General features: G+C 43.2%; 1 protein-coding gene and 1 long non-coding RNA gene across 6 annotated transcripts; one reads left to right on the top strand and one right to left on the bottom strand.

Annotated features, from left to right (window-relative positions):
• Positions 1–34,059: 34,059 nt before the first annotated feature.
• LOC142741239 (uncharacterized) lies at positions 34,060–48,505 on the bottom strand. The gene is made up of 4 exons (XR_012881041.1): positions 48,366–48,505; positions 44,951–45,163; positions 43,350–43,558; positions 34,060–34,210 (listed from the first exon to the last, which is right to left on the bottom strand). It is a non-coding gene; the product is annotated as an uncharacterized LOC142741239 (long non-coding RNA).
• Positions 48,506–66,329: 17,824 nt separating this feature from the next.
• FRS3 (fibroblast growth factor receptor substrate 3) lies at positions 66,330–266,025 on the top strand. Of its 5 annotated transcripts, none has more exons than XM_075853567.1 (9): positions 66,330–66,656; positions 71,988–72,123; positions 169,458–169,555; positions 186,445–186,585; positions 187,769–187,851; positions 188,181–188,367; positions 232,731–232,892; positions 234,186–234,337; positions 259,183–266,025. In XM_075853567.1, the coding sequence occupies exons 5-9, from the start codon at positions 187,792–187,794 to the stop codon at positions 260,185–260,187; spliced, it is 1,566 nt and encodes a 521-aa protein (XP_075709682.1). In that variant the 5' UTR covers positions 66,330–66,656; positions 71,988–72,123; positions 169,458–169,555; positions 186,445–186,585; positions 187,769–187,791; the 3' UTR covers positions 260,188–266,025. The 5 variants fall into 5 exon arrangements, with proteins under 5 accessions (XP_075709682.1, XP_075709681.1, XP_075709680.1 ...); XM_075853566.1 differs by lacking the exon at positions 186,445–186,585 and adding an exon at positions 135,218–135,342 and having other exon boundaries at positions 66,331–66,656; XM_075853565.1 differs by lacking the exon at positions 186,445–186,585 and having other exon boundaries at positions 66,331–66,656.
• The last annotated feature ends 10,228 nt before the right edge of the window (positions 266,026–276,253 follow it).

Genomic DNA, 276,253 nt, shown 5'->3' with positions numbered 1-276,253 from the left:
CATCTGCCCATTCATTTGAATGGGTTTGTCGACGTATTGTGCAGACGACCTGTAATTTACGCGTCGTCGTTTGACAGCTGTCAAACTACGACTCGTAAATTGACTGCCTCGGCAAAGAAGTGCAGGACACTTCTTTGCCACGTAATTTGAGCCGTACTTCATTGAACTCAATGAAGAGCAGCTCAAGATTTACGAGCGTCACAGACGCCTCGCATAATACGAGGAGGAGCATTTACGGCTGAAATGACGCAGCTGTTTTCTCCTGAAAACAGTCTGTCATTTCAGCCGTAAAAGCCTCTCATCGTGTGCACATACCCTGAATGTGCCTCACATTAATAGTAATTAACCCCCATCATGTTTCTCAGTCATAATGGGTTAATGTGTGAGGTACATGATGGGGTTCATTACTATTAGGCCTCATTTACACGAGCGTGTGCGTTTTGCGCACCAAAAAACGCAGCGTGTTGCGCGCGTTGGAATTGCGTTTTGACAGCGTATACGCTGCGTTGTTGCGTTTTAAACGCGCGCACGACTAGCGTTTGCCACGCACGTCAAAAATGCAGAGAGGATTCATGGCAAGCCCGCCTACAAATAGGCCAGCTGGCCCAACCCCTGCTTGCTAGGAGAAGCAGGTTTAGCACCTTAATCTCCGCCTCTGCCGAGCTCGTCGATGTGTGAAATGTGCCTTTGGCATTATGTCGAGCAGGTGGCGTGTCTTTCTGACGACAATGCCATTGTCCATGCAGAATGTGACACGTGTTATAGAATTGTGTGTCGGGCTGCATAACTTCTGCCGCATTAATGATGCTACCTTTGATGCAGAATATATTCTTACACATGCAGGCAGCAGCCTCACTGTCCCTGTTCTTCCTCTCGGCCGATCTCTCTCATCCGGCCTTCGCGTGAGGGATACTTTGGCGGCATATTTTGAGTGTCGATCTGGAGCCGCACCGTGGGTGCGTGATGACCTTTGAAGGGTTCTCTGTTGTTTGTCGGCTTCCCTACACACGTCACATGTGGCCTGGGGTTTTTCTTTTTTTAGGGGTTTGTGTTGGGTTAGGGACTTGCAAAACAAGAGGAGTCTAGACGCGGGTTGCGAGCTTACATCTGTCGGGGTTTGAGCAGGACTTTTGCAAGTTGGCAACCTTCTTTCTGGAGATAGAATGTTGTGTGGGCTAAAGTTTGGAAAGTCCAATTGCTAGTGTACATAGTTTGCCTCGGGGCCAATGATAGCACATAAACGTTCGCACCTCTTGCAAACCATATCAAACCCCGATTGATTAACTGAAACCTCATATCACGTGTGTATGCATTGGACCCAAAGCCCAGAAGTGTGAGAGGGTATAGGCAAATGAAATGTGGCACAAATATTGTGTTGAGGGGTATCAATGAAAAACCACATGAAATCTAACCAATCAACATCCAATTTTTTAATACTGTGTTTTGCAAAAACACAAACATTTTGCTTCAACCCAAAAACACCAACATGGTGTCTAATATACATCCAAAAAACAGAGGACGGCGAGTTGCCATCCCTGCAGCAAAAACAACTCTGGCGTCAAAAATTCAGTCCTCCAACACACTCAAAGGTGTTGGTACTGGTGGCCCGGGGACGAATACGCCGGCATTTCAGCACCACTATGCTGGACCTGGAGCTGTGGAGGTTGTTCCTCGCCAGCATAGTGGTGCTGATGTTGCCCGTGGTATGTTGGGGCAGGGAAGTGGGGAGCCATAGGGCGCATATAAGGATGCGGACGTGGCATCTGGGGGGCTGGATGGAATGGGCCCGGCACCTGGGGCGTGGTGGCCGGCATGGCTGAACTGTGCCACTGCTCAATGGCCGTGAAGCACTGGTTGGGATTGTGGGGCGGTCTGGAAGCGTCGATCAACGTTACGATCGACGCTTGCAGACGGCCCATATGGTCCATGGGGACCAGCCGGAGTAGGGGAACGATGCTTCGCCCAAAGGCGTCGTTCCCGTCCTCATCTGCGGCTCGCCTCAGATACTCCAGGACCCGGGTATCTACTTGCCCAGCTGCGGAGGCCTGTTGAGCACGGGCCCGGCGAGTGCGGGCACGCACGGGGCGCTCCTCTGCCGGAGAGGCGATGGCCCGTGCAGACTGGCCAGGGGCGGGCTCCAGGGGTGTCGGCTCTGGGCTAGGGGGCAGGACATGGGCAGCAGGAGGTTCCGGCAGAGACTCGCCAACGTCTGTCTCCTCTGTGGTATCCTCCAAATTGTCGGCTGTTCTATAATGAGAAAATTACGTTAGAACAGAATATAGAACAATGCCCACAACAACACGATGGCAAACAGGACATGGGTGAACACACATTAGACACATGCAAAAGCAGAAACTCTTACGTGCGCATCGCCATGATGTCCTTCAGGACATCAGCTGTTTTGTGTACACAGAGGGTCGCTTGCGAGATCCGCCATCTCCGCTGCGTCCCTTTTCACACATTTCACGGCGGAATTGGTCACGGCAGCTCCGCCACCGTGTTTTGATCTCTTGGACTGTTGGAGTAAAAAAACAAATATCACGCCATCAGAACTATGCCCTCTCATTTAAATCAGGGGCCCTGCAATGCCAATTACGTGGTCCACGGTGATGCGCCTGCTGCACCAAAGTTCCTCGGGCAAATGCGCAGAAGACACATACAGGGCCCCAGTTCTTCAATAGGGATGACATGCATTGACAGAAAAAGCCTGGTACTCACCCAACCGACTGCGGTCCCGGGTTCGGCCACTCTCCCACTCCTGGCCAAACAGCTCCCTCGCGACCTCCTCCCAGGCGTCCTCCTTGACCGTGCGGTCGTGGTACGCCTCCGAGCGAGTGTCCCAAATTGCAGGATGTCCCTGGACAAGGACAAAGAGGCGCCCCACGTCCATCCCACGCGGCATGGCAGCAGATGTTCAGTGGAAGATAACTTCAGTCTCCAGTCACTAGCCTTGCCCACTCGCAGTGGAAACGCAAGCACTTCCTGGTTTTTGTTTGCTTTGTCCAGCTTTATAGACTGTCTTTCATGGACATAACAAGTGATGCGTGATTTTCGCGCATGCAACGCAGGAGCGTCCGTGTGGCATGCGTTGTTTTCACGCCCCCTTTGACTTCAATGGGTGCGTGATGCGCGAAAAACGCACGATTATAGAACATGTCGTGAGTTTTACGCAACGCACTCGCACTGCGCAAATTTCACGCATCGTCTGCACTGCCCCATAGAGTAATATAGGTGCGTACAACACGCGTGAAATGCACGCGCGTCGCACGCGCGTATATTACGCTCGTGTAAATGAGGCCTTAATGTGAGGAACATGGAGGTTAAAGTCATCACACCTTGTGCCTCACATTAATAAGTGAAAGAAGTTTTTATTTTTTTACAGCATACACATCATAAATGACGCAAAAAAAATTGTTGTGCAGGATATTACGGCCGCGCCGATACCCAATATGTGTATATTTTATGTATGGAGGCTTATTTTAATGTTTATTGTAAATAAAGGTGTATGTGTATTTTTTTTAATTTAACCCCTTCCTGACATTTGACGTATCCATACGCCAAAGTCGGGTAGAGGAAGTATGGAGCGAACTCACGGAGCCTCCACAAATATCCTACATAAAAGTAAGTGCATGTGTGTTTACAATGTGTACTTTATATGTGTATAATGTGCGCATGTAATGTGCATATTTACGTGTGTGTCTATATATAGTGTGTGATGTGTTCATGTGTGTATATATAGTGTGTGATGTGTGCGTGTATGTGTGTGTATATATATAGTGTGTGATGTGTACCTGTGTGTGTGTATATAGAGTGTATGTGATGTGTTCATGTGTGTGTGTATATATAGTGTATGTGTGTATATAGTGTTTGTGATGTGTGTGTGTGTGTGTGTGTGTGTGTGTGTGTGTTTGTAGATATAGTGTGTGATGTGTACATGTGTGTGTACATAGTATGTGATGTGTACATGTGTGTATATATAGTGTATGTGATGTGTACATGTGTGTGTATATATTGTGTGTGATGTATTCATGTGTGTGTGTGTGTGTGTGTGTGTGTGTGTGCGTGTGTGTATATATATAAGTGGAGAGCGCTATAGCTGTTGTATGTATTTCACTCGTAGTTTAAATACTGCAGATTTTACCAATGGATTTCGTTGTGGTAAGGTCTCGTCCACACACTCCTGAATTGCTGCGTTTTTTCCGGCCGGAAATTTGGCCGGAAAAAACGCAGCAGAATGCAGTAGCAGCATAGTGGATGAGATTTAACAAGCCGAAATTGACCTGCGGTGTGTAATTTACGGACCGAACCGCGGCATGTCAATTCCTGCTACGGAAAGTGGACTGCAATTGCTGTGTTTTTCATAGGAGACGTCTCCATCTCCTAACATTGAGAAAAACGCCGCAATTTATGCACCATTTTCTAACGCAAACACCGCAGGAAATGGTGCGTTTTTGCCACAGCGGAAAGCCTTTGACTTTCAAATGGAATTGCTGCAGAAATTTTATGCAGCAATTCCGTTGTGTGTGGACAAGCGCTAAATCCGCAGCATATGGGCTTCTCCACACATATTGGAATTGCTGTAGAAAATGGTGCGTATTTTGCTGCGTTTTTCTCAATGTTGGGGGATGGTGACATCTCCTCTGAAGAACACAGCGATTCGGTCCACTTTCCGCAGCAGGAAGCGAAATATATTGAAGTGACACTGCAGGTAAACTTCTTGTCAGAAATTTTACGCAGCGTGTGGATAGGATTTGATAATTATCACCCACTTTGCTGCTACTTTGCCGCAATTCTGGATGGAAAATACGCAGCAATTCTGTTACGTGTGGACAAGCCCTAATGCAGTAGCAGCAGAGTGGGTGAGATATAATTAGTTTTTATTAAAAAATCTTTTTACTTTTTGAGATACAGCTGCTCTGTATCCTGTATACAGAGCAGCTGTATCTTACGCTGAATCCTGAACACGTCAGGTGCGTGGGACTGACGGGTTCAGTGTCAGCGTGTCCTGTGTGTCTCTGACACGCATGATCCACCTATAATAGATCACATCTAAGTTACTTAAATGTGGTAGATTACATGTGGATACAGTCGACTACTCTATTGATTCTGCCAAAAATAACGGAAATCTTGCGAAACAGAGACAAACGGAAACCATTAGCAACGGAAGCATTACCATTGAAATCAATGGTAACGGAAAGCTATGGTTTCTGTTTGGTTACCGTTCGTGGGTTCCCCTGACGGAAAGGTCTGAGGGAACCCATGCACGGAACCCCGACGCAGGTGAGAACGAAGCCTAATTATTACTGTATGATCTGTACAGATGGTGGAGGGTACTATTTTTTTGGGTATAAGCAACTCTCAGTATATGATTACCATTGTTCAGGTCATACTGGAAGCTGCTAACCTGACTTTGCAAATGATCTCTGTACTGAAATGTATTTGTACTGAGCTTTGTTCTCGTTCTGTATATATGTACTGAGCTTGGATTTTGTGCCTGTATATATGTACTGAGCTTGGTTTTGGTGCTGTATAGATGTACTGAGCTTTGTTTTGGTTCTGTATAGATGTACTGAGCTTTGTTCTGGTGCTGTATATATGTACTGAGCTTGGTTCTGGAGCTATATATATATGTACTGAGCTTGGTTCTGGAGCTGTATATTCATGTGCTGAGCTTGGTTCTGGTACTGTATACATATACTGAGTGTTAAAGATCTGCCAGGCACAGCTTCTGTGTATACGCCCATAGGTAATCAGTCTGCACCTGCTTCTATGTCTGTGAGACTGACTCCATCTTCCACCACTCAGGATGGCAGGCTTAGGAGTGGGAGAGCCTATCACAGCCTGGCCAGATGGAGCTAGCTCCCGCCCTCTGTCTATTTATACCTGCCTTTCCTGTTCCTCCTTGCTTGTGATTCTTCTGTTTGGTTTCCTAGCCCTGCTGCAGCTTCTGTACTATTTGACCCTGCTTCATATGGCTTACTGACTACTCTCCTGCTCTGCGTTTGGTACCTTGTACACTCCTGGTTTGACTCGGCTTGTTCACTACTCTCCTGCTCTGCGTTTTGTACCTCGTACACTCCTGGTTTGACTCGCCTCGTTCACCACTCTTTGTTCACGGTGTTGCCGTGGGCAACTGCCCCATTTTCCTTTGCTTCTGTGTACCCTTGTCTGTTTGTCTGTCGTGCACTTATTTAGCGTAGGGACCGTCACCCAGTTGTACCCCGTCGCCTAGGGCGGGTCGTTGCAAGTAGGCAGGTTCTGAGTGGCGGGTAGATTAGGGCTCACTTGTCTGTTTCCCTACCCCCATCATTACATAATCACAAGCCCTTTACCTAGGCTACCCTGATCCCTCACACTACTATGGACCCCCTTGAGACCCAGGCTCAGCAAATGCAGGGTCTCTCCCTACAGGTCCAGGCCCTGATGCTACCAAGGTAGTGCCCCTCACCTCACCTCTTGAACCCCACCTCAAGTTGCCTGACCGGTTCTCAGGGGACCGGAAGACTTTTTTCTCCTTTCGGGAGAGTTGTAGGCTTTATTTTCGCTTAAAGCCCCACTCCTCAGGTTCTGAGAGCCAGCGGGTGGGTATAATTATGTCCCGGCTCCAGGAAGGGCCCCAAGAATGGGCCTTCTCCTTGGCCCCTGACGCCCCTGAACTTTCCTCCGTTGATCTTTTCTTTTCTGCCCTCGGACTCATTTATGACGAGACTGACAGGACTGCCTTTGCCGAGAGTCAGCTGGTGACCTTACGTCAGGGTAAGAGACCTGTGGAGGAGTATTGTTCTGACTTTAGGAAGTCGTGCGTAGCTTCTCGGTGGAATGACCCTGCCTTAAGGTGCCATTTTAGGTTGGGTCTGTCGAACGCCCTGAAAGACCTGCTAGTTAGTTATCCCTCTTCTGACTCCCTAGACCAGGTTATGGCTTTAGCGGTACGACTTGACCGACGTCTCAGGGAACGACAACTTGAACGTTTTGTGTTTTCCCCTCTGACTCCCCCATGATGCCTCCCGAGGTTCCGTTGCTTCGCTCTTCCACGGAAGACTCGGAGGTACCTATGCAACTCGGGGCCTCCGTGTCCCCCCGACAACGTAGAGAGTTCCGCAGGAAGAATGGTCTCTGCTTCTATTGTGGGGATGACAAGCATCAAGTGAACACCTGTCCTAGGCGTAAGAATAAGCAGCCAGAAAACTTCCGCGCCTAAGTGATCATCGGGGAGGTCACTTGGGCGCACAGGTATTTCCCGTAAATATGAAACGTAATAAAATCTTGCTTCCCTTTCAGGTCTCTTTTGGTGGTAGGTCTGCTACTGGCAGTGCCTTCGTGGATTCAGGGTCTTCTGCTAATATCATGTCTGTGGAATTTGCTATGTCTCTAGCTATGCCTTTGTTTGATTTGCCTAAACCTGTCCCGGTTGTGGGTATCGACTCCACTCCTCTTGCTAATGGTTATTTTACACAGCATAACCCTGTTTTTGAACTCCTTGTTGGCTCCATGCATTTGGAGCAGTGCTCTGTACTGTTGATGCAGGGATTATCGTCCGATTTGGTTTTAGGCCTTCCCTGGTTGCAGTTGCATAATCCCACTGTAATGGTGGGGGTAGGGAAACGGACAAGTAAGCCCTAATCTACCCGCCACTCTGTCCCTGCCTACTTGCAACGACCCGCCCTAGGCGACGGGGTACAACTAGGCGGCAGTCCCTACGCTCAGTAAGTGCACGAGACAAACAGACAAGGGTACACAAAGTCAGGGAAATGGGGCAGTTGCCCACGGCAACACCGTGAGCAACAAGAGTGGTGAACGAGCCGAGTCAAACCAGGAGTGTACGAGGTACCAAACGCAGAGCAGGAGAGTAGACAGCAAGCCAGGGTCAGTATGGAGCAGGATCAAATAGTTAGAAGCTGTAGCTGGGCCAGGAAACCACACGAGAAGAATCACAAGCAAAGGAGGAACAGGAAAGGCAGGATATAAATAGACAGAGGGCGGGAGCTAGCTCCGTCTGGCCAGGCTGCGATAGGCTCTCCCACTCCTAAGCCTGCCTTCCTGAGTGGTGGAAGATGGAGTCAGTCTCAGAGACATAGACTCAGGTGCAGACTGATTACCTATGGGCATATACACAGAAGTTGTGCCTGTCAGATCCTTTACAGTACCCCCCCCTTTTATGAGGGGCCACCGGACCCTTACTAAGTGGACCTGGTTTATTGGGGAAACGAAGGTGGAACTTCCTGACCAATACCCCAGCGTGAACATCCCGGGCAGGTACCCAAGTCCTCTCCTCAGGCCCGTATCCTCTCCAATGGACCAGGTACTGGAGGGAGCCTTGGACCATCTTGCTGTCCACAATCTTGGCCACCTCGAATTCCACCCCCTCAGGGGTGAGAACGGGAACAGGAGGTTTTCTCGAGGGAGCCAAGGACGGGGAGCAGCGTTTAAGGAGGGAGGCATGAAACACGTTGTGTATTCGAAAAGATGGGGGCAACTCCAGTCGGAAGGAGACAACATTGAGGACTTCAATGACCTTATACGGCCCAATAAACCGGGGAGCAAACTTCTTGGACGGGACCTTAAGGCGCAAGTTCCTAGACGATAACCACACCAGATCCCCGACCATAAACAAGGGGTTAGCAGAACGTCTTCTATCAGCCTGAGTTTTTTGTACGCTCTGGGACGCCTCTAGGTTCTTCTGAACCTGGGGCCAGACTGTGCACAGTTCCCGATGAACGACCTCTACCTCGGGATTGTTGGAACTACCAGGTGAAACGGAGGAGAACTGTGGATTAAACCCAAAATTACAGAAAAAGGGGGAGACCCCTGACGAGTTACTGACCCGGTTATTAAGGGAAAATTCGGCGAGGGGAATAAATGAGACCCAATCATATTGACAGTCAGAGATAAAACACCTTAAATATTGTTCTAGAGATTGATTAGTCCTCTCAATTTGGCCATTAGTTTCAGGATGGAAGGCAGAGGAGAAGGACAGATCAATCTCCAACTTTTTACAGAAGGCTCTCCGAAACAACGAAACAAATTGTACCCCTCTGTCCAAAACAATATTGACAGGGACCCCATGGAGACGCAGGATGTGTTTGACAAACAAGGTAGCTAACGTCTTGGCATTGGGTAGTTTCTATACAGGCACAAAGTGGCACATCTTACTGACGCGGTCTACTACCACCCACACCACCGACTTGCCTTGAGATGGAGGCAAATCGGTGATAAAATCCATGGAGATATGGGTCCAAGGTCTCTGGGGAATGGGCAAAGAACGTAGTAGGCCTGCTGGTCGGGACCTGGGAGTCTTGGACCTAGCACAAACCTCACAAGTGGCGACGTAGGCCTTAACGTCTTTAGGCAACCCAGGCCACCAATAGTTTCTGGCAATGAGGTGCTTGGTACCCAGGATGCCTGGATGACCAGATAGTGCGGAGTCATGATTTTCCCTAAGTACCCTTAGCCGGAATTGCAGGGGAACAAACAGCTTGTTCCCAGGAAGGTTCCCGGGAGCTGAACCTTGATCAGCAGCAATTTCAGAGACTAAATCAGAATCAATAGAGGAAATGATTATACCGGGAGGCAAAATACAAGCAGGATCTTCCTCCGAAGGAGGGCTGGCCATGAAGCTACGCGACAGTGCATCAGCCTTAATATTTTTAGACCCAGCCCTATAGGTAACCAAAAAATTGAATCTGGTAAAAAATAGCGCCCATCGAGCTTGTCTCGGGTTTAGCCTCCGGGCTGATTCTAGGAAAACCAGATTCTTGTGGTCGGTAAGGACCATTACCTGGTGCCTAGCCCCCTCCAGGAAGTGGCGCCACTCTTCAAATGCCCATTTAATGGCTAAGAGTTCGCGGTTGCCAATATCATAGTTATTCTCAGTGGGCGAAAACTTCCTGGAGAAGTAGGCACAGGGACGGAGATGGGTGAGGGACCTGGTACCCTGGGAGAAGACAGCCCCCACTCCCACCTCGGACGCGTTAACCTCCACGATAAATGGCTCCATTTGGTTGGGCTGAACCAACACCGGGGCCGAAATAAAGCACTTCTTAAGGGCCTCAAAAGCCTGGACAGCCTCAGGAGGCCAGTGGAGGAGATCAGCACCCTTGCGAGTGAGGTCTGTAAGAGGCTTAGCGATGACCGAGAAGTTAGCAATAAATCTCCAGTACCTGGTCCATTGGAGAGGATACGGGCCTGAGGAGAGGACTTGGGTACCCGCCCGGGATGTTCACGCTGGGGTATTGGTCAGGAGGTTCCACCTTCGTTTCCCCAATAAACCAGGTCCATCTAGAAAGCGTCCGGTGGCCCCTCATAAAAGGGGGGGTACTGTTAAGGATCTGCCAGGCACAGCTTCTGTATCCACGGCCATAGGTAATCAGTCTGCACCTGCTTCTATGTCTGTAAGACTGACTCCATCTTCCACCACTCAGGATGGCAGGCTTAGGAGTGGGAGAGCCTATCACAGTCTGGCCAGACGGAGCTAGCTCCCGCCCTCTGTCTATTTATACCTGCCTTTCCTGTTCCTCCTTGCTTGTGATTCTTCTCTGTTGGTTTCCTGGCCGTGCTGCAGCTTCTGTACTATTTGACCCTGCTTCATATGACCCTGGCTTACTGACTACTCTTCTGCTCTGCGTTTGGTACCTCGTACACTCCTGGTTTTACTCGGCTCGTTTACTTCTCTTGTTGCTCACGGTGTTGCCGTGGGCAACTGCCCCATTTCCCTTTGTTCTGTGTTTCCTTGTCTGGTTGTCTGTTGTGCACTTACTGAGTGTAGGGACCGTCGCCCAGTCGTACCCCGTCGCCTAGGGTGGGTCGTTGCAAGTAGGCAGGGACTGAGTGGCGGGTAGATTAGGGCTCACTTGTCTGTTTCCCTATCTCTGTCATTACACTCACAGTAAAGAAGGCTTATCGCCTCTGCAGGTTGAAACTTTTTTTCTCCAGACGGAGGGAGTGCCCTCTTGTTTTTTGAGGGGGTTTTACATGGAACAGGATTTCACCATATTTTTTGTATGTGCCATTAATATATTTATATAAATTAATCATGTCCCCCCTTAGTCGTCTTTTTTCAAGGCTAAATAGGTTTAATTCTTTTAATCTTTCCTCATAACTTAGATTCTCCATGCCCCTTATTAGCTTCGTTGCTCTTCTTTGTATTATTTCCAACTCCAGGGCATCCTTTCTATGAACTGGAGCCCAGAACTGAACTGCATATTCTAGATGAGGCCTCACTAATGCTTTGTAAAGTGGCAATATTACATCCCTGTCCCGCGAGTCAATGCCTCTTTTAATACACGACAATATCCTGCTGGCCTGTGAAGCAGCTGATTGACACTGCATGCTGTTATTTAGTTTATGATTTACAAGTACACCCAGATCCTTCTCAACAAGTGAATCCCCCAGTGTAGCTCCCCCTAGGACATATGATGCATGCAGGTTGTTGGCACCCAGATGCATAACTACATTTATCTACATTAAACTTCATTAGCCAACTGGATGCCCAAACACTTAGTTTGTTTAAATCCGCTTGCACTTCACCAATACCTTCCATACACTGAACTATATTACATAGCTTGGTGTCATCTGCAAAAATAGAAATAGTGCTATTAATCCCATCCTCTATATCATTAATAAATAACTTGAATAATAGTGGTCCCAGCACTGAACCCAGTGGTCCCAGCACTGAACCCATGTGTGCTCTCTGCTGCGTCCTCCCCCGTGAGGCGTCGGCACTCACTTCCTGGTATCGAGACTGTCTCCCGGAGGGCGCGCGCGCCCGCGTGTGCACGATGTTAAAGGACCAGTGCACGCATAATTGCAGGAAGTCTGCAATCAAGCCCAGAATGCTACTGGGCTATAAAAAGGTCCCTGCCATCTTGTTCTTTGCCTGAGCGTTGTTCGTTACTCAAAGTTTGTCTTGCGAATGGTCCCCTAGTGTCTTCCAGATTCCAAGTGTTCCCTGTTCCTGTATCCTGTTTCCCATGCTATCCAGATCTAGTACCGTGCTGAGCTGTTGTCGTGTTGTGCTGCTTACCATGCCTGTTCTGCTATGCCACACCTGACGTCTACCTGCCGCCTGGTCCCAGCCAAGCCTGCCTTACTGTTGTCCAAGTTGCCACAGGTACCCTCTCTGGACTATAGACTCGCAGTACTGTTCAGTGGGTCCACACCCCGCATCATGACAGTACGCTCAGGCCATGGACTCTGATGACCAATTCAAGGGCATCTCACGCTCCAAAGCCATGCAGGTGGACCTGCAGGATCTCCGAGCATGACAGGATCAACTTCTTGTACCAGTGTACTCCATGGCACAGCAGCTAGGGACACTAGCTGCTTCCCTTCCTGCCTCTATGCAAACTCCTCAGATCGACCCTCCTGCTACACCACCTGGCAGTTCCAGCTCGGATCCTCGGTTCTCGCTGCCATTACCTTCTCGGTTCTTTGGAGACGAAAGTACGTGCCGGGGGTTTCTGAACCAATGCTATATCCATTTTACCCTGCATGCCCGAGCATTTCCGTCGGATGGAACCAAGATCACCTTCATCGTGTCTCTACTTGCCGGCAAGGCCCTGGAATGGGCAAACCCTATCTGTGAATGTCAGGGACCCGAGACCCAAGACTTCCAGGGGTTCGTGCAGTTATTCTGGACTGTTTTCCAGGAGCCAGGATGAGTCTCATCGGCAGCCACTGCTATCTTTAACCTTCGCCAGGAGGACACCTCCGTGGGCGAATACACAATCCAGTTCCGGATGAGATCTGCCACCTGCCTTGGATGACCTAATTCTGCTTGCCACTCGGGTGGACATAAGGCTGAGGGAGAGATCTCAGGAGGTTCGTCAGGAGAGATGGCTTCCTAGACTGGCGCCCAACTTCCAGCAACTCCTCTTGCCTCCTTCTACTGCTTTGCCCGAGGTTCCGATGCAAGTGGATCAGCTAAAATTGTCCGTCCAGGAGAAACAGCGCAAGCACACCTCTTGACTTTATATTGCGGCCTCGCTGGCCATGTCGTGCGTCTGTGTCCTCAGAAGCAAAAAAAAACCAGCGCCTAGGTTTGGTTGGAGAGGCAACCCTGGGCACTACTGCATTTAATCGAGAACTCTCCTCTGGCTCTGCAGCCAATTTCATCTGCCAAGACCTTGTGGATCTTCTTCAGTTGCCCACTGTCCTGCTGGAAAGGTCGTTGATCGTTGCCTTGGTAGATGAACTGCCATTGCCTGACCCAGTTGTGTCTGTGACCAAGCCATTAAGACTTCAAGTGGGAGCTCCTCATTCTGAGCTCATCTCCCTGTTTGACCTGTCCAAGGCCATCAACCCCGTGCTGCTGGGTTTGCCTTGGCTCCGTTTGCATGCCCCATTCCTGGATTGGAACTCTGGAGAGGTTCTCCAGTGGGGTCCCAAGTGTCTCGAGCGCTGTCTGGGTCATATCCAGCCACCACAGCCTCCTCCACTTCAGTCATTGACAGGGTTGCCTTCCTGTTACTCTATGTTCTCTTATGTCTCCCATAAGAAAGAAACTGAGACCTTGTCGCCACATCGAGCATATGATTGTCCGATCGACTTGGTTCCTGAGTCGTCTCTTCCTCGCGGTAGAGTGTACCCTCTCTCCCTGCTGGAGACCCAGTCTATGTCGTAGTACATTAAAGAGAATCTGGAGAGGGGCTTCATTTGTAATTGCTTATCCCCGGCCAGAGCTGGGTTCTTCTTTGTCAAGAAGAAAGACTACGACCCAGCATTGACTACCGAGGCCTCAACCTGATCACGGTGAAGAACAAGTACCCACAAGTACCCACTGCCTTTGATTTCTGAACCGTTTGATCGCATACGGGGGGCAAACATTTTTCTAAACTGGACCTGCGGGGGGCCTACAATCTGACCCGGATTCGTCAAGGTGACAAGTGGAAGACTGCCTTTAATACTCGAGATGGGCACTATGACTACCTAGTTATGCCCTTCGGCCTGTGTAACACCCCTACGGTGTCTCAAGAATTTGTCAATTACATTTTTTGTGATCTCCTTTATGTTTGTGTTGTGGTATATCTCGATGACATTTTGATTTTTTCCCCCAGATCCAGTAACACATCAGAGTCATGTCCGCCAGGTGTTGCTTCGTTTAAGTGAGAATCATCTTTATGCCAAGCTGGAGAAATGTGTGTTTGAGAAAAAGTCTCTTCCCTTCCTGGGCTACATCATCTCCGATCAGGGCCTCAAGATGGGCCCTGAGAAGGTAAAGGCTGTGCTGGAGTGGCCACGCCCCCAAGGCTTAAGGGCCATACAACGCTTCCTGGGATTCGCCAACTTCTATCGGCTGTTCATTCCCAACTTCTCAACTTTGACAGCTCCCATCTCTACCCTCACTAAGAAGGGCATGAATGCCAAAGTGTGGACTCCAGAGGCAGAAGCCGCATTTGAATCCTTAAAAAAAGCCTTCACGTCAGCCTCTATTCTTCACCACCCTGATGTATCCCTACAGTTTTCTTTAGAGGTGGACGCTTCCTCTGTTGGTGCTGGTGCACTGTTGTTCCAAAAAGATTTGAAGGGCAAGACTGTAGTATGTGGCTACTATTCCAAGCTGTTTTCTTCCGCAGAGCGCAACTACTCGATTGGGGATTGGGAGTTACTGGCCATCAAGCTGGCTCTGCAGGAGTGGTGACACCTACTGGAGGGCGCAGTCAATCCTATCCTGGTCTTCACAGATCACAAGAACCTGACCTACCTACAGACGGCCCAGCAGATGAATCCTCGTCAAGCCAGTTAGTCGTTGTTCTTTGCTCGTTCTGGTTCGAACTCCACTACCGACCTGCCAACAAGAATGTGAGGGCTGATGCCTTATCTAGGTCATTTGAATCAGAGGACACTGTGGAGTCCCCACAGAATATTATTGATCCTTCCTGCATCTTCTCTGTGAACCCTCTGCAAGCTAGAGACATTCCTCCGGGAAGGACTTTTGTGCGTCTGGCAGACAGAGGAAGAATCCTTCGCTGGGGTCACATTTCCAAGCTGGCAGGTCACGTGGGTGCTCGTAAGGCCCAAGATCTAATCGCCCACCAGTTCTGGTGGCCCACGCTGCCCAAAGACGTCATGGACTTTGTCACGTCGTGTACGGTATGCACAGCAAATAAAGTTGCCCGATCCAGACCGGCTGGTCTGCTCCAGCCGCTGCCTGTGCCCGTTGCTCCCTGGCAGCATGTCGGATTGGACTTTGTCACAGATCTCCCTCCCTCTGCGGGTTGCAGTGTGATCTGGGTGGAGGTGGATTGATTTTCTAAGATGGCTAATTTTGTCCCCTTGACTGGTCTGCCTTCTGCTGCGCGATTGGCAGACCTCTTCATTAAACACATCTTCCGTCTGCACTGCTTGCCTCTGCATATTGTCTCGGACCGAGGGGTCCAGTTCACCTCAAAGTTTTGGAGAGCACGCTGAGGTCTCCTCGGTGTAAAGTTGGACTTCTCTTCAACCTATCATCCCCAATCCAATGGGCAAGTCGAGGGGGTTAACCAGATTATGGAGAACTATCTGCGTCACATTGTTTCCAGACGGCATGATGACTGGGTGCAGCTGCTCCCGTGGGCAGAGTTCTCCTATAATAACCACTCTAGTGAGTCCACCACGTCCAGTCCGTTCTTCATCGTCTATGGCCAACATCCTCGTATACCTCTTCCTGTCTCTACTATGTCCCAGGTGCCTGCAGCTGATGCTACCTTCAGGGACTTTCTGCAAATATGGCAACAGACCCGATCTTCTATCCTGCTGGCGGTGGACGCATGAAGAGAAAGGCATATACAAAAAGACGGGCTCCTCCTCAGTTTCTTCCAGGTACGAAGGTCTGGTTGTCTTCCAAGAATATCCGGCTGAGGGTGCCGTCCTGCAAATTTGCCCCTAGGTTCCTCGGACCCTTGAAAATCCTGCTACAGATTAACCCGCTGTTTTACAAGCTGTAGTGGCCTCCTACCCTCAGGATCCCTAACTCCTTCCATGTCTCATTGCTGAAACCCGTGGTCCTGAACCGCTACTCCAGGACTCCTAGTTCCGCAGTGGCTCCTGGTGGCTCGTCCGGCACCTTCGAAATAAGGGAGATTCTGGTCACCAAGAAGGTGGGAGGAAGGACGTTTTATTTAGTGAATTGGAGGGGGTTCGGTCCAGAAGAGAGGTTTTGGGAGCCAGAGGAGAACATCGATGCCCCTGTCCTCATGTGGAAGTTTCTCTCCCGCTCTGGTCCCAAGAAGAGAGGGCATAAGAGGGGAGAATACTGTTACATCTATGGCCACGGCCTGTCGTTCCAACTTACCCCTCGACGGCCGTGGCCACGGACATGTGAGCTCTCTGCAGCGTCGTCCCCCGATGACGTACCAGCACTCTCTTCCATGTATTGAGACTGTCTCCTGGAGGGTGCGCGCGCATGCATGGTCTTAAAGGGCCAGTGCGCGCATAATTGCAGGAAGTCTGCAATCAAGCCCAGAATGCTACTGGGCTATAAAAAGGGCCCTGCCCTCTTGTTCTTTGCCTGGACGTTGTTAGTTACCCAAAGTTTGTCTTGCTAATGGTCCCCTAGTGTCTTCCAGGTTTCAAGTGTTCCCTGTTCCTGTATCTTGTTTCCCGTGCTATGCAGATCTAGTACCGTGCTGTGCTGTTGTCATGTTGTACAGCTTACCATGCCTGTTTTGCTACGCCACGCCTGACATCTACCTGCCGCCTGGTCCCAGCCGAGCCTGCCTTACTACTGTCCTAGTTGCCACAGGTACCCTCTCTGGACTATAGACTCTGTACTTACCTGTTTGGTCATCTGCCGTTCCGCTACGTGGTACGGTCCAGTGGCTCCACATCCCGCATCGTGACACCCTATATGAGGGAAGATCGCGCCAAGTGACTCTGCTCGCCAGAAACCGCTATTCTGAACAAAACAACCAATCGGTTAAAGTATATATAAAGGGGCAGTATCCAAAACCATCTATAGGAACAGTAAAGGATCACTAATCTCCAAAATGATGTCAGTATTTCCAGAAGAATTGTCAGGTTTATTACGTCCAGTAAAAACCTTAACAAAACTGTAACAAAGCCCATGGGGTATTGATAAGGAACAGCTCGATTATTAAAGATCCTCCAAAAAAAAAAAAGATCCTGCCCATAACACAGTACAGAAATAGGAATGTATAATAAAGAATTAATCCAATAACAACCCCAAAAAGCGTAGACGGAAAATTCTACACGGTACCGTCCCTGGTAAGTCAAGACTCCAACTAAAAAGAAAAAACACAAGAAAGAAAATTCCAGGACACTACAAGCCCAATTTACGGTAAAAAAAAATATTTTTTTATTATTTAATTAATTATAGATTATTAAAAAAAATAAAAAAATTTTCATGAAATATATAAAGTTCCAAAAGAGAGCAGAACTATAATGGCCAAAAAGTGTGGGTGCAAGCCTCAGGGCCCAGACCTACAGCCCTTTCACAAATAGTTCAATAAAATAGGCAGAACTCCAGCCGTTTTTCAAAATGAAGAAAAAAGTGTTTATTCACCCATCAGTATGCAACGTTTCGGCCCCAAAATATGAGCCTTTCTCAAGCAATAACTTAGTGTATTCACAAGATTTAAGGTTCCTATGCAGCCATAGCAGTCAAGGGCAGTACCTGTGTATGAAGCCCACAAAATACGGGGTACAATTAACACAATGTATATGGAAAAATACAAACTTTATTGAGAATAGAAAAAATTGTTAAAAGATGAGTCATGCAAAGCATGAAAAAGACGTCTGTCTATGCAGAAAGTGTACATCAACAATAATGTAACAAAGGCATGAAAAAATATGAAAAAATATGCAGCACAGTATCAATAAGACCTAAATGGATATATCTATGAGGCATGTGAATCCCTGGATTAGAGATAGAGCAATCTGTAAAGTGAATAACAATCAAAACCTCTAAAACATCTGGATCATGATGTATGGCACAGTGAAAGCATCATATAAATGAATATATCTATGAAGCCAGGAAAATCCATAGTTAAAGGATGAAGCAACATCCTAGATGAAACTGCATAAAAGAGGTGAAGGATAGTGAAACATACCCATGATGGTTCTTTCTGCAGAGAGAGAGACGTCAGACCCGACGCACGTTTCGGCGGAATGCCTTCGTCTGGGGGAGGCGTCTCTCCAGCGGAAGCCTCCATTTAAGGTTAGTTCATCCAATCAGATGCATCCAAATATAATGATATCACACTTGCCTGTGTTGGCGTCTTGTGCCAGGTGTAAAGATGGCCGATGACACACTTCCGGTCCTGCGTCATCATGATGGGCGTAGGTCAGCGACGTCTGACGTCGCAAAGCCACTCCCACCGCGATAAAGACACACAGACCGCAAGGTGGCCCAGCCACTCCCCCCGACACAAGCGCACGGCATAGTATAAAAGGTAAACAAACCCCTGACTGGGTGAACGCACCATGGAGAGAACATAAAAAAGAAGCGGATAAGATGGACATGAGGACATGGGATAGCAATGCAATTTAAATGTAAATGTACTGAATTACTCACAAGAGATAACCCAGAAACAATGCGATCATTGTCATGTGTGATGTAGAGTTAAAGATAAAGTAGAAAATATATGTTTGTGGAGAAAATACGAAACGTCTAAAGAGTGAGTAAAGCATACAGTGAAGGAAATAAGTATTTGATCCCTTGCTGATTTTGTAAGTTTGCCCACTGTCAAAGACATGAACAGTCTAGAATTTTTAGGATAGGTTAATTTTACCAGTGAGAGATAGATTATATTTTAAAAAAAACAGAAAATCACATTGTCAAAATTATATATATTTATTTGCATTGTGCACAGAGAAATAAGTATTTGTTCCCTTTGGCAAACAAGACTTAATACTTGGTGGCAAAACCCTTGTTGGCAAGCACAACAGTCAGACGTTTTTTGTAGTTGATGATGAGGTTTACACACGTTAGATGGAATTTTGGCCCACTCCTCTTTGCAGATCATCTGTAAATCATTAAGATTTCGAGGCTGTCGCTTGGCAACTCGGATCTTCAGCTCCCGCCATACGTTTTCGATGGGATTAAGGTCTGGAGACTGGCTAGGCCACTCCATGACCTTAATGTGCTTCTTTCTGAGCCACTCCTTTGTTGCCTTGGCTGTATGTTTCGGGTCATTGTCGTGCTGGAAGACCCAGCCACGAGCCATTTTTAATGTCCTGGTGGAGGGAAGGAGGTTGGCACTCAGGATTTGACATCCATTCTCCCATTGATGTGGTGAAGTAGTCCTGTGCCCTTAGCAGAGAAACACCCCCAAAACATAATGTTTCCACCTCCATGCTTGACAGTGGGGACGGTGTTCTTTGGGTCATAGGCAGCATTTCTCTTCCTCCAAACACGGCGAGTTGAGTTAATGCCAAAGAGCTCAATTTTAGTCTCATCTGACCACAGCACCTTCTCCCAATCACTCTCAGAATCATCCAGATGTTCATTTGCAAACTTCAGATGGGCCTGTACATCTGCCTTCTTGAGCAGGGGGACCTTGCAGGCACTGCAGGATTTTAATCCATTACGGCGTAATGTGTTACCAATGGTTTTCTTGGTGACTGTGGTCCCAGCTGCCTTGAGATCATTAACAAGTTCCCCCCGTGTAGTTTTTGGCTGAGTTCTCACGTTCCTCAGGATCAAGGATACCCCACGAGGTGAGATTTTGCATGGAGCCCCAGATCGATGTCGATTGACAGTCATTTTGTATGTCTTCCATTTTCTTACTATTGCACCAACAGTTGTCTCCTTCTCACCCAGCGTCTTACTTATGGTTTTGTAGCCCATTCCAGCCTTGTGCAGGTCTATGATCTTGTCCCTGACATCCTTAGAAAGCTCTTTGGCCTTGCCCATGTTGTAGAGGTTAGAGTCAGACTGATTAACCCTTTCACGACCAAGGACGAAAATGCACGTCCTGGTCGGCTGCTAGTTCCCGCACCAGGACGTGCATTTTCGTCCGCATTTCAAACTGTCACTCTGTGTAAACACAGAGTGACAGACCCGCGCTGACAGCTGTCCTAGACAGCTGAGACATCAGTCTCGCCGGACAGCGGACCATCGCCGCTGCTTTCGGCAGTTAACCCCTTAAGTGCGGCGACGGATTGCCGTCGCCGCATTTAAGTGGTTTGAAGCACATCGGCAGCCCCCACGAAGTGCGGTGGGGGCTACCGATGCTTGTCACGGCAATCGGAGGTCAGATAATGACCTCCGGGTTGCCATGTACGAAAGCCTCGGAGGAACAGCCTCCGGCCGTTCCTCCTCTGCTTCCTGTCAGTGTGACAGTCACGTCACAATGACAGTTAGAGTACATTACACTACGTGTGTAGTGTAATGTACTCTAGCAGCGATCAAAGCTGCAAGTCTAAGTGTCCCCTAGTGGGACAAGTAAAAAAAGTAAAAAAAAGTAATAAAAATGTTTTCAAAAAAGTGTAAAAATAAAAGTTATAAGTTCTATAAACACTAAATGCTTTTTTTCCTATAATAAGACTTTTATTATAGAAAAAAAATGAACACGTTAAAAAAGTACACATATTTTGTATCACCGCGTTCGTAACAACCCCAACTATAAAACTGTAATGTTATTTTCCCCCCACGATGAACACCCCAAAAAAAATCAATAAAAAACGACGACAGAATCACAATTTTTTTGGTCACCACCTCTCCCTAAATAAAGAATAAAAAGTGATCAAAAAGTCGCATGTACCCGAAAATAATACTGATAAAAACTTCTATCCGTCCCGCAAAAAGCAAGCCCTTACACAGCTTTTTTGACTAAAAAATAAAAAAATTACGGCTCTCAGAATATGGTGACACAGAATTTTTTTTTGTTTATAAATAAGTCATTTTATTGTGCAAACGCTAAAAAAAAGGACCAAACCTATATACATATGGATCGCCGAAATCGTACCGACCCGCAGAATAAAGTAAAAATTTCATTTATAGCATACGGTGAGCGCCACAAAAAGAAAACCTAAAACACGGTGTCAGAATTCCTGTTTTTTGCTCAGGATTGCAAAAAAATTTAACAAAAAGTGATTAAAAAAAAATCGCATGTACCCCAAAATGGTACCGATGAAAACTACAGATTGTCCCGCAACAAATAAGCCCTCACACGGCTCCGGTGGTGAAAAAATAAAAAAGTTCTGGCTCTCAGAATATGGCGATGCAAAATGTGCAGAGTGTCCAAAAGTGAAAAAGATCGGGCGCCATTTATCAGTGCGACACCGGCCACATATCTATGAAATATTATTTATTTACCCCATTATTATACCCTCTTATTATACCCTGATGTACCCCGCACAGATTACATATACCCTGATGTACCCCGCACAGCTCACATATGCCCCCCACATTATAAACTGAAATACCAGTGTGATCGCAATTTGAGTCACGTTACGCCTTGATCTCCATGCAGGTTCAAATCAGGTGGGGGGGGGCGAGCTCGGAGAAGCAACAGATACACTGAGACGTTTCTCAAAGTAAAAATCCTTCTGACTTTATTTAACTGTAGTGGTCGCTTTTATAGCGTCAGAACAAAAAACATTCCATAACATATGAGTCATCTGTATATTCAATCCTTACATCCTTACATCCTTCTTTCCCATTGGTGGAACACAAGGTATTCCCTTAGGTTTCCTTTTATGCTTAGGGGGGTTGGTCAAGTGATTGACCGCCATCTGTTCGCAATTTCAATGGACAGCAGAGCAGCTGCAAACTATTTCCTCTCTTAACCTTTCTAAAATACCCATTCTATTGTAACACATGTTCTCCTCTATAACATTTCACTCCTTGGGGCCCCAGATACATTATACATATATTTATTCCATAACAATCCCTCCTTTTGTGATTTTACCAACACCTAAATTCCAATGCTACTTCTATCTCCTGATAGCAAGGCTTCGATCCATTTCTTCACTTGATTCACACAGGTATGTAGGTGGGGTAATCTCACAACACTCTTTCATCATAATGTATAGGCCTCTGATTGAATGCTTCCCTTATTTTGCGAAATGTGTAACAATTGAAACATGTAAGCAATATAAACAATATTATGAAACATATCAAGGGTTGGAATAACACATGCAGTATCTTAGTGGCAGTGGGGGAAAATCCTGTAAATATGTCATACCAGTGATGGGCACTAGAATCTTTTATTGCTGACGATAAATTTATTACTTCCCTAGCTGCTATTGTAGCCAATACTTTCACTTTACTTAGAGTTACATTATGGGCTGCTATCAATTTCTTTACGTCTTTAGACTTTTGTAACACTTGTTTTAACTCTTCCAGTGGCAAACTAAAATTTCCATAGGGCAAAGGTTCAGGTACCCATACAGTGGACATTATTTCTTCTAAAGTAGGCAGGAACACTATAGTTTGGTTCCCCCAAGTCAAATGCGTCACATTGTATAGACATCCTGAAAATGGTCCTGTGAGATTAAACTGGCTAAGGGTCTGCTTGTCGTTAGTTATTAAACATACATGCTGTGGACCTACTTCAATATAAACCTGTAGGTTAGCTTCTGGGATTATAGTGAGTGCGCACACATTATCCTGCTGCTGCATTAGACAGGGTTCATATATCCCTGACTGTTCATTACATACATATCCTTGCTCTGTTAACTTGCACAAATCTATATTCCTCGTCTTATTTTGAGAATCTATGTGTGTTCCTTTCATTTCTGGCATCCAATATTGTCCTAATAATGTCACCGGATCAATCATTATCATTGGCATAACAATAAATTTGCATAATAGAGTAGGATTTTTCACATTAAATGCTATTAGTCTTCCTGCGCACCATTTAGGTGTACACTCAGTATACTCAGGCTGGAACAATAACCACGTATCATTTCTCTCTCCTATGGGCAGAATGTCTGTCCATTGCCTAACATGACTACTAAACAATTTATTCTTAAAATTATTCATCTGTTCTTGTTGCCACATCGTTTTAAGCGTACATACTGTCCAATTTACAAAAGTTGATACATTCTGTAATGTTGTATATTCGGTTAGCATACTTTCATTAAAAACATTTAGAAACAGTTCATCTATAGCTAACCCTTTCTGCTGTACCTCAAAGGTAGTAGGTAACCATGAGGCACCTCTCCTTAATGCAGTAGATGTGTCGTCTCCCACTGAGTTTAATTTGTTCATAACTGTTTCTACCTGTATACCATTCAATACTCCTAATCCCGTTCCTACCCCTCCTAATAGCGTGTCATACCATTCTCTTTTTTTGTCTATGACAGCTGGGGGATTCAGGGAAGGAAATATTGAAGTGTACATTCTTTCTCTGCTGTTGGGTTACAGCGCTCTTACAAGTGTGTGGGATTCTTTCCAGACTTTGTACTGTTATATGTGGCTTAAAACTATCTCTTAAAATTGTTATCAAGAATACAAAATATCTTCTATTTCTTATTTGGCTATTATTCATACATAATATCATCCCATCAGTTTCTTTTATTACAATCGTAGAGTTGAGCCTCTCCTTGTTGCATCTTTCATAAGTCTTATTTATCATTTCATTTCTATTTTTACTGGTTGTATATTTCTATAGATACTGTAAATCTGGTTCATAACAACAAAACAACAGCCGTCTCTTCTTGTATGCTAATGTTGGCTGTTTTGTCTATGTGAAGGTACACAGTCCCTCCATGTGGTCCTTTTCTCCAAGTCCCTTCGGTTGTAGTCACATTTGTAGTATAACACGGGGCATTGGCCTTACAGGTGTAGTTACCCTGCTTTCTATCCACTGTGGCATTCGCCCACCCTGTCCTGAACTGTTCCAGTGATTCTGTACTGATTACGTGTACAGGAGTAGCAGTTCTGCCTTTTTGGATAAGAGCACACGCAACAACCGCCGCAACAACCGCAAAGATCTTCATTCTTCTGGCTGAAGAACCTTTTTACAATGACTGGCGTGAATCCAGCTTGCCTTTCCTTCGAGCTTCACTGAGGTGCTTGTAACGAGTAGGACTTGAAAAGGACCATCAAACCTTGGCTCAAGGCTCTTCCTCACGTGTCTTTTGACAACGACCCAATCTCCTGGTTCTAGCTTATACGTCAACTGAATCAGGACCTGGAATGGAAGCAAAGACTTGTGCATACACCTTGGTCAATTGTTTGTTCAGCGTTTATACATAATCTGTTAGTCTACCATACTGCATTTGGAGCACCTGTGGAAAATAACATCCTAATCTGGGAGCCGACCCAAATAAGATCTCATATGGGCTGAGACCTGTTCTTTTTGTGGGCGTGTATCTTACTGAGAACAAGGCTAATGGTAGACACTCGGTCCATGGTTTCCCGGTTTCTACCATTGCTTTTTGGATTTTCAATTTGAGAGTCCCATTTAGTCTCTCAACCTTCCCACTACTTTGTGGATGGTATGGTGTATGTAGGGCTTGACTTATGCCTAGAGCTGACAACACATAGTTCATGATTTCACCCGTAAAATGAGTTCCTCTGTCGCTCTTGATCACCTCTGGAACTCCATATCTGCACACCACCTCGTTGATCAGTTTCTTTGCTGTGGCTACGGCTGTAGCTTTGGTTACTGGAAAAGCTTCTGGCCATCCTGAAAAGAGATCAATACAAACAAGCACATACTCATAGGTACCATCTTTGGGTAGTTGAATATAGTCTATCTGCAGTCTCTGGAACGGATATATAGGTCTGGGTGTGTGCTTCTGTGGTACTTTTACAGTTCTTCCAATATTATGTGTTGCACAGATCATGCATCCTTGTGTAAAACTGCTGGCCATCACACTAAACCCCGGAGCATACCACACCTTGTTTACCAAGTCCATCATTGCCGTTTTTGACTGGTGTGTCTCTCCATGTGTTATTTGGGCCATCATTGGGAACATTGTCTTAGGCAGGCACAGTTTATTCTGGCATTGCCAGAGGCCATCTTTTCGTAGCGTTGCTCCTTGGGCCGTCCACTTGTCTTTTTCTTCTTCTGTTGCTTGTCCTTGAAGTTTTTGCAGTAGTTCCGGGCTTACAGCTGGTCTTGTTTCCTCTGGATCTTTTATCTGATATACGGCTGCTAACACGGGTAGCTTCTGTGCTGCTTGCTTTGCTGCTTCGTCTGCCAGGGCATTTCCCCTTTTGTCTCTGGTGAACTCACCTTAGTGTGAGCTTTAATTTTTACTACTGCTACTTCTGTGGGTAACATCAGGGTCTCCATCAAGTATTTTACAAAGTCTGCATTCTTTACAGGTGTACCTGCAGAGGTCAAAAATTGTCTAGCCTTCCATATGGGGCCATAATCGTGTGCAATCCCAAAAGCATATCGAGAGTCAGTGTATATATTTGCTGTCTTTCCTTCTGCATGTTGGCATGCTGCTGCCAGGGCCTTAAGCTCCGCTTCTTGTGCTGAGCGGGACGCTGGTAAGGAGGCTGCTTCTAGGACTACATCTTCGGTGGTTACTGCATATCCTGTAAGAAAAGATCCTTCTACACAATACCTTGAACCATCCACAAAGAGTATTAGGTCTGGGTTTTGGAGTGGGGTATCTTTTACATGTGCAAACCCCACTGTTTCCTGGGCCATAAGGGCCATACAATCATGTTCATCAGTTTCAGGCAAAAATTGTGACCATACTTTACCTACGTCTTCTCCCCCTTGCTCCAAAGGCAGTAAGGTAGCTGCGTTCAATGTAGTACAGCGGTGTAAAGTAACCTGCTCAGGAAGAAGAAGAGCACAAATTAATCTCAAATATCTTGCAGTGGACAAATGCTTAGGTTGTACTTGAGTTAGAATAGCAGTAATATCATGTGGTGGAAATGCCAGGACCAAATCTGAGGCCTTGTTTAACATTGAATTTACAGCAATAATAACTTTCACACATGATGGGGAACCTCGGGCCACAGGGTCTAGTCTAGCTGAATAACATGCTACCGGGCGCTGCTGTGGTCCATGACTTTGTGTGAGAACTGCAGTGTCATGTCCATTTTGTTCAGTCCAGTACAAAGTATATGCTTGCGTAGAGGTACTCCATGGATTGGTGTCACAAGCCGCTACCAAACACAACTCCTCCTCATTCAGCTGATAATCCACAATACTTTGAGAATCTCACTTTTATCAGGTTCTGCAAATACTTGATTAATACAAAAACAAATAAAAATAAAACATTCCCAAACACTTTACATCAAATTAACAATGTCCAGACAAGTTTTGTTTTGCCTTCTCCCTCATCTAAATCCATAAAAACTCGTGTGAGTGACGTCACATCGCCTCCTGTGTAACTTTGCTGGAGGGGGATGGTCTCTTACACATAAACCAAAATTGTACCTGATCAGTTCCTTCACCCTTCCCCCCTTTGTGGACTCTGCGAGAGTGATGTAGCAGAGTTCAAAACTACATCTCGACATAACACTAATTTAACCCCCTGTAATGTACAACAGCCTGAAACAAAAATGACTTTTTCCTGACAAACATTTGATCTTTACAATGACATAACTCATGTGTGAAATCAAAAACAAAACAATTGTAGTTAGTTATTCAATAAAACAGAAAATATTATCTCTGATAACATTAATTACTGCAAACCAATAAACAGTATAACGGTGGGGTCACATACATTTTCAAAACCCCCGTGTCTCACAGTATCTGTAGTTTAATACATCTGAATTATCAAAACACATGAAATCTGATCACATCATAGCACATAAATATCGTAACTTTTATAACCAACAGCGCTTGCGCATAAGAGAAGAAATTTATTTCGGTTTGTAGACATTACTGATATATATATATATATATATATATATATATATATATATATATATATATATATATCTCAGCAGTGCATATTGAAATCCCTTTGTCTCATCAGCCCTGCAGACTGCACCCAGTCAGCCCCCCTCCTCCTCCTCCCAAACACAGCACACTTTAGAGGGGAGGGAGGGGGGTCACAAACTCGCAGCTTCTCACAACTTCTCACAACTTCTCACAATCTTAACACTTTCAATGCCGGCAAAACAACATACGTATCTGCAATCATTCATCACACCATTGTATAGGAATTATCTACGTTAATGTTTAACCGTACAATCTGACGGCCACCATCTCTATATTATGATGACGTGTTGTTTCATCAGTGAACTAAAACTGGAACTTCTGTAAATAGAAAAGACACTACAAATGACAAAATTAACAAGGTGATTATTTCATACTGATTTGGATGGGCCGGGCGTGGCCACATCAGGGGCAGGGGGGGCAGCCTCTCCCATTAGAAACAGTGCGCAGGGGGTTTCCCACCAACAATGAGGACACACTCAACATGAGGTACGGACGCCATTACCGGGCGTCGGCTGGTCCTGTTTTCTAATACATACAATATGACACAAAGTCATACAAAATATCTATATCAGCATTTAATGTTGTGTCCATTCATTTCAAGAATAAGATTACATTTCTTATCTCACCAGCAGCAGTTCTTCACCTCCCCCTTCTCTTATCACACTAGTTGATTCTAAATTATACCATATGGGAATTTACTATAAGGTCATTTGCAACATTAAAACAGCTACTACTTCTATCACTTCCTTTGCTTTAAACTTTACTTTATAAAATATGAATTTCCTCTGACAACCTCCTCGTACTACTTCTTCTGACACTTTTCTCCATGCTTCTGCTTTCCCCTGTAACTTTTTATCTTTCAACCATCCACGTTTTGTGTCACAACATTCATTCCATTTTTCTGCGTCTAACCGTCCATGGGATTCTAGACCACATGCTTTCATTAATTTTTTTTTTTTTATTTTTTTTATTTTTTTTTATTTATTTATTTGTTCCCTGCGTTGCCTTTTTACCTTCTCTTTCTGCTACTACCTGTTTGGCGGTTTGTCCTTTGGGGTACTCATCTCGTACTCTTGTTACAGATTCTAGCTACTGACAGATGAATTCCATTCTCATCTGTTTTATACAGTTTCTAGTTTCCGTACTTACTCCTGTTACAGATTTTAGCTACTGATAGATGAATTCCATTCTCATCTATTTTAGACAGTTTCTAATTTCCGTACTTACTCTTATTACAGATTCTAGCTGACAGACGAATTCCATTCTCATCTGTTTTAGACAGTTTCTAGTCTCCGTACTTAATAGGGACACCAGTTCCCCATTGTCTAGTTATAAGTGGTCGCCTATAGGCAGACCCTAAGTTATGTAGGGGGTAGTTTTCCTGATAGGTGAATTTCTGGATTTACGATCCCCTAGTAAGCTTACACCCTTTTAACAGGTGCTTGCTCACCCATATGCCATACCTCAAACTCTCGTTTGCCGTGACTGTTTCCCATAGCCCTGCTATGATGGAGGGGACTCTTACCCTTCTCTCTCAGTTTTTATCTTCACTAACAAACACTATGGCTATTGGCTGTTAGGGAAAGTCCCACACTAACTTTCTCACCTATTTTATACAGTTACTTATCCCCTCAAAACCCTTTTAAACCTTCTACTCTGGCCAGAGAATTAAATTCCTTTTATAACTAGCTTACTTTCTTCTTATTCACTTTAAACACCACTCAAGGAGATATCCTCCACACCATAACAGTAATATGACAAATATTCCTGATCCAAATAATAAGGCAAACGTAAAATCAAGCTGTTCATTTGACATGCCGGATTATCGGATTGCAGAAAATTTTGGAATTTTGAGCTGAAAATCAGTGCATGATAATCCCCGCAAGTACCTCAATGCTGTACACACATTTTCGGTATTTTGCCGGATTATCAGATTGCACAAAATTTTCGATTTTCGGGCTAAAATTTAGCCTATCATAATCCCCGTAGTCACCTGAAGCATGTACACATGTTTCTGGTAATTTGCCGGATTATCGGAAGTTTTTTCCAAAAACAATTTCCTTATTCTAAAATGCATTTGTGACACAAAACTGGGTTTCTACAACATTCATACAAATACTGCCATGGAGATCAGGCACTTTATCCTGAGGGTAGGATTACATATAGACTTGACCAGATTTTTACACTAAAAATACCCTCATGTGGCCCCTCTATCCCTCAGGAGTACTACCGGGAAGGTGACCTTCCAGACAGGAAGGTGCAGAGCAGAGTTTGTAAGAATTAAGTCTTCTTACCTTGCTGCAGCAGTGGTCTGCACGTTCCTTCGTCCGGGAGGTCGCCATTCAAGTCCCGGGAGATCCCCTAGGTGGGGTGCCGTCCTTCTGGTCAAGTCCCTGGTTCGGGCGCCAATTTCTGTGATCGCAATTTGAGTCACGTTACGCCTTGATCTCCATGCAGGTTCAAATCAGGTGGGGGGGGGGGGCGAGCTCGGAGAAGCAACAGATACACTGAGACGTTTCTCAAAGTAAAAATCCTTCTGACTTTATTTAACTGTAGTGGTCGCTTTTATAGCGTCAGAACAAAAAACATTCCATAACATATGAGTCATCTGTATATTCAATCCTTACATCCTTACATCCTTCTTTCCCATTGGTGGAACACAAGGTATTCCCTTAGGTTTCCTTTTATGCTTAGGGGGGTTGGTCAAGTGATTGACCGCCATCTGTTCGCAATTTCAATGGACAGCAGAGCAGCTGCAAACTATTTCCTCTCTTAACCTTTCTAAAATACCCATTCTATTGTAACACATGTTCTCCTCTATAACATTTCACTCCTTGGGGCCCCAGATACATTATACATATATTTATTCCATAACACCAGCGAAACCCAAAACAGAAAAACTACCAAGCAAAATCTGCGCTCCAAAAGCAAAATGGTGTCCCTCCCTTCTGAGGTCTGCAGCGTGCCCAAGCAGCAGTTTGCGCCCACACATATGGCATCGCCATACCCGAGAGAACCCGCTTAACGTTTTATGAGGTATTTGTCTTCTGTGGCACACACTGGGCACAACATATTATGCACTAAAATGGCATATCAGTGGAAAATTGCAATTTTCACTTTTAACCATCCGCTGTGCATTAACCCCTTTGCGCACTATGACTTAATTGCCCGTCATGGTGCGGCGGTTGATGTATGGAGCCGGCTCACGTGCTGAGCCCGCTCCATACGCTGCAGGTGTCAGCTGTGTATTACAGCTGACACCCGGGACTAACGGACAGGTACAGGGATCGCTCTGTTACAGAAGCCTGTAAGAATAACAATATACTGCAATACATTAGTATTGCAGTGTATTGTACCAGCGATCCAATGATCGCTGGCTCAAGTCCCCTAAGGGGATTGATTAATAAAATGTGTAGAAGAATTATAGTTATTAGTAGTGAGAATTTTTTTTTTTTAAAGTTAAAAAAACAAAACACCTTTTCGCATTTTTCTTCTAAAGTAATGTAAAAAAATGAACAAAATTGGTATCGCTACGTCCGTAAAAGTCCGAACTATTACAATATACCAATATTTAATTTGCACAGTGCACACCTTAAAAAAATGTAATAATTGAAACCGCCAAAATCGCAGTTTTTTTTTTTTTGGCACCTTCGCTCTTAAAAAAAAATTTAATACAACTTTTGAATCACTTTTTATGTACCAAAAAATGGTACCAATAAAAACTGCAGCTCCTCCCGCAAGAAATAAGCCCTCACACTGCTCTATTGATGGAAAAATAAAAAAGTTATGGCTCTTGGAAAGCGGGGAGGGAAAATCTAAAATAAGAAAGCAAAAACTGGATCAGTCCTGAAAGGGTTAATTCATTTCTAATGAAAAAACGTATGACCCCATGTGGGGTATTTCCGTACTCGGGAGAAATTGCTTTATAAAAATTGGTTGTTTATTTCTCCTTTATCCTTTGTGAAAATGAGAAAATGCAACATTTTAGTGGAAAAAATTTTGATATTAATTTTCGCGCCCTAATTCTAATAAACTCTGCAAAAGACCCGTGGGGTGTAAATGCTCACTATACCCCTAGAAAAATTCCTTGAAGGTTTTTCCAAAATGGGGTCACTTTTGGGGGGTTTCCACTGTTTTGGTCCCTCCAGTGCATTGCAAATGCGACATGGCACCGAAAACCATTCCAGCAAAATCATAAATCCAAATGGCGCTCCTTCCCTTCTGAGCCCTGCTGTGGGTCCAAACAGCAGTTTATTACCACATATGGGGTATTGTCGTAATCGGGAGACATTGCTTTACAAATGTTGGGGTGCATTTTCTTCGTTATTCGTTGTAAATAATAAAAATGTATATGTTGTTTCAGAAAAAAAGTACATTTTAATTTTTACAGACTAATTCCAATATATTTAGCGAAAAACCTGTGTGGTCAAAATGCTAACTATACCCCTAGATAAATACCTTAAGGGGTCTAGTTTTCTAAATGTGGTCGTTTATGGGCAGTTTCTATCGTTCTGGCAGCTCAAAGCTTCTCCAAATGTACAGTGGGGCCTAAAACATTTTCAAGCAAACTATGAGTCCTGAAAGCCTCCGGGTGCTCCCTTCCTTTGGGGCCCTGCCGTGTGTCCAAACAACGCATTAGGGCCACAATGTGGGTATTTTTGAAAACAGGAGAAAGAGGGTGATAGATTTTGGGGTGTGTTTCTTCATTTTCATGTTCGCTTTACAAAGAAATCGGTCTTCAAACAAATACTTTTATGAAAAAAGTGAAATATATATTTTTTTCACCTGATATGCATTAAATTTAGCAAAAAACGGTGGCGTCAAAATACTTACTATACCCCTAGATAAATACCATAAGGGGTCTAGTTTTCTAAATGGGGTCGTTTATGGGGAGTTTCTATCGTTCTGGCAGCTCAAAACCTCTCCAAATGTACAGTGGGGCCTAAGACATTTTCAAGCAAAATATGAGTCCTGAAAGCCTCCGGGTGCTCCCTCCGTTTCGGGCCCTGTCGTGTGTCCAAGCAATGCATTAGGGTCACAATGGGGGCATTTTTGAAAACAGGAGAAACAGGGTGATATATTTTGGGGTGTGTTTCTTCATTCTCATGGTCGCTTTACACAGAAATCGGTCTTCAAAGTGATACTTTTATGAAAAAAGTGTTTTTTGTTTTTTTTTCACCTGCTATGCATTAAATTTAGCAAAAAACTGTGGGGTCAAAGTACGCACTACACCCCTAGATAAATACCTTAAGGGGTCTAGTTTTCTAAATGGGGTCGTTTATGGGGAGTTTCTATCGTTCTGGTAGCTCAAAACCTCTCCAAATGTACAGTGGGGCCTAAAACATTTTCAAGCAAAATATGAGTCCTGAAAGCCTCTGGGTGCTCCCCCCCTTTCGTGCCCTGTCGTGTGTCCAAGCAATGCATTAGGGTCACAATGGGGGCATTTTTGAAAACAGGAGAAACAGGGTGATAGATTTTGGGGTGTGTTTCTTCATTCTCATGGTCGCTTTACAAAGAAATCGGTCTTCAAAGTGATACTTTTATGAAAAAAGTGAAATTATATTTTTTTACGCCTGCTTTGCATGAATTCTTACAAAAAAACTGTGGGGTCAAAATACTTACAACACCCCTTAATAAATACCTTAAGGGGTGTAGTTTTCAAAATGGTGTCACTTGTGGGGGTTTCCACCATTCTGACACCTATGAGCCTCTGAAAACCTGGCTTGGTGCAGGAAAACAAAATGTACTTCAAAATGTATAAAATGATTACTAAATTTGTAAGTCTTCCAAATTGCTCCAAAAAAATATTTTTTTTACAAAAGTGCTGCCAAAATAGAGTAAAGAGATGGAAATATATATTTAATTAAAAAAATTGTGCAGTATGTATGTACATATGTCACATATTGCAGTTAAAAATAGGGAAAAATGATAATTTTTACAAAATTTCTTCAATTTCTCTATTTTTTTATTAATTTCCGCAAATGGTATCAGTCTACTTTTACCACTAAAATAAAGTACAACATGTGACGAAAAAACAATGTCAGAATTACTTGGATATTCAAAACTTTCACAGAGTTATTCTCTGATAAAGTCAGACATACCAGATTTGACAAATCTGGCTTGGTCATTAAGGTACAAACATGCCCGGTCATTAAGGGGTTAATTGAGTCTGTGGACAGGAGTGTTTTATACAGGTGACCATGTAAGACAGCTGTCTTTAATGCAGGCACCAAGTTGATTTGGAGCGTGTAACTGGTCTGGAGGAGACTGAACTCTTAATGGTGGTAGGGGATCAAATACTTATTTCTCTGTGCACAATGCAAATAAATATATATAATTTTGACAATGTGATTTTCTTTTTTTTTTTAAATATAATCTATCTCTCACTGGTAAATAGAGAAAATTTTTGGGAGGGTTCCTCCAGCTCACCTTATTGCAGATGTGTAGACTCGCGCACGGGTCCTCGTGTCGGCACACGTATAGGATACAAAGAAAGGCAAAGAAATGGATCCAGCGCTGTGTCCTTTATGTCTTTTTAAAATAGGAAACTATTTCCAAGTTTTATTGCACAATGAAAAAATAAAAACAATAGCAATGCAGGTAGATATTCCCGAATAAATGGAGGGAAGCCATGACTGTTCAGAAGTCATGACTAAGGACGCAGTAGGCGTCAGAAACGCGTAGGCACCGCTCACACTGCCACAATCCCTCCATTTATTCGGGAATATCTACCTGCATTGCTATTGTTTTTATTTTTTGATTGTGCAATAAAACTTGGAAATAGTTTTCTATTTTAAAAAGACATAAAGGACACAGCGCTGGATCCATTTCTTTGCCTTTCTCACTGGTAAAATTAACCTAGCCTAAAAATTCTAGACTGTTCATGTCTTTGACAGTGGGCAAACTTACAAAATCAGCAAGGGGTCAAATACTTATTTCCTTCACTGTATGTGTGGGGAATAAATAATATGGTATGTGTTACAGTGTGAATAATAAATAAGTGAATGAGTGAATGTATGGTGCTAAAAAATATATATGTATATGTGTGTATGTACCAGCCCAAAACTAGTGCTGGATAAATAAATAGATGAATAGATATTACGAGAACAGGGATGTGTATACACCACAATCAAAAAAGTGCAAAAAAGTGAAGCAAAATGCAAATGATACAAAAATATAAAGAAGTGTCAGTGCCAGGTAGATAGATATCCGTATTCATTTAATGAACAAATATTAGACTAAAGAATAAACATAGGTGCAACCAAAATACAGTACACATATATCACAAATAGATAAATAAACGAGGATCGCCATTGATGGTATTTTCGTTATCAGGTGTATCAACTGTTTTTTTCTCGACATTCCCACATCCATCTTCTCCACAATAGAACCAACATCATCTATAATATAAATGGAGGCCATTAGAGATAATTATCATCAAACAAATCAAATCACCAATTTAACCCCTTAATGACCAGCCTATTTTAAACCTTAATGACCAAGCCATTTTTTACGTTTTTCCATCGTCGCATTCCAAGAGCTATAACTTTTTTATTTTTGCGTCGACATAGCTGTATAAGGTCTTGTTTTTTGCGCGACAAGTTGTATTTTTTAATAGCACCATTTTGAGGTACATATTATTTCTTGATTAACTTTTATTAACTTTTTTTTGGGGGGGAATAGAAAAAAACCTGAAATTTTGCCACGCTTTTTCGCGTCTTAAATCTACGCCGTTTACCGTGTGATATAAATAACACAATAACTATATTCAGCGGGTTGTTGCGATTGCAACAATACCAAATTTGTATAGTTTTTGTATGTTTTACTACTTTTACACAGTAAAAACGCTTTTTTTTCAAAATTATTTGTTTTTGTGTCTCCATATTTGAAGAGCCGTAACGTTTTTATTTTTTCGCCGATGCAGTTGTATGAGGGCTTTTTTTTTGCGGGAAGACTTTATCACATTTTTTTAAAGTCAGGATTCACAGAAAACAGCAATTTTTCCATAGTTTTTTATTAAACTTTTTACGGCGTTCACCGTGCGGGTTAAATAATGTTATAGAATATATGTGTAACTTTTTTACTTTATTTTGGTTTTATAATAGTAAAGCATTTTGTAAGGGGAAAAGGTGGTTTTTTCATTTTTTCCCACATTTTTTTTTTTAAATTAACTTTATTAAACTTTTTTTTAACTTTTTTACTAGTCCCACTAGGGGACTTTAATATGCGGACAGGCATCTGCTAGGTCATGCCTCCGGCATGATCTAGCAGGCATTCGCTCCAGGCAGACCTGGGGGCCTTTATTAGGCCCCCGGCTGCCATTGGAGACACAGACACTCGGCGATCGTATCGCCGGGTGTCGGTGGGGGAGAGAGAGAGCTCCCTCCCTCTCTCCAAAACCACTCTATTGCGCACCGCATCTAAAGGGTTAAACGGGTGAGATCGATACTTATATCGATCTCACACGGCAGAGCAGGGACGCCCCCAGCCCTCAGCTACCTCTGGCAGCTGAGAGCAGGGAGATTTGACAGCTCCCTGCTCTGTTTACCTTATCCTGATGCAGTGCCGTAAAAAGGCACATGCATCAGAATAAAGCATGTTAGTGGCCGCCGTTAAAGGCGTATTGGCGGTCACTAACGGGTTAAAAAACGTAAAAAATAAAAACGACCCGCTGCAGGTCAATGGTCAAAGAAATGGAGCAAAATTTAAATTCTCATTTAATCCAAGAGGACGAAGAGTCCCCAGAGTCCAGATCCATTGTACTCGCATTCAGGTATTGCATTGTGGCTAATTACCTGCACAGCTAAGGTGTGCTCTAAATAGAGGCAGAGTTCACAGTGTCTTTGGCCCTGGGAAAGCTGGATGTGAGTAAAGCAACTGTGGTGTTGTGTTTGGGAGTTGGAGCTCTAGGCTCAGCTCTTTGTAGTTAGGAACTACATGTTAGTTAGTGGCCAGACGGCCTAGGATTTACTTTATGTATTTATTTGTTTTCTGCTACGGCTTTTCTACCTAATAAAACTGGCTGAGGCCAGTAGTACCACATTGTGACTGAACTGTAGTCTGTTCTTACTGTGCCAAAAGTGCCTGTCTACCCGAGGAGACAGCGATCTGGTGGGCTGCCCCCTTACAAATGGTGGAGAATGCGGGCACAGTAAGATCAGCATTGGCACAAGAATCTTGCGAGTTTGATGTCCTATTAGCACCTATTCTCCCGTCTCTAATTATGTCCGATCAGGTGGGGTTTGTAAGAAATAGACAGGCCTCTGACAACACTAGAAGAGTTCTAAATCTTGTGGAGTATGGCGATAAAAAATGTTACCGTCCTTATTGGTTACGCTAGACGCTGATAAAGCGTTTGACCGCATCATTTGGAGATTTGTGTTTGCGGTGCTGGAAAGGATGGACTTTGGGGGTAATATACTCGCAGCAATTCTGAATCTTTGCACATCTCCCTCAGACAGAGTTTCTACTAATGGGGTTGTTTCAGACAACTTTTATATCAAAAATGGTACCCGGCAGGGATGTCCCCTTTCTCCCCTGATTTTTGTTCTATCTATAGAACCCTTGGCCCATGCCCTTTGAAATAATGACAATATACTGGGTATTACTATAGGTGGTAGATCACAGATTTCCCTGTACGAAGACGACATACTTTTGTACCTTACTGACCCTGGTGGGTCGCTACAGGCAGCCTTTGATGTTATTGGGCGATATGGGGAATTATCTAATTATAAAATTAATGAGAAGAAATCACAAGCTCTCCCAATTAGAATTAGCAGCCATACACTTGTCTCCCTTAAAACCACATTCTCCAAAGATTGGCAAGGTACAGGCATTAGATATTTGGGGACTACAATAACTAAATCCTTATCATTCATTTATAAACATAACTATGTGCCACTTATACATATTCTTGAGGGTGATCTCAGAACCTACAGGAAACAAGAAATTTTGTGGGTAGGTCGACTTGCGTCCTTCAAAATGATGTCCCTTCCCAAACTTTTATATATTTATAAAACACTTTGTAGCGTCCATGGCCGCGGGCCGTCGGGTTCACTCACCTCCCGACGCCCGCAGCCATGGATCCGTGAGCGCTGGTCCCCGTCTCCCTCCTAGGAGACGCCAGCGCTCACTTCCGCTCCGTTCGGCTGTGTCCCGCAGGGTGCGCGCGCACGCTCGCACCCGGCCTTAAGGGGTCAGCGCGCGCAAATAGGAAATCGTCATCATCATCAACTGCCACGATTTCCTGGTCTATAAGAATGCCCCTGGCCTTCTAATCCTTGCCTGAGCGTTGTTAGTTTTCCCAGTCTGTCTTGCAAATGGTCCATTCCATTTTGCCATGGAAAGGGACCTACTATATAGAATCAGTGAAGTAGGGGGCCAAGTGGTGGAACAATTGGCAGTGCCTAAGACTCATCGCCAAAATGTTTTAGATCTAGCTCACTCACATGTGCTAGGTGGACATCTGGCCTATGACAAAACAAAAGACCGTATCTTGCTACAGGATTGTGAATCCTGCCCACAGTGTCAATTACACGACCCTGTAGCAAATTTTAGGAGCCCTCTCGTGCCTCTACCGATTATTGAAACCCCCTTTGAGAGAATTGCAATGGATCTGGTAGGACCTCTGGTGAAGTCCGCCCGGGGACACCAGCATGTTCTGGTGATCCTTGATTACGCTATCCAGAGGCTATCCCACTAAGGAAGGTGTCCGCTAAGACCATTGCCAAAGAGTTTTTCTCTATGTTTACCTGGACAGGAATTCCCAAAAGAGATACTCACAGACCAAGGGACACCCCTTCATGTCAAAAGTTACAAAAGTGTAGTACCACACTGTGACTGGAGTGTAGTCTGTTCTTACTGTGCCAAAAGTGCCTGTCTACCCCAGGAGACAGCGATCCGGTGGGCTGCCCCCTTACACTATCTAGTAAGTCACACATCTAGAGCTCTGAGACCAGGATTTCCACTTCTCCTCCATTCTCCTCCCAAAAATACTAAAGGAAAGTGTCTTCTCGCAGTTATATGTGTTATTAAGGAGGATAATTACTTCAGACAAATGAGGAACAGTCTGACTCTTCCAGTATCTAGTAAGAACGAGTTTAGCTGATAGTACGATATGTCCTATCAAGGATCTATGGCATGGAGGGATTAAATGGATATTTAGGAACAGCAACTCGAATTCAGGTGAAGGTGGCAAAGCAAGTCCCGTTAGTTCAGATATGAGATCGTAAACTGTGATCCAATATGTTTTAACAAGAGCACAAGACCACAATATGTGTAGTAGAGAGCCCACCTGTCCGCAACCTCGCTAGCATAAAGCAGTGGTATTAGGGTAAATTCTACAAAGTCGTTCTGGGGTAAAATACCACCGCAGAAGAGTTTTCATGGTGGCTTCATAATGTGAGGTACATTTAAAATTCTCAGCAATATAGGAGGTCGCTTTACAGCAAGTTGTGTCAAGAAAGGATTGGCCAAGATCTTTCTCCCAGGCTAACAAGCAAGGGAACTTAAAAAAGTCTGATTTTTCCCCAATTAAATCATAGATGTGCCTTAATATTTTAAAGGTTGTGGACGGAATTTGGAACAGTGAGATGAGATCGCAGTTTAGGCAGGTTGGCGAAGAATGAAGTCTGTCTAGGAAATGTTTAACTCTTAAGTATGTAAAACATTCTGTCTGGGGGATATGGAATGAAGTGGATAAATCAGGAAAAGCAAATAGTTTCCCCAGTTAGAAGTTAGCTTTCCCAGTTTCCATCTATGTAGGTCTAAATCGATCACAATGTTTTCCAAGGATTCCAGAGGAGATATTGACGTCAATGTGGAAGTATGGTTACTAAAGGAGAAGTGGAAATTTCGCCACAGCTCAATCGAATGGTACATGTGAGTATGCAAATTAACCGGAGTTGGTTGTCCCCATAAAGAGCTAATAAGAAGCGCTTTCAAGTTATGTTTAGGAGTTTTCGATATGGACCCAATTTTTCTCAATATCCAATGTCCACCAATATTTTAGCGTAGCTATGTGTGTAGCTGTATAGTAATCTCTAAGTATTGGGAGGCCTAATCCTCCTTTACCTTTTCGTCTAGAAAGCGCTTTACATTCAACCCTCGGTTTTTTCTCTACTTAGTATAGATTGGGCTGTTTTAAAGAACATGTTTGGCAGTTTTATGGGAAGTGTGTCACGGAGCGGGTTAGTGGACCCACTAGGCCGTACTGCCGCAGCGGGGAGGCAGCTGGCCAAACAACAGGACACCCCAGAAATACAATGTCCCGCACAAGGGTACCTGGTATAGTCCAGATGGTGGCCGCAGCTCTGGCACAGATGAGATGGGTGCAGCAGATGGCGCCAAACGTGGCGGATGACACAGGAGCCGCAAGTTGCGCCAGACGTGGCGGACTCCTCCGGACGTGGCAGAAGACACAGGACGTGGCGGATTCCCCCGGACGTGGCAGATGACACAGGACGTGGCGGATTCCTCCGGACGTGGCAGATGACACAGGACGTGGCGGATTCCTCCGGACGTGGCAGATGGCACAGGACGTGGCAGATGACACAGGACGTGGCACGACTCGATACTAAGGCACAGCACGGGAAACAGGAACGGGTAAGAAGGCACGGGTAACAATTGGAATGGGAAACACTAAGGGACCATTTGCAAGACAGACTGGGAAAACTAACAATGCTCAGGCAAGGATTAGAAGGCCAGGGACATTCTTATAGACCAGGAAATCGTGGCAGTTGATGATGATGACGATTTCCTATTTGCGAGCGCTGGCCCTTTAAGGCCGGGTGCGAGCGTGCGCGCGCACCCTACGGGACACAGCCGAACGGAGCGGAAGTGAGCGCTGGCGTCTCCTAGGAGGGAGACGGGGACCAGCGCTCACGGATCCATGGCTGCGGGCGTCGGGAGGTGAGTGAACCCGACGGCCCGCGGCCATGGACGCTACAAAGTGTTTTATAAATATATAAAAGTTTGGGAAGGGACATCATTTTGAAGGACGCAAGTCGACCTACCCACAAAATTTCTTGTTTCCTGTAGGTTCTGAGATCACCCTCAAGAATATGTATAAGTGGCACATAGTTATGTTTATAAATGAATGATAAGGATTTAGTTATTGTAGTCCCCAAATATCTAATGCCTGTACCTTGCCAATCTTTGGAGAATGTGGTTTTAAGGGAGACAAGTGTATGGCTGCTAATTCTAATTGGGAGAGCTTGTGATTTCTTCTCATTAATTTTATAATTAGATAATTCCCCATATCGCCCAATAACATCAAAGGCTGCCTGTAGCGACCCACCAGGGTCAGTAAGGTACAAAAGTATGTCGTCTTCGTACAGGGAAATCTGTGATCTACCACCTATAGTAATACCCAGTATATTGTCATTATTTCAAAGGGCATGGGCCAAGGGTTCTATAGATAGAACAAAAATCAGGGGAGAAAGGGGACATCCCTGCCGGGTACCATTTTTGATATAAAAGTTGTCTGAAACAACCCCATTAGTAGAAACTCTGTCTGAGGGAGATGTGCAAAGATTCAGAATTGCTGCGAGTATATTACCCCCAAAGTCCATCCTTTCCAGCACCGCAAACACAAATCTCCAAATGATGCGGTCAAACGCTTTATCAGCGTCTAGCGTAACCAATAAGGACGGTAACATTTTTTATCGCCATACTCCACAAGATTTAGAACTCTTCTAGTGTTGTCAGAGGCCTGTCTATTTCTTACAAACCCCACCTGATCGGACATAATTAGAGACGGGAGAATAGGTGCTAATCTATTCGCTAGGAGTTTCGCGTATATTTTTAAATCGGAGTTTAATAAAGAAATAGGCCGGAAAATTTGAGGTGAGTCTGGAGTCTTGTCTGGTTTAAGTATGGTGATAATCAATGCGGAGAGCATTTCCAGTGGGAAGGGAGTAGCCTGCATGGCCCGCTGAAAAATTGTCGTACGGTGGGGAAGCCATATTGTATTATAACGTTTAAAGTAATCATTCGAAAACCCATCTGGCCCAGGCGCTTTACCATTTGGCAAAGAAGTGATGATAGCAGAAATCTCTTGAGAGGTGATAGGTATGTTAAGGGCAGACAGTTGCTCAGATGAAAGAGAAGGCAGGGAAATATGCTCCGTGAAGGTGTTAAATAAGGTTGAAAAGTCTTGAGTTGGAGGAGTCTGGTTCTCTAGGTTGTAAAGAGCAGAGTAGTATTCCTTAAATTTATTTGCAATCTCCCGCGGATCTAGTATTTTTGAGGAATTGGAGGGATCCAACAAGTAAGGAATTCTGGACTTGTTGTGTTGTACTTTAAGTCTATGGGCTAAGAGCCTACCTGCTTTATTATTCTGAGAGTAAAATGTAGCTTTGTTTTTTTCAATTCTTTTTCATAATCTTGTAGCAAAAGGTTTTTCAGGCGGATTCTAAGGATGGAGAGATTGGAGGAATGAGCAAGGGAGGGATGGGCTTTATTGAGGGTTTCTAGGGTCTGAACCTCCGCAAGGGTCTCAGAGACCTTCTTCTCTCTTTGTTTTTTATCTCTATGGCCTAGTTTAGAATCAGAACACCCCTCAGAAAGGCTTTATGCGTATTCCACATTATATATGGATCCACAACAGAAGAAGTGTTGAAATGAAAGTATTCATTCAGCTCCCTTTCAATCTCCTTCTTATAAGTGGAGTGACCTAAAATATAAGTGTTGTTCCTCCAAATACTATTAGTGTCTCTATGAAACTGTTCTTCAATAGTGAGAGTAATAGCCGCGTGGTCAGACCATTTAATAAGTTCAATCGTGGATTTTTTAGCTTGAAACAAAAGATGTCTATCTAACAGGAACATGTCAATACGTGAATAAGAGTGGTGTACATTAGAAAAAAAAAGTAAAGTCCCTCTCGGCCCCATGTTGTGCTCTCCAAACATCATATAATTCCTCTTTATGGATGAAAGATGAAAGGGTAGAAGAACATGATCTGTTCACGTTAGTAGTGTCCATTCTGTCATCCATAATATTATTAAAATCCCCGCCAAGTAAAAGTTTCCCCTGTTTCACCTTTCCTATCAACCGGGATAGTCTATGTAGAAAACTCAATGATCTAGAGTTCGGAGCATATAGATTTACAATTGTGTATGTAACATTATTTAAAGAGCAGACTAGGATCAGAAACCGACCTTTGTTATCAGTAGTTTTGGAAATCAACTTAAACGCTATGGAGTTACGAATAGCAATCATCACTCCCCTTCTCTATCGTGTGTCATGAGCTTGATGAATAATGGGAAACAGGCGGTGCTTAAGCCTATGGGAGTCTTTTTCTATGAGATGCGTTTCTTGAGAAAAGAGGACGTCTGAATGAAGAGACAGTGCCTCTTTCCATAAGAATGAGCATTTTTGTGGACAAGTCAGTCCCTTTACATTAAGTGTAATACCACAGTGTAATACCATTTTACTGCAGCATATCACCAATCGAGTAATGTGTGTATACAAAACAGTAGAAAGGAGTAAAAAAAACCACATAAAACAGCAAACATTCACATTCAATAAGAAAAATGCACATAAGTGAACTACCCAACACTATTGCGTTTGTTTACCAGTGGGGTAAAAGTCTGGTCTGAGGGCGACTTATACCGGAACGCGTCCGGTTGAGCACACCAGTACAATTGGCTTTCCTGGTCTTGGTTTTGGTCTGGAAGGGGTAATCTGCCATTCCGTCTGCAAATGTTGAGGAGGTGTACGATCTTGTAGTTGTAAATCCACAGGTATATTCCACGACTCGAGCAGTTCCTTCCCTTCGTCCACCGTTTTAATTACATGGGTAATGCCTTCTCGGGTAATAAGGATTTTAACCGGGAATCCCCATCTGTAAAGTATTTTAGCATTTCGCAGTGCCAATGTTATAGGAGCAAGAGATTTGCGTTGTCTCAGCGTGGCTGCAGAAAGGTCTGTAAATAATTTCACAGTGTGGAATGGGTCAGGTAAGATTTTACGCCGACGGGCTTTATCCATAAGTTGGTCTTTAATATGAAAGAAGTGGAGTCTATCAAGGACATCCCGTGGTACATTCTCTGACAGATGCTTCGGGAGTCTGTGGGCCCTGTCAATGAGCAAATCAGCAGGGGTACAAGTTGGGATCAAGGCTTTGCTAAGGTCTTTAAAGTAGTGTTGTAGATCCATTTACGCAATAGACTCAGGGTTCCCACGAAATTTTAGATTATTGCGACGGGATCTGTCCTCGATGTCAGCCATTTTAGCTTTCAGCAAGTCAAAGTCGTCAGCAAGAGCATTATGTGCGTCAATAACGCGGTTATGTGAGGAAGCGAAATCCCCCAATTTTGTCTCAATATGTTGTACTCTATCTTCCAGTTCTTGAACTGAAGATTGAAGAGGCAATAGTAGCTGAGTAATGCCCATATGTATGGAGTTTCTGAGAATCAAAAGCATTTATTTTATGGTATGAGCGGATGCAGGAGAGTCAGAGGTATGAACAGCATGAAATAAGTCAGTTCCGTCATTGCCCAAGTCAGTAATAAGGTCTGAGGAGTGTTCCTCACTCACCCGTGTGGAAGTATCATCAAGCAGTCGTGGATTCTATTTAGCAGGACTGGCAGAAGGAGAGTGCGGCGGCGTGTGCATGCGGCCAGGCGAGGACTCCGCCATTTTGGATCCCACTGTGAGGGTTCGCTCCCTTTCCTTTATGTCCGCCGGTGTGGGATGAAATGCACGACAAGAGATGCAGGTAAGATGTGGACATCTGTATGGTATACCTGTGGGATAGATAGTAGTGAAGATGTCCCTGGGATGTCATCCTGAGAAGAAAGGGATGCTAAGCCTGCATCTCCACCATCTTTGCTGCGTTCGCAATCAAAGTAGGACGCCAGGCTGTTTCCAGCCGATTTTAGAGATTTCTTCTCTCTCCCCATGTTGCCGACGATAAGGCAGAGTAAATCCGACCCGATGAGAAAAGATTAGAAGGCTATGTGCCGCTTAAAGAGACTGTCACCACATTATAAGTGCCCTATCTCCTACATAAGGAGATGGGCGCTGTAATGTAGGTGACAGTAATGCTTTTTATTTAAAAAACCAATCTTTTTTCACAACGTTAGGAGCGATTTTAGTTTATGCTAATGAGCTTTCTTAATGCCCAAGTGGGCGTACTTTTACTTTCGACCAAGTGGGCGCTGTACAGAGGAGTGCATGACGCTGACCAATCAGCATCATGCACTCCTCTCCATTCATATACACTGCACTAGCAATATAGATATATCACTATGTCCAGCTACATACACAAGCCCTAACATTACTACAGTGTCCTGATAATGAATACACATGACCATCCAGCCTGGACGTCATGTGTACTCAGAATCCTGACACTTCTGAATCTTTTCTGTGAGATTTACAGCAACGGATACGAAATCTCGTTTACCTCGTAATCTCGCGAGATTTCGTATCCGTTGCTGGAATCTCACAGAAAAGATTCAGAAGTGTCAGGATTCTGAGTACACATGACGTCCAGGCTGGATGGTCATGTGTATTCATTATCAGGACACTGTAGTAATGTTAGGGCTTGTGTATGTAGCTGCACATAGTGATATAACTATATCGCTAGTGCAGTGTAAATGAATGGAGAGGAGTGCATGATGCCGATTGGTCAGCGTCATACACTCCTCTGTACAACGTCCACTTGGTGGAAAGTAAAAGTACGCCCACTTGGGCATTAAGAAAGCTCATTAGCATAAACTAAAATCGCTCCTAACGTTGTGAAAAAAGATCGTTTTTTTAAATAAAAAGCATTACTGTCACCTACATTACAGCGCCCATCTCCTTATGTAGGAGATAGGGCACCTATAATGTGGTGACAGAGTCTCTTTAAATAGTCGCTGTGTGCCGGAGCTCAGTGTTCAAGCTGCCATCTCCGTGGGCTGCCAAGCCACGCCCTCATGAGTGGTACTTTTTAAAGTGTCTAGCCACAGGTTTTAAAGATTCCAAAGTTTCTAGCTTGACTGCTCGCAGAATGTCTCGTACGTGCTCTCTAACTCGAACTTTGAGCTCTCTAGAGGTGAGGCCAACATATATTTTGGGGCAAGGACACATAGCATAGTAGACTACTGCTTTTGTGGAGCAGGTGATGGAGTGTGTAATAGCAAAAGTTTTCTTACCCGCCGAATCAGAAAAGGAGGTTGCCCTTTCGATGTTGGGACACGCGATTCCACGTCCGCATGCCTTGCAGTCCCACTTCGGGCCCTTGGTACCAAATGTAAACTTCGAACTGTTACGTTCGTAGTAACTCCTAACAAGATGGCCTTTGAGATTTCGCGATCGTCGAGCAGACACACTTGGGTATTTGGTAATGTACTTTTCGATAGTTGGATCTGTAAGCAAAATAGGCCAGAATTGTCTCATAATTTCTCTCATTTGGAACCACTGTGAATGATAGTCAGTTGTAAATCTTACCAGCCCCTCAGATTTATCTTTAGGTTTAGGAAAAAAGAGATTCCCTCTTTTAGTGTTTTTGGCACGATGATATGCGTTTTTTATCTATACTATGTGCACGTGCGTAATGATCATGTGCAAGAGTAGATGATCCACTACACAGGTACTGCCCTTGACTGCTATGGCTACATAGGAACATTCACTTAAAATGATTTTCCTATCTTCCTCCATTATTTACATATCGGTGCCGTTATATTTGGCGTCCGATATGTAAATAAGCCCCTGAACTGTCAATGGGGAATTTCTATCTAACTAAATGGGAAGGGAGGGTGATCTCTTCGCTCTGACACTGTCCAATCAGCTACGGACAGTGTCAGGGCGGCTTGCACTGTGTTCCCTCCCGTGAGAACACACAGACTGAGATAACGCTCTCTGCAGAATTGTGTAGAGTCTAAGAGATATGATGGTAACGATGCTATGTATGGTTGTAAGTGGAGGTTAGGGAATTTATCCTGGAGATTATGGGACGTCCAGGGGGATTCTGAAGGTCTTTATGTATTTTAGGGAGGTGGTAATAAAATGGTAATTGGGGTTCTTGAATAAGTACAAAATCCCTTTCCTTTTTGTTGACAACTTCCTTTTCAAAACCCTTTTTGATGATTTCATTTAATTCCTTCCGGAATACTAAGCTGGGGTCTTTTGGGATGATCTCATAGTAATTTAAATCAGATAGCATACGATTAGATTTCTTGATGTTTGTAGACCTATCATGTATAATACCCCCACCCCCTTGTCTGCAGCCCTGATCACTATTTCCTTATTGTTTTTAAGGTTCACTAGTGCTTTGGTTTCAGCCCTTGTTAAATTCCCTCTAGGGTCTTTTTTGTTGGTAAATCATTTTGCTTTATTGCCTATTTCTCTAAGTTTATTAGAGACCAGTGACAGAAATGTTTAAAGGTGGTGTCCCCTTCTATGTGTAGGATAAAAGTTTGACTTGGGCTTAAAGAGGCTCTGTCACCAGATTTTGCAACCCCTATCTGCTATTGCAGCAGATAGGCGCTGCAATGTAGATTACAGTAACGTTTTTATTTTTAAAAAACGAGCATTTTTGGCCAAGTTATGACCATTTTTGTAGTTATGCAAATGAGGCGTGCAAAAGTCCAAGTGGGTGTGTTTAAAAGTAAAAGTCCAAGTGGGCGTGTATTATGTGCGTACATCAGGGCGTTTTTAATACTTTTACTAGCTGGGCGTTCTGACGAGAAGTATCATCCACTTCTCTTCAGAACGCCCAGCTTCTAGCAGTGCAGACACAGCGTGTTCTCGAGAGATCACGCTGTGATGTCACTCACAGGTCCTGCATCGTGTCAGACGAGCGTGGACACCGGCACCAGAGGCTTCAGTTGATTCTGCAGCAGCATCGGCGTTAGCAGGTAAGTCGATGTAGCTACTTACCTGCAAACGCTGATGCTGCTGCAGAATCAACTGTAGCCTCTGGTGCTGGTGTCCTCGCTCGTCTGACACAATGCAGGACCTGTGAGTGACGTCACAGCGTGATCTCTCCAGAACACGGCTGTGTCTGCACTGCCAGAAGCTGGGCGTTCTGAAGAGATGTGGATGATACTTCTCATCAGAGCGCCCAGCTAGTAAAAGTATTAAAAACGCCCCGATGTACGCACATAATACACGCCCACTTGGACTTTTACTTTTAAACACACCCACTTGGACTTTTGCAAGCCTCATTTGCATAACTACAAAAATGGTCATAACTTGGCCAAAAATGCTCGTTTTTTTAAAATAAAAACGTTACTGTAATCTACATTGCAGCGCCTATCTGCTGCAATAGCACATAGGGGTTGCAAAATCTGGTGACAGAGCCTCTTTAAGCTCTGTCACCAGATTTTGCAACCCCTATCTCCTATTGCAGCAGATCGGCGCTGCAATGTAGATAAGAGTAACGTTTTGTTTTTTTTCAAAAACGAGCATTTTTGGCCAAGTTATGACCATTTTTATATTTATGCAAATCAGGTTTTCTTAAGTACAACTGGGCGTGTTTAAAGTTATGTACAAGTGGGCGTGTATTGTGTATGTACATCTGGGCGTTTTTACTTCTTTTACTAGCTGGGCGTTGTGAATAGAAGTGTATGATGCTGACGAATCAGCATCATCCACTTCTCTTCGTTAACACCCAGCTTCTGGCAGTGCACAGACACACAGCGTGTTCTCGAGAGATCACGCTGTGACGTCACTTCTTGCCCCAGGTCCTGCATTGTGTCGGACGAGCGAGGACACATCGGCACCAGGAGACAGAGGCTACAGTTGATTCTGCAGCAGCATCGGCGTTTGCAGGTAAGTCGATGTAGCCTCTGTCGCCTGGTGCCGATGTGTCCTCGCTCGTCCGACACGATGCAGGACCTGGGGCAGGAAGTGACATCACAGCGTGATCTCTCGAGAACACGCTGTGTGTCTGTGCACTGCCAGAAGCTGGGTGTTAACGAAGAGAAGTGGATGATGCTGATTCGTCAACATCACACACTTCTAGTCACAACGCCCAGCTAGTGAAAGAAGTAAAAACGCCCAGATGTACATACACAATACATGCCCACTTGTACATAACTTTAAACACGCCCAGTTGTACTTAAGAAAGCCTCATTTGCATAAATATAAAAATGGTCATAACTTGGCCAAAAATGCTTGTTTTTGAAAAAAAAACACGTTACTCTTATCTACATTGCAGCGCCGATCTGCTGCAATAGGTGATAGGGGTTGCAAAATCTGGTGACAGAGCCTCTTTAACATTGACATGTTGGTACCTATCTTCAGGGATATTTTCTACTGCAGATATTTTTCTTTGTCCCTGTAATATAAAATGTTTCTCCAGTGTCAGTCTCCTGATAAAGTTATTTAGTTCTAAAAATAATCTAAAATCATTTGGTTCCGAGGTGGGGCAAAAGGATAGGCCTCTAGCTAGAACATCAATTTCTTCCTCCTTGAGAATATATTGAGAAAGGTTGAAAAGTTTGGTCATTTTGGTATTTTCATTCTGTCCTATTAATTCTTCTGTCTCGTCCTTAGTTTCCTGGTTCGCATATTGTTTTTCTTTTCTTTGATGTCTGATTTTGGTGCGTTTTCCTCCCCTCTTACCTCATCTATGTCTTTTCTTTTTTACCGTGGGGTCAATGTTTCCTTTATTTTCGGGCTGAAATATTGAGCGATGGATTTCGTCACAATGATTGGTACTATCATCGTCTCAGGTGGTGGTGCAGCTATTAATGAGGGGGCCCCTATTTTGAGGGGAAGTCCTAAAAAAGACATAATGGTATTGGGTAAGGACATGCTCGCATTGGTAAATGTAAACTGTCCAGAAGTCCTACAAATAGGACTATATGAGACTGAATTAGATTGGGACAATGGCATCTGTTCGTGAATAGTAAAGAGGAAATTCTTTAGAACAGAGGGTGCCTCATTGGGATCAAGCGTAGCAACAATGGGTGTTGTTTCTTTAAGTGTTGATGTGATAACTTCAGAAGGGAGATAGGGATTGTAGGCCTGATCCTCAAAAGATGGACCTGTGTGCCTGATTCACACGAGTGTATCAGATTCACGCGCGTGAAAAACGCGTGTGAATTTGGTCCGTGTGTGTTGCGTTATGCAACAGTGTGCTCGCAAAACACATCTTTCTTTTAATTTTTATTATTTTCAGTTGAATTGATGCGTTAATCACGCACCACACACGGATGTGCATCCGTGTGCGGTGCGTGGTCTTCACGCACCCATTGACTTCAATGGGCGTGTAGGTGCGTGATAACGCACCAATATAAAACATGCAGTGAGATTCACGCAACGCACTCAAACTGCGTGAAAAATCACGCATGTGTGAATGGCCCCATTGAAAACAATGGGTCCGATTGCTGTGCGTTGTTTCAATGCACAGCACACGGATGTGATTCACACTCATGTGAAGGGGGCAAAATAAGCATATGGCAAAGAAAAAGTTGTGGGATTTTTTTCCTGCTTACTATGGATGCATAAGGAGAAGACTGTATTTATAGGTTTGTACAGGGTGGGCCATTTATATGGATACACCTAAATAAAATGGGAATAGTTGGTGATATTAACTTCCTGTTTATGGCACATTAGTATATGGGAGGGGGGAAACTTTTCAAGCTGGGTGTTGACCATGGCGGCCATTTTGAAGTCGGCCATTTTGTATCCAACTTTAGTTTTTTCAATGGGAAGAGGGTCATGTGACACATCAAACTTATCGAGAATTTCACAGGAAAAACAATGGTGTGCTTGGTTTTAACGTTACTTTATTCTTTCATGAGTTATTTACAAGCTTCTCTTTGTTTACAGCCATTGACATGTCGCAGAGGTTAACACGTGAGGAGCGGATAGAAATTGTGTTGATGTCTGGTGAACGCAGTACCCGGGTCATTGCAGCAGATTTCAATGCAAGACACCCTACGAGACCACCCATCTCCCATGCTACAGTTTGCAAACTGCTTGCCAAGTTTCGTGAAACTGGTTCAGTGTTGGATTTGCCCAAATGTGGACGCATGAAAACTGTCACTAGTGAAGAAACATCAGTGGCTGTCCTAGCTTCATTCAGCAAGAGCCCACAGCGTAGCACTCGCCGCATGTCACTGAAGAGTGGCATCAGTCGAACATCCCTTCGGCGGATATTAGCTACTCACAAATGGCACCCTTAGGGTATGTTCACACGGCCTATTTACGGACGTAATTCGGGCGTTTTTGCCCCGAATTACGTCCGAAAATAGCGCCTCAATAGCGCTGACAAACATCTGCCCATTTAAAGCAATGGGCAGACGTTTGTCTGTTCACACGAGGCGTAAATTTACGCGCCGCTGTCAAATGACGGCGCGTAAATAGACGCCCGCGTCAAAGAAGTGACCTGTCACTTCTTTGGCCGTAATTGGAGCCGTTATTCATTGACTCCAATGAATAGCAGTGCTAATTACGGCCGTAGTGGACGTGGCGTTCAAGCGCCTGCACATGCCGTTACGGCTGAAATTACGGGGATGTTTTCAGGCTGAAACATCCCCGTAATTTCAGCCGTAACGGACGCCCTCGTGTGAACATACCCTTACAAACTCCAGCTGATGCAGCATCTCAATGAGGATGACCCAGATCGGCGCACTGAATTTGCAGAATGGGCAAAACAAAAATTGGAACAGGACCCTCAGTTTACACAGAACATTTTGTTCAGTGATGAGGCAAACTTTTATATGAATGGTGAAGTTAACAAACAAAACCACCGCTATTGGTCTGACACTAACCCACATTGGATAGATCCCTCCAAGACTATTGGAACACAAAAATTGATGGTATGGTGTGGTATATGGGGTACAAAGATAGTGGGGCCATTCTTCATCAATGGAAACCTCAAGGCCACGGGATATCTGAAATTGCTACATGATGATGTGTTTCCCTCTTTATGCACTGAAGCTGGCACGTTCCCTGAGTTTTTCCAGCAAGATGGTGCACCACCACGTTATGGGTGTCAGGTCCGAGCATTCCTAGATGAACAGTTTCCCGGAAAGTGGATTGGTCGTCGTGGGCCAGTTGAATGGCCCCCTAGGTCTCCCGATCTGACCCCCTTAGACTTTTATCTTTGGGGTCATCTGAAGGCAATTGTCTATGCTGTGAAGATACGAGATGTGCAGCAACTGAAACTACGGATACTGGAAGCCTGTGCTAGCGTTTCTTCTGCAGTGTTGCTATCAGTGTGTGAAGAGTGGGAGAAGAGGGTTGCATTGACAATCCAACACAATGGGCAGCACTTTGAACACATTTTATAAGTGGTCAGAAACTTGTAAATAACTCATGAAAGAATAAAATAACGTTAAAACCAAGAACACCATTGTTTTTCTTGTGAAATTCTTGATAAGTTTGATGTGTCACATGACCCTCTTCCCATTGAAAAAACTAAAGTTGGATACAAAATGGCCAACTTCAAAATGGCCACCATGGTCAACACCCAGCTTGAAAAGTTTCCCCCCTCCCATATACTAATGTGCCACAAACAGGAAGTTAATATCACCAACCATTGCCATTTTATTTAGATGTATCCATATAAATGGCCCACCCTGTATATTTATTAATGAATTTATTAATTTTTAATATACCCCCTTTTTGTCAAAACACCACTGATAATAGTACATATCACTTTTAATAACGACGAACTAACGAAATATATAATTTTTTTATAGCTTTATTATGCATGTACCAATACTTCAATCCTTTGAACAGGGAATTATATATATGTTTTTAAGTAAGTGTTAAACCCGACTTCATTTTAACCCCTTAATGACTGCCCATAAGCCTTTTCACGGCGGTCATTAGTGGGCTTTATTCTACAGCGCCGCCATTCCACGGCGCTGCATCAGAATAAAGTAAACAGAGCAGGGAGCCGTCAAAGCTCCCTGCTTTCAGCTGCCAGAGGTAGCTGGGGGCTGGGGGCGTCCCTGCTCGACCGGGTGAGATCGATATTAGTATCGATCTCACCCGTTTATCCCTTCAGATGCGGTGTTCAATAGAGTGCACCGCATCTGAGTGGTTTTGGAGAGGGAGAGGGAGGTCCCTCTCATCCCACTGACACCCGGCGATAAAATCGCTAAGTGTATGTGTCTCCGATGGCAGCCGGGGGCCTAATAAAGGCCCCCAGGTCTGCCCATAGTAAATGCCTGCTAGGTCATGCCAGAGGCATGTCCTAGCAGATGCCTGTCCGTTTTAAACGGACAGGCAGTAATATACTGCAATACAAAAGTATTGAAGTGTATTATAATAGCGATCGGAGGATCGCATAGTGAAGTCCCCAAGTGGGACTAGCATAAAAGTAAAAAAAAAGTTGAATAAAGTAAATTAAAAAAAAAGTGAAAAAAAAAATGAAAAACCCACTTTTTCCCCTTACAAAATGCTTTACTATTAAAAAAACACAATGCAAAAAAGTTACACATATTTGGTATCGCCGCGTCCGTAACGACCCCGACTATAAAGCTGTTACATTATTTAACCCGCACGGTGAACGCCGTAAAAAATAAAATAAAAAACAATGGACAAATTGCTGTTTTCTGTTAATCCCGACTTTAAAAAAATGTGATAAAAAGTGATCAAAAAGTCGCATCTACTCTCAAATGGTACCAATAAAAACTACAAGTCGTCCCGCAAAAAAAAAACCCTCATACAACTGCATCGGCGGAACAATAAAATAGTTATGACTCTTCAAATATGGAGACGCAAAAACAAATAATTTTGAAAAAAAAGCCTTTTTACTGTGTAAGTAGTAAAACATACAAAAACTATACAAATTTGGTATCTTTGCAATCATAACAACCCGTTGAATAAAGTTATTGTGTTATTTATACCACACGTTAAACGACGTAGATTTAGGGTGCAAAAAAAGAGTTGTGAAATATCAGGTTTTCTTCTATCCCCCCCAAAAAAAGTTAATAAAAGTTAATGAATAAATTATATGTACCCCAAAATGGTGCTATTAAAAAGTACAACTTGTCCCGCAAAAAACAAGACCTTATACAGCTATGTCGACACAAAAATAAAAAAGTTATAGCTCTTCGAATGTGACAATGGAAAAACATAAAAAATGGCATGGTCATTAGGGCCCAGAATGCAAGCAGGGGGAAGGGGTTAAAATATCAGGCGCCAAATATGAAGGCACCGATATCTAAATAACGGAGGGAGGTAGAAAAAATATGTTAAGTGCCCCAGGGTTTGTGCAGCCCTCCCCATTACATGCTGCACTCAGCTGCACATGTATGGGGAGGTGAAAGGTTCTCTTTAAAGCATGCCGGCTGCCTTATTTTTAGGTCAGAAGAAGCGCATTCCAGTGCGAAACAGGCTGTAACCTGTATTGTCCATCTTGTCCTCTTGTTTTTATCCCGAAATAAAGGATTTCTTTGTACCATCTCGGTGTCGCATTTTTTTTTACTTCTTCCATTGCTGTGCTTTGCCTACATGATGTTTCTTTGTACTAAGCACCACCCTGGGATGCAAATGGAACTCTTGATTTGAATCTACTTGTGTAATTGATGGACTTCCATTACAGTAGTGCCAACCCCTTCTCCCCTATACACCATTGATTTCAATGGTAATGCTTCCGTTGCTAATGGAATCAATAGCGCAGTCGACTGTGCTATAGTTTCCATAAAAAAAACGGACACCTTAGGGAACGGAGACAAACGGAAACCATTAGCAATGGAAGCATTACCATTGAAGTCAATGGTAATGCACACGGAAGCTATGGTTTCCGTTTGCCTTTCCGTTGGTGGGTTCCTCCTGCGGAAAGGTCTGACAAATTTTTCCGGATGCTATCGCAGGTCACGGTGGAGGGTATGGAAATGCCCTTTATAAGCCCGTTGGGAGACAATGGGATGAACCCAATACTACCTCCTCGTTTCTTCTTCCAGCATAGCAGATTGCTGTCCAAAGCACCGAGAAACAAGCCAGGCTAAAAGGACACGATCCACAGGTTTGGAGCACATCTTTTCAATCCAAAAGTCGCAAGAAACCTAAACAAGCCAAGCAGGGGAATCCCAACCTGTTCTCTATCCTGTGAAAGCTATAGAAAACTGTGCTAGAACCATCATTTGTCCTTCCTATGGGTGTTTAATGTGACATGTGACAAGATGAGCTAAATTTTCCTTCTGTTTTTCTTTGCGGACCGTGAAATATGGACGCCATACAGAAGCAAAATAATGAGCAACAGAACGGATGAGGTGTAAACATGGAAACCATACGGACGTTAAAGCGGAAACACAGATCCGTGTTTTATGGATGTAAATACGGTGACGGATATATACATAAAGCCTAACATGGAGAGGCTCCTGCACATCACCCACTGACCACAGCTCACACAACACTGCACACACACACACACACACACACACACACACACACGGAGGCTCCTGCCCATCACCCGCATTTATACTGTCCACCAGCTTGTGTTGTTGCACCCTGCAGTTTCAACAGCTCATTTGTCCCACCAAGTTTGTCCACTTCCACCCGCTCATTGAACACTCTTGGTGGGAACAGCAGCAGTTTTATACAATAAGTGTAAGTGCCACCCCTAGGAGTTTAGTGTAAAAATAATAATCTTTCTTTTCAGACTCCTACTGGGCAGTAAAGGGCACTTTTGTAGTGACTATGTTAAAAGAAACTAAAAACCCATTTTGTATAGGCCTGTATACTGCTGCTTTGCACTTATGTAAAGATTAGATATAAACTTTTAAAAAACTCTTGTAAAAACTTCGTAATTTCACCTTTTTTTTTTTTGCATTTCTTTAGCTACTGATCCGTGAAAAACAGACAGCACACGGATGTCGTTCGTGTTCTTTAAGTTTTTTTCATGCACCCATAGACTTCAATGGGCGAGTTTGGTCTGCAAATCTGCTGTGAGTTTTACGCTATGGACACAAGATCCGTTGAAAAAAACGTATGTGTGACTAGCCCTGTTGACTTGTATGGATCACTGTGCTGTCCATTGCTAAGGCCTCATGCACACGACCGTAAAAACACCCGTTATTACGAGTCGTAATTACGACCCGAAATAACGGGCCCATAGACTTCTGTTGGCTACGAGTACCTTCCCGTTTTTTCACGAGAAGGTGCCCGTGCCATTGAAAAAGATAGAACATGTTCTATTTTTTTCTTTTACGGGCCGTGCTACTATACTTTATAATGGGAGCACAGCTCGGAATAACGGCCGGCTGCCCGTGGCCGGCCGTGCCCGGCTATGCTCGTAATTACGAGTCGTAATTATGAGCACGGTCGTGTGCATGGGGCCTAAAACGGACAGCACACGGATGAGAAACACGTACGTGTGAAGTCAGCTTTTATGCTATGAGCCCTTCTCAGCAGACAGAATCGCCAACCTGATTTTTTCAAGAGAATTTATCTAAATATAATGAACAGCCAACATTATTTACGAACAAATAGGAAAACCATAATGACTCATAAAGATTATAAGTGATATTTGTCTATAGCTGAGAAACTGATATGAATACATTAGCAGCATGTACTGTGACCTCTGAAATAATCACTGACGCATTCGTCTTTTATATATAGATACTTGAAAAATGTCCCATATTTTAACGGACTGTCCAGGAATCTACAAACGGTTGACATCTCTGGCAGGAGAAGTATCACCCTCAGGCCAGATTCACACGAGCGTTGCGCATCTCGGACGTGAAAAAACTTCAGTTTTTCACGTCCAAGGTGCATCTATGCTCTGGGCTGCGGGACGCGATATCACGCATCTCCCATAGACTAGAGTCTATGGGAGATGCGTAAAGCTTGAAAAAAATAGGACATGTCCTATTTTCTCACGGACCCTTCACATGGTCCGTTCAAACAACGGCCGTGTGAACGGCCACATTGAATTATATAGGTCCGTGTGACGGCCGCTGTGTCGACAGCCGTCCCACGGACGTTTAACACGTTTGTGTGAATAAGGCCTAAGGCTAGTCTCAGAAAAGCGTATTTGTAACTGTACATAATGTGGATCCCCAATACATCCGTATTGCAGATCATATTGCATTTGTATGTCATCAGTTATATATCAATATTACAGATCCATAAAAATTCTGATGGGCTGTCTTATAGGGAGGAAGTTAAATCATATAAGACAGTCCCTTTGAAATACCAATGACTTACAAATCCTGAACACTCTACATAGGCTGAGAGTGAAACTCTGATTATGTGCTACGGGCAAAGCGCAGACATGGTTTTCCTGGGAGTCCAGGAAGGAAGGCTAAAATAGGGTGCAGGAGCAGCAGAATAAAATAAAAAATATGGCATGTATACTTACCCTCCTTGCTCTTGTTTAGCTCCAGGCGCCGCTGCACTGGGTCCTGACGCTGTCAAGCGTCAGAACATAGTGCGCGGCGGCGCACACAATGTACTGAAGATACACGGCATCAGGACCCAGTGCAATGGCGCAAAGGGCTAAACTAGGGTCAGAAGCAAGGAAGTATATAGTCTGATCTGGGGTCTGAATTAATTTAGAGGTCTCACTATATTTAGGGGTTTTGTATTTGATACTAAAGATGAATTACCAGAATCCTCAATTATCACCTATCCACTGTATAGGTGATAATTGTCTGATCGCTGGGGGCTTGACCACTGAGACCCCTACCGATTATGAGAAAGAGGGTTCCAAAAGTGGTTGAACATGCATATTGCGGCTCCATTTAAAGTCTATGGGAAGGACAGAAACAACCGGGTACAGTGCTCCGCCATTCTCATAAACATTAAATGGAGCAGTGGGCGCATGCTCGACCGCCGCTCCAGCCAACTCCTTTTCACTGTGGGGGTGCAGTGAAAAGGAAGGGGGTACCCCTGTTTTCGCAATCTGTGGGGGTCATCTCTGAAAGCAGCTACTTGGCTACTTTTTCTTAGACGCCTTGGATATAGAGGCCCATTGTGTACTGCAGGGGTCTTAAGCACACGGCCCGCGGGCCACATGCGACCCCTGAGGCTGTCATCTGCGGCCTGCGGGACACAGAGCCGCTAATATCGCCTCTGCTTCGGTACTCTGTGAAATCCCTGACATTGCTGTCCATGAATGGACACGCGATGTCAGGGTCTTCCCCAGAGCGGAGTCGCGGGGAGAGCACTAGCATAGGCTCTGCTCCGGGACTCTGTGGAAATCCCCAACATCGCTGTCCATATATGGACAGTTTTGTCAGGGTCTTCCCCAGAGCGGAGTCCCGGGCGGAGCGCTAGTATCGGCTCTGCTCCTGGACTCTGTGGAATTCCCTGACATCGCTGTCCATATATGGACAGTTTTTGTCAGGGTCTTCCCCATAGCGGAGAGCTAGAATAGGCTATGCTCCGGGACTCTGTAGAATCCCCTGACATCGCTGTCCATGAATGGACACGCGATGTCAGTGTCTTCCCCAGAGCGGAGTCCCGGGCAGAGACGCTAACATAGGCTCTGCTCCGGGACTCTGTGGAATTCCCTGACATCGCTGTCCATATATGGACAGTTTTGTCAGGGTCTTCCCCCAGAGCGCTAGTATAGGCTCTGCTCCGGGACTCTGGAATCCCCTGACATCGCTGTCCACATATGGACAGCGATGTCTAGGGATTCCCCAGAACTGGACAGTAATGTCAGGAGAACAGCTGGAGTCCCAGTAGTAGCGCTAATAGCACTCTGCCCGGGACTCCAGCTCTGGGGTTGCCCCTGACATCTCTGTCCATATATGAACAGTGATGTCAAGAGCAGAGCTGGAATCCCAGGCAGGGTGCTAGAAGCAGCTCTGCTCTGGGACTCCAGCTCTGGGCAAGCCCCTGACATCACTCTCCATATATGGACACTGATGTCAGTTGCTTCCCCAGAGTTCCGGAGTAGAGCCTATACTAGTGGCTCCGGTCTGGGACACCGGCACTGGGGTTGCCCCTGACATCACATTCCGGTCCAGGAGGATCCCCTCACATCACTGTGTATGAACAGTGACATCAGTGGCTCCTCCAGCAGAGGAATCCCTGGCCAAATTGTCGGCAACGCTCTGGCTGGGGATTCCACTCCTAGAGGGAGCCCCAATGGAGCTATCTACTGGGGGTGTCTGTGCCATTATCTACAAGGGTTGTGTGGCATTATCTAAAGAGGGCACTGTGGCATTATCTACAGAGGGCGCTGTGACAGCATCTACAGAGGGCACTGTGGCAGCATCTACAGTGGGCACTGTGGCAGCATCTACAGAGGGCACTGTGACAGCATCTACAGAGGGCACTATGGCAGCATCTACAGTGGGCACTGTGGCAGCATCTACAGAGGGCACTGTGGCAGCATCTACAGAGGGCACTGTGGCAGCATCTACAGAGGGCACTGTGGCAGCATCTACAGTTGGCACTGTGGCAGCATCTGGAGGGCACTGTGGCATTATCTACAGAGGGCACTGTGGCATTATCTACAGAGGGCACTGTGGCAGCATCTACAGAGGGCACTGTGGCAGTATCTACAGAGGGCACTGTGGCAGTATCTATAGAGGGCTCTGTGGCACGATCTAAAAAGGGGCTGCCTAATCTTGACATTTGTGTGTCTGCCAAACGCTGCCAACTGAGCAGCCGGACTGCATTTGGCGACGCTTAAACCGTAAAAGTGGATTGTTGAAATAAGCACGTGGAGAAATCTTGCAAATTTCCGCTAAGTTTAAACCTAGCACTATTATTATAGTAATGTAGTATTATAGTAACGTAGTATTGTTATAGTAATGTAGTATTATAGTAACATAGTGTTATAGCAGTTCAAATAACTAATTAATGAACAATAATTTTGTAATCTATTAAATTTGAAAGTAATGCGGCCCGTCAACTTCACATTTTTTCTATATGTGGCCCACTTACCCGGCCGAGTTTGAGACCCCTGGTGTACTGTCAGGGGCGTAACTAGGAAAGACTGGGCCCCATAGCAAACTTTTGACTGGGGCCCCCCCTCCGCTGGGTATCACACAACCCCCCCCTTGTAGATAGTGCCTCCCTATAGATTCCACCACACAGCGCCCCCCTATAGATAGTACCATACACAGCCCCCTGTAGATAACGCCATACAGCCCCCCTGTAGATAACGCCTGTAACGTCTATGGCCACGGCCCGTCGATCGGTCGTTAACCCCGACGGCCGTGGCCATGGACAGCTTACCTGCCTGCAGCGTCGTCCCCCAGTCAGGCGCCGGCACTCTCTTCCGTGTCCCGAGTGTCTCCGGCGGGTGCGCGTGCACGGCCTTAAAGGGCCAGTGCGCGCGTTTTGCAAAAAACTGCAATCTGGCCCAGGATGCCCTGGGCTATAAAAAGGGCTCTGCCCTCTTGCCCTTTGGCAGAGCGTTGTTAGTTTTCCCGTTGTTCGTCTTGCTTATGGTCTCCCAGTGTCTTCCAGCCTCCCAGTGTACCTTGCTCCTGTATTCCGTATCCTGTTTCCGTGCTACCTAGTGCTATTGCCGTGCTGTGCTACCTACCGTGCTGTGCTACAGTCTACGCCACCCTGCTACGCCTCACCGAACGACTTCCCACCGCCTGGTTCTGGACGTGTCCGCCTCGCCACTGCCTACGATTGCCTCAGGTACTCTCGCTGAACCATTGAACTGTGTACCTTCCGGTTTGGCCAGCTGCCATCCCCGCTACGCGGTACGGCCCAGTGGGTCCACACCCCGCATCGTGACAGTACGCTCTGGCCATGGACCCCGCTGGCCAATTCAAGGGCTTGTCACCCTCCCAAGCCATGCAGGCGGATCTGCTGGATCTCCGAGCTAGGCAGGACCAGTTCCTCGTGGCCGTGGACTCTATGGCGCAGCAGCTAGGGACGCTAGTTGCCTCCATTCCTGCTTCTGTGCAAGTTCCTCAAGCCGACCCTCCTGTTGCTCCTCCTGGCAGTTCCTGTACGGACCCTCGGTTCTCGCTGCCATTGCCCTCTCGGTTCGATGGAGACGCCAGTGCTTGTCGGGGGTTCCTGAACCAATGCCACATTCATTTTACCCTGCACTCTCGGGCATTTCCGTCAGATGGAGCCAAGATCGCATTTATCATCTCCCTCCTGACCGGCAAGGCCCTGGCATGGGCTAACCTTATCTGGGAACGTCAGGGACCCGAGACCCGAGACTTCCAGGAGTTCGCACGAATATTCCGAACCGTTTTTGAGGAACCAGGACGAGTCTCATCAGCCGCCACCGCCATTTTCAACCTTCGCCAAGAGGACAACTCCGTGGGCGAGTATACTATTCAGTTCCGGACTCTGGCAGGAGAGCTATCCTGGAACAATGAGGCATTTGTGGCATCCTATTGGCATGGCCTGTCGCCCGAGATCAAGGACGAACTGGCTGCTCGAGACCTGCCTCCCGCGTTGGACGACTTGATTCTGCTTGCCACTTGGGTTGACATAAGGCTGAGGGAGAGATCCCATGAGGTTCGTCAGGAGCGCCGGCGTCCTAGACTGGCGCCCAACTTTCAGCAACCCCTCTTGCCTGCTTCTATCACTTTGCCTGAGGTTCCGATGCAAGTTGACCGACTAAAATTATCGGTCCAGGAGAAACAGCGCAGGCGCACCTCTGGACTGTGCTTATATTGCGGCCTCGCTGGCCACGTCGTGCGTCTGTGTCCTCACAAGCCAAAAAACCCCAGCGCCTAGGCTTGGTTGGAGAGACAACCCTGGGCGTCAACACATTGAAGCAAGAACTCTCCTCCAAACTATTTATCCCTGTAACCATTATTGCTGGCGAGAGGTCTCATCAGGTCTCCGCATATCTGGACTCCGGCTCTGCAGCCAACTTCATCTGCCAGGATCTTGTGGATCTCCTACAGTTGCCCACTATCCCGCTTGAAAGGCCGTTGATCGTTGCCTCGGTGGATGGACTGCCATTACCAGACCCAGTTGTGTCCGTAATTAAGCCGTTGAAACTCCAAGTGGGAGCCCTTCATGCTGAGATCATCTCTGTTCGTCCTGTCCAAGGCCGTCAACCCCATGCTGCTGGGGTTGCCTTGGCTTCGTCTGCATGCCCCCGTCCTGGATTGGAACTCTGGAGAGGTTCTCCAGTGGGGCCCGAAGTGTCTTGACCGCTGTCTGAGTCACATCCAGTCGCCACAGCCCGCTCCTCTTCAGTCGTTGGCAGGTTTGCCCCTCTGTTTTTCTATGTTCGGCGATGTCTTCAATAAAAAGGAGGCCGAGACCTTGCCGCCACACCAGGCATATGACTGCCCAATCGACCTGGTTCCGGAATCGTCTCCTCCTCGTGGTAGAGTGTATCCTCTCTCCTTGCCAGAGACCCAGTCCATATCGGCTTACATCAAGGAGAACCTGGAGAGGGGTTTCATTCGTAAATCTTCATCCCCGGCCGGAGCAGGGTTCTTCTTTGTTAAAAAGAAAGATGGATCATTACGACCTTGCATCGACTACCGAGGTCTAAACCAGATCACGGTGAAGAACAGGTATCCTCTGCCTTTAATTTCTGAACTGTTTGATCGCATACGGGGGGCAAAATTTTTTTCTAAACTGGACCTGCGGGGGGCCTATAATCTGATCCGGATTCGTCGAGGTGACGAGTGGAAGACTGCCTTTAATACTCGTGATGGGTATTACGAATACTAAGTCATGCCCTTCGGCCTGTGTAACGCTCCCGCAGTATTCCAAGAATTTGTCAATGACATTTTTCGTGATCTCCTGTATGTTTGTGTTGTGGTGTATCTCGATGACATTCTGATTTTTTCCCCAGACCCAGTAACTCATCAAAGTCACGTCCGCCAAGTGTTGCTCCGTCTAAGAGAGAATCGACTTTATGCCAAATTGGAGAAGTGTGTGTTCGAGAAGAAGTCTCTATCCTTCCTGGGCTATATTATCTCAGATCAGGGTCTCAAGATGGATCCCCAGAAGGTAAAGGCCGTCCTGGAGTGGCCACGCCCCCAAGGCTTAAGGGCCATCCAACGCTTTCTAGGATTCGCCAACTTCTACCGACTCTTCATCCCCAACTTCTCGTCTTTGACAGCACCTATCTCCACCCTCACTAAGAAAGGTATGAATGCCAAGTTGTGGACCCCGGAGGCTGAAGCCGCATTTGAATCCTTAAAGAAAGACTTCACATCTGACTCCATTCTGCACCATCCGGACGTGTCCTTACAGTTTTCGTTAGAGGTGGACGCCTCCTCGGTGGGTGCTGGTGCACTGTTGTTCCAGAAAAGACCGAAAGGCAAGGCCGTGGTATCCGGTTACTATTCCAAGCTGTTTTCTCCCGCAGAGCGTAACTACTCGATTGGGGACCGGGAGTTACTGGCCATCAAACTGGCTCTGCAGGAGTGGAGACACCTACTGGAAGGCGCGGTTCACCCTATCCTGATCTTCACGGATCACAAGAATTTGACCTACATACAGACAGCCCAGCGGTTGAATCCTCGTCAAGCCAGGTGGTCGTTGTTCTTTGCTCGGTTCCGGTTCGAACTCCACTACCGTCCCGCCGACAAGAATGTGAGGGCCGATGCCTTGTCTAGATCTTTCGAAACCGAGGACGCCATGGAATCTCCACAGAATATCATTGACCCATCCTGTATCTTCTCTGTGAATCCCCTGCAAGTCAGAGACATTCCTCCGGGTAGGACTTTTGTGCGTCTGGTTGACCGAGGAAGAATTCTTCGCTGGGGTCACAACTCTAAGCTGGCAGGTCACGCGGGTGCTCGTAAGACCCAAGATTTAATCACCCGTCAGTTCTGGTGGCCCACGCTGCCCAAAGATGTCATGGACTTTGTCTCCTCTTGCACAGTCTGTGCAGCAAATAAAGTTGCTCACTCCAGACCTGCTCCAACCACTGCCTGTGCCCGTTGCCCCGTGGCAACATGTCGCTATGGACTTCGTCACGGATCTTCCTCCTTCTGCGAGTTGCAGTGTGATCTGGGTGGTGGTGGATCGATTTTCCAAGATGGCTCACTTCATCCCGTTGACCGCTCTGCCGTCTGCTACGCGGTTGGCTGACCTCTTCATACAGCACATCTTCCGTCTGCACGGATTGCCCCTGCATATTGTCTCGGACAGAGGTTTCCAGTTCACCTCGAAGTTTTGGAGAGCACTCTGCGGGCTCCTTGGTGTGAAATTGGACTTCTCTTCGGCCTATCATCCCCAGTCCAACGGGCAAGTCGAGAGAGTTAACCAGATTATGGAGAACTACCTACGTCACTTTGTGTCCAGGCGCCATGATGATTGGGTGCAGTTGCTTCCGTGGGCAGAGTTCTCCTATAACAACCACACCAGTGAGTCGACCACATTCAGTCCATTTTTAATCGTCTACGGCCAACATCCTCGTATACCTCTTCCTGTCTCTACAATGTCCCAGGTGCCTGCAGCCGACTCCACCTTCAGGGACTTTCTACAGATATGGCAACAGACCCGATCTTCTATCCTCTTGGCGGTGGACCGCATGAAGAGAAAGGCAGATACAAGAAGACGGGTTCCTCCGCAGTTCCTTCCAGGGACTAAAGTCTGGCTGTCTTCTAGGAATATCCGGCTGAAGGTGCCGTTATGCAAATTTGCCCCGAGGTTCCTTGGTCCCTTTGAAGTCCTGCTACAAATTAACCCGGTATCCTACAAGCTGCGGCTCCCCCCCACTCTCAGGATCCCTAACTCCTTTCACGTCTCCCTGCTAAAACCGGTGGTCCTGAACCGCTACTCTAGGACTCCTAGTCCCACAGTGGTTCCTGGCGGCCCATCTGGGACTTTCGAGGTAAAGGAGATTCTGGCTACCAAGAAGGTGGGAGGAAGGACATTTTATTTGGTGGACTGGAGGGGGTTCGGCCCAGAAGAGAGGTCTTGGGAACCAGAGGAGAACATCGATGCCCCTGTCCTTGTGAGGAAGTTTCTCTCTCGCTCTGGTCCCAAGAAGAGGGGGCATACTGTAACGTCTATGGCCACGGCCCGTCGATCGGTCGTTAACCCCGACGGCCGTGGCCATGGACAGCTTACCTGCCTGCAGCGTCGTCCCCCAGTCAGGCGCTGGCACTCTCTTCCGGGTCCCGAGTGTCTCCGGCGGGTGCGCGCGCCCGCACGGCCTTAAAGGGCCAGTGCACGCGTTTTGCAAAAAACTGCAATCTGGCCCAGGATGCCCTGGGCTATAAAATGGGCTCTGCCCTTTGCCAGAGCGTTGTTAGTTTTCCCGTTGTTCGTCTTGCTTATGGTCTCCCAGTGTCTTCCAGCCTCCCAGTGTACCTTGCTCCTGTATTCCGTATCCTGTTTCCGTGCTACCTAGTGCTATTGCCGTGCTGTGCTACCTACCGTGCTGTGCTACAGTCTACGCTACCCCTCACCGAACGACTTCCCACCGCCTGGTTCTGGACGTGTCCGCCTCGCCACTGCCTACGATTGCCTCAGGTACTCTCGCTGAACCATTGAACTGTGTACCTTCCGGTTTGGCCAGCTGCCATCCCCGCTACGCGGTACGGCCCAGTGGGTCCACACCCCGCATCGTGACAACGCCATACAGCCCGCCTGTAGATAACGCCATACAGCCCCCCTGTAGATAACGCCATACAGACCCCCCGTGTAGATAACGTCATACAGACCCCCCCCTGTAGATAACGTCATACAGACCCCCCTGTAGATAACGTCATACAGACCCCCCTGTAGATAACGCCATACAGAACCCCTGTAGATAACGCCAGAGTCCCTCCTGTAGATAACGCCATACAGAGTCCCCCTGTAGATAACGCCATACAGCCCCCTGTAGATAACGCCATACATACCCCCCTGTAGATAACGCCATACAAACCCCCACCTGTAGATAACGCCATACAGACCCCCCCTGTAGATAACGCCATACAGACCCCTCCCTGTAGGTAATGCCATACAGAGTCCCCCCTGTAGCTAACGCCATACATACCCCCCTGTAGATAACGCCATACAGACCCCCTGTAGATAACGCCATACAGACCACCCCTGTAGATAACGCCATACAGACCCCCTGTAGATAACGCCATACAGACCCCCCTGTAGATAACGCCATACAGAAGCCCCCTGTAGATAACGCCATACAGACCCCCCCTGTAGATAATGCCATACAGACCCCCCTGTAGATAACACCATACAGAAGCCCCCCCTGTAGATAACGCCATACAGAACCCCCCTGTAGATAACGTCATATAGCCCCCCCCAAAAATGGCCTATAGTTTGTCCTACAAAAGAGATGTATCCCCTATCCACAGCGATAAGGAGAACGGGGGACCAAAAGTCCCCCCCAGTTCTCTATGACAAACCTAGGACTTCTGGAGTCTGCGCAGTTCAATAAAAATGAAAGGTGCGCTGGTTATGCATGCGCACAAGCGCGACCAGTGCACAATTAATTTCTATGGAGCTGCAGACAGACCCTGGAAGTCCGAGGTATGTCATGGAGAACTACGGGGGACTTTCGGCGTCCAAGCGATCACACATGTATCCCCTATCCTGTGTATAGGGGATGCATATCTTTTGTAGGAACAACCCCTTCAGTGGCGTCGCGCTGTAGCAGCCATAGCGGCTGCTAGCGGTGCCTCCGGCCATGGGGGGGGGCTGTGCCGGCGGGTGGCTGCGGGCCACGTAGCAGCCGCTATAGCGGAAGTTACCCACTGTGTACTGTGTTAGGGTATGCTGACACGGACTGTTTTCAGACGTAATTTGGGCGTTTTACGCCTGAAAAAACGGCACCATTACGCCTACAAACATCTGCCCATTGCTTTCAATGGGTTTTACGGTGTTCTGTTCCTACGAGGTGATATTTTACGCGTCGCTGTCAAAATACGGTGCTTAAAAAGGCGCCCGCGAAAAAGAAGTGCATGTCACTTATTGGGACGTTTTTGGAGCCGTTTTTCATTGACTCCATTGAAAAACAGCTCCAATAACGCCCGTAAAATATGCCGCGAAAAACGTAATTTGCTACAAAAACGTCTGAAAATCAGGCGCTGTTTTCGCCTGAAAACAGCTCCGTAATTTCAGACGTAATTTGTTAAGACGTGTGAACATACCCTTATATAGAGCAAAACACTGTTACCATAGATCTCCATAGTAACTCATCATGTGTCAGGAAATTTCCCGTACAATGGCAGCAACATCACACGGAAGTCTTGTTTTACATATATTGAAGTAGCTATAACACTGTATGGAGTGCAGTGCCAACAGAATAAAGAAGGGTAAAGAAAGGAGGAGAGTGAGGAAAGAATAATGCGCGTGTAAATCATAAGGGTATGTGCACACACACTAATTACGTCCGTTACATACGGACGTATTTCGGCCGCAAGTTCCGGACCGAACTCAGTGCAGGGAGCCGGGCTCCTAGCATCATAGTTATGTACGACGCTAGGAGTCCCTGCCTCGCTGCCGGACAACTGTCCCGTACTGTAATCATGTTTTCAGTACGTGACAGTTGTCCTGCAGCGAGGCAGGGACTCCTAGCATCGTACATAAGTATGATGCTAGGAGCCCGGCTCCCTGCACTGTGTTCGGTCCGGTACTTGCGGCCAAAATACGTCCGTATAATACGGACGTAATTAGTGTGTGTGCACATACCCTGATGAAGGGAAAGCCGCCAAACTAAAGGAATTCCTACAATGCACAGATTCCCGCCATAGCATACGAGGCCTGTATATAATGAGCAGTACAGGGAAACGTTCGAACGTCAGAGCGGAGGTGTGAGCTGTACTGACGTCACTCCAGCTTAGCCGGCCGGTCCTCCAGGTGGGGCCGCTCTATCCAGAGCCTGTATTGTTGATCCTCCGTCTGTGACCTCTGACCTCGAAGGGTAGGCCTGCGCTTTCATGTCGGGGAGAGCACATTCTCCGGGGCTGTGATGTGAATGGGAATACCGGATGAAGTGGCTCCACGAGAGCTGTGTGTGAAGGCGAACACGCCGGAGATGGAGCCGCGGTCTACGGGCTGCGAGGAATGACAAAAGGAAGACATGTATGTACGGCTGGCTGTCTTACGTGTGCTTGCATAGCAGTCTATTGATTTGGATAGGAACGAGTCATACAGCCATCATGTTCATTCATTTGACATGATCTCACCGGCTCTCATTAATGTGTTACAAGCTGAGCACAGTGTGTGCTATATATATATATATATATATATATATATATATATATATATATACGTTCAGCAGTGTCCCTTACCTAACGCTGACAGGTAAACACAAAGGCCTAAGCACTTTACTGCTGTAGGGCTGCTCATGGGAAGCTTTTCCTCACCGTCATAGTAAAATACTGCTGCAGAGTCATATTGGAATATGTGGCTCTCATCATGGGGAAGCTGCATCAATGCTGTAAAAATCGCTTTCATTAGACATTGGTCTGGCAACTCCTATGTGTATAGCAATTGATACTTTTTTATGGTTCCTGTACATTCATTTTATACATATTCTCTATAAAGTGAATTGACATTTATAGAACTACCTGGGCTGGTGAACGGCAGCTCCACATATCAGAATTGATCCTTTTAGCTAAGTAGCATTTGTACATAAAGGACGGCCGTGTATTAGCAAATGTTCCCATTATTTTTGTTTTGAGATGGTGGACATTTGTAGAAAAGTGACAACAGGAAGCACAGCCATATTGCTTGTCACTGATGGTCACCCGTCACATTGTTAGCACTTGCTGACAGATTGTCATTGCCTTCTGAGAAGCGAATTCAAGAGTGACAGCCTTACTTTCTATAACTTTTCTAAAAATGCCTGCCAACATGCAGATCTCTGTTTAACCCCTTAATGACCAGCCTATTTTAAACCTTAATGACCAAGCCATTTTTTACGTTTTTCCATCGTCGCATTCTAAGAGCTATAACTTTTTTATTTTTGGTCGACATAGCTGTATAAGGTCTTGTTTTTTGCGCGACAAGTTGTATTTTTTAATAGCACCATTTAGAGGTATATTATTTATTGATTAACTTTTTTGGGCGGGAATAGGAAAAAAACTTAAATTTTGCCTCTTTTTCGCGTCTTAAATCTACGCCGTTTGCCGTGTGATATAAATAACACTAACTTTTATTCAGTGGGTTGTTACGATTGCAACTATACCAAATTTGTATGTTTTACTACTTTTACACAGTATAAATGCTTTTTTTTTTTTTCCCCCTCAAAATTACTTGTTTTTGTGTCCATATTTGAAGAGCCGTAGCTTTTTTTTTATTGTTCCGCTGATGCAGTTGTAGGAGGGCTTTTTTTTTTTTGCGGGAAGACTTGTAGTTTTTATTAGTACCATTTTGGAGTAGATGCGACTTTTTGATCCCTTTTTATCACATTTTTTTTTAAGTCAGGATTCAAAGAAAACAGCAATTTTTCCATCGGTTTTTATTACATTTTTTTTATGGCGTTCACCGTGCGGGTTTTTAATTTTTTTTTATTTTTTATCAACTTTATTAAGCTTTTTTTTTTTTTTTTTTTTTTTTACTAGTCACACTAGGGGACTTTAATATGCGATTCTCCGATCGCTACTATAATTCACTGCAATACTTTTGTATTGCAGTGTATTACTGCCTGTCCGTTTAAAACGGACAGGCATCTGCTAGGTCATGCCTCCGGCATGATCTAGCAGGCATTCGCTCCAGGCAGACCTGGGGGCCTTTATCAGGCCCCCGGCTGCCATTGGAGACAGACACTCAGCGATCGTGTCGGTGGGAGAGAGAGGGAGCTCCCTCCCTCTCTCCAAAAACCACTCAGATGCGGTGCACGCTATTGTGCACCGCATCTGAGGGGGTTAAACGGGTGAGATCGATACTAATATCGATCTCACAGGAAGAAACAAAGAATTGGATCCAGCGAAGAGTCTGTTAGGTTCTGTTAAAATGTAGGAATCTTCTTCCAAGTTTTATTAAGGCAAAGGATAAAACAAGTGCAGTGACTGCATGGCTGCTGTGACTAAGGACGCAGTCAGCGTCAGAAACGCGTAGGCACCGCTCCAATTGCTGTTTATCCCTCTATTGCATATTTGGGAATTTATTCACATTTTCACTGCACTTGTTTTATCCTTTGCCTTAATAAAACTTGGAAGAAGATTCCTACATTTTAACAGAACCTAACAGACTCTTCGCTGGATCCAATTCTTTGTTTCTTCCTGTGCTTACACGTGTGCCGACACGGGGATCCGTGCTTGAATGACTCAGCATATCTGCAAAGGTGAGCTGGAGGAACCCTCCTATATTTCTTCAATATCGATCTCACCCGGCAGAGCAGGGATGCCCTCAGCTGCCTCTGGCAGCTGAGAGCAGGGAGATTTGACGGCTCCCTGCTCTGTTTACTTTATCCTGATGCAGTGCTGTAAAAAGGCATATGCATCAGAATAAAGCCCGTTAGTGACTGACGTGAAAGGCGTATTGTCGGTCACTAACGGGTTAATAAAGGAAACAAAAATAGTGCCACAGGTGGTGTGCAGAGTTACAGCTCTGTCCCATTCACTGCAGTGGAGCAGAATACCAGACACAACAACCGGACCGATGTGGTGCTGTTTCTGAAAGAAAGACGTTTTTTTTATATTTTTTTCTGATGCTGTACAACCTCTTAACAAAAATATATTCTAACTTCTGATTTACTAATAAGGGACCATTTTTACATTTTGGGTTTAATACTCTTTCTTGGGCTTTGTTCACATCTGCATTGGGACTACGTTCGTGGGTCCCGCCGGACCTTTCTGTCAGGGGAACCCATTAACGTAAACTATAGGTTTCCGTTTGTATCACCATTGGTTTCAATGGTGACGGATCTGGTGCAAATGGTTTCCGTTTGTCACCGTTGTGTATGGGTTCCGTTGTATTGATAGAACGAATAGCGCAGTCTACTACGGTATTGATTCTTGCAGACCAATGGAACTCTTACACAACGTTGACAAACCGAAACAATTTGCACCTGACCCGTCATCATTGAAATCAATGGTGATTCAGACGGAAAACCATGGTTTCCGTTTGTTTCAGTTTGGATTTCGTTCATGCGTTCCCCTAACGGAAAGTTAAGACAGTCCTGACGCAGATGTGAACGAAGCTTTAGGCTATGTTCACACGCACTGTTTTCAGATGTAATGGAGGCATTTTACGCCTCATATTACGCCTGAAAAAACGCCCCTAATACGCCTACAAACATCTGCCCATTGCTTTCAATGGGAATTACGATGTTCTGTTCCCACGAGCCTTTATTTTAAGCTTTGCTGTAAAAAAATGGAGCATAAAAAGAAGTAGCATGTCTCTTCTTGAGGCGTTTTTTGGAGCTGATTTTCCATTGAACACTATGAAAAACACCTCAAAATACATCTGAAAAGAATCCTCAAAAGAAGCTCCAAATTTCATTCTCCGCATCAAAAACGCCAGAAATTCAAATGCTGTTTTCTCTGAAATCCGCTCCGTATTTTTCAGACTCTTTTTGTTAAGCGTGTGAACATACCCTTAAAGACAACTCCAGCAGACACATTAAATCGATACCACCACCGCCTAACTTTGCTCAAATTCTGTTGTATTTTTTTCTCCATGCCACCTCTAACATTTATTAGATCATAATCTGGTAAATCTACGTCTTATGTCCTGCGCAGCTATTACATAGTGATGTGCCCAGATTACATCTGTCAAACTATAGTTCTATAAACCATCTCACTGGTGAGGTGCCCATGTGCTGTTGGTGAGGCAGTTTGGCAGAAGTGCTCCTATGCTGCACAGGCCTTTCTCTGCATGCATCAATCTCTGATTTAGCAACATAATCCTTTCGTACTCATTTTAAAGGCGTTTTCCAAGCCTAATTTTATATTTTTAAAAGGTCTGAGCATATTAAATACCTTCCAATAAACCCTTGCAAATACCTTAACCCCTTAACGACATGCCACGTTACATGTATGTGATAGCCGTTAAGGGGAAGTATGGAGCGGGCTCATGGGCTGAGCTCGCTCCATACTTAGCGGGTTACGGTTGTGTAATACAGCCGACGCCTCCATTGTAACAGGTGGAATCAAAGGTCACTTTGATTACGCTCGTTTAACCCCTTAGATACCGCGGTCAATGGCGTCCGGCATTTAAAGCGTTACTCAGGGGGGCAGCTCCCTCCAACATTCCATCGCCACCCGCGACGCCATTGTGACACTGCATTAACTGCCATAGTAGGAATGTGGTACGTGCTCTAATTTGCTCTTGTCAGAAAGTTTAGTCAGACGACACAGGAATTGTAGAAATATATACAGAAACTTTTTTCAACTATATCTTATGTGGATCACTGTACATTTTGTATGCAACGCTTTCAACTTGTCGCTTTTTTTTTTTGGTGTCAATAACTTTTTTTTAACTTCTTTGATATTTCCTTGGATGTGCACATCTATATTTTTGTTTATGGCATACTACGTTCTTGTCAGTATGTTGTAGGAGCCACATCAGGCTGAGGAGCGAAGAGGAGCTATAAGATGAGCATTTACTATTTATTATGTTTTTCAATTGTCTACTGGCAGTGCGGTTTGGAGAGTAGCTCGATCAGAGAAGCGCAGGTACGGGGCCCAGCACAGGCCCCTAGCTCGCTATGCCCTACAAAGTGAAAACTCCTAGCAGTCATAGATCTTCACTATAGTTTTCTGGTGTAAATTATGTTTTGGGCTGCGTGGCCCTGTCCACTTTGTATGAAGCCACACTTCTCCCCACAAAAATGGCGAGGGTGCCGCAAAACAGGCAAAAGTCTATATTTGAACCGCGATTTGCACACTTTTGGTCTCACGACTTCTCTACACCAGAAAACCAGTGTAGAAAGGTTAGTAACTCTCTCCCTCCCCCCCCGTAATTTTAGACATGATATAATCTTGTAGGGAACTTCTAATTACCTGCAGGCAAAGTGTTCCTCAACCACCAAAACTAGTGAAAAAAAGTCACTGTTGTCTATAGCAGTCCATCAAATTACAGGATTAGCGTCTGTTCACACTGAGATTTTTGGAGCTGATTTTGACGTGAATATCGGGTCGAAATCAGCGCCAATAAAACGGCCAAAATTGTCCCCATTTTTTCATTGAAAGGCAGTTTTTTTTTTTTTTTTCTTTGGCGGCTTTTGCCAGTTTGCGGGGAAAATAAAGTGGCATGCTCTTTCTTTGTGATTACTGCCTCTAGCCATCCAATGAAATCAATGGGAGGCAGAAAAAAATTGCTCTCCTAAGTTCTATGTTAATGTTCTCTATTGATGGCTCCAACCAGGGAGAAGTGGCTACCTAGGGCTCTATTGCAGAGCACAGGTCTCTGCTGCAGGACGATTGATGCTGAGTTTCTAACTATTGTTTTTTTTCCCCTTTTCAGGTGATATGTGGATTGATGTCATGTAGCCCTTTCTGGCCTCACTGGTTACATGTCATCAAGCAGAGAGATGGTGCAGCGGAATGGCATTTGTGGGGCCTAAACACTAAGAATATTCTTCACCCATGGCCTCATTAAGGTACTCTTTTCTTAATAGACAGAATAAATGACAAATCGATCCATCAATGTAGTGCTGGGGAGCACTTCATTGTTACTAAATGTTAAGTCTGTAAATAAGTTTATTAATTTCTAATGACAAATTCCATGTCCTCCTGTTTTGACTGACTGGATTTTGCGATACTTTGTTTACTCATGCTTTACCTATACGTATATAAATTTGTGGACTTTGTAAACTGGCTTCACTATACGATATCCACACCAGGGTACCGAACCCTGGAGCTAAAGAGCCAACCAGGCGTGATGTTACATAAAATTCTTTTTAGACATTTATCAAGATGCAGATTTCTATTTGATCTCACTAGACTAGGAGGTGTTGGCATTTGGTACTTTGTGAGATTTATCATACATTAACCCCTTGAGTACTCGGCTCATTCTGGCCTTGAGGACCAGACCAATTTTTTCAAATCTGATGTGTCCCTTTATGTGGTAATAACTCCGGAATGCTTTTACCTATCCAGTTGATTCTGAGATTGTTTTCTCGTGACATATTGTACTTTATGTTAGTGAAAAAATGTGGTCAATAAATTCATTGCTTATTTGTGAAAAACACAAAAATGTAGAGAAAATTTGAAGAAATTTGGATTTTTCCAATTTTAAATGGATCTGCTTGTAAAACAGATAGTAATACCACACAATAGTTACTAATTAACATTTCCCATATGTGTACTTTATGTTTGCATCATTTTTTGAACATCCTTTTATTTTTCTAGGACGTTACGAGGCTTAGAACTTTAGCAGCAATTTCTCACATGTTCAAGAAAATTTCAAAAAGCTATTTTTTTCAGGGACGAGTTCAGTTCTGAAGTGGTTTTGTGGGCCCTATATATTAGAAACCCCCATAAAACACCCCATTTTGAAAACTACACCCCTCAACATATCCAAAACTGCATTCAGAAAGTTTCAACCCTCTAGGCGTTTTACAGTAAATGAAGGAAAGTAGAGGTGAAATTTTCAAATTTCATTTTTTTTTTTTTTTTAAAAATTCATATGTAATAAAAAAAAATCTGTACCACAGAAGGTTTTACCTGAGAAACGCATCTCAATTTTTATTGCCCAGGTTCTGCAGTTTTTAGAAATATCCCACATGTGGCCCTAGTGTGCTAATGGACTGAAACACGGGCCCCAGAAGCAAAGGAGCACCTAGTGGATTTTGGGGCCTCCTTTTTTCAGAATATATTTTAGGCACCATGTCCGGTTTGAAGAGGTCTTGTGGTGCCAAAACAGTGGAAACCCCCAAAAGAAACCCCATTTTTTTTTTAAACTACACACCTCAGGGAATTTATCTAGGGGTATAGTTAACATTTTGACCCCACAGGTATTTTTCTATATTTATTGGAGTTAGTCTGTGAAAATGAAAATCTACTCTTTTTTTTTTTTTTTCTGGAAAAACATAAAAATTTCACATTTTTGTAAGAAATAAAGGAAAGAAAGCACCCCAACATTTGTAAAGCAATTTCTCCCGATTATGGAAATACCCCATATGTGGTAATAAACTGCTGTTTGGACCCACAGCAGGGCTCAGAAGGGAAGGAGCGCCATTTGGATTTTGGAGCTCTGATTTTACTGGAATGGTTTTCGGTGCCGTGTCACGTTTGCAACGCCCTGGAGGGACCTAAACAGTGGAATCCCCCCAAAAGTGACCCCATTTTGGAAACTATACCCCTCAAGGAATTTTTTTAGTGGTATAGTAGCATTTTGACCCCACAGGTTATTTGCTGAAATTATTGGAATTAGTCTGAAGATGAAAAGAGACTTTTTTTTGGAAAAAAAACCTGAATTTTATAAGCAATAAAGGAGAAAAAGCACCTCAACATTTGTAAAGCAATTTCTCCCGGTTACGCTAATACCCCATATGTGGTAATAAACTGCTGTTTGTACCCATGGCAGGGCTCAGAAGGGACGGCGCACCGTTTGGATTTTTCAGCTCGGATTTTGCTGAATTGGTTTCTGGCATTTGCAGAGTCCCTGAAGTACCCGTACAGTAGAAATTCCTCAGGTGTGATCCCAGTTTGGGGACTATACCCCTGAAAGAATTAAATTAGAGATGTAGTGAGCATTTTGAGCCCTCAGGTGTTTTATAGATTTTATTAGAATTGGTCTGTGACAATAACCTGTAGCTTTAGCTCAATTTTTCATTTCCACAAGGAATACAGGAGAAAAGACACCCCAAAATGTGTTACACAATTTCTCCTGAGTAGGGAAATACCCCATATGTGGTTGTAAACAGCTATTTGGACATACGGCAAGGGTCTAAACGGAAAAAGCGCAATTTCGTTTTTGGAGTTGAGATTTTACAAAATTTGTTTTTGACGCCATGTTGCATTGCACAGAGATGCCAGTACAGTGAAAACTCCCGATAAGTGATCCCCATTTAGGAAACTACACCCCTCAAAGAATTCATCTAGAAGTGTAGTGAGCATTTTGACCTCCAAACGTTTTGCAGAAATTAGTGCACAGTGGATGTTGCAGATTGAAAATTGCTATTTTCCACAGATATGCTATTTCAGTGCCCAATGTGTTGGGCCCAGCTTGTACCACTGGAGACACACACCCCATAAATTGTTAAGCGGTTCTCCAGAGTACGGTAATACCCCATATGTGGTCATAAACTGCTGTTTGGGCAAACTACCAGGCCCAGAAGGACCGCCATTTGGCTTTTGGAGCGCAGATTTTGCTTGGTGGTAGTTTTGTTTAGTGTTTTACTGGTGTTTCAGTTTATAATGTGGGGGCATATGTAAGCTGGGCGGAGTGCATCAGGGTATATGTAAGCCGGGCGGAGTGCATCAGGGTATATGTAAGCCGGGCGGAGTGCATCAGGGTATATGTAAGCCGGGCGGAGTGCATCAGGGTATATGTAAGCCGGGCGGAGTGCATCAGGGTATATGTAAGCCGGGCGGAGTGCATCAGGGTATATGTAAGCCGGGCGGAGTGCATCAGGGTATATGTAAGCCGGGCGGAGTGCATCAGGGTATATGTAAGCCGGGCGGAGTGCATCAGGGTATATGTAAGCCGGGCGGAGTGCATCAGGGTATATGTAAGCCGGGCGGAGTGCATCAGGGTATATGTAAGCCGGGCGGAGTGCATCAGGGTATATGTAAGCCGGGCGGAGTGCATCAGGGTATATGTAAGCCGGGCGGAGTGCATCAGGGTATATGTAAGCCGGGCGGAGTGCATCAGGGTATATGTAAGCCGGGCGGAGTGCATCAGGGTATATGTAAGCCGGGCGGAGTGCATCAGGGTATATGTAAGCCGGGCGGAGTGCATCAGGGTATATGTAAGCCGGGCGGAGTGCATCAGGGTATATGTAAGCCGGGCGGAGTGCATCAGGGTATATGTAAGCCGGGCGGAGTGCATCAGGGTATATGTAAGCCGGGCGGAGTGCATCAGGGTATATGTAAGCCGGGCGGAGTGCATCAGGGTATATGTAAGCCGGGCGGAGTGCATCAGGGTATATGTAAGCCGGGCGGAGTGCATCAGGGTATATGTAAGCCGGGCGGAGTGCATCAGGGTATATGTTAGCTGGGCGGAGTGCATCAGGGTATATGTAAGCTGGGCGGAGTGCATCAGGGTATATGTAAGCTGGGCGGAGTGCATCAGGGTATATGTAAGCTGGGCGGAGTGCATCAGGGTATATGTAAGCTGGGCGGAGTGCATCAGGGTATATGTAAGCTGGGCGGAGTGCATCAGGGTATATGTAAGCTGGGCGGAGTGCATCAGGGTATATGTAAGCTGGGCGGAGTGCATCAGGGTATATGTAAGCCGGGCGGAGTGCATCAGGGTATATGTAAGCCGGGCGGAGTGCATCAGGGTATATGTAAGCCGGGCGGAGTGCATCAGGGTATATGTAAGCCGGGCGGAGTGCATCAGGGTATATGTAAGCCGGGCGGAGTGCATCAGGGTATATGTAAGCCGGGCGGAGTGCATCAGGGTATATGTAAGCCGGGCGGAGTGCATCAGGGTATATGTAAGCCGGGCGGAGTGCATCAGGGTATATGTAAGCCGGGCGGAGTGCATCAGGGTATATGTAAGCCGGGCGGAGTGCATCAGGGTATATGTAAGCCGGGCGGAGTGCATCAGGTCATAATAGGATGATGTATTTGGGTAAATTAATAATACAATTAATTATCCATGGGTAGTGACGTACGCGTTGCACCAATCCTTTATGCACAGGCCGGATTATTGGGTGCAGGAGTCGCACTTCTAAAGGGTGTCTGTGGTGTTGTACAAAACATCCGCACTCCAGCATTGCCTAATCTTTGACTTCTTCACTAGCCCCATATGTAGCACAGACCCCAAAATGTCAGTTTTCCGCTGCATTTACAGGGTCTACCTGTGGGGGCTGCAAATGATAACGTGGGGTTTTAGGTGAAGAACTGCTGCACATATAAATTAGTCTGGGCTGTCGTTTTGCATTATTGCGTTCCAAGAGTCATAACTTTTTATTTTTCCGTGGACGAGCTGTAAGTGCTTGATTTTCATGGGATGAGCTGTAGTTTTTATTAGTATCATTTTGGGGTACATGCGATAATTTGATTAGTTTTTATACAATTTTTTTCTGAGGTGAGGAGACCAAAAAACAAATTCTTGAACTTTTTTTTTTTTTACCGGCGTTCTCTGTGCAGTATAAACAACATGTTTACTTTATTCTGCGGTTCGATACGATTATGGCAATACCAAATTTATGTCGTTTTTCTGTTTTACTACTTTAATGAAATAAAAACACTTTTTCCTAAATAAAATGTTTTAGTGTCACCATGTCCTGAGAGCCATAACTTTATTTTTTTGTCGACGGAGCTTTGTGGGGGCTTGTTTTTTGCGTGACACACTGTAGTTTTTTATTGGTACAATGTTTGGCTATGTGACTTTTTGATCACTTTTTATTCCTTTTTTTTTTTTTAAACAACGTGACCAAAAAAGGAAATTCTGCTATTGTTTTTTTATTGTATTTTTTTACGGTGTTCACCGTGCGGGATAAATATGATATTTTTTTTAGGTCAGGCCGATATGAACGCGGCGATACCTATTATGTATAGTTTTATTTTTTTTCTAATTATAAAGGACTTGATAGGGGAAGCAGGGCGATTATTGTTACGTAAAACTTTTTATTTATGTAAAACTTTTTCTTTTTTCACTCACTTAATAGGAGACTGGAAGATCTGATCTTCTGATTCCCCCTGTACAATACACTGCACTAATTCTGTTTGTACTTGTGTAGTGCAGTGTATTGTAACTGTCACTTTACAACTGACAGTTGAGCCTATTACGTCCTGCCTTGGGCAGGACCTAATAGGCTCCCGTACCTGGCAACCAGGAAGCAGTTGCTAGGCTTCCCGGTTACCATTGCAATCATCAGAACGCCGCGATTTTTTGCAGGGGAGGGGGGGGCAATGGGGTGCAGAGGGAGCCCCCTCCCTCTGTATCAATCACTTAAATGTCGCTGTTGCTATTGACAGCGGCATTTAAGGGGTTAAACTACAGCGATCGGAGAGAACGGTGATCTCTGTTGCAGTGGGATGTCGGCTGTATATTACAGCCGACACCCGATGAAGATGGAGCGCGCACAGCTCCTGTGCCCGCTTCATCCTCAGGGCATTACTATACGCCCATTTTCGGGAAGGGTTAAAAAAGTGTTTGTTTTTTTTTTGTTTTTTTTTACATAGCTTTCTCTAATCTCACAGAAATGAGATCAGAGAAAGTGACAGGAGCTCTCTCCTGTAGACGACGTCACAGACGGCTGTGATTGGTCAGTCTCTGAAGACTGACCAATCGCTGGTATGGGGGCTTGCTAATTGGTCCCCAGGCCGGTAACAGACGGTTAGCTGTCAATGACAGCTGCCGCTACTGCTATATCACGATGTGATTTCACATAGTGACAGTTTATTCCTTCTCCGCAATAGTACGGTGCAGGTCCGCATCAATAAGCGGCGTGTGCCGTACTAATGCGGAGTAGGTACGCAACGGGTTAAAACATTTATTTTTGAAACTATAAATATTTTTTCTTCATAGAAAGTTCCTTTTTATACTTGCTATGACGACTTTGAATGCATCATTGTGACTAAATACCCATTGACCCTAATGTGTTTTGAACAGGAACAGCTGTCCAGAGTCAAAACTCTCACTTCTATGTAGTTGGTTAACCCCTTCACGCTCAGCTCAGTAATAGTACTGACCTGAGTTAAAACGGCGCCAGCTTTCCCCAGCGCGTGTTTGAGCTGTGATACCTGCCGTTTCCGACAGCAGGCTATCACAGCTCAGTGGGCAGGGACTGATCACGGTGGTCCCCGCCGATTAACCCCTTAGAAGCCGCGTTCAATAGCAATCGCGGCTTCTTAGGCGCTAAGCCACAATCGATGGCCCGCTACACGATAGCGGCTGGCTATGGCTACCAGAGTACAAACAATGGACTCTGGCTACGCCATCGACGGAAGCCTAGTGGGTCCTGACAAAGTCAGGACCCACTATGCTTGCTGTCAGCGAACAGCTGACAGCTCTAATACACTGCACTACGCATGTAGTGCAGTGTATTAGAATAGCGATCAGGGCCTCCTGCCCTCAAGTTCCCTTGGTACAAAGTAAAAAAAGTAATAAGTTGTGTGAAAATAAGAAAATTAAAGTTTTAAAAGTCAAAAACCCCCTTTTTCCCTCATCAGTCCTTTATTAATAAAAATATATAAATAAGCAATACACAATTGGTATCGCCGCGTCTGTAACGTCCTTAACTACAAAACGATGTTGTTATTTATCCCGCGTGGTGAACGCCGTGAAAGAAAATAATAAACCGTACCAGAATCACAATTGTTTGGTCACTTAATCTCCCAAAAAATGGAATAAAAAGATCAAAAAGTCGCATGTACCTAAAAATGGTACTGATCGAAACTACAGTTCGTTACGCAAAAGATAAGTCCTCGCACGGCTTTCCTGATGGAAAAATAAAACTGTTATGGCGCTTAGAATAAGGTAACACAAAAAATAAATTTTTTACAAAATGTATTTTATTGTGCGAACGCCATAAGACATAAAAAAACTATAAACATCTGGTATCGCCGTAATCGTATCACCCTGCAGAATAAAGTGAATGTCATTTATAGCGCACGGTGAACGCTGTAAAAAAATAGAATAAAAAAACAATAGTAAAATTGCTATATTTTTAGTCACCACGCCACCTAAAAATAGAATAAAAACTGATCAAAAATTGCATTCACCCCATGAAAACTGAAATGAATTCTTCAAGGTCTCTAGTTTCCAAAATAGGGTCACTTTTGGGGGGTTTCCACTGTTTTAGCACCACAAGACCTCTTCAAACCGGACATTTTGCCTAATAAATTAAATTCAATTAAATGTCACCTCTACTTTGCTCTAAATTTCTGTGAAACACCTGAAGGGTTAATAAACTTTCTAAATGCTGTTGTGAACACTTTGAGGGGTCTAGTTTCTAAAATGGGGTGTTTGATAGGGGTGTCTAATATATAGGCCCCTCAAAGCAACTTCAGAACTGAGCTGGAAACGAAACCATAAATAAAAATGTGGCAATACTTCGCTGCTTACGTTATATTGATGAGCAGTGCCCACCCCGTGATGACCCCAGTTTTGACCGTTTGTATAAACTGAGACCCCAGTTTTGACCGTTTCAGTGCCCAGTTTTCCCAATCATACACCCCCGATAATTTTATTTCTATTGATGAGTACTTGGTACATGATAAAGGGAGGCTTAAATTCCACCAGTACCTGCCAGGTAAGAGGGCAAGGTATGGCGTGAAGATGTATAAGCTGTGCGAGAGTGCATCAGGGTAATCCTACAAATTTAGGATATATGAAGGGAAGGACACCAGTATTCAGCCCCCAGAATGCCCACACTTACTGGGAGTTAATGCAAAAATTGTGTGGAATTTGGTGCACCCACTGCTGGACCAGGGTTACCACCTCTACCTGGATAATTTTTATACCAGCGTCCCACTCTTCAACTGCCTCGCTTCCAGAAGTCCTGCGGCACTGCTAGAAGAAATCTGGGAGGCCTCCCTAAGACTCTGCTTGGGCAAACACTCAGAAGGGGTGAGAACAGGGCAAAATTTAGCAGCAACATATTGTGTCGCGTACAAGGTCAAGAGAGATGTCCCACCAATACCCATGTACCAGTACAGAGACCCCCAAACTAGACTGCATCTTGGACTACAATAGGTACATGGGAGGGGTGGACTTGTCAGATCAAGTCCTGAAGCCCTACAGTACTTCTGGAAGCGAGGCCACACGCATCGTACCAGGGCAACACTTTTTAGAAGTTCCCCAAACTGGCAAGTAGGGAAAAAGTCAAGAGGTGCAAAGTCTGCTATAAGAGGGGGATATGGAAGGACACATATCAATGTGACACGTGTCCCGAAAAACCAGAGCTCTGCATGAGTGTTTTAAAATTTATCATCCATCCCTTAGTTTTTAATTTACCACCGTTTTACTTGCCCTGATGCACTTCGCACAGCTTACCCCTCCTCATCTTTCCCCTCTGAGCCCTGCTGTGTGCCCAGGCAGTTGATAACCGCCACATGGAGGGTATTGCCGTACCCGGGAGAACCCACATTACATTTTATGGGGTGTATGTCTCCGGTGGCACTTTCTGGGCACAATATATCGGACACAGACATGGCATATATATAGAAAATTGCAAATCTCACTCTGCACCATCTGTTGCGCATTATCTTTTGCACAATACCTGTGGGGTCAAAATGCTCACTACACCTCTAAATGAATGCCTTAAGGGGTGTAGATTTTAAAACAGGGTCACTTCTCGGGGGTTTCAACTGTACTGATACCTCAGGGGCTTCTGCACACATGACTTAGCACCAGAAAATCCCCAGTAGGCCACATGGTGGTCCTTTCCTTCTGAGCCATCCCATGGGCCCAAACGGCAGTTTATCACCACAAATGGGGTATTGCCGCCCTCAGGATAAATTCGGCAACAAAATGGGGTATTTTATTCCCAGTGAAAATAAGAAATTCTGGTAAAAAATGACATCTTATTGGCAAAATTGTCAGTCTTTTAATTTCACAGCCCAATTCAAATATGCGCTGTGAAAAAACTATGGGGTCAAAATGGTAACCATAAATTAATTTCTTGAGGGGTGCAGTTTCCAAAATGGGGTCAGTTTTGGGGGATTCCTACTGTTTTGGCACCTCAACACCTCTCCAAACCTGGCATGCTGCCTAAAATATATTCTAATAAAAAAGATGCCTCAAAATGCACTAGGTGCTTCTTTGCTTCTAGGGCTTGTGTTTTAGTCCACGAGCGCACTAGAGCCACATGTAGGACATGTAAAAACTGCAGAATCTGGACAATACATATTTAGTAGTGTTTCTCTGGTAAAACCTTCTGTGTTAAAGAAAAAAAATTAATAAAATTGAAATTCAGTAAGAAAAATGATTTGCAAATTTCACCTCCACTTTGCTTTAATTCCTGTGAAATGCCTGAAGGGTTAAACTTTCTAAATGCTGTTTTGAATACTTTGAGGGGTCTAGTTTTTAAAATGGGGTGTTTTATGGGGGTTTCTAATACATAGGCCCCTCAAAGACACTTCAGAACTGAACAGGTACCTTAAAAAAAAGGCTTTTGAAATTTTCTTAAAAATATGAGAAATAGCTGTTTATGTTCTAAGCCTTGTAACGTCCAAGAAAAATAAAAGCATGTTCAAAAAACAATGCCAATCTAAAGTAGACCTATGGGAAATGTGAACTAGTAACTATTTTGGCTGGTATAACCATCTGTTTTACAAGCAGATGCATTTAAAGGGAATGTGTTGCCAGAAAAACATGATTTTTTTTTTTTTTCAATTAAACATTTAGTGTGTGGGTGATTAAACATTGTTCAAATTTTTTTATTTTTTTCACGAGTCAGGAAATATTATAAATTCTAATTTATAATATTTCCCATTTCTGGTCACTAGATGGAGCTATTCCCAAAATTGCAGCATTGCAAAATTGGGTAAAAAGCCCTCGCTCTAGTGAGCTCTCAGCATCCCCCCCCCTCCTTTATCCTGGCTAGTGCCGGGATAAACGAGGGGTTTGAACGGTGTAACCTCCTACAGTGTCGCCATTTTTTGAGCTAACACACAGTGTAGTAGGTTTACATACAGTAGTAAACACACACACAAACACGAACATACATTGAAATCTCTTACCTGCTCCTGCCGCCGCGGCTCCCTCCGGCCCGTCCGCTCCGTCTGCTGCCGCTGGTCCAAGTGCACAAGTCCGGAAGCCGCGACCGGAAGTAGTAATATTACTGTCCGGCCGCGACTTCCGGTCCACAGGAAAATGGCGCCGGACGGCGCCAGTTTCAAATTGGACTGTGTGGGCGCAGTTCCCACACAGACGCTGTACACACAAGTGAATGGGACGGGAGCCGTTCGCAGTCCCTATGGGACTGTGGCTGCCGTATTCCATGTCTGTATGTGTCGTTAATCGACACATACAGAAATGGAACAAAAAATGGCAGCCCCCATAGGGAAGAAAAAGTGTAAAAATAAGAAAGTAAAACACAAACACACAAATATAAAAGTTTTTAATAAAGCACTAACATCTTTAACATATAAAAAAATAATTTGTGATGACACTGTTCCTTTAAGGCCCAAACTAGGCTGCGTCCTTAAGGGGTTAAATCAAAGAAAATCATCCCACAATTTAATTGTCCAAAAATATTTATCCATTATCAGATGTATCTATGAAGTCCAAGAGAAAGTGTTTTTATATTTTTACTTCGTTGTCTCCACAGCAGCAAACCTGAGCATGCCCCACCATCCTAAGGCCTTAATCACACGAACGTGTTTCACGTCCGTGATACGCGCGTGAAAATCATGTCCTATGCTTGGGCGTTTTTCACGCATCAAGCACCCATTGAAGTCAATCTTGGCTTGAAAATCACACGCAGCACACGGAAGCACTTCCGTGTGTCGCGTATGATTCACGCAACTGTAGATCAAGTAATTAAGGGAAAAATAAAACAATTTCTTTTTCTAAACATCAAAACCGCGTGTCATAAGGATGGCATATGTGTGAAAATCACGCAGCCATGCAGCAAACTCTTATGACACATGGAACTGCAACGCGCGAAACAAGCAGCGTTTTTGCGTGCGCAAAACGCACACGTTTGTGTGAATAAGGCCTAAGGGACAGAAAAAGCATACGGAGCGGTTTAAAAGCCCCTCCCCACCATCCATTTTCAGTGTATAGGCAGAGAGGTAGGAGCTTCAGAACATTCACCACCTGGATTGTTTCTGGGAAGCCTGCGGTGCAGAGCCTTCCTTATTCGAGCGTCGCGCCATGTGGCGTTAACACAGGGCAGACTTAGAATACTACGGAATCACCATTAGGCCGGATTTACACGAGCGTGTGCGTTTTGCTCGCGCAAAAGGTACTTAACAGCTCCGTGTGTCATCCCCGTATGATGCGTGGCTGCGTAATTTTTGCGCAGCCGCCATCATGATACTGTGTATGTTTGTAAACAGAAAAGCACGTGGTTCTTTTCTGTTTTCATTCATACTTTTGACTGTTGCGCGAATCACGCGCGTCACACAGAAGTGCTTCCGTGTGCTGCATGTGATTTTCACGCACCCATTGACTTCAATGGGTGCATGATGCGCGAACAATGCACAGATATCGGACATGTCTGTCTAACATGTCGTGAGACATGTTAGAGTTTTACGCAGCGGACACACACTGCGTGAAACTCGTGGACAGTCTGCACGGCCCCATAGACTAACATAGGTCCGTGCGAGGCGCGTGAAATTCACGCGCGTTGCACAGATGTATATCACGTTCGTCTAAAGCCCTTAAGATGTGGTTCCAGTGTAATCGCGTGAGATTGGGACTGCGTCTGAAGTAAAATCTTGCCAGGAAGTTCCAAAGGAACGCTGAGTTGAGATTCCGTATCATTCAGCAGCATTTTCCTGGTCGTCCGCATGGATGTCCCTACCACTGGCTTTCATCCTGTGGAGCAGCAAGCTAACTCTGACCCATTAATTAATCTGGTGTTTATGGATGCTTATATTTTGCACTATACACCGCGTTACAAATTATTATGCAAATTTTATTTTCCGCTGATTTTCCTAAATAGTCTATGCAAATGGCAGTCGGTATAATCTTCAAGCCATCAACCGTTGAATTATAATGCTAATTTTATTGAACAAATCTCCTAAAGTTTTTTTTTTTTAGAAGTAAAAAAACTCAAAATGCACTGTTTCAAATTATTATGCACAACAGAGATTACAACCTCTAAAATGTTTTAAAGAGAACTAAAATGGTAATTTGTTGAATTTTCAGCATCAGGTCATATTTACAGAAATCAAAAGCACTTTCAATAAAAAAAACTTAACAGGCCAAGTTACATGTTAACATAGGACCCCTTCTTTGATGTCACCTTCACAATTCTTGCATCCATTGAATTTGTGAGTATTTGGACAGTTTCTGCTTGAATATCTTTGCAGGATGTCACAATAGCCTCCCAGAGCTTCTGTTTTGATGTGAACTGCCTCCCACCATCATAGATATTTTGCTTGAGGGTGCTTCAAAGGTTCTCAATAGGGTTGAGGTCAGGGGAACATGAGGGCCACACTATGAGTTTCTCTCCTTTTATGCCCATAGCAGCCAATGACACAGAGGTATTCTTTGCAGCATGAGATGGTGCATTCATGCATGAAGATAATTTTGCTACGGAAGGCACAGTTCTTCTTTTTGTACCACGGAAGAAAGTGGTCAGTTATTAACTCTACGTACTTTGCAGAGGTCATTTTCACATTCAGGGACCCTAAAGGGGCCTACCAGCTCTCTCCATGATTCCAGCCCAAAATATGACTCCGCCACCTCCTTGCTGACGTCGCGGCCTTGTTGGGACATGGTGGCCGTTTACCAACCATCCACTACTCCAACCATCTGGACCATCCAGGCTTGCGCGGCACTCCTCAGTAAACAACACAGGTTGAAAATTAGTCTTCATGTATTTCTGAGCCCACAACCGTTTCTGCTTGTGAGCATTGTTTAGGGGTGGCCGAATAATAGCTTTATGCACACTTGCAAACCTCTGGAGGATCCTACACCTTGAGGTTCGCGGGACTCGAGGCACCAGCAGCTTCAAATACCTGTTTGCTGCTTTGCAATGGCATTTTAGCAGTTGCTCTCCTAATCCTATTAATTTGTCTGGCAGAAACTTCCTCATTATGCCTTTATCTGAACGAACCCGTCTGTGCTCTGAATCAGCCACAAATCTTTTCACAGTACGATGATCACGCTTAACATTGGATATTTTCAAGAAAAGTTTTCAGACCTAGTTCAATACCTTGGACAATTTCACGTTTTTCAGCAGCAGAGAGATCCTTTTTCTTTCCCATATTGCTTGAAACCTGTGGTCTGCTTAATAATGTGGAACGTCCTTCTTAAAGAGGCTATGTCACCAGATTATAAGTGCCCTATCTCTTACATAATCTGATCGGCGCTGGAATGCAGATAATAGCAGTGGTTTTTATTTTGAAAAACGATCATTTTTGTGCAAGTTATGAGCAATTTCAGATTTAGTTTCTTAAAGGAACAGTGTCATGGCAAATAATTTTTTAATATGTTAAAGATGTTAGTGCTGTAATAAAAACGTTTATATTCATTTGTGTGTTTGTGTTTTACTGTTTCTTATTTTTACACTTTTTCTTCCCTATGGGGGCTGCCATTTTTTGTTCCATTTCTGTGTGTGTCGATTAACGACACACACAGACATGGAGTACGGCAGCCACAGTCCCATAGGGACTGAACGGCTCCCGTCCCATTCACGTCCGTGTACGGCGTCTGTGTGGGAACTGCGCATGCGCCGCTCCCACAGTCCTATTCGAAATTGGCGCCGTCCGGCGCCATTTTCCTGTGGACAGGAAGTCGCGGCCGGACTGTAATATTACTACTTCCGGTCGCGGCTTCCGGACTTGTGCACATGGAACAGCGGCAGCAAAGGGAGCGGACGGGCCGGAGGGAGCCGCAGGAGCAGGTAAGCGATTTCAATGTATGTTAGTGTTTGTGTGTGTTTACTACTGTATGTAAACCTACTACACTGTGGGTTACCTCAAAAAATGGCGACACACCGTGTAGGAGGTTAAACCTTTCAAACCCCTCGTTTATCCCGGCACTAGCCAGGATAAAGGAGGGGGGGGATGCTGAGAGCTCACTAGAGCGAGAGCTTTTAACCCAATGTTGCAATGCTGCAATTTTGGGAACTAGCTCCATCTAGTGACCAAAAATGGGTAGTATTATAAATTTGAAAAAATTTATAATATTTCCTGACTCGCGAAAAAAATAAAAATTTGAACAATGTTTAATCACCCACACACTAAATGTTTAAATTTTAAAAAAAAAACATGTTTTTGGGGCGACACCATGCCTTTAATGCCCAACTGGGCGTGTTTTTACTTTTGACTAAGTGGGTGTTGTAAAGAAGTGTATGAGGCTGACCAATCAGTGACTAATCAGAGTCATACACTTCTCATTGTTCCAGCCCAGCTTCTTTCACTGCACAATCTCGCTGTGCTGTGGATCATGCTGGGCTGGAACAATGAGAAGTGTATGTCACTGGAGATAGAGCACTTATAATCTGGTGACAGAGCCTCTTTAAAGGGAACCTGTCACCAGCATTTCACCTATTGAACTTTACTTCTCCCTCACTGGCCGCTGCTATAAAAAGTTAATTGCCATTATCTCTCCTAAACTCCTCCTCCGACTGTAAATAACGCTCTGCAAAAATTTCACGCCTTTTATCTTAACCCCCTCCCCTCCTTGCATACTAGGCCCTAATGACCAAGCCATTTTTTACGTTTTTCAATCGTCACATTCGAAGAGCTATAACTTTTTTTTTTTTTGCGTCGACACAACTGTATAAGGTCTTGTTTTTTTGCGGGACAAGTTGTATTTTTTTAATCGCACCATCTTGGCGTGCATATAATTTATTGATTAACTTTTATTAACTTTTTTCGGGGGGGATAGAAGAACCTGACATTTCACCCATTTTTTGTGTCCTAAATCTACGCCGCTTACCGTGTGGTATAAATAACACAAATTTATTCAGCGGGTTGTTACGATTGCAACGATACCAAATTTGTATAGATTTTGTATGTTTTACTACTTTTACACAGTAAAAAAAACATTTTTTTTTTCAAAATTATTTGATTGTGTCTCCATATTTGAAGAGCCATAACTTTTTTTTTTATTCTGCCGATATAGTTTTGAGGGCTTGTTTTTTGCAGGACGACTTGTCGTTTTTATTTTGGAGTAGATGTGACTTTTGATTCCTTTATCACTTCTTTTTAACCCCTTAATGACCGGGCCATTTTGCACGTTAATGACCAAGGATTATTTTTTGTTTTTCCACGGTCGCATTCCAAGAGTCGTAACTCTTTTTTTATTCCGTCGACATCGCCGTATAAGGGCTTGTTTTTTCCGGGACGAGTTGTATTTTGTAATTGTACCATTTTTAGATGCTTATAACATATTGATTAACTTTTATTAACTTTATTTTAGGAGAGAATTGAAAATAAGCAGCTATTCCAGCATTAATTTTCACGTTATAAATTTACGCCGTTTACTATGCAGCGTAAATAACATGTTAACTTTATTCTATGGGTCGGCACGATTACGGGGATACCAAATATGTAAAGGTTTTATATGTTTTTTCTACGTTTGCACAATAAAAACCCTTTTAGAAAAAAATTACTTGTTTTTGCATCGCCGCGTTCCAAGAGGCGTAATTTTTTTATTTTTCTGTCGATGTGGCCGTACGTGGGATTGATTTTTGCGGGACAATGTGTAGTTTTCATTAGTACTATTTTGGGGTACATAGGACTTATAGATGAACTTTTATTTTATTTTTTATGGGGGGAATGGGAGAAAAGAGAATTTTGCCGTTGTTTTTTGCGTTTTCTTTGGACGCCGTTCATCCGGCGGTTTAATTAATGTGTTCATTTTATTGGTCAAGTTGTTACGATCGCGGGGATACCATATATGTGTATGTGTGATTTGTTTTGACCGTTTTATTAAATAAAACCACTTTTTGGGGCAAAAAAGTAGTTTTATTTGACTTTGACTGTAATTTTTTTTTTTTTTTTTTCCACAAACTTTATTTAACGGTTTTACTTTTTTTTTTTTAGTCCCACCAGGGGACTTCACTATGCGATATGCCGATCGCATATATAATGCTTTGGTATACTTCGTATACCAAAGCATTATTGCCTGTCAGTGTAAAACTGACAGGCAACCTATTAGGTCATGCCTCCGGCATCGCCTAACAGGCAGATGCTGAAGACAGACCTGGGGGTCTTTGTTAGACCCCCGGCTGTCATGGAAACCCGACGGCGACCCGCGATTTGTTTGCGGGGGCGCCGATCGGGAGACAGAGGGAGTTCTCCCCTCTGTCAAACACATTAAATGCCGCTGTCACTGTTGACAGCGGCATTTAATGGGTTAAACTGCCGGAATCGGCGCGTGCTTCGATTCTGGCAGTTGCAGCAGGAGCCAGGCTGAGTATAACAGCCGTGCTCCTGCCGCTGATCGCGTGGGTAAACTGTCAGTACCCGCGCGATCACAGGACGGATATATCCGTCCTCCTGCGCGAACTAGCAGCTGCTGAGGACGGATATATCCGTCCTTCGGCGTTAAGGGGTTAAAGAGGCTCTGTCACCAGATTTTGCAACCCCTATCTGCTATTGCAGCAGATCGGCGCTGCAATGTAGATTACAGTAACGTTTTTATTTTTAAAAAACGAGCATTCTGCTTCTGGCAGTGCACAGACACACAGCGTGTTCTCGAGAGATCACGCTGTGACGTCACTCACAGGTCCTGCATCGTGTCGGACGAGCGAGGACACATCGGCACCAGAGGCTACAGTTGATTCTGCAGCAGCATCGGCGTTTGCAGGTAAGTCGATGTAGCTACTTACCTACAAACGCTGATGCTGCTGCAGAATCAACTGTAGCCTCTGGTGCCGATGTGTCCTCACTCGTCTGACACGATGCAGGACCTGGGGAAGTAACGTCACAGCGTGATCTGCCAGAAGCTGGGCGTTCTGAAGAGAAGTGGATGATACTTCTCATCAGAACGCCCAGCTAGTAAAAGAAGTAAACACGCCCAGATGTACGCACATAATACACGCCCAGTTGTACTTTTACTTTAAACACGCCCAGTTGTACTTTTGAAAGCCTCATTTGCATAAATACAAAAATGGTCATAACTTGGCCAAAAATGCTCGTTTTTTTTAAATAAAAACGTTACTGTAATCTACATTGCAGCGCCGATCTGCTGCAATAGCAGATAGGGGTTGCAAAATCTGTTGACAGAGCCTCTTTAAGTCAGGATTCACAGAAAACAGCAATTTTTCCATTGTTTTTTATTTTATTTTTTACAGCGTTCACCGTGCAGATTAAATAATGTAATAGCTTTATAGTCGGGGTCGTTACGGAAGCGGCGATACTAAATATGTGTAACTTTTTTTTTTTTATGTTATTTTGTTGTTTTTTTTAATAGTAAAGCATTTTGTAAGGGGAAAAAGTGGGATTTTTCACTTTTCTTTTTTTTAACTTTATTCATCTTTTTTTTTACTTGTACTTTTTTACCGCCTACTCACAATTTTTCTGGGACTGCGTCTCCCTACGATTTTTATCTGTATTACCCCAATAAAGATGGGAACAACGCTTCCTTTTTAATTAACAACTGAACTCAGCGCTGGATTACTTCCTCTGTTTCTTCTATTACATACCGCCAGCCGTAGCGGGAATCCGAGCGGAGAGTCAGGAGACGCACTAAACTGGTGAGCTGGAGGTTTCCTCCCTTTACAATTATAGGTTACATAGAAATTATTTTTCATCCACTACCACCAGGTATTGCTGGTTTAACCCCTTAACGCCGAAGGACGGATATATCCGTCCTCTGCAGCTGCTAGTTCGCGCAGGAGGACGGATATATCCGTCCTGTGATGGTGTGGGTACTGCCACTGTACCCACGCGATTAGCGGCAGGAGCACGGCTGTTATACACAGCCTGGCTCCTGCTGCAACTGCCGGAGTCGAAGCTCGCTCCGATTGCGGCAGTTTAATCCATTAAATGCCGCTGTCAATAGTGACAGTGGCATTTAATGTGTTTGACAGACGGAGGGAGCTCCCTCTGTCACCCCATCGGCGCCCCCGCAAATTAATCGTGGGTCGCTGTAGGGTTTCCATGGCAGCCGGGGGTCTAACAAAGACCCACAGGTCTGCCTTCAGCAAATGCCTGTTAGGTGATGCCGGGGGCATGACATAATTGCCTGTCAGTATACCAAAGCATTATATATGCGATCAGCAGATCGCATAGTGAAGTCCCCTGGTGGGACTTAAAAAAATATGTAAATCTGTTAAAAAATTACAGTGAAAATCAAATAAAACTACTTTTTTTTTTGCCCAAAAAGTGGTTTTATTTAGTAAGTGTCAAAACAAATAACATACACATATAGGGTATCCCCGCGATCATAACAACTTGAACAAAAAAATGAACACATTAATCCGCCGGATGAACGGGGTCCAAAACAAACGCAAAAAAACGGCAAAATTCTCTTTTTTTTCGCCCATTCCCCCCCATAAAAAATGAAATAAAAATTAATCTTTAAGTCTATGTACCCCAAAATAGTACTAATGAAAACTACACATTGGCCTGCAAAAATCAAGCCCCTATACGGCCACAGTGACGGAAAAATAAAAACTTTATGGCTCTTGGAATGCGGCGATGCCAAAACGAGTAATTTTTTTCTTAAAGGCTTTTTATTGTGCAAACGTAGGAAAACATAAAACCTTTATATTTGGTATCCTCGTAATAGTGCCGACCCATAGAATAAAGTTAACATGTTATTTACGCAGCATAGTAAACGGCGTAAATTTACAACGTGAAAATCAATGCTGGAATAGCTGCTTATTTTCAATTCTCTCCTAAAATAAAGTTAATAAAAGTTAATCAATAACTTATAAGCATCTAAAAATTGTACAATTACAAAATACAACTCGTCCCGCAAAAAACAAGCCCTTATACAGATGTCTACGGATTAAAAAAAAAGTTACGACTCTTGGAATGCGACTTAGAAAACAAAAAATAATCCTTGGTCATTAATGTGCAAAATGGCCTGGTCATTAAGGGGTTAATAGGTGAAATGCTGGTGACAGGTTCCCTTTAAGTAGTTTTCCTTTGATTGGGCACACCTGGAAAACTAATTATCACAGGTGTCTGAGATTGATTTACAATGATCCAAAGAGCCCTCAGACACGATACCATCCATGAGTTTCATTGAAAAACTAATAATTAACCCCTTCCCGACATTTGCCGTATAGGTACGTCATGGAAAGCATTGACTTCCCGCATCTTGACGTACCTATACGCCGAATGTTTGGGACCGGCTCAGAAGCTGAGCCGGTGCCTTCCATCACCGGATCTCAGCTGTATCTTACAGCTGACATCCGGCTGTAACGGCGGGGACCGAAATTGGCTTCGATCCCCGCCATTAACCCCTTAAGTGCAGCGCTCAAACGCGATCGCTGCACTTAAGGTGTTTGCAGCTCATCGGAACCCCAGTAATGAAATTGCCGGGGTTCCGGTGGCTGCAATGGCAACCGGAGGCCTAATACTGGCCTCCCGGTCTGCCTAGCACCGAAGCCGGTCAAGATCCGCCCGGCGGCGGAGCCTTATCGGCTTCCGTAGCTGCCGGCAAGATGGCGCCGGATCAGGAGCTGATCCGGCGTCATCAGCGGTGGAAGTCAGCTGTACTGTACAGCTGACATCCACCTGTAACGGCAGGAACCGGAGCTAGCTCCGATCCCTGCCATTAACCCCTTCGATGCAGCAATCGCAAGCGATTGCTGCATCGTAGCAGTTACTAGCAGATCGCCAGCCCTGACAGGCAATCAGGACTGGCGACTGCTGTTATGGCAACAGGAGACACAATAGTCTCCTGCTCTGCCATTACGGAAGCCGATTTAGGCCCCGCTGGGAGGCGAAGCCTAATCGGCTTGCTGTCAGTGAATGACTGACAGATCTAATACAGAAGCAAAAAGCACGGCGCCACATAGTGCAGGTCAATGGGATAACGGGAGAGCCATAAACGTGATCGGTTCTGCTCACCTCGCAAATACGTAATAAAGGCAAAGAATAATAGGTCCACTTCGTGCTGCTGCCAGGATCCAAAGCCGGTAAACCAGAACGGTTACCGCTAGTCGAGATAAAAAGGGGGAAGCAAAAGGGAGGATCCTATAGGGCGCTGCTGAGGGAGCTGTGACTGCACATAGAAGTTCTCTACAGGGTGATCTATGACTCCGGTCATGCACTAGGCTTCGTGTCAGATTTTGGGAGGGGCACGAGTAGCCTAGATCAGGATGGTGGAGAATTTATTGATTTCCCAAAGAGGCCAGCACTGGAGGGGTTAAATCCCGGCTAGGAGTCCAGTAGGCGGGGTCACTCAATGATTGCCAGCTCTCTGTATACACACTCATACAGGGGTAACAGGCTCACCAACTGCGAGCCAAATAGATCTGAAGACAACAGGACAGATCTAGGCTCCTCGTGCCCCTCCCAAAATCTGACACGAAGCCTAGTGCATGACCGGAGTCATAGATCTAATACATTGCACTACATAGGTAGTGCAATGTATTAGAAAAAAAAATATCTGACCGTTGGACCTTCAAGTCCCCTAGTGGGACTTGAAAAAAAGTGTACAAAAAAGTGCAAAAAATAAACGTTTGAAAACAATAAAAGTTTCAAGTAATCAAATAAAACACAATCCCCCTTTTACTATTATCAAGTCCTTTATTCTTGAAAAATAATAATAAACCATATGTATTTGGTATCGCCACGGCCGTAACGACCGGAGGTATCAAAATATTATATTTATTGCACGTGGTGAACAGCGTAAAAAAAACCCGTAAAAAACGTTACCAGAATTTCTGTTTTTTGGTCACTTTGCCCTACAAATATTAGAATAAAAAGTGATCAAAAAGTTGCACGTATCCAAAAATGGTACCTATGAAAACTATAGCTCGTCCCGCAAAAAACAAGCCCTCATATACCTCCGTCGACAAAAAAATTAAAAAGTTATGGTTCTCACAACATGGCGACAGAAAAAATACATTCTTTTTACAAAAGTTACTTTATTGTGCAAAAAGTTGTAAAACATAAAGTGCTATAAATTAGGTATCGCCGGAATCATACTGACCTGCAGAATAACGTGAACATGTAATTTATAACGCATGGTGAACGCTGTATAAAAAAAACGAAAAAAGCTTTGCCAGAATTGCGGTTTTTTGTTTACCTGGCATCCCAAAAAATAAGATAAAAGGTGATCAAAAAGTTGCATGTACCCCAAAATGGTACCAATAATAACTACAGCTCGTCCCGCAACAAACCAGCCCTCATACCGCTATGTCTATGAAAAATAAAATTAGTTATGGCTCCAATAAGTAAGGAAATAAAAAAATATGCAGTTGTGCCCGAGGGGAACATTTCTTCTGTTTGAAGAGGCGATTTATCAAGGACCTAAAATTAGCGAACCAGGAAAGGGAGGGCCCAAACATATCCGCTGGAAGCGACGGTGCCCGTATTATACCAGGACAACACTTCCCAGCAAAATTCCCCAAACTGCAAAGGCGCGGAGCGTGGACCAAAAGGGGGATAAGAAAGGACTCCATTTATCAGTGCGACACCAGCCTGTGCAGAAAGGATTGTCACAGCGTAACACACATCTATGGATCATTTTATTGTTTTTTTTTTTACCCCATTATTATACCACCTGACTATGCCCCTTATATACTCCGCCAGGCTTACATGTACCCCCACATTATAAACGGAAACACCAGTAAGAATCCAAACAAAACTACTACCAAGCAAAATCCACGCTCCAAAAGCCAAATGGCATTTCCTCCCATCTGAACCCTACAGCGTCCCCAAACAGCAGTTTCCTTCCACATATATGGCACCGTCATACCCGGGAGAACCCTTTTAGCAATTTTTGGGGTGTGTGTCTCCAGTGGCATAAGCTGGGCACGACATATTTGCCACTGAATGGCATATCTAGGGAAAAATATAAATTTTGAATTTGCACCATCCACAGCGCGTTCATTAATAGAAAAGACCTGTGGGGTGAAAATGCTCACCACCCCTTAATAAATGCCTTGAGGGGTGCAGTTTCCAAATGGGGTCACTTCTCAGGGGTTTATTTTTTATTTCACATCAGAGCCTCTGCAGTTGTGAACCAATACTTTGTAAATCGCCAAATTAGGCCTCAATTTTACATGGTACGCTTTCACTCCTGAGCCTGGTCAACTGTCCAGGCAAGAGATTAGGGCCACATGTAGGGTGTTTCTAAAACCAGGAAACCCAGCATAATAATTAGAGAGCTGTCTTGTTATGGTGGCACAAGCTGGGCACCACATATTGGCATATCTACGGAAAAAAATCCCATTTTCACTCTGCAACATCGAGTGCACACCAATTTCTGCCAATCACCTGCAGGGTTAAAATGCTTACTACACCCCTAGGTATAGGCATTGAGGGGTGTAGTTTCACAAATGGGGTCACTTCTGGGGTGTTTCCACTGTTTTGGGCCCACAGGCGCCCAGAAACCAATCCAGCAACATCTGCACTCCAAATGGCGGTCCTTCCCTTCTGAGCCCTGCCGTGTGCCCAAACAGCAGTTTATGACCACATATGGGGTATTGCTGTACTCGGGAGAAATTGTTTTACAAATGTTGGGTTCTTTTTTTTTTTCCTTTGTTTGTTGCGAAAATCAAAAAATTTGAGCTAAAGCTACGTCTTATTGAAGAAAAAGGATTTATTTTTATTTTCACTGCCCATTTCTAATAAATTCTATGAAACATCTGTGGGGTCAAAATGCTCACTACACCCCTAGATAATTTCCTTGAGGTGTGTAGTTTCCCAGATGGGGTTACTTTTGGTGGATTTTGGCACCGCAAGAGCCCTTCAAACCTGACATGGTGCCTAAAATTTATTCTAACAAAAATAAGGCCCCAAAATCCACTAGGTGCTCCTTTGCTTCTGAGGCCGGTGCTTCAGTCCAGTAGCACACTAGGGCCACATGTGGGATATTTCCTAAAACTGCAGAAACTGGGCAACAAATATTGAGTTGCATTTCTCTGGTAAAACCTTCTGTGTTATAAAAAAAATTGTATTAAAAATTATTTCTGCAAAAAAATATGAAATTTGTACATTTCACCTCTACTTTGCTTTAATTCCTGTGAAATGTGTAAAGGGTTAAGACATTTTCTAAATGCTGTTTTGAATACTTTGAGGGGTGAAGTTTTTAAAATTGGGTGACTTTTTGGGGGTTTCTAATATATAAGGCCCTCAAAGCCACTTCACAACTGAACTGGCCCCTGTAAAAATGGCCTTTTGAAATTTTCTTGAAAATGTGAGAAATTGCTGCGGAAGTTCTAAGCCTTGTGATGTCATAGAAAAATAAAAGGATGTTCAAAAAACAATACCAATCTAAAGTAGACATATGGGGGATGTTAATTAGCAACATTTTTTTTGTTATAACTGCCTGTATTACAAGCAGATACATTTTAAATTGAGAAAAATGCTAATTTTTGCAATTTTTCCCTAAATTTTGGTGTTTTTCACAATTAAATACTGAACATATCGAGCAAATTTTGCCAGTAACTTAAAGTCCAATGTGTCACGAGAAAACACTCTCAGAATCTCTTGGATAGGTGAAAGCATTCCGGAGTTATTACCACATAAAGTGAAACATGTCAGATTTGAAAAATGAGGCTCGGTCAGGAAGGTCAAAAGTGGCTAAAGAGGGAAGGGGTTAAATGTTTGACACTTAAATCCAATGTGCATAATAATTTGGAACACTGTGTACATGGTGGCAATACTGATCCTCCTTTTCCCTATGTGTTTGATACAGGGAGACAAGGTTGCTACCTCAAAGTTTAGAGAGCCCAAAAAGTGTGGAGTAAGCTATTAGAATCTTCCTTCTGCATATAAAAACAATTCCTGAATTGTACAGTGGGAAAGGATAAATAAACAGTCTTTTTAGATGAAATTAAGAATTTGGTTAAAGAAGAAATGTATTTCGCTATGACTTTTATTTTTTTTTTCCCCTGCTTCGGGTCCTAGTCCTAAACTTTCTACCACAGAGGGCTAGACATGATTTCTTTTCAGATTCAGAGATATCATCTGATTTGCCCGTGTCAGAGGCGATGGGTGAAGATGATGGTTTCTTCCCGCCATTTCACGTACAGTTAGAGACTCTGTCACCACATTATAAGTGCCCTATCTCCTACATAAGGAGATCGGCGCTGTAATGTAGGTGACAGTAATGCTTTTTATTTAAAAAACCAATCTTTTTTCACAACGTTAGGAGCGATTTTAGTTTATGCTAATGAGCTTTCTTAATGCCCAAGTGGCTTTTACTTTCGACCAAGTGGGCGCTGTACAGAGGAGTGCATGACGCTGACCTATCGGCATCATGCACTCCTCTCCATTCATTTACACTGCACTAGCGATATAGATATATCGCTATGTGCAGCCTCATACACAAGCCCTAACATTACTAGTGTCCTGATAATGAATACACATGAAATCCAGCCTGGACGTCATGTGTACTCAGAATCCTGACACTTCAGAATCTTTTTTTTGTGAGATTCCGGCAAGTGAAACCAAATCTCGTTTTAGCTCCGATCTCGCGAGATTTCGTATCCGTTGCTGGAATCTCACAAAAAAAAGTCAGAAGTGTTAGGATTCTGAGTACACATGACGTCCAGGCTGGATTTCATGTGTATTCATTATCAGGACACTAGTAATGTTAGGGCTTGTGTATGTAGCTGCACATAGTGATTATAACTATATCGCTAGTGCAGTGTAAATGAATGGAGAGGAGTGCATGATGCCGATTGGTCAGCGTCATGCACTCCTCTGTACAACGCCCACTTGGTCGAATGTAAAAGTACGCCCACTTGGGCATTAAGAAAACTCATTAGCATAAACTTAAATCGCTCCTAACTTTGTGAAAAAAGTTCGTTTTTTAAAATAAAAAGCATTGCTGTCACCTACATTACAGCGCCGATCTCCTTATATAGGAGACAGGGCACTTATAATGTGGTGACAGTCTCCTTTAAGTGATGGGAGATGGTCTTTTCCCGCAACTCCACGTAACTGTACGTGAAACCGATGGAGCTGGCTCAGGGGCTGAGCCAGCGACATTACCGCCGGGTGACAGCTGTATGTTACAGCTGGCACCCTGAGGTATCGGTCAGGACCGGAGCTAGCATCCGATTCGACCGATTAACCCCTCACATGCTGCGTTCAATAGAGATCGCTGCATGTGAGGAGTTTATAGCCATCGTCACCCCAGCAACGTGATCACTGGGTTGCTGGTTGCTGCAATGGCAATCAGAAGGCTAATACTTACCTCGCGCTCTGCCAGTAACGGAAACCTCCTATGCCCCGTCAGGAGGCAAGATGGCGGCGGCTCAGCTTCCGGCTCAGAAGCTGAGCCGGCATCATCAGCAGTGGGTGTCCGCTGTATGTTACAGCGGACACCCCGATCTATCGGCAGGAACCGGAGCTAGCTCCGATTCCTGCCATTAACCCATTCAATGCAATCGCTGCATCAAAGTGGTTTGTATGAGATCGGCAGCCGTGCCATGCGATGGCAAGGCAGTCGACTGTTACTATGGCAACAAGATGCCTAACAATGGCTTCCTATCTGCCATTACGGAAGCCGATTAGGCCCCGCCCGGAGGCTGAGCCTGATCGTCTTGCTGTCAGTGAACAACTGACAGTTCTAATACATTGCACTACATAGGTAGTGCAATGTATTAGAACATCAAACAAACACTTGGACCTTCAATTGGGACTAAAGAAAAGTGTAAAAATAAGTTGTAAAAAACACAATAAAAGTTTCAAATAACACAAAACACAATCGCCCTTTTTACCTTATCAAGTCATTTATTATTGAAAAAAATAATCAAGCCATACATATTTGGTATCACTGCGACCGTAACTATAAAAATATTATGTAACTATAAAAATATTATGTTTCGCCACAGTGAATGCCGTAAAAAAAAAACTATAAAATACTGACATAATTGCTATTTTTTTTGGTCACTTTGTCTTTCAAAAATTGAAATAAAAAGTGATCAAAAAGTCGTATGTACCCAAAAATGGTGTCTATAAAATCTATAACTCGTCTCGCTAAAAACAAGCCCTCATACAGCTCCGTCGACTAAAAAATTAATATCGTTATTGCTCTCACAACTTGGCGACAGAAAAAATCCATTCTCTTTACTAAAGTTATTTTATTGTGCAAAAAGTTGTAAAACATATAAAAAGTGCTATAAATTGGGTATCACCAGAATCTGACTGACCCGCAGAATAAAGGTAACATGTAACTTTTAACGCATGGTGAACGCTGTGTAAAAAGAATTTAAAAAATCTGCCAGAATTGCTGTGTTTTTTTTTCTTGTTTTTTTTTTTTTTTTTTTTTATTACCTTGCCTCCCAAAAAAAGGATAACCAGTGATCAAAAAGTGACACGTACCCCAAAATCGTACCAATAAAAACTACAGCTCGTCCCGATAAATAGCCGTCCTACCACTAAGTCTATGAAAAAATAAAATTAGTTAAGGCTCCGATAAGCCTGGAAATAAAAATATGCAGTTGTGCCGGCCCGAGGGGAACGTTTCTTCTGTTTTAAGTGGCGAATTATCAAGGCCCCTAAAATTAGGGAACCAGGAAGGGGAGGGCCCAAACATATCTGCTAGAAGGGTGCCCGTATTATACCAGGACAACACTTCCCAGCAAAATTCCTCAAACTGCAAAGATCCCGAGTGTGGAGCAAAAGGGTAATAAGTAAAGACCATTTATTAGTGCGACACCGGCCTGTGCAGAAAGGATTGTCACAGCGTAACAAATATCTATGGATTATTTTATTTTGTTTTTTTTTACCCCATTATTATACCACCTTACTATGCCCCTGATGTACTCTGCCCAGCTTACATGTACACCCACATTATAAACGGAAACACCAGTAAGAATCCAAACAAAACTACTACAAGCAAAATCCACTCTCCAAAAGCCAAATGGCGCTACCTTCCTTCTGAACCCTACAGTGTGCCCAAACAGCAGTTTACTTCCACATATATGGCATCGGCATACCCGGGAGAACCCTTTTAACAATTTTTGGGGTGTCTCCAGTGGCACAAGCTGGGCGCCACATATTGGCATATCTATGGAAAAAATCCAGTTTTCACTCTGGCAGAAATTGGTGTGCACTTGATGTTGCAATCACCTGTGGGGTTAATATGCACATTACACCCCTAGGTGAATACCTTGAGGGGTGTAGTTTCCAAAATGGGGTCACTTCTGGGGGATCCACTGTTTTGGTCCCACAGGGACTTTGCAAATGCGGCACAGCGCCCAGAAACCAATCCAGCAAAATCTGTACTCCAAAAGCCAAATGGCGCTCCTTCCCTTCTGAGACCTACGCTGGGCCCAAACAGCAGTTTATGACAACATTTGTGGTATTGCCGTACACAGGAGAAGTTGCTTTACAAGTGTTGGGGGTTTTTTTTTCATTTATTTGTTGAGAGAATGAAATATTTTCAGCTAAAACTATGTCTTATTGAAGAAATTTTTATTTTTTTTTCACTGCCCATTTCTAATAAACTCTATGAAACATCTGTGGGGTCAAAATGAATTCCTCAAGGGGTGTAGTTTTATGAATAGTCACTTTTGGGGAGTTTCCACTGTACTGGTGCCTTAGGAGCTTTGCAAAAGTGACATGGTGTCAAAAAACCAATCCAGCAAAATCTGTGCTCCAAAAGGCGCTCCTTCAATTCTGATCCTTGCCGTGTGCCCAAACAGCAGTTTATGACCACAAATGGGGTATTGCCGTACTCCAGAGAAGTTTCTTTACAAATGTTGGGGTTCTTTTATTCCTTTATTTGTTTCGAAATTGACGAATTTTGAGCTAAAGCTACGTCTTATTGGAAAAAGATTTTTTTTTTTTTTTTTTTTAATCTTCACTGCCCAATTCATCTGTGGGTTAAAAATGCTCACTACACCTCTAGATGGATTCTTCAAGGGGTGTAGTTTCCTAAATGGAGTCACTTTTTTGGTGAGTTCATTGTTTTGGTCCCTTAGGGGCTTTACAAATGCGACGTGGTCTCCGCAAACCATTCCTGCTAAATTTGAGCTCCAAAAGCCAAATGGCGCTCTTTCCCTTCTAAACCCTGCTGTGTCCAAACAGCCGTTTATGACCACATGTGGGGTATTGTTTTACTCGGGAGAAATTGCTCTACAAAAGTAGTGGTGCATTTTCTCCTTATAGTTCTTTGTGGAAATTTGAACATTTAGCTAAACCTACGTTTTCTTTGAATGTAGATTTTCATTTTCACGGCCTACTTCCAATTTCTGCAAAAAACCTGCGGGGTCCAAATGCTCACTATACCCCTAGATTTCCTCAAGGGGTATAGTTTCCAAAATGGGGTCACTTTTGGGGGATTTCCACTGTTTTGGATTTCTACTGTTTTGGCGCCGCAAGAGCCTTTCAGACCCGACATGGTGCCTAAAATATTTTCTAATAAGAAGGCCCCAAAATCCTCTAGGTGTTACTTTTGTTACTGAGGCCTGTGCTTCAGTCAATAAGTGCACTAGGGCCACATGTGGGGTATTTCTAAAAACTGCAGAATCTGGGCAATAGATAGAGTTGTATTTCTCTGGTAAAACTTTCTGGGTTACAAAAAAAATAGATGAAACATGAATTTCTGCCAAAGAAAAAAAGATTTTAAAATTTCACATCTACTTTGCCTTAATTCCTATGAAACATCTAAAGGGTTAAATGTTCTAAATGCTGTTTTGAATACTTTGAGGGGTGAAATGTTTAAAATGGGTTGACTTATCGAGGGTTTCTAATATATATATATATATATATATATATATATATATATATATATATATATGGCCCTAAAATCCACTTCACAACTGAACTGGTCCCTGTAAAACTAGCCTTTTTGAAATTTTCTTGAATGTGAGAAATTGCTGCTAAACTTCTAAGCCTTGTAACGTCCTAGAAAAATAAAAGGATGTTCTAAAAACAATGCCAATCTAAAGTAGACATATGGGAAATGTTAGTTAGCAACAATTGTGTGTGGTATTACTTACTATCTGTCTTACAAGCAGATACATATAAATTTAGAAAAATGTTAATGTTTGCAATTTTTAGCTAAATTTTGGTGTTTTTCACAATTAAAAACTTTGTTACTGACAATTTGCTCGATACATTAAGTAATGTGTTACGAGAAAACAATCTCAGAATCGTTTTGGATAGGTAAAAGCATTCCGAAGTTATTACCACATAAAGTGAAGCATGTCAGATTTGAAAAAATTTGCTGTCCTGAAGGCCAAAACAGGCTGTGTCCTTAAAGAGGCTCTGTCACCAGATTTTGCAACCCCTATCTGCTATTGCAGCAGATCGGCGCTGCAATGTAGATTTCAGTAACGTTTTTATTTTTAAAAAACGAGCATTTTTGGCCAAGTTATGACCATTTTCGTATTTATGCAAATGAGGCTTTCAAAAGTACAACTGGGCGTGTATTATGTCCGTACATCGGGGCGTGTTTACTACTTTTACTAGCTGGGCGTTCTGACCAGAAGTATCATCCACTTCTCTTCAGAACGCCCAGCTTCTGGCAGTGCAGATCTGTGACGTCACTCAAAGGTCCTGCATCGTGTCGGCCACATCGGCACCAGAGGCTACAGTTGATTCTGCAGCAGCATCAGCATTTGCAGGTAAGTAGCTACATCGATTTACCTGCAAACGCCGATGCTGCTGCAGAATCATCTGTAGCCTCTGGTGCCGATGTGTCCTCGCTCGTCTGACACGATGCAGGACCTGGGGAAGTGACGTCACAGCGTGATCTCTCGAGAACACGGCTGTGTCTGCACTGCCAGAAGCTGGGCGTTCTGAAGAGAAGTGGATGATACTTAATACACACCCAGTTGTACTTTTACTTGTCAACACGCCCAGTTGTACTTTTGCAAGCCTCATTTGCATAAATACGAAAATGGTCATAACTTGGCCAAAAATGCTCGTTTTTTAAAAATAAAAACGTTACTGTAATCTACATTGCAGCGCCGAGCTGCTGCAATAGCAGATAGGGGTTGCAAAATCTGGTGACAGAGCAATCTTTAAGGGGTTAATGCTGAAGGGAAAAAAAATAGCTATTTTCATGTGGTGTTGAAGAATTATTATAAGCTATAAGTACAATAAATATCGAACAGGTGAAAAGGACAAGATCTATTCAAGATGAAATGTTTGGAGACCTAGTTGTCGTACAGCGGTGTGTTTCTAATATCTAAGAATATACGCAAGTTGATTTAACCCTTCAATGACCAGCCTATTTTTAACCTTAATGACCAATCTATTTTTTACGTCTTTCCATCGTCACATTCCAAGTAGGGATGCACGATGCATCCAAACTTCGATACTCTGCATCCCCAAACGGTTCAATACCGTTATTTCATGTATTTTGATACTAAGCTGTGTGGCTGCACAGCGAAGTATAGTAACACATGAATGTATGAGCGGGGCTGTGGCTGTGTGATAGTCATTGCCCCGCTCCTGAGTCCTGACAAGTGCGCGCTGGCAGGATGATACGATGCGGCCAGTGCTGCACTAATGATTGCTGGCAATGAAGACAGAACATGGCGGGCGCACTACAAAACACCCACATGTTTTGTCTTCAGTGCCTGAACCGCCCTCATTAGTGCAGTGCCGGCCGCATCGCCTCCTGCTGACCGTGCGCGCACTTATTGTCAGGAGCGGGGCAATGTCTGTATTACACAGCTGCAGCCCCGCTCTAACGGCGGCGATCAGAGAAACCTCTTATCTCCGCCGTTCTCCTGAATGCTGCGGTCAAAGCGGACTGCAGCATTCACGGGAAAATTAGAAAGGGGGTTGCCCCATGGATCGCATCACGGGAATCCCTGTGACGCGTTTGTCGGACATACCATATATAGGCAGACAGCCCAGGGTCCATTGAAGGACCCCAGGGCTGTCTTACCATATTTCCTGTTAGGGCATACTTGGGTATGTCCTAACAACTATCTGTACACAGGCTAATGTGCTGGCATATAGATATATGGCAGTACATTCAAGTTTAAAGTAAAAACATAAAATAATAAATTTAAAAAAACACATACACGTTTTTTTTACAATAATCCTTAAAATAAGTCTCCATACATAAAATATACACAATAAAATAAAACTGCTTTCTTTCACTTAACACCTTAAGGACGCAGCCTTGTTTTGACCTTAAAGAGACTCTGTCACCACATTATAAGTGCCCTGTCTCCTATATAAGGAGATCGGCGCTGTAATGTAGGTGACAGTAATGCTTTTTATTTAAAAAACCAATCTTTTTTCACAAAGTTAGGAGCGATTTAAGTTTATGCTAATGAGCTTTCTTAATGCCGAAGTGGGCGTACTTTTACTTTCGACTAAGTGGGCGTTGTACAGAGGAGTGCATGACGCTGACCAATCGGCATAATGCACTCCTCTCCATTCATTTACACTGCACTAGCGATATAGTTATAATCACTATGTGCAGCTACATACACAAGCCCTAACATTACTACAGTGTCCTGATCATGAATACACATGAAATCCAGCCTGGACGTCATGTGTACTCAGAATCCTAACACTTCTGACTTTTTTTTGTGAGATTCCAGCAACGGATACGAAATCTCGCGAGATCTCGGAGCTAAAACGAGATTTGGTTTCACTTGCCGGAATCTCACAAAAAAAAGATTCAGAAGTGTCAGGATTCTGAGTACACATGACGTCCAGGCTGGATTTCATGTGTATTCATGATCAGGACACTGTAGTAATGTTAGGGCTTGTGTATGAGGCTGCACATAGTGATTATAACTATATCGCTAGTGCAGTGTAAATGAATGGAGAGGAGTGCATGATGCCGATTGGTCAGCGTCATGCACTCCTCTGTACAACGCCCACTTGGTCGATAGTAAAGGTACGCCCAATTGGGCATTAAGAGAGCTCATTCGCATAAACTTAAATCGCTCCTAACTTTGTGAAAAAATAACTTTTTTTTTAAAATAAAAAGCATTACTGTCACCTACATTACAGCGCCGATCTCCTTCTATAGGAGACAGGGCACTTATAATGTGGTGACAGAGTCTCTTTAAGGCTCAGACAATTTTTCAAATCTGACATTTAGCTTTGTGGTAATAACGTTGGAATGCTTAAACCTACCCAAGCGATTCTGAGATTTCTTGTGATACATGGGGCTTCATGTTCGTGGTAAAATTTGGTCGATATATTCATTGTTTATTGGTGAAAAATTGCAAAATTGAGAGAATTTTGAAAAAATTGAATTTTTCGGAATTGAAATGCATCTGCTTGTAAAACAGGCGGTTATACCACCCAAAATAGTCACTAGTTCACATTTCCCATATGTCTACTTTAGATTGGCATCATTTTTTGAACATTCTTTTATTTTTCTTGGACGTTACAAGGCTTAGAACATAAACAGCAATTTCTCATTTTTAAGAAAATTTCAAAATACTTTTTTTTTTTTTAAGGTACCTGTTCAGTTCTGAAAGGGCTTTGAGGGGCCTATGTATTGGAAACCCCCATAAAACACCCCATTTTAAAAACTAGACCCCTCAAAGTATTCAAAACAGCATTTAGAAAGTTTTTTAACCCTTCAGGCATTTCACAGGAATTAAAGCAAAGTGGAGATGAAATTTGCAAATTTCATTTTTCTTGCTGAATTTCAATTTTTTTTTTTTTTTTTTGTAACACAGAAGATTTTACCAGAGCAACACTACTAAATATGTATTGTCCAGATTCTGCAGTTTTTAGAAATGTCCCATATGTGGCTCTAGTGCGCTCGTGGACTAAAACACAAGCCCCAGAAGCAATGAAGCACCTAGTGCATTTTGAGTCCTCTTTTTTTATTAGAATATATTTTAGGCAGCATGCCAGGTTTGAAGAGGTGTTGAGGTGCCAAAACAGTAGGAATCCCCCAATAGTGACCCCATTTTGGAAACTACACCCCTCACGGAATTCATTTATGGTTGTTGTTACCATTTTGACCGCAAAGTTTTTTCACAGCACGTATTTGAATTGGGCTGTGAAATGAAAAAAATGTAATATTTTTTCCAATAAGATGTCATTTGTGATCAAAATGTCTTATTTTCACAGGGAACAAAATACCCCATTTTGTTGCCCAATTTGTCCATAGTGTGGCAATACCCTATTTGTGGTGATAAACTGCCGTTTGGGCCCATGGGAGTGCTCAGAAGGAAAGGAGCGCTATGTGTTTGTTGGAGTCCAGATTTTGCTGGATTGGTTTTTGGGTGCCATGTCGCATTTGCAGAGCCCCAGAGGTATCAAAGCAATAGAAACCAACCACAAATGACCCCGTTTTGGAAACTACACCCCTCACAGAATTCATTTATGGGTGTTGTGACCATTTTGACCCCATAGTTTTTTCACAGAACTTATTTGAATTGGGCTGGGAATTAAAACACAATTATTTTTTTTTCAAATAATATGTAGTTTTGGCTGAATTTCTTATTTCCACAAGAAACAAAATACCCCATTCTGTTGCCCAATTTGTCCATAGTGTGGCAATACCCCATTTGTGGTGATAAACTGCGTTTTGGGCCCATGGGAGGGCTCAGAAGGAAAGGACCACCATTTGGCCTACTGGGGATTTTCTGGTGCGAAGTCATGTATGCAGAAGCCCCTGAGGTACCAGTATAGTTGAAACCCGCAAGAAGTGACCCTGTTTTAAAAACGACACCCTTAAGGCATTCATCTAGAGGAGTAGTGAGCTTTTAGACCGGAGACCTACACCCCATGAACTGTAATGTGGGTTCTCCCGGGTATGGCAATACCCTACATGTGGCTGTTATCATCTGCCTGGGCACACAGCAGGGCCCAGAGGGGAAAGACGAGGGGGGATAAGCTGTGCGGAGTGCATCAGGGTAAGTAAAATTGGGGTAAATTATAATCCAATTGATGTATTATCAATTTTAAAACACTCTTTCATACAGAGCTCTGGTTATTCGGGACACGTGTCACATTGATATATTGTGTCATCCCTTATCGCCCTCTTATAGCAGACTTTGCACCTCTTGACTTTTTCCCTTCTTGCCAGTTTGGGGAACTTCTCCTGGAAAGTGTTGCCGCCCTGGTACGATGCGTGTGGCCCCGCTTCCAGAAGTACTGAGTGCCCCCCCCCCCTTCTTGGTCCCTAAAGATTAGGTTCTTGATAATCACCTCTTGAAATTCCAGGAAAGTTTCCTGTCTGGCCTGCACATCGATGTAGCACGCACGCATTTTACAATGCCGTCTGTATGATGTGCCCGGCCAGCTTCTTATATCTCACAGAATGGCGCTGTAGGGCTTCAGGACTTGATCTGACAAGTCCATTCCTCCCATGTACCTATTGTAGTCCAGGATGCAGTCTGGTTTGGGGGGTGGCCTTTCCTTCATATATCCTAAACCTGTAGGTATACCCTGATGCACTCTCGCACAGCTTATACATCTTCACGCCATACCTTGCCCTCTTACCCGGCAGGTACTCGCGGAATTGAACCCTCCCTTTAAAATGTACCAAGGACTCCTCAATAGAAATAAAATTCTCGGGGGTGAATGCTTGGGAAAACCAGGCACTGAAACAGTCTAATAGGGGTCTCTGTTTATACAAACTGTCAAAACTGGGGTCATCTCGGGGTGGGCACGGCTCATTATCAGTATAATGTAAGAAGCAAAGTATTGCCTCATTTATTTATTTTAGGTTACAGTTAAGTTCTGAAGTTGCCTTGCGGGGCCCATATATTAGAAACCCCTATGAAACACCCCATTTTAGAAACTAGACCCCTCAAAGCATTCACAACAGCATTTAGAAAGTTTATGAACCCTTTAGGTGTGTCACAGAAATTTAGAGCAAAGTAGAGGTGAAATTTACTTTTTTTTTTTTTTTTTTTTTTTTTTTTTTGGTCATAAAAATAAAAATGGTATAAAGAGAATTTTCTAACACAAAAGGATTTATCAGAGAAACGCAACTCAATATTTATTGCCCGGATTCTGTAGTTTTGAGAAATATCCCACATGTGGCCCTAGTGCGGTAATGGACTGAAGCGCCGGCCTCCGAAGCAAAGGACCACCTAGTGGATTTTGAAGCCTCTTTTTTATTAGGCACCATGTCCGGTTTGAAGAGGTCTTGTGGTGCCAAAACATTGGAAACTCCCCAAAAGTGACTCCTATTTGGAAACTAGACCCCTTGAGGAATCCATTGTAGTTTTCTTGGGGTGCATGCGGCTTTTTGATCAGTTTTTATTCTATTTTTAGGTGGCGTGGTGACTAAAATACAGCAATTCTACTATTGTTTTTTCATTCTATTTTTTTTTACAGCGTTCACCGTGCGCTATAAATGACATATTCACTTTATTCTGCGGGGCGATACGATTACGGCGATACCACATGTTTATAGTTTTTTTTTAATGTCTTATGGCGTTTGGACAATATAATACGTTTTCTAAAAAATCATTCACTTTTTGTGTTGCCATATTCTAAGAGCCAGAAGTTTTTTATTTTTCCATCAATAAAGCCGTGCGAGGACTTTTTTTTTTGCGTAACGAACTGTAGTTTCGATCAGTACAATTTTTCGGTACATGCGACTTTTTGATCTTTTTATTCCATTTTATGGGAGGTGAAGTGACCAAACAATTGTGATTGTGGTACGGTTTATTATTTTCTTTTACGGCTTTCACCGTGCGGGATAAATAACAAAATAATTTTGTAGTTCAGGCCGTTACGGACGCGGCGATACCAATTACGTATAGTTTATTTGTTTATATATTTTTATTAATAATAAATGACTGATAAGGTAAAAAGGGGGATTTTTACTTTTAATACTTTTAAAACTTATTTTCTTTTACCCTTTCTTTTTTTTTTTTTTTTTTTTACTTTATTACTTTGTCCCACTAGGGGACATGAGGGCAGGAGGCCCTGATCGCTATTCTAATACACCACTACATGCGTAGTGCAGTGTATTAGAACTGTCAGCTACTCACTGACAGCAAGCATAGTGGGTCCTGACGTTGTCAGGACCCACTAGGCTTCCGTCTATGGCATAGCCGGACGCCATTGTTTGGTGTCCGGTTGCCATAGTCACCATCGCAGCCGCTATCGTTTAGCTTAACCCCTAAAAAGCCAAGATCTCTATAGAACGCGGCTTTTAAGGGGTTAATCAGTGGGGACACAGGGATCGGTCCCCGCTGTAGGAGCTGTGACAGCTGCTGTACAAGACAGCAGCTGTCACATCTCCTGTATGTGTCGGGAGGACGGCCGAAACGGCCGTTACTCCCGAGACGTACTATTGGGTCATGGTGCGCGAACGATACAGCTGCCATAACGTAATAGTACGTCATGGAGCGGGAAGGGGTTAATGTAAGGCATGTGGTGTGATGAATTTAACCTCCATGTGCCTCGCAATAAGAGTTGTTTTTTTTTCATTACTGTTGCCAATGTATCGCGTTTTGGTATCGAAATCACAATACTACACGAAGTATCAGTGTTTTATTTTTCTGTCGACATAGCTGGATAAGGTCTTGTTTTTTGCTTGACAAGTTGTATTTTTTTTAATAGTACCATTTTGGGGTACATAGAATTTATTAATTCCTTTTTTTTTTTTTTTTTTTTTTTTTTTTTTGCGTCTTAAATTTACGCCGTCTACCGTGTGGTATAAATGACACAATAAGTTTATTCTGTGGGTTGTTGCGATTGCAACGTTACCAAATTTGTATAGTTTTTCTATGTGTTACTACTTTTACACAGTGAAAACACTTTTTTTTTTTTTTTTTTACAGAATTATTTGTTTTTGTGTCTCCATATTTGAAGAGCTATAACTTTTTTTTATTTTATTTTTTTTCACTGATGCAGTTGTATGAGGGCTTTTTTTTTTTTTTTTGGCAGGACGACTTGCAGTTTTTACCGGTACCATTTTGGAGTAGATGCGACTTTTTGATAACTTTGTATAAACTATTTTTTTTTTAAGACTGGATTCAAAGAAAACAGTAATTTCTGCATGTTTTTTTTATTTTTTATTTTTTTACGACTTTCACCGTGCTCGTTAAATGATGTATTAAGTTTATAGTTGGCTATACCAAATATGTAACTTTTTTTTTTTTTTTTTTTAACTTTGTTTTGGTAATAATAAAGCAGTTTGTAAGGGGGAAAACTGGGTTTCTTTTAATTTATTCTTTCCACTTGTCCCACTAGGGGACTTTAATATGCAATTATCCGAGCGCATCTATAATACACTGAAATACTTTTGTATTGCAGTGTATTATGCCTGTCCGTGTAAAACTGACAGGCATGTGCTAGTTCATGCCAGAGGCGTGCTCTAGCAGGCATTCATTACAGGCAGACGCAGTCACTCGGCGATCTTATCGCCGGGTGTCGGTGGGATGAGAGGGAGCTCCCTCCCTCTCTCCAAAACCATTCAGATGCGGCGCTTGCTATTGAGCACCGCATCTGAGAGGTTAAACAGGTGAGATCGATACTAATATCGATCTCACACGTTTGAGCAGGGACGCCCTCCGCTACGTCTGGCAGCTGAGTGCAGGGAGATTTGACAGCTCCCTGCGCTGTTTACTTATTCCGATGCAGCGGCGTAAAAATGCTATTGCGTCGGAATAAAGCCCATTAGTGACCGACGTAAAAATACTATGGGGCGGTCACTAACTGGTTAAAGAAAATTTAGGAAGCTGCCTCAGCTCTACTTCGACCAAGTGTTTCACAATCTACATTTGTGGCTATAAGGGTATGTTTACACAGCCTATTTTCGGTCTGTAAACGCCCGAAAAACGGCTGAAAAGTCGGAAGCAGAACGCCTCCAAATATCTGCCCATTGATTTCAATTGGAAAATGGCATTCTGTTCCGACGGAGCGTTTTTCGCGGCGTTTTTTACGAGTAAAAAAACGCCTGCGAAAAAATTGCAGGACATTCTTGGGATGTTTTTGGAGCCATTTTCCATAGACTCTATTAAAACAAAGCTCCAAAAAACGGCCGTTAAACCCGCTGCGAAAAATCGTGAGTGGCACAAAAAACGTCTGAAAATCAGGAGCTGGTTTCTCTTGAAAACTGCTCCGTGTTTTGAGAATTTTTTGACTCTGCGTGTGAACATAACCTAACTTTCTTTGGCTAGAACAATTTAATCCCATTTAAAGAATCGTACACCCAGGGATTAGATGTTGTTCTCACTACTCCTTTTAAAAAGTATGGCTATGGGATTTTTGGCTGTGTAGATGGTAGCTGTGTAATTCTATCAGAAGGGTGCCCTGGGTAAAATCTTGCTCTGAAGACCTGGCATCAAAGATTAAGTTGTTCTATTACTATTCATGATCAAATTTTTTTTTTTTTCATTTTTTTTTTTTCATTCTTCTGATCAGATCTGCATAAGATACTGGAAAAAGCATTACACAAAACAAAAGGTTTCCCTAAAGAGAAGTCCGAAAGAAAGCTTGATAGGTTTCAGAACCCCAAAAAATAAAAGGGATGAAGTTAAAACAAGTAGCTGGAGCTATTGGAAAGTGGCCTAGGGTAGACCATTTCTCTTTAACCTGTTAGTGACCAGACCTGAAAGTGCCTTAACTGGTTGCCGACACAGGATGAGAATGCTCGTCCTGAGCGGCGAGTACTTGGTGTGTTAGGATGAGCGTTCTCGTCCTGTGTGACAGCCGTCTGTGCGCGCGATCGAGAGCGGGGCAACTGCTGTAATACACAGCCACGGCCCCGCTCTGACAGTGGAGCGGAGAGTAACATCTTCTCTCCGCCGCTAACCCTTTGAACGCCGCGATGAAAGCTGATCACGGCGTTGAAGGAGGGGGGGGGGGGACTGCACTTTGATTGCGTCACAGAAAATAACTGAAGTGATCAAAGACCACAACTCGTATGGCCAGACAGCCCAGGGTCCATTGAAGGACCCCAGGGCTGTCTGAACATATTTCCTGTTAGGGCATGCTGATGTATGCCCTAACTGCCTGTGTACAATCAGTACACAGGCTAATGTACTGGCATATAGATCTATGCCAGTACATTACAGTTACAAAATCAAAATGATCCCTTTATGGGATTAAAAAAAAGTTAAATGAATGTAAAAAAAAAATTAATGATAAATTAAATAAAAAGTACACACACACACTTTAAGTCCCAAAACATGAAATAATACAGACATATTTGGTATTGCCACGACCGTAACAACCTGTACAACAAATGTCTAACGTTATTTATGATCGGTGTATGGTGTAAAAAAATAAAAAAAAAAAATAAACTGCAGTGGAACTGCTTTTTTTTTTTTTTTTTTTTTTTTTTTTTTTTTTTTTTTTTTTTTACCTGCATTTTCGCCAAAATAAAAATTTATAGGAATTAAACGATAATGTGTTTGTACCAAAAAATGGTACCTACATAAAGTACAACTTGTCCCACAAAAAAGTCACATACAACTAGGTCGTACAAAAAATAAAAGTTATAAGCATCGGGATGCAGAGGGAAATATAAAAAAAAATTGTTCTGTCCTGAAGGCCAAAATGTCCTTAACCCCTTAATGACCAAGCTAGTTTGGACCTTAATGACCAAGCCAGATTTGTCAAATCTGGTATGTCTGACTTTATCAGAGAAGAACTCTGCGACAGTTTTGAGTATCAGGGTATGTTCACACGGCCAAATTTCAGACGTATACGAGGCGTATTATGCCTCGTTTTACGTCTGAAAATAGGGCTACAATACGTCGGCAAACATCTGCCCATTCATTTGAATGGGTTTGCCGACGTACTGTGCAGACGACCTGTTATTTACGCGTCGTCGTTTGACAGCTGTCAAACGACGACTCGTAAAAATACAGCCTCGTCAAAAGTGCAGGACACTTCTTTGGACGTTTTTGGAGCTGTTTTCTCATAGACTCCAATGAAAACAGCTCCAAAAAGGGACGTAAAAAACGCTGCGAAAACGGCGTGAAAACGCCGCGAAAAATGCGAGTTGGTAAATAAACGTCTGAAAAGCAGGGTCTGTTTTCCCTTGAAAACAGCTTTGGATTTTCAGACGTTTTTGTTGACTACGTGTGAACATACCCTTAAAGTAATTCTGAGGGTATGTTCACACGGCCAAATTTCAGACGTATACGAGGCGTATTATGCCTCGTTTTACCTCTGAAAATATGGCTACAATACGTCGGCAAACATCTGCCCATTCATTTGAATGGGTTTGCCGACGTACTGTGCAGACGACCTGTTATTTACGAGTCGTCGTTTGACAGCTGTCAAACGACGACCCGTAAATTTACTGCCTCGGCAAAGAAGTGCAGGGCACTTCTTTGCCACGTAATTTGAGCCGTTCTTCATTGAAATCAATGAAGCACGGCTCAAGGTTTACGAGCGTCTCAGATGCCTCGTAAATTACGAGGAGGAGCTTTTACGTGTGAAACGAGGCAGCTGTTAACAGCCTGTCTTTTCACACGTAACTGCCTCTCAGCGTGTGAACATACCCTGACACTGTTTTTTTCGTCCGATTTTGTACTTTATTTTAGTGGTAAAAGTAGACTGATATGACTTGCGGAAATTAATGAAAAAATAGAAAAATGTAAGAAGTTTTGTTAAAATTTTTTCCCTATTTTTAACTGCAATATGTCACATATGTACACACTGCACAAATTTTTTTAAATTAAATATATATTTCCATCTCTCCTCTATTTTGGCAGCACTTTTGAAAAAATAAAACATTTTCAGCAATTTAGAGGACTTAAAAATGTATAAAATTATTGTTCAATTTGTAAGTACAGTTTGTTTTCCTGCACCAAGCCAGGTTTTCAAAGGCTCATAGGTCTCAGGATGATGGAAACCCCTACAAATGACCCCATTTAGAAAACTAGACCCCATAAGGTATTAATCTAGGGGTATAGTAATTATTTTGACCCCCAGTTTTTTGGTAAATTGAATACATAGCAGGTGAACAAAAAAAAGCCACTTTTTTCATAAAAGTATCAGTTTGAAGACCGATTTTCTTGGTAAAGCGAACATGAAAATGAAGAAACACCCCAAAATCTATCACCCTCTTTCTCCTGTTTTCAAAAATACCCACATTGTGGCCCTAATGCGTTGCCTGGACACACGGCAGGGCCCAAAAGGAAGGGAGCACCCGGAGGCTTTCAGGACTCATATTTTGCTTGAAAATGTTTTAGGCCCCACTGTACACTTGGAAAGGCTTTGAGCTACCAGAACGATAGAAACTCCCCATAAATGACCCCATTTAGACAACTAGACCCCTTAAGTTATCGATCTAGGGGTATAATAAGTTTTTTGACCCCACAGTTTTTTGGTAAATTTAATGCATAGCAGGTGATGAGAAATAAAATTTCACTTTTTTCATAAAAGTATCAGTTTGAAGACCGATTTTCTTTCTTAAGCGAACATGAAAATGAAGAAACACACCCCAAAATCTATCACCCTGTTTCTCCTGTGTTCAAAAATGCCCCCATTCTGGCCCTAATGCGCTGCCTGGACACACGGCAGGGCCCAAACAGAACAGAGTACCTGGTAGCGTTCAGGGCACCAATTTTCCTTGAAAATGTTTTAGGCCCCAATGCACATTTGGAGAGGCTTTGAACTGGCAGACTGATAGAAACCCCAAAGAAATGACCCATTCTTAAAACTACACACCTTAAGCTATTCAGGAGTGTAGTGCTCATGCTGACTACTATGTTCTCATAAAGGAGACATGTCCTGAAAAATGCATTTGGCTGTTTGACTATTGCTCTGTTAGCCAGACATTGTCCCACATTTGTGTCATTCTGAAGCCGTTGGGAACAGCATTGTAGCCTGATATATAATAAATTTATAGTGGGGAAAAATCAACTGTTCTGGAGTGAAAGGCAATATATTTATTTAAAAAAATGGAGGAAAACGTATCCAACTATGTGGCAAACTGGAGTTTGTTCACGAGATAAACACCTGTAGGGCTATGATATCTTATTTTATTATAGTGACTGGTCATACAACGTCTCTTTAGCATCATCAATCCCTATATAAGGGACGAACGTACCAAGCAACGCGGTACACCATAAGACACCTGCCGGGCAAGGTAGGAACCGCTATGTGTACAACAACCAATCACCTACAGAATATATAAAGGGACAGTGTCCAAAACCATCTATAGGAACAGTAAAGGATCACTAGTCCCCAAAATGTCAGTGTTGTCGGGTGTAAGATCCTGTAAAAACACGAATAAAACTAGCAAAGCCCATGGTGTATTGATATGGAACAGCTCGATTATTAGAGATCCTCCAAATAAAAAAAAATATGCCCATTTCACGATACAGTAAAACAAATTGAGCTTTGTGCGGCAGGACATAGTCATTACAGGTCATCTTACATTTTGAAAAAAAAAAAAAAAGATATGCCCGTTCAGTGACAACATAGGGTCACATTTTGAAAGCTATAACCCTTATGCTCTTTATCTAGGTGTGTAGTGAGTATTTAGACCCTGCAAATATTGAGGCCTTAATTTTTAGCGTGCCTTTTCTTCTGTGCTTCAAGATATTCATCTAGGGGTATAATGGAAATTTTTAGTTCTATTTAGTGGTTTTACTGGGATGTCAGGATTGCACATCAGAACTCAGAATTAAATGAGTGCCAGGAGGTTTTTAGGGCCCACTTTTTACTCGTAAGATTTTATGCAACACGGGTGCCAGAACATTTAGAAAATTCATAAAATGCCTCCTTGAATAAAATTTAAACTTTCAAGGTATTCATGTAGGGGTATAATGGGAATTTTTAGTTTTTATTTGGTAGTTTTGTTGTTTTTTTTTTGTGTTTTTAAATGTCAATTGGGACAAAATGGGAAATAAATTAAATTTAAGAAAGTAAATACCCAGGCGATTGGAGAAGGCAGGAAGAAAAGGGCCTTTTTTTTTTTTTTTTAATTCAGAGGTGTGGTATATTCGAAAGCACTCCAATTCAGAGGCCCGGTTTAGGGGGGCAGGTCTCACAGTAGTGAGTGGTCTTTCCTAATGCCCCTCATCGAGCACACTCGACACCTTCTTTGGGGCCTCGTTTTCTTTTCAGAGGGGGGGTAGTACGCCAGGGAAATGCTGCCCATGAACAATTCTTGAGCCCACTATTCCAGAAGCACTGCTGCTTCCACTGCTTCTCCTCTTCCTGGTCTCCAAAAATCAAAGTTGTAGTAATTTTTTTCTTGAAAATCAAGGAAAGTCTTGCGATCACCTGCACTTTTATACAAAACAAAGGAATTATATAGTGCCACTTGTATACGCCCAATTTTTTTTTTATGCTAGTTTCTTGATTTTCTGAGATCATTGTAGGGCTGCAGAACCTGGTCGGAAAGATCCACCCCTCCCATGAGCTGGTTGTAGTCCTGGATACACACAGGCTTGATGGTCTGCTCTGTGGTTCCTCGCACTGGGACAGGGTTGGATCGGTCTGCATGGAGAGTGGTCAATACAAGGACATCACGCTTGTCCTTGTATTTGACCAGCAGCAAATTGTCACTGCAAACAGCCCTGCTTTTCCCTCGGCGCACTGTATGATCCACAAAGTCCTTGGGAGAACATTTTGGTTTCTCCTAATTGTGCCGCATGCTGCGGTTCCTCTAGCAGCAAGGCACTTCTAAAGGGGGACACTATTATAAAAGTTATCAATAAATAGATGGTATCCCTGGTCCAGTAAGGGGTGCAGCAAATCCCATACTATCTTCCCACTTATTCCTAGGACAGGGGGACAGTCCGGGGGCTCTATTCCAGAATCTTTTCCTTCATAGATTCTGAATTTTAAAAGTGTATTCAGACACGCTTTCACACACTTTATACAGCTTCACACCATACGTAGACCTTTTGTTGGGCAGGTACTGGCGGAAGTGTAGGCTGCCCTTGAAATGCACCAAGTATTCGTCCACTGCAATGCATTTTTGTGGGGTGTAAATCTCTTCAAAATTAGACCTGTAGTGAACTACTACAATTCAAAATTTTAACAGTCTGTCAAAACTGGGGTCATTTGTGGGTGGGCATTCCTCATTGTTGTAATGCAGGGTCTCTAAACGAGCCCTAGGCATGGTGAGGCAGTAAAGTGGGCAATGGTGTAGAATATCAGTGCTCCAATAGGAGCGAATAGTGGGATTTTTGTAATGCCCATGTTAAGTAGTAGGCCCCAAAATTTCTGTATTTCATTTGTATTGGTAGGGGCCCATTTTTGGGGCCTGGCATAGTAACTGTTGGGATTGTGGGCAATAAATTAAGCCGCATAAATATTTGTCTGCTCTACCATAAGACAAATTAATCAGGGAAAAATAATTTTAAAAAATCTCTCTGGATCCAGTAGAGTCCACGTTGGTGCCTGGGGTGGCAGTAAATTCAGGCACCTGGGGCATATAATTATCAGGGGCAATCCACGCAGGGGCATCTGAATTTAATTGTGCTTGCGCACTAGCCCTAGAACTTCTATGGGGGGAGGGGGGGGGTTCATCACCAGATGTGTCACTTGAGGATGACTACATCAAAAATGTCACCATCTCCACTGTCAGACTCTGACTGCACCGAATAAGGCGTACGCCTCTTCAGCAGTGTACACCCGCTTTGTCATTGTAATCGTTTTTAACTCCCTGAACCTCTAACCCTAATTAGCCCCACCTAGTACCCTAATGCTAAATTATTTTTAACTAGCCCTGACAGTACCGAACATTACTCCACGTACACTCTAACAAGCTAGTCTGATACTATCCATAACTAATTTACTATCCCTGCCACTCACTTCAAACTTTAAAAAAAATAAATATATTTTTACAAGAACAAAAAACACGCGGTCTGGCTGACTGAACTGTTTCAGTGATGCCTGTCACTAGGCAACAGACGATGCTGATGGGGTGATGGGACACACTGGGGTGCTGATGGGGCACAGGGATGTGCTGATGGAGCACAGGGGGTGACTGGTCAGGCTGTGGGGATGACTGGGCAGGCTGTGGGGGTATATTTCGTTCACAAATTAAATTAGAATCCGTCTCATCTCCTCTCAAAACCAACAGAGAAGATCAGAGACTGAGACTAGAGAAAAGCAAGTCCTGCCTACATCACACTAACTGTGATATGTCTGTCAGTGAAGACAGACCAATCACGGCGATCGCCGACAGGGGACCACTTTCATTGGTCCCCTGACGGCTAGCTCTGTTAAGCTGTCTCGGACAGCAGTTTGCAGTGAACCGTCACCTCGTCCCGCAGCGCTGTGACAGTTTAACTGCATCACGTACATGCACGTGGGAATGCGTTAACCAGCCGCATTCCCCGACGTGCATGTACGTGAAAATGCGGGAAGGGGTTAAGGGCTTAATGACAAAGCCAAATCTTGGAAAGCTGGCATGTGTAAATTTATCAGAATAAATCTAACCGTTTCACATATCCAACTAATTCTGACTTTTTTTTTTTTCGTCTTATATTGTACTTTAGTGAGGTGGTAAAAGTAGACCTATAAAATGTGGGTAATTTATTTTTATACATTTCTGAGCAATATAGGATAGAAATGTCAATTATTTTTCAAACGTACATTTTACTTTCCTTCACCAAGCCAAGTTTGAATAGGCTCTAAATCGGCCGGCACCCGGCTGCATTAGGAATAATAGACCCCTAATGGGGCTATTCACACGACCGATTTTTTGACGGCCGGGAAAACCAGCCGTCAAAAAATGGGACATGCCCTATTTTGGGCCGGGTGCCCGGCCGCCCGGATCCCATAGAAGTCTATGGGGCCGGGTAATACACGGCCATCACCGGAACGTGTCCAGAGTTATGGCTGGGTCTACCGTCGCTCGCGCACTCTCTCTCCTCCTCCTCACAGTGCAGAGTGCATGTGAGGAGGAGGGTCTTTTTTTTTTTTTTTTTTTCTCCCTGCAGGAGTCGGAATCCCCAATCCCCGGCCAGGGATTGGATTCCGCTACAGGAGAAGTGAGTGACTACACTGTCCATGTATGGACACAGCGAAGTCACTCACTTCTGAAGCGGAATTCCCGTCCTGTGGCAGGGAATCCCTCTCCAGGAGAAGTCTGGACTACATTGTCCATATATGGGTGGCATCGCCTACAGGGGGCTGGGTGGCATTATATACAAAGGACTGTGTGTGAAAACAAATTTAAATGAAATTCATCCGATTTTTAAAACGGACAGGGAAAAAAACGGATGCAAATCGGGTCCAAATTGGCCGGTAAACGGCAACTCAGCCTGGAACGGAATCGGAATGGATGCAAACCGGCCGGGAAAAAACGGCCGATTTTCCCGGCCGACACTCTGACCCTGTCGTGTGAATTATGAACGGCCGGGAAACCCTGTCGTGTGAATCCCGCCTTAAGGTATTCATCTAGGGGTGTAGTGGCCATTTGATTGCAAAGTTTTTATAGCATGAGAGTGTAAAAATATGTGTGTGTGTGTGTGTGTGTATGTTTAGGACATATTTATCATACACCGCGTATGAAACTGGTGAGGTACACCTTAAAGGTATTACTATTGTGTGCCTTAGTATAGTAATATGCTGCATCCTCCTCTTTGGGGGACAAACAGAAGGAGGAGTGAAGTGGCTTTGATGTTTTTGTAACTTTTTGTTGGAAAGGAGAGGATTATTTTCTAGATTAAGATTTGTCCCTCAGTTTCTACAGCCTATGACTGTTGTGCCAACAATGCTGCTGTCCTGCAATCGTGGCAGGCTGTAGACCTTATGTATATCAACCCGCTCTGATATATAGCAAGTTAGAGTGGGAAAAATAATTAAACTGTTGGAGGAAAATGGCAATCCAAAAAAAGTAGGCAGAATGTATCCAGCTACATGGAAAACTCGAGCATGTTTACAGGATGAAAGAGCACTTGTAGGGCTGTAAGTACTTTATTATTCAAAGTGACTGGTCGCACAAAGTCTCTTTAGCTCCATCAATCCCAATATAGGGGACGAATGTGCCGAGCGATGCGGTACACCGTAACAGGCTCCTGCCTGGCAAGGTAGGAACTGAAACGTGCGCAAAACAACCAATCACCTGGAGAATATATAAAGGGGCAGAGTCTAGAGGGACAGTAAAGAACCACTCCTCCCCAAATGAATGTCGCGATTTCTAGAAGTATTGTCGGGTGTAAGAGGTCCACCAAAAAACTTAACAAAACTGTAATAAAGCCCATAGTGTATTGATAAGGAACAGCTCGATTATTAGAAATCCTCAGACTAAAAAGAAACAGCTATTTATGGCAGGACATAGTCCTAAAAGAAAAGAGAAAAAAAAAAAGCTTTCAGGGCACAATTTTATCTTGAATGAATTTTCAGACCCTATTCCACTTTCTATGACGGAGTCATTTTGGGATATAACTAAATCTAGAAAGTCTTCACTCCCTCCCTAAAGAAAGTAATAAAAAAAAAGAAATGAGGTGTACAGCAAATAAAATCCTAAATAAATACTGCATTTTAATTTATAATTCGCAAAAAAAATTTGGTACGGTGCGACGGTATAAAGTTCAAAACAGGGACTCGTGCATAGACCAGGGTTGGAAGGACAAGCGGAACAATAATATCGTGACTCACTTTGCTGTCCTCGTTTCCTGCAGACCTGGCACCTTTTTTTGGGGGTATTTTTGGTTTGGTGTGGTGTTGAAGGAATGGGGAGTAAAAAATGTTTTTCAACAAGTCGGCGTACATCCTCTGACTCATGGAATACTCTCTGGCCTGCAGATCGAAGTAGGAGATCTTCAATCACTTTTCTCCTGAAATTCAATAAAAAATAGTGTAGTACCGTGTTAGCCAGAAATAATATACAATGTTAAATACTTCTGTGTCAAAGACAAAAGTATAGTAGTTATGATACCTTTTATTGGCTAACTGTAAAAGTTCTATATGCAAGCTTTCAGAGCGCAGAGGCTCCTTCAGGCAGTTTACAAATGAATGACTTAGAAAAAAGCACAACATTTAAGATGTTACACAAAGACAATTAGTACATGAGGTGATAGTTACATAGTTACATAGTTAGTACGGCTGAAAAAAGACACATGTCCATCAAGTTCAACCAAGGGAAGGGAAAAGGGAAGGAAAAATTTCTACACATAGGAGCTAATATTTTGTTCTAGGAAATTATCTAACCCTTTTTTAAAGCCATCTACTGTCCCTGCTGTGACCAGCTCCTGCGGTAGGCTATTCCATAAATTCACAGTTCTCACTGTAAAGAAGCCTTGTCGCCTCTGCAGCTTGAACCTTTTTTTTTCTCCAGACGGAGGGAGTGCCCCCTTGTTTTTTGAGGGGGTTTTACAAGGAACAGGATTTCACCATATTTTTTGTATGTGCCATTAATATATTTATATAAGTTAATCATGTCCCCCCTTAGTCGTCTTTTTTCAAGGCTAAATAGGTTTAATTCTTTCAATCTTTCCTCATAACTTCTTAGATTCTCCATGCCCCTTATTAGCTTCGTTGCTCTTCTTTGTATTTTTTCCAACTCCAGGGCATCCTTTCTATGAACTGGAGCCCAGAACTGAACTGCATATTCTAGATGAGGCCTCACTAATGCTTTGTAAAGTGGCATTATTACATCCCTGTCCCGCGAGTCCATGCCTCTTTTAATACACGACAATATCCTGCTGGCCTTTGAAGCAGCTGATTGACACTGCATGCTGTTATTGAGTTTATGATTTACAAGTACACCCAGATCCTTCTCAACAAGTGAATCCGCCAGTGTAGCGCCCCCTAGGACATATGATGCATGCAGGTTGTTGGTACCAAGATGCATAACTTTACATTTATCTACATTAAACTTCATTTGCCAAGTGGACGCCCAAACACTTCGTTTGTTTAAATCTGCCTGTAATTCATGAACATCTTCCATAGTCTGAACTATATTGCATAGCTTGGTGTCGTCTGCAAAAATAGAAATAGTGCTATTAATCCTATCCTCTATATCATTAATAAATAAGTTGAATAATAGTGGTCCCAGCACTGAACCCTGGGGTACACCACTTATAACCGGTGACCATTCAGAGAAGGAATCATTGACCACAACTCTCTGGATACGGTCCTTGAGCCAATTCTCAATCCAATTACAAACTATATTTTCTAAACCTATAGTCCTTAATTTACCCATTAGGCGTCTATGGGGGACAGTGTCAAATGCCTTTGCAAAGTCCAAAAACACTAAATCCACAGCGGCCCCTCTGTCTAGACTTCTGCTCACCTCTTCATAAAAACAGATTAGGTTAGTTTGACAACTTCTGTCCTTAGTAAAACCGTGCTGGCTGTCACTTATAATGCTATTTATTGTCACATAATCCGGTATATAGTCCCTCAATAGCCCCTCAAACATTTTCCCCACGATGGATGTTAAGCTTACTGGTCTATAATTACCCGGGGAAGACCTAGAGCCCTTTTTGAAAATAGGCACCACATTTGCCCTGCGCCAGTCCCTTGGCACTATACCAGTCACTAGAGATTCTCTGAATATCATTAAGATAAGCCGGGGCAATAAAACTGAGGTTATGGGGGGGACGACTTAGGAGATAAGGGATCTGGAGTCAGCCGAAATTGACTCCCATTGCTTTCAATGGGTGGTGGAGGCGGTTTTTACCGTGTGCAAAAAAAAAAAACTGCTCGTGTGGAAAAAAACGACATGCCCAATCTTGAGGTGTTAATTCCTAAAGTTATTAACTTTTTTTTATATATTTTTTTTTTTTTTAAATTTATTTTTAATCAAATCTAAACCATACACCTTAGGCCTCATGCCACTTCAGTTTTTTTCCTTCAGGGTGCTATCTGTTTTTTTCACTGATTGCACCCTGAACCTGTTCATTTTAAGGCCTCATGCCCACTTCAGTGTTTTTTTCCTTCAGGTTGCTAGTTGTTTTTCTGACTGCTAGCACCTTGACCCATTCATTTCAACGGGGCCATGCACACTTCCGTTTTTTTTGACTGTCCCGTTGCTCCGTTCCGATCCAAAGTAAAGCATGTCCTACTTTGGTCCGAGATTCCGTGACCGTGAGGCCCGTGCAAGTCAATGGGGCCATCAAAAAAAACTGAAGGCACACGGGAGGCATCCGTGTGTGACAGAGCCGTTGCCTAGCAACGGCCGGGTGGGCAGAAATACATTACAGAAATATTTGCACTAATCGGCAGCCACTTGTCTCTATCAATCACTGATAGAGAAAAGAGGCTGCTGATTAAAAATAAAATAAAAAGCAGTTCATACGTACCCGGTCGTTGTCTTGGTGACGAGTCCTTCTTCCAGTCCGACCTTCCTTTCTGACACTGCAGCCTGTGATTGGCTGCAGAGGCCGCTGCAGCCTGTGATTGGCTGCAGAGGCCGCTGCAGCCTGTGATTGGCTGCAGAGGCCGCTGCAGCCTGTGATTGGCTGCAGAGGCCGCTGCAGCCTGTGATTGGCTGCAGAGGCCGCTGCAGCCTGTGATTGGCTGCAGAGGCCGCTGCAGCCTGTGATTGGCTGCAGAGGCCGCTGCAGCCTGTGATTGGCTGCAGAGGCCGCTGCAGCCTGTGATTGGCTGCAGAGGCCGCTGCAGCCTGTGATTGGCTGCAGAGGCCGCTGCTGCCTGTGATTGGCTGCAGAGGCCGCTGCGTGGGATGAAGCATCATCCTGACGTGCGTGACCTCCACTACAGCCTGTGATTGGCTGCAGCGGTGACATGGATGAAACGTCATCGCTGGAGGCCGGACAGGAGGAAAGGAAGTATGAACTTATTTTTTTAAAATTTCATTAAAATTGTATTTTCCGAGCATGGTGCTGTCCAGGGTGCTGAAAGAGTTACCGCTGATCAGTGCAGCCCATTAACTCTTTCAGCACCCTGGACGGTACCATGCTCTGAAACGGAAACACGGAGTGCACACGGCCGCTAAAACGGGCACACAGATCCGTCAAAAATGGCCGTGAAAACTAGTGTGCACGAGGCCTAATGGGCCCATGCACGCTTCCGTTATTTTGACTGATCCGTTCCGTCAAAAGTAGACCATATCCTACTGCCAGGGTTAAACTTCCTTTTCCCTGTTATTTCACACCGAATAGCCACCTCTGTAAATTGTAAACTGAGGGCATGCATGAAGGAATTATACCAAGCAGACAGATGTTGGTACAGATCCTCCCTCAGCGAAGTAGGAAGTAAAAACGAAGCTTTTATTGAACAAAGCGTTACAAAAAAATCTTCTCTGTAGGAAGGTGGGGCGTGCTTAAGCCCCATTGGCTCTATTCAGCTGTAAGTTCATCTGTACACTCCTCTTGCATTCCAGGGGCGGTGTCTTCCATAGGCGTGTTCCTTATAAATGGCTCCATTGTTCCATAGGTTCGAGTTTCTTTGTGTAATATACGGATATATGTGTGTGGATTATATTTTTGCAAACAATATACATGGTAATGATCCCTGACACTACTTTGGTCAGTGATGGTGACCGTTTGGCCCATAGAAGTCAATGGGTCCGTCAAAAAACTGACGGCACACTGAAGGCTTCCGTGTGCCATCCGTTTTTGACTGATCCGTTGCCCTAGCAATGGCAGGGCATGCCAAAGTTCTCCGACTGGGACATGTGACAAGTTCAATACCTTCCGTTTTCTTACCGGAAACACGGAAGCGAAACTGAAGCACCACGTCCGTTTAAAACGGAAACGCTGAACGGACACTGAGTACACATGGAAACCACACGGATACCAAAACGGACACACGGATTCGTTAAACGATGATGGAAGTGTGCATGAGGCCTAACACAAACAATAAACACAATCCCAGGCCAACACCCTACGCTGTCTAACCGCTTACCTTAAACTGAATATATTTTACAGTACGTTCCTAAATAAATTTAATGTCTAATTGACAGCTCCTGTTCTAAGAATAAGCTGTTGCTACCAGCTCTGTTCTTAGAGCAGTGATCAGGAGCTAATAGTATTGGTTCTTGATCTTGGTGCTCAATCATAGTGATCACTACAGTAAAATAAAAGTAAAAAGTATCTGTTTCTCCTCACTGTTCAAGCTGTGGAGGGAAACGTATACAAGTGTTAGTGTCCCCTCACAAAATCACTTTTGTCCCTCACACACGCCATGTTAATGAAATCCCCCAAAAAAAGGCAGCACTCCAAGGAAATCGGTGAAAAAAAAAAGTGGTGTGTTTATTCACCCCAGGCAGGCAACGTTTCGATCCATCTCTATGGGATCTCTGTCAAGCAATGACCAACAATCTTAACAGGGTATATATAACCTGGTGTGGTAATACAATCAGTGATTCAACCTGAGTTAACAAGTAGGAACAGGTGATCCATTAGTGGTTACTGTGGTTACTACATAACAACCTAAGTGAGCGTGAGGCATCTGCGCAGAGAGCCCTCTGTTATGACAGTGTGTAAAGCAGTACAGTGTATACAGGGTTTAGTAAACATTGGTGAAGTGGCAGATTTACAATAAAACGTACAGTACAATAAAGACGATACTCACCGTTGGATGACAGTCAATGAAGAGAAATTAACTACATCAGTGTCCCCGGCTGATGTATGCGCGGACGTGATGCATAAGGGGAGGAGACGGGCGATGATAGTATGAACGTACTGCGCATGCGCACCGCTAATATGCGGTTTTCAGTGCGGCAGGGTGAAAGAGGGGAAAAAAAAAGTACCAAGAACGGCGGATAAGACCAGGTAAGTAATCAGAACTAGTGCGTAACCAATTTTCAAGACAATCATACTATCCGCTGCGGTATTCCTGCATACTTAGGCAGATTTGCCATTCAGGAGACTGGGAAAGCTGGGTGACATTCCCCTTTAAAACTATAACACTTATGTCCTATGAAAATAGCAAAAAGGGGGGACACCCTAGGAAGGCCTATTGCTTATTAAAAACCAAGACCCAATTGCACAGAACACAACCCGTCGCAGGGTCCCCACGTGATGGGGTCCACTCCTAGGGGTACAAAGGAAAAAATGGGTAACTCATTCGTGTACACACAAGTGAGTATCCCAACTTCCAGTGTCTGTATAGGGTGGTGGGGTAGATATTGTGGAGGCACTTCCAATTCATGAATGCAAAAACACAGACCAAGTGTAATAAGTATGCTTTAATTATTGAGTTACCGTAAACAGAATATAATGCAAACTATTTGGTCCTGGTATGGCATATCTAGTGACAAAAATAAAGAGTACAGTTGCCAGACTGAAATAAGAGGGGGTAGAACATAATTTGTATGTGTCCAACGGGGGTGAGGGTCAAACTCACGGAAGCAAGCAGGGAAAACTAATCCCTAGAAAATAATAGAGAAATACAATTTGATACAAGCAGTGTAAATGTCAGTACATGTCTAAACCATTAGAGAGCCTAGATAAGCGAGCACATCAGTGGGATCCAAAGGAGTCCTTAGGGTATGTTCACACGAGGGCGTCCGTAACGGCTGAAATTACGGGGATGTTTCAGCCTGAAAACATCCCCGTAATTTCAGCCGTAACGGCATGTGCAGGCGCTTGAACGCTGCGTCAGTTACGGACGTAATTGGCGCTGCTATTCATTGGAGTCAATGAATAACGGCTCCAATTACGGCCAAAAGTGAGAATTCACTTCTTTGACGCGGGCGTCTATTTACGCGCCGTCATTTGACAGCGGCGCGTAAATTACGCCTCGTGGGAACAAACAAACGTCTGCCCATTGCTTTCAATGGGCAGATGTTTGTCAGCGCTATTGAGGCGCTATTTTCGGACGTAATTCGGGGTAAAAACGCCCGAATTACGTCCGGAGTTAGTGCGTGTGAACATACCCTAAACCTAAACCAGCAGCGCCTACCTTGAAAACAACATTAAAGAGGCTCTGTCACCACATAAGTGCCCTATCTCCTACATAAGGAGATTGGCGCTATAATGTAGGTGACAGCAGTGATTTTTATTTAAAAAAACGATGTATTTTTACCACTTTATTAGCGTTTTTAGATTTATGCTAATGAGTTGCTTAATGCCCAAGTGGGCGTATTTTTACTTTAGACCAAGTGGGCGTTGTACAGAGGAGTGTATGATGCTGACCAATCAGCATCATGCACTCCTCTCCATTCATTTACATAGCGTATAGGGATCCTGTTAGATCCTTATGTGCTGTCTTATACTAACACATTAACAATACTGAAGTGTTTAGACAGTCAATAGACATTCCACAGGATGTCTATTCACAATCTCTGAACTTCGTTACTGTCTGTGGTAGTTACAGCAGAGGAAGCGTGATCTCACGAGATTACACGGTAAATGACCGGTTACAATGAGATCACGCTTCCTCTGCTGTAACTACCATAGAAACAGTAACGAAGTGCAGAGATTGGGAATAGACATCCTGTGGAATGTCTGGCCACTGTCTAAACACTTCAGTATTGTTAATGTGTTAGATCCTTATGTGCTATCTTATACTGACAGGATCCCTATGCGCTGTGTAAATGAATGGAGAGGAGTGCATGATGCTGATTGGTCAGCGTCATACACTCCCCTGTACAACGCCCACTTGGTCTAATGTAAAAATACGCCCACTTGGGCATTAAGCAACTCATTAGCATAAATCTTAAAACTCTAATAAAATGGTAAAAATACATCGTTTTTTTTTAAATAGCATTACTGTCACCTACGTTATAGCGCCCCTCTCCTTATGTAGGAGATAGGCCACTTATAATGTGGTGACAGAGCCTCTTTAAGGCCACAGGGTCTAAGGGTCTTCAGCCTGAATATCCATTAGAGTTCCCTTTATTTTTTTTAAAAAGCCACTCTGTCACCACCTCGACGTAGGGGTGGGATGTGGTCGATTATCCTGAATTTTAACTATTTCTCCGTATGGTTCATTTCAGAGAACTGCTTGGAAACAGGCAAGTCTAACCTTTTATTTCTAATGGTGAGGGTATGTTCATACGCACTAATTACAGACGTAATTCGGGCGTTTTTGCCCCGAATTACGTCCGAAAATAGCGCCTCAATAGCGCTGACAAACATCTGCCCATTGAAAGCAATGGGCAGAAGTTTGTCTGTTCACACGAGGCGTAATTTACGCGCCGCTGTCAAATGACGGCGCGTAAATAGACGCCCGCGTCAAAGGTGACCTGTCACTTCTTTGGTTGTAATTGGAGCAGTTATTCATTGACTCCAATGAATAGCAGCGCTAATTACGGCCGTAATGGATGCGGCGTTCAAGCGCCTGCACATGCCGGTACGGCTGAAATTACGGGGATGTTTTCAGGCTGAAACATCCCCGTAATTTCAGCCGTTACGGACGCCCTCGTGTGAACATACCTTGAAACGATGGTTGAGTCGTACCTTTAGTTCTAGGGTGGTCTCCCCAATGTACCACAGTCCGCAGGGACATTCCAGTAAGTAAATCACAAATGAGTTAAAGGTGAGAGAATGCTTGATTTTGTCATCTTGTCCGTAATCGGATGTGTAAAGGAGCGTCCCTTAACCCCTTCCCGACATCTGCCGTATGGGAACGCCATGGAAAGCATGGACTTCACGCAAATTGCCGTACCCATACGCCAAATGTTTGGCACCGGCTCAGAAGCTGAGCCGGTGCCATCATCGCCGGATCTCCGCTGTATCTTACAGCTGACATCCGACTGTAACGGCGGGGACCGAAATTAGCTTCGATCCCCGTCATTAACCCCTTAGTGCAGCGCTCAAACGCGATCGCTGCACTTAAGGTGTTTGCAGCTCATCGGAACCCCAGCAATGTAATTGCCGGAGTTCCGGTGGCTGCAATGGCAACCGAAGGCTTAATACTGGCCTCCCGCTCTTCCTAGCACGGAAACCGGTCGAGATCTGCCCGGCAGCGGAGCCTGATCGGCTTCCGTAGCCGCCGGCAAGATGGCGCCGGCTCAGGAGCTGATCCGGCGTCATCAGCGGTGGAAGTCAGCTGTATGTTACAGCTGACATCTACCTGTAACGGCAGGAAACGGAGCTAGCTCCGATCCCTGCAATTAACCCCTTCGATGCAGCAATCGAAAGCGATTTCTACATCGTAGCTGTTACTAGCAGATCGCCAGCCCTGACATGCAATCGGGACTGGCGACTGCTGCTATGGCAACAGGAGACACAATGGCCTCCTGCTCTGCCATTACGGAAGCCGATTAGGCCCCGCCAGGAGGCGAAGCCTAATCGGCTTGCTGTCAGTGAATAACTGACAGATCGAATACATTGCACTACGTAGGTAGTGCAATGTATTAGAAAACAATTAATCTGACAGCTGGACCTTCAAGTCCCCTAGTGGGACTTGAGAAAAAGTGTAAAAAATAAAAGTTTGAAAACAATAAAAGTTTCAAGTAATAAAATAAAACACAATCCCCCTTTTACTCTTATCAAGTCCTTTATTATTGAAAAAAAATAATAAACCATACGTATCTGGTATCGCCGCTATCTTAACGACCTGAGGTATCAAAATATTATATTTATTGCACTTGGTGAACAGCATAAAAAAAACCTGTAAAAAACTATACTAGAGTTTGTTTTTTGGTTACTTTGCCCTATTAATATAGGAATAAAAAGTGATCAAAAAGTCGCACGTATTCCAAAAATAGTACCTATAAAAACTATAGCTCGTCTCGCAAAAAACAAGCCCTCATACAGTTCCGTCGACAAAAAAATTAGTTATGGTTCTCACAACATGGCGACAGAAAAAATACATTATTTTTACAAAAGTAGTTTTATTGTGCAAAAAGTTGTAAAACATAAAGTGCTATAAATTGGGTATCGCCGGAATCATACTGACGCGCAGAATAACGTGAACATGTAGTTTATAACGCATGGTGAACGCTGTATAAAAAAACCTAAATAAACTATGCCAGAATTGCGTTTTTTTTGTTTACCTCGCCTCCCAAAAAATAGGATAAAAGGTGATCAAAAAGTCGCATGTACTCCAAAATGATACCAATAATAACTACAGCTCGTCCCGCAAAAAACAGCCGTCATACCACTACGTCTATGAAAAAATAAAATTCGTTATGGCTCCAATAAGTCCTGAAATAGAAGAAATGTTCCCGTCGGGGACAACTGCATATTTTTTTGTTTGAAGAGGCAATATATCAAGGACCTAAAATTAGGGAACCAGGAAAGGGAGGGCCCAAACATATCCGCTGGTAGCGAGGGTGCCCGTATTATACCAGGAAACCCTTTCCCAGCAAAATTCCCCCAACTGCAAAGGTGCGGAGTATGGACCAAAAGGGGCATAAGAAAGGACGCCATATATCAGTGCGACACCGGCCTGTGCAGCAAGGATTGGTTCACAGTGTAACACACGTATGGATCATTTTATTATTTTGTTTTTTTTTTACCCCATTATACCACCTGACTATGCCCCTGATGTACTCTGCCCAGCTTACATGTACCCCCACATTATAAACGGAAACACCAGCAATACTCAAACAAAACTACTACCAAGCACAATCCGCTCTCCAAAAGCCAAATGGCGTTCCTTCCCATCTGAACCCTACAGTGTGCCCAAACAGCAGTTTACTTCCACATATATGGCACCGCCATACCCAGGAGAACCCTTTTACCAATTTTTGGGGTGTCTCCAGCGACACAAACTGGGCATGACAGATTTGCCACTGAAATGGCATATCTAGGGAAAAATATAAGTTTTGATTTTTTTTGCACCATCCGCAGAGCATTCATTTATGGAAAAGACCTGTGGGGTGAAATGCTCACTACACCCCTTAACAAATGCCTTGAGGAGTGTAGTTTCCAAATGGGGTCACTTCTCAGGGCTTTCTTTTATTATGTCACATCAGAGCCTCTGCAATTGTGAACCAATACTTTGTAAATCACCGAATTAGGCCTCAATTTCGTATGGTACTCCTTCACTCCTGAGCCTGGTTGAATGTCCAGGCAAAATATTAGGGTCACATGTAGGGTGTTTCTAAAACCGGGAAACACCGCATAATAATTAGAGGGCTGTCTTGTTATGGTGGCACAAGCCGGGCACCACATATTGGCATATCTATGGAAAAAAAATCCCATTTTCACTCTGCATCATCAAGTGCACTCTATAATTTCTACAAAACACCTGCAGGGTTAACATGCTCACTACACCATTAGGTAAATGCATTGAGGGGTGTAGTTTCCAAAATGGGGTCACTTCTGGGGGGTTGCCATTGTTTTGGTCCCACAGGGCCCAGAAACCAATCCAGCAAAATCTGCACTCTAAATGGCGCTCCTTCCCTTCTGAGCCCTGCCGTGTGCCCAAATAGCAGTTTATGACAACATATGGGGTATTGCTGTACTCGGCAGAAATTGCTTTACAAATGTTGGGTTCTTTTTTTTTCCTTTTATTTGTTGAGAAAATGAAAAATTTTGCACTAAAGCTACATCTTATTGAAGAAAAAGGATTGTTTTTATTTTCACTGCCCAATTCTAATTCTATGAAACATCTATGGGGTCTAAATGTTTACTACACCCCTAGATGAATTCCTCAAGGTGTGTAGTTTCCTAAATGGAATCACTTGTTGTGCATTTTCATTGTTTTGTCCCCTCAGGGGCTCTGCAAATATGATATGGCCTCCGCAAACCATTCCTACTAAATGTGATCTCCAAAAGCCAAATAGCGCTCTTTCCCCTCTGAGCCCTGCTGTGTGTCCAAACAGCCATTCATGACCACATGTGGGGTATTGTTTTACTCAGGAGAATTTGCTTTACAAATTTTGCGGTGCTTTTTCTCCTTCAGTCCTTGTGGAAATGAGAAAAAATTAGCTAAACCTACATTTTCTTTGAAAAAATGTAGATTTTTATTTTCAGGGCCTACTTCCAATAATTTCTGCAAAAAACCGGTGTGGTCAAAATGTTCACTACACCTCCTAGATTATTTCATTGAGGTGTGTAGTTTCCCAAATGGGGTCAGTTTTGGAAGATTTCCACTGTTTTGGCACCGCAAGAGCCCTTCAAACCTGACATGGTGCCTAAAATATATTGTAATAAAAATAAGGCCCCAAAATCCACTAGGTGCTCCTTTGCTTCTGAGGCCGGTGCTTCAGTTCAGTAGCGCACTAGGGCCACATGTGGGATATTTCCTAAAACTGCAGAACCTGGGCAATAAATATTGAGTTGCATTTCTCTGGTAAAACTTTCTGTTATAAAGAAAATTTGATTAAATAATAATTTCTGCAAAAAAAAAAATGAAATTTGTAAATTTCACCTCTACTTTGCTTTAATTCCTGTGAAAAGTCTAAAGGGTTACATTTTCTAAATGCTGTTTTGAATAATTTGAGGGGTGAAGTTTTTAAAATGGGTTGACTTTTTGGGGGTTTCTAATATATAAGGCCCTCAAAGCCACTTCACAACTGAAAGTAGCTTTTTGAAATTCTCTTGAAAATGTGAGAAATTGCTGCTAAAGTTCTAAGCCTTGTAACGTCCTAGAAAATAGAATAAAAGGATGTTCAAAAAAAAAACGATGCCAATCTAATGTAGACATATGGGGGATGTTAATTAGCAACAATTTTGTGTTCTATCTGCCTGTCTTACAAGCAGATACATTTAAAGAGGCTCTGTCACCAGATTTTGCAACCCCTATCTGCTATTGCAGCAGATCGGCGCTGCAATGTAGATTACAGTAACGTTTCTATTTTTAAAAAACGAGCATTTTTGGCCAAGTTATGACCATTTTTGTAGTTATGTAAATGAGGCTTGCACAAGTCCAAGTGGGTGTGTATTATGTGCGTACATCTGGGCGTTTTTACTAGCTGGGCGTTGTGAATGGGAGTTAACACCCAGCTTCTGGCAGTGCACAGACACAGAGCGTGTTCTCGAGAGATCACGCTGTGTCGTCACTCACTTCCTGCCCCAGGTCCTGCATCGTGTCGGACGAGCGAGGACACATCAGCACCAGAGGCTACAGTTGATTCTGCAGCAGCATCGGCGTTTGCAGGTAAGTAGCTACATCGACTTACCTGCAAACGCCCAGATGTACGCACATAATACACGCCCAGTTGTACTTTAGAAAGCCTCATTTGCATAAATATAAAAATGGTCATAACTTGGCCAAAAATGCTGTTTTTAAAAAAAAAAACGTTACTCTTCTCTACATTGCAGCGCCGATCTGCTGCAATAGGAGATAGGGGTTGCAAAATCTGGTGACAGCCTCTTTAAGTTGAGAAAAATGCTAATGTTTGCAATTCTTCGCAAAATTTGTTTCTCACAATTAAATACTGAACAGATCGAGCAATTTTTGGCAGTAACAAAGTCCAATGTGTCACGAGAAATCAATTTCAAAATCTCTTGGATAGGTAAAAGCATTCCGACGTTATTACCACATAAAGTGAAACATGTCAGATTTGAAAAATGAGGCTCTGTCAGGAAGGTCAAAAGTGGCTAAAGAGGGAAGGGGTTAATCATGTAATGGCAATTCACACAGGATAAACAGGGATAGCACCCTGTTACTTGCTGTCAAACGTTGTCCTGTTTTTTTGACCTTGGGCTCAAAGGATGCCCTATTCAGTCTGTCAATGAAATTCTTTGAGATTCCACCACTATACTCTTACAGACGTTCAAATTCAGGTACATGTCTAAGGCTCCTGTGAAGAATAGGCCAATGTCTCCTTATGATAGCATTCTTGTTGCTTTGTTCAGTATAAGTGGATATAAATGGGACGTTAATCGTTTAGTCACTGTAGTGTTTGTGTTGTCAGGGAGGAGTGTGTCTCTAGAGATGGTAGTGGTTCCTTCCATGTTGGTTTTTACAATGGATTTTGTGCAACCTCTCTGTCTAAAATTATTGCCTATATCCCTAAGGCCCCATGCACACGAATGTAAAAACGCCCGTTATCACGGGCCGTAATTACGGGCCCATAGACTTCTATTGGCCACGGGTACCTCTCCGTATGCTTACGGGAAGGTGCCCGGGCCGTTGAAAAATATAGAACATGTCCTATTTTAGGCCGTAATTACGGCACTGGCAGGCCCATAGAAGTTTATGGGGCTCCCGTAATTACGGGTGTGCACCCGTAATTACGTCAGAGTTGCTAGGCGACGTCAGAGGATAGTCACTGTCCAGGGTGCTGAAAGAGTTAAACGATCGGCAGTAACTCTTTCAGCACCCTGGACAGTGACATCCGATCACAATATAAATCAACTAGTAAAAAAAATAAGCTCATACTTACCCAGAACTCCATGCTTCTTCCTCCAGTCCGACCTCCCGGTATGACGTTTCAGCCCATGTGATTGCAGCCAATCACAGGCTGCAGCGGTCACATGGACTGCTGCGTCATCCAGGGAGGTCGGGCTGGATGTTGAAAGAGGGACGCGTCACCAAGACAACGGCCAGGTAAGTATGAATTTCTTTAACTTTTACCTCGGAAAGGGCTGTCCCTTCTCTCTATCCTGCACTGATAGAGAGAAGGGGCTACCGATTAGTGCAGTGCAATTTTGCAGCGAAAACGTGCCCGTGAATACGGGTGACACTGGACCCGTATTTATGGGCACGGGTCCGTAAATACTGGTGCAATACGGGTCGAATACGTGTGACCAAGGACCCGTATTTACGGGAGGAAAAAAATACGTTTGTGTGCATGAGGCCTAAGTCTGAGCGTGGCAGTTGAATCATCAGTGACTATCCTTTTCACTGAGTAATTGGCTGTAGGGGAGTGAGCTCACCATGCCTCGTGGGTGATTACTATCGAACCTCAAAAGGTTGTTCACATCTGTGGGTTTAAAAAATAAGTCCGTAGATAAATGATTTTATGATAAATGATACATTTTGGATCTTGATCAACCTTCTGGTAGATCGTATTCTCCTGTAACTGCCTCCTGATTTCCATCACATAATCATTGGTGTCCTGGACAACTATGGCTCCCCCTTTGTCAGCTGGCTTAATAATATCCTTGTTTTTGCTATTTTCATAGGACAGAAGTGTTATAGTTTTAAAGGGGAATGTCACCCAGCTCTCCCAGACTCCTGAATGGCAAATCTGCCTAATTATGCAGGAATACCACAGTGGATAGTATGATTGTCTTGAAAATTGGTTACGCACTAGTTCCGTTTACTTACCTGGTCCTGTTATCTGCCATTCTTGGTACTCCGTTTTTTTTCTTTCACCCTGCCGCACTGAAAACCTCATATTAGCGGTGCGCATGCGCAGTACGTTCGTACTGTCATCGCCCGTCTCCTCCCCTTATGCATCACGTGCGCGCATACGTGAGCCGGGGACGCTGATGCAGTGAGTTTCTCTTCATTGATTGTCGTCCAATGGTGAGTATAGTCTTTCCTGTACTGTACATTTTATTGTAGATCTGCCACTTCACCAATGTTTACTAAACCCTGTATACACTGTACTGCTTTACACACTGTCATAACAGAGGGCTCTCTGCGCAGATGCCTCACGCTCACTTAGGTTGTTATGTAGTAACCACAGTAACCACTAATGGATCACCTGTTCCTACTTGTTAACTCAGGTTGAATCACTGATTGTATTACCACACCAGGTTATATATACCCTGTTAAGATTGTTGGTCATTGCTTGACAGAGATCCCATAGAGACGGATCGAAACGTTGCCTGCCTGGTGAAAAAAGTGGTGTGTTTATTCACCCCAATCTCCTTGGAGTGCTGCCTCTTAATTTTTTTGGGGGGATTTCATTAACAAGGGTTCCTAGCCTCAACCTAAGAGGCCTGCACCCACTGCTGTCGCTGTACTGCTTTATTCCTTTTCTCATAAAAAAAAAAAAATTTTCACACACACACACACACACACACACACACACACACACACACACACACACACACACACACACACACACACACACACACACACACACACACACACACACACACACACACACACACACACACACACACACACACTATTATGCACATTGGCTTTAAGTGTCGTAAACATTTAATAGTTTTTAAATTAAACTCACGGATGGTATTGTGTCTTTGAGCTTGATTACAATGATCCAAAGAGCCCTGACACCTGTGATAATTTGTTTGCCAGGTGTGCCCAATCAAAAACTCTAAGAAGGACGTTCCACATTATTAAGCAGGCCACAGGTTCAAGCAATATGGGAAAGGATCTCTCTGCTGCCGAAAAGCGTGAAATAGTGCAATACCTTGGACAAGGTATGAAAACATTGGATATTTCAAGAAAACTTAGGCGTGATCATCGTACTGTGAAAAGATTTGTGGCTGATTCAGATCAGACGGGTTCGTTCAGATAAAGGCATAATGAGGAAGGTTTCTGCCAGACAAATTAATAGGATTAGGAGAGCAGCTGCTAAAATGCCATTGCAAAGCAGCAAACAGGTATTTGAAGCCGCTGGTGCCCCTGGAGTCCCGCGAACCTCAAGGTGTAGGATCCTCCAGAGGTTTGCAAGTGTGCATAAAGCTATTATTTGGCCACCCCTAAACAATGCTCACAAGCAGAAACGTTTGCAGTGGACTGAGAAATACATGAAGACTAATTTTCAAACAGTGTTTACTGATGAGTGCCGTGCAACCCTGGATGGTCCAGATGGGGTAGTGGATGGTCGGTGAATGGCCACCATGTCCCAACAAGGTTGCGACGTCAGCAAGGAGGTGGCGGAGTCATGTTTTGGGCTGGAATCTAGGAGAGAGCTGGTAGGCCCCTTTAGGGTCCCTGACGGTGTGAAAATGACCTCTGCAAATTACGTAGAGCTTATGACTGACCACTTTCTTCCGTGGTACAAAAAGAACCGTGCCTTCCGTAAATTATCTTAGTGCATTGTCATGCATGATCTCATGCTGCAATACACTTTTTCAGTATGTTCACACGCAGAGTCAAAAACGTCTCAAAATACGGAGCTGTTTTCAAGAGAAAACAGCCCCTGATTTTCAGCCGTTTTTTTGAGCAACTAGCGTATTTCTCGGCGTTTTCGCTGTGATTTTTACAGCTGTTTTTGGAGCTGTTTTTAATAGTCTATGAGAAAACGTCCCAAGTGTCCTGCGTTTCTTTTGACGAGCCGCCATTTTACGCACCGTATTTTGACAGCGACGTGTAAAATGACAGCTTGTCTGCACAGAACATCGTAAGACCCATTGCAAGCAATGGGCAGATGTTTGCCAACGTATTGGAGCCGACTTTTCAGGCATAATTCGAGGCGTAAGACGCCTCCATTACGCCTGAAAATTGGTCGTGTGCACATAACCGAACATTGTGTGAGGGACAAAGGTGATTTTGTGAGGGGACAGTAGCCCTTGTATCTGTTTCTCTCCACATCTTGAACAGTGAGGGAAAACATACATGGTTATTACTTTTATTTTAATGTAGTGATCACTATGATTGGATCTCATAGTGAGCACCAAGATCAGGAACCAAAACTATTAACTCCTGATCACTGCTCTAAGAACAGAGCTGGTAGCAACAGCTCATTCTTACAACAGGAGCTGTCGTTTAGACACTTCCCGCCGGCTCTGTCTAAACTAACAGCATGTGACCGCTATGATTGGCTGTCACCGCAGAGACAATGTTGGGAGGAAATTGTCCGGTCCTGATGGCTCCTCTAAGAACCGGGCCTAATACTTACAGCCGGTTTTTAATGCAAACTTCATCAGGGTGCCGCTAAACCTCCCCCCCCCCCCCTACTACAGCGACGCCAAGACGTCGCTGTAGACTGAGTACCTGCACCACCTGCTGTCAAAAGACGATGGGTGGTCGTGAAGGGGTTAAACCCAATCAAGCTCCATCTTCAATACAATGATGCCAGGGTAGTTGGAGGAAGACTGTCCCTCTTTACAGAAAAAGGCACTAGATATCCGCTACCCAGTAACTTACCCAAGAGGGTTATAAGATTGAGTTTTCCCTCTCTTCCCCAGATAGATATCTCTTAACCAGTCTTCTGACAACGAGTCTGCAGAAGAACCTGCTTAAAGAGAATCTTTCACCTTCCCATACATGTGCATCATGTTATGGGCAGAGCTGCACAAACCCTAGGGCACTTTTACATTTTTTTTTCTACCCTCCGTTATTTAGATATCTGTGCCGTTATATTTGGCGCCCAATATTTAAATAACTGCCTGAACTGTCAATCGGGCGTGTACTGGCAAGGGGGCGTGTTACTATTGCTGTGACTGTCCAATCAGATATGGAGAGTGAGGGAGAGCACTCCAACTTTCAACTGGCAAGGGGGTGTGTCACTGCTACGGACAGTGTAAGAGCTAGGTAGCGCTTGCACTGTCCTACCAGACACATCTCCTTGCAAGTTTGGCAGACAAAGTACAAGACTGATCTCTCAAGAGATGAGACTGCGCATGCACGCTCTCCTCTCCACAGCACTTACACTGTCTGTAACAGTGACATGCCACCTTGCCAGTTCGGCAGAAGACTGATCTTGAAAGCTGAAGAGAGAGCATGCGCATGCACTCTATCCTCTATCCTCACTCTGCATATGTATGGGGAGGTGAAAGGTTCTCTTTAAAGGTGTGAAAGATCTCCTATCCTTTAAAGCCAGACAACAGGATAGGGAGTTCCTTTTGTTACAAAACGGCAATGAAAATAAAAATGCCCAAATGTCAAATCACATTTCTGATAAAAGTGAAAAACTGAAAGGCTAGTTAAACTGTATGTTCACAAATGCTAGAAGTCTAGAAAGCAAAATGGGGGAGCTGGAGGCCTTGATACTGCAAGAATATATATATTAGTAGAAAATAACATACATTTAAAAACCCATCATAAGAAGACTCTAGTACTAATACCGTGGTATACAATACAGCACAGGACAAAATTCAACAAAGAAGTGGTATAATAGGGCAGACCCAAAATCACTACCCATACAATAAAGTGCATAGAATATCTCAACCAAGTGGGTCATATACTGCTAGTTCTCAATGTCCTAATGTTTATGTGGCAACAATGGATAAATACCTGGCCAAAATATAGTGACATAGGGAAACTCAGTACTTGTATGGTAATCAGTTATAGTGATGCTGTCTAACCCATTAAAAGGTGGGAGTCTCACGATATGTCCGTGCTGGAAGGTCCACAGTACAACCCCAAAGGCGCGTTTCGCTATCTTTGGTTGCTCAGGAACCCCCTGAGGAAGCAACCAAAGATAGCGAAACGCGCGTTGGGGTTGTACTGTGGACCTTCCAGCTGTTCAGTTCTGAAGGGGCTTTGAGGGGCCTATGTATTAAAAACCCCCATAAAACACCCAATCTTAAGAACTAGACCTCTCAAAGTATTCAAAACAGCATTTAGAAAGGTGTTTTTTGAACCCTTTAGGCATTTCACAGGAATTAAAGCAAAGTGTAGGTGAAATGTACAAATTCAATTTTTCTTGCCAAATTCCAATTTTATTCAATTTTTTTATTTTTTTTATTTTTTCTAAGACGGAAGGTTTTACCAGAGAACACTACTAAATATGTATTCAGTTTCTGCAATTTTTAGAAATGTCCCACATGTGGCTCTATTGTGCTCGTGGACTAAAACACAAGCCCCAGAAGCAAAGAAGCACCTAGTGCATTTTGGGGCCTCTTTTTTTTTTTTTTTTTTAATTAGACTATATTTTAGGCAGCATGCCAGGTTTGAAGACGTGTTGAGGTGTCAAAACAATGGGAATCCCCCAAAAGTGACCCCTTTTTGGAAACTACACCCCTCAAGGAATTCATTTATGGCTGTTGTTAACATTTTGACCACACAGTTTTTTTACACCGCACTTATTTGGATTGGGCTGTGAAATTTAAAAAATAACTTCCAATAAGATGTCATTTTTGATTAAAATTTCTTCTTTGCACAGGGAACAAAATACCACATTTTGTTGCCCAACTTGTCCTAGGTGCGGCATTACCCCATTTGTGGTGATACACTGCCGTTTGGGCCCATGGGAGGGCTCAGAAGGAAAGGACCACCATTTGGCCTACTGGAGCTTTTCTGGTGCCAAGTCATGTATGCAGAAGCCCCTGAGGTACCAGTACAGTTGAAACCCCCGAGAAGTGACCCCATTTTAAAAACTACACCCCTTAAGACATTCATCTAGAGGTGTAGTGAGCATTTTGACCCCCACAGGTGTTGTGTAAAAGGTAATGCGCAACAGATGGTGCAGTGTGAGATTTGCAATTTTCTATATAGCTATGCCATTTCAGTGATCGAATATATTGTGGCCAGCATGCGCCACCAGAGATATACACCCCATAAACTGTAATGTGGGTTCTCCTGGGTACGGCAATACCCTACATGTGGCTGTTAGCTGCCTGGGCACACAACAGGGCTCAGAAGGGAAAGATGAGGGGGATAAACTGTGCGGAGTGCGTCATGGTAGATTAAAAATCTAAGGGATGTACGGTAAAATTTTAAAACCCTTTCATACCGAGCCTTGGTTTTTCGGGACATGTGCCACATTGATATATTGTGTCCTCTCTTATCCCCCTCTTATAGCAGACTTTGCACCTCTTTTGACTTTTTCTCTTCTTGCCAGTTTGGGGAACTTCTTCTGGAAAGTGTTGCCCTGGTATGATGCATGTGGCCTCGCTTCCAGAAGTACTGGGTGCCCCCTTCTTGGTCCCTAAAGATTAGGTTCTTGACAATGATGTGCACGGCCGGCTTCTTACACCACACCGCATGGCGCTGTAGGGCTTCAGGACTTGATCTGACAAGTCCATCCCTCCCATGTACCTATTGTAGTCCCAGGATGCATTCTGGTTTGGGGGTCTCTGTACTGGTACATGGTTACTGGTGTGGCCATGTATTGTTGTCCATATAAGGACATCTCTCCTGTCCTTGTACTGGACACACAATATGTTGCTTCTAGATTGTGCCCTGCTCTCACCCCTTCTGAGTGTTAGCCCAAGCAGAGTCTTAGGGAGGCCCCTCAGATTTCTTCTAGCGATGCCGCAGTACTTCTGGATGCGAGGAAGTTGAAGAGTGGGACGCTGGTATAAAAATTATCCAGGTAGAGGTGGTAACCCTGGCCCAGCAGTGGGTGCACCAAATCCCACACAAATTTTTGCATTAACTCCCGGTAAGGGGGGGGGGGGGCGCATTCTGGGTGCTGAATACTGCTGTCTTTCCCTTCATATATCCTAAATTTGTAGGTATACCCTGATGCACTCTCACACAGCTTATACATCTTCACGCCATACCTTGCACTCTTACTCGGCAGGTACTGACGGAATTGAAGCCTCCCTTTAAAATGTATTGGATAGTTACATAGTTTGTACGGTTGAAAAAAGACACATGTCCATCAAGTTCAACCAAGGGATGGGAAAGGGGAAGTAAAAAATTTCTACACATAGGCGCTAATATTTTTTTTGTTCTAGGAAATTATCGAAGCCTATTTTTAAGCCATCTACTGTCCCTACTATGACCAGCTCCTGCAGTGGGCTATTCCATAAATTCACCGTTCTCACAGTAAAGAAGGCTTGTCGCCTCTGCAGGTTGAACCTTTCTTTTTCCAGACGGAGGGGGTTTTACATGGAACAGGATTTCACCATATTTTTTGTATGTGCCATTTATATATTTATCAGCATTGTGAGAAACTAGACATGGACCGCACAATCCACAGTATATACGTTGATCTGAGCCGCTAGGCATAATTTAGAAACATGAACATGAGGTTCTTTGTAAACATTTTGATCAAACTGTATAAGCCCACTTGCCACTTCACGGCGACCTCTTTAAAGTGGGTCCCTACTCTAGCGGTTGCAGCACCGCATGGCGGCTACCACCACCGCAGCACCGCTCCTGCAGAGGGAGCAACCCAGCGGCCCAAAAGCACCCATGCCTTCAGACCGTGCCAAGCCTCCTTGCGGTGCTGCAACCGTTAGAGTAGGGACCCACTTTCAGAGGTCGCCGTGAAGTGGCAAGTGGGCTTGCATACAATTTGATCAAAATGTTACAAAGAACCTCTCGTTCATATTTATATATCTTGCCTAGCCGCAATTGATCATTGTATACAGTGGATGTGCGGTCCATGTCTTTTCTCTCCCCTTTGACATTTATATATTTATTTAAGTTAATCATGTCCCCCCTTAGTCGTCTTTTCTCATGGCTAAATAGGTTTAGTTCTTTTAATCTTTCCTCATAACTTAGATTCTCCATGCCCCTTATTAGCTTCGTTGCTCTTCTTTGTATTTTTTCCAACTCCAGGGCATCTTTTCTATGAACTGGAGCCCAGAACTGGACTGCATATTCTAGATGAGGCCTCACTAATGCTTTGTAAAGTGGTAATATTACATCTCTGTCCCGCGAGTCCATGCCTCTTTTGATACACGGCAATATTTTGCTGGCCTTTGAAGCAGCTGATTGACACTGCATTCTGTTATTTAGTTTATGATTTACAAGTACACCCAGATCCTTTTCAACAAGTGAATCTGCCAGTGTAGCTCCCCCTAGGACATATGATGCATGCAGGTTGTTCGTACCCAGGTGCATAACTTTACATTTATCTACATTAAACTTCATTTGCCAACTGGATGCCCAAACACTCAGTTTGTTTAAATCCGCTTGCAATTCACGAACATCTTCCATAGTCTGAACATTACTACATAGCTTGGTGTCATCTGCAAAAATAGAAATAGTGCTATTAATCCCATCCTCTATCATTAATAAATAAGTTGAATAATCGTGGTCCCAGCACTGAACCCTGGGGTACACCACTTATAACCGGGGACCATTCAGAGTAGGAATCATTGACCACAACTCTCTGGATACGGTCCTTGAGCCAATTCTCAATCCAATTAAAAACGATACTTTCTAAACCTATAGACCTTAATTTACCCATTAGATGTCTATGGGGGACAGTGTCAAATGCCTTTGCAAAGTCCAAAAACACTATATCCACAGCGGCCCCTCTGTCTAGACTTCTGCTTACCTCTTCATAAAAACAAATCCAGTTGGTTTCACATCTTCTGTTCTTTGTAAAACCGTGCTGGCTGTCACTTATTATACTATTTATTGTCACAATTCTGTATATAGCCCCTCAAACATTTTCCCCACAATTGATGTGAAGCTTGCTGGTCTATAATTACCCGGCCAAGACCTAGAGCCCTTTTTGAAAATAGGCACCACATTTGCCCTGCGCCAGTCCCTTGGCACTATACCAGTCATGAGAGACTCTCTAAATATTATGAAGAGGGGGACAGAAATAACTGAACTAAGCTCCTTAAGAACTCTAGGGTGTAGCCCATGTGGTCCCGGAGCCTTGTGTACGTTTATTTTATTTAGCTTGCACCATCTCTACATTCATCCAATTCAGTATATTAACAGTGCTGGCAGCGGCTACATCAGCTGCTCTTTCTTCTGTTGTATATACAGAACGGAAGAACCCATTTAGTAACTCTGCCTTCTCTTGATCCCCTGTGACCAACTATCCATTACCACTATCTAAGGGTCCTACATGTTCAGACCTTGGCTTTTTTGCATTTATATACTTGAAGAATTTTTTAGGATTTGTTTTACTAGCCTTGGCCACCTGCCTTTCATTTTGTATTTTTGCTGATTTTATTATCTTTTTACAGATTTTATTAAGCTCTTTATATTTTACAAAGGCTACAGCTGTACCCTCAGGTCATGTATTGCCCTTTTTACATAAGGTGTAAGCCATGTGGGGTTTAATTTTAGTCGTTTATACTTGTTACCTGTAGGAATAAATTTTGCACTATAATTACCCAAAGTAGTTTTGAAAATCTCCCATTTATCATTTGTCCCATTATTTGACATTCGTTCTTCCCAGTCTATATCCTGAATTGCAGCCCTCATCCTGGGGAAATTGGCCTACTTAAAATTAAGTGTTTTTGCCCTCCCAGCCTGTTTGTTTTTTACAGTATATGTAAAATATAACTATATTATGGTCACTGTTACCGAGGTTTTCACGAACATTGACATTCCCAACAAGCTCTGCATTATTAGAAATGACCAGATCCAACAAAGCTTCACCTCTAGTCGGGTCTTCCACAAACTGGCCCATAAAATTTTCCTGCAACAGGTTGAGGAAATGTCTCCCCTATGCAGTTGAAGCCGATCCATGACACCAATTAATATCCCGGTAATTAAAATCTCCCATTATCACAACCGTACCCGCCTGTGCAGCCCGCTCCATCTGTTTATATATTTGACATTTCTCTTCAATAGAAATACAATTCTCAGGGGTGTATGTTTGGGAAAGCCGGGCACTGAAACTGTCTAATAGGGGTCTCCATTTATATAACGGTGAAAGCTCGGGTCATTTCGGGGTGGGTACGGCTCATTATCAGTATAATGTAAGAAGCGAAGTATTGCCTTTTTTTTTTTTTTTTGTTTCAGTTCAGAAGTTGCTTTGAGGGGCCTATATATTAGAAACCCCTTTTAAACATACCATTTTAGAAACTAGACCCCTCAAAGTATTGACAACCGCATATAGAAAGCTTATTAACCCTTTAGTTATTTCACAGGAATTGAAAGCAAAGTAGAGGTGAAATTTACGTATGGTTTTTTTTTTGTCAGAAAATCCTTTTTTATACAATTTTTTTTTTTTTTTTTTTTTTTTTTTCTAGAACACAAAAGGTTTTACCAGAGAAATGCAACTTAATACTTATTGCCCAGATTCTGCAGTTTTGAGAAATATCCCACCTGTGGCCCTAGTGCGGTAATAGACTGAAGCACCGGCCTCCAAAGCAAAGGAGCACCTAGTGGATTTTGAGGCCTTTTTATTAGGCACCATGTCCGGTTTGAAGAGGTCTTGTGGTGCCAAAACAGTGGACCCCACCCAAAGTGCCCCTATTTTGGAAACTACACCCCTTGAGGAATTCATTGTAGTTTTCATGGGGTGCATGCAGCTTTTTAATCCGTTTTTATTCTATTTTTCGTGGCGTGGTGACTCAAAAAAACAGCAATTCTACTATTGTGTTTTTAGTCTACTTTTTTTACAGCGTTCACCGTGCGCTATAAATGACATATTCACTTTGTTCTTCGGGGCGATACGATTACGGCGATCCCTTATATTTATAGTTTTGTGTTTTTTTTTAATGTCTTATGGCGTTTGCATAATTAAATACTTTTTGTAAAAATCATTAACTTTTTGTGTTACCTTATTCTAAGAGCCATAACTTTTTTTATTTTTCCATCAAAGCCGTGCGAGGACTTTTTTTGCGTAACGAACTGAAGTTTCGATCAGCACCATTTTTAGGTAATCTGACTTTTAGATCTTTTTATTCTATTTTTTTTGGAGGTGAAGTGACCAAACAATTGTGATTCTGGTACGGTTTATTTTCTTTTACGGCGTTCACCGCGCTGGATAAATAACAATTTTGTCGTTCAGGCTGTTACGGACGCGGCTATACCAATTATGTATAGTTTATTTGTTTTATGTTTTTATTAATAATAAAGGACTGATCAGGGAAAAAGGGGGATTTTTACGTTTATTATTTTTATTACTTTTAAAACTTTTCTTTTTGCACAACTTATTTTTTACTTTTTACTTTTACTTTGTCCCATTAGGGGACTTGAGGGCAGGAGGCCCTGATCGCTATTCTAATACACTTCACTACATGCGTAGTGCAGTGTATTAGAGCTGTCAGCTACTCACTGACAGCAAGCATAGTGGATCCTGACTTTGTCAGGACCCACTAGGCTTCCGTAGTTGGCATAGCCGCACGCCATTGTTAGGCGTCCGGTTGCCATAGCCACCATCACTGGCCACTATCGTGTAGAAGGCCGTCGATGGTGGTTAAACCCCCTAAGAAGCCGCGATCGCTATTGAACACTGCTTTTAAGGGGTTAATCAGCGGGACACATCGATCGGTCCCCGCTATAGGAGCTGCGGCAACCCCTGTACAAGACAGCAGCTGTCACAGCTCCTGTATGTGTCGGGTAGACTGCCAAAATGGCCGTTACTCTACTATTCAGTCATGGAGCGTGAACGGGATGGTTTCCATGACTGAATAGTAAGTCACTGAGCGTTAAGGGGTTAATGACCAAGCTATCCGTTTTTCCATAGTCTCATTCCAAGAGCTATAACTTTTTTTTATATTTTTGCGTCGACATGGCTATATAAGGTCTTGTTTTTTGCAGGACAAGTAGTATTTTTTTTTGAATAGCACGGTTTTTGGAACATATAATTTATCTAACCTTTTTATTACCTTTTTTTTTGGGGTGGGGTAATGGAACAAAAACCCATAAATTTTTTGCCTGTTACATGTATGTGGTTTAAATAACTTTATTCATTACGATTGCGGCGATACCAAATTTATATAGATTTTGTGTATTCTACTACATTTTCACCATAAACACTTTTTATTTTTTTTATTTTTGTTTTACGCTGTATGAGGGCTAGTTTTTTGTGGGATTCTTGATTTTTATTTGTTTTTTTTTTTTTAAGGCAGGATGAACAGAAAACCGCAATTCTGGCATTGATTTTTATTTTATTTTTTACGGCTTTCACCATGCAGGTTAAACAATGTAAAAGCTTTACAGGTTGGGTCATTACGGACGCGGTGATACCAAATATGTGTAATGTGCTTTAAAAAAAATAAAAGAATAAAAAAAAAATATATATATTTAGATAAAGCATAGAACACAGTGACGGCACCAGGACTTCAAGTCAGATGAAAGCAAAGTGGATTTATTCACCTCAAAAAACAGCAACTTTTCGGTTCAACAGGAACCTTTCTCAAGCCATAACAAACGGTGGTGCTAAGTGTGTATATATAGGGAGTACGTACATCAATTGACGATATAAAAATTGACTGTACAATTCTCATTCGATGTATCAAAATGTGATTGTAATAGTGTATTCCAGACATTGTAAATAGAGTGCAGTAATGTATCTTCAAACAGACCTACATACCGTGTTTCCCCGATAGTAAGACACCCCCGATTGTAAGACGTATCGGGGGTTTCAGGGGGGTCGGCTAATATAAGCCGTACCCCGAAAGTAAGACATATGTCTTACTTTCGGGGAAACACGGGGGTATTGCCGCCTCCTGCCCACTTCCACTCCCACTTAACGCCGAAGGACGGATATATCCGTCCTCAGCAGCTGCTAGTTAGCGCCGGAGGACGGATATATCCGTCCTGTGATAGCGCGGGTACTGAGACTGTACCCACGCGATCAGCGGCAGGAGCATGGCTGTTATACACAGCCTGGCTCCTGCTGCAACTGCCGGAATCGAAGCGCGCGCCGATTCCGGCAGTTTAACCCATTAAATGCCGCTGTCAATAGTGACAGCGGCATTTAATGTGTTTGACAGAGGGGGGAGCTCCCTCTGTCACCCGATCGGCGCCCCCGCAAACAAATCGCGGGTCGCCGTCGGGTTTCCATGACAGCCGGGGGTCTAACAAAGACCCCCAGGTCTGCCTTCAGCATCTGCCTGTTAGGCGATGCCGGAGGCATGACCTAATAGGTTGCCTGTCAGTTTTACACTGACAGGCAATAATGCTTCGGTATACTAAGTATACCAAAGCATTATATATGCGATCGGCACATCGCATAGTGAAGTCCCCTGGTGGGACTAAAAAAAAAAATGTAAAACAGTTAAATAAAGTTTGTGAAAAAAAACAAAACATTTTTTGCCAATGTAAGACATACCCCGAAAGTAAGACATAGTGGGGCTTTTGGGGATAAAAAGAAAGTAAGACACTGTCTTACTTTCGGGGAAACACGGTAGATATCAAAATATTAAGACCATCGTGAACATACATCGTGAATAATCAGTACATAATAGGATTAATTAAAGGAGCAGTGTCACGAAAAAAAATTTTTGGATATCTATTTGCATTTAGTTTTTTATTATAAAATCTTATGTGTTTGTTTTTATTTTATTATTTTTTCTAACTTTTACTTCACTATGGGGGCTGCCATTTTGTTTTTCATTTCTGTATGTGTCGATTAACGACACATACAGAGATGGAATACGGCAGCTACAGTGCATAGGAGTCTATGAACGGGAGCCGTTCCATTGACTTTGCTCTATGGCTCTGTACTGCGCAGACGCAGGTCAGTCACACAGAGCAGAGCAGCTGTTTGCACGGAGAGAGCAGGCGCCATCTTGAAGACCAGCTGCACTGCAGGTAAGATGTGTTCCTCTGCATGTCCCACTCTCTACCTCACAGACCCCCGCTCTCGTGACCCCCGACGGCCCCCCCCTAACGGCCTCCCCTCCCTTGTATGAAGGACACATGATGAAACTGTACTGGGAAAGCCCTGAACGATAAATCTCTAGTTGTGCTGAAACTGTTTGGGGATGTGACTAATGAACCTCTCAGTCTCCGCACAATTAGAGAGATTTATCGTTCAGGGGTCTGGGAAAGCTGGGTGACCACCATTACCCCTCCTACTGGAGTGTGAGATTCATTAGTCACATCCCCAAACACACTCCAGTAGGAGTAATGGTGGTCACCCAGCTTTCCCAGACGCAGATATAACCAGGAAAGGGCTGGATGGACAGGCTGAGGGTGCACAGGGTTTTTGGTGATCCTCCTCTGTCATGTGATCGGACCTAGGTTACCGGTTCATGAGACGGGGTTCATGTGACTATAAATCTGTCCATAACAAGAGAGAGTGCACTCAGGACAAGCCCTGCCCTCATGCCGTAGTTGTGTGGTTCTGTCTGCGGTGATGGCGGTGGGTGGCTCTGACACCCGCCTCCCCCGTCGGGTCATCTCAGGACAGAAGGGGTGTCCGGATTGGAGACACAGCGCCGCACCTGTCCTCAGGTTGTATCTGGTATTGCAGTTCACCTCCATTGAAGTGAATAGGACAGAGCTGTAATACCACACACGACCTGAGGCCAGGTGCGGCGCCATGTTTTCCTGGACGACCCCTTTAAGACTTTTCCCGTGTGTGAGTGGCAGAGCGGAGTGTGCACGGGCGCCGTTGATACTTCATAGCCGCTTATCAGCTGTTTTGAAGAATCAGCGGCGAGCACGAGACAGAGACTCAAGTGCTTTTTATGTTTTTTTTGCAAAAATAAAACATGTCAAATACACGGCGTGTGAACCGGTCAACTGAAAAGTCATTCACTTCACTTTCATCATTCTAAGGCTGGGTTCACACGACATATTTTCAGGCGTAAACGAGGCGTTTTACGCCTCGATTTACGCCTGAAAAGACGGCTCCAATAAATCGGCAAACATCTGCCCATTCGTTTGAATGGGTTTGCCGATGTTCTGTGCCGACTACCTGTAATTTTACGCGTCGCTGTCAAAAGATGGCACGTAAAATAACAGCCTCGGCAAAGAAGTGCAGGACACTTCTTGGGACGTCATTTGAGCCGTTTTTCATTAAATTCAAAGAACGGCTCCAAATTACGGCCGTAATTGACGCCTCGCAAAACGCGACTACGAGCAATTACGTCTGAAATGACAGCTGTTTTCTCCTGAAATCAGCTCCGTCATTTCAGACGTAAATGCAGTTAGCGTGTGCACATACCCTAAGGGTATGTTCACACACAATGTTTTCAGCTGAAAAATCGGAAGCAGAACGCCTACAAGCATCTGCCCATTGGTTTCAATTGGAAATACGGCGTTCTGTTCCGACAGGGCGTTTTTTACGTGGTAGTTTTCAAAAAACGGCACGTAAAAAGACGCCCGACCAAAATGAAGTGCACATCACTTCTTGGGACGTTTTTGGAGCCGTTTATCATTGACTTTATAGAAAAACAGCTCCAAAAACGGCCGTTAAAAGCGAGTTTGATTAAATATGGCTGAAAATCAGGAGCTGTTTTCCCTTTGTTTAGTAAGCGTGTGAACATACACTTAGCCTTTTGGTGTGTCCTATAACTTCTTCCAGCTGCAGAATCACACCCAATATGGCTGCCGGACACTGCTTAGCAATTTGAAGACACCTTTACCTGTCTTGTGAGAGGGAGGGTGAGGTTCCCTCCCACATTTACAGCAGCTGTGAGTCAGGTTGCTTTGCCTTATTCACCTTGCCGTAATTCTGGGAAGTGCTCCCCCTTGTGGCCAACATTGGAAAACATGTCAAATTATTTAATTTTTAATACTTTCCACCATACGGAAAAAAAATAAAATACAGCAAAAAACTAAGTAACGACACTTAAAAAAAAAAAGGTTTAATTTGCGACACATTCCCTTTAAGAAACCAGCAGGGGCCATTTCTAAATTAATATCCGGTTTCTACGCCATTTTGGAGCATGCGCAGTGGAGACGCGCGAACACTACACGCTGGCTACATGGAGAGATCGTAAACTGTAAGTTTATGGATCTAAATTAATTTATAATTTATAAATTATTTTATAATTGGCCCCTGCTGGTTTCTTAATTAATCCTATTATGTACTGATTATTCATTATTCACGATGTATGTTTTCACGATGCTCTGTGGCTGAATACCAAGTGGTTTGTATATTAAGTGGAGTTCCAAAAACCGGATTGATTTACTGTGTTGTGTGTGACAAAGTGGGGGGCCATTGTATGTGATATATGTATTGCTTGCTTGCTACAAAGTTTGCAAAAGTGACATAATTTGTAACCATTTTTCTTTTGCAGTTTCCTGAGTAGCTGAGTAAGGGGGAGGGGTTAGCTGCTACCAGGTGGTATAAATCAGGCCTCACTACTCTGTAGAGCCTGCTCTGTGGCTAAATAGCAAGTGGTTTGTATATTAAGTGGAGTTCCAAAAACAGGAGTTCAAAAGAGGAGTTAAAGCCCAAGTAAGTGCTCTTCTACTTTATCTTTTTGATTAACACCTGTTCGCTGTTTTTTTTTGTAACTGGGATAATGGACAGCAAGATTGGAGGTTTTCTTCAGTACACAGTTTGCCATATGTATGCACGACTGGAGCCGGAGTTCCAGGGTGAATATCTCTGTGGCAGATGTGAGCATATTGTTCACCTGGAAGCTCGTATTAGAGATCTGGAGGAGCAGAATGCAACACTGAGGAGGATAGACAATTTTGAACGGAGCTTGCTGCTCACAGAGCATGCAGTTAGTGGGTTACAACTGGAGGGTGAAGACATGGGTGAGCAGGATCAGGTAAGTAGCTGGGTTAATGTAGTTAGGGGCAGTAGAAAGGGGTCAAAGACAAGGAAGGCCGATCCGGTTTCTGACATTCCAGGCAAAATTGCCAAGTTGGGTGATGATGCAAGGGTGTCAGTCTCAGAAATGGCAGCCCTAGTGGATACTGATCTCCCTAACAGCCGGGAGAACAGCCCAGCTAGTAGTCGGCGGGATGGTAATGCAGGTAAGCCAAGACAATTGATAGTCGTAAGGGATTCTATAATCAGGAAGACGGATAGAATTATTTGTCGCCAAGACCACCTCAACCGAATGGTTTGCTGTCTCCCTGGTGCCAGGGTTCGGCATGTGGTGGAACGGGTGGACAAATTGCTGGGAGGGGCTGGTGATGATCCAGCTGTCGTGGTCCATGTCGGTACCAACGACAGAATAAATGGTAGGTGGAGGAGCCTTAAAGGAACAGTGTCATCACAAATAATTTTTTTATATGTTAAAGATGTTAGTGCTTTAATAAAAACGTTTATATTCATTTGTGTGTTTGTGTTTTACTGTCTCTTATTTTTACACTTTTTCTTCCCTATGGGGGCTGCCATTTTTTGTTCCATTTCTGTGTGTGTCGATTAACGACACACACAGACATGGAGTACGGCAGCCACAGTCCCATAGGGACTGTGAACGGCTCCCGTCCCATTCACGTCCGTGTACGGCGTCTGTGTGGGAACTGCGCATGCGCCGCTCCCACACAGTCCTATTCGAAATTGGCGCCGTCCTGCGCCATTTTCCTGTGGACCGGAAGTCGCGGCCGGACAGTAATATTACTACTTCCGGTCGCGGCTTCCGGACTTGTGCACATGGAAGAGCGGCAGCAAAGGGAGCGGACGGGCCGGAGGGAGCCGCGGCGGCAGGAGCAGGTAAGAGATTTCAATGTATGTTAGTGTTTGTGTGTGTTTACTACTGTATGTAAACCTACTACACTGTGGGTTACCTCAAAAAATGGCGACACACAGTGTAGGAGGTTAAACCTTTCAAACCCCTCGTTTATCCCGGCACTAGCCAGGATAAAGGAGGGGGGGATGCTGAGAGCTCACTAGAGCGAGAGCTTTTAACCCAATGTTGCAATGCTGCAATTTTGGGAACTAGCTCCATCTAGTGACCAAAAATGGGTAGTATTATAAATTAGAAAAAATTTATAATATTTCCTGACTCGCGAAAAAAATAAAAAAAATGTGAACAATGTTTAATCACCCACACACTAAATGTTTAATTTGTAAAAAAAAAACATGTTTTTCGGGCGACACCATGCCTTTAAGAATAATTTTAAAGAACTAGGCTACAAGCTGAAGGGAAGGACCTCCAAGGTTGTATTCTCAGGAATACTGCCTGCCCCTGCCTGTGTTTGGGCGTCCACTTGGCAAATGAAGTTTAATGTAGATAAATGTAAAGTTATGCATCTTGGTACCAACAACCTGCATGCATCATATGTCCTAGGGGGCGCTACACTGGCGGATTCACTTGTTGAGAAGGATCTGGGTGTACTTGTAAATCATAAACTCAATAACAGCATGCAGTGTCAATCAGCTGCTTCAAAGGCCAGCAGGATATTGTCGTGTATTAAAAGAGGCATGGACTCGCGGGACAGGGATGTAATATTACCACTTTACAAAGCATTAGTGAGGCCTCATCTAGAATATGCAGTTCAGTTCTGGGCTCCAGTTCATAGAAAGGATGCCCTGGAGTTGGAAAAAATACAAAGAAGAGCAACGAAGCTAATAAGGGGCATGGAGAATTTAAGTTATGAGGAAAGATTGAAAGAATTAAACCTATTTAGCCTTGAAAAAAGACGACTAAGGGGGGACATGATTAACTTATATAAATATATTAATGGCACATACAAAAAATATGGTGATATCCTGTTCCTTGTAAAACCCGCTCAAAAAACAAGGGGGCACTCACTCCGTCTGGAGAAAAAAAGGTTCAAGCTGCAGAGGCGACAAGGCTTCTTTACAGTAAGAACGGTGAATTTATGGAATAGCCTACCGCAGGAGCTGGTCACAGCAGGGACAGTAGATGGCTTTAAAAAAGGGTTAGATAATTTCCTAGAACAAAAAAATATTAGCTCCTATGTGTAGAAATTTTTCCTTCCCTTTTCCCTTCCCTTGGTTGAACTTGATGGACATGTGTCTTTTTTCAGCTGTACTAACTATGTAACTATGTAACATTGTAACTATGTAACTATGTAACTATAACTATGTTCACGATGGTCTTAATATTTTGATATCTATGTAGGTCTGTTTGAAGATACATTACTGCACTCTTTTTACTATGTCTGGAATACACTATTAGAGTATGTTCACATGATGAGAGGCATTTACGTGTGAAAAGAGACTGTTAACAGCTGCCTCGTTTCACACGTAAATGCTCCTCCTCGCATTTTGCGAGGCGTCTGAGACCCTCGTAACTCTTGAGCTGTGCTTCATTGAGTTCAATGAAGAACAGCTCAAATTACGTGGCAAAGAAGTGCCCTGCACTTTGCCGAGGCAGTCTATTTACGCGTCGTCGTTTGACAGCTGTCAAACGACGACGCGTAAATGACAGGTCGTCTGCACAGTACATCGGCAAACCCATTCAAATGAATGGCCAGATGTTTGCCGACGTATTGTAGCCCTATTTTCAGGCGTAAAACGAGGCATAATACGCCTCGTTTACGCCTGAAAATAGGTCGTGTGAACCCAACCTAACAATCACATTTTGATACATTGAATGAGAGTTGTGCAGTCAATTTTTATATTGTCAATTGATGTACGTACTCCCTATATATGCTTGGCACCATTGTTAGTTTGTTATGGCTTGAGAAAGGTTCCTGTTGAACCGAAACGTTGCTGTTTTTTTGAGGTGAATAAATCCACTTTGCTTTCATGTGACTTCATCATCCTGGTGCCGTCACTGTGTTCTACGCTTTCTTCTATTTAAAAAAAAAAAAAAAAAGGGGGAGTGGATTCATCCCCTGGTGACGAGCACATGGCCTGATTTTTTTTTTGCTATTGTGGAGTGCTGTGTTCATCTATTTGCTGGTGTGTGTGTGTGTGTGTGTGTATTTGTGTGTGTATTTATGTATGTGTGTGTATATGTGTATATATATATATATATATATATATATATATATATATATATATATATATATATACTTCATATTAAAGTATTTTATAAAGGAAATGTTTTTGTTTTGTTTTTATTAACTTTATTACATTTTTTGATAACTTTTATTTTTAGTCCCACTAGGGGACTTCACCATGCGATCTGATCGCTTTTATAATATACTGCAATACTTCTGTATGGCAGCGTATTATTGCCTGTCATTGTAAAACCTAGAGGCACATGCTAGGCCATGCCTCAGGCATCCACTACAGGCAGACCTGGGGGCCTTTGTTAGGTCCCCATCTGCCATAGAAGCCATTGGCACCCTGCAATTGCAGGGTGCCGATGGGGTGAGAGGGAGCACCCTCTCTCCAAAACCACTTGGATGCGGTGCCCGCTATTGAGCGCTGCATCAAAAGGGTTAAACAGGTGGGATCGATTTTGAAACCGATCCCGTCCGTTAGTGCAGGTGTCGGGTGGTCTAAAGACAGCCGGCCGCCCGCTTTAGCATGCCGCCGTGAAAAGGCATATTGGCGGTCGTTAAGGGGTTAAAGAATTAATTTCTGACCAGAAAAGAAAAGTCGCAATCCCTCTACAGCTAAAATTTATCAGGAAGTTTAGGAATAAGATTAAATCTTGGAGACCATTTTTATTTTATTTTTTTCAAATCTGACTTGTCTCGTGGTAATTTTGGAATGGTGAACCTTTAAGCCATTCGGAGATTGTTTTCTCATGACACAATGTACTTGTAGTGGTAAAATTTGGTCGATACGTTCATTTGTTTAGTTGTGAAAAACCAAAATGTACAGAAATTTGGAAAAATGTGCATTTTCAATTTTAAACGTATCTTCATGTAAGAGTCATACCACACAAAATAGTACCTAATTAACATTTCCCATGTGTCTACTTCATGTTCGCATCATTTTATTTTTCTAGGATCTAGCCAGGCTTATAACTTTAGCAGCAACATATCACATTTCCAAAACCTAAACCTGAAGTGTTTTTCCAGTACATCCCTCATGACAGCACTACAGGAGGTTGCCCTCTTGACCTCTGTAGGGACAGGAAGACAGAGAGGTTAAAAGGCCCCTCCCACCACCCACTTGCCAGTGTTCTTCCTGTCCCCACAAGGGTCAGGAGCAGAGAGCGTCGCTCCTGTATTAGTGCAGGAAAAAACTCGGGCAGGGGGCAAGATCGGGGGGTCCGTGCACTCCCCCTTCTCTTCCCCCTAAAGCCCAGGCTAACACCCCTCATACGACGGGTCCCTTAGCTCCCTCCCTAAGACACCTACCGGAGGAATCCTAGGCAGGGTTCTGGTAGTGTGTGGGGGCTGGGGTTTCCCAAGCAGGCTTCGGCCGGACCGCGGACCAGGCGGGGACCGGCAGCTCCATAGGCATGGACGCACCGGCAGGGATCCTCGCTGCACCGCATAGCAAGCCTTAGCGCCGGCTATGGCGGCTGCACTCCAGGTACACGCTGGACGAATAGCCGACCGGATATGACGTCGGGCTACTTCCGGTCCGCGGCCATCTTGGAAGGCGGGAAATTCAAAACGCCCGCATTTAAAGGGACACGCACAGGTATGTAGTTAGAGCTGATAACTCTAACTTGGATTTATTTTTTGTGGTTTGCATATTGCATTGCCTGTTACCTGTCGCGATATGGAACTTCCTCGTCCTGATGGAACTCCAGATATGTCCCAGGGTCACGTGAGTCTCACCCTTGGGGAAGGGTATGACCCCTTATGTATGTACACCATACTTTACCTACCTTCTGTTTTCTCTAGGAAAAAGATTTCTCTCAGAGAAAAACTGATAAAAAGAAGGTTAAAAAATGTGCGACTTGTGCAAAAAAATTGCCAGAGTCCCATAAAAAACAATTGTGTCAGGATTGTATTGCCAAAATACTAAAGGAGGAACAACCAACGTTCATGTCCGAACTTAGGACTATGATTCGTGAGGAAGTGGGTCAGTCAGTAGCCTCCCTCGCCCCTCCGCAAAAAACTCCCTCACACAAGCAAAAGATCTTCATCAGGTACTTATCCAGGACGTCCAGAAATTACTCAGATTAAGAGCCATTTCCCCAGTTCCCCACAACGAGATATGCAAGGGCCACTATTCGAAAATCTTCTTGGTCAAAAAACCAGATGGTTCCTACAGGACAATAATCAACCTGAAGTTCCTAAACAAATGGGTGAATTATCGGAAATTCAAGATGGAGTCTATCAGATCGACTATTCCTCTAATAAGGGAAGAGGCATCAATGTGTACGATCGATTTAAAGGATGCGTATTATCACGTTCCTATCCACCCCGCGTACCAGAGATTCCTCAGATTCGCAATTCAGGACGGTCCTTCCATTCTCCACTTCCAGTTTGTCTGCCTCCCCTTCGGCCTTTCCTCCGCCCCCAGAATTTTTACAAAAATTATGGCAGAGATCATGGCATTCATAAGAAGTCAAGGTATAGTAATTATCCCATATCTAGACGACTTCTTGTTGACCGCAGATACTCCTGCTATCTTAGTCAGTCATCGGTCACAGGTTCTTTCCCTACTACAAAAATTGGGATGGATAATCAACTTTCAGAAGTCGAGTCTTCCTCCCCAGAAACAGAAGGTCTTCTTAGGAGTACTGCTAGACTCCTCCCTTCAACATTCCTTCCTCCCAAGAGAGAAACAAATACTCCTACTGGCAGAAGTAAGAAAATTTTGGGGGAAAGACGCCTGTTCCATAAGGGAATGTATGCGGATGTTGGGAATGATGACGTCTTGCATCCAATCTATTCCATGGAGCCAATTTCACTCCAGACCCTTACAGAATCTGATCTTGTCCCGGTGGGATCGAAAACAAAACTCCCTGAATTTAAAAATGCAAATTTCCGAGACTGTGAAATCATCTCTCCTGTGGTGGCTCTGCACAAACAACATAGACAAGGGAGTCCCCTGGAGAACTTCTCCTTATGTAGTGATTACCACAGATGCCAGCAAACACGGCTGGGGGTCAGTAATCCAAGACCAACACTTTCAGGGCACATGGACTGGTCAAATGAAGATGATGTCTTCAAACTTCAAAGAACTAAGAGCTGTATGGGAGACACTTATAAGAGCTTCACCCACCATAAAAGGGAAGCATATAAGAATTTTATCGGACAACACGACAGCAGTGTCCTTTCTTCGCCATCAAGGGGGAACAAGACACACTCTTCTTCAGGGCCTCTCTGCACAAATTTTCAGTTGGGCAGAAGAAAACGTCCTATCGGTCACAGCAGTCCACCTAAAAGGCTCAGAGAACCTATCAGCAGATTTCCTGAGTCTGGAAAAAGTAGACCCAGGAGAATGGTCCCTAAACAAGGAAGTCTTTCGTTGCCTAACCCGAAATTGGGGTTCTCCACAAATAGACCTGTTTGCCACGAGGAAAAACACTCAAGTAGAGACATTCTTCTCCCTAAATCTCAGAGACAACCCATTGGGAGTAGATGCATTGTCCCAACACTGGGACATGGATCTGGCCTATGCCTTTCCTCCGTTTCCTCTAATACCAATGGTATTAAGAAAAATCCAGGAAGATTTGACAAAGCTCATCATTATTCTTCCCTATTGGCCGAAAAGAAGTTGGTTTCCAATCGTACAATACCTAGCGTTGGAAGATCCTATCATGCTCCCAGTCAAGGAGAATCTTCTCTCCCAGGGTCCCTTATTCTTCCAGGGAATAGAGACTCTGAAATTGTCAGCCTGGATCCTGAAAGGCAGATCTTGAGGAACCACGGTCTGTCAGACGAGGTAATTTCAACTATCTTATCAAGTCATAAAGAAGTTACCTCAAAAATCTATCAAAAGATTTGGAAGAAATTCTGTTCCTGGCATGGAATCCCAGGACAAGATCCCTTTTCTCCCAACATTGCAAAAATCCTAGATTTTTTACAATCGGGATTCAAAAAAGGACTTAGCCCTAGTACCTTAAAGGTACAGATTTCAGCCTTAGGTAATTTTTTTAACACTCCTCTGGCTGAACATCGGTGGATCAGAAGATTCACCCAAGCGGTCTCTAAACTGAAACCTTCCCTAAAGAAATCCGTTCCTACCTGGGATTTGAATGTGGTGTTAACGACTCTTTGTGAGCCCCCCTTTGAGCCGCTCGACAAAATTAGTATGCATTTTTTAACTCTAAAAGCTGCATTCTTAGTCGCTATTACTTCAGCAAGAAGGATTGGAGAAATCCAATCTCTGTCAATCATAGAACCGTACCTAAAAGTACAAGAGGATAAGATCACCCTAAAGCTGGATCCCTCATTTATTCCAAAGGTATCTACCGCTTTCCATAGAGAACAAGAAATAATTCTACCTTCCTTTTATCCAGATCCAAAAAACCAACAAGAAGAAAAATTCCATTGCCTGGATGTCAGGCGAACAATTCTTCAGTATCTGGATAGAACCTCCTCCTGGAGACGAGATAAAAATCTATTTGTCCTATTCGGGGGAAAGAATAGAGGAAAGAAAGCCTCAAAAGGCTCTCTAGCGAGATGGGTAAAAACCACCATACAAGAAGCCTACAAGTCCCAAGGACTATGTGCCCCACAAGGCATCAGAGCCCATTCAACAAGGGCAGTCTCGGCATCCTGGGCAGAAAGAAGAGAAGCCTCTATTGACCAAATCTGCAAAGCTGCCACTTGGTCAAGCCATCATACGTTTTACAAACATTTATAGACTCGATGTGCTGTCCGATACGGATTTAAGTTTTGGACGGAAAGTCCTCCAATCCATAGTCCCGCCCTGAGCATTATAATCTGGTATTGCTCCTGTAGTGCTGTCATGAGGGATGTACTGGAAAATAGCAATTAGACCTACCGGTAATTGTATTTCCAGGAATCCATCATGACAGCACCATTATATTCCCTCCCTTATTGAATTCTGATTTGTGCATTTAACATGTCAGTTATTATCCCTAGAAATAAAATAGGGTTGCATCCATCCTGGTGTAGTAATTGAAAAACACTGGCAAGTGGGTGGTGGGAGGGGCCTTTTAACCTCTCTGTCTTCCTGTCCCTACAGAGGTCAAGAGGGCAACCTCCTGTAGTGCTGTCATGATGGATTCCTGGAAATACAATTACCGGTAGGTCTAATTGCTATTTTTGTTTTTATAGACCTATATTAGAAACACCCATAAATCACCCCATTTGAAATACTGCACACCTCAAAGTATTTATTTAATATTTTTTTTTAAATCAAATATTTTTTTTATTGATGTTTAACCCCTTGCGTACCTGCGCCGTAATAGTACGTCGCTGGCCGCATATGCCAGCGTACCTTCGCCGTACTATTACGTCGAAGGATCAAACTGTCACTATGTGAAATCACAAAGTGATAGCGACATGGCGGCAGCTGTCACTGATAGCTGACCGCCTCTGTTGCCGGGCTGGGGACAGATCTGCATGCCCCGATGTCAGCGATTGCTGTGATTGGTCAGTCTTTAGAGACTGACCAATGACAGCTATCTATGACGTAGGAAACCGGAGAAAGCTCCTGTCAGCGTCTCTGATCTCATTTCTGTGAGAACTGTGAGGAGATCGGAGAGTGACAGAAATACAGTCGAAAAACAGTGAAAAAACATCGTTTTTAGTGCCCATCTGCCGTTTTTAGTGCCCATCTGCCCTCTATAGTGCCCATCTGCCCTCTATAGTGCCCATCTGCCCTTTATAGTGCCCATCTGCCCTTTATAGTGCCCATCTGCCCTCAGAATATAACTAATAATATTCTTTAGGGCCCACCAGCCCTCTTTAGTGCCCACCAGCCCTCTTTAGTGCCCACCAGCCATTTTAGTTCCCACCAGCCATTTTAGTGCCCATCAGCAATCTTTAGTGCCCACCAGCCCCCTTTGCTGCTCATTATAGTGCCCATCAGTCCTCCCTAGTAACAATCAAACCTATATAATACTTTTCTTTAGTGCCAATCAGTATATTAGCCCCCTTTAGTGCCCATCAGCCCTCTTTACTGCCCTATCCTTTAGTTCTTCATAAAAAAAATATAAAAAAACAAAAAAAAAAATACAAAAAAAGTTTTAGTAATTTTGTGTGCTACTTTTGCACGTCAGTTTCCTTGCCAATACTGTTCAGGAATTTAGTTTTGCACGTCAGGGTTAGTGCAGTGTTATTACACACCCATAATGTCTCGTCTATTTAGCGTGGAGGAGGCATATGCCATTTTATGTTCAGATACAGAAAGCGCCAGTGAGGGTGGATCTGAGTTTGTGTTATCCTCCTCCAGTGATGATGAGGAACCCCCTCAGAAACGAAGCAGGGCTAGTGATCCGAATGAGCCCATCACAAGTGACCCCAGCACCAGTGACCCCATATGGCTACCGCCTACCTCTTACACACCTGAAATTCCTGCCTTTACCTCTGCCCCTGGCATAAAAATAAATCCAACTGACTTTCAGGAAATAGATTTTTTTTAAATGTTTTTTTTTTCGGATACTTTACTTGACCTGATGGTTGTGCAAACAAATTTATATGCACAACAATTCTTAGGCAAAAATCCGACATCCCATTATGCCAGAACCCAAGCTTGGCACCCAACCAATGCAAATGAAATTGCAACCTTCTGGGGGCTCTTCCTCCTTGTAAAAAAGCCAGCCATCAAATCGTATTGGTCCACAGATATTTTGTACGATACACCTGTATTCCGTGCTGTGATGCCGCGAAAACGTTTTGAGGCCCTTTTAAAGTTTTTGCACTTTGCTGACAATGAGCAGTGCCCCCCCCCCCCCGATCATCCAAATTTTGATAGGCTGTTCAAAATTAGGCCCATCCCATATTTTAATTTGGTTTTTGCAGAAGTTTATGTTCCTGAAAAAAACATAGCCATTGACGAATCTTTAGTCCATTTCAAAGGAAGGCTTCATTTCCGACAATATTTGCCAAACAAAAGAGCCAGATATGGCATAAAAATATATAAACTGTCCGAGAGCCAGTCTGGATACACACACTCCTTTCGTGTGTACGAGGGGAAAGACAAACCGATTAGTTCCCCAGAGTGCCCCCCAGTTCTTGGCACAAACGGTAAAATAGTGTGGGACCTGCTGCATCCTCTGGTGGATAAGGGGTACCACCTATACCTCGACAAATTCTATACCAGCGTCCCGCTTTTTAAGTGCCTTGTTGAAAGGAAAACAATGGCCTGTGGCACTGCTCGCAGGAATCTAAAATACCTCCCAAAGCCTTTTCTTGCTGAGAAACTGTCAGTTGACGAAACAAGGGCACGATATGATGAAAATGTGCTCCTGGTAAAATTCAGGGACAAAAAGAGGTCCTCATGCTCTCCACAATGCATGGCAACACCACAAACCCAGTTTCAGTGCGTGGAACAAGCACCACTGTTTCAAAGCCTGTATGCATACAAGCCTACAACAAGCATATGGGAGGGGTGGATTTGGGAGATCAACTAATGAAGCCATACTGTGCCATACGAAAGTATGGTACAAAAAACTGTCCGTATATTTAATTGAAATGGCCCTCCTCAATTCTTTTATTTTGTACCGAAGTGCTGCCAATCGTTCTAGGTACCTCGAGTACCTTGAAAAAGTAATTAAAAAATGAATTTTTAAAGACCAAGAGGAAGGAGCGAGTAGCAGGGCTTCAGGAAGTGAGGAAAATAGAATTGTCCCTGGCCAGCACTTCCCCAGTGAAGTCCCCCCCAACGGAAAAAAAGAGCCATCCACAAAAACGATGTCGCGTGTGCGCGAAGAGGGGTATCCGAAAGGATACAATATATCAATGCAGCACTTGCCCCTCCAAACCAGGGCTTTGCATGAAAGAATGTTTCAGAATTTACCATTCTTCAGTGGACTACTAATTTTTTTTCATGCCATTTTCAGGATGTCAATATAAACTTCATCTTAAATTTTGTCACCTTCATTTAAAAATTGTCCACTTGTGCACCAATTGGATATATAAAACAAAACAAAAAATCATTATACCCCTAGATGAATACCACCATGGTGGCCCAAAATCACCCAAGCAAAAACTAGGCCTTGAAGTGCCTCATGGTACACCTTCACTTCCGGGCCTCACCGTGTGCCTCAATACAAAAAGGTCCTATATAGGGTATCAATGAACACAGGAAAAAAAAAATGAATGAATTGTGAGTTCTTTTTTTTCTAATTGGTGCTTGATACATCCCCAAAATGTTTCATCAAACTCACGCGTTTGTAAAATAAATAAAAAATAAAATTCTACCAATTTTGTTTTAATTCCTAATCTGAAAAGTAAAATTTCTCACTATACCCCTAGATGAATACCTTGAGCGGTGTCGTTTTCTTAATTGGGTCACATCTTGTGAGTTTCCTCTATATTGGTACCTCATGGGCTCTGAAAACATAATGATGCTTGAAAAATATTCCAGCAGAATCTGTGATCAAAAACCAAATGGTGCTCCCTCCTTTCTGACCCTTGCCATGTGCCCATATAGCAGTTTACAGCCACATATGGGGTATTGCTTTAATCAAGTGAAAATGGGTAACAAATTGAGCAGTGCTCTTTCTCCTATTGCCCCTTGTATAAATGAAAAGTTTGGGGCTTAATCAACTTTTTATTGGAAAAAATGCAATTTTTCACTTTCACTGCCCAATGTTTATGACTTCTATGAAACATCTGTGGAGTCCAAATGCTCACTACACCCCTAAAACAAAATCCTCAATGGGTGTAGTTTCCAAAATGGGGTCACTTCTTGGGGGTTTCCACTGTACTAATACCTCAGGGGCTCTTCAAATGCAACATGGTGCCTGAAAACCATTCCAGCAAAATCTGCGCTCCAAAATCCAAATGGTGCTCCTTCCCTTCTGAGCAGAAGTTTATGACCACATATGGGGTATTTCCGTAATCAGGAGAAATTGCTTTACAAATGTTGGGGTGCTTTTTCTCCTTTTTTCCTTGTAAAAATGTGAAAATTCTATGTTTTTTCAGAAAAAAAGTATATTTTCATCTTCACAGACTAATTTCAATAAATGCAGCGAAAAACCTGTGAGGTCAAAATGCTAACTATACCGCTAGAAAAATTCCTTGAGGGGTATAGTTTCCAAAATGGGGTCACTTTTGGGGGGTTTCCACTGTTTAGGTCCCTCCAGGGCATTGCAAACATGACACGGCACCGAAAACCATTCCAGTAAAATCAGCACTCCAAAATCCAAATGGCGTTCCTTCCCTTCTGAGCCCTGCTGTGGGTCCAAACAACAGTTTATTACCACATATGGGGTATTGCCGTAATCGAGAGAAATTGCTTTACAAATGTTGGGGTGCTTTTTGTCCTTTATTCCTTGCAAAAATTCGAAATTCCTACGTTTTTCCAGAAAAAAAGTAGATTTTCATTTTCACAGACTAACTCCAATAAACATAGCAAAATTCCTGTGGGGTCAAAATGCTAACTATACCCCTAGATAAATTCCCTGAGGGGTGTAGTTTAAAAAATAGGGTCACTTTTGGGTGTTTCCACTGTTTTGACACCAAGACCTTTTCAAACCTGACATAGTGCCTAAAATATATTCTAAAAAAAGCAGGCCCAAAAATCCACTAGGTGCTCCTTTGCTTCTGAGGCCTGTGTTTCAGTCCATTATCACACTAGGGCCACATGTGGGATATTTCTAAAAACTGCAGAATCTGGGCAATAAATATTGAGATGCGTTTCTCAGGTAAAACTTTCTGTGGTACAGGAAAAAAATGTATTACAAATGAATTTTGTAAAAAAAAAATTAAATTTTCAAATTTCAGCTCTACATTCCTTCAATTCCTGTAAGACGCCTAAAGGGTTGAAACACTTTCTGAATGCTGTTTTGAATACTTTGAGGGGTGCAGTTTTCAAAATGGGGTGTTTTATGGGGGTTTCTAATATATAAGGCCCTCAAAACCCCTTCAGAACTGAACTGGCCCCTGTAAAAATAGCCTTTTGAAATTTTCTTGAAAATGTGAGAAATTGCTGCTAAAGTTCTAAGCCTTGTAACGTCGTAGAAAAATAAAAGGATGTTCAAAAAACGATGCAAACATAAAGTAGACATATGGGAAATGTGAAATAGTAACTATTTTGTGTGGTATTACTATCTCTTTTACAAGCAGATACATTTAAAATGTGAAAAATCATAATTTCTTCATATTTTCACTAAATTTTGGTGTTTTTCACAAATAAGCAATAAATTTTTTCACTAACCTAAAGTACAATATGTCACGAGAAAACAATCTCAGAATCAATTGGATAGGTAAAAGCATTCCAGAGTTATTACCACATAAAGTGACACGTCAGATTTGAAAAAATGTGTCTGGTCCTCAAGGCCAAAATGAGCTGGGTACTCAAGGGGTTAAAAAAATGTTACCATACAAAAACAAAACGAAACATACAAAAGCTGGGCTTTTGGCCGGAGGTATATGCCAGAAGCACTTGGCCCTGGCCACGGAATAGCAGCCGAGCTGCAGCTCTGCTCCTACTCAAGTGAATAGGAGCGGACTTGCAGTTCTTCAACGCGGCCGCTATTTTATTTACAGAGCCAACTGCTTCCGGGCTCTGTATATAGCATTGTCATAACATCCAGTGCCCCCATGCCACCAGATCGGCTTATAGGTGCGGGGTCTGGGTGTCTGACCTGCACCGATGATATACTGATGACCTATCTGGTGGATAGGTCATCAGTTGTCAGAATGTGGACAGCCTCTTTAAAGCTAAGTGGAGGTAAAATTTACAAATTTCATTTTAACCCCGTTAGGACGCAGCCTATTTTGGCCTTGTGGCACGGACGTATTTTTCAAATCTGACGTGTCCCTTTATGTGGTAATAACTCCGGAATGCTTTTACCTATCCAATTGATTCTGAGATTGTTTTCTCGTGACATATTGTACTTTATGATAGTGGAAAAATTTGGTCGATAAATTAAATATTTATTCGTGAAAAACACATTTAGAGAAAATTTGCAAAAATGTGCATTTTTCTCAATTTAAATGTATCTGCTTGTAAAACTGATAGGAATACCACACAAAATGGTTACTAATTAACAAATCACATGTCTACTTTAGACTTGCATCGTATTTTGAACATCCTTTTATTTTTCTAGGACGTTACAAGGCTTAGAACTTTAGCAGCAATTTCTCACATTTTCAAGAAAATTTCAAAAGGCTATTTTTACAGGGGCCAGTTCAGTACTGAAGTGGTTTTGAGGGCCTTATATATTAGAATCCCCCAACAAATCACCCCATTTTAAAAACTGCACCCCTCAAAGTATTCAAAACAGCATTCAGAAAGTATTTTAACCCTTTAGGCGTTAAACTGGAAATAAAGCAAAATAGAGGGGGAATTGACAAATTTCTCCTTTTTGCTAAAATTCGTTTGTAATAAAAATTGTGTAACACAGAAGGTTTTACCAGAGAAACGCCACACCAGCAGTGACTAGCAAGGAGGGAGGTTGTGTGTGTGAGCTGCTGCTGTGTGTGCTGTCTGTGTTTTGTGGACCACACCCGGTATCCAGGGAGTTGCCTTTTTTCACCAGCCCAGGTTCATATCACCTGCCTGGGCTAAGGAAGCTTCCCTGAAGGAGGCTCCATTCATACATGGAGCCTCAGACCTCTACCCCCTGGAGCATGCAGGCGGGGGGTAGAGGGTATTCCCAACCTGCTGGGAAGGTGCAGCCAGCCTCAGGGGTGAGAAGGTCATCCCGTGGAAAGGTCTGTGCGGCCCCCCCTGATGCTGGGGCTCTGGAAGGAGCCAGGAGGAGAGACGTGGAGGAGAAGATGGAGGTTCACCCAGGAGGAGGACCAGAAGGCCCAGCAAGGCCAGATGCCCAACCCAGGGACCAGAGTACGGTCGGAGTGGGGAGTACTGCGGTCGGGAGAGTCTGTGGAGACCTTCAGCTCCCGCCTAGCTGCCCGACTGGAAGAATACCGGGACCTAGGTAAGTCCTTACGGCGGCTTCGGGAAGATCTGACGGTCGCCAGGGGACGAGCCGCTAAAACATCAGGCGCCAAGAGGTCCCAGTACATTCTCCAGGTAAAACAAATCCTGGAGGAAGTCAAGGCGGTGGAGGAAAGGCGATTGGAGATCGTGGCTGGTGGGGGAGCCTTCGGGGAGAAGCTGGAAAAAGAGGTTTTCCCTGATGGCGTCCCCCACGCAAGGTAACGAAACCCCCTGGAAAGGGGAAGAAGTAGCAAAAAAGAGACAGCAAAGTCAGAAAAAATTAGGATGCTCAAACTGAGGCCGTGGAGGCTGGAGAAATTGTGGAGATGGAGGAGGGTGTGGAAGCGGAGGACGAGAGGATGCCGACCCGGGGGGAGACTAAGGCGATCTCAGAGGCCCCCTGGGAAAGCAGCAATGGAGAGGCAAATGTGGAACTTTCCTGTAACAGATCTGTGGAGAACTTTGAGTCTAAGGCTGGGTTCACACGACCTATTTTCAGGCATAAACGAGGCGTATTATGCCTCGTTTTACGTTTGAAAATAGGGGTACAATACGTCGGCAAACATCTGCCCATTCATTTGAATGGGTTTGCCGACGTATTGTGCAGACGACCTGTAATTTACGCGTCGTTTGACAGCTGTCAAACGACGACGCGTAAATTGTCTGCCTCGGCAAAGAAGTGCAGGGCACTTCTTTGCTACGTAATTTGAGCTGTTCATTGAACTCAATGAAGAGCAGCTCAAGATATACGAGCGTCACAGACGCCTCGTATATTACGAGGAGCTGCTTTTATGGCTGAAACGAGGCAGCTGTTTTCTTATGAAAACAGGCTGTCATTTCAGCCATAAATGACAGCTAGCGTGTGAACATACCCTAACAGTGAGCACCCCCCGGAGTTGCTCGCACAAATACGGCAGCAGGAGTCCCCAGTGTCTATCCAGAATTTTTCTTTTGGAGCAGAGATGCTGCCAGAGGAGGAGAAAAGGAGGAAGAAAAAGTTATGGAAGATGAGGAAGAATGCAAAGGCGAAGACAGGTAGGATTACTTATAGGTTACTTCACCTGTCTTCCTTGCGTTCCGGACCGGGTGAGAGCTCGGTTCGGGACGCAAATCCCCCAGCTCCGGCCTCTGCAGTGGGGTCGTGGCGGGTATGTGGGCAGAAAAATATGGTGCTGGTTTTGAGCAATGTAGCCAAGATGGCGTCAGACGCTGTGTCCTGTAAAGGAGGTGGTGTCGATGGCTAGGGGGCGTGTCCCGCGGATGGGGAACCTCAGATGCCGGCCTCTGGCGCAAGCCGGGGGACGGGGGGGAACCGGTAACAGGATGTGGCGCTGGAAAACCGGAAGTCTGCTGGTCATGTGACTCGGCCAGCGGACGCACCAGAAAGTGTTGTGGCAGCATGTGGTGGCGGTAGGGGAGGCTCTGGCACTGCTGGCCACCCCCTGACGGGAGGGGGGTGGTTTGGTGCCGGGAGCGGCTCTAGCTGTGCCTGCGGCCCACCTATCTGCATCGCAGCAAGGTGGTGAGGACGGGAAGGGCTCAGCGGGCACGGGGGGTGGCGGTACCCCTCCTCCCAAACATAAGATCCGTGATGCAGCAGATATGGAGGTCGGTGAAGCGGAGGGTGCTGAGGGAACACCGCCTGTGACATCTAGCGGCACCCCAGATATAGCGGCACCTCATGATGCGGAGACCCCAAAAACAACAAAGACTGTATATCAAACCTACAGACAAAAGAAAGGAACTCTGTAACCAGCCTGGCCGGAATGAAAGCTGTGGGGAGTAGTGTGAGTAAATACAAATATCTGTGGTGATGGTAATGTTAATAATGATGGTAATGTTGATGGTGGCGGTGGTATTGTTGGGGATGATAATGTGGGGGGAGTGTCAACCAATGGTGGGCCGGTTGCTCCTTCCTCCAGAGCGCCCGGCAGGTCGTATGCGGGCGTTGTGGTGGGGGGACCGTCGGCCCACCCATCCTCATCTTCTGGGCCCGGGGACGGCAGTTTGCAACAGCGCCTCCTAGAAGCCTTAAGGGAGGGGAAGCAAACGCTAACAGTAGGGGGAGTGCAGAAGGACCTATCCTTTTGGATAAATAGGTATAGTCTGGATGCCTTCCGAGAGAGACGGGGAGATCAGTGGTCGCTCCCAACAACCGGGCCGGCCGTGGCTGGGAGGAATGTGGTCCGTCTCCAGTGGCGTGGCAATGATGCGTGCCCTCCTCGTAAGAGGGTGGTGGAGCTGCTGCTGGAGATGGGCTTCAAGACAAGTGACCTCTACGCCTTGATACATCCTCGTGGTACGGCTGAGTTTGACATCAGCTTTGTTCAGCCGGGGGGCCTTGAGGTCTTCTGGGGGAACTATGAGCTGGTGAAGAGCGAGCCCGGCTGGCGAGGGTTTGCTGCGCAAGCAATCTCTCGCCAGAATGGTCTCAGGAAAGTGACCGTTCTTACCCGTAACGAGTCTTTCCTGTGTGGACATCATGACCTGGTTGGGAAGATATGGTGAGGTAGCAGAGATGCCACGGAAGAACTGCGATGAGTTTGGCATCTGGTCGGGAGCCTGGACGTTTATAGTTAAACTTAAGCGTCTGGGGCAGACGGTGTCCCACATACCATCATCTGCTTTCTTGGGAAGAGATCGAATCCTTGTCTTCTACCAGGGGCAGCCGAAGCTGTGTCACCGGTGTGGCGACCCCTCACACTTGAGCGCAAGCTGCACTGTGCAGAAGTGCGCTCATTGTGGGGGGGGGGGATAGGCCATCTGGCCGCATCCTGTGGCCAGATTAGGTGTAACCTGTGTGGTGACCTAGGTCACCCTTTCAGTCGGTGTCCGCGCTTAGTCGTCACTGTCTGCTCCAACCCTACGGAGAATGTAAGGAGGGAGGTCTCCGTGGGTGAGGGGGTGGACAGAGACGATAGAGCCCAAGAGCAAAGGACGAACGCCAGGAGGGGACCCCCTTCTCGTCAGAGAAGGGCGGAAAAACGCAGAAGGGAACGAGAGCTGAGGACCCAGTAAACTGGGGACTCTGGCTCGGACCTGGATGCCCCCCAGGATACTGATGCTCTTGGGGAGGCCGTACTTGACTAGGAGATAAGGAGGATAGAGAGAGAGCAGAGGGCTGGGGACTCCCAGTCCTCCCACTATGAAAGTGTGGAAGATGAAGGGAGGTCACAGCCTAAAACAAAACAGGGGACACCAGGTAACCTCAAAACAGGGCTAAAAACATCTGGCCCTGCCCCGGCCACGGAAGGCAAAACCTGCACCCCCCTGGTGTGCTCCCCCAACCGATACTGTGTTCTCATGGATATTCCAGCCCCCCAGGCCGGGGGGGGGGGGGGGAGAGCATGGTAGGGAGTCTAGGAGTCGTTGAGCCTCCTCTTCTGCGGGGGCCACTGTCCCCGGGGGAGGGGGTCGGCCCGGACCCACGACATGAGAATGGGAGGGGGGTGGTGGAGGTTATGGACTCCTCAACATAAAAAAAACAAGAGGTAAAGAGGGAGAGGGGTCCTCCTCAGAGGAGAAAGCAAGGGGTGGGAAGAAAAAAACCGTCTAACTCCATCATTTATGATGGCGGCACCCACTCCGTTAATGCTGGCATCGATTAACGTTGCCAGCATTAAGTCGAATAGGGCTAGATTTGCAGCCTTTGATTTTTCTAGGCCGGGTTGAAGATGACATTTTGTTTTTGCAGGAGAGCAGCCTGTCACTTTTGGCAGAGGTCGTGAAAGCTAGGAGGGAGTGGCGACGTGGGCCCTCCTACTGGTCTCTTGCGGCTGAGCCATATAGCGGGGTGGCGGTACTTTTTACTGCAACGGTCACATGCCGGCGGATGATCGAGTTAGAAATAGGGCGGTGCTTGATCTTAGATGTTCTCATGAGGGGACAAGAACTAAGACTTATCAACATCTATGGTCCCCAGACAAAGTGGGACCGGAAAAGTCTCTTCATGAGGATTAAGCCCTTCCTTTTTTCAGGCCGACAAGTCATTTTTGGAGGGGACTTTAACACTGTCGTTAGGCCCCAAGACAGAGGAGGTTCCAGAAATGTACTGGCCTATGATAGTGTCGAGTTGAATAGAATAACTAGTGATGCTCGTCTGGAGGACATCCACATTCGGTATACCCCAGGCCACTTGGGGTTCACCTATCATAGTGGTAGTCGTAGGTCCAGAATAGACAGGTTTTATTTAAAGGAGGACACCATCTCTTCGGCAGTGTCCGTCGTTGAGGTGGAGTTCTCAGATCACTGTATGATTGTTTTCTTTGAATGTTGCAGAGTCCCTCCAGATGGGAAGAGGTATATGGAGGCTGAATTCTACTCTCCTGGAAGAAGCAGAGATCAGACAGGCCTTCGAGGATTTTCTTCAGAGCCAGGTACCTTTATTGGATCTAGCTGGTACTAAGTCTGAGTGGTGGGAGGTGTTCAAAGAACGGGTGGCTGAGTTTTTCCGCCAGATCTCGTGCCTCAGGTCCATGAGCAGGTATCGCCTGTATCAGGACATGAGGAGGAAACTCTAACATCTAGTCTCAACCGGAGGTAGCCGTGAGGAAATCTCCGGGGTGAAAGCTCTGCTCAAAAGATGCCAATATGATAGGCACACGTCTTTGGTTCTTGAACGGGATTTCGGGAGGTACCGCTCGCCCGACCCTTACAGGAACTGCAAGATATCAGTGAGTCGTAAGGTGATAGGACTAGTAGATAGTACAGGCTCCCTGATGAGATCCAAATCAGGGATCCTAGAGGTCATCAGATCCTTTTATTCGCAGCTTTTGGGTGTGCAGGATCTAAACCGAGACGAAATGTCGGCTTTCCTGGCTGAAACCATCCCTGAGCCAGGAGCAGACTCCTCGCTTGGTGTTTTGACAGTCTATCAAGGAAGAGGAAGTGATGCTGGCAGATTGGTGGGTTGGCCATCAAAAAATCGCCAGGCCCAGATGGCTTAACCCCTTCCCGCTCCTTGACGTACTATAACGTCATGGCAGCTGTATCGTTCGCGCTCCATGCCGTAATAGTACGTCTCGGGAGTAACGGCCGTTTCGGCCGTCCTCCCGACATACAGGAGCTGTGACAGCTGCTGTCTTGTTCAGCAGCTGTCACAGCTCCTACATCGGGGACCGATCGCTGTGTCCCCGCTGATTAACCCCTTAAAAGCCGCGTTCTATAGAGATCGCGGCTTTTTAGGGGTTAAGCTGCCATCGCCGGCCTGCTACACGATAGCGGCCGGCGATGGTGACTAGGGCAACCGGACACCAAACAATGGCGAATGCCATAGACGGAAGCCTAGTGGGTCCTGACAACGTCAGGGCCCACTATGCTTGCTGTCAGTGACTAGCTGACAGTTCTAATACACTGCACTACGCATGTAGTGCAGTGTATTAGAATAGTGATCAGGGCCTCCTGCCCTCATGTCCCCTAGTGGGACAAAGTAATAAAGTAAAAAAGATGTGTAAAAATAAGAAAATAAAAGATTTAAAAGTAAAAATCCCCCTTTTTCCCTTATCAGTCATTTATTAATAAAAATATATAAACAAACAAACTATACATAATTGGTATCGCCGCGTCCGTAACGGCCTGAACTACGAAATTATTTTATTATTTATCCCGCACGGTGAACGCCGTAAAATAAAATAATAATAAACCGTACCACAATTGTTTGGTCACTTCACCTCCCAAAAAATGGAATAAAAAGAGATCAAAAAGTCGCATGTACCTAAAAATGGTACTGATCGAAACTACAGTTCGTTACGCAAAAAATAAGTCCTTGCACGGCTTTATTGATTGAGAAATAAAAAAATTCTGGCTCTTAGAATAAGGTAACACAAAAAGTGAATGATTGTTTACAAAACGTATTTTATTGTGCAAACTCCATAAGACAAAAAAAAACTATAAACATCTGGTATTGCCGTAATCGTATCGCCCCGCAGAATAAAGTGAATGTCATTTATAGCGCACGGTGAACGCTGTAAAAAAAAAACAATAGTACAATTGCTGTTTTTTAGTCACCACGCCACCTAAAAATAGAATAAAAACTGATCAAGAAGCCGCATGCACCCCAAGAAAACTACAATGGATTCCTCAAGGGGTCTAGTTTCCAAATTGGGGTCACTTTTGGGGGGTTTCCAATGTTTTGGCACCACAAGACCTCTTCAAACCGGACATGGTGCCTAATAAAAAAGAGGCTTCAAAATCCACTGGGTGCTCCTTTGCTTTGGAGGCCGGTGCTTCAGTCCATTACCGCACTAGGGCCACATGTGGGATATTTCTCAAAACTGCAGAATCTGGGCAATACGTATTAATTTGCGTTCCACTGATAAATCCTTTTGTGTTATAAAAAAAATGGTATAAAGAGGATTTTCTGACCAAATAAAAAATGTACATTTCACCTCTACTTTGCTTGAAATTTTTGTGAAACATCTAAAGGGTTCATAAACTTTCTACATGCTGTTGTGAATACTTTGAGGGGTCTAGTTTCTAAAATGGGGTATTTGATAGTGGTTTCTAATATATGGGCCCCTCAAAGCAACTTCAGAACTGAACTGGAACCTAAAAAAATAAATAAATGAGGCAATACTTTGCTTCTTACATTATACTGATAATGAGCCGTGCCCACCCCGAGATGACCCCAGTTTTGACCGTTTGTATAAACGGAGACCCCAAGCATACACCCCCGAGAAGTGTATTTCTATTGAGGAGTCCCTGGTACATTTTAAAGGGAGGGTTCAATTCCGCGAGTACCTGCCGGGTAAGAGGGCAAGATATAGCGTGAAGATGTATAAGCTGTGAGAGTGCATCAGGGTATACCTACAGGTTTAGGATATATGAAGGAAAGGCCACCCCCAAACCAGACTGCATCCTGGACTACAATAGGTACATGGGAGGGATGGACTTGTAAGATCAAGCCCTGAAGCCCTACAGCGCCATGTTATGTGGTATAAGAAGCTGGCCGGGCACATCATACAGATGGCATTGTACAATGCGTACATGCTAGGTCGATGTGCAGGCCAGACGGGAACTTTCCTGGAATTTCAAGAGGTGATTATCAAGAACCTAATCTTTAGGGACCAAGAAGGGGGGGCACCCAGTACTTCTGGAAGCGAGCCCACACGCATCGTACCAGGGCAACACTTTCCAGGAGAAGTTCCCCAAACTGGCAAGAAGGGAAAAAGTCAAAAGAGGTACAAAGTCTGCTATAAGAGGGCCATAATGGATGACACAATATATCAATGTGACACGTGTCCCGAATAATCAGAGCTCTGTATGAAAGTGTTTTAAAATTTATCATACATCCCTTGGTTCATAATTTACCCCAATTTTACTTACCCTGATGTACTCCACACAGCTTATCCCCCCTCGTCTTTCCCCTCTGGGCCCTGCTGAGTGCACAGGCAGCTGATAACAGCCACATGTAGGGTATTGCCATACCCGGGAGAACCCACATTACAGTTTATGGGGTGTAGGTCTCCGGTCAAAATGCTCACTACACCTCTAGATGAATGCCTTAAGGGTGTAGTTTTGAAAACGGGGTCACTTCTTGCGGGTTTCAACTGTACTGGTACCTCAGGGGCTTCTGCATACATGACTTCGCACTAGAAAATCCCCAGTAGGCCAAATGGTGGTCCTTTCCTTCTGAGCCCTCCCATGTGCCCAAACGGCAGTTTATCACAACAAATGGGGTATTGCGGCACTCAGGACAAATTGGGCAACAAAATGGAGTATTTTATTTCTTGTGAAAATAAGAATTTTTGAGCTAAAATGACATATTATTGGAAAAATATATATATTTTTAATTCCCAGCCCAATTCAAATAAGTTCTGTGAAGAAACAATGGAGTCTAAATGGTCACATTACCCATAAATGAATTCCTTGAGGGGTGTAGTTTCCAAATTGGGGTCACTTCTGGTGGGTTTCCATTGCTTTGATACCTCTGGGGCTCTGCAAATGCGACATGGCACCCGAAAACCAAACCAGCAAAATCTGTACTCCAAAGAACACACAGCGCTCCTTCCCTTCTGAGGCCTCCCATGGGCCCAAACGGCAGTTTATTGCCACAAATGGGGTATTGATGCACTCAGGAGAAATTGGGCAACAAAATTGAGTATTTTGTTCCCTGTGAAAATAAGAAATTTTGGTAAAAAATTAAATCTTATTGGAAAAAATGTCATTTTTTTAATGTCACAGCCCAATTGAAATAGGTGCTGTGAAAAAACTGTGGTCAAAATGCTATCAACAACCATAAATGAATTCCTTGAGGGGTGTAGTTTCCAAAATGGGGTCACTTTTGGTGGGTTTACATTGCTTTGATACCTCTAAGGCTCTGCAAATGCGACATGGCACCCGAAAACCAATCCAACAAAATCTGGACTCCAACAAACATATAGCGCTCCTTTCCTTCTGAGCCCTCCCATCGGCCCAAACGGCAGTTTATCACCACAAATGGGGTATTGCCACACTACGGACAAATTGGGCAACAAAATGGGGTATTTTGTTTCCTGTGAAAATAAGAAATTTTGATCACAAATGACATCTTATTGGAAAAAATGTCATTTTTTTAATGTCACAGCCCAATTGAAATAGGTGCTGTGAAAAAACTGTGGTCAAAATGCTAACAACAACCCTAAATGAATTCCTTGAGGGGCGTAGTTTCCAAAATGGGGTCACTCTTGGGGGATTCCTACTGTTTTGACACCTCAACACCTCTTCAAACCTGGCATTCTGCCTAAAATATATTCTAATAAAAAAGAGGACTCAAAATGCACTAGGTGCTTCTTTGCTTCTAGGGCTTGTGTTTTAGTCCACGAGCGCAGTAGGGCCACATGTGGGACATTTCTAAAAACTGCAGAATCTGGACAATACATATTTAGTAGTGTTTCTCTGGTAAAACCTTCTGTGTTACAGAAAAAAAAAATGAATAAAATTGAAATTCAGCAAGAAAAATGAAATTTGCAAATTTCACCTCCACTTTGCTTTAATTCCTGTGAAATGCCTGAAGGGTTAAACTTTCTAACTGCTGTTTTGAATACTTTGAGGGGTCTAGTTTTTAAAATGGGGTGTTTTATCAGGGTTTCTAATACATAGGCCCCACAAAGCCACTTCAGAACTCAAGAGGTACCTTAAAAAAAGTCTTTTGAAATTTTCTTAAAAATATGAGAAATTGCTGTTTATGTTCTAAGCCTTGTAACGTCCAAGAAAAATAAAAGAATGTTCAAAAAACGATGCCAATCTAAAGTAGACATATGGGAAATGTGAACTAGTAACTATTTTGGGTGGTATAACCGTCTGTTTTACAAGCAGATGCATTTAAATTCTGAAAAATTCAATTTTTTCAAAATTTTCTCTAAATTTTGCAATTTTTCACCAATAAACCTTGAATATATCGACCAAATTTTACCACGAACATGAAGCCCAATGTGTCACGAGAAAACTATCTCAGAATCGCTTGGGTAGGTTTAAGCATGCCGACGTTATTACCACATAAAGTGAAATATGTCAGATTTGAAAAATGGGCTCTGAGCCTTAAGGCCAAAACTAGGCTGCGTCCTTAAGGGGTTAACATCTGAGTTTTATAAGGCTTTTAAGGGAACCTTAGTTCCCCTCTTGACTGCGGTTTTTAATGAGTGTCTCTCCTCGGGCACTCTGCCAAAGTCAATGGGCAGGTCGGCCTTCATCATTCTGTCAAAGGGTAAGGATTCTACCCGTATTGAGAACTGGCATCCCATAGCGCTCCTCAATACGGGCAGAAAGGTTCTCGCATAAGTACTGTTTAATCGGCTGGTGAAGTTTGCACCCCGGCTCCTTTAGTCGGCCCAGCATTGCTGTGTTCCAGGCCGCAGCATCTTTAGTGCTGTCCTCAGTGTCAGAATGTCCCTGCTCCACTGCCTCTCTGTCCGATGGGAGGGGTACATGCTGTCCTTGGATCAGGCCAAAGCTTTTGACCGGGTGAATCACAAGTACCTTTGGTCAGTCCTACTGAGGTATGGCCTACCGGGTGAGTTTGTTAATTGGCCTATAGGGCATTCGGAGACCTGGGTGGAAGGGATCATTGCACTTCTTTTTAAGTTAGTTTAGTGATCAGGTATTTCACGTGGAACGCACGGTGCTTAGTATCGACTCAGTTTAAAATCCTCCTGGAGGACGAGGTGTGTAGGAATATCATGGGTGACCTGGTGATGGTCCGGTCTCTGGAGGTTGAGAAACTGGGTGCATCCAAGGCCTCTTGACTTTGGAGGGGCTTTAACTTTAGGGTTCCCTAAGTGGAACCAACCTTCAGGGGGAGGGGGGGGGTGCCCCTGTGTATTAGACTGGAGGTAGGGGTCTACACCTGGCCATGACACCGGGAAATAGCGATAGGGACAGAATGAGAGACAGCAGGAGGGACAGATTAGTTTATAAAGTAATAAGGGATAGAGATAGGGCAAGCAGGTTAGGTTTAGCGATAGGGACCGGGGTGGTGGTTGGGGTGGCTTTGGCCTCTGGGCTGGTGCTCTAGGGGGGCTTTCCTCTCGCTCTCCTCTGGTGATGGGCTGAGTAAGCACAAGTAGGTTTTTGTTCCTGAGCTTTTTGGAGACAGAAAAAGTCTTACAAGCAGCCAAACTTAGGTTTTCGGGTTTATTTATATAGTATGGTATTTGGGTATAGTTATGTGTCGGTAAGATTATATGGTGTATAGGTGTATGCATGTGTTTGTGTGAATGCTTAGGTAAGATGGGCAGTAGATAGGTGGGGTGGGGGGCCTGGGGGTGTGCCCAGCCCGATTCTGGACTACGTGGACGTGAGAAGGACATGAGACGTGGAATCGGGCTGGGTGGGTGATGTGTTGGGTGGTGGGGGCCAGCATCTGAACTATGCGGACATGGAAGGACATGAGGTGTGATGCTGGTTGGGGGAGGTGATGGGTGGTGATGGATAAGTTAGTATGTACAAGGTTAGGTATGAATGTGGATAAGTTAATAAAATAAAAAATAAAAAATTTAAAAAAACATTTAAAAGAAAATAAATAAAAAATAAAAAAATTAAATGTAAAAAATGTAATAATAAAAAAAAAAAATATTAAAAAAAATTTTAAATTTAAATTTTTACAAAAAGATTTTGTTTTTTGTGTTTTGTTTTCTTTTCATTTACATGGTGCACTGAAGTGCACCATGGGATGGTAACTTTTTATTTTTAGAGTTTATTATTATTATTATTTATTATTATTATTTTGTTTGTTTTTATTGTGATTTATTATTTATTTTGTTTTATATATGTGGTGTTTTTTTTTTTAGGGGGCCATTGGTTGGCACATGGATTTTAAGAGTATGTTAGAATAAGTATGTTATAGTGTTATAGTTATGTTTTCGTGGGGTTGGGTGGTATAGGTGTGTGTATGAATGACTATGGGATTATAGTTATGTATGCATGGGGATTTATGTAAGAAGGGCCAGGCTGGGTATATTGTGATATACAGAAATATACATTTGTTTTGTTTGTTTTTTAAGTGCCGTTTATTTTGTCATGTTTTTATATTTTTCTATTAAAAGAGTACCAGAGAAACGCAAATTCAAGTTTATTGCCCAGGTCCTGCAGTATTTAGGAATATCCCACATGTAGCCCTAGTGCCCTAATGGACCGAAACACCGGCCTCAGAAGCAAAGGAGCACCTAGTGGATTTTGGGGCCTGCTTATTTTTAGATTATATTTTAGGCACCATGTAGAGTTTGAAGAGGTCTTGTGGTGCCAAAACAGTGGAAACTCCCCAAAAGGGACCCCATTTTGGAAACTAGACCCCTCAAGGAATTTATCTAGAGGTATAGTTAGCACTTTGACCCCACAGGTATTTTACTATATTTATTGGAGTTAGTCTGTGAAAATGAAAATCTACTTTTCTTCTGAAATAACAGACATTTTTAATATTTACAAGGAATAAAGAAAATGCTCCCCAACATATGTAAAGCATCTTCTCCCGATTACGGAATTACCCCATATGTGGTAATAAACTGCTGTTTGGACCCACGGCAGCCCTCAGAAGGGAGGGAGGGCCATTTGGATTTTGGAGCGCAGATTTTGCTGGATTAGTGCCATGTCACGACTGCAACGACCCGGGAGGGAACAAAATAGTGGAAACACCCCAAAAGTGACCCTATTTGGGAAACTACACCTCCTAAAGGAATTTTTCTAGGGGTATAGTTAGCATTTATACTACACAGGTCTTTTGCAGAATTTAGTAGAATTAGGCCGTGAAAATAAATATAAACCTTTTTGTTCACTAAAATGTTGAATTTTTTTTATTTTCACAAGGGATAAAGAAGAAAGTCGCCCTAAATTTGTAACGCAATCTCTACCGAGTGTGACAATACCCCACATGTGGTAATTTTTTTTATAGAAATTAATTAACCTTTGCAGGACTGATCCTTTTTTGTTTTTCCATATTAGCTTTTCACTCTGCCTTCCAAACGCCATTACTTTTTTATTTTTCCATGAATTGAGCGGTGTGAAGGCTTATTTTTGGCAGGACGAGCTGTGGTTTTTATTGGTACCATTTTTTGGTACATGCAACTTTTTGACCACTTTTTATTACATTTTATTTAGAGCTTTGGTGGCCAAAAACTGATATTTTGGCAGTTTAAATTCTTTCTTTCTTACGGCATTCATAATGCGCTATAAATGACAATTTTACTTTATGCGGGTCCATACGTTTACAGCGATACCATATGTGTGAAGTTTTTTTGTTTTGCAGCGCTTGCACAATAAAATCCCTACTTAGAAAATACAATTATTTTCTAGTGTCACCATATTCTGAGAGCCGTAACTTTTTTTAAATTTTTCAGTCAAAGCGGTGTAAGGGCTTGTTTTTTGCGGGACGGGTTGTAGTTTTTATTGCTACTATTTTCGCCTAGATGCGACTATTTGATCACTTTTTATTCTATATTTTGGGAGGGGTGGTGACCAAAAAATAGTGATACTGGCAGTGATACCAAATGTGTACTGTTTTTTAACGGTTTCATTTTTTCCCTATAATAAGAGACTTATTATAGGAAAAGTCTTATTTTGACACTTTTTTGTAAAACATTTTTATTAACTTTTTAAAAAAAAAATCCTTTACTTTTGACACTTTTTTTTCTTTACCTGCAGCTCTGATCGCTGCTAGAATACTTTACACTACCTAGGTAGTGTAATGTATTCCAACTGTCAGTGTGACATCAGTCACACTGACAGTCTACGAGGACCAGCCAGAGGCATTGGGGCTGCTGATGTGCTACAAACCCCCTACATGCGGAGTTCGCAATCGAGCCCCGCCTGTAACGGGTTAATTGACTAAATCAGCGGCAATGTGCCGCTGATCGGCAACAGTGGAGTGTAAGCTGTCAGGGACAGCTGTCCTCCCAGTTCCCGTTGCACACTGGCGCCGACAAGGTCACATCGACAGTGTGCATCGCAAACGGCAGTGACGTCCTGCCTCCTGTCTATCAGGAGGCTGATCCTGATGGGCTTCCGTACATGGCAGACACGGAGGCCATTACTTGGCCTCCGATAGCCATGCTAGCCATCTGCAAACCTCACGATTTCATAGTGAGGTCTGCCGATGAGCTAGAAACCCCTTAATGCGGTGATTGCAATCGATCACCGCAATCAAGGGGTTAATTGCCAGAATCGGCAGAAATAAGCCGCTGATCGGCATACAGTGGAGAGTCAGCTGTCAGGGACAGCTGACCTCCCGGTTCCCACAGTCTCCGACAGTGTGCATCGGGAACCACGCAGTAACTGTATGTCCCTGTGCCACATGGACGTACAGTTGCGTCCTGGTGCGTCTAGGGGTTAATATATTTTTCTCTGTTAGACCAAAGGTTTTACCAGAGAAACACGACTCCATATTTGTTGCCTGTAGTAGTGTTACTACTGAACTCAGACACAGGCCTCAGAAGTAATGGAGCACCTAGTGGATTTTTGGGCCTCCTTTTTATTTTAATATATTTCGGCACCATGAAAGGTTTAAAGAGTTCTTGTGCCAAAACATAGGGAATACCCCCAAAAAGAAACCATTTGGGAAACGATACCCCCAAAGAATCCGTTTAGGGGTATAGTGAGCATTTTGACCCCCACCGTTTTTTAGAGAAGTCATTGGAATTAGGCCTTGAATTTTTTTTTTTTTTAAATCGACATATTATTAAAGGTTTGTTTTTTTTTCTCAGATAAAATTACTGTTAATGCTTCTAATTTATTCATGTAAATTTGTAATTTACTTACAATTTCCAAATTGGCCCAGTTTCCAGATGCTGCTGTGGGGTACTTGACAGGTGACGTCACTCTCTGGCTCTGTGTTGCTCTTCAATTCTTTTCCGGGCATACGACATGTCACTAGTGCTGTGTATGGGCTGTTCTGTTGTAATGCGCATGCGAGTTCCCTGCTCTTAACTCTAACAGCAGGGACTGCAAGAACAGCAGTCACTGCGCATGCGTGTTACGGGCTGTACAGTAGAACAGCCCATACACGGCATGTCACAAGTGACGTGTCGTATACCCAGGAAATAATTTAAGATCAACACAGCGGGCATAGTGACGTCACCCCTCAAGTACCCTATGGCAGCATCTGGGAAAATGTAAGTATATTACAAATGTATTTACATTAATAAATTACAAGCATAAACAGTCATATTTTATCTCGGGGAAAACCCCTTTAAGATTTCCGAAACATAAAAATGAAACAATGGACTGCACTTTTTTACATTTCAAAAACCATATACCTCATATCTTGAATGTCATACATACTGTATACAATACATTGTGTGTTGCCCTCTACATAGTAACATAAGACATGCAAATATACCAATATAACAGTGTCATGTGAGAGATATATATATATATATATATATATTTTTTTTTCTACCGTTAATGCAGGATTCAATACCCTTCATACACGTTGAGTAATAGTCAACATTGATCTAGCTTTAAACACCTCCCACTAACAATCACAACCTGTCCCCACATCAGAAGTCTCCTCAGCTTAAGTTGAGAGGTCAAGCTTAAATTTCGTTTTTCGCGAAAAAAAATTATTTCATAAGGAATAAAGGAGAAAAAGCACCCAATGTTTGTATAGCCATTTTCTCCCAAGTATGGGAATACCCCATATGTGGTCATAAACTGCTGATAGCACACACGGAGGGGCTCCGAATGGAAGAACCGCCATTTGACTTTTGAACCACGGGTTTTGCTGGATATATATTCGGGCACCATGTCGCGTTTGCAAAGCATTTGTGGTACCAAAGTGCAATGAAAACCCCTGAGAAATTACCCCATTTTCGAAACGACACCCCTCAAAGCAATTATCATTTGCCTGGACATATGGCTTAGGAGTGAAGGCGCAGCGTGCGCATTTGAAGCCGATTTTGGTGGTTTTCGGGGATTGGCCCACAATTGCAGGACTCTGAAGTCAAATAGGAAAGCAAACCCACAAGAAGTGACCCCTGTTTTAGAAACTACACTTAAGGCATTTTTAGAGGGTATAGTGAGCATTTTGACCCCACAGGTGGTTTTTATTAGAAATTAATGTGCAGCATATGGTTAAAAGTGAAAATTACACTTTGCCATTTTAGTGCGCAACATGTTCTACCCAGTTGGTGCCACTGAAGACAAATACCTCAGTCAGTTCATACTGCGGATTTTGTGCCTGCCGTCGGAAGGAAGATTCCTCCTCCCATTGACTTCAATTCTTCTAGGTGCACTTGCACAAAGTCATGGATTTTGAAGGGTTATAGTCTGGTGTATAATTGGTTAATCATACCAAACGGGTGATAATGATCATCATTTTCCTATGTAGATTGAAAGTGCACAGCACTGAGCACCACAACAAGACAAGTACAGGGTGGGCCATTTATATGGATACACCTAAATAAAATGGGAATGGTTAGTGATATTAACTTCCTGTTTGTGGCACATTAGTATATGGCAGGGGGGAAACTTTTCAAGCTGGGTGTTGACCATGGCGGCCATTTTGAAGTGGGCCATTTTGTATCCAACTTTAGTTTTTTCAATGGGAAGAGGGTCATGTGACACATCAAACTTATCGAGAATTTCACAAGAAAAACAATGGTGTGCTTGGTTTTAACGTTACTTTATTCTTTCATGAGTTATTTACAAGCTTCTCTTTGTTTACAGCCATTGACATGTCGCAGAGGTTAACACGTGAGGAGTGGATTGAAATTGTGTTGATGTCTGGTGAACGCAGTACCCGGGTCATTGCAGCAGATTTCAATAAAAGACACCCCACGAGACCACCCATCTCCCATGCTACAGTTTGCAAACTGCTTGCCAAGTTTCGTGAAACTGGTTCAGTGTTGGATTTAACCAAATGTGGACGCATGAAAACTGTCACTAATGAAGAAACATCAGTGGCTGTCCTAGCTTCATTCAGCAAGAGCCCACAGCGTAGCACTTGCCGCATGTCACTGGAGAGTGGCATCAGTCAAACATCCCTTCGGCGGATATTAGCTACTCACAAATGGCACCCTTACAAACTCCAGCTGCTACAGCATCTCATCGAGGATGACCCAGATCGGCGCACTGAATTTGCAGAATGGGCAAAACAACAATTGGAACAGGACCCTCAGTTTACACAGAACATTTTGTTCAGTGATGAGGCAAACTTTTATGTGAATGGTGAAGTTAACAAACAAAACCACCGCTATTGGTCTGACACTAACCCACATTGGATAGATCCCTCCAAGACTATTGGAACACAAAAATTGATGGTATGGTGTGGTATATGGGGTACAAAGATAGTGGGGCCATTCTTCATCAATGGAAACCTCAAGGCCACGGGATATCTGAAATTGCTACATGATGATGTGTTTCCCTCTTTATGCACTGAAGCTGGCATGTTCCCTGAGTTTTTTTCCAGCAAGATGGTGCACCACCACATTATGGGTGTCAGCTCCGAGCATTCCTAGATGAACAGTTTCCTGGAAAGTGGATTGGTCGTCGTGGGCCAGTTGAATGGCCCCCTAGGTCTCCCGATCTGACCCCCTTAGACTTTTATCTTTGGGGTCATCTGAAGGCAATTGTCTATGCTTTGAAGATACGAGATGTGCAGTAACTGAAACTACAGATACTGGAAGCCTGTGCTAGCATATCTTCTGCGGTGTTGCTATCAGTGGGAGAAGAGGTTTGCATTGACAATCCAACACAATGGGCAGCACTTTGAACACATTTTATAAGTGGTCAGAAACTTGTAAATAACTCATGAAAGAATAAAGTAACGTTAAAACCAAGCACACCATTTTTTTTTTTCTTGTGAAATTCTCTAAGTTTGTGTCACATGACCCTCTTCCCATTGAAAAAACTAAAGTTGGATACAAAATGGCCCACTTCAAAATGGCCGCCATGGTCAACACCCAGCTTGAAAAGTTTGCCCCATCCCATATACTAATGTGCCACAAACAGGAAGTTAATATCACCAACTTTTCCCATTTTATTTAGGTGTATCCATATAAATGGCCCACCCTGTAGTTAGGGTATGTTCAACGCCCGAAAAAACTGAAGCAGAACGCCTCCATCTGCCCATTGATTTCAAAGGGAAAACGGCGTTCTGTTTCGACTGAGCGTTTTTCGAGTTTTTTTTTATTTATTTTTTTTACTAGTAAAAAACGCAGTGAAAAAGTGCAGGACGCTTCTTGGGACGTTTTTGGAGCAGTTTTCCTTACTCTAGTGAAAAAAGCTCCAAAAAACGGCCGTAAAAAAATGCAGCGAAAATTGCAAGTGGCACAAAAAAAGTCTGAAAATCAGGAGCGGTTTTCTCTTGAAAACATCTCTGTATTTTGAGACGTTTTTGACTCTGCGTGTGAATATATCCTAATACTGCATCCGCAAGGTCTCTCTCAGGCAAAGATTTCAAAGCAGACTAGGGTTTCAGGATGTTCTGTTTAAGATCTTTTGAAGAAGCACAAAGTAACGGGCAATGTCAAGAAAACTTAGTGCAGCAGATCAAAGACACATCATGCTTCCCTTTGCACGGCTGGACATCTTCAGATTTCAATCCGTTCAGAACAGGCAGAAACGAGTGGGACCTAGGTACACCCATCTACTATTTGGAGAAGTCTGGCCAGAAGTGGTCTTCATGGAAGAGTTGCTGCCAAAAAGCTATCCCTTCGATGTAGAAACAAGGCCAAGTCACACCACTATGCACGAAAACATAGGAACTGGGTGCAGAAAAATGGCAGCAGGTGCTCTGGACTGATTCAAAATTTTAAATATTTGGCTGTAACAGGAGGCCGTTTGTTCGCTGAAGGGCTCGAGTGGTACAGTAATGAGTGTCTGCAGGCAACAGCAGAGCTTGGTGGACGTTACCTTGCCACTTTGAGGCTACATTTCAGCAAATGGAGTTGGGCATTTGGCCATGATTAAGGCCGGATTCACATGAGTGTGTGCGTTTTGCGCGTGCAAAAAAAACACAGCGTTTTGTGCGCGCAAAAGGTCCGTGTGTCATGATGCGTGGATGTGTGATTGTCACGCAGCCGCCATCATGACACTTTTTATGTTTGTAAACCGAAAAGCACGTGGTGCTTTTCTGTATTCATTCATTTTACTACTGTTGTGCGAATCAAATTGACTTCAATGGGTGCGTGCTTCACGAAGCACAGCCAAATATAGGACATGTCGTGTGTTTCACGCAGCGTACATACGCTGCGTGAAATTCACAAAGTCTGAACGGCCCCATTCATTAACGTAGGTCCGTGCGACGCGTGAAAATCACGCACGTAGCACTGACGTATTATACGTTCGTCTGAATAAGCCCTTACTGTGTCTTCAATGCTGAGAAATACAGGCTGATATGTATCGATCATGCAAAACCAAAATCCTAAGTTTTTCCAGAAAAAAAGCAGATTTTCATTTTCACAGACTAATTCCAATAAATATAGCAAAATACCTGTGGGGTCAAAATGCAAACTATACCCCTAGATAAATTCCCTGAGTGGTGTAGTTTAAAAACTGGGGGTTTCCAATGTTTTGGCACCACAAGACCTCTTCAAACCTGACATGGTGCCTAAAAATCTATTCTAAAAAAAGGAGGCCCCAAAATCCTCTAGGTGCTCCTTTGCTTCGGAGGCCGGTGTTTCAGTCCATTAGCACACTAGGGCCACATACGGGATATTTCTAAAAACTGCTGACTCTGGGCAATAAATATTGAGATGCGTTTCTCAGGTAAAACCTTCTGTGGTATAGAAAAAAAATGTATTACAAATGAATTTTGTAAAACAAAAAACAAATTTGACCATTTCAGCTCTACATTCCTTCAATTCCTGTAAAACGCCTAAAGGGTTGAAACCCTTTCTGAATGCTGTTTTGAATAATTAGAGGGGTGCAGTTTTCAAAATGGGGTGTTTTATGGGGGTTTCTAATATATATATATATAGGGCCCTCAAAACCACTTCAGAACTGATCTCATCCCTGAAAAAAATAGCCTTTTGAAATTTTCTTAATGTGAGAAATTGCTGTTAAAGTTCTAAGCCGTGTAACGTCCTAGAAAAATAAAAGGATGTTCAAAAAAAACTATGCAAACATAGTAGACATATGGGCAATGTTAGTAATACCACACAAAGTAGTTACTAATTATCTGATTTACAAGCAGATACATTTCGGAAAAATCTAAATTTCTTCAAAATTTCTCTAAATTTTGGTGTTTTTCACAAATAAGCAATGAATTTATCGACCCAAATTTTTTCACTAACAAAGTACAATATGTCACGAGAAAACAATCTCAGAATCAATTGGATAGGTAAAAGTATTCCCAAGTTATTACCACATAAAGTGACACATGTCAGATTTGAAAAAATGGGTCTGGTCCTCAAGGTCAAAATGAGCTTGGGCCTCAAGGGGTTAAAACTTCTGAAAATCAGGAGCTGTTTTCCCTTGAAAACCGCTCTGTATTTCGAGAAGTTTTTTTGGGTTTGTGTGTGAAGAAATCCTGAGGGGGTTTTTTTTTTTTTTTTGCGGGACCATCTGTAGTGTTACATTGGTACCAATTCTAGCATTGTATTTTAGTCGTACAACTTTCTTACACATTTTTATTCGCCCTGTGTGTGTGTGTTGTCAAACGATCAAATAGGGTGCAAAAAGCCTCGATAGGACGTATGCGGCCTGTAGTTAACAATTTGGGGTACATGCAAGTTTCTGATCACTTTTTATCCCCTTAATTTCATTTACTGCTCATTCTGTTAATTGCCGACACACTTGTAGAGGCGGTTCACAGTATTAGGCCTCATGCACACTAACGTATTTTTTCCCTCCCGTAAATACGGGTCCTTGGTCACACGTATTCGACCCATATTGCACCAGTATTTACGGACCCGTGCCCATAAATACGGGTCCGGTGTCACCAGTATTCCACCTGTATTTAAGGGCACGTTTTCGCTGCAAAATTGCACTGCACTAATCGGCAGCCCCTTCTCTCTAACAGTGCAGGATGGAGAGAAGGGACAGCCCTTTCCGTAGTAAAAGTAAAAGAAATTCATAGTTACCCGGCCGTTGTCTTGGTGACGCGTCCCTCTTTCGACATCCAGCCCGACCTCCCTGGATGACGCGCCAGTCCATGTGACCGCTGCAGCCTGTGATTGGCTGCAGCGGTCACATGGGATGAAACGTCATCCCGGGAGGCCGGACTGGAGCAAGAAGCACTGTCCAGGGTGCTGAAACAGTTACTGCCGATCGCTTAACTCTTTCAGCACCCTGGACAGTGACTATCCCCTGACGTCGCCTAGCAACGCTCCCGTAATTACGGGTGCACACACGTCACCCGTAATTACGGGAGCCCCATAGACTTCTATGGGCCTACCCGTGCCGTTATTACGGCCTGAAATAGGACATGTTCTATATTTTTCAACGGCACGGACACCTTCCCGTAAGCATACGGGGAGGTACCCGTGGCCAATAATTGTCAAAGGGCCCGTAATTACGGCACGTGATTACGGGCGTTTTTACTTTCATGTGCATGGGGCCTTACAGCCTTCTCTCATTCACTTCAATTGGAGACGGCTGTAATACTATGAACTGCTGCTACAAGTGTGTCGGCGATTCAGTGTGAGCAGTAAATTGAATGAAGGGGAAGCAGCAGTCGTACGAGCACAGCGGTCCCTTAAAAACAGCTGATCGGCAGGGGTGCTGGGATTTGGACCCCGACCGATCAGATATTGATGGCCTATCCTGAGGATAGGCCATCAATTTTTTTGTGTGACTGGACAACCCCTTTTAAATTTGACCCATCTTTTATGCCTAAATTGGTTTCTGCGTTCCACAGATCTGAAGATATAACTCCATCTTTTTGCAATAACCTGCGGAATGACATGTATAGCGAATTCTATAACTTACAAAGAACAGTAACTCCAGTACATTCAAACTACAAGCTCTTGTAGTTTCTCCATCTTACGGGTCCTAACAGGTAAAAAAAACAATGAAGAGTTCAATCTCAAAATGTCTCAGATAATTGATTTGTGAAGTGTACAAAGTCCTAGGGAAATACCTTCCACAAGGTCTAAACACCTTTTTCTAGAGCCATGGGGGTCTCCTGGATGGTAAGGGCATCAGCTTTTATAGACCAGATATGCAAAGCGGCAACATGGAAGAAACTGTACACTTTTTTTTTTTTTTTTTTTTTTTTTTTTAAAGCAAGCATAACCGACTTTATATTACAGCTACCCAAAATATGGCATTCTGTAATTACACTTATCGGTGATTTGGGTTTGCTGGATGTCTACACAACTGCAGCCGAACCCCCCCTCCCCCCCACCACCACCACCATGTTATTCTTTGAAAGCTAAGTTTACGTTGCTGATCATCAGCTTCTTGGTTTCTCTGTAAATCACTTAAGGTGATGATGGAGAGGGGCTTTTGAACCTTTCTCTAAGTTTTTTTTTTTTTTGGTTTTTTTTTCTGTCCCTTTAGAGTCAGGGCAATCTCCGATATTCTGTTGTGGAGACTTCTGGGAAACCATCTATCATATGTACCTACGCTTTTTATCTTTAAAGTATAATCAGGCAGCACATACATAGTTAAATGTAAAGCTTTCTTCAGAATAAATATTTTTTCATCCTAATCTTAAAGGTGTTTTCCTATCTTGGACATTTATGGCATATCCCCAGGATATGCCATAAATGTCCGATAGATGCGTGTCCCACCTTTGGGACCTGCAACGATCGCTAGAACGGGGCCCCCAAAGCAAAGTTTTACATTTTCTCGGCTCCCGCTGCATCCCAGCCACTTCCTAATTTAGATGGTCGGTAGTTACGAAAACGGCATAGCACGCGGTTTCTGTAACTCCCTTAGAAGTGAATGGCAATTACGGAAACGGCGTAGCTCGTGTTACGCTGCTTCCATAAGTACCATTCACTTTTATCGGAGTTTACAGAAACAGCGCAACTCATCGTACTACGCTGTTTTCGTATCTCCCAACTATCTAATCAGGAAGTGGCCAGGAGGCAGTGAGAACAGAGAAGTAATGAACAGCGTTTAGGGGACCCCCGTTCTACATATCCTGTAGCTATGCCATAAATGTCGGGAAAACCCCTTTTAAGACTGTTTTAATTACTGTAAATATTAACCCATTTGTACTTCTCTAATTTCAGAGGAAAACTGATGTGCTGATATCATGGGAAGCTGCTGCAGCTGTCGAGACGGACTCCCAGACAATCATCCAACTAAGTTCAAAGTAAATAACTGTGTAACCCAATTAAGTTTATGCAATAGAGACTTGTGCTTCTGGGTAAAAATAAGAAATTGAGATGTGTAGCTAGATATTGAATCCTTTGAAGGGCAGAGGGTACTTCACCTCTAGCAAAACTCTCGTCATACTTGCAAGGAAAAAAAAATATTTTGTTAAAATATTGACTGTATACTTAGGCTGTGTCTTCATGGAAACCTTTTGTAGAGTGACTTTGTAAATTGTATGTGTATGTTGGCAAGAAGTAGGGGACCGTTAGTAAAAAAAAAAAAAAAAAGTATTGAAAACCTTAAAAAAAAATATATATTTTCTTGCAGGTCACCAATGTGGATGATGAGGGGACCGAGTTGGGCTCAGGAATTATGGAGCTAACACAGACTGAATTGGTTTTACACACTAGGAAACGGGATGCTGTAAGATGGCCATACCTTTGTCTTCGGCGCTATGGATATGACTCTAACCTCTTCTCCTTTGAAAGCGGGCGACGTTGTCAAACTGGGCAGGGTAGGTTTTCTATTTTCTCTATAGCACCTTAACTAAAGAAAATCAAAATACAGGATATTTTAGTACTGTTGTAGAATGCGTCAAGTTACAAGATGGCAAAAATAATAAGTTGCAAAAAATTTATTAAAGTATTAGACAGGAATAATACATTTTTCTCAACTAGCTGGGCATGTTAGATGGGCTACTTCAATTAAAAGGAATGTGTCGCTAGAAATTATATATATTTTTTTTAGTTAAACCATTATTATTTGAGTGACATTTGTTTTAATCTTTTCACAAGTCAATAAATGTTTGAAATTAGAATCTAATTTATAATATTTCCATGTGCTGTCCACTATAGGGAGTAGTACCCAAAACTGCAGCATGGTCAATGTGGTAAAGCAACCTCATTGCTTTATGCTGCAAATTTGGGGTAGACACACTCTAGTGTCCTCGCACAACCCCCCCCCCCCCACCCTTATTCTGGCTAGGGCCAGGAGAAGGAGGGGTTTGAATCATCAAACCTCCTACACTGTGTGCCGTCATTTTCTGAGCGACTGCACAGTGTAGGAGGATTAGATACAGTGATCAGTAGACAGGATAACATGAACATACACTAACATAATACACACATCACATACGCAAACATAAATTACCTGCTGCTGCCACCTCCGCTCCTATTCCGTGCTCCTTCGTTTCCTTGAACATATTGGCGGAAGCTGCGGCCGGAAGTCGTCGTCTTACTGTCCGGCAGCGGCTTCCGGTCCACAAGAAAATGGCGCCGGATTTCGCTCTGCGAACTAGCTTCGTTTTGGTCTGTATGGGAGAGGCGCATGCGCCGTTAACACACAGACGGCGTACGCTGCAGTGAATGGAACGGCTCCCGTTTGCATTCTCTATGGGGTTGTATGTGCCGTATTCCATCTCTGTATGTGTCGGTAATCGACACATACAGAGATGAAAAAAAATGGCAGCCCCCATAGTGAAGTAAAAAGTAGAACACAAGAATATAAAAACATTTCATTTATCATATTAAAACCAATATGATAAAAGGAAGGTGTCATGATTATTTTTTTTTTTAATACAATATCATGGCTGCCGCTCATGAGGCCCAGTAATTTGTGCTAAAAAATAGCGCACATATTTCTCGTTTGTTACAATGGGGGACATTTGCTGTTGCTACTTAGAGGCTTGACACTATAAAATAAAGTGACTCTTCCTACACAATATACCCTGCCCACAGCCACTGAACTTTTCAGTCTTCGCTTAGTGTCGTAGGAGACAGCCACTACTTCTGATAGCAGCAGAGTCTATACAAATAATTTTGTATTCTTTTGATCATGAAGAACCAGGGACACCGGGTCACCCAGTGTTCCCCTTTTGGCAGGCGCGCAGTGCAATATGCAAATGCACTGTTGATATCCAACTTGCATATAAAGACAAGCCGGACAAGAGTGTTAGTTCCTCGGTCACCCACCAGCCTAAGGAGCACCTCTGCCACCAGTGTCCCATTAGTAAAGGCAATAACACTGAGGGGGTGCGCCTACTGGTCAGTACATCTAGGAGATGGAGAGTAGGCTGAGGGGTACTTAACCCCCAAACCCAAAAAATCAGGCCACATCACACGTGCTGTAGCGGTCCGCTGGACCAGCCTATTGTCGGGCTTTCCCTTTGCCTATTCTGCACTCCCTGACACTTTTGGGCCGACCGCTCTATTTTTGCAGTATGGCTGGCGCCATTACTTGCTTCACTGCACAGGCGGTGGGGGGCGGGAACCTCCACTATAGTATGTACCCCGGCTGGCTTTTTTTTTTTTTTCCCCTATCACCACATGGGGAAACGAGTCTCCCTCCTGATTGGACGGACTCTTCACGTGACTACCAGCGGCCAATTGCCGCACTCTGTGGGCTTTGCTTCAGCTTTCTCCTCTGCTCTTCATTTAGTCGGGCTCTGCTGGGGAGACAGAACCTCCTGAACAGAGCTGCTGCTTCTTGCCTCAAGAAGGACTTCTGAAATCTTGGAAGCGGGTAGGATCAGTTCTTGCTTTTTCTACTCCCCTACAGGTTCTCTAGCATACAGGCACTGAGTAAGTTACCTAAGGGAACGTACTCTTTAACAGTGCCAATTTCAGATGGTACACTTCTCTAGCACTTCTAGGGGAAGCAGCCATTACGCTCTGAATAGGAGTACCTTGCTACGCAGTTTGAGTTTCATTTTTATTTTCACTGTTTCAGTGGGACGTAATACTTTATGCTTCCATGTCTGACCCTAAAGAGGAACCCTCACGACACACAAACGTTCCCATTTTATTATTCGTGCTCAAAGTGAAATACTAAATTTCCTTGTCAGGTCTACTTATGTGATTCATGCCGGTATCCTAGCCAAATGCCTGCAGCCTCTTCACCCCTGCTATCCTCTGTGTTGCTCACCCCTGGTATTATGGGTGTGGATCCGGAATGGGCTAATTCCCTTTTACGGACAATTGATAACCTGGCAAACGTTACTTAGTCTATTCTATGTGGGACATCTGCCTGCCCGCTGGACTCTTGTTCTGCCCGTCCTCTTATGGACTTTCTGTCCATGTTTTCCCCTATTGGCTGACCTTGCAAGCGAACCAGAACTTCTCACTTACTTTCATTTTCACCATCCTCTTCTGTTACACCTCCCCATGTGGGCATGGTCAAGTGCGGCGACTCTTCGCCTAGAGAGGTTTTGTCTGACTGTGAATTATCTGATGCGGATTCAGTTGGTATATGTTGTACACCTCTTGCGCCTTGGAGTTGCTAATTGAAGCTGTACGTGACACACTTCAGGTCGCTGATTCTTTACTTTCCCTTTCAACTGACTCAATTTTTCATTTAACCCCCCCCCCCAACATTTGCATGCTTTTTTTCCAGCCCACTCGGAACTAAACTGTATTGTCTTTAAAGAATGAAAGCACCTGGACAAGAAGTTTTCCCACTCTAGCAGTCTCGATGTTTTCTACCCCTTTCAAGAGGGCAAATTCTTCCGCATTGTTGTGGAATCCGGCGGTAGATCCTCCACCTTTTCGCTTATCCAAGGCCACTACTTTGAAGGAAGTGGAATCTGCTATTGGCAAAGATCCCCTGAATCACCACTTAGGCTTCTTTGCTAAAACTAACTTTGAGGCCTCGGGCTATGCCCTTCGCCCCTTTTTTTTTTTCATCGGTCTTGGTTAGCAGAGCTTTCTTACAGTCCCCCTCCAGGGTGGCACCCTTTTATCGGGCAATCAAATCTCTGCTTCAAGGGGCAATCATTCCGGTACTTTTGAACCAAAGGTTCCGGGGCATTTATTTCCACTTTTTTTTCATCCCCAAAAAGGACTGTTCGGCCCATCCTGGTTCTCAAGCACCTTTTTAACGCGCATTTTTGGATCTGACATTTTCGGATGTAATCTCTCTGATCTGACATCTCTTCCATGGAACTGGGGGAATTAATTTTTTCTGTGGACACACATTTACACATCCCTATCTGCACTACCTGCCAGCTCCTCCTGTTCTTTGCGGTACTGTCCAGTCAGTACCAATTCGTGGTCCTTTCTTTGGGGCCTGGCCACAGCCCTGAGCGTGTTTACAAAGGTTATCTCTGTTGTGATGGCACACCTTTCCACCAGTGACAACATCCTAATCTAGCCTTCAGAGCAGATCCTCCTTTTTTTTTTTTCTTTTTTTTTCGGAGGTCTCCTCCGGAAAGTCTTATTCGTCGGGAAAGGATTCCTTCCCTACAGATGCCTGTGCTGACCTCACTCCGCCTCTGCATGCAGTTGATTGGGTTCTACACGCGCCCTCTACAGCTGGTGATCCTCTCCCGATGGGAAGGTCCTTGCAACCGCTGGATCTGAAGCTCATCCTACCCCTCTAAGTCGCTCGTATCAGTCATGGATCAATACTCTGGCTGTTTCCCGGAGTCGCTCCTTTCTCCCACTGAACTAGCTGTTCCTCTTCATGGCATGGGGGGGCACCTCCTTCCACAGAAGTCTTCCCTTCCCATCAATCTTTTGGAATTGAGAGCCATTTAACTGTGCATCTGTGGTACCGGGCTCAGTCTTTGTCCGTACACCCGGTGAGGGTTCAAATGGACAATACCACGGCCGTGCCTTATCTAGATCACCAGGGCTGCACTGATGGCTGAGGCTTCCAGGATACTGTGCTGTGCAGGTAAGCAAGTTCCGGCTCGCACAGCGACTCACGCTGTTCTCTTCCCGTTATAACTCACAAAGATTTATTTTTTATTTTTTTTCAGATTCCCAGTACATCGTATGGTAGAATAAATGATAAGATTAAAAAACGTTCTCATACAGCTATGTTGACGGAAAAGTTAAAAAGATTAATGCCTTTTGGAATGCAACAATATGAAAAGAAAAAAACTAAAATTGCCTATCCTTTTTTTTTTTTTCGTTAAAAATTCCATGTAGTACTTTTTTTTTTTTTTTTGTTTTTTTTTTTAACAAACAAAAAAAAAACACTTTGGGCAAAACCTTTTGTTTTATGCCTAGTTTAAAGCTTAACCCCTTCCCGCTCCAGGACGTACTATTAGGTCATGGCAGCTGTATCGTTCGCCCTCCATGACCTAATAGTACGTCTCGGGAGTAACGGCCGTTTCGGCCGTCCTCCCGACACATACAGGAGCTGTGACAGCTGCTGTCTTGTTCAGCAGCTGTCACAGCTCCTACAGCGGGGACCGATCGCTGTGTCCCCGCTGATTAACCCCTTAAAAGCCGCGTTCTATAGAGATCGCGGCTTTTTAGGGGTTAAGCTGCCATTGCCGGCCTGCTATACGATAGCGGCCGGCGATGGTGACTGGCGTCCGGCTATGCCATAGACGGAAGCCTAGTGGGTCCTGACAACGTCAGGACCCACTATGCTTGCTGTCGGTGAGTAGCTGACCGTTCTAATACTGCACTACGCATGTAGTGCAGTGTATTAGAATAGCGATCAGGGCCTCCTGCCCTCATGTCCCCTAGTGGGACAAAGTAATAAAGTAAAAAAAAAAGTAAAAAAAGATGTGTGAAAATAAAAGTAAAAATCCCCCCTTTTCCCTTTATCAGTCCTTTATTATTAATAAAAATATATAAACAAACAAATAAACTAGAAGGTTCACTGAAGTGACAACTGAGTAAAATATACCTTTTAATAGTAACTCGTTTTAAAAACAGGGGTAACACACCACTGTGAAGTAAGCCCCACCGTGAAAATTAAAAAATGTATTAAACAAAAAACACTGAGTCATTATGATAAATATATCTCAGTGTTTGTAACAATGTTTTACTGGAACCAGCATTTATCCTGGGCACAACAATAGTACAAACCCCAAAGTGCACCAGTGTCCGTAAACAATCACCGGATCTCCTAGCGCTGGGTGTAACACAATGCTACTGTCCCCTATGCAGACATTCCATATACAATGAACGACCCTACGCGTTTCAGATACTCATCCTCAGGGGTCCGTATCTTGGTCACTCTGGCCTCATCACCAGCGATAATAATATTCAACAGCAGATATTCTGCTGTGCGTCACGGGAAGATGCTCGTATCGATGTCAACGGCATACTTCATTGCATCACGAATCGAGAGGGTGCTGTGATTGGTCAGTTCATGTAGCGCCGCCAAATACGAGGGGTGGAGTTTTGGTGCTTATAGTAACCCAGCGCCTGCAATGAAGTATGCCGTTGACATCGATACGAGCATCTTCCCGTGACGCACAGCAGAATATCTGCTGTTGAATATTATTATCGCCGGTGATGAGGCCAGAGTGACCAAGATACGGACCCCTGAGGATGAGTATCTGAAACGCGTAGGGTCGTTCATTGTATATGGAATGTCTGCATAGGGGACAGTAGCATTGTGTTACACCCAGCGCTAGGAGATCCGGTGATTGTTTACGGACACTGGTGCACTTTGGGGTTTGTACTATTGTTGTGCCCAGGATAAATGCTGGTTCCAGTAAAACATTGTTACAAACACTGAGATATATTTATCATAATGACTCAGTGTTTTTTGTTTAATACATTTTTTAATTTTCACGGTGGGGCTTACTTCACAGTGGTGTTACCCCTGTTTTTAAAACGAGTTACTATTAAAAGGTATATTTTACTCAGTTGTCACTTCAGTGAACCTTCTAATTTTTTCATATTGTGGGAGCACAATTATATTTATATCAATTTATACAGTGAATTTAAACAAATAAACTATACATAATTGGTATCGCCGCGTCCGTAACGGCCTGAACTACAAAATTATTTTGTTATTTATCCCGCACGGTGAACGCCGTAAAAGAAAATAATAAACCGTACCACAATCACAATTGTTTGGTCACTTCACCTCCCAAAAAATGGATTAAAAAGAGATCAAAAAGTCGCATGTACCTAAAAATGGTACTGATCGAAACTACAGTTCGTTACGCAAAAAAAGTCCTCGCACGGCTTTATTGATTGAAAAATAAAAAAGTTATGGCTCTTAGAATAAGGTAACACAAAAAGTGAATGATCTTTTACAAAACGTATTTTATTGTGCAAACGCCATAAGACATAAAAAAACTATAAGCATATGGTATCGCCATAATCGTATCGCCCCGCAGAATAAAGTGAATGTCATTTATAGTGAACGCTGTAAAAAAACAATAGTAGAATTGCTGTTTAGTCACCACACCACCTAAAAATAGAATAAAAACTGATCAAAAAGCCACATGCACCCCAAGAAAACTACAATGGATTCCTCAAGGGTTCTAGTTTCCAAATTGGGGTCACTTTTGGGGGTTTTCCAATGTTTTGGCACCACAAGACCTCTTCAAACCGGACATGGTGCCTAATAAAAAGGAGGCCTCAATCCACTAGGTCCTCCTTTGCTTCGGAGGCCGATGCTTCAGTCCATTACCGCACTAGGGCCACATGTGGGATATTTCTCAAAATTGCAGAATCTGGGCAATACGTATTGAGTTGCGTTTCTCTGGTAAAACCTTTTGTGTTATAAAAAAATGGTATAAAAGATTTTCTGACAACAAAAATATGTAAATTTCACCTCTACTTTGCTCTAAATTTCTGTGAAACACCTAAAGGATTCATAAACTTTCTAAATGCTGTTGTGAATACTTTGAGGGGTCTAGTTTCTAAAATGGAGTGTTTGATAGGGGTTTCTAATATATGGGCCCCTCAAAGCAACTTCAGAACTGAACTGTAACCTAAAAAAATAAATAAATTGGGCAATACTTGGCTTCTTACGTTATACTGATAATGAGCCGTGCCCACCCCGAGATGACCCCAGTTTTGACCGTTTGTATAAACGGAGACCCCAAGCATACACCCCCGAGAAGTGTATTTCTATTGAGGAGTCCCTGGTACATTTTAAAGGGAGGGTTCAATTCCGCGAGTACCTGCCGGGTAAGAGGGCAAGATATAGCGTGAAGATGTATAAGCTGTGAGAGTGCATCAGGGTATACCTACAGGTTTAGGATATATGAAGGAAAGGCCACCCCCAAACCAGACTGCATCCTGGACTACAATAGGTACATGGGAGGGATGGACTTGTCAGATCAAATCCTGAAGCCCTACAGCGCCATGCTGTGTGGTATAAGAAGCTGGCCGGGCACATCATATAGATGGCATTGTACAATGCGTACGTGCTACATCGATGTGCAGGCCAGAGGGGAACTTTCCTGGCATTTCAAGAGGTGATTATCAAGAACCTAATCTTTAGGGACCAAGAAGGGGGGGGGGGCACTCAGTACTTCTGGAAGCGGGGCCACACGCATCGTACCAGGGCGGCAACACTTTCCAGGAGAAGTTCCCCAAACTGGCAAGAAGGGAAAAAGTCAAGAGGTGCAAAGTCTGCTATAAGAGGGCGATAAGGGATGACACAATATATCAATGTGACACGTGTCCCGAAAAAACCTAAGCTCTGTATGAAAGTGTTTTAAAATTTATCATAAATCCCTTGGTTTAGAATTTACCCCAATTTTACTTACCCTGATGCACTCCGCACAGCTTTTCCCCCCTAGTCTTTCCCCTCTGGGCCCTGCTGAGTGCACAGGCAGCTGATAACAGCCACATTGAGGGTATTGCCATACCCGGGAGAACCCACATTACAGTTTATGGGGTGTAGGTCTCCGGTCAAAATGCTCACTACACCTCTAGATGAATGCCTTAATGGTGTAGTTTTGAAAACGGGGTCACTTCTTGCGGGTTGCAACTGTACTGGTACCTCAGGGGCTTCTGCATACATGACTTCGCACTAGAAAATCCCCAGTAGGCCAAATGGTGGTCCTTTCCTTCTGAGCCCTCCCATGGGCCCAAACAGCAGTTTATCACCACAAATGGGGTATTGCCGCACTCAGGACAAATTGGGCAACAAAATGGAGTATTTTATATCTTGTGAAAATAAGAATTTTTGAGCTAAAATTACATATTATTGGAAAAAATTGCATTTTTTTAATGTCACAGCCCAATTGATATAGGTGCTGTGAAAAAACTGTGTGGTCAAAATGCTAACAACCATAAATGAATTCCTTGAGGGGTGTAGTTTCCAAAATGGGGTCACTATTGGGGGATTCATACTGTTTTGGCACCTCAACACCTCTTCAAACCTGGCATGCTGCCTAAAATATATTCTAATAAAAAAGAGGACTCAAAATGCACTAGGTGCTTCTTTGCTTCTAGGGCTTGTTTTATTCCACGAGCGCACTAGAGACACATGTGGGACATTTGTAAAAACTGCAGAATCTGGACAATACATATTTAGTAGTGTTTCTCTGGTAAAATCTTCTGTGTTACAGAAAAAAAATTAATAAAATTGAAATTCAGCAAGAAAAATGAAATTTGCAAATTTCACCTCCACTTTGCTTTAATTCCTGTGAAATGCCTGAAGGGTTAAAAAACTTTCTAAATGCTGTTTTGAATACTTTGAGGGGTCTAGTTTTTAAAATGGTGTGTTTTATCAGGGTTTCTAATACATAGGCCCCTCAGACACTTCAGAACTGAAGAGGTACCTTAAAAAAAAGGCTTTTGAAATTTTCTTAAAAATATGAGAAATTGCTGTTTGTTCTAAGCCTTGTAACGTCCAAGAAAAATAAAATGTTCAAAAAACGATGCCAATCTAAAGTAGACATATGGGAAATGTGAACTAGTGACTATTTTGGGTGGTATAACCGTCTGTTTTAGAAGCAGATGCATTTCAATTCTGAAAAATACTATTTCCAGTACATCCCTCATGACAGCACTACAGGAGGTTGCCCTCTTGACCTCTGTAGGGACAGGAAGACAGAGGTTAAAAGGCCCCTCCCACCACCCACTTGCCAGTGTTCTTCCTGTCCCCACAAGGGTCAGGAGCAGAGAGCGTCGCTCCTGTATTGGTGCAGGAAAGAAACTCGGGCAGGGGGCAAGATCGGGGGGTCCGTGCACTCCCCCTAAAGCCCAGGCTAACACCCCTCAAACGACGGGTCCCTTAGCTCCCTCCCTGAGACACCTACCGGAGGAAACCTAGGCAGGGTTCTGGTAGTGTGTGGGGGCTGGGGTTTCCCAAGCAGGCTTCGGCCGGGCCGCGGACCAGGCGGGGACCGGCAGCTCCATAGGCATGGACGCACCGGCAGGGATCCTCGCTGCACCGCATAGCAAGCCTCAGTTGCCGGCTATGGCGGCTGCACTCCAGGTACACGCTGGACGAATAGCCGACCGGAAATGACGTCGCACTACTTCCGGTCCGCGGCCATCTTGGAAGGCGGGAAATTCAAAACGCCACCATTTTAAGTGACACGCACAGGTATGTAGTTAGAGCTGATAACTCTAACTTGGATTAATTTTTTGTGGATTGCATATTGCATTGCCTGTTACCTGTTGCGGTATGGAACTTCCTTGTCCTGATGGAACTCCAGATATGTCCCAGGGTCACGTGAGTCTCACCCTTGGGGAAGGGTATGACCCTTTATGTATGTACACCATACTTTACCTACCTTCTGTTTTTCTCTAGGAAAAAGATTCCTCTCAGAGACAAACTGATAAAAAGGTTAAAAAATTGGCAATTTTTTTGCACAAGTCGCACGAGTCCCATAGAAAACAATTGTCAGGATTGTATTGCAAAAATACTAAGGCCTCATTCACACGGCAGGGTTTCCCGGCCGGGTGCCGGCCGTTCATAAATCGGCCGGCACCCGGCTGCATTAGGAATGATAGACCCCTAATGGGGCTATTCACACGACCGATTTTTTGACGGCCGGAAAATCCGGCCGTCAAAAAATAGGACATGCTCTATCTTTGCCCGGACACCCGGCCGCCCGGCTCCCATAGAAGTCTATGGGGCCGGGTATTACACGGCCATCACCGGAATGTGTTCCGAGTGATGGCTGGGTTTCCCGGCGCTTGCGCTCTATCTCCTCCTCCTCATAGCGCAGAGTGCATGTGAGGAGGAGGAGTTGATGCCATTCTGACGAATGGCATCGCTGTACACTGTGTTGCAGGGCCGGGGTGTACAGCAGGTGGAGGGAGCGCTGCGCTGGCTCCCTTCCCCTGCTTGTTAAAAGCACCCTGGCTCGGCGACACCTTCGATGGCGCCGCTAGTAGTAGTAGCAGCAGCTGCTGCTGCTGCTGCTACTACTGTAGCGACGCCACTATAGCAGAGCAGGGAGGTATCTCCCCGCTCTGCTATGTGCTAGCCGCACTTTAGCTCCTTGAAGGAGCGGAATCCCCGTGTTTTCGGGGATTCCGCTCCTGGACAGAGCGCTTGATGTCTCTGTCCATATCTGGGCAGTGACATCAGGGGAAACTCCTGAAGCGGAATCCCCGAACACATGGGGATTCCCCTTCAGGAGCTGCCGCTGATGTCACTGTCCGGATCGGCCCGGCCCGGCACGGATGCATAACTTTACGCAAACCGGCCGGGCAAAATGGCCGATTTTACCGGCCGACACTCGGGCTCGGGAACGACCCGGTCGTGTGAATCCCGCCTAAAGGAAGAACAACCAACGTTCATGTCCGAACTTAGGACTATGATTCGTGAAGAAGTGGGTCAGTCAGTAGCCTCCCTCGCCCCTCCGCAAGAAACTCCCTCACACTCCCGGGCAAAAAGACCGCGGATTGAAGTGGATCAAAAATATTGGCCTCCTTCTCAGGGGTCGGACTCTAAGAAGGAGTGCTATTACCTATCGGAGGATGAGTTAGAAGAAAGAGAGGAACTCTTGCCTTAAACTTCTTCCACTCGAGAGAAAAATTTTTTTTTTCTCTTCCGAGATGTCGGATACCTTAATTCAAGCAATACGGGAAACTATGGATATTCCCGAAGAAGACCAACCACATACCATCCAGGATGAGATGTTTGGAGGTCTAACGGAATAGAAAACAAGGGTTTTTCCGGTAAACGAAAATCTTAAAAGAATGGTGACAACTGAGTGGGAAGATTCAGAAAAAAGGCTCTTCAGTTCAAGAGATTTTAAAAACAGACTTCTCTTTGATCCAGAGGACACTAAGCCTTGGGATGAGATCCCAAAAGTAGATGTCCCAGTCGCCAGGGTTGCTAAAAAAACGGCAATCCCATTTGAAGATTCCTCTCAGTTGAGGGACGCCATGGACCGAAAGGCAGACGGACTACTGAGAAGAGCGTGGGAATCTTCCTCTGCCTTGATCTCAACTAATATCGCGGCCACATCAGTAGCAAGAGCAATGTTTATATGGCTAAACCAGCTAGAGACCCATTTGATGATGAAGACATCACGACAAGATCTATTAGAATCTCTACCCTTACTAAAGATGGCAACCGGATTCTTGGTAGACTCTTCAGCGGAATCTTAGATTTGCTGACAGGAATGGGGCTCTCAAATGCTGCTAGAAGAGCATTATGGCTCAAAATGTGGTCAGGAGATACGAAGTCCAAAAACAAGTTGTGTTCTATTCCATTTACAGGGTCTCTGATGTTCGGTCCTCTCCTTGATAACATGCTGGAGAGTGCAACAGATAGAAAAAAGGGGTTTCCTGAAGAGAAACCAAAAAAAACCCCTCGGTTTGGAAGATTTCGCCAACAGAGGGATCCTACCTCACAGAACTACAGCGGGAAAGGGAAGTCCGGTCGCTGGAGTTACCCCAAAGGGTAAAGGGGTCGAGGATATCTCCTTAACCCAAATAATTCATTCCAGCCCTCAAAGCAATGACGCCAAGAGCGTGGGGGGGAAGACTGCTACATTTTTATCCCAGATGGTCGAGAATAACCCAGAACCCCTGGGTTCTAAAGATAATAGGATACAAAATAGAATTTTCCTCCATTCCTCCAGAGAAATTCCTAGTAACCCTGTACCAAGCAAAAGATCTTCATCAGATCCTTATCCAGGACGTCCAGAAACTACTCAGATTGAGAGCCGTTTCTCCAGTTCCCCACAACGAAATATGCGAAGGCCACTATTCAAAAATCTTCTTGGTCAAAAAACCAAATGGTTCCTACAGGACAATAATCAACCTGAAGGTCCTAAACAAATGGGTGATTTATCGGAAATTCAAGATGGAGTCTATCAGATCGACTATTCCTCTAATAAGGGAAGAGGCATCAATGTGTACGATCGATTTAAAGGATGCGTATTATCACGTTCCTATCCACCCCGCGTACCAGAGATTCCTCAGATTCGCAATTCAGGACAGTCCTTGAATTCTCCACTTCCAGTTTGTCTGCCTCCCCTTCGGCCTTTACTCCGCCCCCAGAATTTTTACAAAAATTATGGCAGAGATCATGGCATTCATAAGAAATCAAGGTATAGGAATTATCCCATATCTAGACGACTTCTTGTTGACAGCAGATACTCCGGCTATCTTAGTCAGTCATCGGTCACAGGTTCTTTCCCTCCTACAAGAATTGGGATGGATAATCAACTTTCAGAAGTCGAGTCTTCCTCCCCAGAAACAGAAGGTCTTCTTAGGAGTGCTGCTGGACTCCTCCCTTCAGCATTCCTTCCTCCCAAGAGAAACAAATACTCCTACTGGCAGAAGTAAGAGAATTTTGGGGGAAAGACGCCTGTTCCATAAGGGAATGTATGCGGATGTTGGGAATGATGACGTCTTGCATCCAATCTATTCCATGGAGCCAATTTCACTCCAGACCTTTACAGAATCTGATCTTGTCCCGGTGGGATCGAAAACAAAACTCCCTGAATTTAAAAATTCTAATTTCCAAGACTGTGAAATCATCCCTCCTGTGGTGGCTCTGCACAAACAACATAGACCAGGGAGTCCCTGGAGAATGGTCCCTAAACAGGGAAGTCTTTCTGTCCCTAACCCGAAATTGGGGTTATCCACAAATAGACCTGTTTGCCACGAGGAAGAACACCCAAGTAGAGACATTCTTCTCCCTAAATCTCAGAGACAACCCATTGGGAGTAGATGCATTGTCCCAACCCTGGGACATGGATCTGGCCTATGCCTTTCCTCCGTTTCCTCTAATACCAATGGTATTAAGAAAAATCCAGGAAGATTTGACAAAGCTCATCATTATTCTTCCCTATTGGCCAAAAAGAAGTTGGTTTCCAATCGTACAATACCTAGCGTTGGAAGACCCTATCATGCTCCCAGCCAGGGAGAATTTTCTCTCCCAGGGTCCCTTATTCTTCCAGGGAATAGAAACTCTGAAATTGTCAGCCTGGATCCTGAAAGGCAGATCTTGAGGAACCACGGTCTGTCAGACGAGGTAATTTCAACTATCTTATCAAGTCATAAAGAAGTTACCTCTAAAATCTATCAAAAGATTTGGAAGAAATTCTGTTCCTGGCATGGAAACCCAGGACCAGACCCCTTTTCTCCCAACATTGCGAAAATCCTAGATTTCTTGCAATCGGTATTCAAAAAAGGACTTCGCCCTAGTACCATAAAAGTACAGATTTCAGCCTTAGGTAATTTTTTTAACACTCCTCTGGCTGAACATCGGTGGATCAGAAGATTCACCCAAGCGGTCTCTAAACTGAAACCTTCCCTAAAGAAATCCGTTCCTACCTGGGATTTGAATGTGGTGTTAACGACTCTTTGTGAGCCCCCCTTTGAGCCGCTCGACGAAATTAGTATGCACTTTTTAACTCTAAAAGCTGCATTCTTAGTCGCTATTACTTCAGCAAGAAGGATTGGAGAAATCCAATCTCTGTCAATCATAGAACCGTACCTAAAAGTACAAGAGGATAAGATCATCCTAAAGCTGGACCCTTTATTCCAAAGGTATCTACTGCTTTCCATAGAGAACAAGAAATAATTCTACCTTCCTTTTATCCAGATCCAAAAAACCAACAAGAAGAAAAATTCCATTGCCTGGATGTCAGGCGAGCAATTCTTCAGTATCTGGATAGAACCTCCTCCTGGAGACGATAAAAATCTATTTGTCTTATTTGGGGGAAAGAATAGAGGAAAGAGCCTCAAAAGGCTCTCTAGCGAGATGTGTAAAAACCACCATGCAAAAAGCCTACAAGTCCCAAGGACTATGTACCCCACAAGGCATCAGAGCCCATTCAACGAGGGCAGTTTCGGCATCCTGGGCAGAAAGAAGAGAAGCCTCTATGGACCAAATCTGCAGAGCTGCCACTTGGTCAAGCCATCATACGTTTTACAAACATTATAGGCTCGATGTTCTGTCCGAGACGGATTTAAGTTTTGGACGGAAAGTCCTTCAATCCATAGTCCCGCCCTGAGCATTATAATCTGGTATTGGTCCTGTAGTGCTGTCATGAGGGATGTACTGGAATATAGCAATTAGACCTACCGGTAATTGTATTTCCAGGAATCCATCATGACAGTACCATTACATCCCTCCCTGATTGAATTCTGATTTGTGCATTTAACATGTACGTTATTATCCCTAGAAATAAAATAGGGTTGCATCCATCCTGGTGTAGTAATTGAAAAACACTGGCAAGTGGGTGGTGGGAGGGGCCTTTTAACCTCTTCCTGTCCCTACAGAGGTCAAGAGGGCAACCTCCTGTAGTGCTGTCATGATGGATTCCTGGAAATACAATTACCGGTAGGTCTAATTGCTATTTTTTTCTAAATTTTCTATATTTTGCAATTTTTCACAAATAAACACTGAATACATCGACCAAATTTTACCACTAACATGAAGCCCAATGTGTCACGAGAAGATCTCAGAATCTCTTGGATAGGTTTAAGCATTCCGACGTTATTGCCACATAAAGTGAAATATGACAGATTTGAAAAATGAGCTCTGAGCCTTAAGGCCCAAACTAGGCTGCGTCCTTAAGGGAGCCAGACTTTCTGTATCACAGTGGCTGTGTTATCACTGGCGCTTTGTGTTGTGGACAGCAGGTAAAACTTTTACTACATGAAAGGTAATCGGAGCATGGATTCTCTACTGAAACACACATAGATCAAGATGCAGGAGGAGGCTTGACAGATACGTTGTGTGTCTACTAGTACAGTGTTGGCCAGAAACAATATGCAATGTTAAAGAGGCTCTGTCACCAGATTTTGCAAGCCCTATCTGCTATTGCAGCAGATAGGCGCTGCAATGTAGATTACAGTAACGTTTTTATTTTTAAAAAACGAGCATTTTTGGCCAAGTTATGACCATTTTCGTATTTATGCAAATGAGGCTTGCAAAAGTACAACTGGGCGTGTTGAAAAGTAAAAGTACAACTGGGCGTGTATTATGTGTGCGTACATCGGGGCGTGTTTACTACTATTACTAGCTGGGCGTTGTGTATAGAAGTGTCATCCACTTCTCTTCACAACGCCCAGCTTCTGGCAGTGCAGATCTGTGACGTCACTCACAGGTCCTGCATCGTGTCGGCACCAGAGGCTACACTTGATTCTGCAGCAGCATCAGCATTTGCAGGTAAGTAGCTACATCGACTTACCTGCAAACGCCGATGCTGCTGCAGAATCATCTGGTGCCGACACGATGCAGGACCTGTGAGTGACGTCACAGTGCTGCACTGCCAGAAGCTGGGCGTTGTGAAGAGAAGTGGATGACACTTCTATACACAACGCCCAGCTAGTAATAGTAGTAAACACGCCCCGATGTACGCACATAATACACGCCCAGTTGTACTTTTACTTTTCAACACGCCCAGTTGTACTTTTACAAGCCTCATTTGCATAAATACGAAAATGGTCATAACTTGGCCAAAAATGCTCGTTTTTTAAAAATAAAAACGTTACTGTAATCTACATTGCAGCGCCTATCTGCTGCAATAGCAGATAGGGGTTGCAAAATCTGGTGACAGAGCCTCTTTAAATACTTTTGTGTCAAAGACAAATGTATAGTAGGTATGATACCTTTATTAGGTATCCATAAATGTTCTATATGCAAGCTTTCAGAACACAGAGGCTCCTTCAGGCTGGTTTACAAGTGAATGATTTCGAAAAAAAGCACAACATTTAAGATGTTACACACAGACCATTAGTACATGAGGTGATGCATCATTAAGATAAGCCGGGGCAATAGAACTGAGTTTATAGGGATGATCATTTAGGAGTTAAGGGATCTGGAGTCAGATTGATGGGGGATGTGATGTGTGTCAATGTAGTGGCTCATAAATCCAGGTGTTAGATTGAGGCCCTGTGTCAATGACTGGAATTTTATCATCTTGAATTCCCAAATTTTTCTTTCTCTGTTGTTTTTAAAATGACCCCTCAGTAGTAGGACCTTTTAAATCTGCCAAACTGTGATCAGGTCCAAAGAAGTGTTTTCCAACGGGTGTATCCAGCTGCTTGTTGTATGTCTGTGAAGATTCATCCTGGTTTGTAGTTTTTGTATGGTTTCTCCAATGTAGATTCCTTTTATTGATGCACCTTGTACACAGGATCATGTACACTGGAGGATGTACAGGAGAACGTGCCAATGATTTTATAGTCCTGCTGCGTGTTTGGTATGTGGATGGTGTTTAATGACAGGATGTTGGTACAGGTCTTGCATTTTCTACTGTTGCAAGAAAGGATGCCAGTCTCTGATGGTGATGAGAGGGCACTTCTGACCAGGAGATTCCTTAGGTTTGGTGGCTGTTTGTATGCAAGGAGAGGTAAATCCGGGAAGTTTTCCTTCAGTTTATTCTTTGTTAAAGAGGCTCTGTCACCAAATTTTGCAACCCCTATCTGCTATTGCAGCAGATCGGCGCTGCAATGTAGATTACAGTAACGGTTTTATTTTTAAAAAACAAGCATTTTTGGCCAAGTTATGACCATTTTTGTATTTATGCAAATGAGGCTTGCAAAAGTACAACTGGGCATGTTTACAGTAAAAGTACAACTGGGCGTGTATTATGTGTGTACATCGGGGCGTTTTTACTACTTTTACTAGCTGGGCGTTCTGACGAGAAGTATCATCCACTTCTCTTCAGAACGCCCAGCTTCTGGCAGTGTAGACACACAGCGTGTTCTCGAGAGATCACGCTGTGACGTCACTCACAGGTCCTGCATCGTGTCGGACGAGCGAGGACACATCGGCACCAGAGGCTACAGTTGATTCTGCATCGGCGTTTGCAGGTAAGTCGATGTAGCTACTTACCTGCAAACGCTGATGCTGCTGCAGAATCAACTGTAGCCTCTGGTGCCGATGTGGCCAACACGATGCAGGACCTGGGGCAGGAAGTGAGTGACGTCACAGATCTGCACTGCCAGAAGCTGGGTGTTCTGAAGAGAAGTGGATGATACTTCTCGTCAGAACGCCCAGCTAGTAAAAGTAGTAAAAACGCCCCGATGTACGCACATAATACACGCCCACTTGGACTTTTACTTTAAACACGCCCACTTGGACTTTTGCAAGCTTCATTTGCATAAATACAAAAATGGTCATAACTTGGCCAAAAATGCTCGATTTTAAAAATAAAAACGTTACTCTTATCTACATTGCAGCGCCTATCTGCTGCAATAGCAGATAGGGGTTGCAAAATCTGGTGACAGAGCCTCTTTAAATATAGGTTGATCAGCAGCAAATTTCCTCAAGATGTTCATTTGGGGGTTGTATAGGACCACTAGGGGCACCCTGCTGTTGTAATCCTCCTTTTTGTACTCCTGAGTATTGGTCCTTAGAAAATTTCGTTGCTCTGTAGATCTGATCATCTATAATTCGTGGATGGTATCCCTGTTGTAAGAATGTATTCCTCAGTGATAGCAGGTGGTGTTTTCTGTCTTCACTGTCTGAACAGATTCGTATGTACCGCAGATCCTTGCTATAAATGATGGATTTCTTTGAGATGGAACAGCTTCCATCCGAGACACAGATATGCTGGACGGCCCGTAGGGCCTACTTCTAAAAATTTCTGCAAAAAACCTGTGGGGTCAAAACGCTCACTATACCCCTAGATAATTTCCTCAATGAGTGTATAGTGAGCATTTTGACCCCACAGGTTTTTTGCAGAAATTATTGGAAGTTGTCATTTTCAAGGCCTATCTAAATTTTTTCAAAGAAAATGTAGGTTTAGCTATTTTTTTTTTCTCATTTCCACAAGGACTGAAGGAGTAAAAGCACCGTAAAACAATACCCCTCATGTGGTAATAACCGGCTGTTTGGACACACGGCAGGGCTTAGAAGGGAAAGAACGCTATTTTGGCTTTTGGAGATCACATTTCGCAGGAATGGTTTGCAGAGGCCATGTCATATTTGCAAAGCCCCTGAGGGGACATAACAATGAAAACGCCCAAAAAGTGACTCCATTTAGGAAACTACACCTCTTGAGGAATTAATCTAGGGGTGTAGTGAGCATTTTGACCCCACAGATGTTTCATAGAATTTATTAGAATTGGGCAGTGAAAATAAAAATAATCCCTTTTTCTTCAATAAGATGAAGCTTTAGCGCAAAATTTTTCATTTTCTCAACAAATAAAGGAAAAAAAGAACCCAACATTTTGTAAAGCAATTTCTCCCGAGTACGGCAATACCCCATATGTGGTCATAAACTGCTGTTTGGTCACACGGCAGGGCTCAGAAGGGAAGGAGTGCAGATTTTGCTGGATTGGTTTCTGTGGGCCCAAAACAGTGGAAACCCCCCAGAAGTGACCCAATTTTGGAAACTACACCCCTAAATGCATTTACCTAGGGGTGTAGTAAGCATTTTAACCCTGCAGGTGTTTTGTAGAAATTAGTGTGCAGAGTGAAATTGGGATTTTTTTCCATAGATATGCCAATATGTGGTGCTCAGCTTGTGCCACCATAACAAGACAGCTCTTTAATTATTATGCGGTGTTTCCTGGTTTTAGAAACACCCTACATGGGGCACTAATCTTTTGCCTGGACATTCGACCAGGCTCAGGAGTGAAGAGTACCATGTAAAATTGAGGCCTAATATGGCGATTTACATATTATTGGTTAACAACTGCAGTGGCTCAGATGTGAAATAATAAATAGAAAGTGACCCAATTTTGGAAACTACAACCCCTCAAGGCATTTATTAAGGGGTGTAGTGAGCATTTTCACCCCACAGGTTTTTTCCATAAATGAATGCGCTGCGGATGGTGCAAATTAAAAATTTATATTTTTCCCTAGACATGCCATTTCAGTGACAAATGTCATGCCACTGGAGACATACCCCCCAAAAATTGTTAAAAGGGTTTTCCTGGGTATGACTGCCAAATATGTGGAAGGAAACCGCTCTGAACCCTACAATGTGCCCAAACAGCAGAGGGAGCGCCATTTGTCCTTTGGAGAGCGGATTTTGCTTGGTAGTAGATTTGTTTGCTTATTGCTGGTGTTTCCATTTTATAATGTGGAGGTGCATGTAAGCTGGGCAGAGTACATCAGGGGCACAGTCAGGTGGCATAATAATGGGGTAAAAAAACAATAAAATGATCCATAGATGTGTGTTACGCTGTGAAGCAATCCTTTCTGCACAGGCAGGTGTCGCACTGATATATGGCGTCCTTTCTTATGCCCCTTTTGGTCCACACTCCGCATCTTTGCAGTTTGGGCAATTTTGCTGGGAAGTGTTGTCCTGGTATAATACGGGCACCCTCTCTTCCAGCGGATGTGTTTGTGCCCTACCCTTCCTGGTTCCTTAATTTTAGGTCCTTGATAAATCGCCTCTGCATATTTTTTATTTCCTGACTTATTGGAGCCTTAACTAATTTTATTTTTTCATAGAAGTAGTGGTATGAGGGCTTTTTTTTGCGGGACGAGCTGTAGTTCTTATTGGTACCATTTTGGCGTACATGCGACTTTTTGATCACCTTTTATCCTATTTTTTTTGGGAGGCCAGGTAAACAAAAAAACGCAATTCTAGCATAATTCGTTTTTTTTTATACAGCGTTCACCAAGCGTTAAATTACATGTTCACTTTATTCTGCGGGTCAGTATGATTCCGGGGATACCTAATTAATAGGACTTTCTTATGTTTTACAACTTTTTGCACAATAAAATAAAAGTTGTGAGAACCATAACGTTTTAACTTTTTTGTCGACTGAGCTGTGTGAGGGCTTGTTTATTGCGAGACGAGCTATAGGTTTTATCGGTACCATTTTTGGATATGTGCAACTTTTTGATCACTTTTTATTCTAATATTTGTAGGGCAAAGTGACCAAAAAACAAACTCTGGTAAAGTTTTTTAAAAATGTTTTCTTTTTGGTTTTTTTTTTACGCTGTTCACCGCGTGCAATAAATAATATCATATTTTGATACCTCAGGTCGTTACGGTCGCGGCGATACCAAATAAGTATGGTTTATTATTTTTCAATAATGAAGGGCTTGATAAGAGAATAAGGGCGATTTGTGTTTTATTTTATTACTTGAAACTTTTATTGTTTTCAAACTTATTTTTTTACACTTTTTTTTTTCTCAAGTCCCACTACGGGACTTGACTGTCCAACTGTCATAATTTTTTTTCTAATACATTGCACTGCCTACATAGTGCAATGTATTCGATCTGTCAGTTATTCACTGACAGCAAACCGATTAGGCTTCGCCTCCTGGCGGGGCCTAATCGGCTTCCGTAATGGCAGAGCAGGAGGCCATTGTGTCTCCTGTTGCCATAGCAGCAGTCGCCAGTCCCGATTGCATGTCAGGGCTGGCGATCTGCTAGCAACCGGTAAGATGCAGCAATCTCTTTTGATTGCTGCATCAAAGGGGTTAATGGCAGGGATCGGAGCTAGCTCCGGTTCCTGCCATTACAGGTGGATGTCAGCTGTAACATACTGCTGACTTCCACCGCTGATGACGCCGGATCAGCGCCATCTTGCCGGCGGCTACCGAAGCCGATCAGGCTCCGTAGCCGGGCAGATCTTGACCGGCTTCCGTGCTAGGCAGACCGGGAGGCCAGTATTAGGCCTCCGGTTGCCATTGCAGCCCTCGGAACCCCGGCAATTTCATTGCTGGGGTTCCGATGAGCTGCAAACCGCTTAAATGTAGCGATCACGTTTGAACGCTGCATTGAAGGGGTTAATGGCGGGGATCGACGCTAATTTTGGTCCCCGCCATTACAGCCGGATCTCCGCTGTCAGATAAAGCTGACGTCCGGGGATGATGGCACCAGCTCCGCTTCCGAGCCGTTGCCAAGCATTTGGTGTAAGTATACGACATTTTGTGAGAAGCACTGGCTTTCCATGTCATATACTTACGACAAATGTCTGGAAGGGGTTAATAGACAACTGGGCGTGTTTTTACTTTGTACAACGCTCATTGGTAAAGAGGAGTGTATGACGCTGACCAATTGGCCTCATACACTTCTCATTGCTCCAGCACAGCTTCTTTCACTGCACAATCACTCTAGAACAATGGGCTGGAACAATGAGAAGTGTATGACGCTGATTGGTCAGCTTCATACACTTCTCTGTACAACGCCCAGTTGGTAAAAAGTAAAAACACGCCCAGTTGGTCATTAAGCAACGAATTCGCATGAATCTAAAATTGTGCATAACTTGCTCAAAAATAGTTTTTCCAAATAAAAACCACTGCTCTTATTTTCATTACAGCGCTGATCAGATTATGTAGGAGATAGGGCACTTATAATCTGGTGACAGAGCCTCTTTAAATGTTGTGCTTTTTTCTAAGGCCTTATTCACAGGACAGGGTTTCCAGGCCCCGTGACGGCCGTTCAAAAAGCGGCCGTCACACGGCCACAGTAGGAACAACAGACCTCAAATGGGGCTATTCACACGACCGACTTTTTGACAGCCCGGAAAAACGGCCCGTTAAAAATGGGACATGCCCTATTTTTGGCCGTTCTCCCGGCCCCCATAGAAGTCTCTAGGGCTGGGCAATACACGGCCATCGCTTGCATGTGTTCTGAGTGACGGCCGTGTATTCCGTCTCTCGCTCTCCTTCTCCTCACAGTGCAAAGTGTATGTGAGGAGGAGGTGGGTATTTTTTTGCTGCTTGTAAGAGCGGAATCCCCAATCCCCGGCCACAGCTTCGGCAACGCTGTGGCCGGGGATTGGGGATTCAGCTCCAGGAGAAGTCCCTGACTTCACTGTCCATATATGGATAAAGTGATGTCAGGGAATTCTGAAGCGGAAACCCCACCGCTGTGGCCGGGGATTCCGATCCAGGAGATGTCCGTCACGTTACTGTCCATATATGGACAGTGATGTGAGGGGCTTCTCCTTAAGCCATCCCCTACAGGAAGGTAGGGGGGTGCCATCTGAGGGGTGACTATGTACAAGGGGGACGGACTGACTGTGTGGCATTACCTACGGGGGACGGATGGACCGACTGTGTGGCTTTACCTACGGGGGACGGACGGACTGTGTGGCATTGCCTACGGGGGACTGACTGACTGTGTGGCATTGCCTACGGGGGACGGACGGACGGACGGACTGGCAGTATCTACAGAGGGCAGTAACTACGACCAATCAGCGTCATACACTTCTTATTGTTCCAGCCCATTGTTATAGTGTGATTGTGCAGTGAAAGAAGCTGTTCTGGAACAATGAGAAGTGGTATGAGGCTGATTGGTCAGCATCCATCGACGCGACCGGAAGTGTGGCATGCCCCACATCCGGCCTCCAGTGCTGCAGCGCACATCCGGGTTCCTGACGCGTACCAGGAATTCCAGACATGCGCACCACACTATAGGAGGCTCGGACGTGGCAGCGACTGTCCCGGTCACGTGCATATGAAGCGCGCTTCCCATAGGACGATGTGGACTAGGGAAAGGTAGGGGTCTGAATACTGTGTGTGTGTCACAGTACCGCCCATTTCACATGTCTCCAACCAGAGACTTTTAATCATAAATTAAATACAATTAATAATCGGTGTGTGAAAAAAACTGATTTATATATAAATATAATAAGTGTGTTTTAGAGGCGAGGGGAAAGAATAGCATAAAGATCCGCTGTTTGACTGTGAATAAAAAAACAGAGAATTTGTGTAAATACACATATTCATGATACAACATATTTATATAACTTTGTAAAACCACATGAAATACAATATATGACGTTAATTATGATCATATTAAAGAGTTTAAAAGTATATTGAAGAGCATAGGTGTAGATGTGGATACACCTCCCACATATGCTCGACATTTCAAAAAATTATATAAAAATACATAACCGTGCAAAAAGAAAAAATCATCAACCATTTAGGGTCGTCTGTAAAAGACAGACGGCAAAAAGTGAATATTCCGCAACCGAAAGGAGAGAGACCTATTTATCTTGATCCATAATATAAAAGGTCATCTGGGTTTCAGGCTTTTGTTTCCGTTGTGCGGGCACTCAGACTAGAGTCAACTGGAACATCAAATACCTATTAAAAAGATATTGAATTAGTGCAAGACACACAAACCATAAACAAGGATTGAAAATAGCAGGCTGGTAATAGGGTGGTTATGCTTATTTATAGGAAGGGTGCAAAACTAAGTTTCTCGTTGAGTCCAGATGGTGTCATAGAGCCCAGTTGGACAATCCATCTGCACTCCTTCTGTGCCAAAACCTTCATGTTGCTCCCCCTGATGCCACAATGTATACGCTCAATACCACAGATTTTTAAAGATTTTGGATTACATCCATGGTACAATTTTTAAAGTGCCTTGGTAAGGTTTTCAGCTCTGTAAGATCATCTATGGCACTTGCTCCAACAATATCCCGCACGTGTTCTCTTGTGCGTACTCTTCACTCCCTTGAAGTCAGACATATATATACTTTCGGACACCCACACACAGCATAGTAAATTACATGTGTAGAGCTGCAGGAGATATAGTCTCTAATATCAAAAGATCGGGTGCTATCCACTTTTTCAAATTTTGTCGCCCTACTAATATTCGGGCATGCAACACAGTGGCCGCGAGGATAGCAACCTACCCTTTGTCTCCGTGATCCAAAGTAATTCACTCTTTTTGGCGTATAATGGCTTTTTACTAGGAGATCTCGAAGGTTTCTGCTTCTCTTGGCCGTCATCATTGGTCTTTCACAAAGACAGAGAGCCAGGGCTGGTTCAGATCTTAGAATAAACCAATGTCGCCCTAGGATTGCCCGCATTTGCTCCCTTCAATTTGTTATAGGTGGTAATAAACCTTATAACGGTTTCTCCTATTCTGTGGGTTTTCGTTCTTAAAAGGTCAGTACGGGATGTATTTTTAGCTCTACAGTATCCTGCCTTAATAGATCTTTTGCTGTATCCCCTATTTTCAAATCTATATTTAAGATCCGCAGATTGTTGTTCAAATAGATGGTCTGTGGAGCTGATCCACCTCATCCTGAGGAACTGGCCAACTGGGATGGCTTTTACTGTAGACGGTGTGTGTGAGAGGAGGCGGCATGCAGCAGTGAATTGACGGAGGTCGATTTGTGAAAGACATCCGTTTGGAGAAATCCACACTCGTCTGTAAAGATTAGAATGTCCAAGAATTTAATTTTATGTCTGTGAAAGATATATAAAAATAGACAAAATAGACGAGGAGACAGCACTTCCAACATATGTCAGCTTTTTAATCACCCGTGCGACGTTTCAGTCCAGCACGACCTTTCTCAAGCATAGTGAACACCGCAGTACAGGAGTATTTAAAGGAACATCTAGTGACCAGCAATGGGAAATATTATAAATTAGAATCCAATTGAATCCAATTTATAATATTTCCTGACTCGTGAAAAAAAATAAATAAATTAGAACAATGTTTAATCACCTATACACTAATTGTTTAACAAAAAAAAAAACAACATGTTTTTGCTGGCAACACATTCCCTTTAAGGACTCACCGAGTCAACAGTAATAAAAAATGTGATTAATACAAAAACAGTTTAAAAGGATCTGTGTATAATAAAGCAGTGTAATATAAAATCAGTCAGACCACCTAGGTGCTTATGCATAGAACTATATAAGTTTTAAGGGACTGGTACATCAATAAGCAGTCCGAATAAACAAAAAATAATAATAAATAACAAACTCACCAAGTGTGTGTATAATCAAAAACGATTACAGGATATTATATCAAGATGCCAGATGGAACTACTCCTAATGGATAACGGTGTCCCGGAAGTCCAGATATCCACGTGTATAGGTTGAATAACATTCTATACTTACTGTATTCAAAATGTGCATACTCTCGCGAGACTATGCTAATTAGTTCCCGCACATGTGCAGTGCATCTAGTGACTGCACGGCGGCCATTTTGGAATATGGCAATGACTAACATTAGAGGAAGAAAAATTGTCAGTATCATTTAAAAAGGGGGTGGGAGAGAATACTCTGTAGGACAACTAGGAGTTAGGGACAATGATCTACTAATCCGTATTAAATCGTAAAAAACAGCACACACAGGCTAATGTGTAAACATTCTGACAGGGGGTGTGTGTGTGTGTGTGTGTGTGTGTGTGTGTGTGTGTGTGTGTGTGTGTGTGTGTGTGTGTGTAAACAATATCATTGAGTATATGTCCCACATAATGTCACAAAAAGTGTCTAATCCCACCAAAATGACAATGTATTATTATATCCCTTAGCCTCATACGTATGGAAAAAATTATATCTAGCCACACATGTTTCACAAATATGGTCGCCACAGGAAGAAATGTATTCGCAGGATTCCGAAAACCAGAAAAAGCAGTCCATTCAACAAATCGAATCTGTAATAATAAAAAAATGTGGTGTGTGTGTGTGTGTGTGTGTGTGTGTGTGTGTGTGTGTATATATATATATATATATATATATATATATATATATATATATATATATATATTAGTAATAAGACATCATTAAAAATGTGTTCAATTCACATAAAGAGATGATGCATAAAAAATCAAGCAAGGTACATAAGGGAAAAATACGTTACAATATATGACCTACTTAAGTGACTACACCGACTTTAAAATCAATGTTCAAACCATGTGGGCAAGGCAATTTAACTTGAAAATCCATTCAAGTTCTCTCCATTTGAGTCTGGAGACCCTGTCCCCACCCCTAAGGTGTAGGGGAATATGGTCAATGATCCAAAATTTAAGGTCGCTGACCATATGCCCCGCTGATACAAAATGTGCGGACACTGGGAGATCCAATTTTTTAGTTCTAATAGTCGATCTATGTTAAGACGAGCCCGACATTCCTGGGTAGTCTCCCCCACATATAGCAACTTGCATGGACACTGTAAAACATAAATGAGATGATGCACATGTCAGAAAATGTTTAATGGGGTAAGTCTTGCCATTAGTCGAATGAACCAACGTGTTCCCTTTAATCATATTGACGCAATTAAGACACGGGAAACATCCTAATTTTTTGGGAGCCAGAGTCAACTGGCGGTTCATTTGAAAGGATCCGACATCCGCATGAACAAGACTATCCCTTACATTTTTTTGTCGTCTAAATGCCATCCTAGGAGGACAACCAAATTCAGGACCAGATTTAGTAAGATTTTTAAAAATATGCCACTCCTGGCGAATAATACTAGAAACTCCATTACTAATATCTGAATATGTAGAGGCAAAAGTTAATCTATCAGATTCTCGTCTACGTGGTATAAGCAATTCTTCCCTAGTGATGGTTTGAACTCTGTCCCTCTGTTTTTGTAAGAGGGACAAAGGATATTTACGTCTGGCAAATTTTTCACTCATTTCATCTAAACGTAGTGTAAGTTGTTGGGGTTCAGTCACTACACGTTTAACCCTTAACATCTGACTAAAAGGTAAGGACTGTACCTTTCGTCGGGGATGTTGACTATCGTATCGCAGTAAACTGTTACGATCAGTCACTTTGTTGTAAAGATCAGTAATTAACTTGCCACCCTCCCTATAAACTAGGGTATCCAAAAATTGTAGGTGATGATTCCATCGTAAATTTGATGTTATCGATGGAATTAAGGAACCCAAAAAAGTCTTCCAATTGTGACGTATTACCAGTCCAAGTCACGAACACATCGTCTATGTACCTCCACCACCTCAGAACATGGCTGAACTGGTGGGATACATAGACGTGGCGCTCCTCGAGGGCCGTCATGAACATGTTGGCATATGTGGGAGCCACATTCGAGCCCATGGCGGTCCCCCTCCTTTGAACATAGTCAGCAAATAGAAAATAATTTTCCGTGAGAATCGCCTCCAAGAGGTCCATCAAAAATTGTATGCCTTCAGCCGAGTGTTCTGACCTACCCAGGGCGTCCTTCACTACACTAAGACCCCGGCTATGGTTAATGGATGTATATAAATTACAGACGTCAATAGACACCAAAATGATCTCACTACTCAGGGAAATGTGTGATAATTTCACTATAAAATCAGATGTATCCTGTATATATGATGACGCTGCAATGGCATACACTCTAAGTATCTTATCCAAGAATATCGCTATAGGGTTAAAGATAGAATCCCTCCCCGAGACTATAGCACGTCCTGGGGATTTGTTTAGACACTTATGGATCTTGGGAAGACAGTAGATGACAGGAGTAACTCAATGTGTAACGACAAGGCATTCTGACAACTCTTTATCAATAATCCCTACTGACAAAGCCTGTGAGAATGTGTGATCCTATTTTGGATCCTGAACTTGGTCACCCGAGACCTTTGTGTATACATTAATGTCATGAACTTAGCCTCTGATATCATCCAAGTATAGCGACGTGTCCATGACTACCAAGGCCCCGCCCTTGTCGGCCGGCTTGATCGTCAGGGACACGTCACCAGACAAGTCCTTCAAAGCACTCAATTCGGCACTGGTTAAATTAGGGTGAAACAATGATGATTCACCCAACTCATCACGAAGTTTGTTTACTTTTTGTTTGACTATAGTTGTAAATGCATCTATAATTGGTTCACAGACATAGTTGCCAAACTGATTTTTTAAAAAGCCCTGCCTTATTCAACGCAAATTCACATTGTGCCCCACTACCCTGAGGCATACCATGGGTGCCAAAAAAGTTTCAATTTTATCTTGCGGAAAAAGGCATATAAATCTAGTTCTAACTGGAACCAGTCTATTTTAGACGCGGGGCAAAAAGACAGTCCCTTGTTCAACAACTTCAACTCAGTGTCTGATAGAGGACGTGAGGAGCTTTAAAGTATTCCCCCAAAGTCACCAAATGCAGATAGGTGGTAATCGCTCGCTTAGACTCCATCTCCCATTTTCTTTTAACATGGTCAACAGATGGGGCACAAAGAAAAGACACATCACTTGAAATACCCTGCATGATCCTGTCAACATCATCGTCCGTATATGCAAATACTGTGGGTGACTATTCCATATTCAAAAGCTTGAAAGATAGCTCAAATGGCCAAAAGTCCTGCGAATACATGTCTTTCTGTGGCGACCATATTTGTGAAACATGTGTGGCTAAATATAATAATTTTTTCCATACGTATGAGGCCAAGGGACATAATAATACATTGTCATTTTTGTGGGATTAGACACTTTTTGTGACATTATGTGGGACATATACTCAATGATATTCTTTTACATACACACCCTGTCAGAATGTTTACACATTATCCTGTGTGTGCTGTTTTTTACGATTTAATACTGATTAGTATATCATTGTCCCTAACTCCTAGTTGTCCTACAGAGTATTCTCTCCCCCCCCCCCCCACCTTTTTAAATGATACTGAAAATTTTTCCCTACTTTTCTTCCTCTTTAGTCATTGCCACATTCCAAAATGGCTGCTGTGCAGTCACTAGATGCACTGCACATGTGCAGGAACTAATTAGCATAGTCTCGCGAGAGTATGCACATTTTGAATACAGGAATTATAGAATGTTATTCAACCTATACACGTGGATATCTGGAGTTCCGGGACGCCGTTATCCGTTAGGAGTAGTTCCATCTGGCATCTTAATATAATATCCTGTAATCGTTTTTGATTATACACACACTTGGTGAGTTTATTTATTATTTTTTGTTTATTCGGACTGCTTATTGATGTACCAGTCCCTTAACCCCTTAATGACCGGGCATGTTTATACCTTAATGACCAAGCCAGATTTGTCAAATCTGGTATGTCTGACTTTATCAGAGAATAACTCTGTGAAAGTTTTGAATATCCAAGTAATTCTGACATTGTTTTTTCGTCACATGTTGTACTTTATTTTAGTGGTAAAAGTAGACTGATATCATTTGCGGAAATTAATAAAAAAATAGAGAAATTGAAGAAATTTTGTAAAAATTATCGTTTTTCCCTATTTTTAACTGCAATATGTGACATATGTACATACATACTGCACAATTTTTTTAATTAAATATATATTTCCATCTCTTTACTCTATTTTGGCAGCACTTTTGAAAAAAAATTATTTTTTTTGAGCAATTTGGAAGACTTACAAATTTAGTAATTTTATACATTTTGAAGTACATTTTGTTTTCCTGCACCAAGCCAGGTTTTCAGAGGCTCATAGGTGTCAGAATGGTGGAAACCCCCACAAGTGATCCCATTTTGAAAACTACACCCCTTAAGGTATTTATTAAGGGGTGTTGTAAGTATTTTGACCCCACAGTTTTTTTGTAAGAATTCATGCAAAGCAGGCGTAAAAAAATATAATTTCACTTTTTTCATAAAAGTATCACTTTGAAGATCGATTTCTTTGTAAAGCGACCATGAAAATGAAGAAACACCCCCATTGTGACCCTAATGCATTGCTTGGACACACGACAGGGCCCGAAAAGGAGGGAGCACCCGGAGGCTTTCAGGACTCATATTTTGCTTGAAAATATTTTAGGCCCCACTGTACATTTGGAGAGGTTTTGAGCTACCAGAGCGATAGAATCTCCCCATAAATGACCCCATTTAGAAAACTAGACCCCTTAAGGTATTTATCTAGGGGTATAGTTAGCATTTTGACCACACAGGTTTTTCGCTAAATATATTGGAATTAGTCTGTAAAAATTACAATTTACTTTTTTTCTGAAACATAGAAATTTTTATTATTTACAAGGAATAACGAAGAAAATGCACCCCAACATTTGTAAAGCAATGTCTCCCAATTACGACAATACCCCATATGTGGTAATAAACTGCTGTTTGGACCCACGGCAGGGCTCAGAAGGGAAGGAGCGCCATTTGGATTTATGATTTTGCTGGAATGGTTTTCGGTGCCATGTCGCATTTGCAATGCACTGGAGGGACCAAAACAGTGGAAACCCCCCAAAAGTGACCCCATTTTGGAAAAACCTTCAAGGAATTTTTCTAGGGGTATAGTGAGCATTTACACCCCACGGGTCTTTTGCAGAGTTTATTAGAATTAGGGCACGAAAATGAATATCAAAATTTTTTCCACTAAAATGTTGCATTTTCTCATTTTCACAAGGGATAAAGGAGGAAAAAAGCAACAATTTTTTTATAAAGCAATTTCTCCCGAGTACGGAAATACCCCACATGTGGTCATACGTTTTTTCATTAGAAATGAATTAACCCTTTCAGGACTGATCCAGTTTTTGCTTTCTTATTTTAGATTTACCCTCCCCGCTTTCCAAGAGCCATAACTTTTTTTATTTTTCCATCAATAGAGCAGTGTGCGGGCTTATTTCTTGCGGGAGGAGCTGCAGTTCTTATTGGTACCATTTTTTGGTACATAAAAAGTGATTCAAAAGTTGTATTACATTTTTTTTTAGAGCGAAGGTGACAAAAAAAACTGATTTTGCCGGTTTCAATTATTAAATTTTTTTAAGGTGTGCACTGTGCAAATTAAATAATGGTATACTGTAATAGTTCGGACTTTTACGGACGTAGCGATACCAATTTTGTTCATTTTTTTTACATTACTTTAGAAGAAAAATGCGAAAAGGTGTTTTGTTTTTTTAACTTTAAAAAAAAAATTTCTCACTACTTATAACTATAATTCTTCTACACATTTTATTAATCAATCCCCTTAGGGGACCTGATCCAGCGATCATTGGATCGCTGGTACAATATACTGCAATACTAATGTATTGCAGTAAATTGTTGTTCTTACAGGCTTCTGTAACAGAGCGATCGCTGTTCCTGTCCGTTAGTACCGAGGGGGCCTGCTGCAATACACAGCCGACACCCGCAGCGTATGGAGCGGGCTCAGAACGTGAGCCGGCTCCCATACATCAACCGCCGCACCATGACGGGCAATTAAGTCATAGTGCGCAAAGGGGTTAGTGCACAGCGGATGGTTCAAAGTGAAAATTGCAATTTTCCACTGATATGCCATTTTAGTGCATAATATGTTGTGCCCAGTGTGTGCCACAGAAGACAAATACCTCATAAAACGTTAAGCGGGTTCTCTCGGGTATGGCGACGCCATATGTGTGGATGCAAACTGCTGTTTGGGCACGCTGCAGGGCTCAGAAGGGAGGGACGCCATTTTGCTTTTGGAGCGCATATTTTGCTTGGTAGATTTTCTGCTTTGGGTTTCACTGGTATTTCAGTTTATAATGTGGGGGGCATGTGTAATCTGTGCGGGGTACATCAGGGTATATGTAATCTGTGCGGGGTACATCAGGGTATAATAATGGGGTAAATAAATAATAATTCATAGATGTGTGGCCGGTGTCGCACTGATAAATGGCGCCCGATCTTATCCACTTTTGGAACACTCTGCACATTTTGCATCGCCATATTCTGAAAGCCAGAACTTTTTTATTTTTTCACCACCGGTGCCATGTGAGGGCTTATTTGTTGCGGGACAATCTGTAGTTTTCATTGGTACCATTTTGGGGTACGTGCGTTTTTTTTTTTTTTATCACTTTTTGTTCAATTTTTTTGCAATCCTGAGCAAAAAACAGGAATTCTGACACCGTTTTTTAGGTTTTCTTTTTGCGGCGCTCACCGTATGCTATAAATGACATTTTTACTTTATTCTGCGGGTCGGTACGATTACGGCGATACCATATGTATATAGGTTTGGTCCTTTTTTTTTTTTTTGAGTTTGCACAATAAAATGACTTATTTATAAACAAAAAAAATTTCTGTGTCACCATATTCTGAGAGCTATAAGTTTTTTTTTATTTTTTAGTCAAAAAAGCTGTGTAAGGGCTTGTTTTTTGCGGGACAGATAGAAGTTTTTATCGGTATTATTTTCGGGTATATGCGACTTTTTGATCACTTTTTATTCTTTATTTAGGGAGCGATGGTGACCAAAAAAATTGTGATTCTGTCGTTTTTTATTGATTTTTTTTTTTGGGGTGTTCATCGTGCGGGGAAAATAACATTACAGTTTTATAGTTGGGGTCGTTACGAACGCGGTGATACAAAATATGTGTACTTTTTTAACTTGTTCATTTTTTTTCTATAATAAAAGTCTTATAGGAAAAAAAGCATTTTGTGTTTATATAACTTATAACTTTTATTTTTACACTTTTTTTTAAAACATTTTTATTACTTTTTTTTACTTTGAGTGTCCCCTAGTGGGACAAGTAAAAAGACTTGCAGCTTTGATCGCTGCTAGAGTACATTACACTACACACGTAGTGTGATGTACTCTAACTGTCATTGTGACGTGACTGTCACACTGACAGGAAGCAGAGGAGGAACGGCCGGAGGCTGTTCCTCCGAGGCTTCCGTACATGGCAACCCGGAGGTCATTATCTGACCTCAGATTGCCGTGACAAGCATCGGTAGCCCCCACGATCACTTCAAACCACTTAAATGCGGCGACGGCAATCCGTCGCCGCACTTAAGGGGTTAACTGCCGAAAGCAGCGGCGCTGGTCCGCTGTCCGACGAGACTGATGTCTCAGCTGTCTAGGACAGCTGTCAGCGCGCGTCTGTCACTCTGTGTTTACACAGAGTGACAGTTTGAAATGCGGACGAAAATGCACGTCCTGGTGCGGGAACTAGCAGCCGACCAGGACGTGCATTTTCATCCTTGGTCGTGAAAGGGTTAAAACTTGTATAGTTTCTATGCATAAGCACCTAGGTGGTCTGACTGATTTTATATTACACTGCTTTATTATACACAGATCCTTTTAAACTGTTTTTGTATTAATCACATTTTTTATTACTGTTGACTCGGTGAGTCCTTAAATACTCCTGTACTGCTGTGTTCACTATGCTTGAGAAAGGTCCTGCTGGACTGAAACCTCGCACGGGTGATTAAAAAGCTGACATATGTTGGAAGTGCTGTCTCCTCGTCTATTTTGTCTATCTGATATTGGGGACCACGGATCCGGTCCTATTGAGGCGTGCACCCACTTGTAGTCCAGTGCTGTGGTAATTTTCTGCTTTGGATATATTTGTGAAAGGTATATGTCAGTTTGACATTAACCTGATTCACATTCAATTGCTGCATGAACCTCCTCAGTTCACACTCCGAACCCTGCCACACAAGCAAAATATCGTCTATGTAACGGAGCCAGCACTGCACATGGTCAGCGACGCTGGCGCCATCCCCATGAAAAACCTGCCTCTCCCAAAAACCGAGAAACTGGTTCGCATAGGATGGCGCACACGCTGCACCCATGGCAGTGCCTTGTGTTTGGAGATAAAACTTATCCCTTAACACGAATACATTGTGACTCGAAATATACTGTAGTAGTTCACGGATTGGTTCACACATTTCTCCATCCCAGTTGCTGGTCCCCAGGAAGAAGCGGACCGCCTCCAAACATCTTGATGTCGTATACATGTGTATAATGACTCTCTATCTGCGGTTACGAGATACATGTCGGGCTCAATTTGGATCCAGTCTATCCTCCCTAGGACATCTGTTGTGTCCCTTAGGCCTCATGCACACTTCAGTGTTTTTCTTCAGGGTGCTAGCCATTTTTCTGACGGCTAGCACCCTGACCCTTTCATTTCAATGGGGCAATGCACACTCCAGTTTTTTTTGACGGTCCCGTTGCTCCGTTCCGAACCGAAGTAGAGCGTGTCCTACTTTGGTCCGAGATTCTGTGACCGTGAGGCCCATGCAAGTAAATAGGGCCGTCAAAAAAACCTGAAGGCACACGGGAGGCATCCGTGTGCCGTCCGTGTGTGACCGAGCCGTTGCCTAGCAACGGCCGGGCGGCAGAAATACATTACAAAAATATTACACTAATCGGCAGCCACTTGTCTCTTTCAATCACTGATGGAGAAAAGAGGCTGGTGATTAAAAATAAAATAAAAAGCAGTTCATATGTACCCGGTCGTTGTCTTGGTTACGAGTCCATTTTCTTCCTCCAGTCCGACCTTCCTTTCTGACTCAGCAGCCTGTGATTGGCTGCAGAGGCGGTCACGTGGGATGAAGCGTCATCCCTGGAGGACGGCCTTCTGACTTCATCCTGATGTGCGTGACCGCCACTACAGCCTGTGATTGGCTGCAGCGGTGACATGGCTGAAATGTCATCGCTGGAGGCCGGACAGGAGGAAAGTAAGTATGAACTTATTTTTTCTTTTTATTTCATTTTCCGAGCGCCGAGCATGGTACTGTCCAGGGTGCTGAAAGAGTTACCGCCGATCAGTGCAGCCCATTAACTCTTTCAGCACCCTGGACAGTACCATGCTCAACACTCGGAAACGAAAACACGGAGTGCACACGGCCGCTAAACCGGGCACACGGATCCGTCAAAAACGGCCGTGTAAACGGTGTCGGAAGTGTGCACGAGGCCTTACATATGATGGTAACTCGATCACTAGGGGTTTTAAATCTATAAATTTACATATAGGTTTACATAGGCCTCCCATACCTGACACGATCGGACATCCTGGGGGTTCCGTCAGATTTTTGTGGTTCTATGGCAGAAAATATATTGTAGGGATTTTTGGGTCCTCCGTAATTATTCCTTCATATATTTTTTTTATTAAAGGACGATTGTCGCGAAAAAAAACCTTTTTATATCCATTTGCTCTTAGTGTTTTATTAAAAATGTTTTTATTTATTTGTGTGTTTGTGTAACTTTTTTTTTAATTTTTTCTCTTTCTTGTCTATGGGGGCTGCCATTTTTTTCCCATCTCTGTATGTGTCGATTAACGACACATACAGACATGGAATACGGCACATACCGTCCCATAGTGAATGCAACGGGGCCCGTTCCATCCACTATGCTGTACGCCGTCTGTGTGGGACGGCGCATGCGCCGCTCCCACACAGTCCAAATTGAAGGTCTTCGGCCGAGCGACGTCCGGCGCCATTTTCTTGTGGACCGGAAGCCGCGGCCGGATAGTAATATTACTACTTCCGGTCGTGGCTACCGGACTTGTGCGCTTGGAGCGTAGGTAGCAGATGGAGCAGACGGACCGGAGGGAGCGGCGGCGGCAGGAGCAAGTAAGTTAGGTCTGTGTACGTACGTGTTTTACTGTGTGTTTACTACTGTATGTTAACCTACTACACTGTGTGTTCGCTCAAAAAATGGCGACACACAGTGTAGGAGGTTTGACTGTTCAATCCCCTCCTTTCTCCTGGCACTAGCCAGGACAAAGGAGGGGGGATTCTGTGAGCTCACTAGAGCGAGTGAGTTTTCTCAAATTTTGCAGCATAAAGCAATGTGGTTGCTTTACCACATGTAATGCTGCAATTTTGGGAATTGCTCCATCTAGTGACCAGCACTGGGAAATGTTATAAATTAGAATCTAATTTATAATATTTCCTGACTTGTGAAAAAATTAGGACACTGTTTAATCACTTATACACTAACTGTTTAACTAAAAAAAAATAAAAAAAATTTCTAGCAACACATTCCCTTTAATGATCTCCTTGTCCAGGGCTTTATTCAAGATCTTGATCAATTCTAGAGAGAATTTTGTCAATGGATTACAAGTTAGTTTTGCATACGTCTGTTTATCTCTAAGTTGTCTAAATGCTTTCCTCTCATATTTGTCTGTCGGCCAGACCACAATGTTGCACCCCTTATCTGCGGCGATTGTAATTCTTTTAGGGCTTGTCTCTGGGGAGCTGTCAGATTGTCTTTATACCTGGATTTCGGTAGTTGTTTGAGCTCATCCACTACCAACTTTGTGAATATTTCCACTTGAGGGCACAGAGCTAAGGGGGGAAACCTTGTGGATATGGGTAAAGCCGACATTGGGAACTTACCTGTTGTAATGGTTTGTTTTCATAGTAATTTTTCTAGTGCTTGCAGGGCCTCCCTCTCCATCTCGCTATCAATCTCCAAGGAGCCAGATCCCCTACTATGTAGGTTTTTTTTGTTTTTTTTAAAACAAGCTTTCTAGAGAACAGGTGTAGATCTTTCAAAGCTGTGAAAAAATCAAGAGGTAGTGGGTGAGAATGTCAACCCTCTGCTAAGAACCTCACATTGGGCATGGGAAGAGAGGTTTATTACCTACAGATTATTTCTAGATCTCTTCTGTTGTTGATTCATCGGCTTTTTGCGTTTAGCATATCTGTCGTATTGTCTTCTTGAAACAATTGAAATATTCCTGGATTTACCTCTCCTTGCCACCAAACCTAAGGAATCTCCTGGTCAGAAGTGCCCTCATCACCATCAGAGACTGGCATCCTTTCTTGCAACAGTTTAAAATGCAAGACCTGTACCAACATCTTGTCATCAAACACCATCCACATACCAAACACGTAGCAGGACTTTAAAATCACTGGCACGTTCTCATGTACATCCTCCAATGCAGTGTACATGATCCTGTGTACAAGGTGCATAGATAAAGGAATCTACATTGGAGAAACAATACAAAAACTACAAACCAGGATGAATCTTCACAGACCTACAATAAAAAGAAGCTGGATACACCCGTGGGAAAACACTTCTCTGGACCTGATCACAGTTTGGCAGATTTAAAGGTCCTAATTCTGAAGGGTTCTTTTTAAAAACCGAGAAAGCGAAAAATTTGGGAATTCAAGATGATAAAATTCCAGTCATTGACACAGGGCCTCAATCTAACACCTGGATTTATGAGCCACTACATTGACACACATCACATCCCCCATCAGACTGACTACAGATCCCTTATCTCCTAGGTCATTACCACTATAACCTCTGTTTTATGGGCAAGGCTTATCCTAATGTTATATCACTTCATGTACTAATTGTCTTTGTGGAACATCTTAAATTTTGTGCTTTTTTTTTTTTTAAGCCATTCATTTGTAAACCAGCCTGAAGAAGGAGCATTTGTGCTCTGAAAGCTTGCATTTATAATTTTTATGGTTGGCCATTAAAGGTATCATACCGACTATACTTTTGGCTTTTTTGACCCAAAATTTAACATTGCATGTGTTTACTAGTCAGAGGCTGCTGATTTATCCTATTACAAGCTGGTTTATCACTCTTCTAGCTGGGCTATACAATGTACAGCGTTACTTCTTGTTCGTTTCATTGGGTGACACAGAAGCAATGAGTATCGCCTAAGGCCGACACAGAAAAATAACTTCGTATGCAGGCTATACCCAGCCTATAGGCACTGAGCTTATTAGTTTTAGCTTCGTATCAATAGGAGGTATATTTCTGTTTTCTCTTTGTTTTTTTCTAGGCTGAGGTGCTGAAAAGTTACGCGGTCTCCCCTTACTGACCATTTTGGGATCAAGCCAGTTCTGGATTCCCTGTTACCCACAGATGTACACCAGGTCTTTGCTTCTTTTAGCCCCTGTGTCCCCCCCCCCCCCCCGAGGCTGTTCCCCACTTCTCCATATCCTCAGAGAAGGTACGTCCTTCCCTCCAGACTGCTCCACGGACATTCCATCACCCAGCCAGTGCCCCAAGCGCAGGACCGCTGCTTCTTCCTGGCGCTGCTTGCCCGGCTGTGGCCTACTCGCCAGGGCCACTCTAACTCCACCACACTTAGTCTCCATCCAATGGACGCATCGCACGGGCTATTCTTATTACTCCTTCTGTCCATTCTTCTGACACTCCACGAATCAGGTAGACTCTGCCTTGCCATTTAGAGGGCAATACTAGGGTTCCAGGCCCACAAAATTAATTTTCTTTTCTTACTGTATGGAGGTATTTTCTTTTTCACCTAGCTGAACATTTCCAACACTAGGGAACAGAACCCCTGCCAAACTGCTCCTATTGCTGAGGTTATCTCTTATCCCTGCGCCATTTGCAGTTGTAAATACCCTTCGGGTGACCTGAGTTGACTTGCTCAAATGTACCCAATTATCACCCCAAACGCAAGCTGAACCGCTCAGGGTAGCAGTTCCCCTCCAGAATCCGCACTTTCCCTGTCACAGTGGGACGCAGAGCTTTTAGCTTGTCCGGCACCTCCGTCTACCTCCCCAGGGCGAGTCTGAGCATCCAGGTGAGCGCTTATAGTGTGGAAGAGGCTGGAAATATTCCAGAGTACCCCGTCCCAGATATGTCTGGGTCTCCAACGGACCGGACTACCTCTTAAGCTCCATTTTTATTGTGTATCTTCCCTAGAGAATGGCAGAACCCAGACTAGCGTTTCCAAAACCCTAAGCTATGGATGTCCTTTAACTTTTCCCTGCAGTACTTCTCTCTGATTGGACATACACCCACCGTGGATCTGCCGATAACCCGTTTTTTTTTAATTGTTTTTATGAAAATGGAAGAAAAAAAATAATTCACTATCCTATGGCCATTTACAATCCGATATGATACAAAAGTTACATATATGATAGCATCTCTGCTTAACATGTCGTCATATCCATAAGACCTAAAATCATACGCAAGTGTGGCAATGTCAGATTGCGAATATAAAATACATTAATAACAGGTAGAAAAACTAACGTATCAGAGCGCAATGAAGCATATAGTATACAAGAGCATCACGTGAAGCGACCAAATCTAATAATTCCAGATGTGGTAGGGTAAGATAATTTTAAAAAGGAAAAATAGAAGGGAGGAAAACACTGAATAGAATATCTACATTACAGGAAGAACTTTCGATGCCCCCAACATGCCCTTAAGATCCTCGATGAGATACTATTGTAATCCAGTAAATGGGCCCACAGCTTGTTCAATTTCCGAAGCTGTGAAGTGGTGCGTGAGAAACCATTTCCACTTACAAAATAATTTCTTCCACTGTGTATCTTTTATGGTTCAATACCTTAATGCTGTCTTTATAAATCAATCTCTGCAATTGTTGGACCAACACTGATTGGTTGTCAGCAGATCTCCCCCCCCCCCCCCCCACCAAAAATTAGTTAATCAATAAATTATACGTACCCCAAAATGGAGCTATTAAAAAAAATATATATAAATATATATATCTTGTCCTGCAAAAAGCAAGTACTTTTTATACAGCTAAAATAAAGAAGGTTATAGCTCTTTGAATGCGACAATTGAAAAACTTTAAAAAAAAATTGGTCGTTAAGGCCTAAAATATGCTGGTCACTAAGCAGTTAAACGTATCTGTTTTTGTTTTTTGTGGTCTCTGGATAACCCCTTTTTGTTATATTCCCTCTAGTTTTTTCATTTTAGGGCCTCTCATCCAGGTTTCCCTGAGTATTCTGTTCTGGAAAGTAGTCCTTCTGGTTTTCGTGACCTCAATCAAGCGGGTTTCCCATCTGGTGTCTCCTTTCTGTCACTCTCTCTCCATTTTTTATCTTTTACCAGGACAAGGTGGTTCTCGGGTGCCTTTCTGTCTTCCAAGGGTAGTCTCCACCTTCTACCTTAAAGGGGTTGTCCGAGATACCATCGTATTTTCAAAAAACCCCTTTAATGCATGTAAGTTCTAAATACAAATACTTTTGTAATATACTTACGTTTTCCAAAGTGGCCCCGTTTCCAGATCCTGCCGTCGGGAACTTGATTGACGTCTCTCTCTGCTCCGGCTCTGCCGCTTTGTTGCTCTTGAATTCTTTGCCGGGTATACGACACGTCACTTGTGACGTGGTGTATATCGGCTTGTTCTGTTGTAACGCGCATGCGCGGCCCGTGCTGTTATCTTGAACAGCAGGGACCGCGAGAACAGCAGTGACAGCGCATGCGCGTTACAGGCTGTGAAGCAGAAGAAGCCGATATACAGCACGTGACAAGTGACCTGTCGTATACCATCCGAGGTCTCTCTGGTTTGAGACCATGTGATCGGGATATGACACGACAGTGGAGGCGGCTGAAAAGGTGACGTCAGGAGCTCATGTGACCAGAAGGAAGAAAGAAGCTAGAGTGGAGAACAGAAGCAAGATTGCACAGGTAAGTCTATTATGCAATTTGTAAATATGTGTAATGTGGTTTTACATGTAAAAAAAAACCAAAAACTCGGACAACCCCTTTAATGAAGAGATTGTGCTGCTGTCTTTTTGTCCCTCCTCCTCTCATCCCAGGGGGAGGTCTCTCCACAAACTTGACATTGTCAGGGCCATCAGCCTGAATCCTTCTGTCGCCTTTTCCTTTAGGCACTCGAACTCTCTGTCATACAGGATGGACAACGCAAAGTTCTGGTGGCTTTCCAATTCAACCATAACCAATTGGTTTCACTCAGCCATCAGCGAGGCTTATCGTGTGAAGGGAAGGGACCCGCCTTTCTGGCTTACATCTTACTCCTATACCTAACTGGTGCGTGCTTCTTGGGTAGTTTCATCAGGTCTCTGCTTTACAAGTACGCTAGGCTGCTACTTGGTCTTCTATTCACACCTTCTCAAAGTTCTATAAGGTGCATCGGCAGTCTTCCCGGCAGCAGTGACTCTCAGACTGCCTAACTTGTTCTTGTGCTTCCCTCCCAGGGATTGCTTTTGTACTCCTCATGGTTCCTGTGTCCCCCAATAAAACGAACGAGAAAATCTTTTTCCCTCAGTCTTCATTAAGGGACACAGCTCACTCCCATTGAACTGAAGATTTCTCTTGCATTTGGAGCTTGGGTTTGTTCTTTTTGTGATCTGTTTTGATTTTGGCTTCTCCTACTGCTAGTGTACAAAGTGATTTGTTTACTGCCCAAAGGCTGGGTTAAGCCTGCATTGGAGGAGGTAACTTTTTTCCTTTGCGTTAAAGTGTCAGCCATCTATATCTATAGTTTCCTGTGTCTCCCAATGAGGACTACGAAAAAAGGATTTTACGTGAGTTTAAAAAAAGAAAAATCCCCTTTTTTATGCTGCTCACATAAATGTTTTTGATATATATCCTCTAAAAATAACTTTGCAGAAATTGTCCCCCATTGACACAATTCATGTTCCCAGAGCGGCAGGAAATCTCACAGCACAGTTAAAAGCCCACTGCTGAAATAAAACACTAGAAAACGATCTACATGTTGTACAGAGGTAAATCCCCTGTTATGTAATGAAACCTATCTGGAAAAAGTATTTTTTTTAATATGCGATCACTTCCTGAGTTTATCTTAAGTTACTGGTACGCTTTAAATCCCTGTGTCAGACTACGCCTCCTGCCTCATACACAACCTCATACGCCAACGTATTGTCAGTTTTGCCCGAAGTAACTATTAATAGAGAACCTTTTTATATTGTGGCAACATGTTCTAAAATATTTACAATAATAAATAGCAATAAACCTACAAAGTGATAAATCATGAAAGCAGATGAAGAGGACACCCTGTGTGTAAGAGCTTTACATTTTTAGTGGGGATGATGGGAATGACACAAATGATAAAGGTCCATTGAATCTGCCAGGTGGGAGGGAAAATATTAAACTTTCATGAACTCGTTGTTCAGGCAATATCTATGCATAGAGCATATAATGGTACAATAAACATAAGACCAGAAACCCTTTCTGCACCACACATTTACTGTGCTAGTGGGATGGACTCAGGAGATGTGCAAACGCCATCAGCAGCGGGTTTCAGCTGTAGCATACGGCTGTGATTGGAGAGCACTCCGATCCTGCCCTTTTAACCCGTGCCAATGGCAACTGTGGCATCTAAGTGGTTTTACAGACGGATGGGGCTTTTTCTGTAAGCACATCAGTGCCCCTGCAACACTATTGTGGGGGGCTGACAGGTTGCTATGGCACCCTGGGGCCTAACTAAGGCCCCCATGGTCTGCAATGTATGAGAGCCTAATAGGCTACCTGTCAGTTTAACACTGGCAGGCACGTTATTTATCCCACACCGTGAACAACGTAAAAAGAAAAGACAATGCCAGAATTGATGTTTTTTTTTTTCAATAAAATGAACCAATAAGTTCTATGGTACAGAAGAAAACTACAGTTCGTCCTGCAAAATACAATCCCTCATACAGCTTTGTCAACAGAAAATTGGCTTTTTTTTTTATTTTATTTTTTTAAATTGCCAAAAGTAGTAAAACAAAAAAAGAATCTATATTGTATAAATGTTAAGAAATGGACGAGGAAGCAGCACTCTACAAATAACCAAAACGTTTTATTCACCCTCACATTGAGGGCATTTTCAAGCATCCTTGAAAATGCCCTCAATGTGAGGGTGAAACATTGCACCTAGATGAGGTGGGGAATAAACCTTTTTGGAGTTCGGATTCCTCGTCCATTTCTTGTCTTGATCCCGGGGAGAGGTCACTCCTCTTGAAGCCCTGCATCTGCCGCAAGGCGCTATGGTCACAGTGCTGCTCTAGCTACTTGTTTTTTGCTTATTTGTATAAATTTGGTATCTCCATAATCATAACCTGCAGAATAAATGTTATTTGGGCTCTGTTCACATCTGTGTTGGGGTCCCGTTCTGACGTTCCATCAGAGCTTTCCGCCAGAACGGGACCCTGAACAGACTCAAACGGACACGAATGGAAACCAGAGGTTTTCAGTTTCCATCACCAATGGTGACTGATCCGGTGCCCATGGTTTCCGTTTGTCTCTGTTGTGCACCGGGTCTCTCGTTTTGCCGGAAGCAATAGCGTAGTCGACTACGAAGTTGAAGTTATTCAATACATTATATGTACCCCTGAATGCTGCTGTTCAAAAATGTCCCAGTTCTCATACAGCACTTTCTGAATGCAGAGAAGAAATAAAACAAAAAAAAACTATATGCCTTTTTGAAAGGCAAGCAAAAACTTCTTAATAAAAATGTGTATCCAATGTGTTTTGTGTAGCTTTGTAAATACTTTTTATTAAAAATAATTTGAACTTTTTTAGATACAGCTGCTCTGTATTCTCTATAAAGAGCAGCAATATGTGAGGCTGGGTTCACACAACCTATTTTCAGACGTAAACGAGGCGTATTATGCCTCGTTTTACGTCTGAAAATACGGCTACAATACGTCGGCAAACATCTGCCCATTCATCTGAATGGGTTTGCTGACGTACTGTGCAGACGACCTGTAATTTACGCGTCGTCGTTTGACAGCTGTCAAACGACGACCCGTAAATTGACTGCCTCGGCAATGAAGTGCAGGGCACTTCTTTGCCACGTAATTTGAGCTGTTCTTCATTGAACTCAATGAAGCACAGCTCAAGATTTATGAGCGTCTCAGACGCCTCGTAAATTACGAGGAGGAGCATTTACGTGTGAAACGAGGCAGCTGTTAACAGTCTCTTTTCACACGTAAATGCCTCTCATCGTGTGAACATACCCTAATTCTAAATCCTGAATCTGTCTGTCCTGCGGACATGATGGGTTCAGTGACAGCAGGTCCTGCCTATCTGACACACATGATCCACCTGTAATCTATCACATCTCCGTTATGAACTTAGATGTGATAGGTAACAGGTGGATCCTGCGTGTCAGATACGCAGGACCTGCCCTAACTGAACCAGTCAGGTCTGCGGGACTGACTCAGTGTATAGCGAACGATACAGCTGATCTGTATAGAGAATACAGATCAGCTGTATCTGTAAATACTTTGTTTAAAAAAAAAAAAAAATTACAATTATTTTTAAGTTACACAAAACACACTGATGTCTATGCCTGTTAAGTGAGGGAGATGTTTGTGCAGCAAATTGTTGGGTTTCTTGATGGTTAGCGCTGTTGCTTTGCAGCACTTAGTTCCTAGGTTCAAATCCGACTAATGATCCTCCATGGTTTGTATGTTCTCCCCATGTTTGTGTGCGTTTCCTCTGCGTACTCCGGTTTTCTCCCAACATACTGATTAGTGACCATTTCATACGCTAGCGTGTGGGTCTGACATAGGGAAGCTAGATTGTGACGGGACAGCTGTGCATAGTGACAAATTCTGTACAACGCTGCTGAATATGTTCGTGCATTTTCAGTTTGTTTTAATGGTCTGTATGTTGGTTAATACAAATAGGGCTGTTTACTTGTATGAATGAAAATCTTCTGTTTTTCTCCTGTTATTCATTCACATTTTGGTCCTACCTTTTTTTTTTTCCTCCCCTTAGGGATATTTGCATTTAAATGCTCTCGGGCTGAAGAAATTTTCAACCTGTTGCAGGAACTAATGCAGCGTAACAGCATCAGTGTTGTTGAAGAACCAGTCATGATTACAAGGGCCGGCCACCCAGCTGAAATGGAAATGCCCCGAACTCTACAGACCCCTGGAGGTGAGTAAAGAAACATGAAGGCATATGATGTTTAAAGTGGACAAACAGTAGTTTCAGGAAACAGGTTTTCTTTGCCCAACAGTAGAGCTAGCTGACATGGGAAGCACACAAGTATTGGAGGAGAGCAATTCTCACCATAGCTATTCAGTTTTTGAGGAAAGGTTGCCTTTAAACTTTATGTATGGCTTTATTTTATTGATGCACACTAGTGATTTCATTCAGTGCCTTCCACATATGTTAATAACCAGGTACATAAACACAATGTAGCATACAACTGGTAGACCTGATACGTTCGCTGAGGGCCCTGCCTTTTATGCGCATACAGTTGTTAAAGCGTTTTCTGGGGGAAAAAAACCTGTCTGTAGTGTGTTTGGTAGTTGGTCCAAAAAGACCCAGGACCCCAGTTATCAGCAGAGAGAAGGGGGACCCTTTACTGCAGCAACCTACACAGTGCTAACTATGTGGCTCTGTTTGGTACTTCAATTCCGCCCCATTCAAGTAAGGCACTGATGCGCAGTACTAGACCTAGTCACATGGAGAAGTGCAGCAATTTGGCCATTACTGCTATGAAAGGGCTGCGGGTCCTTGTTTCTTTTTGCAGATCAGTAGGATCCGACCCACACCAATCACACATTGATGGCCTACCCTAATAAAAGCCCCATTTTAAGGAATCGGGTTAGATACAATATTGGGAGCAGTTATGATAAGTGAAAACTTTGGGATAGTAGTTAAGGGTTATAAACTTGTTGGGAGAGGTGATTTTTCCAGGACGCATTTGGAGGGTTGGAAAGCGGCACATGACTTGAGTCAGGGGAAAAAGTGGAAACATTGAAGTCCTGGAGGAGAAGGTTGATTGGCAAAGCACTGGTTGCCTGAAGACTTTAAATACCCCAATGTCTCTAAAAAAAAAACCAACCCATTATGGGTGGCTGTATATGTAGCGTTTTTAGGAAAGCCTAGATTTTTGTGCCGTTTTTTTTTTCCTGGTGTTTTTTTGGCGGCCAGATGTTAGCTGAAAATGCTGAAATATTGAACGCAATACAAATATCGTTTTTTTTTTTGTTTTTTTTCCTCCCAGCAGTTAGGGGTATTTTTTTTCTCCCGTAGACTTGGACCACTCTCCAAAAAAAAAATGCATCAATGTGTGTTGCCTTTTTTAAATGTATATTTTATTTAGAATTTATTTTTATTTATTTTTTTCTATGGGTAGCCTGTTTCTTTATTTATAGGTGTATATGTAGTAAGTCTAATTTTTTTTTTTTTTTTAATATATATATTTCACCCCTTCCTAAGCTCTAGGATACACTGGTTTTCCAAATGGATTTCACAATTTTCCACGTGATGGACCTTCTTACCCTTCAGCGCGTCACCCATCAATGGGAAACTTGAGGCACCAGTCTGTTGGCGAGGATTCTACACATGGCTTGATAACTCCAGATGATCAGGTATCCAGTCATCCTGTGTTGCAAATGTGATGTTAAGTTCAAATTTTTTTACATTTGGGTATAGAATAGGGAACTATACAGTTTTCTAAAATGCTGCTCACATACTGTACTTATACATATATCAGTCCTGTATAGGACATCCTTCGGCTAACCGAATATCTTTAAACATGGCGTTCAGTTTGCAGCAGGGTTCTATGACATAGGTCGTGTTTAGTTGTCAGCAGCAGAATATTCAGAAGGCTGTCCAGGTGTGTAATAGTTTTTGTTATTGAAGAGCAGAGCGCAACACCTTCTTAGTGTGCCTCTCAGTCTTTGTGCAGGAACATGAATGATAACCAGAAAAAAAGAGAAAAACACTGCGCACATAGTGTATCAAACAATACAAGTAGGTGAGAAAATAAATGGTGGCCAAATTTCGCTGACCTGAAAAAATTGTGCAAGGAGCACAACATCCAAAGAAGCGTGAATGGATGAGAGCGGCTGGGCTGTAGGTGTAGCTAGGTTGCCGCCAAGTTTCTGGAGGTCCAGGAATATCACAAGGAGAATAGTTGTAGCAAAGACCGGATGTTTCTCCTGTGCAGCCGTATATCGAAAATTGCTGTCGATATTCAAGACTAATATCCCAAAATTGTGGATAAAAACCAACAGTTTATTCATTCCAAAGCACATGAAAGCAACGCACATATATACAGAGTGTTTTGAAACCGGACAGGCAGGTAAAGTGCAAATGATAAAAACAATTACTCGTACAAACACTTTATATAAAAAAAAGGCTACAACATAGATTGCCGATATCACCTGGTTAGATCGTATAAAGCCAGGGTCAAAGGTTACAGACCTCGGCACTGATCGTCAAAAGATAGGTCTGTATATGACCACAAACGCTCAAATGTTTCAAATATTCAACGTTCAAGTCTGGTTAAGAGGTGTGTAGTTAAAAATGTGTTGAAATGAGTTAAAATCTATATAAATATTGTCAGTCAGGGGCTCAAGCCTAACCATGAAGGTAAATGACTCCTCATAGAGGTATTGTTTCTGATTCTGAAGTGGTAATTGGCTGTCAGTGTCACAAGAGAAAAAAATATTAATTTGAAGAATAGAACCATGGCAACACACCGCAAAAAACATAACACGGGAGACTAAGAGGCTCAATTCAGTGGATTTTACATCGGGACTCACTCTAGATTCTAAAACATCGGACATGGGATATATTAGACCCAACGACTTCCTTTAAAGTATTATATCTGCTGCAGGTAATCTAGTTAAATGTCAATATTAGACAGAAACCATGTGGTTGAATGCCGTGATTTGACTAAAAAATAAATCCGTATTCTAAAATGCACTTTATGGTGAATGAGTTAATGTACTGGTAGGCCCTAGACAGAAAAAAGTGTGTGTGTGTGGAGATATAGATAGAGATATTTTAGTGTAGTCTGCAGATCAAGCTATGTCATATGAATATTTAAATATAATAAAATACATAATAGGAAAAAATGAATAAAGTGCAAATTTTTTGTACTGAAAAATTGGTAGAAAAAACACTGATTCAATAGTATTATAGTGCATACAATCGATGAATAAAATATATTCAATAAGGAAGGAATTCTAAATCGCTAAAAAAAAACGTATAAAATGGGAATTGTAAAGTAGTGTAAAAATGGGAAAAGTAGCTGACTGACAATATTTATTTATAGATTTTTTTTTTTTTTTAACTCCTTCCAACACATTTGTATTTCTAGCTACAGGCCTTTTAACCATATCTTAGGCCTCATGCACACGAACGTATTTTTTCCCTCCCGTAAATACTGGTGGAAATACGGGTCCTTGGTCACACGTATTCGACCCGTATTGCACCAGTATTTACGGATCCATGCCCGTAAATACGGGTCCGGTGTCACCAGTATTCTACCCGTATTTACGGGCACGTTTTCACTGCAAAATTGCACTGCACTAATCGACAGCCCCTTCTCTCTATCAGTGCAGGATAGAGAGAAGGGACAGCCCTTTCCGTAGTAAAAGAAATTCATACTTACCCGGGCCGTTGTCTTTGTGACGCTTCCCTCTTTTGACATCCAGCCCGACCTCCCTGGATGACGCGGCAGTCCATGAGACTGCTGCCGCCTGTGATTGGCTGCAGCGGTCACATTGGCTGAAACGTCATCCCACGATGCCGGACTGGAGGAAGAAGCAGGGAGTTCTGGGTAAGTATGAACGTCTTCTTTTTTTAATTTTTTTACAGGTTGATATATATTGTGATCGGTAGTTTCTGTCCACGGTGCTGAAAGTTACTGCCGATCGTTTAACTCTTTCAGCACCCTGGACAGTGACTATTTACTGCCGTCGCCTAGCAACGCTCCCGTAGTTACGGCTGCACACACGTAGTCACCCGTAATTACGGGAGCCCCATAGACTTCTATGGACCTGCCCGTGCCGTAATTACGGCCTGAAATAGGACATGTTCTATATTTTTCAACGGCACGGGCACCTTCCCGTAAGTATACGGGGAGGTGTCCATGGCCCCTAAAAATGTGCCGTAATTATGGGGCCTTAACGTTGAATATTTGAACATTTTTTGAGCGTTTATTGTCATATACAGATCTATGTCTTGACGATCGGTGCCTGTCTGTAACCTTTTGACCCTGGCTTTATACGATCTGACCAGGTGATATCGGCGATCTATGTTCTAGCCTTTGTTTTATATAAATTGTTTGCACGTACGTACGTACGTACGTACGTACGTACGTACGTACGTACGTACGTAGTTTTCATGTGCTTTGGAATTGATGAACTCCGTTGGTTTTCATCACCAATTTTGGGTTATTTGTCTTGAATATCGACAGCAATTTTCGAGATATGGCTGCACCTGAAAACCATTTGGTATTTGCTACAACTATTCTCTCTGTGCAAGGAATATGTCTTACAGAAGGGGACTGGGAGAACAATGCAAGTGTGCTTCTTTTCTTTTCTACAGTTCACATTTTTGACAACATCACCGAAAGGCAGGCAGCCATTTTATACAAGCACGTAAACACACAGAAGTAGATGTTGCAGTAAACACAATAATATACATAGTTCCAACATTGGTCCTGCTACATTAACTCATGGATGTAGAAGGACATGGTACAGGTCACCCAAGTAGTATGCTGGATAAGAGGGGAGATGTGGCAGATGTGCTCATCTGATGTAGGAGATTTAAGGAGGTGCAGCACTGTGGAGAGCTTTGTGGGTAAGAGTAATAAGTTTTGAATTGAATTCTGAAGGGGATGAGCAACCAGTGTAGTGATTGGCACAGGGTAGAGGCGTTGGTGTAGCGGTTGGTCAGAAAGATGAGCCTGGCTACTGCATTAAGGATAGATTGGAGAGGGGAGAGTTTAGTGAGGGGAAGACCGACTAGTAATGAGTTACAGTAGTCAAGACAAGAGTGAATCTGAGCAACAATAAATTGTGGCGGTTTCCTCTGTAAGAAAAGGGTGAATTCTGTTTTTTGAGGTGAAAATGACAGGAGTGTGTAAGTGATTGAATGTGAGGAGTAAAGGTAAGATCGGAGTCAAAACTAATCCCGAGACAGCGGGTGTGCTGTATAGGAGTTATGGTAGTGCCACACACTGAGATGGAGACATCCGGTTTAGGTGGGTTAGTAGATGGCGGGAACACTGAGCTCAGTTTTAGAAAAATTCAGTTTCAGATAGAGATGGGACATGATGTTAGAGACAGCGGACAGACCATCACTGGTGTTTTGTATTAGAGCGGGGTGATGTCGTGGGAAGAGGCATATAATTGGGTGTCCTGAGCGTAGAGATGGTACTGGAAGACGAATCTGCTGATAGTTTGTCCAATAGGTGCTGTGTCGAGAGAAAAGAGGAGCGGACCTAGGGCTGATCCCTGAGGAACCCCGGTAACAAGTGGAAGAGGAATAGAAGTAGAACCAGCAAATGACACACTGAACGATAGGTCAGAGAGATGGGAGGAAAACCAAGAGAGAGCCGTGTCTTTAAAGAGGCTCTGTCACCACATTATAAGTGCCCTATCTCCTACATAAGCGGATCGGCGCTGTAATGTAGGTGACAGTTTTTCTAAATAAAAAGCACTGCTATTTTTACTACTTTATTAGCGACTTTAGCTTTATGCTATTGAGTTTCTTAATGCCCAAGTGGGTGTGTTTTTACTTTCGACCAAGTGGGCGTTGTACAGGGGAGTGCATGACGCTAACCATTCAGCGTCGTACACTTCTCTCCATTCATTTACACTTCACTAGCTATATAGATATATCGTTATGTGCAGCTACATACACACACTATAACATTACTGCAGTGTCCTGATAATGAATATACATTACCTCCAACCAGGACGTGATGTTTATTCAGAATCCTGACACGTCTGAATCTTTTCTGTGAGATTTCCAGCAAGGCAAACGTAATCTCGTGAGATTACGTTTGCCTTGTTGGAAATCTCACAGAAAATATTTAGACGTGTCAGGATTCTGAATACACAGACAAGAAAATATAATGAGGACCCTCGGTAGTTGGCGGGCACAATATACAAATACCAAAAAGAATGCCTGCAGGCAAACAAACCCTGTTTCCCAACTACCCCACAAAATGGTGAGAACAATACTTTATTATGCTACGTATAGCAAGAAGACAGACCACATATAATTATTAAAATTGTCACTGCCTGAGACCGGACATGGGAGTAAATGGCTAATGCAACTATAGCGGTGTAGTACACACAGTATGAGAACCTTAGACAATTTAACTCAAAATTGCTAGGAGCTAAGTAGTTTGACAGTAGGTCCGGTTTAAGGTAGGAATTAAAATATAAGAAGCCCCCCCGACATGTCTCGCTACTAAGTAGCGTCCTCAGGGGTACACGGGGCTAATGGCGGCGCGGCGAAAAAAACTACTCCTATTATGGACATCTCCGATGACGTATAGAGGGGGTGTGTTTGGACAGGCGGCCAGTCACAGCGAGCGAAAGCTGGCCGGCCCTCTAGAGAGACAGATTGGCAAATCGCAAACAGCGTGAGGTGAGCCAATGATAAGTTGGGGAGAGCGCGTGCGCACATGTAGCAAATGCGGACATAGTGTAAATTGTCCATGCCAGGTCAGCGCATGCTCGTTGGATCTAAAAAGAGGATCAGCAAAATACTGGCGCATGCGCAGATGCATAGTGGAGAGACTTAAAATAATTGTAGTAGATAGCAGAGACCAAGAGAACAGCGCAGGCGCATTTAGTAAAAATGAGGACTTAATGCAGAAACAACCTGTTCCCGCAAAACGCCAATGGTAAGTGTTGAAGAATAATATAATTTATATTGGAAAACTGACAAAAGAACCCCTAAGGGAAGAGTAAATGTCGTACATATAGAATTTGACAACCAATCTTAGATGAGAAGCCACAGTATCTGGGAGAGAAAGAGAGCCACCATAACTATATGGTCAATGTCATAAGTTTAGTTAATGTGGTGTAGCGGAGACCCCCACACCATTGGGGATATGTATAAAAATGAAATTATTGCTTAATAAGTAGAAACTTAAATGGTATATCGAGCAGGTTCAGGGTAAATCCACAGAATAGCCTGTGTTCCCCGACCTAAAATAAACATAAAATACATAACAGTAATGAAGTTCAACGTGGGATCAAAGAAAAACACTAAAGGTGAACCCCTCATTAAGGCCCAAAGGGGTCATGGTGTTCAAGCGGTGGATCCACCGTGCCCCCTCTTGCAGGAGTCTACGGTCTAGATTACCAGCCCTAGGGCCCAGCTTAATTTGGGTGACACCCCAAAATTAGAGCAATCTAGGGTTGCCCCCATGAAAGTTATGGGTATGTCTTGAAAGAGTGGTATCTTCATTATGGTTAATGGTACTGAGGTGTTTGGAAACTCTTCTCCTCAGTTCCTGCACAGTCTTACCAACATATAGCTTAGGACAGGGGCATCTAACAATATAAATGACCCCACTGCTTTGGCAGTTAAGGAACTGTTTTATCTCATATTATTTGCCATCAATTGGATTGATGAACTTCTTGACAGTTGGCATCAGAGGACAAAAGGAACATCTGCCGCAGGGGTGAAATCCTTTAACAGGTGATTTAAAGAGGCTCTGTCACCAGATCTTGCAACCCCTATCTGCTATTGCAGCAGATAGGCGCTGCAATGTAGATTACAGTAACGTTTTTATTTTAAAAAAACGAGCATTTTTGGCCAAGTTATGACCATTTTTGTAGTTATGCAAATGAGGCTTGCAAAAGTCCAAGTGGGTGTGTTTAAAAGTCCAAGTGGGTGTGTATTATGTGCGTACATAAGGGCGTTTTTAATACTTTTACTAGCTGGGCGCTCTGATGAGAAGTAACATCCTCTTCTCTTCAGAACGCCCAGCTTGTGACAGTGCAGATCTGTGACGTCACTCACAGGTCCTGCATCGTGACGGCACCAGAGGCTACAGTTGATTCTGCAGCAGCATCAGCGTTTGCAGGTAAGTCGATCTTACCTGCAAACGCTGATGCTGCTGCAGAATCAACTGTAGCCTCTGCTGCCGATGTGGCCGTCACGATGCAGGACCTGTGAGTGACGTCACAGATCTGCACTGTCAGAAGCTGGGCGTTCTGAAGAGAAGAGGATGTTACTTCTCTTCACAGCGCCCAGCTAGTAAAAGTATTAAAAACGCCCCGATGTACGCACCTAATACACACCCACTTGGACTTTTACTTTTAAACACACCCACTTGGACTTTTGCAAACCTCATTTGCATAATTACAAAAATGGTCATAACTTGGCCAAAAATGCTCGTTTTTTTAAAATAAAAACGTTACTGTAATCTACATTGCAGCGCCTATCTGCTGCAATAGCAGATAGGGGTTGCAAAATCTGGTGACAGAGCCTCTTTAAGCCAAGTAGATTTAATATTAGATCGTGTTGAGTAATGTACCAAGTATTCCCGCAGATTGTTACCCCTGCGGTAGGTAATGCTTGGATTGGCAGAAATGGCATCTTTCAAATCTGGATCGGCAGTGAGTATAGACCAATGTTTTGGCAGAATGTGAATAACCTGGGGAGAGCATACATCAAATGTGCCTATACAACGAATGACACTGGATGATTCGGGCACGACCGGTTTGGTTCCCCTATTAGAAAGTAAATAATGTCTGAGACGCCCTGGCATAGGCCCTATGTAACCACTTTTTAGGATATCCTCGTGCTAGGAATTTGTGATAGTCCATCACATTCCACTTGGAAGGATAGTTCATTAGAGCAATTTCGCTTATCCCTAAGATACTGACCTATTGGTATTCCTTTAAGGGCAGGTGGGTGATGACTTTCCCAGTTTAGAAAGCTATTAGTGGCCGTAGCCTTCCGGAAGATGTCAGTTTGGACACTTCTACCAGGGTCCAGAGAGATCTTGAGGTCGAGAAAGTTGTTCATGTATCTCATAGGTAAACCTCATACCGATAGTTATCATTGAGTATAGACATGAAGTCCAGTAAATGTATTGGCATCACCATCCCAAAGGATGAGAATGTCGTCCATGTATCTCCCCCGAAAAGAAATGTGAGATGTGACAAAAAAGTAAATCAGAAAAAACAAGTGTCTTCCCACCACCCCAAAAAAAGATTAGCGTAAGTGGGTGCACAAACAGTGCCCATGGCCGTGCCCTTTATTTGGTAATAAAATTTATCATCAAAATAAAAAAGTTGTGTGAGCAGAAAACGTAAGAGTGACAGCACAAATTCATTATGTCGCTGAAATTGAGTGCCTTTGGTTCTCAAAAAATGTTGGCCGGCAGTGAGGCCTAAATCGTGCTGAATGTTAGTATATAATGACTCCACGTCTATACTCGCTATCATGATAGTGGAAGTGACATTGATCTCCTGGTGACAGTGTCCTTAGTGTCCTTGAGGTAAGAGGATAAGGAGGAAACAAAGGGTGACAATATTTCATCCATGTAGAGACTAATTCCATGTGTCAGGTTGTCATTGCCTGACACAATGGGCCTGCCAGGGAGAGGGCGAATGGCCTTATGAACCTTTGGTAGAGCATAAAAAGTCGCCAAAGTTGGGGTGGAATTGTATAGACGTTTAAATTCGTCCATAGTGATAAGGTTATTACTCTTAGCATCAGTAAGAAGAGCATACAGTTCTGATAAGTAACTAACCGTGGCGTTGCCCCTCAGAATGACATAGGTGGTATTGTCATCAAGTAATCTATGGACCATGCCGACATAGTCAACACGGTCCATGATCACTATTATTGCCTCCTTTATCGGAGGGTTTAACCAATTCAGGACCGGGTTATTTTGCGCCTTCAGGACCAGACACCATTTAGCCCTTTCTAGCACGTGTTAGTTAAATGGCTATAACTTTTTTATTTGTTGGGCTAACGACGTGGTTTTTGCGACGTTTTTTCCGTAGACAATGTAGGTTTCTTTTTTTTTCTTTTTATACACCCCTTTTTTGCTACTTTAGAATTTTTATTCATAAAGTTTGAAAATAATAGTAAAAAAATAAGCTTTTTTACGTTTCAGCTATTTTGTTTTGGTAATAAGTTTTACCCTAAAATAGACCTTTTATTTGTGATAGTCATTGTCTACCGTAAATTTTAATATTACATGTCTATATTAGGGTAATTGGGTCAGTTCTAGCGTTACAAAAATGATTGACGGGGAACGTTTTTTTTTTTTGGGGTGGGTATTTTGTGTTTTATTAATTTTTTTTTGCACTTGACTTTACTATTTTTTTTATTACTATGGTCTGTCCCTCAAAGGTCAAAAAAGACCTTTGGGGAACTTTATATATTTTTTTTCTTTCTTTTACACCATCTTTTCCACTTTAACTAGAGCTGCACAGCAGCCCCAGTTACAGGGGAAATCAGCCCTCTCATAGTGACGATTGTCACTAATAGGGCTGTGCTGGGTCTCTCAGCAGTCTCTCAGTAACGGCACCTGGCGATCATGTGACCAGTCACATGATCACCGGGAGGAATAGAGACCGTGCCGCTGCTGCTGTCTCTATTCCTATACACAGCGCTCATTGAGCGCTGGGTACAAGTCATCAGAGAAGACAGAAGCAGCGAAAGCTGCTTCTATCTTCTCCTCAGGCTCCCCGGCAGTCACTGACAGCCGGAGACCCGACATTCAGCTGCCTGATCGCGCGGGCAGCAAGTTAAAACCCGAGCCGTAAAAAGTCTATGGCTCGGGTTTTAAGGACCCTGACCGCTGGCCGTAAAAACACTGCCAGCGGTCGGGAACCAGTTAAGGACCAAATTGTCGTTCTTACACAGATCATCCAGTGCCATTCTTTCATTGTCACTAAGGTTGCTGAAGATCCTTGATCTATCACCTTTAAGCTTCTTAAGATCGTTACAGACCATCTTGACAAAAATGTCGATATGACTATATTGAGAGAAGGGGGGAGTGAGCTTAGACTTCGGACGTAAAGATGAAAGAGGACCAACAACATCAGTAGCTCCAAATTCATTTTCATGAAGTAAACTTTCAAGATTCCTCCGTGTGTTGGATTCCTCACGATTTTGACAGGTTCTATCGTGCATGGTGCTCTTAAAATGTTTGTGTAGGGCTAATTTTCTGGCAAAAAGATTAATATGACCTGGCACGGACAATTTACACTATGTCCGCATTTGCTACCTGTGCGCACATGCTCTCCCCAACTTATCATTGGCTCACCTCACGCTGTTTGCGATTAGCCAATCTGTCTCTCTAGAGGGCTAGCGAAACATGTCGGGGGGGGGGGGGGGGGCTTCCTCTATTTTAATTCCTACCTTAAACCGGACCTACTGTCAAACTACTTAAACAATTTAACTCAATATTGCTAGGAGCTAAGGTTCTCGTACTGTGTGTACTACACCGCTGTACTTGCATTAGCCATTTACTCCCATGTCCGGTCTCAGGCAGTGACAATTTCAATAATTATATGTGGTCTGTCTTCTTGCTATACGTAGCGTAATAAAGTATTGTTCTCATCATTTTTTGGGGTAGTTGGGAAATGGGGTTTGTTTGCCTGCAGGCATTCTTTATGATTCTGAATACACATCACGTCCTGGTTGGAGGTAATGTATATTCATTATCAGGACACTGCAGTAATGTTAGTGTGTGTATGTAGCTGCACAGAACTATATAGCTATATGGCTAGTGCAGTGTAAATTAATGGAGAGAAGTGCATGATGCCGATTGGTCAGCGTCATACACTCCTCTGTACAACGCCCACTTGGTCTAAAGAAAAACACGCCTACTTGGGCATTAAGAAACTAGTTAGCATAAAGCTAAAAATCGCTCATAAAGTAGTAAAAATAGATAGCAGTGCTTTTTATTTAGAAAAACTGTCACCTACATTATAGCACCCATTTCCTTATGTAGGAGATAGGGCATTTATTATGTGGTGACAGAGCCTCTAAGGCCAATAGAGTGAAGCATGTTAAGTAGGAGTGCAGAGAGATCCAGAAGAGTCACGAGAGTATTTACTGTCCAATTTAGCTGCCAAGAGATCAGTTGAGACTTTAGTAAGGGCAGTCTCGGTAGAGTGTGGAAACCAGATTGTAAAAGGTCTAGAATGGAGTTAGCAGAGAGATAGCGGATAAGGCGAGAGTAGACCAAGCATTCCAGGAGTTTGGAGATGAAGTGCAGATTAGAGACTGATCGGTAGTTAGCGCTGGATGGGTCAAGAGTTGTTTTTTTTTTCAGTAATTGGTTTATAATGCCATGTTTAAAAGAGGGAAAGATACCAGAAGAAAGAGGTTAAAAATTTTAGTCCGAAACTGAGCAGAGACGGATGAAGACCAGGTCAAGCGAATGTCCGTCATGTGTAGGAGAGTTAGTAAGTTGTGACAGACCTAGGGAAGAGATTAAAGATAGAAACTGGGAGGCAGATGGGGATATTTGGTTATCAATGGGTATGTTGAAGTCACCCATGATGAGTGGGTGTTTCAGAGGATAGAAATTGTGGAAGCAAAATGATCCAGGAATTGACTGGGTGAGCCTGTGGGTCAGTAGACCACTGCCACTCTGAGGGAAAAAGGGTGAAAGAGTCTGAGGGTGTTGACTTCAAAGGAGGGGAATGTGAGTGAGGGGACAGGGGGAATGACCTGGAAAATGCAGTGTGGGGAGAGAAGTATGCCTACTCCTCCACCCTGTCTGTTTTCAGGTCTGGGGGTATGAGAGGTGGAGACCACCATGAGATGGAGAAGCAGTGTCAGAGGTGTAGCCATGTTTCTGTAAGAGCCAGAAGGTTCGTAGAGTTAGAAAGGAATAAGTCATGAATAAAGGGGAGTTTGTTGCCCACGGACCGAGAATTCCATAGCGCACAGTTAGAAACCCTGCAAATCTTCTTACCATTCCTTGTATGTCTTCTCCTGTCTCTGTGTGGCAGGTAAGTGGTTAAACTTGGCAGAAGATAAGGGAGGACCAGGGTTGGGAGAAATGTCCCCTGCAGCTAGTAGCAGGTGAATGGAGACAGCAGATGGTGCAGTGATTTTTGAGAGCGACCTTTGTGTTGAGCAGTAGGATGAGATCGGTTAAGGTGATTCAGCAAAGTGCATGGGAGTTGTATATGGGCAAGAGAAGGAGAGAGGGACTTATGTGGACAGAATTTACTAAAGGGCGAAACGGGTGGTAGGCTTGTAAACAAACAACCGCTACAAGGATGAGCGAGGCGGCAAACGTTGTGATGCTTTGATCGTAGGAAGCAGAGAAAAATTCTAAAGTATTAATTAGAATGTATGCAAGTTTGTTTTAGTCCACACAGTTTACCTGTCACTTACCCTGTCTCTAACTGCCAGTGCAATTTGACAATATGACACTTAGACAGAGATGACTTCTGCACGAGTGCCTTCCCCTTATGCTACATCTAAATTTATAGGGGAGTAGATGCTCAGATCTAGGCCTAATTAAGCTCGTTCAGCTATTAATCAAATCAACTAGACACATGAGGTGAAAAAGCTCTGCAGAGATAAACAAACTAGCTGGTCTGGAGGGATCCTAAAACTTAATGACGATCAAATAGTTTCGGTAAAGTTTCAGAGTTAGCAGACTATATAGGAAAGCAGAGTTATATACCATAAAATAAATCTTTCAGCGTTTGAAATGATGTTCAGCACAGAGCTTGGTTAATGCAGCAATGGAATGGATTATATACATGTATGAAGAGAAGAAAGGAGAAATGGATATTAGATCTGTGCCATGTATCACTACCCAGACATCTAACATAAACCATATCAGTGTTTTAAAGCAAGGTTTATTTAGGCTACACGTTACGATGCTGAACCAGCATCTTCATCAGGTCTTGGATTACATTGAAATGAAACACAAAACATAGTGCAAATGGGAGGACAAGCATTCAAAAAGACCGCCAAAAGGCACTATAAAATTACGTCATGTGAGGTCAGGGATTAAAAGTGATGGCTCCAGGTTCTGTCCAATCGAACTGTCGAAAGCTCTTAATGTGAAACATCCCACGGTGGGTATATCAAAACAAATAGCAGACAAATGTATACATACATATATTACACTAGTACTCATGGTTTTGGGAATAAAATAAGTGAATAAAATGAAATGTTGATAAAATAAAGTTTAAATCCTAATGGAGCTACAGGTGCAAATGTATTGTGAGGAGTGGCATAGATACGTAAGGAACAGATGAAGGCACAAGCAAAACCTGTTTGGATATAATGTGCAAAGTGAGCAGTCCGACCTGCTCTTACTGTAGAACAGCTGATTGGTCCATGGGTTGCCAAGGGGATAGCAGGACGCTCAGAATACGTGCTGGTAGCTATAGACACCGGCTGTGTAACAAGTCTGGTTAGGCGTCAAAATGTATAGCCTAAATGGACCTTGCTTTAAAAAAATACTGATCTGGTTCGTGTCAATGTCAGCAGCGTTGTTTTGCCCATTTTTCCTAATCTTTTCTTGATATTAACCCATGGATATGTCATGTTTATTGACCCTTCATGTGTCATAGGTCTTATACCTGTTGCTTACTGAATGCCAGGGGTCACATAAGAGACTGAGACTACTTCAAAAGTAAATGGATCAGATGTGAGCATATTAGAAAGTTGTATGGCTTTCTGTTTTATACATAAAATTAAGAAAATAAACCAAATACTCCTTTGGCCCAGTTCACACAGTGCATCTGTATCAGCGCCAAAAACATCCGAAACTGCTTCCCATTGATTTCAATAGGAGGCAAAGGCGTTTCTTTCTTGTGGTGGCTTTTAGCCTCTCGCGTGGTTAAAAAAAAAACAAAAAAAAAAAACGGCATCCTCTTTCTTGCCGCAGCTCTGCCTCTAACCTTCCATTAAAATCAATTGGAGGCAGAGAAAGCGCTTTATGCACCTGCATTTCATGCTTAACTGCTATTTCTTTTCCTCAGTGCTGGCTGCTTATTAGCTCTGCTCCTTTAGGGCAGTGTTATGATCTGTGACTACAGTTGATCTACAGATCCTAAACGGAGTCTGCGGTAGTCTTAACAGACACCTGCTACCTCATGGTATGTTCAGGCTGCTGCTCCCTAGTCCCTACTGCAGCTCTGCCTCCAGCTGCTTTATATAAATACAAGTTTATCAGGGAGTCCGTGGAGAAGAGCAGATTTCTATTTCAGCAATGGCTAAGTTATTATAAAGTACAGATTACTAAAAACATCAGTGAGAGATAATCGGGTAATTGTTACACATTTATTAAGTGAGCCTTAGTAAGGCCCCATGCACACGACCAAATTTTCATCTGTCCATAAATACGGTTCGGTAGCCATCTGTAATTCATCCGTATATACGGAACGGTGTCTGTAAATACGGTCCGTATTTGATCCTACTTTTTTACAATCCGTATATACGGGAGGCTGCAAATGATGTTGCCAACATGTTGTTGCATAGCAACGCTTCCATAAATACGGACGGTTTACAGATGCGTATCCGTAGCCATCCGTATTTACGGAAGTGCCCATAGGCTTCTATGGGATAGTTCGTGCCGTAATTACAGATAAGAATAGGACAGGCTCTATAATTTTATATTTTTCAGCACGCACACCCATCAGTAAAAATCAGGGGCATAGCTAAAGGCTCATGAGCCCTGGTGCAAGAATTCAGCTTGGGCCCTCCCAAACACTACAAGACCTCTGCCGCGCCTATGCCCAGCCGCCTTGCCCAACAGCCCCCATGGATGCCCACACAGTATAATGCTCCCATAGCTGCCTAACACAGTATAATGCCCCCCATACAGTATATACTATAGCTGACCCCATACAGTATAATGCTCCCCCATAGCTGCCCAACACAGTAGAATACCCCCATACCTGTAGCCCCACAGTGCAATTCCCCCATAGCTGCCACCATATCAGTCCCCCTATACAGTATAATGTCCCATAGCAGGCCCCATACAGTATAATGCCCCTCATAGCTGCCCAACACCGTATAATGCCCTTATACGTGCATAATAGAAAAATAATTAAATTACTTACCGATCTCCGTTCCCACGACGTGTAGAGGAGGAGATTCTTCTCCTTTGCCCTCTGTTATGAGTGACTCGGCGCAGACAGGCGCGATGACGACCCTGCATTTCACCTGTCTGTGCCGAGCCGCTAATGGCTCACGGCACAGTGAATGCTGGAGGAAGGAGCCGTGAGCTCCTTGCTCCAGCATTAAATTAAACTCTATTTGCGTACTGGGGATGCAAATACAGTTGGAACCGGGACCTCAGTGAGTGGTTTTCGACCCCCGGAGGTCTTCACACGACCCCCAGTTTGTAATGTATTGTATTGTGCAGTTTGTTTGCGGTGGAGAGGGGGGTTGTAATTTAAAGCCCCCCTTTCCTCTCCACCGCAAACAGACGTACAATACAACACACATACATTATGGGCACCCTCCGCAGCTCACCTGGAGTCCTTCATTCTCTTCTGCACCGGCTCTTCGACAGTGGCTCGAACGCCCCTCAGTCGCATGGTACGCTGAGTGTACCATGTGACTGTGACGTCTACAGGTGCCTGCCCGTAACCAAGAAGTGCCGGCGTCACGGCACATAAAAAATGAGTATTAGCGCGCTGTGTGGCAACGGGGGCCTTGTGAGCCCCCCGGGGTTAGGGGCCCAGTCGCGAGCGCTGCGACCCCTATAGCAACGCCACTGGTAAGAATACTGAAAGGTGTCTGGGGCCAATAAAATGAATGGGTCTGTAATTACGGTCAAAATATATGGTTGTGTGCATGGGACCTAAGGGAGAGTTTGGAGAGTTGCTCTAAGTATTCTGTGTATATATACGACATAATATATATATCAGAAAAAAGGTTGCAGCATTCCAGCTATGACCAGTGAAAAATCTGTCGTTTTATTTGCACATGTTTAACCGCTTCCCGACCGCCCACTGCATATTCATGTCGGCGCTTGCTGGGCTCTGTGCAGCGCCGACGTGAATTCACGGTTGGTGTTAAAAGCACGATCCGGGTGTCTCAGAGTAGCGCTGACACCCGGATCGCGCTGTTAACCCCTGCCTCTGGTCCCGGAGACATGATCGGGACCTAATTGGTTTAGGTCCCGGTCATGTGATCGCAGGGAAAGTTTGTTGCAGGGAAAGGTGCTGCAATCGGTTAAAAGGCAAAACCGGGGACCATACAACAGCCCCCGGGTCTGCCATGCACAGCAGCCTATGAGAACCAGCCGGAGGCCGGTCCTCATAAGCTTCCTGTCAGTGTGACTCTCAGCGTCACACTGACCGTTTATAATACGTTACACTATCTAGGTAGTGTAATGTACTATAGCAGCGATCAGTGCTGCCAGTCTTCAAGTAAAAAATAAAGTAATAGAAGTGTAAAAATAAGTTATTAGGAAAAAAAAAGCATTTTTTTGTTTTTGTAACTTTTATTAGTCTTTTATTATAGGAAAAAAATGAAAATGTTAAAAAAAAAAGCACACATATTTGGTATGACCGCGTTCACAACGACCCAAACTATCATATTATTTTTCCCGCACTGTGAACAGCGCAAAAAAAATAATCAAAAAAATTGTGATTCTGACATTATATTTTTGGAGGGTTGATGACTAAAAAACAGAGTAAAAAGTGATCAAAAAGTCGCATGTACCCTAAAATAATACCAATAAAAACGACAGCCCGTCCCGCAAAAAAACAAGCCCTTACACAGCTTTTTTGACTGAAAAATAAAAAAGTTATGGCTCTCAGAATATGGTGACACAAAAAATAAATAATTTTATCAGTGATTTTATTGCGCAAATGCCACAAAACATAAAAAAAACTATATAAATCTGGTATTGCCGTATTCGTATCAACCTGCAGAATAAAGTAATGTCATTTATAGCGCACGGTGAAAAGTGTAAAAAAAAAAAAAGACAAAAAACATTGTCAGAATTTGTTTTTCTGTCACTTTGCTTGCCCAAAAAAATCTAAAGTGATTAAAAAAAAATCACATGTACCCTAAAATGGTACCAATGAAAACTACAGATTGTCCCGCAACAACTAAGCCCTCGCACAGCTCCTGCGGAGAAAAAAGTTCTGGCTCTCCGAATATAGCGACAAATTGTGCAGTGTCCAAAAGCGGATAATATCGGGCGCCATTTATCAGTGCGACATCGGCCACATAACTGCGGATTATTATTTATTTACCAAATTATTATGCCCTCTTATGTCCTGATGTACTCTGCCCAATTTACACATACCCCCACATCATAAACTGAAATACCAGCAAAACCCCCAAACAGAACCGTTACCAAGCAAACTCTGCACTCCAAAAGCCAAATGGCGCACCCTCCCTCCCTTCTGAGCCCCACAGCGTGATCCAAACACCAGTTTACGTCCACATATAAAATATTTTATATCCGGGGGAACCCGCTCAACATTGTATGAGGTATTTGTCTTCAGTCGCACAAACTGGGCACAACATATTGTGCATTAAAATGGCATATCAGTGGAAAATTTGAGTTTTCACTTTGCACCATCCGCTGCGCATTAACGCGTTCGCGCACCACGACTTAATAGCATGTCGTGGTGCGGGGGGGTTATATATGGAGCGGGCTCATGCGCTGCGCCCGCTCCATATTCTGCAGGTGTCTGCTGTGTATTACAGCTGACACCCGGGACTAATGGACAGGAACAGCAATCGCGCTGTTACAGGAGCCTGTAAAAATATTATACTGCAATACATTAGTACTGCAGTGTATTGTACCAGCGACCTAATGATCGCTCGTTCCAGTCCCCTAAAGGGACTTTTGGGAGGTTTCCACTGTTTTGGTACCTCGGGGGCTCTGCAAATGCGACATGACACCCGAAAACCATTCCCGCTCAATTTGAGCTCCAAAAGCCAAATATTGTTCCTTCCCTTCTGAGTCTTGCCGTGGGTCCAAACAGCAGTTTATTACCACATATGGCGTATTGCTGTAATGAGGACAAATTGCTTTACAAATTTTGGGGTGATTTTTCTCCTTTATTCATTGTAAAAATGAAAAATTTCTATGTTTTTTCAGAAAAAAGTAGATTTTCATTGTAACGGCCTAATTCCACTAAATTCAGCAAAAAAACTGTGGGGTCAAAATGCTAACTATACCCCTAGAAAAATTCCTTGAGGAGTGTAGTCTACAAAATGGGGTCACTTTTGGGGGGTTTCCACCATTTTTGCTCCCTCCAGGGCGTTGCAAACGCGACATGGCACTGAAAACCAATCCAGCACAATCTGCGCTTCAAAATCCAAATGGCGCTACTTCTATTCTGAGCTCTGCCGTGGGGCCAAACAGCAGTTTAGTACCACATATGGGGTATTACTGTAATCGGGAGAAGTAGCTTTACAAGTTTTGGGGTGCTTTTTATTCTTTACTCCTTGCAAATATTTTTTTTTTTAATTTTTCCGAAAAAAAGTAGATTTTCACTTTCACAGGCAAACTCCAATAAATATAGCAGAAGACCTGTGGGGTTAAGATGCTAACTATACCCCTAGATAAATTCCTTGAGGGGTGCAGTTTCCAAAACCGTGTCACTTTTGGGGGATTTCCACTGTTTTGGCACTACAAGACCTCTTCAAACCCGACATGGTGCCTAAAATATATTCTAAAAAAAGGAGGCCAGAAAATCCACTAGTTGCTCCTTTGCTTCTAAGGCCGGTATTTCAGTCCATTATCGCACTACGGCCACATGTGGGATATTTCTAAAAACGGCAGAATCCGGGCAATAAATATTGTGTTGCGTTTCTCTGGTAAAACCTGTGTTACCGAAAAAAATGTATTACAAATGAATTGCAGCAAAAAAAATAAAATTTGTCAATTTTCCCTCTACATTGCTTTAATTCCTGTGAAACGCCTAAAGGGTTAAACTTTCTGAATGCTGTTTTGAATACTTTGAGGGGTGCAGTTTTTAATATGGGGTAATTTATGTGTTCTATCTAGTACATAAGGCCCTCAAAGCCACTTCAGAACTGAACTGGTCCTTGAAAAATAGCCTTTTGAAATTTTCTTGAAAATGTGAGAAATTGCTGGTAAAGTTCTAAGCCTTGTAACGTCCTAGAAAAATAAAATAATGTTCAAAAAACTATGCAAATATAAAGTAGACATATGGAATATGTGAAATAGTAACTATTTTGTGTGGTATTACTATCTGTTTTACAAGCAGACACATTTTAAAATTAGAAAAATCATAATTTTTGCAAATTTTCTCAATTTTGGTGTTTTTTACAAATAAGCAATGAATTTATTGACCAAATTTTTCCACTAATATAAAGTACAATGTCATGAGAACTATCTCAATCGCTTGGATAGGCAAAGCATTCTAGAGTTATTACCATATAAAGTGACACATGTCAGATTTGAAAAAATGGGGCTGGTCCTGAAGGGCCAAAATGAGCTCGGTCTTGAAAGCAAAATGACGTTACAGTTCCACCATGGAACTTTTTTTAAGCGTTTGAAAGAAGTTCCATGGTGGAACTGAAATGTCACTTGGATTTAAACATGGACAAATGAACTCCAGATTTTTCACTGGGCATAGCTGGAGTGCTGCAACCTTTTTTTCTTATATGGTATTCTGAGCTGTGGATTGATCTCTAGCTGCTTTGCACCCACCACTTTATTACATAATGAGTGCTGTTTCAATTGAAGATTTTTGGCCGCATAATATATACATATATTATACATTCAATATCTGTAATTGTTGTATGATTGGTAACACCTTCCGGACTATAAGACACAGGTTTTATCAAGAATAAATCTTTCTAAATAGTCCCTGCGTCTTATATAGTCGGCAGCCAAGGGAACCGGCAGTGCCGGGCGCCCTGACTGCTTCTTACTTAACCCCTTCCTAACCCACGATGTGCTGGCACATCCTGGAGAGGGTATGAGGTTTGGAGCGGAGCGGGTTCACGCGTTGAGCTCGCTCCATACACTGCAGGTGTCAGCTGTGTTTTACAGCTGACACGCTACTCTAATGGCCAGGAACAGCGATGGCGCTGTTCCTTGCCATTTAACTAGTTAAATGCTGCGGTCAATAGCGAGTGCGCCATTTTACAGGAGTCTTCCAATGAAGGACATTTATGACCTATCCACAGGTTAGGTCATAAATGTTAGATGCGGGTCCCACCTCTGGGGCCTGCATCTATCTCTAGAACAGGGCCCCCTATGCCCTGTTCTATCTTGCTTTGCTCTGCTATCTCCCGGCCACTTCCTTGTTAGGTGGTCGGGATTTATGGAAACAGCCGAGTGCTCGCTAAGCTATGCTGTTTCCGTAACTTCCATAGAAGTGAATGGGAGTTAAGAAAACCGCTTAGCACCGCGAGCTATGCTGTTTCCGGAACTCGGTAGCTACGAAAGCAGCGTACATAGTCGAGTTATGGAAACGGCTATGGAAATCAAGTTATCGAGTTATGGAAAGTGTAGCTGTACTATACTATTCAGTTCTATTGGAGTTACGAAAACAGTCGTTATTGAAACCGCGTGGCTCAGCGAGTTACTGTTTCCGTAACTCATCCATGTATTCCAGTGTATTGTACCAGCGATCTAATCGCTGGTTCAAGTCCCTTAGGGGGAACTAAAAAAATGTGTCAAAAAAAGTTTAGATACATTTGACATGTTTTTATTTGTTTATTCCCCAAGCACAATGTAAAAAATAAAATTGGTATCGCTGCGTCCGTAAAAGTCCGAACTTTATATAGCACTTTGTATAGCATTACTTAACTTGCATGGTGAACGACGTAAAAAATAAAACCCCAGAATTGTTTTTAGGTCACCTTAAAACGAATGAAATAAAAAGTGCTAAAAAAATTGTATGTACCAAAAAATGGTGCCAAAAAAAAAATACAGCCCCTCCCGCAAAAAATAAGCCCTCAGGCCTCATGCACACGCCCGTAATAACGGGCCCATAGACTTCTATTTGCCATGGGTACCTTCCCGTTTGCTTACGGGAAGGTGCCAGTGCTGTTGAAAAATACAGAATGTCCTTTTTCAGGCCGTAATAACGGCACGGGCAGGCCCATAGAAGTCTATGGGGCTCCCTTAATTATGGGTGGCTACGTGTGTCCCCTGACGTCGCCTAGCAACGCTCCCGTAATTACAGGTGCATAGTCACTGTCCAGGGTGCTGAAAGAGTTAATCGAGCGGCATTAACTCAGCACCCGGGACAGTGACTACCGCTGGAGTTAATAGTTTTAAAAGTTAACTTACCCAGAACTCCCTTCTTCCTCCAGTCCGGTCTCCTGGGATGACGTTTCAGCCCATGTGACGGCTGAAGCAAATCACTGGCTGCAGCGGTCACATGGACTGCCACGTCATCCAGGGAGGTCGGACTGTATGTCAAGAGAGGGATGCGTCACCAAGACAACGGCCGGGTATGTATGAATTTCTTTTACTTTTACTGCGGAAAGGGCTGTCCCTTCTCTTTATCCTGCACTTGTAGAGAGAAGGGGCTGCCGATTAGTGCTGTGCAATTTTGCAGCGAAAACGTGCCCGTAAATACGGGTGGAATACGGGTGACACCGGACCCGTATTTACAGGCACGGGTCCGTAAATACTGGTGCAATACGGGTCAAATACGTGTGACCAAGGACCCGTATTTATGGGAGGACAAAAATAAGTGCATGAGGCCTTACACTGCTCAAACGATGAAAAAATATAAACTTTATCGCTCTCAGAATAGTAGTATATTCGTAAATAGAAATAACTATTAGTCAATTATTTTCCTATTTTCTGTTGTCTAAAACCTGGGAGCGTCTTATAGTCTGAGAAATACGGTACTTACATCATAGCTTGGTAGAGGAAGTATGAAGCGGGTACACGGGTTGAGCCCACTCCATACAATCGGGGTGTCAGCTGTATGATACAGCCAACACTTCACTGTAACTAACCGAAGCCAGCTCGTTTAACCCCTTAGATGCCGTGGTCAAAAGGACTAATAAAGTTGTGCGGTTTTTTGTTTTGTGAATGAAAAATTTCCCCCTACAGCATTGAAATAAAATAAGCAAAATTGGTATCGCCGGGTCCATAAAAGGCTAAACTGTTATAATATTATTTCATCTTTACAGTAAACGCAGTAAAAAAATAAATTTTAAACTGCCAGATTTGCCTTTTTTTGTTTAACTAATTTCCCTCAAATTTTTTAATAAAGTGATCAAAAACTCATGTGCCCCAAAATTGCACTATTAAAAACAAAAGCTCGCTCTGCAAAAAAGACACCTTCATACTGCTAAATCGACGGAAAAATAAAAAAGTTGAGGCTCTTAGAAATTCCGCAGCATTTACAGTAGAAGCAAAGTGGATGAGATTTAGAAAATCCCATACCCTCGCTGCGGAAATAAAACGCAGCGTAAATGTTAATAAATTGACATGCTGTGCAGAATTTAATTCTGCAGCATGTCAATTTATGCTTCGTTTTTATTGATTTTTCTGTTACAAGTTTTCCCCATTGAATTCAATGGAGATGCAAAACCTGCAACAAAAAGCCAAGTCCCGCGACTTTTGCTGCGTAATCGCAGCAATTACGCTGCAAAAATCGCAACTCCGAAAAAAATCATACTTACCCAGAACGCCCTCCTTCTTCCTGCAGTCCGACCTCCTGGGATGACGTTTTAAGCAGCTTCAAATGGCCTGCAACGTCCTCGCAGGTTTGCGCAGAGACGACGGAGGGTGAGTGCTTTCTTCCGCAACTGAAATTTCTTTCGAAAAATCATACCACATTGTGGTGCGGTTCTTTGGACTGAATGTACTGCAGGTTCCAGGTCAGGCACGCTGCGTGATTTTTACGCAGCGTATCCTACCCCTGGGAACCCGGCCTTAAAGGGGTAGTACAGGATTAGAAAAACATGGCTGCTTTCTTACAGAAATTAGAGGCACACCTATCCACAGGCTGTATGTGGTATTTCAGCTAATTTCCCTTGAAGTGAGTGGGGCTAAGCTGCAATACCACACACAACCGGTGAACATGTGCTTTTTTTTTTTTTTCCAGGTCGGACACGCTGTTTGATTTTTACACAGCGTATGCGACCCGTGGGAACCCGGCCTTAGGCCCCATGCACACGACCGTATTTTTGTCCACCCGTAAATAGTGGCGTAAATACAGGTCCTTGTTCACACCTATTCGACCCGTATTGCACAAGTATTTACGGACTCGTGCCTGTAAATACGGGTCCGGTGTCGCTCGTACTCCACCCATATTTACGGCCACGTTTTCGCTGAAAAATTACACTGCAGTAATCGGCAGCCCCTTCTCTCCATCAGTGCAGGATAGAGAGAAGGGACAGCCCTTTCCGTAGTAAAATAAATTCATACTTAGCCGGCCGTTGTCTTGGTGACGAGTCCCTCTCGACATCCAGCCCGACCTCCCTGGATGACGCGCAGTCCATGTGACCGCTGCAGCCAGTGATTGGCATGTGATTGGCTGCAGCGGTCACATGGGCTGTAACGTCAACCCAGGAGGCCGGACTGGAGGAAGAAGCAGGGAGTTCTGGGTAAGTATGAAGGCCCTTTTTTTTTTCTTTTTTTTTTTTTTTTTTTACAGCTTTATCTATACTGTGATCGGTAGCCACTGTCCCTGGTGCTGAAAGAGTTACTGCCGATCGTTTAACTTTCAGCACCCTGGACAGTGACTATACACGGACGTCGCCTAGCAATGCTCCCGTAATTACGGGTGCACACACGTAGTCATCCGTAATTACGGGAGCCCCATAGACTTCTATGGGCCTGCCCGTGCCGTAATTACGGCCTGAAATAGGACATGTTCTATATTTTTCAACGGCACGGGCACCTTCCCGTAAGCATACGGGGAGGTACCCGTGGCCAATAGAAGTCTATGGGCCCGTAATTACGGCCTGTAATTACGGGAGTTTGTATGGTCGTGTGCATGGGACCTGAGAATGTGGCGACATGTTTTTTTTTTGTGTGTTGTTTTTTTTTTGGTTCTTTTTTCTCTCCATTCCACCCCACAAAGATTTTTTTTCTTCCCGTTTCCTAGTACATTATATGGCACAATAAATGGTGCCATGAAAAACTGCAACTCGTCACGCAAAAATCAAGCCCTTATACGGCTTTATTGATGGAAAAATAAAAAAGTTTTTGCTCTTGGAAGGTAAGGAGGAAAAAATAAATTAAATTTTGTATTTAACCCCTTCCCGTCGCAACTACTTTTCAATTTCCTGAATATATTGACTTTTTTAATAGGGTTACAACATATTGGTGTGGTTTTTCAAGAAAGCACTCCTCTTTCCCCCTCCGTTTTCTCTACGCGTAGTCCGGCCTCCTGCGATGAAGTTTCAAGCAATGTGACGCTGCAGCCTGCAATTACGACGTAAAAGTCGCAACACTTGGCTTTTTGTCGCGGGTTTTGCATCCCCATTGAACTCAAAAACATAGCATAAATTTACATCCTGCGGAATTAAAAGCTGCACTGCAGATCAATTTATTAAGGTTTATGCTGCGTTTTTTCCCCGCAGGTTCTACTGTAAATGCTGCGGAATCTCCGCACACCATTCCGTTGTGGGAATTCTGCAGCGTTTACGCTACATGGGAACCTGGCCCAATGGGTTAACACTGTAAGCACAGTGATCAGCGCGGATTGTGTTGCTGACAAATGGAAGGGGCTCCCTTTGTCATGTCCGCATCAGCATCTAATTTGGTAGAGCTGATAGTTTGGGGCTAGGGCTACACAGGTCATTGCAGTGTCGCAATGGCTGCTTTTCAGTAATGAAATGTGGCTGCATTGCGACCGTCGGCGTGCACGACTGTGACAGGACAGTTGCAAGTAATCCATGAAGTTTGGATCTCTTGCTATTGTCCGTTTGCTGCAATCCGCACGTCGCGTTAACCTTTAGTTGCCAATGCAGGCAGCGTGGCAGCGATTTTTGGATGTGCGACCTGTGTGCACACGCACTCACGAGGTTGTTAGTGCATCTCATAGATGGTCTTACATTCTGGGATTTGTGATCACACATGCTTCTATCAATTCACACTGCATACTGACATGAGCTGCACAGTAGACACTACATGCTGTTTGTCTGAACTGCAATACCAGACACAATCCAAGGACAGACCCGGCGCTGTTTCTGGGGGGAAAAAAAAATGCAAATAACTTTTTCTAATCCTAGACAACCCATTTAAGACTTAATGCGTTATTTGTTTTGTTTTTGTTGCAAGTGTCACCTATTGATGAGCATTTCTCCCTGGCTAAACACTTGCATGCATCATTTTGTCCGTGCATTACCCTGACATGTTGTACTTTGTCATGATACCATTTTACCATATACTGTTTTATTACTACTTTGAATGTTTTGTCTTTTTTTTTTTTCACATTAATGTTGCAGCTTGAATTAAAGAATTTGTCGTAAATTAAGTAATATCTTCTCGTAAATTGTATTTTTTATATTTTTTCTTCTTCAGTCTCATACCTATGTGAATACGGCCAGTGGGGAAGAGGAAATGGGTGGCCGCCATTGCATGCACTCCTTGCCTGAGGCACATATGCCATACCATGATCAGCCAAGGCATATGCTAGGCTCAGGTTGTTCCATTGAAGAGCGAAATCCACAAGTATTTTTGCAACCTGGTGAAGTGAAGTTTGTACTTGGTCCAGCACCAGCCTACAGACGACTGCCTCTGAGGGGAGACAGCTTTTGTCGGCACCATAGGGATTGTCAGGGCCATGTCTGTGCTGGAGAGAGAGAGCACTTGCCCCCGCATAACAACAATAATGAGTGCAAGGATCAGTGGGGTTCACACAAGTGTGCCTATGAAAATATCAATGGCTTAGTACCATCAGGAAGTATTGCTCTACGACGAGGTACTGCAAGCAGGAGTCTCAAATTGTCAACTGAGGGGCTGCCATACAGCAGTTGTTCACATCGCAGGACGGCAATGTTACACTACGAGAACCTACCCCCACTACCTCCTGTTTGGGAATGTCAGTCCCTGCAACATGATGAAGAGGAGGAGGAGGAGGAGGATGATGAAGAAGATGATTCCACTGATGCTATGACACCTTCTCTTAATGGATACCATGATGACCCTGTGCAAAACTACATGAATGCTGAGAACGTCACTGCTTGTGGTGGGCATCATCATCATCATCATCATCGACCAGACTGCCAACCACGCAGGAGCTGTCCACCCAATGTGTTCAACTTTGATTTCAGAAGGCCACACCCAGAGCAGAGGCAACTCAATTATATCCAAGTGGAGCTGGAGGGGAAGAATGAAGGAAAAGGGAGGCAGATTCCTCAGATCACCTGTACGCCTGCTCCAAATCACCTAGGGCGCCGCGCAGACTCTTATGCGGTCATTGACCTTAAAAAGACAGCTGCGATGTCCAGCCTACAGAGAGCCATGCCCCGAGATGATGGCACCTCTAGAAAAACACGACACAACAGCACGGACCTTCCCCTGTAAAAGCTGCTTGTCCTAACCACATCTTCTGATCTTTTCTTAAAGCCATCCTTGCAGCTGTAACCTTGGCTTTTATTTGATTTTCACATTAGATGACTGACTTGTTTTCTAGCCTCTTCAGCTCCTTCTTTGCCCTCTGCAGTGCAAACTTTCCTAAACTCCATAAAATGTGAAAGCTAGCTTTCCAGAATGGGATAAAAAAAAAATACCATTCGTGGCTGCCTCAGAATACGGTTTGGTTTATTTTGTGCACTTTGGCTTGGTTAACCCATGACTGGACAGTAAAGCCTGTGCTGGCATCTTGATAAATGCTCTTTTTTATTTATTTTTTTATTATTTATTACTGTTGCTTTTGTAGATAAAAAAAAAAAATTCATTGCAGATTAACTTATTTTTTTTTTTCTATTTATTTTTATAAACATTCCATGCCTTATTGTGCCCTACGGAATTATTTAGCCCTGCTTCAGAGCAGATACATAAGGTTGCTTTTCCTGACCAATGTGCATTACTGGTTTGGACCTTGTTCCTCTTCTGATACCGCCAGAACATTAGCATGTACAGAGTAGAAAATGCATAAACCCTTCTTTTTTTGCAGGTGATATTATTGATATGATGGGCCTTTTTTATGGGGGGGCGATAATATATATTATAGAGTGAAAGATAAGGGGCTTAGGGAAAAACTATTTCAAAGACTGAAGGATACTTCGGGTATGTGCACACACAAAATAAAAAACGTCTCAAAATACGGAGCTTGTTTCAAGGGAAAACATCTGATTTTCAGACGTTTTTTTAAGCCACTAGCGATTTTCGCTCTGTTTTTTACGGTCAATTTTTGGAGCTGTTTTTCTGTAGAGTATGAAAAACGGCTCTAAAAATGGCTGAAGAAGTGACCTGCACTTCTTTTTTGCGGCCGTTTTGAGAAATGACCGCATAAAAAAACGGCCCGTCGGAACAGAATGCTGTTTTTCCCTTTTGAAATCAATGGGAAGATGTTTGGAGGGGTTCTGCATCCGATTTTTCATCCGTTTTTTGGGACGTTTACGGGCTGAAAACGCTGTGTGTGCACATACCCTTACAGGGAAATTTGAACAAGCCCTATGTTTTATGCATTTACTTGAATGAAAAGTGCCAAATGTTCTACCTGTGCCATGATGAAAATACACACACATTCCTTTAATCCGGCACTCTTAGCAGATTTTTAGAACCATTTCAATGCTCATCCTTTAGACAACTGGGAATATATGAAGCTCTTATGTTACTGCGCAGCTGGAGTTGGATCTTAAAAACATGCTGCAGTACTTTAAGATTAATTTGTACATGTTAAAATAAATATTAGTAGGCAGAAGTGTGACCTAAATGTCTCGCGAGAGTGCAGGTGTTTACAAAAAAGGATCTTTTAGGTTTATGTATTTAGCACCGAAAACAAGTTGATGATCGGTTAGCAAATCATTCTGCATGTATAAAGCTTTTTATTTTTTTTGTAATGGAGACCAAGGCAAGATGGAAAGTACTGTAAATCTATAGATGTCTGAGCAGCTTAGGTTGATGGAATAGCAGTGGTAATGGATATAGTCTTGGAGTTTTCTTTCCTTTTTTTTCCGTTTTGTGACAGATCACGAGATCTTTTGGCTTATGGTGTTTTGCTCACGGAACCATACCATGACACCGGCGTGAATAGGGTCTTATTAAAAATGCTGAAACTTTTCATCAGGAGTGAAATCAAAAGGAAGCAGAGGTGAAATTTTTACATATTAATTCCTTCATGCCAAAGCAGCATTAAAGTAAAGGTGAAGTTGAGGATGGATGAATTCTAAAGCTCCTTCTCACATTGAAATATATTGGTTCAGCTCATTTCACCAAAGCAGTAGGTTTTGCTGGCCATAGGTGGATATGCTCTGCAGTTATCCATGAAAAGGACAGCTTTGCTGCTGTCCGGCTATTCTTGACCTACTTTCCCTACCATGGTTAAAGTGTGTCATTTATTTTATCGAAGGAACCAGCAGCATCAATGATTTTCAGATTTTTCCAAATGTTATGGGTATGATATTTTAATTTTCTTTAACATAGAGGCCTGTTACGCCAGATACCCCCCCCCCCCCCCCCCACCACACACACGTAATAATATTGCTTACCTACTGCTGCCATTAGGTGGCCTACTTCTATGGGATTCTTAATGAGGTCAACAGAAGAAGTTTAGTTATACTCAAATTGGCCGCCTAGTGTGGCAACATACAGCTGATTTATCTGTGTATTAGAACAGCGTTTTGTCCTACACAAATGCACCGCCATATGTGGACAGTCCGTAAAGTGGTTAGCAGTCTTGCTAATATTACCCTGGCTTTAATACAGAACAGGCAGATTTAAGAAGTTCCTGCATTGCTTTAGTCCTTGGAGCTTTTCAATCTCCAACATATTGGCTTCATGTCTTCCATCTTCATCGGCACACAAACTAGAATTGTTATCCAGTGTTCTTCATTTTGAAGCTTTTTTTAAAGGGACCATTGAGAATGGTGTCTGGAAGTCCATCTGAGAACACCGGTGTTGCTCAAATGTTGACTTATTCCGTAAACTACTTGTACACTTAATCATGCTGGAATATGTTTGACTTCCATTTTGAAATACCTTTTATGTTTTTTTTGTATTCCAGAAATGTCCACAAATGGTATTTTGTTCCTTTAAATTCCTTTGTCACAATTGGTAGATCATAAGGTGGTCAACATAACCTCTTTTGAGTGTGGGTTTTCTCAACTTCCTAGCCTCTTGATTTTCAGAACATGGGGAACGCTCAGTGACATTCTGTTCTACCACAAGTTGTTTTGCTGACCTTGAAAGGAATACTAAAACTCCATTGGGGCAGATTTACTAAGCTGTGTAAGATATAAACATCATAAACTTAGACCAGCCAGACAGAAGATGTGCCAAATTTAACAGTGACGCTATGCTTTTGCGTGTCTTGTTAGACACTCTTCTCTTCCACATACCACCTTTTTGGTTGGTTTTAGTTTTTTGGGGGTTTTCTTGCACGTTTTGGTGCGTTTTAAGACTTTTTGTGTAACTTTTGAAAAGTGTCTAGTGAGCCTCAAACATCTGTTCTTTTTTGCGCATTTGCTTCATAAAACCTGATGCACTGTATTTTTGTGCATTTTACAATAAGGTCTTGACGCAATCCCAGTAGTAAGTCTGCCCCAGTATGTCTTATATGTTTTTAATGTGCAGTTGAGTAAAGCATGTTGGTATCTGACAACCGCTACTTTAGGCTGACACTAGTGTTCCTCGATGGGATTATCTTGCAGAACTCCATTCTGAAAATCCCCAGAAAGCTTTATATTGTGAAAATGACTTTTTTTTCCCTGTAAACTTCAATTACATTAGCTGCTGACTTTAGTGTCCCTTTAAAACACAGCTTCTGTTCTCCTCAGAACAACTGGTCAACAACTCCATAACTCTGGATATGCTCTTCTGCTCCACTCATCCCTTCCAATCCTATCCTCTGCAATGTCGAGTTCTTGGTTATCACAGTTTTTGGGTATAAATTGCATTTTGGGCTATTTTACAGATTTGCAAACTATTTTGTGCCGAATTAAAGGAAGCTCACTGTGTATGGATGTATCCTTCAAATTACGTACTGTTAGGCCTCATGCACACGACCGTATTTTTTCCCACCCGTAAATACTGGCGTAAATACGGGTCCGGTGTCACACGTATTCCACCCGTTTTGCACCAGTATTTACGAACCCGTGCCCGTAAATATGGGTCCGGTGTCACCCGTATTCCACCCGTATTTACGGGCACGTTTTTGGCGGCAAAATAGCACTGCACTAATCGGCAGCCCCTTCTCTCAATCAGTGCAGGATAGAGAGAAGGGACAGCCTTTTCTGTAATAAAAGTTAAAGAAATTCATACTTACCCGGCCGTTGTCTTGGTGACGCGTCCCTCTCTTCACATCCAGCCCGACATCCCTGGATGACGCGGCAGTCCATGTGACCGCTGCAGCCTGTGATTGACCTGAGATTGGCTGCAGCGGTCACATGGCCTGAAACATCATCCAGGACGTCGGGCCGGATGTCGAGAGGGATGCGTCACCAAGGCAACGGGCGGGAGACCGGACTGGAGGAAGCAGGAAGTTGTCGGTAAGTATGAAAGTCTTTTATTTTTATTTTTTACAGGTTTATACTGATCGGTAGTCACTGTCCAGGGTGCTGAAAGAGTTACTGCCGATCAGTTAACTCTTTCAGCTCCCTGGACAGTGACTATTTACTGACGTCGCTTAGCAACGCTGCCGTAATGACGGGTGCACACATGTAGCCACCCGTCATTACGAGAGCTCCATAGACTTCTATGGACTGTCTGTGCCGTTATTACGGCCTGAAATAGCACATGTTCTATCTTTTTCAACGGCACGGGCACCTTCCCGTGAGAAAACGGGTAGGCACCCGTCGCCAATAGAAGTCTATGAGCCCGGGAGTTTTTACGGTCGTGTGCATGAGGCCTAACTCTAATTCTTTATCCGTTTGTTAAAGCCCCATAGGTAAATAAAATATAAATGGAGTATGTGGTGTAACCACTACTAGAACACTGTAGGTCACAGTAGACTTATACTTAGTGTTAACCTGTTAGAAGCGTTGTGAGGTAAATGTAATTCGAATTGAAGTTATGATTTATTTCATAGGAGGCCATGATTTACTACATTATTAGGGAATTAAAATATATAGCGTTTGCAAGACTTCCTCCAACATCAAGATTTAGCCAAACAATGGACAGAAAAAGCCTTTTATGCACTAAATATAAATACAGGATGTTTTTGCTGTGTGTTGAATAATGCTATTATTTTTGTGTGTGTTTTTATGTTGGGTGCTGCTTAATTTTGGTTACCCTTTTTTACTTGTGAATTATGTAGCATACCAAATTTGGCAGTTGCTGCTATGTTTTTGTTATCTGCTATGTACTGACCATCTCTGTCTGTGACAGTTTAGATGTGTTGTCTTATCACACATCGCACATATCACACAATTTTGTTTACTTCTATTTGTCTTGCATAGGATTTACATGTTATAAATAATGGTCTGTTGCTGACTGTTTACACTGATGTCAAAATACTATTTTTATCTTGTTACACTTATATTTTATTGTACTCACAAGTTTCACGAATAAGTATTTCCATAACACCATTTCAATTCAGTATGTTGTAGGTGTCATGTTTGTATGATATAATATATATACTTTTAACAGGTTCATTGTGCAAGCAAAAGTAATGTGACCATCTATAAGTATAGTAATTTTACTGATGTACAATACTTCCATTGCATTTGCCATTATAAACAGAATAAGTTCATTTTGCTGATGTCATGGAAATTTAGCGCACTTTAACAGGAGCTGTAAAACAGCTGTTTGAAACAGGAAAGGGAAAAATATAACAATAGTAACTAGTTGGAAAAGTTTCTTTTAAATATTAAAGTTTAATAATGTTAAGTTATTGTGGCATAACATTTTAATATGTGCTGTGAGCAGTTTCTAATCTTCGTATTGTGGTTGTTTCCACTATGGGATAAAAGGGTTTTTGTGATAGAACAGACAAGACAATACATGCAACTTTTACAACTGGCCTGTCTGACAGGTGTGACTGTCTGGCTGCTAAAAGACAACTTCTAATTTAACAGTCAGAGAGCCACAGGTTGCAATACCCCACATTAAGATGTTTTGTTTTTTTTTTGTTTGTTTTTTTTATGAACAGAGTACAGTTCTAAAGATGTTGTAACTTTTAAAAATGGTACAATTGCCTTTTGCTTGCCATGTGTTCAAATGAAAATAAAATTATAATTTTTTTTTTGTTTTCTCCCTTCACTTGGGTGGTTCTGTCCTCTTTATTAAGGAAAAGCATGAATGTTTTTGGTATCCTGGTATTTTGGGTTATAAGCTTTAAAATACTACTGGATTCTGTAGCTTGGTCAAGACTATTTGGAGACTAAAGCTCAACAGGTTTCCTAAAAACCATACTTGCTTTCTTTTATGTGTAGGTTAAAGAGGCTCTGTCACCAGATTATAAATGCCCTATCTCCTACATAATCTGATCGGCGCTGTAATATAGATAACAGCAGTCATTTTTATTTTGGAAAACGATCATTTTTTAGCAAGCTATGAGCAATTTTAGATTTATGCTAATTCGTTTCTTAATAGACAACTGGGCGTGTTTTTACTATTTACCAACTGGGTGTTGTACAGAGGAGTGTATGAGGCTGACCAATCAGAGACCAATCAGTGTCATACACTTCTCATTGTTCCAGCCCAACTTCTTTCACTGCACAATCATGCTGTAACAATTGGCTGGAACAATGAGAAGTGTATGACGCTGATTGGTCAGCCTCATACACTCCTCTGTACAACGCCCAGTTGGTAAGAAACTAATTAGCATAAATCTAAAATTGCTCATAACTTGCTAAAAAATGATTGTTTTTCAAGATAAAAACCACTGTTATCTACATTACCGCGCCGATCACATTATGTAGCAGATAGGGCACTTATAATCTGGTGACAGAGCCTCTTTAATTTAAACAAAAAAAATAAATTTATGTTTCAGTGTTAGTGGTCCCCAACTTGTGGCTTGGGAGCCACATGTGGTTCTTGACCTCCAGTTGTGTGGCTCGCAATAGATTCCCTGAGTTATGACCATATGCATTGGCTACAATAAGATTTTCAAATTTACTATAATGAAGACATATCCTAACCTCTGAACTGTGCCAATTTGGATGGTATAATACACATTTTCTTCTGTATGTACCACTTAAAACATGCAATACTACTTGTACCAATTTCTTCACTTCCGCCACATGATTTTCTAATGTGGCTTGCGACCACCACTCCAAGTCTAATGTGGCTCACTAGGTCCAAAAGGTTGGTTGATCTGTTTGAATATGTACAAGTAAATAAACACATTTGCAGCCAAGTGCTGCACTGAAATTGCCGTAGGTTGCTGCTGGAACCAGTCAACAGCTGGAGATGTTGGCTCAGTAGCCAGCAGAATTCTGAATGCAGTTATAGATGAGAATGGCCTATAAGACCACATCTAACCCTGTAGAAGATAAGGAATGTCTTTGCAAAGTCGACATGTGTGTGTATGTGTAATATATATATATATATATATATATATATATATATATATATATATATATATATATATATATATATTTAGTGAAGAACATTGCAAAAAACTGCCTGCTGTTTTTGAAAAATTCCTTTCAATAAACACGTCGGTGTTTGAAATGATATTCCTCATACTTGGAATATTCTAAGACCAATTCTTTCATCCACATCATAATCTGTAGAAATGCAGCAGGGACTTGAAGTATTTGTGCTTTTTTTTGGGGGGGAGGGGGGTGGTGGGGCTTTCGGAATCCTAGTTAACAGGAAAAAGTTAGGATCGCATCGCTATCACAATAATTGTGCAAAGTAGATGACAAAGCACAAGGAAAAATGCACCACCAACAACAAATGTTTTGGTTTGGGGCTTGTGAATTTAGAATAACCATTAAATGTTTTTTGTTTTTAAAAAATATTTCTTTATTTTTTTTTCCCTAGTGTTGCGATTTTGCAATATTGGACATTCACCTTCTTTCTTTTTTTTTTTTTTTTTTTACTCCTCCATTAACCCCTTCCTGCACCTTGACGTAACTGTACGTCGAGGTGTGCAGTAAGTTCGCGCACCTTGGCGTGCAGTTACGTCTGTGCTTTGACAGTTAACCGCTGCGCGGCGCTACACCGCAGCGGCGGTTAACTGTGCAGGGTGTCTGCCCTGCATTCCCCGTTGCCGATCAGCGGCCTATCGCCGCTGATTTCGGCAGTTAACCCCTTAATTGCGGCGTTCGATTTGAACGCCACAATTAAGGTGTTTAGCGCCGATCGGCAGCCCCCATGTGAAATCACGGGGGCTGGCGATCGTACCCATGGCAACCGGACGCCAGACAATGGCTTCTGGGTTGCCATGTACAGAAGCCTATGAGGACCACCCGGAGGGTGGTCGTCGTAGGCTTCCTGTCAGTGTGACTGTCACGTCACAATGACAGTTGGAATGCATTACACTACGTGTGTAGTGTAATGTATTCCAGCAGTGATCAGAGCTGCAAGTCTAAGTGTCCCCTAGTGGGACAAGTGAAAAAAGTAAAAAAAGAATAAAAATGTTTTAAAAGAAGTTATAAGTGACATAAACATGAACTGCTTTTTTTCCTATAATAAGTCTTTTATTATAGGGAAAAAAATGAACACGTAAAAAAAAAGTGCACATATTTGGTATCACCGCGTTCGTAACGACCCCAACTATAAAACTATAATAATATTTTTCCCGCACGGTGAACACCGCAAAAAAAATAAATGAAAAACAAAGCGAGAATCGCTATTTTTTGGTCACCACCCCTCAAAAAATATACAATAAAAAGTGAACAAAAAGTCGCATGTACGCCAAAATTGTACCGACAGAACCGATAAAAACACAGGGACATATACAAAAACACCGAAAAAGGCCATACTTACAAATGGACACAGCCAGGCCAGAAATGCTGATGAAAGGGCGAGCAGGTGCTTTAAATAATAATAGCCACTCCCACTAGTCTTGAGGGGAGTGGTGTGTGGTGCATGGGAGGTGTAGTAAGAAATAATAAATGAATAGTGTGTGTGCAAGTGTAATACTATAAGTGAAATATAGGGGGCAGTAATAAATCAAGTGCCTCAATAGAAATAAATGGATAATGGGGTGCAAGTGAGTGAAACATGGAGGGATAGTGTGTACGTCATGAGGCACAACGTGTATAGCCAGGTAGAAGCCTATTTGTGACGCCTTGATAATTCATAGAGCGGGCTACCCTGCTTGCTATGCCAAACAACAACAACACACCATGCTCTCCCAGCATCAAAGACCCAGCTGTGTCCAAGAGAAGCGAATATACATAATAATGAAAAATACCTGGGGTATTGGTAATCATTTTGGCCAAAAGGACGCAAGCTCGCAATCCACGACAAGGATCCCCAGACTTGCGAGTCCCTAAATCCTAAACTGGAACAGAACGTTCCTGATGCACAAACAGAACCGATAAAAACACAGGGACATATACAAAAACACCGAAAAAGGCCATACTTACAAATGGACACAGCCAGGCCAGAAATGCTGATGAAAGGGCGAGCAGGTGCTTTAAATAATAATAGCCACTCCCACTAGTCTTGAGGGGAGTGGTGTGTGGTGCACCGATACAAACTACAACCCGTCCCGCAAAAAACAAGCCCTTACACAGCTTTTTTTTGGCTGAAAAATAAAAAAGTTACGGCTCTCAGAATATGGTGACACAGAAAATAAATTATTTTCTAAATAAGTTATTTTATTGCGCAAACGCTGCAAAACATAAAAAAACCTAGATACATATGGTATCGCCGTAATCGTACCGACCCGCAGAATAAAATATAACGGTCATTTATAGCCCAGGGTGAACGCTATAAAAAATAAATAAAAATCATTGTCAGAATTGATGGTTTTTGGTCACCTTGCTTGCCGAAAAATGGAATAAAAAGTGATCAACAAAATCGCATGTATCCCAAAATGGTACCAATGAAAATTACAGATTGTCCCGCAACAAATAAGCCCTCACGCAGCTCCGGTGGTAAAAAAAATAAAAGTTCCGGCTCCCAGATTATGGCGATGCAAAATGTGCAGAGCGTTCCAAAAGCGGATAAGATCGGGCGCTATTTATAATATAAGTGCAACACTGGCCACATATCTGCAGATTATTATTTATTTACCCCATTATTATACCCTCTTATTATGCCCTGATATACTCTGCCCAGCCTACATTTGCCCCCACATTATAAACTGAAATACCAGCAAAACGCCAGAGCTTCTACCAAGCAAAATCTGCGCTCCAAAAGCCAATTAGCGTCCCTCCCTTCTGAGCCCTACAGTCTGCCCAAACAGCCGTTTATGTCCACCGATATGGCATCGCCATACCCGAGAGAACCCTGTTAATAATTTATTTGTGGCACAAACTGGGTACAACATATAGTGCACTAAAATGGCACATCAGTGGAAAATTTTAATTTTCACTTTCCACCATCGGCTGCGAATTAAACCCTTCGCGCACCATGACTTAATAGCATGTTGTGGTGTGGGGGGTGATATATGGAGTGTCTCACGCACTGAGCCCGTGCCATAAGCTGCGGGTGTCAGCTGTGTATTACAGCTGATACCCGGGACTAACGGACAGAAACGGCGATCGCGCTGTTACAGGAGTCTGTAAAAATCACAATAAACTGCAATACATTAGTATTGCAGTGTATTCTACCAGTGATCTAACGATTGCTGGTTCAAGTGTCCTATGGGGTCTAATAAAATATGTAAAAACAAAAGTAAATAGTTAATATTAGTGGAAAAAATTAAATAAATATTTAAAGTCCAAAAAGAAACCCTTTTCATATTTTTTTTTCTCTAAAGTAATTTAAAAAAATACACAATTGGAATCGCTGCGTCCTTAAAAGTCCAAGCTATTATAATATACCATTATTGAACTCGCACGGTGAACGCCGTGAAAAATAAAGAATTTTAAATGGCAAAATCGCAGTTTTTTGGTCACCTTCGCTCTACCAAAATTTTTTATAAAAAGTGCTGAAAAAGTCTTATGTACCAATAAAAACTACAGCTCGTCCCGCAAAAAATAAGCCCCCACACCGCTCTATTGACGGAAAAATAAAGACGTTGTGGCTCTCGGAAAGCGGGGAGGAAAACACGAAAAAGAAAAAGCAAAACATGGATCAGTCCGGAAAGGGTTAATTTATTTTCTATTGAAAAAATATTTATGACCACATGTGGGGTATTGCCGTACTCGGGAGAAATTGCTTTACAAATGTTGGGGTGCATTTTCTCCTTTATCCTTTGTGAAATTGAAAAAATTCAACATTTTAGTGGAAATAATGTTGATATTAATTTTTTCACGGCCTAATTCTAATAAATTCTGCAAAAGACGTGTGGGGCCTAAATGCTCACTATACCCCTAGATATATTCCTTAAGTGGTGTCGTTTCCCAAATGGGGTTACTTTTGAGAGGTTTCCACTGTTTTAGTACCTCAGGGGCTTTGCAAATTCGACATGGCACCCAAAAATTATTCCAGCTAAATTTGAGCTCCAAAAGCCAAATGGTGCCCCTTCCCTTCTAAGCCCCGGTGTGGGTTCAAACAGCAGTTTATTACCACATATGGGGTATTTACGTAATCGGGAGAAATTATTTTACAAATGTTGGGGTGCTTTTTCTCCTTTATTCCTTGTAAAAATTAAAAAGTTCTAAGTTCTTACAGAAAAAAAGTAGATTTTTACCTTTACAGACTAATTCCAATGACTTCAGCAAAACAACTGTGGGGTCAAAATGCTAACTTTACCCCTAGAAAAATTCCTTGAGGGGTGTAGTTTCCAAAATGGGGTCACTATTGGGGGGGGGTTTCCATGGTTTTCATCCCTCCAGTGCATTGCAAACGTGACACGGCACTGAAAACTATTCCAGCAAAATCAGAAATCCAAAATCCAAATGGTGCACCTTCCCTTCTGAGGCCTGCTGTGGGTCCAAACAGCAGTTTATTACCACATATGGGGTATTGCTATAATCATAAATTGCTTTACATATGTTGGGGTGTTTTTTCTACTTTATTCCTTGTAAATATTTAAAATGTTTACGTTTTTTCACAAAAAAAGTAGATTTTCATCTTCACATACTAATTCAAATAAATTTAGCAAAACTGTGGGTTCAAAATGCTAACTATACCCATAGATTCCTTGAGGGGTATAGTTTCCAAAATGGGGTCACTTTTTGGGGGTCTTTTCTGTTTTGGTACCACAAGACCTATTCAAACCTGACATGGTACCTAAAATAGATTCTAAAAATCCACTAGTTGCTCCTTTGCTTCTGAGGCTGGTGCCTCAGTCCATTACCGCACTAGGACCACATGTGGGATATTTCTAAAAACTGCAGAATCTGGGCAATAAATATTGAGTTACGTTTCTCTGGTAAAACCTTCTGTGGTACAGAAAAAATGTATTACATATTAATTTTCGAAAAAAAAAAATGACATTTGTAAATTTCACCTCTACTTTGCTTTAATTCCTGTGAAACACCTAAAGGGTTAAAACACTTTCTAAATGCTGTTTTGAATACTTTGAGGGGTGCAGTTTTCAAAATGGGGTGATTTATGGGGACTTTCTATTATATAAGGCCCTCAAAGCCACTTCAAAACTGAACTGGTCCCTGAAAAAATAGGCTTTTGAAATTTTCTTGAAAATATGAGAAATTGCTACTAAAGTTCTAAGCCTTGTAACATCCTAGAAAAATAAGAGTGTTCAAAAAACGATGCAAACATAAAGTAGACATATGGGAAATATAAAATAGTAAGTATTTTGTGTGGTATTACTATCTGTTTTACAAGTAGATGCATTAAAATTTTAAAAAAATGCAAATTTTTGCTAATTTTCTCTAAATCTTTGTGTTTTTTACAAATATTGAATTTATCGAACAAATTTTTTCCCTAACATAGTACAATATGTCACGAGAAAACAATCTCCGAATCGCTTGGATAGGTAAAAGCATTCCGGAGTTATTACCACATAAAGTGACACGTCAGATTTGAAAAATCTGCTTCGTCCTGAAGGCCAAAACAGGCTCAGTCCTGAAGGGGTTAAAGTCAGGTGTGTATTATTGGCCAACTGGGAATCCCAGAAAAAAAAGAAATTCAGTGACTGTTGTACCTATATGTGGTTGTGTTTGTTAAATATTTAGTATTTTACAGGTGGAGAAAAGATCTTCTACTCTTCCTGTTGCCGTTCCATTTCTGGCTCAATGTGGAAAATATTTTTTTATTTTTATTCCATACCTCTTTATATTTAATCTCGTAAATTTTATTTGCATTAATAAATTTCAAAGTGATTCCAATCTGCCAAAACCTAATGTCTTGTGCACTTAATTAATTAAGACCATGCATCCGCAGCCACCTTACACTCTGTTTCCAGTAGATCGCACAAGGAATCATAAATGAAGTACTATCAGAGCACAAACGGCTGTCCTTGTTATATTCATATGTAAAAAAAAATCCATTACACTTCTTTCTTAGGCCGGTAACAATATGGTAGAATTTTGGCGTCTGTATTAGTCGCAAAAGCCAGACCAATCCCAAAAGATTTATTTAGTAAACAAAGTTTGCGTCAGTAGAACTGCATGTGTTCTGGATCTTGCCACCATAATACGACTTCAAAAAATGTGTAAATTTGGCCACCTGAACCTGGCTTTAGAGTGTAAAACGCTCTACTACATTTTCAGACATCCTGATCAGAGCTCTGAAGCAGTCTCCTTCAGACTGGTAAATACAAGATTCCAGCTCATTAGTCGGTCATACCAGTAAAGCAACATTTGTTGAAATTGGAACAGCCATCGTAAGAAGCAGTCTAAGTTCAAGCAGAAGATCACACAAAACCCTCATAATTGCAGTTTGCAGTGACTGGACTATCTTTTCAAATATACTGGCGGTGAGAACCATCAGTAATTTAAGAAAACAATATAGGCTATTGAGGTGGCAGGTTTAATGTCCCCCCCCGTTCACTCAGGTGAGGGATATTGAATTTTTTGTATGTTGTGAATTTATAGATATAATAAAGACATTAAAAAAAATTATAGGTTGGTAGGGATACTAATCTTGAGCCTGGCAATATCTATGTCCTCAAGGCAGAATTGTAGGCTACAAATGCCTAGTATGGACATTGTGTAGGGAAATGGTCTCAATATATCACTAAATACTCAATTCCTGTCTTGAGTTTTAAAAGTCATTACTACTATCACTCTCAAAGTGGCACACTGCGGTTAAATGCTTCAGATAAGTAGGTTCAGCTGATTGAGTGCTCTCACGTTGCCCAACATGGGACGTGTAAACAAGTGTCGTTTGCGCCTTTCGCAAGGAGCTGGTATGGGGACAAGCGCTCGTTTATTACGGTCGCTCACGCTCATACAGTTCTATCATGTCAGCAGCACATCTCCCGGTTTACACAGGGAGATGTGCTGCTGACAACGATAATATTTCTTGCAACATAAACCATACAATCAGCCGATGAACGAGCGTTGGCTGAACGATTTCCACGTGAACGCTCATTTTACCTGATAATTGGCCGGTGTAAAAGGGCTTTAATGCTCCTTGAAGATAGTTAACCCCTTAATGACCGGGTCTGAAAAGACCTTAACACCTTCCCGCCGCAGCCCTTTTTCAGATTTTCGTTTTTTCCTCCCCACCTTCCAAAAGCCATAACATCTTTTATTTTTCCGTCGATATAGTCCTATGCGGGCTTGATTTTTGCGCGACGAGTTGTAGTTTATCGTAGCACAATTTATTTTGCCATATAATGTACTAGGAAACGTGAAAAAAATTATTTGTGGTGTAGAAAATGAAAAAAAACAGATTCATCCATGGTTTTCTGCGCGTCGTTTTTACAGAATTCACTGTGCAATTAAAACAACATGTTGCCTTTTTATTCTGCAGGATAAACTGTAGTTTTTAATACCATTTTGGTGTACATGTGACGTTTTTGATCACTTTATTTCATTTTTTGTGGGAGATTAGGTGACCAAAAAACAGATTCTGGCGGTTTTACAATTATTTTTTTTTTTTTTACGCCGTTCACTGTGCGGTTTAAATAATGATATATTGTAATAGCTCAGACTTTTACGCACGCGGCGATACCAATTATGTTTATTTTTTTTACTATGCTCTAGGGGGAAATTGGGGGAAAAAGGGGTTTTTTGAACTTTTCATTTATTTATTTTTTTACATAAAAATAACTTAACTCCATTTTTACATTTATTTTTTTTTAGTCCCCCCTAGGGGGACTTCAACCAGCGATCGTTGGATCGCTTGCACGATATACTGCAGTACTAATTTATTGCAGTATATCGTGATTCGGACAGGCATGTATTAAGCCCTGCCGGAGGCAGGGCTTAATAGGTGCACAAAGATGGCGGACCTGGGGGACTTCATTAGACCTCCAGGCAGCCATAGCAACCATCGCCCACCCACGCGCGATTGCGTTGTGGGGGCCGCGATGAGCTGTTAGAGGGGGTCGCCCCCCCCCTCTTTCTAACTATTTAAATTCTGGGGTTGCTATTGACCGCAGCATTTAACTAGTTAAACGAGCGGCATCGAGCGCGCTGCCGCTCCTTACACTTTTTCTTTTTATTTTTTTTATCCCGTTCACGTTTCACGCTATAATAACCTGTTCAATTAATTTGTCAGGTTATTACGGTCGTGTAGATACCGAATTATGTGTATAATGTAATGTGGGGGCAATAAAATATATGTTATGCAAAATAATGCCTTTTTTTTTTCTTCCTTTGTTTTTAATCACATTGAGGGATAACTTTATTTATAACTTAATTTTTTACTTATGTATTAGCATGCTTCTGTATGCTAATACATTACACTGTATCACTATGACACAGGCTGCTGTTAGGGCAGCACATAGTGTGCCCCCCTAACAGCAGGCAAATTGAACAGACAGCCCTGGGTCCTTTGTAGGTCCCCAGGGCTGACTGCAGAGAGGTGCCCCGGTGTTTGATCGCATCACTGGCATTCTGGTGATGCGATCAAAGAGGGGAATTTGCTTTGATCATGCCGCGGTTACGGACCGCGGCGATCAAAGGGTTAAACAGCTTTGGTCCAAATGTTTTCCGACCCCAGCTGTATGTAGCAGGCTGCTCTGAGATCAGGAGCTGTAAGTTACAGCTCCTGCTTAGAGGATGAGCGCTCATAAGCCTCATCTACAGCGACGCCAAAAGACGTCGTCGTAGACTTGGGACCTGCACCGTTTGACGTCAAGACGGTGAGCGGTCGGGAAGGAGTTAAACAAGTCTGATATTAAGAGCAATATTAACCCCTTTTGGACAAAGCAGTTTTTTTACTTCATTTTCGTTTTTCACTCCCCGCATTCCAAGAGCCATAATTTTTTTTTTTTTCCCCGTCAATAGAATGGTGTGAGGTTAATTTTTGCGGGAAGAGTTGTTTTTTTTTTAGTACCATT

Source organism: Rhinoderma darwinii, chromosome 2 (assembly GCF_050947455.1).
Source record: "Rhinoderma darwinii isolate aRhiDar2 chromosome 2, aRhiDar2.hap1, whole genome shotgun sequence".
Lineage (NCBI taxonomy): Eukaryota > Metazoa > Chordata > Amphibia > Anura > Rhinodermatidae > Rhinoderma > Rhinoderma darwinii.
This window is presented reverse-complemented; position numbering and strand designations above follow the sequence as displayed.

What these genes read in the sequence shown, in the direction of transcription:
- FRS3 (XM_075853567.1), top strand. Translation starts at nt 187,792, where the DNA reads ATGGGAAGCTGCTGCAGCTGTCGAGACGGACTCCCAGACAATCATCCA. An exon ending in ACGTTGTCAAACTGGGCAGG is followed by an intron (nt 188,368 to 232,730) that starts GTAGGTTTTCTA and finishes TCCTCCCCTTAG; the next exon opens with GGATATTTGCATTTAAATGC. An exon ending in AACTCTACAGACCCCTGGAG is followed by an intron (nt 232,893 to 234,185) that starts GTGAGTAAAGAA and finishes CCCCTTCCTAAG; the next exon opens with CTCTAGGATACACTGGTTTT.